This window comes from Crassostrea angulata, chromosome 5 (assembly GCF_025612915.1).
Source record: "Crassostrea angulata isolate pt1a10 chromosome 5, ASM2561291v2, whole genome shotgun sequence".
In the NCBI taxonomy this organism is placed as follows: domain Eukaryota; kingdom Metazoa; phylum Mollusca; class Bivalvia; order Ostreida; family Ostreidae; genus Magallana; species Magallana angulata.
In genome coordinates this window covers 43517758-43795795 of record NC_069115.1, presented here as the reverse complement: position 1 = coordinate 43795795, position 278038 = coordinate 43517758, and the positions used below count along the sequence as shown (strand labels likewise).

The following is a 278038-nucleotide window of genomic DNA, read 5'->3' as shown; positions in this document are numbered from 1 at the left end:
TTTTTTTCGCCAGCGGAAATGGTCGAGGCTGTGCCATTCAGTGAACTGGAAGGCGATAAAGGCAGAATTATGTCATTAAGCCTCCTTTCATGCAGACCTTAAGGTTAACATTCAGTTGACTGAACGACACAAGGTCATCCTTCCTGTGTTTGGTTTACAGTATTATATTTACATTCTACTGTGTTTTTCCATTAAATTCCGTGATGGTTAAATGCCTCTAAATGCAACACTTAAACACTGCGTATGAATTTACGAGTAATTTACATAAGTAGTTCTCAAACAGTGATTTCTATGTTATCGGTTAAAAAATATATTTCATGAATGTTGTCAAAACACCATGTTTTATAATTATTCGACAAGAAGGTTGACTTTATTGTAAAAAGCAACATTTCAAGAGTTATTTATCATGGATTATATTTTCATGCTCGTCGATCTCATCTCAACAGTCTATGTGAAAACCAGTTTAAACCGGTTTCACAAAACAGTTGTTCTTGCTGTTACTTATTCACTCCCTCCGTGATCTGCACTTAATATCGATTTATTTAAGTAAACAATTGATTTCTTTAGTAAGGGAATGTAAATATAAGCATTAAATGATTTATTTTTGACGTCGTCGTGTCAATAACTGCCGTCAGGTGAGCAGACAAATTATCATAACGCGCTAACGCGCGTTATTCAATTTGTCTGCTCACCTGACGGCAGTTATTGACACGACGACGTCAAAAATAAATCATTTAATGCTATAATATTGCAAATCACTTAAAATATCAATGTAAAATAGTAAATAATTTCGTAGTAAGAACAAGTCCTGTAACCGATTAGCCATAGGTTTGGAAAGTATCTAAAACATGGCTGAAATCCTAATAAGCATAAATTAAAGAAAACTTACATGACCGAAATTTATTAATATTTAACCCTGAAAAGCCTTGAATAAACATACATGCATAATCATATTTTCATAAATCGGGAAAATGTATGTATCTATCAAAATCTCTCATTTTTAGCTTATATACTTTTTTTCTAATACGAAATGAGGCTGAATATTTTTAAGAGTGTTTTTTTTCTATTTCTGGTCCCATAATTTTACAGTTACCATTAAAATCATTGCTTTCGTTCAAATTATCGCGTAACCATCTTCTTCGATTTTTGATGTTTACTTAGAAGAACCAAGACCCCATATATCTCGAGAGGCAAGCCAGAATTCTTTGATATTTATATTATCTCTTCCGAATTATTGTTTGAATTTATGAAGAATACTACACATCAAAAACTCATATTCAATAACGTTTCTGAAACACGCTTCTTTGAAACTACAAGCCTTTGCCTTTGAAAGTTCTGATGATGTCGTCTGAAGCACTCAAGCAAAGGAATAAATATACATGCTGCACGTGCAGACCAAACTCCGGGTCTTACGTTAAACGATGCGCGATAACGGCCTAACCTTATCGCAATGTCGATATACGCTTTCTTAATGATGTCATGCTGGGTTCTAAGTTCCCTTCTTTCTTGCAGATTTTACGATTGTTGAATTTTTTTTTATTTCCAGCAAATAAAATTTCCGTGTTTCTTTTTTACATTTTGTATATAATATGCACATGCTATCAACCAAGTGAATCTGAAATTGATGAAATGATAAAGCAGCATTCGAGAAGCTTTCGTTGACATGCGAACATCTATGATGAATGGATGTAGGCGATAACCTCGTGCTTGCGCGTGAGTAGTAGGACGTATCAAACAATGCACGCGCATCAAAGGACCAGGCATGCATAGATGAAATATATCACATTTGATAAGTCACATCGGCATGTTCCAATTATATCTTTAATGTTACAGATGCAGTTAGCTCTAAAAAGCTTGAAATCTGGAAGGAAAATTTGTCTCTTAAACTAAAATGCAATTTAAGACCACGCACGAATTTTGCGAAACAATGAAATATTTGATAAATCTTTTCATTCATCCTTTAAATCTTATGAACTTTTTTTGATTCAAAGAAGATTTGTATAACGAAAGAAAACAGCCACAAAACACAAATCTCGCATAAATTTTCCAACACTAAGTAATTGCAAGGGTAAATTTAACAGTTTTCCAGCAAATTACATCGAAAGGAATGTGTCAAATGCCTGTAAAAATCTTGATACTGTTATTTCTAGGTGAAAAAATAGCATTCGATAGCCCAGAATCATCTCATTTAGACGCCTGAATCCATTCAAATTATCCACTTTGCACCTCTGAAAACAAAAGACATACATTTATCTGTCACTCGGGATACTGAATTTCATTGAAGCCTACAATACATATAGCTTATCTTATCAGATTGAATCAATTCATTACTGTGTTGGGAAGCCTCAAAGATGGCTGTTATCATAGTGTTTACAACAGAACCAGAGATGGGCTCTTTTAGTAACAGGAATCTGCTTAATTGGCATATAATTCATTTCTTCACTTTTTCTGGGGCCAAGAATTTTCTTTTTCCTGAATTAATGTTACTTAAAACAAATCCCATGAGTTTTATCAAGTTTACTAAATTCAAGTGTTCGAGATAAATTAAACCTCATTTTTTTTCAAATTATCTATTCTAGACACTAATTAGCTATCCCCCCCCCCCCCCGTAAAAAAATGAAAAATAGAGGCAAATGATTGATGCATTAATAAAGGAATACTTAAAAAGCTAAATCAGTGGAACTCTTAGCTACCCCTTTGGCTCACACTTTATTGTTAATTTTGTTATATATTGACGTTCATTAATTTACGTATATTTTCTTTTTAAACATTTACTCCCTGGCCATTGATTTTGACGAGGCTTATAGTTTATAGTTTTTAACAAAAAAATCTATTTACTAATTTTCCTGATTTTTTTTTTTCTTAATATGTGAACAATAATAAGGAAAGGATACAAATAGCAGCAGAAAACACCCTTAATCATAATTCCACCTTCCTTTGTCTGACACGGAGCTTCCACTAATAGAGCTATTCTGGCCGTTTATCTATTTTATGAGGAACGGTTTCTAATTGCATTAACGCCCAAATGGCTACTCAAGAATTGATGTTCCTCTTGGTCAATCCACCTAGAGTATTTATCTTTTTCTTCTTTTCATCTTAAGCATCACCGGAAAATTTGTTGGGGGATAATAAAGGTAATGCACTCCAGAAACTGACGACTGTTTGTGAAAGTTGGTAATTCTATCAGAGATGACCAGCATTGCATCGATATAGTATGGCCAGCACTGTATACGAAATATAGTATACATAGTGTAGCGGGACCTTTCACCCCCACCACAACCCCCACCCTCTTTAGAAAAGTGCAAAAAATGTTGGTTGGCAGTTTGACAAGGAAGCATGTAATGTCCTTATGCCCGACCAATTATTAGTACATGTATCATGTAATTTTTTAGGGTGATGCTTTTTTTCTGAATACGGTGGAACCTCCTTTCTCTATAAAGGTAGGTGTGTCTGTCTCCCTCTTTGAACAATGGTAATGTGAGGCCAGGACATACATGTGGCTGTGAGACGAACCAATATCTTATCACAGTCATGTATTTTGCTGTTCAGTCCAAACCAAGGAATATCAATATTCTTGACCTTTCTTTATTCTTTTTAAACATATTAAAATACTAGTATACAATTACGTCTAATAGCAAAGCAAAATTTTGCATTAAAATGATATTTTTTTTATTAAGAAGAGTAAATGTTGATCAACTTGAATTTGATATATTTTTTTTCCAATCGATTGACGAAGAAAACGTTCACGATTTTTGCATGATTGTTCCTATGTACATAACAATGTAAGCATACGTTGCTTAATGGCTAAAGCTTACAGTGAACATAACATAAGAATTATCTCTGCTTGGATCTAAGTAGCAGTTCCGATCTTTTAATTATAATCAAGGGGCACCCGGTGATTTTAAAAGTATCTCTTCCGAAAGAAACATTGATTGAAAATTCATGGGAACAGTTTTGTTTTTTGCGTTATTTCTGCATCTAACATAAAATTAGATTTTAACGAAAATTCAAACTTTGTTTTCGTTCTGTATGATTAAAGATACACATGTACTTAAATCATCTATAAAAATTTAAGTCAACTACATAGAACTTGTAATCTTTATTAAAACTAAAATAAAACTATTATAATTGTGACTGGTACAAAAAGGTCATCAAAATGCTGAGAAAAGAAATACTTTGGAGAAAAAAAATCGATTGTAGATAAAGAATAATAAATATTTTTATTAATTAATAAAAAAGTGATTTTTGCAAAACAGTGACTGAAAATTTCATGTAATATCGATGGTTTCAAAACTGGTCTTAGAAATCAATCTGAATCAAATGACCAATCAAAACTCTTGATAACAGTAGGGGAATTTTTCTCGGCTCCCCTCGAATAGAAACCATTTCCAGGGACGAAACTGTGATTACGAAAAACACAGGAGAAGAAACAGTTTAAACACAATAGATAAAACAAACTAATTCTATAAAATGGGGAGGAAGAAATATGTTTTTAAGTGGATGAAAGCAGTTTGCTGTTTCCGGGTTGACGCAAGTTCTCACTGAATTATGGAGTCATATTGTCGAGGACCGCTTTCTCTGATTCCGACGTCCCATGTTTTAATAGAACGGAAGTGAGTTCTGGTTGAATTTGGTTTTTTGATTTGACACAGAAGTTTTTTTAATGTCAATTAATGCCGACAATCAGTCATCATATTTTAAATACAAATTTCAATGATAATGCAAACTCTTCTTATTTTTTTTTTTTGGGAACAATTTTTGATATTTAACTGACTAAATACAACACGTATTATAGCTTTATAATTACACAAATTTTGTATATATATATATATATATATATATATATATATATATATATATATATATATATATATATATATATATATATATATATATATATATATATATATATATATATATATATAAAATTTAGAATCTACAATAGCCAATGATGCTTGCAAAGTAATCTCACAAACTGTTACACTGTAGTTCTTGAGAAGAAGATTTGTAAACATGTTCCCTATATATTTCTATGTTAATTTTGAACCCCTTCTTGGGCCCCAATATTAGTCTGGGGGTCACGGCTTCCACAATTTAGAAACTTTACAATTTGAGAATGCTTGCATAGTAATCTCACAAATTGAAGCATTGTAGTTCTCCATCATAAGATTTTTAAACATGTTCCCTCCTATCTTTCTATGAAAAAACATTCAACCGCTTCTCCTGGGGCCCCAGTATTAAATGGCTTCTATAATTTAAAGTTTTCACTATTTAAGGATCCAAGTAAAGTCTCACAAAGTATGACATTGTAGTTCTCAAGAAGAATTTTTATAACATGTTTCCTATATATTTCTATGTTAAACTTTGAACCCCTCTTGATGCCCCAGTATTAGTCTGGGGGTCATGATTTTAACACTTTAGAATCTACAATTGCCAAGGATGTATGCATAGAAATATCCCAAACTGTTGAAAAGAAGATTTTTAAACATTTTTCTTATATATGTTAAACTTTGAACCCCGCCTGGGGGCCTAGTTTTATGCCCGAGGGTCACAATTTTAACAATTTAGAATCTTCACTATACATACAAGCTTATGTATAAATATTGGCATTTCTGGTGCAGTGGTTCTTGAGAAGAAGATTTTAAAACATTTATCCTATTTATTTCTATGTTAATCTTTGAACCCCGCCTGGAGCCCCAGATTTAATACGGGGGTCATGATTTTTATAATTTTGAATCTTCACTGTACATACAAGCTTTTGTATAAATATTGGCGTTTCTGGTGCAGTGGTTCTTGATATGAAGATTTTTAAACAATTTTCCTACATATTTCTATGTTTAAGTTGTAGCCCGGCCCGCCTGGGGCCCAAGTTTTGGTTCCGGGGGTCACGATTTTTACAATTTAGAATCTTTACTATATATTACAAGCTTTTGTGTAAATATTGGCATTTCTGGCAGTAGTTTTTGAGAAGGAGATTTTTAAACATTTATCCTATGGATTTTTATGTTAAACTTTGAACCCCGCCTGGGGCCCAAGTTTTGGTCAGGGGGTCACGATTTTTACAATTTAGAATCTTTACTATATATACAAGCTTTTGTGTAAATATTGGCATTTCTGGCAGTAGTTTTTGAGAAGGAGATTTTTAAACATTTATCCTATGGATTTTTATGTTAAACTTTGAACCCCGCCTGGGGCCCCAGTTTTGGACCGGTAGTCACGATTTTTACAATTTAGAATCTTCAATATATATACAAGCTTTTGTGTAAATATTGGCATTTCTGGTGCAGTGGTTCTTGAGAAGAAGAATTTTAAACATTTTTCCAATGTATTTCCATGTTAAAATTTGAACCCCGCCTGGGGCCCCAGTTTTGGTCCGGGGATCACGCTTTTTAAAATTTAGAATCTTCACTATATATACAAGCTTTTATGTAAATATTTGCATTTCTGGTGCAGTGGTTCTTGAGAAGAAGATTTTTAAAGACATGCACCCTATTTTCACTGTTTCGTAATTATCTCCCCTTTATTTTAACAATTTAGAATCCCCTTTTCATAAATATGCTTTGTACCAAGTTTGGTTTAATTTGGCAAAAATGTGAAAAGTTTACAGAAGGACGGACAGACGGACAGACGGACGGACGGACGACGGACAACGGGTGATCAGAAAAGCTCACTTGAACCTTCGGTTCAGGTGAGCTAAAAAACCCCACAAGGTATCGTTTTTCAAAGTAAACTGAGTACTGTGGTGATTTTCGCTCTCAGAGCGATGATCTAGCACAGCGTCAACTTTATTGTCCTTTCGAATTTTAGCATAAATTGCTCACCAACAAAAAAAAAAGTAGCAATGCTCGAGTCTTAAACATAGAAAAAAATCAAAAGCGACGGCTCACAAAATCCTCTTTTTTTGCTTAAGGAGGTTAGGTGGGGAACAAATTAGCATTGAGATCTTCTTTAATTTTGAAGCTTTCAAATTTGAATATTTCCCAATATCTTATTCTCAAGGGGATTACAAAATTAGTATAAAAAATGGCTATGACAATCAAGCCCTCTTAGTTTTTCTAGTTCCTCGACAAATTTTGCTTAATAAATGCATAAATTAAAAATATTATCCGACCTGATTTCCTATTTTTAGCGACCGTTCCAAAATAAAAAAAAAAACCACACACACATGCACAAAAGCGCAATAACGGTACTTGTACTAAAATGATTTTTTTTTTTGGGCGGTGAGCAACATTTTAAGACTGTTTAGGCTGCTAAGACACAGATATAGGCAGTCCTGGTGCATAAATAATATAATTACCGCAGAAAGAGGATGGCAGTACTAAACATTTTCACACTGACTTTTCACTGATACCAACTCAATTGGAAGCTACGGGAGTGTATTACTTCATTGTCCCTATAGTAAGAGACCTGTGAGATTAATCAGGCACTGATCCAGACCCACTCCAAAGGATACATTACTATGTAAAGAAAGTTGGAATTTAGGGGTGCTTTACCCACTAACTCAGCCCCTTTAATTATCTAGATGCTGACATTAGAACTTATTATGTGGTACACTTTTATTACAGAAGACTATGTCCGTGATCTTACTTTTCGAAAATTTTTTAGACTTACAAGCTGTCGATGTGGTGACCAATAACAATTAGCTTTTTAAAACAAAAAAAAAAATGTTATTTTCCATTACCTACAATTACTATTTGTTTCTAAATAGTATTTGGAACGAGACAAAATCAATATCCTTTCCAAATTACAAAGAAACCAATGGCTTTGTATCATGATGGATAAATAACTTATTTTTAATCCATAAAAGCTTTTCTTATCCTGGGGTTTTCTTCTCCTTAGGTTTTTAAAAGCTTGATCATTAAACTTGAAGCACTATTTTCCTATTGAAACAACAATACTTCCTTATAGAAAACAATAGCTTAATATCGTACGGTTTTGTAAAAGGTGCGGCAGCAGTTCTTTGTTTTAAATGAAATAAGATTAAAGGAGGATAGGGCCGGGATTTGAAATGTAACAAATATGGAGCGAGTGCAGAATTCTTGCAAAACATGGTAATCATGTCCAGTTATTTTTCCATTACTCATGTTTAGTGTTTTACGAATTTTGCTTTGGGGTGTATTTATCGTGAGTGGTCGCGCGTTTCCATTGGTCAGAGCATTGAAAAAATATCTACTCTAAGAATGCATCAAGAAAATGACAAAGACTGACAGCACTTATTATCTTAAAATGTCTAAAATAACAACGGAAAGGGGTTCTTTTAACTCTCAATGAATTGCAAGTACCTTAGTACTCCTCTTAACCCTAAGACATGGAAAACTAAACGCTCACATTTACGAAGTGTATATCAAAAACGAAAGCAACAACTCAATACAATTTAAAACGTTTAATGTGGTTAATTGAACTATGTATCATGTTGTCGTATTGAGAAATATATAATTATATGACATCATAATGGTTATGCAAAAGATGCCTCATTTCTCATCCGCTTTTTAAAACTGCCTTGTGTAGTTATTGCTGAAAAACATAACAAAATATGACAAGTATGAAAAAAAAATTCATTTCGACCAAAATTTGCTGATCGTTCAATTTTTATAAATCCTTAGGCTGGTAAAATCAATAATAACAAGATATGTTTGTGAAACAATATGTGCAATCTCTGCAAAGAAAATGAACGGATATTTTGTGGACCGATCGACAAACAGAGAGACAGACGCACAGCAGCAAAGCAATATGCCCTCCCTTTTTTGAAGAAAGACATAATAACTGTAACATAATTAAGAAAAAAAAACCACAACCTTAACACTAACCGAACCCCTGCCACATCCCACCGAAAAAAACCCACCCCCCTAAAAAAATGAAAATAAAACAACTAATAATACAAACCAAATATATATCTATAAATTAAAACAACCCGATAAAATATCAAGCAGAGGTCTGCATGCAAACAAACATTTAAAAATAAATTGGAAAAATTTGAGATTGGATTTTACACATGTATGTCTTCGAGTATAATGTCATTTCTTTATTAATATGGCAAATGAAGTTAAATCAAACAGAGAGATGGGTGCATGCGTTGGAAAACTACTTGTAGTATGTAACCACACGAGGTCTTTCACTTGTTGGGACAATGACATATATAGGGAAGACATTAAATCATTAACTTCCGAGACTCCTAAACTTATTGTTAATTCTAAAAGATAAAGTTGAACTCCAATAACCATGTGAAGAGATACTTGACATCTTTAATTAAAAAAACTATTTTTAATGGATCGTATAATAAATTCTTAAGCACACTCGATTTTTTATTTGTTTTCTCTTATCTGAATGTAGGCCTATATTTATACCCCTAAAATGGCATCAATTAACAATCTTTAAGTCTTTTTGCAAGTGATATGTTAATGCGTTAGGGGATAATGCATCGCTTAAAAAAGCAATTACTGTGGTACAATGGTACTGTACAAAAGTGACATCTATCCCATGAGTTGGGTGTCAAAGGTTCGATCTCTGACAAAGAGGAATCATACCGTTGAAGAAAAAAGAGGTACCAACTATTCTTTGTAAACGTGCTTAGAATTATAGCCAAAATCTACGGTTCTTTCGAAAAAGACCTTTAAACAAAGGTACCATGTTACGGTAGGCAGTGGCACTATAAAAAAAACCCCTGCAATAACCGTCAGTGACTGTAACACGGTTTGAATACTTCAAAAGTGTACCATTAGGAGCTATATAGTTCAAGTTAATTAGCTTAAACCAAATATATCAGTACTACCGAAGCAAATTCAAAGAATAAATATTTATATAGAACCAAATTGTCAGAGGTGCATATATATATATATACTACAAGAAAAAAGGGAAGAAAAAAACCCCGCAAAATAGAAACTATACAATATAAAAAGGACCAGATCAGGAAAAACAACTAAGGGAAACCGACCGCAATAATGATAAATAAATGACAGACAGTAGTGATGGTTTGAATTTAACCAGACTGAGGGTTCGATTTAATAAATCTCAAAAATGAAACTTTTTGTTTTATTAATGAAAAATGGTAGTTTAACCGACTTATATAAATGCGTACCAATGTTAAAATAATCATAAAGTCACTATTTAAAATCAAAGTACTGAAGTACTGACGGGAGTTGATTTTATCGATTATCATTTAATAAAAATCAACGATATGTGATTTTGCGTGGCAAGTATTATCAGTAATCGAAATATTTCTGAGATATTGTATGGATCCAGGCAAGATTGAACTCTTGTCTTGTTCAACCAAACGCTCGGCTGTCTCCGTTTATCTTCGACAAGCAAGAGAGACTCTGGTTGAACGAGACTACATTGAACTACATTGTAGGAATACATACGACATTAAAAAATATCTAAACTGTTTGTACAATTTAAAATATTATTATTTTCATGGTATTAATAAATAAGTTTTCTTGAAAAACAATGCTTCAGAATACATAGCATCGAATTTATCGGTTATTTTCAAGAACTAAGTGTTGTCAGCGGTATTGATTTGTGCTTAGGTCCAAACAATTTCGCTTTGCCCGAGTAAGTGCAAAGGAGAGTTGATTAAAATCAACTCCCCAAACCCCCCACAAAACGACTCCGTTGAAACGAATAAAAGAAAACAACCAACATATCTAAGAATCACACAAATAACGTAACACATTTGATTGGTGGCAAATTGTGAACTATAATTGAAATCATTTAAGTTTTAAAAAAAACAAAAAAAAAAAAACAACCCCCCCCCTCAAAAAACAAAACAAAAAACCCCCCAAAAACAAAAACACTAAAACTCTTAAAAGTCACTGTTGATTTTATGTTCATTCTGCATAGGAACAAAACAACTTCAGCAAAACATAGTTACTTCGACTCCTTGTTAGGCGTATTTTTGAAATAGAAAAAAGAAACGGACATAAAAAAATAAATATTTCTCAATCTGTCTCCAAAGATAAAGTATCAGACAGGTTTCTAGACGAACAGGATAAAGTTTCGTGGTGGAAAAAAAGACGAAGACGTCGCTAAGATGAGGATCTTAGCCATTATAACTGATGTTTAGAAGATACTAGTGAATTTGTTGGCTTATTACAGGTTTTCTGTAATAAAACCGTAAATTTACTGGCGATCTTTCTTTTGAACCTTGCACAAAGGAGGCCGTTCTGTCTACCGCTTAGAGGAGATAGTCTTGTTTATGAGTAACAAAATAAAAATAATTCAATCGTAATCATTGCAAAGAGATTTATTTCTGATTTTTTTTTCACTTCACGATATTTCATAATCTGATATCTACCAAAGGCGTTGTCAACTTGTTTTTTAATGGAGGTATAGAAAAGAAAGATAGGCAAAGCCAATGGTCAATTTAATTAACATCACGTCAAAGCGTCTGCATTACAAAACATTTCCAAGCAAGACCCACTTTACAAAAAAGAAAAAGAAAAAAAGGGAAAACCTTTGAATTTTATTGACCAACATCAAGAATTTAACCAATCGAATCGAATTTCATGTTTTATTTACTTGATGGTATTAATAGCTAACACAGTTTGACTATCACCATGCTGCTTAACTCTTTTGATATGTGTTCATACCCGCAGTACCATCAGGAGGTACTATCCAAGCATGACATCCAATGAAATCAAAAGGAGTAGATCCGTATGCGTCCAAGACCACATACTATTTAACCTCTGATATCAATAGAGAGCACAACTTTTGAGCAGCGAAGCACCTAATAGAATGCAAAGTGCCCTGGGAGATGGTCGATGTATATCTAGGAATAATATTTTTTGTGAGGGGAAATCTGGACAACAAAGAAGATAAAAGGGCAAATTAGCACTCTGCTTTTGAAGAAACTGGTCATCTTCGAGGGGGTAACACGCATCCAACCGAGCGCCAAGCACGATTCCTTGATTAAGATAATATTATGTTCTTCACTTTAATATTTTAGATTATGATATGGTGTCCAGGAAGAAATTAATGTAGTTTCTGCTTATTCATTGCTGTATTTTTAAGCACATTGAGTGACTGCATAAAATGATTGGCATAGAGTAAAATTTGACTTAATGTACATTTGCTTTTTGTACAAGTAATTGATATTTTGTCTTTAGGTCTAAAAAAAGTTGTGTGTTTTGGGTAACCCGACCTAACCTACAAACATGCCCCGATTCTACCATTTTTAGATGTCTGTTTTTATCCGATTGTGAATTTTATATTATTTCTATTACAAAATCCGTTTTGAAACATGACACAAACAAACATTCTTCGGATTCATGCAGAAAAAAATATGATAATATAAAAAAAGTCCCTACCTACCTAACCTGATTATTTCATCAGTGTTAGCTTAAACACACAAGCTTTTTAAAGGCATTAGTTTGTTTGATTTCGGAAGATATTAGAATTGCATAAAATAAACAGTTATGATGTATTGTATTATTGACTTTTATTGAAACAAAGTCAAATTTACAAATGTAAACATATGATGATAAGGATATCAGATTATTATCCAATTTTTATTAAGACATTAAGGCATTGGTGACATGGTAATAAACCAGTGTTCTTTACTTCTTTTCGTGATGTTCTCACTACAATTAATCTATAATGATGGGGTATTTGATAAAAAACCAACAACCGGATTAAAGTGTTTATAATGTTAAGTTTTTAAACATGTATTTAAATTTGATGTTAAACTGTCAAAAATATGAAAAATGTACAAATATTGTTAATGTTATTGGTTATTCTGAGAAATAAGGCACGTCCCCAAAATGACCGTTTCTCATTCTTTTACTATTTCAGGATTATACCTTAGTAATGATTAAATATTGAAATTGCAAATGAAACGCCAGATGAAATAAATAATTCGATTCAAGTAAGAGTTTTCAAGTATATCAAATGTCTCAAAAGATGACTAACGATCGAACAGAAAAGATTTTAATGATCAATATAGAGAGCAAATTCTGTATCTGTATGTTAATCGACCAGTAATAACGAAATTTAAATTTGATAAAATTTTAAAATGCTTATGTTCCAATTCTAAACATTTGAAATGAAAATATTTGTGTTTATAACTATTTTAGGGTCGTCAACAGCTTTTGAAAAAAGTGTTTCAATTAAGCACAAACTCGTTTCATTTTTAAGGATATGATGTTCTTGTACGTTTATGAATTATAGAAAAACAGAATAAAATGTATATAGGCCATTGTTTTCAAATAGTTTTACGAAAGTCCATTTTGTATTCTAATTTAGGATCTGTCAAACATGGTGCTTGTATTTTATCCCCCGAGTATCAAAACAATTATCAATTTATCAATAAATAGTTCACAAGACAATGTGAGAGGCATGCGTACTCTTCTAGCATATTGTATAGTATTTGCGTAATTGGACCTGTGTGTATAAGCATCATTAACGCCCGAATGGAAATTTCAAAAGATGTTGATGTACATATGGGACAATCACCTTTCAAGTTATTTGTTTTTAGTCGCATGATTTCGTATCACGGTCGAATCTTAATTTTTTTTTAATTTGTTGCATATATGTCTATAAATTACATATTTTTTCTTGTTTTTCCCTTTAAATAAAAGGCCAATGTATTTCATATGTCTCATTTTTTACGCTGTTAAGGATCGGGGTGATATCTAAATTCATTCCATTATATAAATCTGAAAAATGTATTCATGAGGAACATAAACCCAATTAAAGTTAATAGGATACTTCGAATTAGAAAGGAAATACATATTTTTAAAGCAATATGAGGTGCATCTTGGTACAAACAAAATAAATAATGATTTTCATTTGATGTCGCTCTTATCTGAACAGTTTTCTTGATTATACTCTTAAAACACTTTATTTCTCTTGAGATGGTTTATAATTTCTTAATTAAAAATAAATAAATAACACTTAGAAAAAGTACTTCGAAATAGATCAACGAATGATTTAATATTTTTTATACAATTGTCATATGGTAAATATGCTAATAAAAGGACAAACATTTTTTTTCAAACTTAGATACTTTTAGTGTCGTTTATAAGAAGCAATATAAACTACTATTCCAAGTCTTGTTTTATTGTGTGTATCATATACAATTGCCATCATATAGTATATCATAAATAGATCGACATTGACAAAGCAATTCATTATCTTTAACTAAAATACTTTCTTACCTCTTTTTACTTAGACTAATACTTTTTAAGACACTACGCCAGAAAATGGCTATTTAGATGTTTTGTTGAACTGTTTGTATCGATCATTGGTCAAAGTATTAGGCTTGTAAACTTCAGATCATAAGTTCTATTCCGCCTGTGTCTTTTGTTCATACTGACTGAACTAAGTATTTGAAAAATATGATTTTTTTAAATCCAAAATTGCAATTTTTCGCCTATTTGTCTTATATATATCTTAACCATCATGTTCAGCAACCTTAAACAGTTTTGATGGAAAACATATCCTTTTTGCAGCTGTAGCATTGGTAGAATTTACACACTTTTCTTGATGTGAACGTGACTAAAATATTTGTTACTGTAAAAAAATTATCAAATTTTTTTTTTCAGTTTGTATTTATTTTGATGTACAATTTTGCCATGGAAAAGATAAACTTTTCAAACTTTTAAGTCTGATTAACCTATATTTTTTAGTTGTTTGTATTTCTCGTTTTGAAAAAGCTTTTGTTGTTTGCTTTCAGAATAGTGTATTAAGAATTATCCAAAGAAGTGATATTCAATTTTTGTAGCAATTGCGTTTTCTTTATATTACACTGAATATCAGACAGAGGAAGTACTGATGTCTTTCAAGGTCAGACTACTGATGTCTTTCAAGGTCAGATTGTCTCTGGTAGATACACAACTTATTCGAATAAAAGACTAAAGAAGGAAATCTGCTGAATACAGCTCTGCATAAACTAAACAAATAGACAAGATTTTGGTCTATACAGGTTTCAAACTATTTGATTTTTTTTTCACACAAAACTATATTTGGCATAATTTTTTCCTATTTTATCAATATCCTGTCTTCTTCAGCTTCTTCAGGAAATTTGATTGATTAAACAAGAAGATTCACGTCGCGTATTTGTGTGAGTTAATCGATAAAACTAAAAATTTAATATATAACAGCTTAGAAAAAATGGAATTGTTGTATCTACTCACAGAAATACATCATACTCGTATATAGATACTCTATTACATAACAGTGGACATGATTGTCAAATAGAATAATACAGTTATCGGTCTTGACCACCGTTCATAAACTGTCTGATATCTGTTCACACAGAACTGTATTCAGCAGACATGTACATGAATACAATTTAGAGAAAACGACAATCAGGGATCGAACAGAACAATTCCCTACATGTTGGCATAGAAATAGACTGTTTTCCTTCCTGTTGATATACTTACAGTCAATGTATTTTTTTAAAAATACATTGCAAGAAAGATAACCCTTTAAATAACCGGGATATTTTATGTTGTCCCTGGTACAAAACGGCGTTATTTCAATAAATCCAGTTCCTCTATTATGGATCTGATATGTGTTGACCCTTTACAACAGAGTACAAATGGGTTATATATAAATCAGGTTTGTATTATTTTCATAAATTCTAATATACCGAATTAGATTACATCCAATGTTATCGATTCAAGATTTTTGTAACTCAAATGATTTTTTTCAGGACTTGCATACGGCTGTCTGCTATACAGTTGTTGTGTATTGAATGTGCTATTTTTTCACTGAAAATCAATTACATATTCTGCGATTCTATAATATATTTACATAATTCTAAGTATTATTGTTGACTTTCTACTCTGTTGTTTAAAGCACTATAACCTGCATTTTTTAGCATTTTTTTAGCATTTGTTTTGGCTGCAAAAACCTGTTGGTTTGAAAAGTTTACATGTAACTTAAATCATTAATTTTTGTCAAAATTAAGATATCTCTTAATATATCAAATCATTTTTTGTACAGGACGACAATTCAATTTTGCTTGAATTAAGGGTTCTTAGAGGCTTTTCCAACAAAAATATGCCTAACATAATTTAAAAAACTTTATTTTTTTTTAAATTTTAGTAGAAAATAACGTTTTCGCAACAGCAACAAAATTCAGCACGAAAATGCTATTAATATTGCTTTAACAGAAAAAAACAAGATATCCTTCTAGCTGCTTAAGTATTAAAAAGGCAGTTCTGTCACTTCTTTACATTTCCACATGAAATATATTATGATAGTGCCATCTGTATTGATCATATTTTGAACATTTTAGTACAAATTGAGTATCATATTCAATAAACAATTTACATAATTAGTATACAGTACTTGTTTTCTTCTCCGAATTGAGGGTTAGTTTAACTGTCAGTTTCAATTTACAATTGATTGGTACTGATCATACACTTTGTTAAATCTTTATAAGACAGTACAAATTTATTTTACATTGAAAATTTTGTATCAATGAAGAAGGGGTTATTTGCCAAGATCTATAGATACAAGCTCATTATCTTCTTTGATAGTGAGCTAAGCTTAAATTTATAATAATACAAGCAATATCACACTGTTACAGTACTGTTCTCATCTGATGTCCCCCATAAACCAAGAACTAGATTTATTTATTAATTTTTATATTTCAATTCATTTTTGAGATGGTTGACGATTTGTTATTGTCATTTTTTCATTAATGACATGTAGAGTCTTAAAAGGAGGATATATTCCTAATAGAATTATGAATGGCAAAGGAGAAAGAAGACAGTTTTTTGTCATTACGGGTCTCCAACTATCCATCATTTGTTTTCATACTGAACTGTATTCTGGATAACAGCCAAATTTTGTAAAATTCAAGAAGAGTAACAGACTAAAGAAAGTACCGGAATAGTCTTTGTACATTTTGCATAGAAATCGACATTTTTTCTGCCCTTTTCCTTCTCGTTGGATATATTATTGTAACCGTTATGTTGATGTACAATAATACACCGCAAGAAAATTAACATAATTACCGAGGTAGTTGGATGGTGTCCATGGGGCAAAACGGTTTTTATTTGTTGAAAATCCTAAGCGATTATAATGTGAAGAGTTTTGAAGCGGCATGACCACGATTTTGGTCTAAAATTATTTTTCCGATTTTACGTTTTAAATGTTTACAATGCTTCAGTAACGCATTTCCAATAGTCAACCAAAATTTGAGTGTCAGTCGTCGAGTTATAAGCGTCGAGTTACAGAGCTCAAAGTTTTTTGATTTGTTATGTTTACAAAGCTCAGGAAAAGATTTTGCTTCAATTTTGAATGTTGAAAAGAAAATTCCAAGTTTAGACATAAAATGAATGTGACACACGCTAGGAACTGTATAATTCATGTTCAAAACAAATGAGCAAATATAACAAAATTTGCCTAAAAAAGAACTTTCACAGGTATATTGAACCAATTGATACAAAAACAAGGTACGAGCCTTGTTTTTTATATCAAAGAATTCTAAGCTCTGTTTCTTGCTTAATATAACGAATGATGTTTAAATTTTGGTTGTTCATTAAAAGTGCATTGCTAAAGCATTGAAATCAATAAGAATAGAAAATATTTTATTTGACCAAATTCGTGATAATGCCTTTCACGTAAATTCACGTAAAACAGATGAGCCGTGATTTACTGATAAATGAATTTATCAAGCTGAAATTTTAATACAATTTATAACTTTATTTTATTATTCATTCAAAATCAATAAAGTAAACACCAAACCTAACCTAGATATTTGAATTCAAAAGAATACAAAATTTTAAAGTACACATATGTAATGGCAAGTGACCTAAGGTGTAGTTATTTTTGTAAATACTTGACAAAGTATTATTTACATAAGCTGTAAAATGCTTTAAACTGCAACAAATTGTCAACGGTTTGAAACATCTTTAACTCATAAGATACTAATAGGTGTTTAAAAAACTCTAATACGATTGTCTGCTTCAGAGCTATTGTCAATTAAATGCGGTGTTTAACTCACGATGTTTTCTCCGGCAAAGCAATTTCATAAAGTGTTCTGAAAAGATTACAATATAACAGAGTGTAGATATAGACAACCAAATCAAAAAATATTGCTTGCAGAGTGTTACATGTATCTCATAATCTCTGAGAATAATTTCAAAATAAATAAATAACATCCTTAGACTTTATTTGGCGATCAAACATCGGAAAAAGATAAACAGAACTATATTACCCTATGCATTTTTCTTTTTCAACTAAAATGTTGCAAGAATTAGATTTTTTTGGTATTTACTATTCACTACAGAATTTTTCACTTATTTTAATGATTGTTTGATTGCCCGATGAAAAAAAAATGTTTTAAAAATTATGTACCTCGTGATTTAAACAAACATGCATAATCTTTCTTTTCTACGCCTCCCATTCCCCAAAAATAGCCATACTTACGCATACACAAAGCAAACACCACCCCCCCCCCCTCAAAAAAAAAACACACACACACACACACATATACACAAAAAAAAGAAAAAGAAAACAAAAACAAAACAAAAAAAAAAAAAAACAAAAAAACAAAAAAAACAAAAAAAAAAAAAAAAAACAAAAAAAAAAAAAAAAAAAACAAAAAAAAAAAATAAAAAACCAAACCCAAAACAGAATTTTTAAAACTTTCATAAGATTTGTTTTAATTACATTTCGAACAGGATTATTACATAAATATTTAACAAATTTTTGTATGCAAAATTAAGTTAGCACGAAAAGAGGAAACAAAATACAAATAAAGATTTAGAAAAGATTTGATCAACGTCTTTATGGATATGAAAGATTATGTCCCTTTACGATGAATATATAAGAATTATATTTGAAACATATACATTAATACGTTTCTAATTAATAAAAACATATTGCAAGTATTTTAATTTATGATTTTTATTATCTACAAAGTAAGTGAATTGCATTTTTTCTTCATTCATTGTAAATTATTTACATAATCTTTACTTTTTACCCTTGAAAACCACTCTAAGACGTATTTCAGAAATGTATAACTTATATAAGTATACATGTGTACTTACCAGTATAGGTCCGAAGTGTCTAGGTTATCTATCGATCTATTGTACAACCCTAGCTCAATATTAGACCTCCCCAAATTCTTTTCTAGGTAACACAACTTGTTACTTATTTACAACTGTGTTTTCTACTTTCGTTTTCGTCACTCTAAAGATTGGAAGTTAAAATGTAAACATAATTTACACTGTATCAATGTTCTTAATGCTGGAGGAATAAAATGAAGGATTTTTTTTTCTATATAACAACATTTTCTCTGAATATCTTAATTTAGCTGATAGATACTCTAAACTGATATTTAAACATAATTTTTTTGTCATAAAAAAGATATATTATAACCTACGCCGTTTCTTAACGATCATACATGTATCGTAAACCATATGAATATATATATTTTAACCTATAACGGCTTGATTACCTCTAGTTTAAATGAGTTCAGAGATAGAGGTTTCTACGTTCTTTTCTTTACGTAATTCATAATAAGGTTACCAGTTTTTAAATCAAAATATTTATGGTCTGTACTTTCGTTTTCGTATCAGATATAAGAAATGATATACAAAACATCTTAACAAGATAATATTTTTGTTTAAATCTTCTCACTTCTTGCAAAAGAAAAATCTAGAATTTTTTGAGGTTTTGTAACTTTAATGAGAATAAACAAATTGATTAATTTTTTTTTTTTCATTTTGCACAAACAAAAGAAACCGAGAATCTGAACATTGTAGTATATTATATCCTATAAAAAATCGCCTGCATAATCTTATGTTTATCAGTGAGCCCCTTTGTAACACTTACAAGATGATTTTACAGTCATATCACATATTTATCATTTTAGTTCTCCATTACATCTAAATAAAAGGCTACTTATTTATGGATTATAAACCTACATCAAACTTTAAACCCTTGTGAGATCAAAGAAATGTCCAACGGCCAGAGTCAAAACAATTTAAAAGAATCAACAATATGTCATATGCTTGCTTATAAGTAAAATCTTATGTAATAACATTTGAGGTTTTGTGAGTATTTTAAAGTTTTTTCATTTTTAATCATAAAATTGGACACCCCCCCCCCCCCCCCCATGTTGCCCAACCCTACTCCTGAAGATAATGACTGACCATTTTTAATCTACACTTTCTAAATTGACTAAAACTTTTCTAGGTTTTGCGTCTTTAAAAATAATTTATAATGAAAATTCGACTTCTTTTCCTTTGGTCCCACCCTACCTCTGGGGATCATGATTTAGTTAAACTTGAATCTATCATAACTGTACATGGCTACATGCTTTCAAACAGCTTTTAAAACCAATCAGTTTTCTGAGAAGACGATTCTTAAATACTGTTTTCTATATATTCATCTGTAAAAATTCGGCACCCCCTTCCCAATTTTGGCCCAATTATATAATTGGGGATCATGATTTGAACAAACCCAAGGCTACCCTACCTGATGATGCTTTCACACACGTTTCAATTTTTCTGACCGATAGGTTTCTGAGTAGAGGATTTTTTATTATATATTCCTATGTCAAAATTTGACCCCCTGTTGCAGCCCCAACCTCACCCGGGGATCATGATTTGAACAAACTTGAATCTACCTTACATGAGGATGCTTCTGCCTAAGTAACAGCTTTTCTGGTTTATCGGTTTCAAAGAAAAGGATTGACAAAAATTTACTCTATGTATTCCTATGTCAAAATTCGATCCCCATTGTGGCCGCACCCTGCCCCCCGAAGATCATGTTTTTTACAACTTTGACATAAGTTTCAGCTTTTTTGACCGAATAGTTCTTGAGAAAATAATTTTTTTAAAATTCTCAAAAATTTCGAAAATTTCTAATCATCTGCCCTTGAAACAGAGCGCGGTCCTTAATTTTCACAACTTTGAATATCCTTTATTTAATAGTGCTTTGTGCCAAATGCTTGAAATTGGCCCAGTGGTTCTAGAAAAGATGTTGAAAATATGAAAAGTTTACGGACAGACTGACAGACAGACGGACGACAGAAAAAATATCAGAAAATCGCATGTAGAAGATGTGTTTTTAATTAAAAAGTAATAATTAAAAATAAAATATAAATGTAAATAAATAAAAGTTTATCAAATTAAAATAAAATAAATTCTAATTCTTTCTTCTACTAACAAGGTATTTAGTTAGAGCTTTCCACCCCTTTAGACCCCCCCCCCCCCCCACCCCCACACACACACACTTAAACATTTTACATTGGTTGATACTGAAAATTCTCGGGTTTTATTGGTCAAGAGTTTTCATTGTCTTGTGAACAGTATTCAGATAAACCACTCTCAGAATTAGAATTTACTTTATTTTCATTTGATAAACTTTTAATTATTTACATTAATATCTTATTTTTATTTAATACTTTTTAATTAAAAACACATCTACTACACTCACTATACTTTTCAGCTCAGATCACTAAAAAGCAACGAATAACAATAAAAACAGTTTACCAGGGTTTTAGGTATATTTGTTTGTAACCTTTGGAATGCTTATAACGATATTAAATTTGTATTAATTACTATAGGTTAAAGTTTGTTGAACAAACGTCAAGTTGTACTTGAATCTTACTTTTCTTTTGTAATATTTTAGATGAACACGGTATTGTACCTTTGATCTAAATATACTTTAATTATATTTCTGATATTGGATTTGTTAGAATATAAATCAAGCTAAATCTGTTACAAGTATCTTCATTCATCGTTTTAATCCTCTACATATCAAAATGATTACAAATATGGGTGATAATTAATGATTTATTAGGTAGACATTCTAAAAAAGAAAGTCTTTCTAATAGGTCATAAAATTAGAATGTAATAAGGTTTGCATTCTACGTTGTTCTTGGGGTCAGTTGTGTCTAGGCGGTCGATTTTTGGCGGTAGTAATTTGTCATGTAGATCCTAACATAACCACGGACCCCTTTATATTAAAATTTTTGAAATTAGATTAAATTAGATTAGATTCTCTATAAATAAAAAAAAGATATGTTGCTTTTTTATTATTTTCGGTTTAATAAACTGAGCAACTGTTGTTGTTCATTATATATGCATACAAGTGTAGACTTTTAAAAATGCTTAAAGCAAACTCCAAACAGCAATAAGTTATCAAATTCTGTTTTATATACTAGTAAATATTGTCTTCCTAATATCCTATGTTGTGTGGACTGAAAGCGAGAGCTAACTACTTCCTTGTAGATGTTCTTCATCAAAAAATAGTTTTTTATAACATAAATTCCAATTGATAAGAAAGTCAGGATTTCTACAAAAGTCAAATTTTTATTCTTTTTAAAAACGTTTTTACAGTCATATAGTATCAAGACTGATAAAGTCGTCTCGTTAACATTAAGTCTTAATGAGGACTACTCTGAGATGTATCAAATTGAGTTGACCGAAACAAAAAAAAATCTAAAATTAAAAACATAACAACTATAATTACTTTAAAGAAAAATCTGAGCAGCTAAAACGGTTCACTTTAGTTTTGTTATAAAATTCAGTATATACAAACTGATAATGATAGTTTATGATCCTGCCATTTCGTAATATCGAACTAAAATAAAATGAAATAAATTAAGTGAGTCTTTAAAACATCGAGCTTCCCTCTGTTATGATTAGAGTGGAATAACACGGACCACCAGTTACATGATAATGTTTGATCAACTGGTGATTGTATAACTCCCAGTTTATGATAATATATATATATATATATATATATATATATATATATATATATATATATATATATATATATATATATATATACGACGATTAATAAAAAATCATTTGAGGCAGCTCTTTTCAATACGAAGGATATTTACTCCGTCATCTTCGCTAGCCAAGGGTTTTCGGTCCACTCTGCTCCCCATAAACCCTTGGCGGATTTCATTACGAAAACTCGGTGACAAGCTCCGTTTTATGATTGGCTGCAGCTGCGAGTAGCTGATCCAATCGCAGTGCTGGTATATAAAGACTTTAAAAAGAATACACAAGTGTGATCTTTGGTGAAACATTCGGTGCTTTCAACAAGTTGAGACACAAGTTCTCCAGTACAGTGCCTCCCCAACGATGGTCTAACCAGATCGCTTTAAAAACCTATATATTTTACTGGGATTGAACATAGTTCTACAGACTTGTCAAGGCTCGCGTGATAGCATGGGAAGTAAACATGGCCTGGCGAATGTAGAAGTTGCCTATCCCGTTAGTACATGTATATACGTTAATTCCTGCTAATGATTATTACTTTTAAGGGTTCGATAAGCTGTGTTTTATTTAATTTCTTTGGTCCGCAATATTCACGACAACGATACCTGGTTTTATGACATAAAAGTTTTCACATAAATCGGCGACTTTTTCACTCCTGGTACAGGTCCTTACAAAACTCATGAATAAACATCCCGTGCCTTCCCTAGGTTATAACTTAATTTGTGTTCAATAACATCGTTAATTACATGTATGTTCCGATATTCGGTAGTCAACATGTTTTCAAGTTGTATTAATGCCGCAGTGTGTATATAACCCGTTGTTTAATTCGATTAAAATGTAAACATGCAAGGGGCGCAACTCAAGTTGCTCGCTAGATAGCGCCACCACATCACCGAGTTTTCGTAATGAAATCCGCCAAGGGTTTATGGGGAGCAGAGTGGACCGAAAACCCTTGGCTAGCGAAGATGTTACTCCGTTAGATAGCTTTCAGTTTAGAAATCTAGAATTAAATGCGTAGGCTAATATATTTTAGGAAAATTAGATGATCGGGCCCTGAAAAATCATTGCACGATATCCCATATCCTAAAACATATAAGTTCACCAAACATTTTAAAACTTTCTATGATATATGAAATATACTTCAATTAAATAAGAAGCAAAATTAAAAACGTTGTCATGTGTGCTTCTTTGTGTCAATAAAATAAAATTCAATTTGATTACAGTTCTAGATAACAATACATACCATAATAAATACCGACAATCATGATAGTTACAATATGCATATTTCTTTTATCTTTATAAAAATGATTGAATATTAATCCCTCTGATCTTTGGACAAAGTTTTCAGAAAATATACTTCAGGGAAGATAACTCTTTCTGCGGGTGATTGTTGATTATTACACTCAGACCATTACTAGAATTGATTTTATTCAAGTTTTTTTTTTTTTTTTTTAATCTATGAACACTTTGGTATTTCACACGGAATTCAACGGAACACAATCATATTTACAAGAGACAGCAGAAAATGGTCTGTTGATTTTTTGTCTGAATTAATTTATTAACTCAAAAATTAGATTAGAATACTAGAATAAAATAATTGTTGGGAGTTTTTGATTAAGTATTTAATTGCATAAATGCATCCTATTTACTTATATCGATATTTCTAAACAAAAAAAATCACTAAGAACATGTTGATATAAACTATTCCTGAACTTAAAAATAAGATATTACCACTTTAATGGCACTGATTATAGATATATAAGTATCTCAGATGACTACTTCAAGAACGTGATTATGACTTGTGCAATATCATTATTCGATAGGTTTAGTTTATTACAGGTGTTAATGTACTTATGATATCAAATATTCCCCAGCAACGCGAGCTAATTTATCAGATGTTATCACATTGCAGTATATGAAATTGTAGATAGAGACAACTCAGAAGAATATTAGGTACGCTTAAATATAAGATATTCTACAAACAGTTCTGGATATTTATCACGATCAAATTCCCGCCGACTAAAAAAATACAAAGCATCGCTTTTCAGGGCCATTGTATTGATAATTTTCACATGCATGTACTTTCAATATTCTGTTTTTTAAGCCACCTTACCTACTATTAACTACGAAAGCCGAGAAGGATCATTCGAGATTCGATATTCGAAATACGATATTCGAAATACGAGATTCGAAATTCGAGATTCAATATCTAAATTAACCAATCAAATCAAGGATCTGAAAATATGTATCCTAGCGACATCAAACTGTTCTAAATAAAAATCATACGTACATGCTCTTATATACAAATAAATGCTATGTTCACTTCTCCCTACCTAAATAAATAATTATTTGTATTTACTTTTACACAGATTATCTAAGTATTAATGCAGTGTGCTTCGCGGATCTAAGTGATTTTGTTTGCCCTGGTGCATTTCCACCTGATGCGTTTGAACCCTAAGGTATTTCACCACCAGTAATAGTTTAAAACCCGGGTTTATTCACCCCTTTTGTGTAAAAATGCGGTTATGGTAGAGAACTTCATAAGCGTAGCTAATTTTTTCTGTAGGGGATCCTAGGCCAATTTAAAAAAATTTTACTATGTAAATTTAATAAGCTCCAATTTTCCCGAGGAGGGGGTCCAGATCCGGAATTATTAATAAATACAATTTTTTTTCCTTTTCCTCAGTAAACAACTTATTATGAGTCTTACTTTTGGAATTGTTTTCAATATAGAAGGATACCTACTCTCTACAATAAAAGGTAGGGATGATAGGGTGCCAATTTGTTCACATTGCCGATTTCTTGTGCAGAGAACAGTAAAACCCTTTATTTGATTGTGCATGAATATTTCAAAATTAATTGTTGTACATATATATTGTTATAATTCATTCATTGATATATCAACAAGAAAGAATAAAAGCATATGTTTCACAGCCAAGTTAAGTTTCTCTGTAGTTTCCTACTCCCCACCCCCCTACCCCCCCCCCCCCCCCGCACCAAAATTGACAATAATTACATATAAGTCATACAAATGTTTACTTTTTTGTAAGTAAATCTCTAAAGATGTAAATAAGCACTGCAAACAAAGATGTGTGTATTTAATATACTACTACATTACACTTAGCCAGATAAAATGTAATTAGGATGAAGCTACAAGAGGTGAGTGGTGCAAATTTACCAATATGTCGCCATACACACAGAACACCAAATAAAGAAACTGTGAGTGGTGTGTGGAATGCATAAAAGATGGCGGCAAATTATCTCAAATAATCAGTGCAAAAACCCACAAATAGGCTGTTATTTGTTACATATCCTGCAAAAACATTGATGAAAAATGTTATCGTCCCATAACATAGCCGATTAAGTTAATGTGTACATATGGTCAACGTACATGTAATTCTAATATACAAGAAGGCGGACGTATCAGGCGGGGATCCAGAAAATTAAATTTCAAAAATGATCGGTTGAATTACATTAAATGCTTTGAAAAATTGTTTTAAACTATCGCACGGGTCAAAATGCGTGATAGAAGCTATGTACAGTGTAATTGGAAACTTTCATTTTATATCAATATGTAGTATTACCTATTATAACAAATGAGAGTATAGCACAACTGCCACAGGCAATACATATACTTTACCGGCACCACCTCCCTCCCCATAAAAAAATGAAACAATTGTCGTTTTATTTGCTAAAATGTGTGTGGTTCAAGATTTTTTTAAAGGACATACCCGATTAGAATTGAAAAAAAGAGTCGTACGTTTAAAACTTATTTTGTCAAAACGTTTAGATTCATTTGGTTATATTTTGGTCAATTTGGGTAAATATATGCACCAGCGCAGCTCTAATTTATATATAATCAGGCCATAAATTCAAAATATTTTCAAAAATAAATAGATCTAGTGGATGAAAGAAAAGGAAAGCAAGTCGAACTCGATGAGTGCTAATACCTGTGTTGAATGAATGGTACAGTAGAATATGCGCAAAAAAGTCCCGTCTACTCTTTCCTACCCTATAATTATTGGAATATTAAATCCGATTATAAGGGTCAAATTAAAAATCAAGTACGGATATGTACCTGTTTATCAAAAGTAAAACTACTCATAATTTATCTACAGTGCATCGTTATGGAGCTACACAGAAAGTTTTATATTAATTTGCCGAGCCAAATAAAAAAAAACTGGAAAACGAAGAGAAAACAAAGTGGGGACAGAATAACTGACAAATTAATTAGGACTATATAGCCGCCCCCCCCCCCCTTCTTGAAATGTATATACTGAAAACAGATTATTGGCGTACAACATCCGCACACAATGTAAAGAAAATTTCATGTTTTTTTATCATTTTTGCTAGCTAATGTAAAGACATCACAAATACCCCAAGCCCCCTCACGGAAAAGGAAATGCTAGGTGATGAGAGAGAGAGAGAGAGAGAGAGAGAGAGAGAGAGAGTCGATGTAAATCACAGGTGCGCTAACACCGTTAAAATTAAAGCTTGCTAGTTGGTCTGCCCGTACCCTAGCTACCTCTTCTCTTTTCTCGTTTTAGAGGCTTAATTATTGTCCATATATGCTTGTAACAAATCAAATCAATTTCAAATTCTAAATCAAACTGAATTTGACACTACAAAACTCTCTCTGTGTCTGTCTGTCTGTCTGTCTCTCTCTCTCTCTCTCTCTCTCTCTCTCTCTCTCTCTCATCGACAATGGCATTGCCATACCCTACAATACACTATTCTTATCTGGATTTTTGTCTTTGAGGTTGTAAATCATTATATCTTCTATGGTTTAAAACTTTATCATAACCTATATTTTGACATGTCGATTATTTTTTTGAATTTCGTTTCATAGCTAAAACATTTAGATTAAACAGATCTTTCTTCGCGAGCCGATTTTTACACAGTTGGGGCGAATACACTTGGGGTTAAAATTGTTCGGGGGGAAATACATACAGGGCAAACAAAACCACTTAGATTCGCAAAGCCAACAGTGTTATTTCTAATTTAATTGTTTATACTGTGTGGGGTTAATTCATCAATGTTAATTTAACCTTTTTATAACCACTATATAAGAGCTATTAAGACATTTATTTGTAGGAAAGAGCATGTACGAATGATCTTTATTTAGAACAGTTTGATGTTGCTAGGATACAGGTTTCAGATCCATGATTTGATTGGTTAATTTAGATATTGAATCTCGAATTTCGAATCTCGAATCTCGTATTTCGAATCTCGTATTTCGAATCTCGAATCTCGAATGATCCTTCTCGGCTTTCGTAATTAACAGCTGACTGACGTTCAATCATAAACAATGGTCAAGATCAAAAGTTAATTATAATTGTGCATACCAGTAATTTGATATTTCTTTTAAGATTAATATATTATTAATAATAATGAGTTATAACGAAATGAGAATTAGCCATAATGTTCTGTTATAGATCTAATAGTGCAGTTCATTACAAATTTTGCTAATACATGTTATTACGCATTTTGTTTAAGAAATGTATGTGTAAATTTAAAAATTGCATTGTTTACGACTCGCTTATTATTTCTGACCTGCTTTCTTTCGTTTGCAAATCAACATACGGCTTTAATTACTTGAAGGTCAATTTCTAACTGTTGTGCATGAATAAACTGACAAAAAAGCGTTTTAAGTTACACAGAAGAAAAACATTTAAGGAACATAACGTATGTTCGTACATTTTATCAGAATAGTCGCTTTACGTAACATTTGGCTCTCCATTTAGTTTATCATAATAAATTGTAACCTAAAAAAATGTAAAAGAGTAAATTTTAAAAGATCATAAAAATTTGAAATTGTCTTGCGTTGTGCTTGCTTTCATGCAACCATTCAATTCAAATCATGACATTATTGTTATTTATTTTACCACTTCAGTATGATAATGTTGCAATTTCTTACTCTTGAATGATATTTATTTTGTATCTATTAAAGCATTGTAAAAGATATTAAACCTAATATTGTGTATTTTGCTTGTCATTATAAAACTAAGTTAAATATTACAATTACATTTCACATGTAGGCAAGAGGGCAATTATATAATGTAAACATATGAGAATAATGCCTCGTTTACATTTTAGATTCTATTAATTACCCCGTTTTAATAATGGTGACTAGCTTTGTCTTACATTCTTGTCACACATCAATAATGTCTGGGAGTTTTTTTTCTCATTTTAAGCAAGCTAATTTTAATTGTAGAAAGATAATCGTCCAAACAGTCAAACAGTTCTCCGATATTTAGAGTAGACTACTAGGCTCCTGGTGCCATTTCAGTGCCATTATGATGACTCTACAATTGTCTGTGTTACAGTTGCATTTAGATGATAAGAGATCATTAATTATTCTAGGATTGTCCCATTTAGGTTTACACATGATCAGGAAACAGAGATCTTTTCGAAATGACAGTTGAAGTGTTTCACCGATAAGCATAATTCAAGGCTATACAATATCTTGATGGCCGTATTTTAAAAATTTTAATTCTAATTATTTTCTCTTTTTGTTAATTGTTTTGTTTGTGTCTGTTATTGTTGATGTTGGTTTTATGGCTTGATGAAGTTTTATTTTATGTTGAAAGACTTAAAAAAATATTGTGTCATTTGTTTTGTTTTATTATATCAAAAGACTTTAAAAGATATTGTGTCCGTCCATTTCACAAAACAAGACAGCTTTATTTTTTTGTTGTTTTTCATATATTTAAAAGTTTTCATTTTTAAAGTGTACTTCTATAATAACATAATTGATTTTTTCAATGATTAAAAAAAATTAAAATAGCCAATTTTCAAAGACCTGAATAATTCGTCCTTCAAAACCCTTGACCGATATTGTACTAGTATAAATTTATTCCCAAGACTGGGTCTTGCATTCATTGTAAATTAAGGCACGATATGACAAGTTTACTTTTGCTTCAAGCATTAGTACGAGGCTATTAAAATACATCCTATCTGGACTTTGATTAAATGGTTATTCTCGGCGGCAAAATATGATATGCACTGACTCTGTCAGACACTAATGTACACATATATAGTAAAGTATAAAGAAAATGACTGAATTCGGATCGTTGTCAAAGTCTAATTTCAATTGTATTCATTGTATATTTACCTTTACTCATTATTAAGTTATTATTTACTTTGTGCAATAGACATTATTCAAATATTAAGATAAAAAAGTACCGTTAACACTGTAATAGAAGATATAAAGAGAAAAACCAGTCTCTTTAGTCTTTTGTTTTCAGAAATACTATTGTTACATATTCTTATCATGACCTACTCTTTAAAATTGATTGATTCACATTCCAGACATTTACAATTTTCATTCATTTTGAGATACAACCCTTGGAAATGATCAATACTTAAAGTTTTTATACATTCGAGTAGCCTTAAGCTGAAAACTGTGAGGAATATTATTAACTTGTGAGAAATGTCATAGGTCGAATAACATCCTTTGTTAGAGTAATTAACAATAGATTAAAACTAAGCTGCTTTATAGTAACTCTTAATAAAATGTTTAGCATTGTCAACTGACTCTTTTACTAAAAAACAAAAAAAAAATAACTTATTGCAGGCGCCCGATGGCTAGAACTTATGACGGGTTTTACAACTTGAGCTATAAAATTATTGCTGAAAGGAATTAAGAAAAATAGTGCTCGTGCCCTTAACAATTCATTTGTGGATTAATATCAGTGTTTAATCATATTTTTGTTGATAATGTCATTATACTAAAAACAACTTTCTTTTGCACCGGTGGCTAAATGAAATATTTTTCGAAGTATTTAAAAAGTGTGCTTGTATGAATGATGAATGAAAGATAGATAAAGCGAGAGAGATGAGATGTGGATTATAGATACCCTACAATGAAGCTGTCCCAGCAGACATATTATACTTTGAATTCAGCCGCACGGCCATGTGTGTTTCAGTTACAAAATGTATATGAAAATGAAATTATGAAGTTGTGTGAAATGTATTTTTTGGAAAAAATCATTTCTTGAAAATAAAACTTTTGAATCTTTATAAATTAAACATAATAATATTAAATTACAACGCATATATTGTTTTGTTTAATTTGTTAATTTAAAATGTTTATCGAATCTCAAATTTTCAATATCGCTAAAATATTGACTTTTTTCTATCAGTCGCAATTTTAAAAAAAGTTTTACGTTTTAGTGAACACATTTCCTAAGTAAAATAGAAGCAAATATGAGTTGTCACTTGAGTTGTCACCTAATGTTACTTTTTTAAAAAACCTACCGAGTATTTTTATACATATATAGTATACATATGGGTGGTAATTACTTGCCAACAAAATAATTAAAAGAAACACCGAGAAATTGTTGCAAAAGTTACGACGTATAAGATCAAAAGAAGGACATTCTATTAAAATGGAATTCTGCTCTTAATGTAAAGCTTTTCGTCAGAGATAGACGCGTGTCAATGGTTTTCTCAAAACCAAAATAAAACAAAAGAATTAAAAAAAGAATTAGCCGGAATTTCTGAATCATCAGTTGCCAAATAATTCTGCAAAAGTTTATAATTTCCTAAATTTAGGAATTTCTTTTTTTGTTCTACTTTTTCGTGACTACAGTATCCGGTAAACTCAAACCTTGATAGTCTTTCAGTCTAGTTTTCTACTAAGCAAATCAATACCAAATTTTCTAAAGAAAAATCTGTCTAACACCGGTTAATTATTTCTCCAACACACATAATTGGTATATTATTGATACCTTTATCGGAGTATGAAAAAAACCCGACATCAACGGTGTTCAATCACTCAAGGTCATTGGCGACTTATTAAACTGGTCATCCACTGAGGCATAGAGTAGAGAGTCACGGCACAACGTGTCCAAGCAATTTATGCCTACTGAGGAGCATTAAGGACAAAGGCCACGGAATTAACTGCCCGCTTTATAGCCATTTTATGATTACTTCCGACATTCAACCATTTGTTGGTATTGATTTGTTTTCTGTCCCATAATACACGTCGGAATTTTCACCGTGACAAAGCCAGACGGATAAACAAGAGAAGAACTCAGGTGAAGGTTTTCTAGCTGCAATAAATTCGATTTGTGATTGTTTTGCTAACTCTGGGATATTCACGTGTTCGATTAATTTCCCTGATTCGACAGTTTTATGCTGACAAAGGTTTTATCATATTTACATGGTTGAAAAATGACTACATCTTTAATTGCTGTCGGTTACAATAAGAAATTTATCACCGTCCGTGATGTTTGGTGCATTTTTAGTCGGTCAGATAGATAGCTTATAATAAACAAGTTCATTTAGGTGAAATTTGGAGAATACTTTAAAAAATAAAAGAAAATACGCAATCGTGAAACACGTTTCAGGCTAATTGCTGTTAAATCGATTTTTAGATGGTTTTATCAGGAATATTTAATTGCAATTGAATGAGGAAAGATACTATCCCTCTGTATTCGATTACTGTTATGATGAATGTCAAGAATGCGGTAATTGTAACACAGTTTTGTTTGTAATTGATTCGCGGAATAAGTATGTCTCTGCTAATGAAAAGTACAAATAACTTCCAAAAAATTCAATGCAGATGATTTATAAAAACACGTATAATTATTATGATGCAATTAAATTTTTAATTTCAAGATAAACCATCGCTGTTAAGAACTAGCATTTTTGTTTTCTAAAATCTCGTTTGTAGTTCTTATGATAATTAAAGTACAGTGGTTGCCAACAAGTAATTAGGTCATTTCTACAATACGATCTATATTTCCTTCTTTAATTACCGGTAACAACATATAAAGCAAGTATATTTGACCACACGATTGGTCATAATTCTATAAATAGTGTTCCAAAAGATATTCTTTTGAAAACAAGCAAATATATCAACTTACAAGCAAAAAGGCTTCGTTATGTTTGAAATAAAAAACTCTTCATGTGGAATGCAACTCCATATGACCTACATGTATCTGAATATTTATTCACCTAGCATGAAATGTAAAATAGAAATGACTCAGCACTTTGTATTTGCATAAGTTAACTGCAAAGGCATATAATTATGTGTGAGTACAGGTATTTGCACCTATTAACATTTATTGCAAATATTGAGTTCCAATCGCAATAATCTGTGGTTTATATGTAATAAAATATTCCCAAAACTACATGTACTGATTATTATTTTATTAGATTTGTGATAGAAATAAACACCCAGGATTTTTCGTGGCTGTAGAACTAGACCTCTACGAAACACTTTGGGTTCACAGTCAGTAGAAGCTTTAGTCAGTTCATGCAAATTACCTGCATTTCTCTGAACAAAATTTCATGCCCTAGTTTGGACTTAGTTTCTTGTGTTTGTTACTCAGGATTACTTAACATTAAGAAATTTTTTATATGATCTCACCATTCTTGAAAAATAAAACACCCTGATCATAAGATATAATTTCACCCGAAAACAAAAATATGGAGTATCCTACTTTACCTAACGGACACGGTATTTGTAAAATAGGTACCTATCTTTAGGCATCACCTACTTCAATAATTGCCGTTGAATTCACACAATAAATTCGCTATTAGTACTAGGACATTTGTATTGCCTGCAATAATTTCATTTAACATGATATTCATACTTTGCACAGTAAAAAAAAATAGTACATACTGTTAAATCATTGATATATTTTACACACCTTACATGAATAAAATTCTATTGTCTCCTTTTCCAGAGATAGAGAAATAATGTACTTTGAACAAAAAAATCTCGTGACTTTACCATAAACGCTCGCAACTGTGTGTTTATCTCTAGAGATTTTTTGCCCGTTCTTCGAGAGAATGTTTCCTTAAAAAAAAAACGAAACAGCAAAACAAATGGAAGTATTTCTTATCAGCCACAACGGTGCAATTTTTTTTTTACCATACACAGAACAGTTAATAGAAATAACTGTAATAAAACGTTTATTCGGAAATATTAACATAATTATCTAAGCGCCATTTCTTCGTTTTTTGTAATCTCATGATATGTTAATTAGAAGTTCAATTTAACATTAATTTGAATCAAATAGTAATTAAACATTTGCAACTGTTATGTCAAGGTCTTCTAAGCATTCATAACATTGTCTTAATTCATTTGCACCGAGTGGTCGAATATCTGCTGCATATAAATTAGGCATTCATTATCAATGATGAAGATCTCTTTGGAACATTAAAACAGAAAGCATATTTGTAATCATCTGGTCATTTAGCACCTGCACCATCGAATCATAAGTCACATTTAAAAAAGCTTTAAAAAATATGTAAAATATTATGATTTAAACCAGGAATATACATCTTCTATATACATAATAATCTAAATGCAAACAAATCTAGAATTTTATTTTTAGATCACATTTGCATGATAAAATAAATAGTAAAATGATTAAATACTGTATAAATGATACTATGTTAATTGTAAACAGATATATTATATAAATAGTGCCTGTTTGGGAGGGTAACAGTTGAAATTGAAACCCCGAGAAAACCATTCTCAACCGACGCGAAGCGGAGGTTGACAATGATTTTCTAGGGGTGTCAATTTCAACTGTTATCCTCCCAAACAGGCACTATTTCTTTTGTTATACTGAATGTCTTAATTTTAAAGAAAACTCTGCTTTTAGATAGGAATAACGTGAATTCTAAGGCGAACCGTACGCGCATGATTCTCGCGCATGTAACAATTCGTAATGTTACCTGTTGCTTAGTGTGTCGCTAACGCTGATAACGGTAATAGAACAGATTATGAACTGCGTCTAAACCAATCAGATTTCAGTATCTAACATGAAATTATAAAAAAAACCAATTATACATGAAGTTGATTGAATAAACCAATGTAGTATAGTTTAAAATGTACGTTTTGAAAGTCATTTTGTAAACCAATGAAAAAACCCCAAAGCTACTGAAAAGTTTACAATACTCATTTTCTGATTATTAGCTTAAATTAATGAATTTATGGACTAAAATCACAAATATGGCAAAATTTTAAGATATTGCAGGTTACATTGAAATAAGAAAGGTTATTGAAGGGCTAAGATAGTGAGGTCGACGGCCTGTTAAATATACGACACGTGCAATAGGACACGGAAGGTAAATCTCCATTTAGATAAAACGTGATCGTTTTTTCCACCTGGCCCTTTTTCTGTTTCTATATGTTCTTTTTTAATGTGCTGATCAATTGATATATTGTCGGAAATCTGATCTGCATAAATCAAACAGTTTTGGGTCATTTTTACATGACAAATCAATTAAGGCTCGGAGTTTTCTAAAGGTATAACAACTGAAAGTGTGAACGTTCGTATTTTAACGCCAATTTTAAAGGTTTACAAACCGGATATGACTCATCTTTAGATTTGTTTTAATGTTTGTATTATTCTTAGTGTATTGCACAATTAAGTTCATATTAAGGAATACTTCTACAAAAACGTTCTAATTTTATGAAAAATAAGTATAAAAAAATACTCAAAGTAAATTTGAATTAAATATTGATAAATGAGTAAGATTCTTTCTCGTTTTTACAAAGGACAAACGTTAATTTCACGTTTTAACGGAGATAAACTTGTTCGTGGCAACCAATTTTCGTGATCGTGCCTGATCTACATTTGGGTTTTTATTAAGCACATACCACACGAAATTATTTGCGGCAAAAATATTCGCGAAGACGAGGCTCTCGCAAATATTTCTTGCATGCGAATACGAGTTAGATACAATAACCCAAGTGTAAAAGGTTCAGTACTCTGACATCCATAAGCCTTGTAAATTTGGTTTTAATCACTAATGAAAATTTTACAAGTCATAAATAACATGTTAAACATGCCAGTCAAAAATGTGTTTTTAATTATCCTTCACTGATAATTGAATACCTTTAAAAAGTTAACAGTTTTTCTAGGAATTTTGCTATCGTGACAATGTGGCTAGAGATAAAGGTCTGTTTCACTAATTAGGTCTCCTGTGGCTCATGTAAATGTCTGAAGAAGGAACACAGAAATGACATTCATTTATTTCTCCGTAATCTTACAATTCATGCCTCTTGTTCTAAACAAGTATTTTCGTCTTGTCAATGTAAATAACCATCAAAATTTTCGAAATCGTTGGACCCGATCTGGTTCCTTTATTAATTTTTCCAAAGATCCTCACAAAATGAGCCTGTGCCATTAAGTATACAGAATGTCAACTGAATGGTCTGGAAAGGTGACTGAATGATAGGGCTATGCCCTTCAGTTACCTTACAGTATCCGAACAGGCAATTTTCAGTTGACTGAATGACATACATTCATTTCGTGTATTTCTCTCATAAAATAATGTGATGTGTAAAACAACGTTCTTTTCAGGTTATATACAACACAAAAACAAAAATTAACTAGTAATAAGAAATTGAATAATGGTGTTTGAAATACTCTATATCAGCTCTAATCAAGACGTTAATGCTCCTGTCAAAGGCACATCAACACATGGCAACATAAGGTTATTTGGATATGACTGTTATTTTGATGATTTTTTTGGTATTGATGAAAATCATATTAAAAGTTGTTCATGCTATACACATAGATTTATCTAAACATTTATCAAACAAATTTATGGCAGCAAATTTTTCATTCAACTCAAACAGGTCAAATTTTATAAAGCGTCTTCGGTCTCTTGTCATGTCCCGACATGATAACATGTAAATATTTTTGTTTCAGCGGGCAAAGAACATGTTTCATTGCAGAACAATGTTTTCAAACTTCAACTGCTTTGTGTATAGTTTCAGCCTGATGCTCACTTAGGTAGCAGAAACGATGATTTAGCGTTGTCTATCATGTTCGTCATTTAAAACTTGATGTTGTATCATAATAGTTGGACTATCTCCTAACTTTGCAACTTCTTTTGGAGTGTATATGGCATGATTTTAAGTGTACAGGTGTTGCACGTAGAGTACTAAAGCTTATTAGCAAGATAGAGAGAAAACCATATAAGATATAAACAACTGTCAACCATGTAATTAAAACAATTAATAAAGCTTTGTTAGTTTAAGTAAGATAATGAATACAGCTCTATTTTTTCTTTCTTTTCTGTCAATTATCGAGATATTATCGATCATTTTTATCTCATCACATATATCACATTTTATATTCAGGTTATATACAACACAATAAATATGTGGACAAGATTAATTCCATAGCTTTATAAACGATGTGTAAAGAGAAAAAGAAAACCCTAATTGTATAGACAATTCGCGTATTTTGATACAGTTTGCGTTATATAAGGAGAATTTATAAATATTTTTATCTACAATATGGAAAAGGTACAATTTATTCCTTTTGACATGTCTAAATTTGTTTGTATACGTTGCCAATCAGCAAAATGTATTTTGGTCCTTTCATTTGACCCTTTAAACGGCCTTGTCAACAGACGGTGATACATGTACGACTAACTGTTGTTTTTACATGTATCATGTTGTGACAATGTCAATGCGGACTGTTTACATATAAGGCATCTTTTGGTTTGCTTCGCTGACATATATATCCTCTCAATAACAAAGCATCCAAGTGTCCTTGACATTGCTTGGTGTATCAACTCTCATGTTGTCTTCAAAACAAATTGCGCTTATCGCTCTACTCTTCCTTGATTCTTTCAGGAATTATCGACGCAAATAAAAGATAATGGGGAAATCGGCACATCAATTAGATTGTAAAGAATTTAAAAGACCGCAGTATCGTTTGATACAAAAATGTAATAAACCTGTGTACTTGCAAGGTTTTTTCCGTGCAGAATGCTTTATTGACAGCGTTTTAATGTCAAGATAACCAGGTTATGGCTCTGATTCCTTCCGAATTCCAGGCCTTGTCTGACACACTTAAGTGAGTGTTTAGATACCATCTTTATGATTAAACAAATAGCTGCTTGCCTGAGTATGTTACGTTACCTGGGAAAATAGGTGACCTTATTGAACCTTGGTTGCACTTTGATGTGTTTTTTTTTTCGCGACAGACAAGAAACCGTGAATAAAATCACTGGTGCTTTTGTATTTCATTTTGCAACAATCTGAACCCTTTTAAGGTCCGAAATTTGTGACAGAGAATCATATTACTAAAACCAGAACATCATTTAATACTTACCTTTAGGCTTTGTCTGCTGAACTGATGTATCGTCTATCACTTCCACAAACTAAAACACAGAAGGAATCAAATAAAGTCTGAAATCGTCTAGACGGTTAGCTTTGGAGTTGTTGGTGTATGTATGATTGGTAAATTTTCACCGCTACTGTCAAAGTTGTCTTATCAAATATTTTTACTTTAAAAATATACATGCACAACAGTTTTATTTGTTTTATTTTTTTTTTAAATTTGCAGCTGAAGGTACTGTGATGTATACATGTATATCCCTTAATAACGCTAAGTATTGTATAAATTTAGCTCCTCTTGGTGTAAAACTTGTATTTTCGAATTTCAAACTACATTAATGTTAAATTTTAATTTCAACTCCTAAATAAAACAGATTTACAAAACTATTATTACAAAGCGTTTTCAGTTTTAAGCTAATTCAAATGATTCAATATATGACTTAGTGTCGTATTTTTAAGAAATCAAATTTCATAAAATTGCAGAAACCAAACACTGGTATAAGAGTTTTCCTCAACATTCATAATTTAAAGATGTTTTCAGGTATATTAATTCGTTTTCCTTCTTCGTACAAGAGTTGGTATAAAATATATTTCATCTATTTTTCTCATCAAATTGAACTCGGTAGCAGTATACGATGCAAGAAGTGACGCTATATACAGAATTTAACACCAAAAAAAATCCCCGTCAAATAAGTGCATTTTTCTTTTTTTTTTCAAATGGGAAATACAGACCGCCGCTTTGAACACGCAAATTCTATCACTTACAATACTTTTTTTCCCAAGTATGTGCTTTATGCCTCTTTCCTTAAAGCAATATGAGCTGTATTTTCTAGAATTTTATTTTGCTTAAACTTTTATGATAAATAAGATTTGAAAAATTCATTAATTTTGATTTATCCTCTAAGGACTATATACATGTAGCAGTTCAAAGTTGTACAGGAAGACAATTATTCAATTTTGCTTCAACTAAGGCTTCTTAACGACTTTTCCCACCAAAGCAAGGCTAACAGAAATTAAAAAAAACTTTTTATGTCATTTTAGTAGAAAATAACATTTCCGTAAAAAAAAATTTCAGCATGAAAATTGCAGCTCATATTACTTTCAAATGCCGTTTTATGCAACAAATGGAGAGCAAAGGCAGATGATGTCATGATTTGGAATTGGGGGCTAATAAAAAAAATATGAAAACAATTCTCATGAACGTATGTAAAAAGAAAACATCAGTACAGAAAAAATATTATGTTCATTTTAGGGTGTCATAATAGACCCGAATCATATATAGTGGGGTGAATATATCCAGTTTTATTTCTCAGGACATAAGTTTACAGTTCTACGAGTATCTCGAAAATTCACATACAGAATCTAAACTGTTTATAAAAAAAACAATTAACAAGATGTAGTTTGATGTTAGAGAAAAATTCGTTGACATTTTTTGAAAGAGCTTTTAAAGAAAAAAATTGAAAAATATAATCCATTTGGAACTGGTCGGAATTTTAGAGATCAAATCCAAGTACAATTACATTAACGTTTTTGCTATGTAATTTTCCCGTTGACATTTTGTTGTTATTTGTACAAGAGACAAATTGGAGTAGCATTCAAATACAACATTTAAGCCGCTTTTTCTTCACTCATAAATTGTTTAACACACTCTTTTCTATTATTGAATATATCAATATATATTCGAAGTCTTGGAGCTCTGAAGCAGGTGGAAAAACAGGCTAGTAATCATTAGTACATGTGGTGGAATTTTATTCTTACCCACGCTTTACATCAACGAATATTCAAGAGAAAATGGCAACGGTTTTAACAGAAAGTCGAGAAAAAAAATCATACGATGTATAGGTTTTTACTTTACTTACATGTAGTATACTTTACTTTACTTACTTTACCAGATTAAAAATATGACATTTTCAAAATGTGCTCAATTTACTTACTTACATTATTCAAACGTACATGCATATTGTTCTTCTTTCAACAAATTCGATTAAAAAATGAAAAAAAAAAAAGAAAAAAAAAAAGAAGAAAGATATGATTTATTGTAGCAGGGATAAAATTCCTTTTCAATATCAAATGTAATTGTACTTTTTTCGTATGCATGTGATGTTTAATTTTACCAAGGTTCTAAATAACGAAGTAGATATTTTCTCACAAACTAGATTGGAAAATGCCAAATTGAAAGTATGACATTTTCAAAATTGAATGTGCACGGAAAAGAAATCAATTTGATTAGTCTGTCGCAAGCTTTTAATAATCTTATTACATGTAACATGATACTTTGGTTATCATCTTACATAATATTTTCACAATCTTCAGTTTGTAAAAAGATTAACATTAGAATAAAAAAAACACCCGTTGCTATTTTAGTGCTTTAAGGCTGTTGTTAATGTTAGAGAAAAGTGATTTGTTTGGTCAGTCATTGCAGGGGACTACAATAATCTTTACGATCAAATTAAGTAAGTATTACTCCGTTTATTTAGAACTCGTCAAAAACTAACAATACCTTTTTAATTTTATAATAGATTTATTTGGGTTGTTCTGTTGATCTATCATTTTATTATAATGATCCAAATTATAATTATACGGGTTTTTTGTTCAAAGTGTTAAATCAAGATTACATGTACCAGATAAACCTAGTCAAATTTGTACACACAGCCTTTAACCGTGGAGAAAATATTCAGAATTCATTTATTTATATAATATAATGAACAAAAATGACTAATAGGTCCAATGGGCCGAGTGCTCTTTAGTTCTATGTTCATTTTGTGTACAGTATTAGTTTCAATGCTTATAATGCACAATGGCAATAAATAAACGATAACTTACTTTAGTTACTTGATAAAGTGTTAGGTTTTTTTCATAAATGGTTGAAAATATGGATTTTTTATCTGATCATTTAATGGATGTTTTTAACACTTTGCCTTAAATCTCTACAGAAATTTTAAGTTGATTTTATTTGCTCTAGGCAATGTACACATGTAATAAGAATCTTCAAACCTAAAAGATTCTGTGTATATAACATACATGTATGTTCTGTACATTGAACCTTTCACGTGTAATTGAATGAAATTGAATGAATGTGTTCTTGAGACACCCCCGTCATAATTACATTAAAAAAGTGATCAAGGCTGTTACCATGACCTTACACCCAACAACGAATTTGAATTGATGCTATATGTGTAGGTTTTCTCCGGTTCGCTTTTTTTTAACGCTCACAATTAGTTTAACGCTGTGTAGGTTTTAATTGACATCGTATTAATTGACTCGGTGACTCTTGTGGGCATTCTAAAATTAAAGTGGGATGGTGATGAATACGTTATACACAATAATGCTGAGAATAAAACCAGCTAGCTCGCTTGAGTTAATTGGCGATATATAACAAGAACAATAATCTCAGTCTTTTCCTTTGATGAAATACCGCCCAATGTTTGAAAGTAATCATTAGATAGCGATGGAGTCATTATCCCCCTTGGCTTCTAATACATGAATAATATCATTAGAGTGCTTTATAGAAGAACAACACTGACACGTTGTAGTTTTACATAATAAATAAATTATTTTATTATCATTTATAAAATCACAAAATATAGTGGATGGCTTCTCAAATAAATTAACAAATACTTACAAATAACAAGTGACAATCACAAACTAGTAAAACGGCATGGTCCCACATGTAAAGAGACTAGCAGCTAACTATTTTAGCACCTCGTTTACATAAAAAGCCTTTGTAAGTCTCTTAGTATTTCAATAATTGTAGCACTTGGATGAACAAAGGCGATTTGAACAAAACAAATAAAACCTCAATTCTCATAGATACATTAAGGCACGTTTCTTGAGATTTGTTGAAAAAAAGGCTAGGGTTCTGAGAAGAGTTAATGCTCGTTTTACAATCTTCCAAAACTTATAAATCGTACTGACAATTGCTTAAAAAGTAGTTGAAAAAGGTCATTCCACGTTCTGGACTAATGAATATTTGCCATATAATATATATGTGCCACAAAGACACCTTTATTACTATAATCTATTTTCGCCTCGTAGAAATTTTTTTTTTTAATTCAGATCATCAGAATGACAAAGTTGTCAAGAAGCTTTGGTTAACATACTGAAATTATTGTAAGAAAAATTTCTTGAAAATGTCACCTGATGCAGATTTTGATAATAAAAAGTTGTATTTAAGAATTAATACAATTTGCTCGTGGTAAATCTGAACAATAATTCTTTTTGTGTTGTTATTATCATAATATACCATTTGAATTTATGAATTTTAATTGTATTTCCAAGTGAAGGATAAAAACTTTTTAACCACTTGGTTATTTTAAACGAAAAATTGAGCTCCAAACTCCATACATTAATGTTCCAATCAGTTTTCTTTACAATATAATGCAATCGGTCAATAAAAATCGTTTTGAAAAAAAATATGAACATGGATGCTACAAATAAAAAAAAACGGCATAATGATGGGTTGTTTGTAGATTCAAACATGATAAAAACCTATATGAGATCACGTAGTTACGTTTTGTGTCCAAATCTACGTCACACAAAACATCCAAAGCTAAATCATTTCAAGTTATTACTTGCACAAAATACAGTCTTTCAAAAAAAAAAAGCCAATGTATCATAAAAATATCTTTGGTAAAAGCATGTATTCTTTACACTATTGGTTAAGTCAACGAAAATTAAATCGAAATGAAATTAAGATACAATCAATTACTGCTAACTAGTTTGCAGTAGTGGTTCTCTTAATTCGGCAAACAATACCAATAGAGCAACAACATACAAATTCAAAGAGGCTACAAAACATTCCATCAAAAAGTGGAACATATATACACAATGTACAAGTATCACAATAAGTCATCTTTGGTGACAAAAAAGGAAGCAAAAGACTTCAAAACAAAACGATACAAAACCTACAAGACCTATAGCCGTTCTTCACAATAGCAAAATAAACCAAACAAATTAAAAAGGAAAAAGCACAGGCAGACAAACATCCTGTTTTGGCAAATAATTTTCAAATACGTAAAATACATGTATTTTCTCACAGAAAATTAAAACAAAAATATTGATAACAACTATACAAAATACACTATCTAATTACAACAATCAAATAAAACCAAAAAAAAAAAAAACAACAGCAAAACTTCTGGATGCATATTAATGATATGGGTGACTTTATATGAGAAACAAACTATGATTTTACTTTCAGGTTACGGGACAAAAAAGCAGCTGATGTTAAGTTAAACAACAAAGTGTCAACAATAAATATTTTGGCAAGGAAATGGATTGTCCGGGGTTAACATGTTAGTTTCTCCTTTGTTCCAAAAAACTTTACCAATCAAAGGATAAAAAGTGGAAACTAACATCACCCGCAAATACAACAAATTGTTGAACACGTTCATAAAATTTCAACTGGAATAGTGCACGTGATAATCATAAAGAAAAAAAATTGACACCAAAAAAACCCCGAAATGACAAATACTAGTATTGTCAATTCCAATCATTGTGAATTATATAAAATATAGACTAGACAATCACTTCAATTTCCTCTCAGAATATCGAAAATCGACGTTCGTCCACCAACTTGTTGTTTTCTATACAGTTTACAATTGCATGACCCATTCACTTCAATTTTGGTCCACATTTCTTCGCCATGTTCATCGCGTACAAAAGCGTCAATATAGATTTTTTTGGTCACACATTCAGACCTGTAGTTGTCCGTGTCAATCCCACGACAAGCCTCACCTTCATTCGCACACTTGGTTTCATATATGAATTGTTTTAATCTTTGGCGATTAGACCATCGATGAGACAGAACTTGGACCTGGAGCCCGAATTGAGTTGTGGATTCATTAAGTTGGACCCAGTCACTAACACTATCACAAACACTCAACGGGTGTGGATCATAGTTATCACTTGATCCCAATGACCCCATTCTATTAGAACGTCTTCTCCTGCTTTTACTAATCCCATGGTTATGCCGATGTTTCTTGTTTTGCTTCCTGTTTTTCCTCTTGTTTTTCTTTCCTTTGTTTTTCTTTCCTTTGTTCTTTCTAGATTTTTTAAATTTTTTCGTTCTTCGAATCTTTTTTTCAGCCGAAGAATCCCTCTTTGACCTCGTTTTCGATCCCTCGGAAGGCGGTAAAACTGGTGCTTCCGTAGAGAATGCAACACGGGACTGTATTTCAAAAAGTCCGTTATCTACAACAGGAAAATAGGCATCGTCCTCTTCTCGATGTTCCCAGTCTAAAGGTTCATTTATCTTTTTCAAAACTATAGTGTTCGTTTCAATTCCAGCATCTTTCACTGACAAAGATTCGACGGAATCGAGGAACAGCAATACCAAAAATACCACCATGGTCGTAAACCATGTCTAAAAATATCAAAGGAATTTTTCATAAAAAATATTTTCAAATTAAAAAATTAATATTCCATTCAAAATAAATGAAATTAATAAGATAATGTCAAGTAAATCATTAATGTTAGAAATCTTAATAATAAATTCAATTATTTTACATAAGAAAAATTACACTTACCATTAAATAATAGGAAGAGTTTGAATGAAGCATTCTGTTAAATCCATGTACAAAATACACAAAAAAGTACGCAATCCAACATTTTAGAGTTCTAATGAAAAAAACTCAAAAACAACAATTTTAAATAGGAATTAAAATATTCCTAAATCACATTTAAAATCAGTTCAAATGAAAAGTCACGTCAACTGGAAATAAAATCACTATCATATATTTCACACTATGAAAGAAAATAGTACGCAAATATGAGAGACAATTTTACTGTATAAGCCTAAGCACTATGCAGCGCTCGCACTGCATCTACTTATAAGCCACGAGTTCTCACTGAGCGCTTGTCAAGAGTAAGAAATATATATACCGCTTCCCGCGTTCCCAACTGACAGTGTCGCATAAGTCGTAACATCTTCCACGCTAGTATATATAACTATATATACATAGGCATTTACTGGGGTCTCATGTTAATGAATATGTGGGTCATTTTGTGTGAACTAGAGGGCACGAAATGTTCCTAACATGATAAGCGATTAATTGTAAGGAATTTGTTTGATAATTATGATGAGAGACGGGTAATTGATTTTTTTCTGAGTAGTTAAGGGCTGGACTCTTCCAGTTATCTTCGCATTCACACCTGTCTGCCGCGCCGTTACGGATGTGTAAAACACTGGCTTATCTTTGTACTTTCCAAGATAATGGCGCTGTTAACATACCCGGGTCATGTTCAGATGTCCTCATTATTACCCGTGAACGTTAAACGTGTTTAATGTGTTTTACGAACTGAGAACGCAAAATTAAAGTTGTTCAATTAATACACTGTACTTCATGCGACGAGAGAGAGAGAGAGAGAGAGAGAGAGAGAGAGAGAGAGAGAGAGAGAGAGAGAGAGAGCTTACAATATGTTTCTTTTATAATAAATGTATGTATAAATCAGTTTCATCGGTAACTTTCAATCTAAGGATATTGAGATATCAGAGAAAAATAGAGAAGAACAGAATACTTCATTTGTCAAATGGTAATTTCTTATTTCTTCATCTCCTTAATTTAATAGCCCCCCCCCCCAAAAAAAAAGAAATAAATAAAAAATGACCGTTTTAAGAAAAGAAGGAGAACAGGTTTGAGAATATAATCACTACGGCTCCTTAGTTTCAATCACCTGTCTCTATACATGTACACGAATATCAAACATGTTTCTGATCACGCGTAAGATTTCAATTCCGAAAGTGCTATTACATGTAGATACTCCGTAGAATCGATAATTATGAAGTGCATTTTCTTTTCTATTTTGCATTTTGACTTATACCATCGATGATTACTGTTTTCATATATTAAAATATCTCTCTCTCTCTCTCTCTCTCTCTCTCTCTCTCTGTATTTTGGAGGATAATAAGTCCGTATATTGTCGATAGATTGTTTCCCAAGGCGGAGAAATATAATTTGTTTATGTAGCTAAAGATTTAATGGAAATATTCCTATTATTACAGATTATGACAATTTTCAGCAACCAAAAAATACTATATCAAATTACTAAAAAAAAAAGCTGCTTATATATTCAGTTTATTGTATATCGCACGCCTTTTGAATCAAAGTACAGGAAAATATTGCACATTATTTTTCAATATTCATGCTTATTCTTTTAAGACGGAAAAACGGAAAAATACGATTTGATTTAGAATAGTATGCCGACATTCCGCATTCTTATCATTAGGATTAACATGCCCACACGTATGACTCTCTATTCGTAATAGTCGCATTCAATATTTACACCGGCTTGTAGTTCGCTGGGCGATGGAATACGAGATTATACGTACAGGCGTACAGCATGCAAGGAACATTGACAGGCACTATATATTGACTCATGATGACAAAATGTATGACTCCGATATGATCTCAAGGGAAATTTGTAATTTCTGGACGCAGACAATCTTTCGGTTAATCCCGCATCCCCGCCTTCCGTTCTTAAAGGGTCTTGTTTTTCTTCATTGCATAAATCATTGACAACAAACAGTTTAATGCTTTCTGATTAAACTATCAGCTAATCCTATTAACATTTTTTGAAATATTCACAACATCCGTTGGAAATGAACAAAATGTCCCCCAAGACATGTATTTTCAATCAGCACAAACAATATACTACTAAGGCAACGCTAAGAAAAAGCAAAGACTGTACATTCATATAATTTCTAAAGATATTCTCCATGAATAGTGTTCAAAGATTGTGTAATAATAAAAGGTTAGTGATCTATTATACATTGCTCTTGGAGGGTATTGGCTTTTACTTGACATTAAAGCATATGTAGGTACATGTACATGCGTTTTATCGATTCGTTAATGTCATTATAAAGGAAATAGCCCTTAATTAATTTCGTTACGGGGGGTCTATTTTTTTGTTTACTCAAACGTTCAATCTATTCTCATCATAAGTATCATATATCACACAAACGATAGATAATATATAATGTTATAATATAATAAATAGATAATATATGAGATTTACTAACAGTATTCGTGGATTTATACGACAATTGGTGTACATGTATGACACCCCCCCCCCCCATCCCTTCGGAATAATAGAGATTATATTTAATTATTAATAAAATATAAGTCAGAGTTAGATACCACTTGGAAATAAAGACACTTGTCGTAAGTTGGTGAGAAAGAAATAATATGCATGTATACCTACAGTGTATTTGTATGTGATAGCACTATGAATCAAACATATAACATATAGTCCTAATAATTATAATTAATTCATTAACGACGCCTGTGACGTATTGTGGGAGGCAAAAAGTGTTTGAATAATCATAGAAAATAGAAACGAGGAAAAAATATCAATGATTTATTATTTAATAAAAAAAAATTAAAATGTTTCTAAAAAATTTTAATAAACATTTCTTCTGAAATTTGTAAAAAATGCATATACATGTACATTACGAGTGATCAGGACATGCAATCTAAAATTCAAAACTAAAATTATCCTTTTTCTTTACATTTTCCTGGCGATTGTGCTTTATGAATTAAATACAGCGCAATAAAAATTACTTTGTGTTTGATATTAGAGCATCTATTAGGATAATTTGGTAAAAGCTTATGATTTTCTTTCAGCATTGGTTTGTACAAAAACGTTTGAATAGGAAAAAAGTTGAATCTACAAAAGTTCAAAAAAACGTTTGTAGCAATGTGCACAAGTCAATCATTATCTAGCGCTTAAATAATTCTTTTTTTTTTTTACTTCGATAAATTTACAACGAGCTCGTCTTTCGACAATGAAACAATATTTTTTTAACCTTGCTCAAGTCCTTATATTAGAAAAATTGCTGACCATTCAAATGCAATTTTGAAAAACCTCCAAGATTCCGTGTCTCTTTATGTGCTAGCACGATAAAAAGTCGATATATTATTTACCGATCTTAAATCATTAAAGGACATTGCCTCCATACGAGTGGTGTCATTTTCATTTAGTGCAAGTGCACAGACCAATGATGATACCATCTAAAATATATTTTGGACAAAAAAGTAGCGTATGAATATTTATTCTTTTGAACTCTGTTTTCAGATTTATTTAAATATCAACAAGGTTCATAAAAATCGGCTAGCAGGGTACTTTAAATGTGCTAAATATGTTCACGATATCATCACATGGTCTGGATGGATAAAATAATGCTATAACTCATTAAGTAAAAATGGAAGAAACAAAATGATCCCTATTTAAGGATCGGTCTTCTGAAATAGCGACAATTGCAATTTGAAGCATTTTTTTTCGAGCACGAGGAAAACAACGTGGTTTTCTCTTTATTTATTGTTTTCCAAGGTCTAAAAATAGAAACAATTATTACTTGATATTTAAATTACATTCAAAGAGATCGTTATGCGGTGAAATGTATCATGTTAGACCCAACGTGCTGGGGGTAATTTGAAATATTTTATTATAAATTACATTGTTCAAGTTTTACGTAACCGACATTAAAGACAGAGGGATTAACTTGATTTACTGACAAGCTATCCATTGTTAAAATAATCTTTTTGATCTCTGAATCAAACCCATTAACAAGTAGTGGTGAAAACGGACATCCTTTTTTAAATAAACAATAAATTTTCTTATTAAATGCGGTTATTGTAAATAAAATTAATTTCAAATTGCTGGTGGTGTTTATTAATTAGGCATTATAGATTAGATATAAGATGATAAGAAAGATATTTCAGAGAAATATAAATTGTTTTGTAGTAATTATAAAAGATATTATATTCTAAGTAAGTATTTACATTATTGAACAGTTTTAGATCACGAAGTCTTCATAAACGCAGTTCAACATCGACGGAGAAAGGCATATCACACATGTACAATGTAGCAAATACAAAGCATGCAATAATGTAGGAATTGGAAAACAATTGTGCACTTACCCAATTCTCTTAAAATACATTCTTATAATAGTTTTAGACAAGTTACATGTATGCATTTCTCTGAAAAGGACAATTTATTAGTATTTTATACATTACATTGAATCGTATCAAACTATGATTCCACCATTTCTCAAATAAGTACACTGCACATGGATAGTCTAAAACGAAGTTATTTTTACATATAAATTATTTTACATTATAAATGCACGAGTCTTGTACATCTATTTAATAAATCCACGATCCTTCCAATACTGACAGTTTAAATATTGTAACGTTCAATTGTGTATGCATAAATTGATAAAATATGTTCTAGTTCTAGCATATTTTGTGGGCGAGTGACCCCTCTGTATATTAATACGTGTGTATCTTGTTTTTCTTGTTTATGTCTGTGGGTCATTCAGCCACTTTTAATGTAGTTGATAATGTTTTCAATATTTTGAGTCAATTTCAATAAATGACCATGCCTGTTTTTTACCTAACTTGTTTCACTGTTTTTTTTTGCATTATTGAAACAAACAAGCTTATACGTTGCCTTGGGCAACTCAACAGATTTTACATGCAACATGAAACCTTGTATTGTGTTCAATAGATAGTATCTGCCGATCAACGGATAAATATAGACACTTAATGCTTTTAGTGTGCATGTAAATGGTGTCAAAACCATAGGAATAGTAAAAAGTAAACTGACATATTAGTTTTCCTTGCCAAGTTGTAAAGGTTTTGCATATACACATGTTAAAGCTTTAATGGATAAAGAATCAAAATGATTTATTCCAAAAAAAATTTAAAGACTGTACTAATATATATGTATATAATAAAACAAAGCAGATTGCAATGGTGAGCGCTAGCTCTATCCCCTCCAATGCAGTGTCTTAAGACATTCTTTTATAATCAAAAATCACGGCAGCCGAGTTTAATATTCATGGATGAGACACTGTTAGCCCTGCAGTGAAATGGCAGCGAAGTGTCTTTATACGGGAGGCGGTATGTATGCACATTTGTATATTTCATCGTAGGTATATATTATACTGTGTATACAGCCGAGCATTAAAGACAGATGTTTATGTCCCAAAACATGCAGGTAAGCTGACTTGATTACGAGTACACTAACACATTCGCTGCCGACAACTGTTTATTTTGCACTCAGGAGATCATAACCCGTCACTCACCGAACAAGTAAAAAGAAGATAGGTTTCTTCAATGAAAATACAACCGCTAAGTTATAAATATTCATTATTTTTATTTTCTGAAGTTATTTTTAGACCCTCAGGCTGACAGGTAACGTAGCGTTAATCAATTAGCATTCATTAAGGTTGAGTTTGTATTTCCTGGTTCCAAATTTGTACCATGCAGTTACTACAAATATGACATGCATTTTAAATTTTCCGGATAATGTCATAATATTCAAATTCAAGGTTGAGTTCTTTTATAAATAAAATATAAAAGAAGTCATTCATCTCAATGCTGTGAATTTGATCAAGAATTTAAAAGAAAAGTTCTTTGATCGGGAACAAACTAAGACGCTAAGTGCTTGGTATTTATATTTTGGCTCTTTGTTTTCGTATAATTATTTGTTAATGGCATCTGATCCAATCCTCCATTTCGTCTCCTTATTCAGTATGCTACATACTTTTTTTTTTATTTCAAACCCTTCATCGTTCATTTAAATACATATTTAATTTAGTTTTGTATATAAATGTTAATGAAGAAATCACATTCTTTTAAAACATTACTACGAGAAAACTTCCTTCTCAGTAGAACTTCATAATTCTAACTATGACTTGATTTAAAGTTATTGGTGAAGGTTAACATTTACCATATTGACGATTACATTATTTGTATTATGTTTTTAAATAAATGCTTTTTAGTTTTATTCGTTAGATTAGTTTTGATCTAAATATACTAATTATTATAATGACGTAGCAAATCTGCGCAAACAACATTTTATTTTTATTGTGTTTGGGAAAGCATTATGACGTAAGTTAATATTATCATTCGATGCTTAAATAAAACAGCTAGCTGAAACACTGGGATTTCCATCATTTAAAATTTTACTTTGACGTAAACCTGTGATTCCCTGAAGAGACACAAACATTTTTTCGTCATGACATAAAAACAACAAATATTGGTGTAAACATATCCAAAAATTTGATTTACATCAATTTTAATTCATGTTTGTTTCATGAATAATAATTTGTTTTGTATATAGTCCGTTTACATTGTACTATCGGTGGGTTTTTTTAATCGAGGTTCGGTTTAATTTCCGGTGGTACAGATAAACATTCCTTTGGTGAAGCTTATGTTACTATTGACAATCATTGTGTGAATGTATTTAAATTTAAATGAATCCTACAAATATATGAATTTTATTCTGAATAATTGTAATCTGATAGATAGAGTTACTTCATTTTCTCTCTGGCAAAAATTAATGGGTTTTTTTCTGCCACTATGAGACCCGATTGATAACCCCATTAATTCGCTTTTAAAAAATAGATATTGTCCGTGTTATTTAAAGAAGAAGCTGGCACTCTATGGTAGTTCAAAAATACTTAATAAACCAAATGCATGAAATATTTATGAATAATAATAAGCTGTATTATTATTTTGTAAAGATCAAACCCATATGTTCCACTGAGTTAAATGATATTATTTTTGACATAGAGGAACTATTCTTATATAAAACAACATGGATACAGACAGAAATCATCATTACTGCAAAAATGCATGTTGTTATCTTTAGTATTATTTATGACCATGCAAATTAATATTCCACTGAAAAAGTTCATACAAATTGAACGTTTTCGCTATTCTATGGGTCCATACAAAGAAACGTATTTGCAAATGTAAATACTTTGCTTTAAACATAATAATAATTATCACAACTTCAATAATAACATTTTATTTCAAGAAGTCAATATATTCAAGTTTAATTATAATAAAAAGAATATTGTTTCTGAACAATTTTTAACTCAGGATTTATCTTAGTTTCAAAAAGATAAAAATATTAAATGATTATCAAAGGTAGATAACTTATCTTACATGTATTAGTTTATTATTTGTTTTTAATACGAGCTCTCCATATTCATACGATGAACCTTCTGGGCCGAAAAGATTTATACCTTGGGGTAAAACGTCCTGGTGCTGTTACGTCAGCCATTCAAAAACACTGAACCTTTTAAAAATTCCATACATTAAATTGTTTTTATAGGTGCACTCGTATGTCTGTATATATATGTAAGACCCCAAAGCCCGATGGTCAGTGCCAAAGCCCGATAGTCAGCTCTAAAGTCCGATTGCCTGCCACGCCAAAGTCCGATGCTGTCTGAATATGTATGTTACGCCACGTCAAGGCGACGTCATTGGTGACATCGCTGCTACATATTCAGAATCAACACGATGGGGAAAAGAGACGAGTTGTAAAAATCAACAATGATAGGAGGGGAAGGTCTTTACACCGGGGAATTGCGAGAACAAAGATGTATACATGTGTTGAGCAAAAAATATGCGAATGCACGCGGACCATCGGCCTTTGGCAAGTCAAAACAGCGGGGTTTTGGGCAGACTGTCAGATGTTGTGGTACCATTGCACTTTAGAGTCCCATCGCACTTTGGAGTCCTCCATACATAAATTTTTTGTGTCCACATGTTAGGAATTAAATGACAGGGAATGGAGTTAATTGCTTCAAATTTTTGGAACTTCAACTGGTAAAGGGCGGCTTACGTTTGTCATCTACTTCGCATTCGATTAAAAAAAATATCCAAAAAAAAAAACCAGCCTATAAATGTTATTTTTAAAAATGAAATAACGATTAATATTTTTAATCGATCATAATTTATCTAAACAATACATCTGAATGTAAATTTTGGCGTATATACATACAAAATTATGCAATGAAAAGTTGCAAAGACAGACAGGTGCATTGTCCAAATGTAAATTAAGTATTAATATAGAAATAGTATAAATTAACAGCCCAAAATGCCATATGCCACATAATGTTGCGTTGAACATTTTTCTTACTATTTCATTGAAAAATATATATACACCTGATAAAAAAAAACTATTTCTGACATATATTACATTTAATTAAGTGCCTTATTATTTTGGCGCATAAAATTTAAATTAAAAACTGGGCTGATGAAGAGGTTGTGTATCGGTATGTTTCCCTCTAAAATTAGCAGTAAAATATTTTTAACATTGTATTGTATGTTTGGTTAATCTTAACTAATGTTTAAATTATTTGAATGAAGAATCTCAAATTTACTATGATTGAATGGATGATTAAATACATTGATATTCGTAATATTACGATATGTTGATTTTAAAGTTAAACATGTTTACATTAAAAATCAATAAAGTGAAATTAAATGAATGTATTTCAAAATAATATGAAAATATATTTTACAGAATATTATTTTCAAGAAATAACTAATATACATTTTATTGTTTTTATAATAATAATAATAATAGTAATATTAATAATAAAAAATCGATAACTATTTCTTTATTTAAAAATGTATTTAACTGATAACTGGTCATGTGTCATGTGCTTAAAAACGTAGGACTAAAATTTGATCATCCTTTGATTAAAAAAAAATATTAGTAGAGTATTATTCTAATGCGTCATATTTCAAAATTTCAAAACAAGCTAATAAATTAACCCCATTGATGATTCTTTGAATTAGAAAGTAATGCGTCAGTTTTTCGTACTTAATACACTAAGTTTATTTGTACGCAATGTATCGAACCTTTTGCATTTGAAACAAGTAACAAGGGAGTTCCAGACATGTGGATTCAAACGCGACAGACCGCTTTAAACCTCATTTTACTAATGAAACGAGGCATTGTCTTAAGTCTGATCACCACATTAAGACGTATTTGTTTTCACACTTTTATGTTTAATTGTCTCAAGATGTTTTTTGCCCCCACTCATACACTTAACCCGACAAAAAGTTCACTTATTCCGTAAAATAATTATTAATGTATTCTTAAACAACTCTAATTTAAATATTTCAAATCCCACGGACAATCTCATGATAAATCGGTACCAGCATGTTCTGTGACAAAAATAAACATTATTTGTCAACATCGCCGGCAATTTGACTGATATGTGTTTTACACATTGATTTATTACTTTAATAATATATAAACAAGTAAATAATAATTGCACGAAAATACCTTTCAAGGCTAATTAGATATTTCATGCGTTTCTTATTCTTTTCAGGAACATCGTTCAGTATAAAAGTTGCACGCATGTAGCAGTTTTTTGGGTAGTTGTTTCATATAACACTGACTCTTTTTGGATAACGTTATGAGCAGATCTGAGAAAAAGGCAAGACATGTGGAAATCTCACGCTCAAAATACACTCCGTCTATAGTTATTCTTAATCATCATCTATTAATTACTCCTAATTATTATAGTGTTTACTACTTCTGATTCCATCTATTTTAAAAATACACTGAAGTCACTGCGAAGAAAAATTAATGGAACAAGGAGATTTAAGAATTCCAATGTCAAGCCACATACGCTTTGTCCACGAGACAAGGAGCATGTGCGTTTTGCTGGTGCCTTATTGTTTAAATAATATGATTTTACGCATTGATGTTGAAATCGACGTGAAAAAGGTCATAGAGGTCTATGTACGCAGGGCACAATATAAATTAGTTGTCTAGTCGCTCATAGGCAATTTTTCAGCCCTTGTATGTAATTTACGAGCAAACCTTTTCTTGTCCAAAAAGTTTAAACTTTTACCTTTGACCATGAGAATAACGTTAAGGTCAATGCACAAAAAGTGTTGCTGTTGGTTTCTTGTTATCAAAATTGCTGAAAGCTTCTATGCATATATAAATAAATGGATCTTTTAAAAGTATTAACTACAGTAAAAATTCGTTTCAGTCTTGAGTGACTGAAACTCTAGAGATTTTTAGGACAAAGCCAACTATAATGGGTCGTCAGATATGCTTTAAAACATCTTGAAAGTGGATTGGAGAGAAAAGTGCAACGATGTAGACCTATATACATTGAATTATGTGACTGGACTTCCATGATCACCTAATTATTGCTTTTATTATGTTTAGTTAACGAACAAATCTTCATGTAAATAATCTATTTTTAAGGGGCAAATTCTAGATGTCATTGCACATACTTTTGCACATTCTAGTAAATACAATGTCTATAAACCTTTTTATGAAATGTTTCGATATCCTTTATCAAATTGAACACAATTTATAAAATACAGATAAAAATATTTTGATTTTTTAAAGGAAAGGTATATTTTCTAAACGATTTTCTAAACGATTTTCCGTTGTCGACGGTATGTAAGCGTTGCCATTCTGCTTTTCTGACGTTATGATGAAATAAAGCTTAGTAGGATAAAAGATGAAAGAAAAATTAAAAAGCATACGTTTTTGAAATTTTACACACAGAGTAAAACTATTCTAAAATTTCTTAATTTTTGAACGAATCCATTTTGCCAATCTACGTTGAATCATATTAAAATATGGGGAAAATTGCTGCTGTAGTATCTGCTTCGGAGTGCAGAAAATAACAAAATCCAAATGAATGTATTCCTATTATAATAGTAAATGTACCTGTATTTTGAGATGACCCTAAAAAGAACCAGGTAGTAGATTTTCCTGAAACATCTCCGATAATCTAGAGTCCATATTACATATGGTTAAAAATTACTTGTATATTGTTTTGCAATTGTTGTTTTTACGCAAGAAGACCCCAAAGCAGCCCCCTTAAATAATAGCCATTTGCTTGAGAAGAATTTAAGAGGATATGCATTTGCAAGTATGTATCGTAATAGACTAAAAACACAATGCTTAATGCTAGTATTGGTCAAGTCGAAACAATGGAAATTGTTAAAGTACTGTGCAAGGACACATTAGTCACAGTGCGGAAAACTTATGATAGATTTGCGATGGCTAACGTTTTTTATGACTTTCCAATCTCCATTATTTTACAAAAATGTTTTGAAAATATCGATCATTTACGATCCTATCAGCGCAATTCTTGTAGAAAATGACCGTGCGGAGTAGCTTCGAATAAAATGTTTTAAGATAATCAGTGAGTTTTGCTGACCTTAATCACGTTAAAACTGAGATGTTTAAAACCCAATTTGACGTTTTATATATATATATATATATATATATATATATCCGGCATCTTGAACAATTTACAGTAAAAAATAAGACATTTTTTCAATTCACGTGAATTTATGCAGATATTTCTATAAATAATTTAACGGTCGTTCGTTGGAGACAATTAATTTATCAGTTTGTCTAGATCACTGATGTTGCGATGTTATAATTTAAGCTTCAAAGAGACAAACATGTTTTTCAGGTTATTCATATTGTCTGTAAACGTTCGTGAAATGAAATGTTACCATAATTTGTTAAAGTTCTTGGTTTACAGTCCTCGAGCAATGTCATATACAATTTCCTCATGGGAGATGCTGAGGACATTGCTTGAACTGTCTTGGAACACTCACCTTACAAGTGATACTTACCATTTTATGTCTATTAGCCGGAGTTCCGTGTCGACACATGACAAGGTCTCTGATGTTGGGTGACTGTTGAGAGACGGTGGTCTACCACAAAGAAGAAAATCAATCTCGGAATGGTGCGAAGATGTCAGGTTGTGGTCATCATTGAAGATGGCAGTAACATTCTTTACATTAATGTATTGTTACATCTTTTTGATGTAGTTTTCACGCATTAGTGATAAATATTAAGTCTCAAAATTAACAATAAAATAATTATTTAAGTTAATAACAACGCATCAGTTTAGACCTTTATGAATCACCACGAGGTACAACTAGTTATACGTTTTTTTAGAGTCGGGGATTGAGCTTATAAATAAGTGCTGATGAATTATCAACATAATTTTAGTCTTTAGCACACCTTGAATTCATTAGCGAATTCTAATGTACGAATTTTATGTAATTATATATCTAGCTTTTGTCACATGAAAATCTTTTTTCTTTATTTTATTTGTATTGCTACAAAATTTTATTTTTTGTTACTATATGGTCATTTTTGTGTTTGAAACTTACTATTAGAGAGATTTATGTTTTCTAAATGTAGCTTTCTTTGACATTTTTATCTGGATCTCTCATGGTTAAAACCAAGGTTAGTTGACATTAATTATTCTTAGACTAATTTGCAGCTATATTAACGTCCACAAATAAATGAATTAAAGACTTTCAGGTGTGTTGATAGATGGTTGTAATCTGGTCGTAAATTGCAATGCATTTTACAATTTTGTTAAAAGAAAGACAGTAAATTAGTTTTTAAAGCTTTAGCGCCAAGGATTTAATTTGACAGAGTGCCTGGCCTTCGTCACTTTTCCCATAAATAAAAGTTTCTTATAATGTTATTGTTTTTCACAAAATGATTGTAAACATCAAAGTTGTCTAAGTATACAAGTACCAGGAACCAACAATGAGTCATGTGCTGGTTTAAAAATTTATTCATCAATATGTAATTGTAAGTTTTTCTTATGGAATATAGAACTCAATGGCCGTAGCGTTTTTTTTTAATTAAACATCATACAAATTAAAGAATAAACCGTCGACTATTTAATAAACTTACTCAAATTCAATTTCGTACTGTGTTTAAATGGATGGCAATGCGATCCTGTATGGAATTTACTACGTTTAGAAATGCCCTGAAAGGAAAACATCTATCGTCCCCAAACGTGGAAATCCATGTGTTTCGATTATCCGTAGTAAGCGTGAATTATGATGTCGATTTCATCTCCTCGTTTTCGTCTTGTTCTTTAAATCTTGTTGACAAAGTATCTATTTCTATCATCAAAAGCTTATATTTGAGTTTTTATGTGCTTATTGTCTTCAGTATATGTTCACATTTGTTAAGGTAATAACATCATTCATAAACATAGACAAGCTTAGACAAATCATTCGACTGAAAGAAAAGTACATATTACTTTATTTAAGATAAGTACTTAGACTTGGCACTGATTATTAGCTAAGGAAAGTTTATGCAGCCTGACCTTTCGCGAAGGCTTTTAACAATTTTGAGAAGCTTAACTCATCATCTTGAAGCGTATTACTAAAGATAAAGGCAACTTCGATGACATCAATGTACTGTGGAATCATTTTTATTCGTTGGGGTTAATGTTCGTGGGTAGCCAAAATTTTTCTAATTTCGTTGGTAGTAAGTTCTGTTTCGTAAATAAATATTAAACATATGCTTGCAAATACGTTCGTGGTGATGCAGATTCGTGGACAAGGGTTACCCTCGAAAGCCACGAGCATTGGTCCCCCACGAACAATGATGATTCCACAGTATCCTACATGTTCTGACTCCTTAGCATTTAAATGTATGAAGAGCTATCTAGACAGGATGGTAAATAACCAAGACTATTCGAAAACTGCTTTTAATTGCCAATAAATGCAATGCTTGCAATGTTTTACTTGTTTTTAATTTTGTGTGTGTGGAAGGGGGGGGGGGGAGATCATGACATACTTGACATGGATCATTAAAAATGTTTAGGTTCCTTTGCTTGTTAAACTCACAATCTCCTGTTTAAATATGGCATATTTTACAGACACTGAAACAAGCGACATGGTTTTAATGGGTATGACTATAATGGTGATTGATGACCAAAATTCTAAAATTTATGGACCAATGATAACATATTGAAGTCCCTAGGTTTGTGCCAAAATACCATATGGTGAAGAAATGATAGATCTTGAACAATCGCCTTCTCAGCTTTCAGCCATATTTGAGAAAAACAAAATATGTGTTTATACAATCCATGGAAGTCTCTAAATTATGATTATTATTACCCCTATAATAAAGATTTGGGCATTTAGATTGGCCAGTATGACCGTTTAAAAAAAATTCCATCAGATCTGTTTATCTGATCTGTTTATGAATCGTGGTACTCAGACAATCGGCTAGGCCTGTTGGTATCTTGTTTCCTATTCTCAACCTCTTCAAAAGGGGAAATTCTTCAAAACTTAAGGTTTGCAAAGGACTATTGAATGATGATGTTAACTAAAATCGTTATGTACAACAAATACAATTAACTTTGTTGTTGAAAGTAAAATGTCGTGCTATGCTGTATATATTAATAAAAACGACTTCTTTTGTTTCTGTGATTGCATACAATGGAAAGCTTAAATAAGATGAGGCCCAGGACGAAAAACCACCTTTAAGCAAGTCCTTAAAGGTGGCTTAAAGGTGACTTAAAGGAGCTTAAAGGCTATACGACCTTTAAGCCGCCTTTAAGTCACCTTTAAGCAAGTGCTTATAGGTCCTTAATGTCCAAACTTCTTTAAGCCACCTTTAAGCCACCTTTAAGCATCTTTAAGTGGCATTTACGCTCTCTTTACACTGCCTTTACACTGTCTTTAAGTGGCCTTTAAGTCAATATTGATCAAGCTGAACAATAAACACATATATTAAATGCAAAAGCTCTTTTATAGAGATGGAAGGGGGTCATCCGAGTGATAATATAATTTCCAAGGGGGGGGGGGTGTTCCAGGCGGTTTTAATCGTCGCTCCATTAAACACAGATCGCTATCATCAGCACCGCTCCGATGGACACAGATCGCCGCTATAAAATTCTTTATAATTTTTTGGGGGTTTCAAAATTATTGTAGGGATGAGCGCAGTCTCTGTATCTTAATATGTGCATAAAACTAATTAAAATATGTTTGTTTCCTATTATAAATTAATCGGTGAAAAAATCTCTCTCTCTCTCTCTCTCTCTCTCTCTCTTTCTCTCTCTCTCTCTCTCTCTCTCAGTTCATCCGGTTATTAAACAAAATAAAGATAATGAACCAAAAATGCATGATTTAATTTGTTAATCGGTTTAAGGTTTGTATTTTTTTTTTCAATTTTCATTATTTCTAACTCGAGATCTGCTAGATACATGTTAAAGATGAAAAGACTCTCAACTGCCTTTGTTATATCGGGCAGGATATTACTGCTTTGTTTGTCTAGACATAGTTTTTTTCGTTTGTGTATATCTAATTAGAGTCTATTGTTTGTACAACTTAAAAAAAAACCCTGGAACTAACACAGAATATACAAGATATACACAACAGTTGTGTCGTGTGCCCAGGTGCATGTTTGTGTATATCTAATTAAAGTCTATTGTTTGTCCAACTTAAGAAAACCCCTGGAACTAACACAGAATATACAAGATATACACAACAGGTGTGTCGTGTACCCAGGTGCACGTCAGGGTTTCTAAAGGCGTTGAATTTTAGTATGTACGAGTATACGATAAGTCTAGTGAATAAAAGTTAATTTACATTTGTAATTCATTTTCAAAGTATTATTTCCTAGGTCTGGGTTTCAAAGATGTTACGTCTACAAATTAACGATACATGTATGTAAGAGTAAAATCTTGAGGCTAATTAATTAATGTACCGGTGATCATAAATAGGGGTTGATTATTTAAATATATGTATAAGGGTAAATATGTCAAATATACCCGGCCTGGCACATCATACAATTGTATGTACAAGTCATTTGCAATTGGCACATGCAGTAAATACGTCACCGGTAATTGGTAATTTTGTTTGTTATAGAATTGATAGTTTATAAATCATGTACATAACAATTACATGTAAATATTTAAACATATTGGAACGGCACCGCGATCATGAAAACCTGGAAATTGCGGGAAATTGAACAAATACCCTAATAGTATCAATGCATTTAATAAAAGAAATGATTTCATTTTCTTTCTTACATTTTTATAGTTATAAATAAGATGAACGTATATCTACTCAGTTTAAATTTATTAACTACATGTCAGAAAGCCTACTATAGTGAACCTAACGGTTTCCATTTAGGTATAATATATTTTTGTTCACTGAAGACCAAGTTCCGTATTTCATTCTAAATACATGCATGCATGTAATTTATAAATTAGATATAATTGATTGTTACAAACTGAATGGTTTGTCAAAATCTTTTCAAGTAAACACATTCAATACAGTGATTCAATATCCACTGATATATAGGATATAAAAACGCTTACAAATATGTAAGTTGCCGTGGCGCAGAGGATGTGTGGTGATGCTAGCAAACTAAAGGTCGCGGGTTCAATTCTCGCCGTAGACTGTTTTTTTTTTGTGTTTTTTTTTTTCATTTTTCTTTCTAGAACAAAAACCGTTTTAATACCTTTTCTTTCATAAAGTTAATACATTTTGTTGGAAATTAAGCACAACATTGAATTAATTTTTTTTAAATGGTTTAAAGGTGACTTAAAGGTAGCTTAAAGGTGGCTTAAAGGTGGCTTAAAGAAGTTTGGACATTAAGGACCTATAAGTTGTCCTTAAAGGTGGCTCAAAGGTGACTTAAAGATAGTCTTTAAGCTGCCTTTAAGCCATCTTTACGCTTTCTTTAAGCCACCTTTAAGCAATACATATAGCTTAAAGGTAGCTTAAAGGTGGCTTAAAGATCGTCTTTAAGCTACCTTTAAACACCTTTAAGCTATCTTTAAGGAGGACTTAAAGATGGTCATTCATCCTGTGAGGATGGGACTGATTTTTAAAAAAATATTCTTTACTTTTTTATTTACTTTTTACAGCCCAAAAGATGAAAGACAGGACAAGTATGGAACATTTTCAGGAGAGGGTTGCGTATGTTATAATCAAATTTAAATATTGAATTGGAATTCTTAAACACAATATGTTAAAGCTACCTCGGGTAACGTGTATTTATCAGCTACAAAGTTATCATTAAGCGTTTTGTTACAGATAAAACTCAACCAGTAGTGTGTGAATTTATGGCATATCAAGGTTGTTTTGCGTATATATACATGTATCTTTTTATGTTATTAATGTAATAAGATATATCCATCTTTATTTGACTATTAAATGTAGGTGTTGATAATATTCAGCCGAGGAGGTCAACAGTCTTTGCAACTAAATTGTGTTAAAAAACACGTTGTGGTTTGTGAAAAGTCAAATTAAATCCATAATTAAAATAAACGCCGTTTCATATACTGGGATAGTTTCGGAAAATCGAACATATCTTTTTTGAAGATAGCTAAACAAAAACATGCAGACAATTGATTCACTATAAGAGAGGTATTTTTTGTCTTAAAACTAAATAAGAAACTGCTCGAATTCTTTTTATCTAACAATATGACATGCACATGAAGATAGTTGATGAAGAGAAATTAAAATTTATAACGGTAAATTCACTACTGATAATTTAGATGTGGTCATGATATATATATATATATATATATATATATATATATATATATATATATATATATATATATATATATATATATATATATATATATATATCCTAGCAGTGAGCAGCCACCGCGCTACCCACTCGGCCATCTAGGCAAGACAAAAATCTTGCTTTCGATGACGAACGGAACCTAGCGCGCTGGCCGCGCACTACACATAGTCACTTGAGATACAGGTGGAATACAGTTTAACGACAATTTGAGAGGATCGGAACAATACACATTGCATAGATGCACACATATATAATAAGCACAAACAATGCAATAACTCTCCAATTGACATATACCTGCCCATAGTGAATGATGTAGATATATATAAAGCACAGGGAAATTCACTTTTGCTGGAGTTCCACCTCCGCCCCGACCGAGGCTTGAACTCACGACCTCTGGAACCCATTTTCCTAGCAGTGAGCGGCCACCGTGCTACCCACTCGGCCATCTAGGCAAGACAGAAATCTTGCTTTCGATGACGAACGGAACCTAGCGCGCTAGCCGCGCACTACACAGTCGCTTGAGATACAGGTGGAATACAATTTTTTGTCATGTAAACAAAACAAAAATGTTGAAGTGAAAATTCCAGTTTTAGACCCAAAATGGATGTGATTAAGACTAGGAAATATTTATTTATTCGAATTAGAACAGAAGAAATCAGCTTGAAAAAGAATTTTTACCGGTACATGTGTATTGAACCAATGTAAATAGAAATAGGGCACGGGCCTTGTTTACATAACAAAAAAATGTGAGCTCTGTATCTTGTTTATAACACTACTACTGACACTCAAATTTTGATTGATCCTTAGAAACCTTAGAAATGCATTTCTAAAGCATCATAAGCCCTAAAAATATTAAAATGAAATCTGTCAAAAATTGTGACTATGCCCCTTTAATTATAAAGAATAACAAGGTATTTTCAAAATCAAACTCCATCAAACTTTATTTATTTAAGAGCTTCAGAAAAACATTTTGAAAAAAATAAAGGTACCCTACAATAACAGCCCCTCATAGAAATTCCATAATTGAATAAAAACCTTATTCCATTAATGTGTTACAAAAAGTTGTTCGGTGTCCATGAGAGAGGTGAGTTACCCTTATGAAGCGGTCATGTTGACGTGTCGTTACAAGACCTTTTGGCCTTCGTGGTAGGTCTTTAGTGGTATGATTTTGTGGTTCTGTAAAAAAAAAAAAACCCTCTCGCAAACTGTGATGAATATTATGAAAGTAGGTGAGTTACCCGAATGTAGCGGTAATGTTGACATGTCATTACATTACTTTGTGGCTTTCATCTCCCATTGAAGGTCTGTAACTCTTCCGGGTGCAGTGAATTTCTAGACAAGCTATAGAAAGATTGTGTTGTGTCTGTAAAACATCTAGCGATCTGTGATGAGTATTATGAGTTTATAATAGCTGTTCTATTGTTTAGGACATCACTTTTGTTGGTTATAAGTAAATAAAGCAAATATTGTGAAAGGAAACAAAACTATCGTGAAGAGCAATCTGGTTGGACGACGCCAACTGATCTTGTAGGTTCTTAGACCGCATTTTACTTCATCGGTAATATTTTTTAAAAGCAGCTTATTAAAGCAAGGAATCGATCAAATCGAATTGTTATTAAAAAAAATAAACACATCCAAAATTCATTTGAACACGCGTTTTATGCTTTTCAACACGCACGGTCATGCTCCAGTAATTACTTAATTGATTTTTATTTTTTGACATAAACAGTTGAGGATTTTTAACAGAAGACAATGATGACAGCGACTTAAAAAACGAAACAGATGTAAAAAAAAAAATTAAATCATAGAATATTAAAAGTAGGGCGTTTTAGACATTTTGACCAACATATATATCAAAGAATATATGGAAATTTATGCTCAATCTGTATTCTAACATTCTAGTATTTAACTTCATTTGAGGTCACTGCACACCGAATGAACAACAACACTGTGGATGATGAATGACCAAGATTAGACCAGGTACACCCCTACTAATGTTATTATCATTTAAATTTTAGACCACATGTTTTTGTTTGACCCTTTCAGTTTCGCAGAAAAAATCGTACCTCGTGTTTATAGTCTATTTCATAGAATCTAGGAACTTGTAGTCAAATATAAAATCTAGAGGTTTAGTGATTTTAAACTTTATCTTCATTAATTGATGGAAAAAAATGTGTTATAGAAATAAATATAACAATACAAAAAAATATTTTTTGTCTGCTGTTGCAACAATTTACATGCTAAGTAGAGACCCCCCACCCCCCAGTAATAACGTCAATAGTGAAAAAGACTATAATAGTTTATGCAGAATGTTCCTTGAAAATGACTCGATATTTACAAAGTTTTTATGCAAAACAGACACCCATTTTTATTTTAAAACATGGTATTGCTGATTCTATTAAGCAACCCAATGTTTATATTTTCAACCACTTTACACGTAGCTGAATACGAACGATAACTCTGTTCTGAGTATTATCGTTTAGTATAAATAACCACTAGATGGTGAAATAAGACATACTTAAAAGATGTTCATGTTTTAACAAAAGTCAAAGTAGGATATGATATGAAAAACGACCAGTACTTACGTATTTTGAGGATATTATTCGAGCACTTATACTTCCGCTCGAAATTTCACAGGAACTAAACAAATCTCGGTGAAGTCTCGTGAACTTTTATTCGAGCACCTCTGGATTTATTACATACTTAGCAACGAGAAAGAAAACATTCCGAGCACATTCGCAGGGGTGAGGTAGAGAGACCATATGATGCGGACAGTGATATTTTTCATAATTCTGCTACAAATTTAGGCTTTGTGGTAGAAACTTAGTTCTAGATCACTGCAAACCCTTTTCCCAAAGATACTCTGTGTGTGAAGTTTGAGCCGGATTGGACACAAGGGATAGAAGATTCGCTCCGTCATATTACTTTGGATGGACAAATTGACGGACGCACAGACTGATCACTATAGCTTGCCCGCAGAGCAGGGCCTTAATTAACAAAAACATAAACTCGTACATAATACTTAAGTAGTATGTACTCTGCAAGATCGGAACATCTATGTATATAAAAATAAGGATCAAGAAACTATGTCAAATAAGTTTAATACTCCTGATTTTAATTACAGTTAATAACTTACCTCACGTTTCAAACGTAAACTCTCTGAATACATTTATGTCATTTGATGATGTATGCTTAAAAGCAAATGCTTTTTAAACAAATTTTGACTAGAATAATGATTTTAATGTTTAACATTTGTTGGCAGAATTTGGAAACTAATTAAAAACATACAAGAATTTTCCAGTTTAAACAGATTTAAGACCACTGACACTATAAACATCTGATTATGAATAATCTATAAAAAAGCTAAAGTCTGTTCGCAATTCAAAAGAAATATACTGATAGGAATATAATAGTATCTATAATAGATAATTGATTTTAGTGCATTTTTGCCATTCCAATAAATAAAAGGTTTATAACTTAAAATTTTATAATGAGACCTTTAAATATATTTACAACTATTAAGAAAAACCTTTAAATTTAACAGTATAATGAACATTTTTCAAATTGTGAAAATATAACAAATAAAAAGAAACTGTTTTAAAAAGGAATTATGTAGAGTATGAGCAACAATACCAAAACAATTCTGACCTTCTATTTTTGATTCAATATTTAATAAAACAAAATAATGACACAATCGTTTATAGTTTATATTCATGTTGACCGTATTCTGCTTGCAGGGAAATAATATTTGTTTTGCTGACTATAAACGATATACAATCTGAATTTTTTTTTCAATTTATTCGAATTACAGATCATACAATCATTTGAAAGACTCAGTAAGGAAAAACAAGGAGGAAATCTGAAGAATTTGATAGACAAACAGACCAAAACATAACTTTTTTAGCGCTGGAAAAAAATGTACAAAAATATGAAGAAGAAAAAAGGAATTTCCTCTTCTCCGCCACTATTTGTTTTTCTTTGAGTTTATCTTTCTTACAGTATGAAAAAAAATATTGATATTTATTTCTGTATCATTCAAACTAATAGATAACCACTTTGTTCATAACACTAAATACTCTAACTTGTTATTGAACTTTAAAAGATTCAGATGCTGATGTATCAAACCCTGGGTAAATATCATTCATAATCTAGTCATTTCTGACACATTACTTACTGGTGATGATATCATCATCAATACCAGTTGAAAATATATAAGAAAGCATAACCAATATCATTCTTTGGCAAAAATTGTTTCTTTTTGTTAATATTTAGGTTCGTCATGCATGTTATAGACCTAATTAACCATTATTTTGCATGTATTGAAACCATTTACTGTCTTAAAGTTAATTTAATGGCTAGTCAAGTCAAATATTTTCCAAGGGCAAATAAAAACTAGACGAAATGTTAAAATTTAAATAATAAAGATAAGATACAATTCATGCACCTGTAAATGTTTCTATGAAGATGTAAATTAATATTTGAGTACTAAGAACTCATTGATATTCCCAATGCCTACAAAGTTAATATCTGTCTGCAACGAAAAATTGATTAACGGTTTGAAAGCGTTACAAAAAACAAAATAATATTTAAAGTGGGCTCGATTAAGTCTCTTTAAAACGGATCATGGATTGAATTTAAATTTTAAAGTATACCAATATAATTATTATATACATGTAAAACTTTTAAGGATAAAATGTCCAACCGATGCAATATTCCACAATGTAATCTCGATTCACAATTTACACTCGCAGTTCAAAGATATCTTAGACATTGTTTAAGATTAGACATTAAAACTGCTATTAAAGCTATTAAAACTGACGTTTTGGATTATTGTATTTGATTTGAGGCTTCTCTTCCACAAATACTCCACAATACATTTATTCGAACCATAGTTGAAGCTAATTCAGTCCAAAGGCACACGATTCTTATATAAAGAAGTCTCGATATAAAAACTTTTAAGGAATAAATTCCTTGTCGTATTCTTGAGCTCGCAATCAGCAGGGCCATGGCAAAATGATATATTCCAACGCTACATATGTCAATGTCAAAAATTAAATCTTCAGTTTGTGGCTAATTGCTATAAAAAGTATATACCTCGAACTTTAGAGGACCCCTAATAGTGGTCTTTGATCTAACATTGCGATATCGATATCCATAAAGTGCAGTAACATAGTAAAGAAATACTAGCAAATATACACTCAGTACTAATCAATTTAAACATTTACTTGCTTGGTTTTTAAAATGATGTAATTTTCTCTCACAAGAATACTGACCGCTGTTGCTGTACTGATGTTAACTTATGCAAGAAATAAAAAAATCCATTGGAATTGCTATATCAGCATTGCACTGTCGTCAAGCCGCAAGGCTTATTGTATATTGAACCAGGAAATTAATAAAGTACTAGTAACAACTTTGGAGCCATAAACAAGAAGTCAGTCTATTATCTGAACTTATTTTTCAGACTGTTTTCGTTACAGTATTACTTTAAGAGTTTAATTCAAAACATGATTATATCTACATATTTCATAATTTAAACATTTCATTTCAAATAATATTATGTCTAGAAAATGAGTCTCAATTAATATCTCGTTTAAAGTTAATATCCATTTTTCAAATACATTAAGTTTTAGTTAAATTACGCTTCAATCTTTTCCATAAAGATATATTAAATCCGTGTCATATTTCATGACAAATTTTATGTCAAGGTCGCCAATTACTGTGCATTACTCATTCTTTCGGAATAGAATGCGAGAAATTTGATATGTGTATGTATATCTGTTACCACCAAAAAAAACAGTAACTATCAAAGGTTAATTGAAAATTACTGGCTTGACATTTTGTTTAATTACAGAATAAAGCATTAATGGCCAAAGGTCTATAGTCATTAGGCATAGATCTTGCAGCGTGGTATATTTGAAGTATTTAAAACGGTATTCCAAGACCTTAATTAACTTTACATAGTTTGAACAACTCGTGACAAGTTTCTATCTGACTTTATGTATTGAATCTCAAACGGATAACTCAAAAGGTTGTCAGTTTTATTTGAAAACCTCATTTTTTAGTATCAAAACGTTTAAATGGGTGGTATGGTCTATTAATTTTTTACCTTCTGTAAAAATGAGTTCAGAAGTAAATGTTAGAAAATGTTATAATCATGATGAATTATAAAGCTAGAAACTTTGGGAGGTGTTCATACTGAGCAATACTTTCATTATTGCCTTCCCAGGTTTTGAATAATTATCAAAACGCAACTCTTTAATTTTATTTTATAAAGAATAAAACTTGGCCTTTATTGAAGACCCCAATTCATAAAGCCTCAATCGAAGTGTCAAGAGCATATCACATCAATACTTTAAAATTAGAATGTAATATTAAATATATGTGTGCGATGCTGATGGGAATTTAACTTTGTTTTAAGTATGGTGTTAATATTCGTTTCCTCTCATGTAGAAGAGAAGACGTTTTGTCCTCTCGCGCTAGCTCGGCCTTGTAAATGACGGTCGCGTTCGGTCAATTGTCAATCGGGCTAGTTCTGGCTAAAAGCTAAGTCGATTTACAATTACTCTCTGGTCAGCCTTGTTATAATCAAAATTTGGTGGTCTAGCATAGTCAAATATTTTCTCCACGCTCTACTCTTTAATGGCTTTAAATAGTTAAGATGCAAGACGACCTTTAGTTGTTGTCATGTAGTCCCGTTACTATAGTAAGAACAATTGAAATCAATTTGAAGCATATGCGATCTATGTGAGTGGTGTCAAACATTATTTAATGGTAAAATTTAAAATATCCTAACGTTTCTCACTTTTGTTTACTTTACAGGAAACATATTGCATTTATATTAGTTTGGGGAAAAAATATGCGTACTTTCGTACTGATAATGCAAATAAAACTTATGCAAAAAACTTATTATATTTTCTTTAAAACTTCATCTACAGCATTTCACCTACATATACTACTAATCTAGATATATAACAAACATATTAAGATTCTTAGGCTACTCTCAATGACTGTTATTAATCAAAAAAGTAGTAGATGGGTTTGTATTTTTTTTTAGTTACAATAATCATTTTAAAAAAGTGTAATTATAAATCTTGTGAATTAAAAAAGTTTTCAAACTTCCATTTTAAGTCTGTTTTTTGGTTTTTGGTGGTTCTAAAGAATCCTCCGACCTGCAATGGTAAAAAGAAAGGATCATGGCTGAAGTTTTTCAGAAAGGTTGATCTGGTAGTGATTGAACGTACATGTAAATGGCTTGAGTAGCTATCACGCTTTCAGTTTGGCTTTATACTAGGTTGACAAATCGATGCTATTTTTTAATTTCTGTATTACTGTTGAATATCTTATTGCTTTTTAAAACATCGATCAACATAACTTGAAGAAAAATTGTTTCAATTATAAAACCCGGTTTTATTTTTCTTCTTCTTCATGTATCATATCTATTTTTTTCATATTTTTCAGCATTTAGAATCCACCAAATTAAATATTTACCTATTGGATGTCTTCTTTTTCGAAGTAAACAACCGAAGGGCAGTTACATTCATTTATCATTGTCTGACTATATTTATCAAGATGCAACACGTTGCAGGTGCATATTACTTTGCATCAGATAATAAATATAGGTGCAGAATTCCTTTAAACACGTATGAAAAACAAATGGACCACACAAAATGTCGTTTTGGGTAATGATGTTGTAACTCGGGGTAATGCATATTCAACTTGTGACTTTATGAAAATAGGAAACAAAAATGGTTTATGTTGCTAAAATGATAATTTAGCAGGCTTTTTGAAAATTACTTTATGTGTTAATTCTTAAAAATAAAAGGCGTCAAACTTGCACATTTGTAATCACAACCTAAAACATTCATTTATAGCTGTCGAAAAAAAAATGCAGGCTTTTAAGAGACTCGTGTGAAGATTATTTTTTAAATAGGCTTATCAAAAAAACCATAAACTATTACGAAATTTTATTTTATAAAATTATACATGTATACAGATAATCAGTTTTTACTGTCAATCACGCCTTGACTGTGAAGAAATCTATTGATGTATTTCAGCAATGTGTTTGAAACCTGTCTTATGAAGGATATGTAAAAAGCAGAATAATCACCATGTCACGTGTTTGAGGCGAAGTGAATAAAAAAGGAAATAAAGTGAAAATGTTTAGGTAAAATGACAATTAATGAAACATATGTTTATTTTTGTAATCTTTTTACAAATTTGTGATCATATCAAATCAAACTTATTACATGTAAGATAATGATAATGTTTCTTAAAAACATTACGAGACGTGCAAAATAATCAACATTGTATTCAAATCTTCGGATTAATAAAGTATATATAGTCATAAATACACACATTGAAAACTCATTACGACTGTTAACGCATATATGGACCTTTTTGCTTATAACTCACTGACAGGTATAACACTTATTTTTTTTTTTCATTTTTTTTGTTTGCATGTGTTTTTGTTTTTTTTGTTTTTGCTTATAATGCTCGTATTGCTACAACACAACAACGTTTTCTATGCAAATACAACACAAAAGGACAACAACAACAGCAAAAACTAAATATAACATAATTTACATAATATAAAGTTGGAAAACGAATTGATTAAGTACGATTTGTGACATTCTCATCTTCTTTGTGTATTTCAAGCTTACTAAAATTAAACAGCAACAAAAGATACAGTTAACACAAGGTTGGAGGACGATTTGATTAAGGACAAATTGCCGCATTTAGATCCTTCTTGCTTATGTCAAGCATGGTAAAACAGAAGGGATTGTGCACTCAGGAATGAATCTTTGATTGTAATGAGACGATGCCAATTTCCGCACCACTTTATAGTATAATGCACTGGTATACTTGCAAGAAAAGAGGTGCTTTATACTGCATTGTTGACGCATGTTCTGAAGAAAAATCTGGTCACAGGTCTCACGTTTAATTCCGAAAGTGAAGCCCTGAAAAATGACATACATTTACCTAGAGTTTTCACACCATAGCACACACCATACATGTACACACACACACACAAAATAAATAAAACACAGTTTATTTTTTTAAGAAATTCAGTTTTAACTTCAGATATTGTTAATTTTTTTGGTTACTAAGGGTATTTGTCTACAGTTTTAAAATTTTCAACATTTATTAAAATTGGTATTATACACAGAACACTTATTTGACATTTATTACATGCACATCGAGTACGGTTGTAAATTGATAATGCATCAGTTTTGACTGACCAGTGTATTACGGATTTTCCCAAAAGAAAAGAGAAAAATTGTTTAAGAATTCGCTATATACAAGTAATATGTAAGTAATATTTGAAGCTTAATTATTCAAATGCTCGCAAACTGTCGTAAATGATAACTGATTGATTAAAGTTATTTTTTTTTTAAATTAAAATATAGTTAATTATATTTTAGTGTATTTTCCCAACCATTTATATCAAATACTGACAGGGACTTAAAAAAAATAAATGAAGTGAATTTCATTTTTTAAATGCATGTACAAGATATTGAAACTGCCAAATGCATCAGAATACTAAACCATTTTAAAAAGGATTTCTATCTCAATTTTTAATATATTACTGCAATGGATAGAATCAATGTTTCAATTATAACATTTCCATTTATTTCTGAATAGAATTCGGTATGTTAAGCATTAAATAATCCTCAGTAATTTTTTGTTCTTTAATGACATTCTTTAAACTTCATAATTATCATTTTTAGAAGTCAATTTGTAGGCTTGAAAGAGTGTGGAGCTTTGTAGTTTTCATTTATCTAGTTTGAAACAATTCTTTTCAAATACTATATACTAAAAGAAATATGTGAAACGAATGGGGCTTTGGTTTTATATATTCCGTAATGTTACCGTTGATGGCCACGTTTACTTCGTAAAACAAGAACATTTAGTATGATAGGAGTAAAGAGGAACAACTTAATAACGTACAAATACATCACGCGAAGGCCAGGGTCGCTTCCAACTAAGCATGTTCAGAAATACAAAGTTTGAAGTTGAACGTTTGCTCTATTTTCATTTTCTTTTTACACTTCATTGAAATTTTTTTTAATTTCACTAGGTTTTATAAGTATTCGAATATAAAATAAACATAAAACTGTTTACAGCATGTTTTTTTTTATTTTTTTGCTTCGGTCTATTAAATGTTTCAGGAATAAGGAAAACTGTATACTTTTGGAAAAATGCATGTGTAACTACGAGAAATGTTTAATGCAGGTTTGTTCATGTATGACAATAAAATATCTTTAAATCAACAAAATGTTATTGTGTGATGACATCAATCTTTGATAGAAATGCTTTTAGAGGACTTGATGATCATGACCATTTTTAGACTGTATTGATCTCCTTTAAAAGAAGAGCGGCTCTATATAAGAATATAGGTAAATGCCCAAATTTAAAATGTAAAATAGATGGACTTTTCTTTACTAAATAACAGTTTATATATAATTATAGTCAAAGACATCATATCTAAAAATTTAAGGAAGATTTGATGGCCAGTTTGTTCACCACCCAGCCTCCTTAACGACCCGTATGATATATGTTTTTAACTTAATAAGAAATAGTGTATATTTTTTTTCTACCTAGTACCAGTTTGTGGTTGTCCATTGCCTTTCTCAACTAGTTTGACAATTGTTTCAACACCAGGTGTGTTGAATAATTATCATCATTAAATATGCAAACAAAATGCCCGGTTGAAATATTAAAATAAGGACGATAGTTTTGATACTAACAGAAATTAACAAATGAAGTTTCAGTGGTTTTATTATATTTTGATTTAATTTAATTAATATTTTTGTTTAATATATTCTTTAATAAATTTTAACCTTAATTCACTATAATGAAGATTACTTTGTTGTCACCTACCAATAATTTTTTAATCGTTCGAAAAAAAGACAATCATTAACTGTTTAACAGATGCTGCTAGAAAAAATGAGTCTGCATGTAATGAATGAATAAATATGATCATTATTTTTTTAATATGAATATTTGCTGTCTGTGGTGTTTTTATTTGTCAATAAAAAGTAGTTCCAGTAAATTTGATATACATACGCAGTGATAGCACATATCGTGGTGGTTACACGCCGTGGTAAACTTGTCTTTGTAGAAAAACGGGAGATTCAGGGGAACACTACATCCGTTTGTCCACACAGGAAAGTCGCAGGTCTGTGCAAAGACCAAACCACTCACTAAACTCAAAATCAAAGCGTGGATGAAGAAGCGGCTTCCACGTGATCGCTCTGAAATGAAATTTTCTTGGGTTTAAAAGTGAAAGAAAGCTTATTAAACACGTCGCATTTAATGACATTTTAGTAATTCACAAGGTACTATCAGGACCTACGTTGCATTTTACGGTCAGTCGTTTGTTTGGGGTTTTCTGCTTGCGAGACCACAAGTGTATATACTGTACTGATATATCCCACTGTATTTACGAGGTTTGTTACCAGAGTATATGTAAAGAATTACTGGACTTACATCAAACATGAAGGTCACTTACAGTACATGTTCCGTGTGGTTTATCGGTCAGTTGTAGATATATCCCCGGGGGTAGGTCTTGGGTAACATGAAATTATCTTATCCAATGTTGATTCTTTGCAAATAAGAGCATATTGCTTTATATGTCTGGAAGCATATAAGTTAATCTATATTGATGAGAACCTCCGAGGTAGTTGACACATATATTATTTAAAATAAAATGTGATAAAGTCTTATATATAACTGTATATGTAATTAAAACTTGCCGTTATTATAAGAGCTTGTAAGCATGTTGCAAACACGATTTCATATTCTATTAAATATGTTTCATTTTTTTATGAAATTGCAATAAATGCCAGCTCTATTTAAAGATATAAATAATGCGTTTTTAATAAAATTGACTTTTTTATCTATCAAATTCAGTTTCACCAATATTGTTTGAAATCTCACGCGCTATCATGCACAGAAAGCAATATTTCTACTAAGGAAAGCAAGGCTATTCTTAGTAATATTTGTTAAAGAGGTATCACATAATTTATAATTGAGTATAAAGCATGCATATTGTACCTGCATTGCGATTTGCCTCAAATTTCTCATTAAAAGTTAAGAATTCTTTTTGATTTGAACATATTTTATTGCATTTTATATTACGATGGGATTGGGCACAAGTTATAAAAACTTAATTCTTTCTGTTTCTGTTCCAAATACAAGTAAAACATAAAGGAACTTCAACTTGACCAATTCAACCTGATGATTATCAGGTTATGAATGATTAATGGATTATCAGTAGATAAGTTACACCCTCAAGATAAATACGGACAACAGAAAAATGAACGTCTTTTTAAGTTCCTTATTTAATGTTACATGTATCTCTATCGAAATAACTATTTACTTCTCTCTTTTTTTTTGGGGGGGGGGGGTCAATTTTTATTATTCTTAAAAACCTTTTTGTACAAATTAGAATGTCAATTTACCAATTTTCACGTTTACACTGTAAATAACTATCTAAACTGTCTACTTTCTTGTTCGTCAAACTTTCTGTTTTTCTCTCTACGTAACAATTTAGTTCTTCTGTAAATCATCTCTAAATGTAAAATTAGTTTAATTTAGTAGCATGTTAATGTTACATGTAAAGCTAAAGAAAACAAGTTTGTCAGGTGAAAACTAAAAATATTGCAGAGTTGAAGGAAGGTTGGTTCGATGAAAAAAGGACAAGTTATGTCAATCAAAGGACATCTCAAACTGGCTTGTATTTTTAAGTTGACAAATTTAGTATAATATATGATTCATTTTCTTTTTTATAAAAGAAAATGTTCATCTAAAATTGTTTATAAAACTATATAGGAAATAACTTATTGACTATCAATACAAGCATTATTAATTCAGTTCATTTATTGACAATTACCATGTCGGCATACAGTCATGAATATGAGTTACAATTTTATGACAGATATTCAAAGAATTAATATTTAAATTTTGTAGCAATGAAGACAGTTTTCTTTGCCAAGATACTCTAGAAGACAATTTTTTGTCTTCTTTGAATGCAGATGTTACTAAGTAATTATTATAGTCATTTTTGTATTCCATATCTTCCAGTCTCCTATAAAATTTGAACATATTCTCAATACATAGATAATACAGAGGCACATACAACATCAAGATTTGATGCCTTTCTGTATTATCAATGATCAAAGGGAGGTAATCCAATTGTTGCTCACCCCCCCCCCCCCCCCCCCCCCCCCCAGATACATGTAAATCAAGGCATCCAAGTTTGTTATATAGTTTATGGTAAACAAAGTGTACCATACTGTCAATAGCTGAGGATTGTGGGTACAAAAATTCATTTCCACGATGTGAAATCCGGAATTTTTATGTCCAGTCCATCGGTTCATGGACGATTTTAGCCTTTATCCTGACAAGATGGACGACGATTTAAAGAATTTCGTGGGATCTCATGAAGAAAGACTTCTACAAGCTGCGTTGAGCTCAAGTCGTCTCAGAACAGACCTTATAAACATTGTTATCAAATCATGCAACGTTTTGAAACCTGTTTTATTTACGCATGCAGACGTCGTGCTCGAACTGATGAATCAATGTGATAAAGAGTTCGATAAAGACCAAGAAGGGTCGGAACTTACCGCTCTTAATATCAGTTTTGAGAAGGTTTTCAGTATGGACATCTTAAAAATGTTGTCTGCCAGCGGAGTAGGTGATGTTGATGATGAAGTGAAACCAGCGGTGTTGGCTATCATGAATTACTTGCACAGTAAGTGTATAGAATAGTAAACATACACATGATACATGTATGTAATGTATTTAGTATTACATGTACTATAAGCCCCAGTTTTTAAGAAGACAGACAAGTTCTGTTTAAATGATTAGTGTAACAGAGACACTTATTGCCTCTGCTGGGGTTTGATCCCGGCTCCTCTGGCACGCCAGTCCAGTACTCTACCGAGCCACTATCCAGAGCTAGTAGGAATGCCATATACCTCACTTTACTACATTGTCCCCCTCTATGGAAAGAGGCGTCCTCGACTCTTCCGGAATGCCAAAACCTATGGGGCGAAGTACTAGAGACAATCACTCTCAACCACCAGAGAATACCTAGATAGAATGTTCTATCATTAAAATGACAGATGTCCTGTGGACCCGGTTTAACAATAGAATTCGTCCCATATACTCGCTTCGTAGCAAAATAAAAAAATTGTATCGCACTGTATCTGGCCTAAATCTTCATATGATTGGTCTCAAATACCTACAATGTTGCTCTTTTATAATCCCATATTACCACATTAACTGTTTTTGCAACGAAATCACTGCTTCAACTTTCAACATCACATTTGAAAATTCGCTGTTTATGGTCGCAATGTTAATGATAATATTCGAGACATTCCGAGTGCGATTTCCGAAATTCAAACATGTATTTTAACAAAATGCCTCGGTATGACTCATTAAATGGATATTTTGTGGATTGAACTACATATGCATGTTCATAAAGGTTTGTAATGTATAGAAATGTGTTTTTCCCATGCAGATTATTTTTACCAGACTTGAAATCGACGCGAAGCTGATCCACTTCACGGCTGCTACATTGCAAGTTTATCATGTTTATGGGACAAATTCTTACTGTGACCTGAGTGTAGCCTGGTCATGGTAAGATTATTCTCTCTCTGATACATTTGGTGCCCAGGTCCCAACGTGGGCACCAAATGTAACAGAGACACTTATTGCCACTGCTGGGGTTTGAACCCGGGTCCTCTGGTAAGCCAGTCCAGCACTCTTTTTTTTTTTTTCTTTATCTTTTATTGATATTCAACATAATACACACTGTACATATCAATTTTTAAAAACAGCAATGTCTTACAAACAAGTGAATTTCTACAAAAGGACAAGTATTAAAAAATGAATATCAAAACACCCTCTGTTTCTTTAACTATATAGAGGATTTCTGTATAAAAATAAATAGGAGAAAATATTGCCCTCTAACGATCGAGCTAAAGGCTTAACCCACTAGCCAGAGCTAGTAGCAAATGCCATATACCTCACTGGACTACATTAGTACCATTGCATTCTTCAGACATTAAACTATTGATGTGTAGAGATGATATCTATAGTAAAATGTCCAAGGAGTTTTTGGATTGAAATATTTGTATTGATTATGTTTGGAAATAAGATTCATCAGTCCAAAAAAAGTGCAAGTTTTTTGTGTGTCATAAATTGCAACTGTTTAACACATATGGAACTGTAGCTCTCAGGTTGTCCATTAGAATTTTTTTCAGACTGAGAGCTACAGACCTGCAGCTATGGTATATGCACAACAGTCATGCTTGTTACAGAAATAAATGGCATATTAAACTGTTGTGGGACTTAAAAAGTAATTTGCGCTTAAGTCTTAATATATCTTGATTTATGTTTGACCCAACTGACCATTTTCCCAAGGACACATGTTTTGTCATCTGATGACTGTTCCGAATAGAATACAAATTCAGCGGTGCTGTTAATTTTTAATATAGATATACCCAAGATTTAACTGAGAGTGAAGAAATTGTCACACCAAGTCGTGTTGCCACCGAGTTATCATGGCATTATTAATATTCTTGAATTGCTGAGAAATCAATTTTTTCATAGAATTTTTACAAGAAAAAGATGTCATAGAAGCCCTATGGCGACAGGAGCATTATCTAAGTAGCTTCCATGGCATGTAACTGCATTCCCAGTTAGTTTTAGTTAGTGAAGTTTTACTAAGCGATGGACTGCACTCTTGTGAAGTGCCCATGGCATGCTAATAAGTTTCACCACGTTTACTGCGTCACTTTTTTAAAATTGTCAAGCATATCCAAAAATGCTTAGATTCCTATCCCTGTATCTTAATATTTTCTTATATCTTCTTCTGAGACAAATCTATTAAAACTTTTGTACATGTATCATCCTGTTGCTTGTTCCATGATAAAAATATTAAGTTATCAAAAGATGTATCATGTGTATGTCGTCAAAGATTCATCTGAATTATTGCCGTTAGTTACAGATCTATAGCTATATGAAAAATTTGTATCTATCAATATTATATCTCACTGAATTTTTTTTCATATACACCTTAGTAGAATATTTGCACCATGTACATGTGTGTTTGTAAGTAGGGTTAATCAGTTCAAAACTAGTGCAAGTTTTTGAGCTCAGTAAATTGCATTGTAGGTGAGGAACTGTAGCTCACAGCATAATGATCATGTCAACCAAATTTAGATCTACAGATTTGCAGCTGTGCTATTAACAGTTTAGAACAGCAGTAGTGTACCGACGGTGTACAGAATAATTGAAAAATGAGTTAATCTGACTGAAAATGGCAACATATATCCTAATGGCAAAACTTATGCAAACCAGTTATAAAAGGTCTCCAGAAAAACAGAACACCTGATACCTACCCACGTTTACCTCAATTTTTGTTATTTCATTTTTTAGCTCACCGAGACAAAGTCAGGGGGAGCTTATGCTATACCCCGGCGTTGGCGTCCGGACCTGGTTAAAGTTTTTGTTGCTGGTCCTGTATCTAAGTTATTACTTGTCCTATCTTCACCAAACTTGCATGGATGATGCATCTGGACTAACTTATGGACTTGGAAGACTTGGATGCTGAATCTGGGCCATAGGTTTCAGATGCTGGAGGAGGTTTTGGTGCAGGTGCCCTCTGATAGCAATATCTAAGTTACGACTGCTCCTAACTTCACCAAACTTGCATGGATGGTGGGTCTTATGCACCTGACAGACTTGAGTGCTGAATCTTGGCCATAGGTTTCAGATGCGGGAGGAGGTTAAGGTTATAAGAGCTAGTTAAAGTTTTTGGAGCTGGTGTATATCTTAGTTATTACTGGTCCTAACTTCACCAAACTTGCATGATGGTGTGTCTTATGACACTGATGCACCAGACAGGCATGGATGCTGAATCTAAGCCATAGGTTTTGGATGCTGGATGAGGTTTAGTTTTTTGGAACAGGTCACATGTTTTATAGATAATAGCTTGCATAGTTGATTTAACTATAATATAAATGATTCATAGGGGTAGCTTCAGATGCAGGGCCTGATCCCCATTATCAAGAATGCCAAAAAAATCTACCTCACTCAAACCTGCTTGATAGATGTGTTTGTTGTTTAATGATATAACATGATTCATATAATATAGTACTGTGTGATATGATACACTATTGTTTAATATGATACAATATTATATCATATGTAATATTGTAAAAAGATATATGATACGATATGATATTGTATAATTTTTTTTATATTTTATGATATGATATTGTTTTATGTTATTGTTATCTATAGTATTGTATTTTATGATATAATGTTGTATAATATGATACTGTTACATTTATATATTATTTTATCACATGAAACTGTTACATATGATATTGCAATATAAAATATTGTTTCATATGATACAATATTGTATATTATATAATTTCATTTGGTATTGTTTAATATCAGATATTGGTTTATATAATATTATTACTTATTAGGTTAGTTACTGACTCACTACGGAAATATATTGGGTTGATCAATCTCATAGATGGCGAGGCGAAGCCGAGTCTTCTATGAGATTGATCAACCCAATATATTTCCGTAGTGAGTCAGTAACTAACCTAATAAGTGTTTTGTTTTCTCGAGGACTATCAAGCGACATATCTATTCACAAATAGTGATGATCAACGCAAAGCCATGTACAAGATGCCAAACATCTCATCCAATTTAACTCATTTAAACTCTTCAAAATTTTCAATCTCACCTTTGAAATACTCTTTCAAAGTCTTGGCTTCACCCATGTTTACTTACAATGTTTTGTTGCTATTCAATTTTAAATGTTTTCTACCTTTCCTCTGCAGAGATTTGAGCAAATTTGGACGCTGCCATTTTGTTCTGCTCCAGACAAAATAATGTGACGTCAATATCCTAAGGGCAACTACTCTAATTTTAAAGAATTACAAAGGGCAACTACTCCAAATACTTTAAGAACTTACGGCATGCAGTTTATGTATAAAATACTATGAAATGTATAATGAGTAAAAATGAGTAAGCGAAGCGTCGACCAATGACGGCCATATTGCCTAATATTATTTCTCACAGAACAAATATAGAGATATATGAGGCAATCACGTGCTTTGGTTAAACCAATGAAAATGTGACATTTCAGTCCAAGGGAAAACAAATCATTATATCACATGAAATTGTATTATATGAAATTGTAATATTTAATATTGTATCATATGATATTGTATTATATAATATTTATCATTATGATATTGTTTCATTTGATATGATACAATGTTGTATCAAATTTTATTGTATCATATGATACAATAATCTAATATTATACAGTATCATACAATTCAATATCATACTTTATTTTACAATACGATATCATGATGTACAATATTTTGATGTTTAATGTGATATGATATTGCATCATATAATACTATATTATATCATATATTATGTATTATGATATTGTATTATGTGATCAAATACAATGTTATGTCATAGATATAATGTGTTACAATATCATATCTCATCATTATTTACTACGTTATTTTATGTATTATATGATATATATTTTAAGTATGATAGGTTGAAATATTGTATATTATATTATTGTATTGATAAACATTGTATCTTATAAAACTGTATGAAATGAACATATGTTTATCATACAATTTTTCTAACAGATGATATACGATATTGTGTCAAAATAGTTTCCATGAATATCCAAGGTCATAAAGTATGATTTTCATATAATATGATAAAAGTGGTCTCATAAAGGTGATGCCTCATACAGGTGATGCCTCGTCTCGGTGAGCTTTGTAATCTGTGATTACCTATGTTTTTTAATCCCTTCAATGCAATGTCTTCCTGAATTAAGAAATGGTCACTTTTGGGGGCATTTGTGTTTAATATCAAACACAATCATGACAATTTGTTGGAAATATCTGGCCAATTCAAAACCATATAAAACTGCATACAGTAAGTGCCATTCCTCATAAAAACTTTTTTTTGTCATTTATTCAACAGACATAGAGTACCACCAGAATGCCATATACAGTGTGAAACGAAAAGGAGGAGATACAGCCAGTGTAACAGCCGTTATGGCACACCATCTGTTTTCCCAGCTTATTCCAGGCAATAAATACTGTATCAACAACAGATCTAGAAATCTACCAAATGTCTGTCCATGTCAACAGCCAAACTGTGGAAAGGAAATCAAGGCGGGATGTACAGCATTAGGTACTTATATGTACAGTAAACTGCACTTTAGTAGGGCAGAAATCATGCTATAAAAATTTTGAGATTTTGAATAAAAGAAAATAGATTTTGGAAATAAAATATGAGGTTATTAAGCTATTTACATATGATTTATGAGTGGTAGTAACAATAAAAAAAATTCATTTTATAAGGAAGCAAAACAGACACATCTGGTCTATTTATGAGCATGATTAGTTAAACAGGATTTTGCTATGATAGTTTAATTGTAAATGACTGATGCATGAATTTCTGATAAATTAATGAAATAAATTTGGAATACAGATATACATTATAATTAAACTTAATTCTCAAATAGAAACAATGCAAGAAAAATGTTTGCATTTTGTTTATGGTCTCCGATAAAAAAAAGTCCTCTTAAAATTATTTCTACTTAATTAATTCTACTTAATAATTTATTCTTTCAAAGTGATTATATCTTAATGAATTTTTACAGGTTCTGGTGAAACTTGGCATGGCTATGTAGACATTCTAATAAATGATACTATTGCTGTGTCTGTGATGAAAGATAGTGAAGGGACTTCTGATGATGAGAACCCAGGACCATCGGCTCAAAAAAAATTACGTAGAAGAAGCAGCTGTGTTAGTCAGTACAAAGAAGATCCACATGAAAGACACAGTAGAGACTGCTTGTTGAAAATGAATGTTATAGATCAACTTATCGCAGAAACTATCACCAATGCTTTTTCACAAATGAATTTGACCAAGTCTTTGACTGGCTGGCCAATTCCTACCATTGGTTGCACAGTTGATCAAGTTGTTGTGTTTATGTACGATCCAAACAATGATGTGCTTTTACAGTCTATGGAACCAATTTCATGCTGGCAAACTGAAAAGATCCTAGATTTAACGACAATTATTTTCATTTGGATGATATTAAATTTTCCAATCTTTATGTGCAAAAATCTAGCAGATGATTATGAATTTGATGTCTCTAATTTTCATAAACTTGCAGAGACTAAACTGAAAAAATATCAGAAAATAGTAAGTGGAGGAAATAAGAATTTGGATTTTGAAAATGATACATATGCTGATGTTCTCATGCCCAAAATACATTACATTGCAAAACATGTTCAAAAGAGAGAGAAAAATTGATTGAAAGCTGTTGAGCAATGCAAATCACCTTTGATAGATTATTTTATAATGTTTGTACATTGTAACATTGATGACTCTAGGTAGATGTACATGTAAATTTTCTAAACTTTTATTTTTTGGCTGTGTGTATTCGCAATCATTTTTTAATTATAATCTCCCCATGCCCTTTTCTTTGCCGAGTCGAAATAACCAGAGGGAGCACCTACTATTTTGAAACTTTCTTTGCCTGTATCCTATAATATTTTAAAATGTTCCTCTATGACATAGAACTGATTTGTTAAAATTACTTTTGCGAACATGTCGGATACACTCTCTAAATTAGATTTACATAGTTTCTTTTCAAAGAAATCTTCAATAAGTTTATGGACCCAAATTCGACAATTTAAAACCAGTTTTGTTAAATATTTACAATATGTTTATTGGTTTCAGAAAAGTTATTATTAAAGAGTAACATCACAAACTTATGTGGTAATTAACAAGATAGCCATAATAATTGCTCTTTGTTTTAATAAATGTCTGATATTACTATCTTATCCTCAGGGTCAGACACAGAGTATTTTGGACATTTTGACTACCTGTACTTGTATAAAGAGTTCTTTCTTTTACAACATTTGAATTGAAATTTTTATTGAAAAGAATAAAACTGAATTTCTGTTTGACTAAATTTTTTTTCCTTCCTTTATTGTTATTAATTTGTGTATGGTCAATGTTAAGACTACATGTATAATTTAATTTGTACATCTACTGTAATTGGAATGGTCTTGAAAAGTCATGTTTGTAACAATCCTTTGCATGGCCTATGTACATTTAATGCTTCTTTAATCATTTTGTATTAATTGCATTTCATATTTTTGATGAAAAAAACGACAATTTTTTTACCTTTTTCATAGCAATGTCACATTTTTGTTACATGCTTTACTTAATACATGTAAGGTAATTTAATTTATCGATATACCACATGTATTTCTTAAACACATCTGTTTGGTACAATTTTGGAGTATTCTTGACAGAATTTATGTCAACTAATACCGGTGTTAAAATTCTTGTTATTTGTTAAAGGGTATTTGTGGTTTCTAAAGCATTATAAAGCATTAACAACATCGGCATTCAAGGTTGATGGCTTTGTTTAAACTGTTTAGTTTGCTGGTATTGCAAGATGCCAGTTAAGATCAGGATGCTATTTGTAAACTTTATTTTTTTGTGCGAGTAACCATTTTTTTTGGCACATATACTCAGAAAATACTTTTATCAAAATATCTAAATCAAATACATGTATGCAATGATGATGTTTCAGGGAACTCGGATGACCAGTAATGCTTCTTTTGCTTTAACTCCTTAGAAAACCCTAACTTGATTATCAGAATAATTATTTAATAATCTATAGATATATAGTAGATATCATGCTCCAAATTATGTAAATCAACTACATTAATAAATAAAAAAGTTTAAATTTTGTGAGTAGGTTAACTTCTAAGAAACTACTACTTTCAGTCCAACTTGACTCATTTACGCACAGGTCATTCATTGAGGTGCATAAAACCAGGTATGCTCAAATTCCGGTTGAAAAAATAAGTTTTTTAGTAGGTGTCATTATTATGCAACGACAGAATAATAATTTTATACATCTCTATTTGCCGAAAGAGCAGAGAGGGACTGAAGGGTGGCAAACATGTATTTAATCTAACTATAATTCATCTTTAAATATATTGTTTAGAACTATTCCTATCCGTAGAAGGCCAGGGTTGGAATTTTCATTCATCCAGTCATGCTTTTTTGCTTTTTTCGCGGCTTTGCCATACATTTCTACGGCCTCTGAATAATTCCCAAAATGCTCGTGACAAATACCAATGATGTTGTACGTAAGGAACGATTTGTCATTGTGTTCGTCATCATACGATATTGCAGACAAGTTTGACAGAGCCTCCGTTTGTTGGGTTTCATTACCACACACCTCAAAGCACAGAAATCTTAAGAAGTACAAATAAACCAAAGCTGGTGCATGTATTGGGCTCCATTCAGGAGGAATTATCTCCATCTCTAAGTTAATGGCCGCAGGCCACAAGAAGGATGATCGGATAATTTCAATGTCGGCCACGCAGCTCCGTTTCATTTTAGAGGACAGTGGGGAAAGCTCTGGGGAAATCACTTTTTGATAAAGCATGCGCCGATTTAAGTTGTTAGATAATCTGGACAAATTTCGTAAATACACAGTAAAAGGCTTTATTCCACGCAATATGATATCGGTCATATTGATGCATTTCTTTAATTTCTTCAGGCAGAAATATAGGGTAGCTAAAGACAGTGTTCCACTGGTCATATCGGCTGAGCACCCAATTTTGAGAAATGCCTCGGAGAGACGCAGCGTGTCATATCGTTGTTTGTTAAAACGTACTTTTTGCAGGATTCGAAAAACAATTTTCCCAGCAGTGTTTGATACCCTATGATAAATTTGTTTAACGGCATTGCTTTGAAGATTACTCAAAGTATCAAATGTATATGCGTTTTCAAAGTTTCGAAGATATCTTTGGGCTCGAGAGAAACTCATGTTACTAAAATATCCACTGCCCACATTTTCAAAGAAAGCAAATTCGCTCATTGTCTTAAGATCATCTGATGTGAAATCAAGGGTATCGACAGATGCTGGCAATTCAGTAGTAACAATTATCTTCGCTGGTTTAAAAGATCGACAACTTAATAACTCGTCCAGTACGCCAATTTTAAGGTTGTGGAGTCGTTTAAGAATTCGTGCTCTATGTAATGGATTGACATTTCCTTGAAGTAGATTTCTCTCGGGAATGAAATAGTGAGGAATAAAATTCTTTCCGATCCACTCCTCAAGTTGTGTCAAACATTCCCGAATGCTCTCTTTCAAATTTCCCGCGCAAATGAAGTTCGGTAGTTTGTCCTCGCACATCCAAAACATCAATGTTTTTATCATGTATGAGGACACAATCCCCTTGCATTCAACCCAGTTGTTCAGTCCTTCGTGAATAAGTATTCGTAAAATCTGATAGAGCTTAAAAAGACTATGATCCATAGAATGCACTAAGGTGCATTCAGCAACTGAAAAACACAACTGCCATTCCAGATGTTTTGTGGCAGATTCTGATATGCCAACCGGTACACAGTGACATCCATCATGTAGAACTTTATCCAGCGTTTCTGGTCTTGGCCAGCATCTTGTTCGATCTCTTTGGAACCATTTCATGGCAACTGGTGGCCAGCCAAGGACAGGAAGAGCGCACGTACTGTTGTGTCCATCGTTTACAACGACCGGTCCCCGTGATCGGGCATTTCTTGATGTTGAAGACAAGCATTTGTCCAAAAATTTGGAGCTAGAAAAATACACCTGAAAGTCTTTGTTTGAGTCATATAGATCCTCTGAGAAAACTGGGCCTGTTATATATCTAAGGATACAGTAACCTGAATCGACGTATTCTGCCAATAGAATTGATATGTTCCTACTAAATAGGTTTATTAAGATTTCTTCTGATAAAACACATATGTTTCTAAACACGAAAAAATCGTCATTGCCCCTCCTTTGAAATTCGATTCCATCTCCAAGGCTACCTATCTTTCTTCGTTCAAATACATCACCTCGATTTGGTATTTCTAGCCAAGTGTGTTCGATGATTCGACCTACTTCTACACATTCCTTAAACCCCATCCAATGATCACAAATTCTCCAAAAATACGACAACTTGTAGAACTCGGAATGGTCAACCATTTTAGAAGTTTTCTGCACAGAAAATAGTAAATTATGCAAATAGATAGCAAATAGATTTGTGTATGTTTAAAAAATATCAGCGGGTCACTCACCGGTGCGAGTTTGAATTTATAGTCCTCCTTTACTAAGTTACAAGTTACAAGACAACTGTACTGATTGAATGTCAACAAGTTACCTACATTTAACACGTTTTATTTCTCAAAGAGAGAGTATTTTAAAACTAATGAGAGAGAGAGAGAGAAAGAAAAAGAGTTTTCAGTGATATAGAAAAAGATTAATTGACATACCGTATTACTCTATCAGAAGCAATATTACTCTCAATTTTTTTCGAATATGTACACCCTTGATGTTATTTTGCCGCTTTGATCACAAAGCATATAAGCCCTCAGGATTTAAGGAAATGTTCAGTCTAAACATATTGAATAACCGGTATACAAAACATAGTTTAAATCCGATTGGTTTGTTTCCTTTACGTTATTAGCCTAATCTATAATCTATCACAGCGCTAGCTGAAACGTAGAGTTTCGTAATAAAATATTGACTCAAATATTTATTCTGTGATTTTGCCGATTTCTTGTGAAATTTTGACTTAATTCTCAGTTTTAACAATTCAGTTTGCGAGATTTGATTATTGTTTTGCAGTTGTATTGTATGTATCTGTATTTTTCGTTTGTTTGTTTTGTATAACGTCTTAGTATATTTTAAGTATAGCTGTCTTTGTTGACCCTGCATCTGTATCACCCCTAAAGTGTATGATCAAATTGCTTTTACTTGTTACTCCTCTGAAACTGCAAAATGGAAACTTGCAATTTTCACCAGTCTATTTGTCTTATATTTTTGTTGCTGATTTAGAGATGCACTTTTTAAAATAGATATTATCATTATTGATCTTCTCACACTCCGTATTTCCAGTCCCTATTAATTGGATCATCGGTAACTCGATGAACGATTTGTAATTACCGGTATACTGTTAAGACCTGATTTCAAAGGTTTAAGAAATAAATGTTCATTGGATGATTAGAAATAAAAAAGATTTATTATTTGCAACTAGAATATATATACACCGGGATATAGGGAAGAATTTCGATTCAAATTAGAATATTTTAAATACAATGAAAATCGAATTTAAAAAGATTAAGTAGAAATTAGATAGCCTGATATTGGCTATTCGCATTAAAGTAAAAACAAGAATTTCTAATTTTTTTTAATAAAGTTTACAAAAAATAATAATAATAATGAATAATGTACCAATTATTTAGACTATGCATTCTTAACGATAAAGTTGTAACAATGTTCTTTATTATAATTTCTTAAACTCTTTTCAGATCATTATCTAGAGCGTCTATAACAAAGATGCCAGATTTGCTTTGCTTTCTATGACTGCATGTTAAAAATAAGATTTTGACCTTATATCAATCAATATTTTAAATGTTAATGATTTGTAAAACATTTTCCATTACCTTTTTTTTTTTTAAAAAAAAAAAAAAAAAACCCAACTGGCGACGCTCTCATTTTCAACTACTGTGACGTACTGTGGGTCAGGTCTGCTGTTTGTGATTTTCTAGCTCAATCCTCTGTTTCAATTGTTTATATACAAGGATCAGCAAAATACCGAACAACACTAACAAATTTAATAGATAAGGCTCTTCCTGATGTTCATATTAACACTGCACATTCACATTTGTAGATGGTATGAAGAGCCACTCTATGATTGAAAATGGGGGTTTTTTTCTAAAAATTTTAAGGTGATCTTATAAATATGAGTAAAAACTGAATGGCATTTTTGTCAAGGACTTATCCTTTTTTCTGATAGCAATAGCAATATTTAAATAATTCAATTTGAAACAAGCGTTCGATTAATTATACAATACAATATATCATAACAATTTGCTTGATTATATAGAAATATCTTTATTCTGTGTATGCATTTAGGTGAAAGGAAGTCGCATAGCTGTAAAATGGTCTCCCAATTATAAGTGACCTGTTATCGCAGATAAAAAAGATAAGGAATTGCGTATATGTCGGAACCGTTATAGGACATACAATGGCTTTTGCAATTTGTTTCCTCTTGCTTGTTTTGATTCATACAAATCAAGTTTTAGGATACGAAAATTCAAATTCTGCCCGGGATAATGATGGTTCTATGGAAGACATACTTACGTCACAACAAAAGCAGATTAATTTTCTTGTTCAGCAGGTTTCCGAATTGTCTAAAGTGAGTAAAAATCAGAGGATCGAAATTGATGAACTGAAAAACGTGAATAGAAATCTGTTGCTTACAATCTCTGATTTAAAAAGATCGCATGTATCCATACAACATCAATGGTCTGTACGACTTGATGAAGAGACTATCGACAACATGGCTGAAAGAGACGATCAAAGCGTTATCAGAAAAGGTTTGTTCATATAAAAGTAAAACAATATCATTTACTTAAACTTATTAATTATTAATGAAACACGAGTCATTTATTTAAGAAGGTAGCCTGGCATGTTTAGCAATCAAGTTCAATTGCTTTTATAGAAAGACTACTGCTTCCCAATCCGCAAACAACACACGTACCAAAAACTAATGTGGTTGCCTTCTATGCGTACATGTCGCAAGATTTTCCCAACCCGGGAGCCTCCCACACTTTGGTCTTCGACACTGTTGTAACTAACGTTGGCAATGGTTACCACGGCACCACGGGAATTTTTCTGGCACCCGAAACAGGTGTTTATGTTTTCAGTTGGTCCATGCGGTTGTTTAATGGAGAGTATCACAGAGCAGAGCTAGTTCATAACTATCAGGTGATGGGTGTGGCCTATCTGTATGCCCCTACTGGAGATCACACGGTCAGTGAAACAATTGTCATCCAGGTAAACCAAGGTGATGATGTATACCTCAGAACACAAGTCGGTGACAATAATGGAGATATTGAGAGTGGGAGTGGAGGACGTTCCATTTTCTCTGGCTGGAAACTGAACTGATTCAACATGGTTCACCAAACGGTTCCTTGCAAATTGATAAACTTTGAAATGGACATGGATGTGTCTTTTTATCTTTTATATAATTATTGGTCATTTGTAATAATAATTTTTGATTGTGATTGTAATTTGATAAATAAAAAGTATACATTTTGGTGTTGAAGTTTATAACGGGATGTTTAAAAAGATTATATGAATATTTTTTACTGGTTTCCTTATAATGTTGTAAAAAAGCAGTATACGAACATATATATTGATCGTACGACGCAATTTTCAGTTACCTTCATAACATTACACTAAGGTCAACGAGATTATTGCAATCTATATAGTTTGTTTGTATTCCTGTGCATGAAATTTAAATGATTAATTTTTTTTATCATTACAGATGTTTAAATCCAATTTTCTTAAATCAAGATCTTGTGGTGACTTAATTGGAAGGATCTCTTTAGTACTTGATCCATCCTGATGCATTCTTTTTTTATCTTTACCTTAGTAGAGGGCTTTTGGAGGTCCAATTGATGTTTAAAAAAATGATCTTAACATTTAATTCAGAATCACCAAAAACCATTCCCAAATCGATATTCAGTCCAAGAGGTTATTATATACATGTACTGTGTTTAAAGAGATTGTAGGTTCTGGATTTATTTATATTTTGATATACAGAAAATGGCCTACAATATTCCTACAATATTTTTGGGGTGTTTAGTATAAAATGATTAAAACAAAATATTTTTGCTACCCTAAGAGTTAAGCTTGTATGCATTTTACTTAAAACATCTTTTTTATCTAGCATTATTAAAACAAAAATCTGTAAGCGTTTTTATAATTAGATTCTAGATCTTGACCTAATAATATCGTCCAGTGGTAAAGGTAAAAGAATATCTCTTAATAAAGCTTTTTGCTATAATCGCTGTTATTACTATTGAAAAAAATACTATTTGCATTATTTGGAAGATTTTGATGCTATCATTATCAAATTTCAATATAAATTATCAAAATTCTGTTTGGAATTATTGAGGTGAAATGTGTTGTTATCTAATATTGCAGCCGACAGCTGTAAACTGTAGTAGGTGGCAATCACCAAGGTCGATTTGAAGTGTATATATATTCACAAGCAGTGTCCAAGAATGATCTTATTTACGCATATATGTTTCTTTACTATAGTCTGTCCCAAGATATCTTGGATTCACATTTTGCTTAATTGCTTGATATTTATAAATACCTCAGGGTTCAAACGATGTTCATTCAAAAGTATAAAAAAAATTCCAAGATTTCTCAGTCGAAACGCCCCTGTAAGCTTATCAGGTTTTAATACAATGCTAAAAATGTGATGTCTACGGAGGTTATGTATTGCTGCAAGCCCTGATGATAACGTTGAAAAATTGCGCGATGTATTCCGAGTGTATTCCGAATGGAGTAAAGATGTAAACATTCCCAATTATAAATCTCCGTAAGGAATCTGTTTTCGTTCCTGTGAATTTTTCTGAGTGACAGTTGATAATGTGTCAATGAAGTTATCTTGGAGATTATCCCTTTCAACTATTACAATTGCACTTCTTTCCCAGGTATGTGTATTTTTCTAAAAATCGTCCAAATGTGCTGCATAAATATCTTGGGACAGACTATAATCCTTTTTATTGTCATTGTATATGTTAAATGAGACATTATTATTTATCAATTAACCTCACTCGATGCGTTAAAAATGTGTATTTTACATACTTGTTCGATTGTATTCTGTGCCTAAAAGGTGACACATTTTTATTTACTTTGACTTCTTTGCATATATTCACAATTGATCCGGTATATACCTAGTAAAACAATATTATGGTAATATAGAATTTTTCTTTTAACACGAAAGTTGCATTACTGTGGAATCACAAAAATTCGTGGGGGCCAATTTTTGTGGATTACGGAAATTTCACAGGTTCGTGGGAACGTAATTTTGTTTTTCTTATGTCTACAAAAGAAGATATGACTTTATATATTGTATTTATAACCCAAAATAGATAATTCGTGGAGGATTTTAATTCATGGTTGAGAGGTACCCACAAATTCCACGAAAATTGGACCACAACGAAATCTAATGATTCCACAGATTACAACCCATGTTACTGAAAAACCACAATTGTTAATTTAACAGAAAGTAGTTCATAGACAATATTTTGTTTAAATAAAGAGCTTACAAGTAGATCTTAAGATAAAGCTGTAGTACTGTTTAAAAATAAGAATACTTGGACAGATAATAAAATCTGTTCTGAACATCGAAGCAACGTTTTCAAGCCTTAATTCTTTTTATTGTAATACATTAAATACAATGCAAAATAACTATTTAATCAAACTCTTTAAGACGCACTTGTATCACCACACTTAATGATCACACTGATAATTTCTTTCTCATCTCTCTAAAAGTTATTTTCAGAACTAAGCCTATTTGTAGAAGGCCAGGATTTGTTGTGTACATCCAGTGATATTTCTTAGCGTGTTTGGCACCATAGGCAAACATTTCAACAGCCTTTGCAAAATTCTTAACTTTTTTATGACAAATACCGATGATGTTATAAGTCAGAAACGATTTGTCATTGTGTTCGTCATCGTAAGAGATGACAGACAAGTTTGACAGAGCCTCCATTGTTAGAATATTATCACAACACCTTTCAAAACACAAAAACCTTAAGAAATACAAGTAAACCAAAGCTGGTACCGATATCAATTTTATTTCAGGGTGGTATGTCTCCATCTCTAGGTCAATGGCAGCTGGCCACAAGGATGTGGATCTGATAATTTCAATGTCGGTCATACATCCCTTCCTCATTTTTAAGCACAATGGGATAGAATCTTTGAAAATAGCATCTTGGTAAAGCCTAAAACGACTTGAATTGTTTAAAAGGTATGGCAAAGTTCGTAAATAAACAACGAAAGGCTGAATTTCACGAAGAATTGCATCAGTAACAATTATGCACTTCCTATCTCTATTCAAGCAAAAATACAGAGTAGCAAGGGACAGTTTTCCACTAGTTACATCTATTGAGCACCCAATTTTGAGAAATGCCTCTGAAAGACAGATCACGCGATACCTTTCTTTATTTGAGTCTAAGTGTTGGCCTATTCGGAATGCTATTTTGCCAGCAGCATTAGCTACCCCATAATACATTTGTTTTAAGAAACTGCTTTGAAGATCACTCAAACTCTCAAAAGTATATGTATTTTCAAAGATTCCTAAAACTCGAAGAGCTCGAGGAAAAAGTATACTACTAAATTCCCCTATGCTTTTAAAAAACACAAACTCGCACCTTGTCTTTAAATCATTTGAACTAATATCTAGAGAATCGATTGGTGGAAGTTGTACCACAGATGTAACTTTGTCAATTTTCATGAAAGATAGACATCCTAATAACACTCGTTAAACTTCGCCTTTTATAATTAAAAGTCTTTCTAGTATTCTTGATTTCTGTAACGGTCTTAAATTTCGTGCAATGTTTCTCTCTGGAATGAAATAATGAGGAACACAGTCCTTTCTGATCCAATCCTCTAGTTGTGTCAAACATTCTTGAATGCTCTCTCTCAAATTTCCCGCACAAATTAAGTTTGGTAATTTGTCCTCACACATCCAAAACATCAGTGTTTTGATCATGTATGAGGAGACACCCCCTCTGCATCCATCATAATTGTCCACTCGTTCATGAATAAGGATTCTTAAGATCTGATAGAATTTAAAAAGACTGTGATTCATAGAATGTACTAAAGTACATTCGGCAACGGAAAAAGAGAGTTGCCATTCGAGATGTCTTGATGGAGATTGTGATTGGCCAACTGGGACACAATGGATCCGTCACGTATAACTTTATCCAACGTTTCCTGTGTTGGCCAACATTGTTTTCTGTTCCTTGTGATCCATTCCTTGGCAACTTGTGGCCAGCCAAGGACAGGAAGTGCGCACGTGGTTCTCTCTTCAACGTTTACAACGACTGGTCCCTCCGAAAAAACGTTTTCTGATATTACCTTTAAGCAATGATTTATAAATTTGAAGCTTGAAAAACATATTTGAGAGTCACTGTTAGAAGCATATAAATCTTCCGAGAATACAGGGCCAGTGATATATTTTAGGAAACAATAGCCTGGGTTAGAGTACTCAGCTAATAACACTGATTTGCTTTCGAGTGATGGGTTCCAAAGAGACTCTTCTGATAAAACACAAGTGTTCCTAAATATCATGAATTGGTCACGCATACCTCTCTTATAATAAATGCCATCTCCATGAGCACCAATCTCTTTTCTATCAAATACATCCCCTCTGCTTGAAATTTCTAACCAAGTTTGATCAGCGGTTCGACGTTTGTCGACAAATTCCTTAAAACCCATCAAATAATCACATCTTCTCCACAAATACAAACATTTGTAGAATTCAAGCTGTTCATCCATTTTATGACTAAGTGGGTAGCCTAAAAAAATAATGAAAATTATGATTATTTGTTCATACTTACTTTCAACCAGTTTAAGGAAACATTCGATGTTTTATTAGATGTTAATGTTTTATCAGACTTTTTTTGTAAGATGTACATGTCGCCAAAAAAGTTATGGTCGGTGGAAGTGACCATTTTAAAAAAGAACTATTTTGATCTTCTTTCAAAGAAGAATTCTATATAAAAATATAGGTAGATACTAAAATTTACGACTCAAGTTTATGGATTTCTTCTTTACTAAAGTATACTTTATTGGAAAATAAATCAGATCTCAAAATGTTAAGTAATCTAGTGGTTAATGTATTGACCAGCCAGGTTCATTAAAGATTAAAGTAATGAACGTCAAGCTGAAATCACCGATAAAATAAATATACCACAAGGTAAGAATGTAAGTACGATAAGATCGAATATAGACGCCAGTCAAATTTGTACCCATACTGCGCAATGATAAAAATGTGTATACGTAAGATGGGCGAACATTATCATGAAATAAGCATAAGGCCTGGGCACTACTTTAGGATAAAACGATAAGAAAATACCTTTAAGATATATTGATTGTAAGTATATGGATGTTTAATCAATACTAGTGTGTTCCAAAAATATCTACGCAATATGTATGAATTAATAAACAATTTAACAGTTTTCAAAATGCAGAAGACTATAAATTTCCGTGTCACATTGATAGAATGGCTTACCTTAATTGAAAAAAGGACCTCACCTTGACATAATATTTGGATAATTTTCAGCGTTTATAGTGTACAACACGTTTCAGCTGTGTCAATTATTTGTGTTGCAAATCAACTAACTTGAGAATTGTCAGAGATCGAGTTAAAGGTTGTACAAAAAATGACAAAATAGTTCGTCACAGATTAATATAAACTATATATAGTTGTGTAAGTGCATCCTTCCTCCTTCTTGCGTCAAATTATATCAGAATCCTTACATAAGTTTAAACTAGTTCAAGACGGCTAGTGAAATTTGTTCATTTATTATTTGTATTAAATAATTTTATTACCATAAACAAATTGACACTACATAATTTCAATATATTTTATAGGTATTTTTTAGCTCACAGAGACGAAGTGGGGGGAGGGGAGCTTTTGCCATACCCTCGGCATCGGCGTCCGGACCTGGTTTAAGTTTTTGTTGCAGGTCCTGTATCTAACTTATTACTTGTCCTGTCTTTACCAAACTTGCATGGATGATGCATCTGGATCGACCTTCGATCTACTTTTGGACTTGAGTGACTTTGATGCTGAATCTGGGCCATGAATTTCAGATGTTGGAGGAGGTTAAGGTTTTTGAAGCAGGTTAAAGTTTTTGTTGCAGGTGCCCTTTGATAGCAATTTCTAAGTTACTACAGGTCCACACTTCACCAAACATGCACGGATGGTGCGTCTTCTGATACTGATGCACCTGACAGGCTTGAATGCTAATTCTGAGCCAAAGGTTTCAAATGCTCGATGAGGTTAAAAAATTTAGATCTACTTTTGGACTTGAGAGACTTTGATGCTGAATCTGGGCCATGAATTTCAGATGTTGGAGGAGGTTAAGGTTTTTGAAGCAGGTAAAAGTTTTTGGAGCAGGTGACCTCTGTTGATTATATCTAAGTTATTACTGGTCCTAATTTCACGAAACGTGCATGGATGGTGCGTCTTATAATACTGATGCACCTGACAGGCTTGAATGTCGAATCTGAGATAATATTACTATTTCAAACCTGTATAGTTTTATAAATTTATGTAATGATATGATATTGTATTTATTTTTTTGTACATTATGACATGATATAGTTTTACGATATTGTTATGCAAAGTATTGTGTATTATGATACAATATTCTATAATCTGATATTGTATTAAATATGATTTAACACATGACATTGTTTCATATTATATTGCAAAATATAATATTGTATTATATTATACTATATTGTATAATATAATAATATCGAATCATATGATAGTGTTTTATATGATATTGGTTTATGTAATATATTATCATATCACATTAAGATGCATTATGATATTTTAATATATAAAATTGTGTTATATGATATACTTATATGGTACGATATTGTAAAGATAAGATATTGTGTTGTATGACAAAATACAATGTTGTATCAAATTATATTGTATAATGTGATACAATATTATATGTACATCAAATATGATACATTATCATACAATACAATATCATACTATATCATACAATATAGTATCATATGTTACAATATTGTGATGTATTATGTGATATGATATTCTATTTGTATTTGTATTTTATATCTGTATTGATAAACATTGTATCTTTTAATGCCGTATGAAATAAACATGTGATTATAATACAAATTTTATATATGACATACTATATTGAGTCAAAACAATATCCATAAATAACCAAGATAATAAAGTATAATTTTAATATAATATGATAAAAGTGGTTTCATAAAGGTGATGCCTCATAAAGATGATGCATCGTGTCGGCGAGCTTTGTAATCTGTGATTACCTATGTTTTTATTTCGACTGCAAACTTTTTTTTCCATTTTGGTTGTTTGATTACTAGCTTTAAGTGACATTAATTTTAATTTCCTTTATAGTTAGGTTTTTTTTTTTATTTTTACATATTATGTAATTTTAATATTTCAGACAAAAGTCTTTCGACTTTGCCATAATAAACTTTTTAAGGACTATATACTGTTTGATCCTTAAAATGGCCCCTTAAATGAACATCGTCATTTCACTGTAATTCTTTGTTTTATTTGTAAGACTATACATTTGAAGTGTTTTCATACTTTTATACTTTTAATTTTGATTTTAGAGCCCCCAATTTAAAATATGAAATCATAAAGTTGACCTTTTCCCACCATATTCGCATTTTTAGCATAAAACGGCTTGTTTTGAAGCAGTTTTTCTTTAAGGAAACATTGAGCGACAAAATATTTTCAACAAAGATGTATCTCCCCAGTACTTATAAGTGACTAACAGTTTGTTCTTGTTCGCTCTATATTTCCCATTTAAAAAAGTAGAGAAAAAAATGTCAATTTTTTTACTGATTTTGATTTAATTATAAAAATAGCGTCACTTCTGACGTCATATACTGCCAGTGAGTGCATATAAATCAAATAAATAGGTGAAAAACGTATTTTATGTCAACTCTTTTATAAAACTACACAACAAATTAATGTATCCGAATCACTTTAAAACTGGCGAATTATGGGGGCCAAATTTGACTAACATCATATATAGTTTTTCATTGAATAATCATCATGTAATACAGTATCCATCCTTGTTTATTAAGTACTCTTTAAACTCTTTTGATATGTTGCAGTGCAACAGACTTGTGAGATTTAGTTTATGATAAAGAATAATCTAATTACAAAAATACAGCATGCTTGGGTTCTCATTTCTATTCTCAATGAAATTCAATCGATATTTCCTGAAAAAGAAAAATATCTTTTACCTCTTTTACTTCAACATTGCGCGTTTTGGTTAACAGTAATAAAGGTATATAGAGACAATTCCACAAAACAGAAACTGAAAAAGAGATCATCTAAAATCTAAAGATCAAAACTATGTTTTCTCAACATTCACAGGAACTGTCAAGTTTTCACGTACGAATGTTTTAGAAAGCACAAATGCTTATTGATTTTGGCAAGCACCGGGTAAGCTGCTTAATCTATTTTTATTAATTTTTATGTGGTGTGTGCGTTGTTGTTAATCTTTTTTAATCAATTCTTTTGCAAAGCATTGTATTAATCTACTAAAAACAGCTTAAGTGCTAAAATAACGGACACGCCTAATTCCGGAAATATTTTGATTTGAACAAAAACAATCCGAATAAAAGATTTTCTATAAAACTTAACAGTATATTGCATTAGTGACGGAAATGTCGAAACTAGGCTATTCATTTTTCCTGGTTTTGTAATTTTAATGCCATATTCTCCGCAGAAGGGAAGAACATCTCAATAAATTGGCATACAGAGGTGTTGGGGAAATTATATTAGAATCTCTTGATACACCACTGATGTTGAAATACTGAATGAGTTGGCCTGCAGTGATTGTCTAGAGAATATATCACAATAGCTATCAACATCTTAAAAAGCCGACTCTCTTGCAACATTAGCTTAGCTGATTTAATCCATCTCCCGATGAAGCAAAATACAAGTTCATTGATGCTCTCCAAACCCCAAAAAGAAACACGCTTATTGGAAAACTAAAATGATTTAAATGAAAATATTCTAATAAGCAGGTTCAACTTTAATTTAGCATTAAATATTGCTTAGTACATAATATACAGGGGAAAACAGGTTATAAATGTTCATTTGAATTTCCAAAATTCCATTGAAACTACTGGACCGAGAGCCTGTTTTTATTTCTCAATAACTTTTAAAATGGAATTAAAACGAAAATCAAGTCTTATGGGCTATAATCGGGTAACATTAATGCCAAAGGACCCAGGTTTGCTAATGCAATCTCATTTGTGATTTGACCCATTTATCACGTTTGGAAAACGACCTTGATTTATCAGAAAGATGAGTAACTCCATGTAGTTTTGTCATATTTTGTTTGAATTCGGTATTTCTTGACTTTAATCACGGACCGCTGTTCCCGATTGGGATCTTTGTGCATGTTAGTGTCTTGTTTTTGAATACAAAACTCAAAATTTTCAATGATTGAGTTACGGGCATCTTTGTTTATCCGAAAAGAATGATAACAGAACAAAATCTTTATTAAAAATTCAAAAATGGTGTATTTATAATTTTTTAATTTGATATATATCTTTTCTTATAAACAGTGTTGTTTGCAGGAATAATTTATGTTAAAAATAAAAACATGATCTTGACATTCAATCTAAAGTCACGAACAAGTATTCCAAGATCAATATTCAGTTTAACATTATTCATAAAAATAATGTATTATATACTTTATTAAAAGAGATTATAGGCATTCTGAATACGAGGGTCAATCAAAAAATACGAAGACAATGTGGCTGTCTATCATATATTTTTAAAGAGAGTCATACTTAAAAGATTAATCTGTGCACCAACACTAATGTTATTGATATGCGAAGTTTTAGTCCATTTGATGAAACGGTATTTTTGTTACCCCTTTTTAAAAACAACATGTTTTGTCACCACGGCGCACGGTAACGTTCAAAACACGACGTCAAAATTAAACACGCACAGGTTATAGATATACCCCATCTTCATATCACGCTTAGTCTCTTGTGCCTTTCTCCTTACAATTTAAAATGGCACTTAACCACTTAACATCTTACTTGCACACATCTGTTCGAGAATCATAAGTTAGTTATTCAAAGTTTTCATTTTCTAACCGTTTATCTCTTAGTTTACAGCAAGGATAACCCTAGAAGTCGGTTGACGTTACTTATTTTTTTTTACCAAATATTTACAGATATTCTACTCTCTTTCGGACTGTTTTATATTCAAAATACAATTATCACCACCCCCACAAAATTTATTACAGTTAAACACAAACTTGCAAATAATTGTTGACTTATTTTTTGCACCATTTAGCATTTTCACAGCTTGCGTCGGCTTTTTCCTGGGTTAAATCCATTTTGTTTGTACCTCTCGTTGCGCCGTGACGTCCGGCGACGTCGATGATTTTAGTCAATTTTAAAGAGGACTATCTGTCTTTAGTTACTAATATCTGTTCGACAAAACAATATATCCTGTCATTGTTTGGAACTTTGAATACCAAGACAAAACTTAATTTGAGGTTTCAATATCATTTGTTTTTAAGCCCAATTTTAGAGATATTACTTTCAACATTATATGGATTATTGTTGACATTACACAAATTTTGACCGTGCGCCGTGACCTCATTTTTGCAGGATTAAATTCTAAATAATTCTTAGAAATAAAGGAATTTATTAACTTTTTTTCTTGGAAACTGTTTGAAATTGTTGCTAAATTATGTCTACCAAATTTAGTAATGATATGACGTTAAGTAACATAGCTATGACAAAAGTCTTCGTATTTTTTTATTGACCCTCGTATATTTGTTTAGTTAAAAATGACAGTTTAAGGTGAGGGTTACGGTTCCAGGGAGACCAGTCACAGATTATTATAATTGTGAAGTAACACTAACTACCCTTTAATTCAGATATAACGACAAGATTTTTATAACATAATAACTGATTTCAGTTTATTGCTTATTTCGCCGGGTTTTTCTTTTACAGTGAAAAAATAAGAGGACACAATCAATCTCCAAAAAGAACGATGTCCGCAACATATGGTTTTAAATACCATTTCGGAAACCCCAAATTACACATATATAAAGATAAGTTTTTCGTAAAATCAGTGAAAACGTTTCGAATAAAATGTTTTCGTTTACATTATAATAATCAAATTATTAAATTATTGCATTAAATTTTATATTAAAATAGTTCGTTAGAAATTAATTGAAACGAATTATGACATAAAAAGTGACATTATTTCCTATCATTTTAAGCATATATAATCACTATAATAGTCATATAAAAATGTACATATTTTAACAAAATTATTTACGTTTCATTAAAATATATCCCACGATAAGTCATGCCTAAACAAACATTGTGTTAAAATTTCAAGCATCTGCGACAAATGGTTGCTAAGAAATCTTTGACGACAATTTGTTTGAATATTGTGGATAAAAATAAACAAAGTCCTGTTTAACAGGAAGTTGACTTCCAATTGGTACAAAAATATACCCCATGATATGGCATGCCTAGACAAATAATGTGTTAAAATTTCAAGCATCTGCAATAAATAGTTGCTGAGAAAAATGCAACAAAATTTTTGTCATGCATGGACAGACAGACAGACAGACAGACAAGGGTGAAACGGTAAACCCCCTTCTCCTTCGGCGCAGGGTAATAAATAAGCGCAAACATCAAAGAGAGAACTGCTTGATCCAAACCTCACTGCTTCTGACTGTCATTTATAAACCTGCGATCGTATGGGTAGGACGAACACAGTGCGTGAAGTATCTGCAATGCAAAAGTGTCCACGATGTATGGACATTTTCCAAACACCAGAGGAAGTGCTCGATCATGTTGGGCGTAAACACGACAAAAGGATGAGGTGCGAGTACTGTCACTACACAACTGAGAGATCAGCAGACATTAAGAGGCATTGTGAGCACCGCCATTTTGCACACACTCCTTTAGAGAGACTTAAACAACAGATAGATGAAGACTCTACTACCCGGCGCCACACTCAGCCTACGCCTGTATTTAATCCCAAGATGGACAAGCCGGCCGCAGATCATCACACAACAAGAACAACAACACTGACAGTTTGTACCTGTAATGCCTACAGATGATGCTCCCTCAATGAACCAAAAACTCAAGTTTGTAATACCTTTAACAACTTTCTTGTCAATGTAACAAACAATATTGGAAAAGATTGTGTTGATGTAAATAGCAAACATCCTAGTATTGTTAAAATCTGTGAGAACAACAAAGACAAGAGTAGTGGTGAATCGTTCTCTTTCCATCCCGTGGACAATAAATTTATAAGCAAATGTATTAACAAATTGGAAATGAAGACAGCTACTGGTATTGATGGTATTTCGGATAAAATTGTCAAACTTAGACATGAACAGATTTTGAACCCAGTGACTAACATAGTAAATTTTTGTTCATTACGAAATGTTTTCCCAGACCGTATGGAAATAGCACAAGTGGTTCCTCTTCACAAAAAGAAAACAAATCATGAACTTTCAATTAACCTTTTGTGGTTATAAAACGGGCCCGGCAAAATCATTTAAATTTTATAAGAAAAAAAGTATAGTGAAGCCGCAAACCTTACCTTTTAAAAACAAAGTATCTTTTGTTACCGTAAGAGTTAAGCTTAGATGCATTTTACGTAGCACATCTTTTTATCAAGCGTCATTAAAAGAGTTTGAAGCCAAAAATGTGGACATTTTTATATTTTAGATCTTGATCTCATGATATCGTCCAGTGATAAAGGTGGTGGAAAAAAGTATTTCTTGATAAAACTTATTGCGTCATATTGTTAATAAAAGAACCTGAGGAAAATGCACAACTATACATTAAGGGTTTTATCTACAGTGACATTCTCTACAGGCTTCATTCTCAAAAGATGAACGCAAGAAAAAATATGGACAAGTTTTCGTTTTATTTATGTTTAACAATGGTGTTTATAACAGGTTAAAATGACATTTGAAAACAACTAGAATATGGCATCTCTCTCTCTCTCTCTCTCTCTCTCTCTCTCTCTCCAAATAATTTCCATTTGCATAAGATACAATGCCTCTACGTTATAATTGGCATAATAAAGTTTACAGATATCAAAATCCGGTTTCATTTGGATTGAGTGTGATGTTACCTGATAATGCGGCTACATATATTTTAGTCTGTCCCAAGATTTTGCCGCACATTTGGATGATTTTAATAAAAATACACATACATGTGAATGAAATGATGTTCAAATAGATGAAAGAAAAAGTAACACATATTTACACATAAACATGTTTCCCACGTAAAAATTAGCAGGAACGAAAGAAGATTTCTTACGGAAATTTATAATGGGATATGTTGACAGCTTTCCTCCATTGGAAGTATTAACTAGGAATACCTCGCAAAAATTTTCAACGTTATCATCATTTGTTGCAATACAAAGTCCCCGAGGACATCACCGTTTTAAGCCGTTTGTTGAAAACTGATAAGCTAGAGGTGGCGTTTTAAATAAGAAGTCTTGAGAAGTGTTCATACTTTTGAATGAGCATCGTTTGAACCCTGAAGTATTAATAAATATTGCATAATTAAACAAAATATGAATCGAGGATATCTTGGGACATAGTATTGGTGTAAATTGTATTTGGTGGCAAGTTACCAAGGTCGATGCAACGTGAAAATATTCATTAAACAATGCACATATAATTACTCTTAAATTGACAAATTTCTTGCTGAGTTTCTCTTATCTTATCAAATCTTGTGTAATAGGAAAGCAGGAATATTGAAAACATATGGCTGGACCGGAAATCGAACCCGGGACCCCTGTAACTCTAGCAGGAGCTCTACCACTGAGCTATCCAGGCTGATATACACAGACCATATAGCCCCAACTACTACACTTCATTAAAGTAGCAACATCACTCGACACCTTAAAAAACAATGCAATGTTTAATCGTTGGTGACCGTTCGATTGTATTATGCGCCTGTAAGGTGGCACATTTTATCTTGGGCTATAATGGTATCTTAAATTTCAAACAATTGTTCAAGCATTTGATCCTTTATATAACTAAGTAAACAAAAATATGCTAATATAGAATTACTTGAATTCTTATTTCCATTCAATGTACATTGTTACAAAAACCACAATAATTTATTTTATTGAACTTGTCCATTGACAATTTTTCATTTTATTTAAGAACCTAAAAGCAGGTCTTCAAAATGAGATGCAGAATTGTTTAAAAAGAAACAAATTTGAATACTTTGGCAGATAATACATTTTTTTCTGTAACCGAAAAGTTGACTGTCTTTGTAATACATTTCAGAACAACCAGAATATAAACTATCGTATCAATCTTTTATGACTTGTGCATTTCACGTGTACGGGTCTGATACTTTCTGATTTCTCTAAAAGTTATATTTAAAACTATACTTATTCGCAAAAGGCCAGGGTTCATATTTTCATTCATCCAGACCAATGTCTTTGCATGTTTGGCGGCTCTAGCAAACATTTCAACGGCCTTTGAAAAATTCTTAACTTTTGTATGACAAATACCGATCATGTTATAAGTCAGAAACGACTTGTCATTGTGTTCGTCATCGTGCGATATGACAGACAAGTTTGACAGAGCCTCCACTTTTAGGTTATTGTCACATCGCATTTCAAAACATAAAAACCGTAAAAAGTACAAATAAACCAAAGCTGGCACCCATATCACTCTATGTTCAGTGAAATAGATCTCCATCTCTAAGTTGATGGCCGCCGGCCATAGGAAGGTGGATCGGATAATTTCAATGTCGGTCATACATCCCTTCCTCATTTTCAAGAATAATGGGATAGACTCTTTCAAGATAGCATCTTGATAAAGCTTAAGACGACTCATATTGTTTGCAAGGTTTCCATGATTTCGACAATAAACAACGAAAGGCCTTATTTTAAGAAGTATTGCATCTGTAATTAAAATGCATTTCTTTGCGTTTCCATGGCAGAAATACAGAGTAGCATAGGCGAGTTTTCCACTGGTTACATCTTTTGAGCATCCAATTTTAAGAAAGGCCTCTGATAGACGGAGAAAACGGTATTTTTCTATATTTGAATCTAAATTTCGAACAATTCGATGAAATATCTTCCCAGCAGCATTAGCTACCCCATAATAAATTTGATTTAAGAAACTGCTTTGAAGATCGCTTACATTCTCGAATAAATATGAAGTTTCAAAGATCCTTAGAACTCGAAGGGCTTGAGAAAGAAGTATTCTGCTAAAGTCTCTAATGTTTGAGAAGAAGACACATTCACAAGCGCTCTTGAAATAATCTGAACCTACGTCAACATCAATATCAAAAGGTTGAGGATGATCCCCCGATATCTCTTTTTTAACAGTTTTAAAAGATGAACATCTTAATAACTCTCTTAAAACTTTGCCTTTGATGATCAAAAGTCTTTCAAGAATTCTAGATTTCTGTAACGGTCTTAAATTTTGATCAATGAGGTTTCGCTCTGGGATGAAATAGTTAGGAACACAGTCCTTTCTGATCCAATCCTCTAGTTGTGTTAAACATTCGTGAATGCTCTCTCTCAAATTTCCCGCGCAAATGAAGTTTGGTAATTTGTCCTCACACATCCAAAACATCAGTGTTTTGATCATGTATGAGGACACAACCCCTCTGCATCCATCATAATTGTTCAGTCGTTCATGAATAAGAATTCTTAAGATCTGATAGAATTTAAAAAGACAGTGATTCATAGAATGTACTCAAGTACATTCAGCAACGGAAAAACAGAGTTGCCATTCTAGATGTCTTGATGGAGATTGTGATTGGCCAACTGGGACACAATGGCAGCCATCACGTATAATTTTATCCAACGTTTCCTGTGTTGGCCAACATCGTTTTCTGTTCCTTGTGATCCATTTCTTGGCAACTTGTGGCCAGTCAAGGACAGGAAGCGCGCACGTGGTTCTCTCTCTATCGTTTACAACAACTGGTCCGCCTGATTGAGCATTTGTGGACGTTAAAGACAAACACCTATACATAAACTTGAGACTTGAAAAACATATTTGAGAGTCACTGTTAGGATCATATAAATCATCTAAAAACACTGGGCCACTGCTATATCTTAAGAGGCAATACTCTGGATTGACAAACTCAGCTAAAAACACTGATTTGCTTCCGAGTGATGGATTCCATTGGGATTCTTCAGATAAAACGCACGTGTTTTTGAATATCACAAATTGGTCAGATGCACCTGTCCGATAGCATATGCCATCTCCATGAGAACCGACAAGTTTCATTTCAAATACATCCCCTCTGCTTGAAATTTCTAACCACGTTTGATGAGCGGTTCGACGTATGTCGACAAATTCCTTAAAACCCATCAAATAATCACACCTTTTCAACAAATACAAACAACCGTCGAATTCAAGTTGCTCATCCATTTTGGCATTAACTGCACCTTAAATGTGTAAAAATATATTTATTTGTCAGTATATAAATTCAGTTTCATATTTTGTTTATATGTAGTTATATAATTTTTGAAAGAATAATTCAATAAGTGGTTATAAAAGTTTTTGATATAAAATATTGTTTGTTATATTCGTCTCAAATATAATATGTTTTATATTTGTACATTCATTATACCTGGGTAAGAGTATGAAATAATGATAAAGGGTGCCCATAAACATTAAGAAAACAAAAAATGTACGCTACAGATGTCTTTTGTGATTTTGTCTATGTGTGAGATCCTAGACACTTATTTCTAATGTGATTAAAGAGGCTGTTATTTGCCACAATATGCTATTTCTTACTTTTTTTAAAAATACTTTTATATAAGTTAGAGCGTGTTAGAGTTATTGCCGTGACGTTGAATCATACCGATGTATATAATCGATATGATGTAATATACGTATTATATTATATTTAATGTTCGCTACTTGATTGATATAAAGCTTTGTCATAGAAGACGTTATTGAGCGGTGTGTGTAATAATAAACGCATGGTACAGGGATAGTTTCTAAAATATAGAAATGTACGATGAAAGATTGTAAGAAAGAATATAATTGCTAGCTTCCAATATAGTTTTCATACCACATGACATACATGTACTTGTATATATAACATTGGCGAACACGGTCACGGAATAATGATAAATAGGGATACATATTGGAAGCTGCTCAGTTGAAACAGTAGGGAAATCACCTTTATAAATATGAATATATTATTGATAATAAGTAATTTGATGTTTCATTCATGTGAACAAAACCAAAATGTATACGCGACCAGTAGACAATCGAACAAAAACATAAAAAATGTGAGACAAAAGTTCGTTTATAAATTGTTTAATAATAGAAAAATGCTTACCTTCATAAAAAGGGGCTTTATTTATACAATCAATATTTGTAAAATTTTACAGCAACTATAGTTTGCCAAACTTTGCAACTGTTTCAAACACTAATCTCAGGCACTGTTCAAAGTCGGCCATATTTTCGTTTCAATAGTGACACTTTTTCTGTAAGCTCTTTATACAGAACATCGGAAGGAAAAGACGCAATAGCTTGTCACAGATTAACATAAAATAGATTTGGGTGTGTAAGTGCAGCCTCCCTGTTTCAATTTGATTCAGAATTTTAAAAAAAAAATTGTGTAATTTTGACTACTTTAAATCTTTTTCAATTGTTGTTACATTCCTATATTTTTTTTACTTTTGGATTATCTAATCTGTACATCAAATGTAACAAAACTTGTTCATTATAAGTTTGTTTATCATTCATTTTAACTTATTTATAGGACAATAAACACACTTTGCAAACTTAAAAAATTACCATCAATGATATTCTTTTTTCATTATATCCTGTACATTTGTGTGTAAAAACATAAATATCACGTCAATATCAATCAAATATTTTTTAGTTTGTTGTTTGACTGCTTGTTTGCAATGCAACAATCATATGCATTTTGGTATTTCTCTACAAAATGAGTTACAGTCTTGAAAGGCGACATATGCTTTATATATGGGTAGTTCCTTTTTATTCACGGTTTTGTTATATATAATAGTGTTTAAAATAACGGCCTATATACTTTTGTATGGCGAACTTTAAAAAATTATATTTGTGGTAAACATGTTTTGTGAAAAAAAATTCATATCATATTTACTGTTGTTAATTATGTTCTTGTGTGAGTTTGACATGGACAAATATCTACAGAAATTGTTATAATGTCAATATGTAACTAGCTAATCAGATTCACTTTACAGATAAGAACAATATAATCACAAAATATTATGATCTTTAAATACATGTATTTCAATTTCAATGATTCATTATTCTATGAAACTATCAAGTAAAAAAAATATTTTTACAAACTCAGTTTGAAAGTACAAAATATACTCAGTATTATTTAGAATTCTTAATTTAAAAAAACTGCATAGAAATTACCTATGATTTAACGCTGATTACAGTATAGGCGTTGCCTGAAAATCTGCTTGAACAGCTTCTTTCAGCATATATTCTAGCAAACAACTCCACAAAAGTAGATAATTTTAAAATGAACTGTCTATTTATTCAACTTGTTTGGGTCATACTTCCAGAATACGGTTCTAATGGAAGATATCTGAAGTTAACCAGTTAAAAATAATTTATCAAGATTTATCGGTAAGAATTTTGTTTGATTATTTCACTCACAAAATTTCAAGACAGATCAAATGCCCATTGATCTTTGACAATGATTTCTATCGTATAACCTTTATAGATTGATTTAGCATCGGATAAATCTATACTAAAACGAACAAAGAATTAAAACCCGGAGCACATCTAATTCGGGAAGTATTTGATTTCAACCAAAAAAAAAAAAATTATGAGATCGTATGACCCGTTATTTGCAGTTATATGTTCGACTTATACCAATATCGGACTGTATTCCTATGACAAAAACTTTTGATATGTTTTAACTACAATTCCCTACTAAATAAGTATATATGGCCAGTAAGGAAAAGAACGACGTGTCTGTTTGAGTAATAATTAATTACGTATTCATCATTTGGTGACATTCAGATTTTGCAGATTATATCTAGTTAAAATTGGAACAATATATATTTGTTTACTTTTTTAATCTATTTTGTTTTGTAAACCATTATCACAATAAGGATCGGACGCCACCCATCCTATATAATTATTTCGAAAATTCTTGGAAATGTGAAGATTTCCACTACGTAATTTTATGATCATGTACAACGTCATAAGATATTTTTCTGTGTGGATATATAGCTCAATGGAATAAATACATACTATGACTTTATTAATATGCAATCAATAGTATTTTGCAATCTATTATAAGGACAATCCAAAACATTTTATTTTCAAAAATTGCCTGGTAATGTACCCTGAATTTCAAACCATAAACAGTTATAAACAGATGTGAATAAGGACTTATATTTCAGGGAAAATTATCTAATAGTGAGGAACGTCTCTTGTATTCTTAAGTGTAAGATTGTTTTTCAAATCCACAAAGTTAAACTCGAAATTCTTATTTCAACCCCGATGACATCGATTTGCACATTTTGATGAATTGTGTTTATGAGTATATATAAAGTATATGTTTATTAAGAAGCATGCAGTGTAAGCAGAAACAATGACGAAGAGAAATAACTTTTGTTTTTGGTTTTTTTTTTTCGTTTTAAAAATGTGCAAACAAAACATCTTCTAAGTAACCATATAATTTGCTCTTGATACACATAATTCACGACAAGATTTGACACCATCGTAGAAGAAATACTGGACCATCTCACATGCAGTAAATTAAATTGGCAAAGGATATTTCAGAAAAGCTATCTCTCTCTTTTCTCCTAAGAAACAGTTTTGATAGATAAAATCCATCTACAGATGGATCGTCGGGTTCTTACAATAGATGCTCACTAAACCTACAATTTTGAAGTAGGGCACTATTTTGACACAAACCATTATTTATTTAATATATGAGAAAACAAGTTGTAAATATTTCTTCGGAATGATCCAAAAAGCTATTGCTAACAACAGGACATAGAAGAAGCCCATGTTTTTTATTTAAGAAAGGACGTGTACGTGTACACCTCGTGCAGAATTTTAAAGATAGAATATTTTTGTGGAATGAAAATACTTGCTAAGATAATGCCTTGAATAAAATAAAAATATGGGTATACATTGTATCTTAAAACATTTTTTACTACTAAATAAGATAGAAATAAGGAAAAAATAGAGTAGGTTGTTTTTCTTGGGTGCCATTTAGATCAACTTTTTGGAAGATAAGTAACAAAAGTTATCATTATTAACATAAGTTATTTTGAAGATAAGTAACAAAAGTAGATCAACCTTGACCAAAATAAATTAACACATTGATATCATTATAAAGTTAATGTTCTTCATGGTAATTTCTTCAATTTTAGTTTTTTTCTCTGCAAAAACACGTTTCTTCTTCGGAATACCACAATCAGTGTACGTTTCTGAGATCTAAAGCCTTAATTTTTATACAGTGTTGAAGTAATATGTAGAGATAGATAGAATGATACATAGAAAGTGATAAAACTTTTACAACAATTATACGATTTAAGGTATATTCACAAAGGACGATATACAAGGCATATCAAACCAACCAGTCTAAACAGTTACTATCGTTTTGTAAAAAAATAATATTCATCAAAACACTTTAAATACGAAATAATGTCATTGTCTTTTATATGACTGTGGAATGAATCCCCAATGATCCAGCAATAGAAAGAATTATGTTATCGCATATACAATACAAGGAGATAAGAATCCCAGCTTGTCAAAACGTCATAACACCAAAGTTATAGGTGACAAAATGGCGTTTGCTTTTTTTTGCCTTTTGTTTGTCTTAGTTGCTACAAATCTATTAGTTTCAGGAAATGATAGTCCCAATTATAACAGGATTTATCCTCAGGAATATGTTGATTCTTTGGAGGATAAACTAACTTTACAACAAAAACAGATTGATTTCCTTGTTCAACAGGTGTCTGAACTGTCTAAAGTGAGTAAAATTCAGAGATCTGAAATTGATGAACTGAAAAATGAGAAAAGGAATCGGTTACTTGCAGTGTCTGAAAGAAAAAGGTCCCATGTTTCTGTACAAAATCAATGGTCTGTGCAAATTGATGAAGAGACAATTGACAACACGGCTAACAACGAAGATCAAAGCGTTATCAGAAACGGTTTGTAATGTATAAGTAATGACTAAAAATTGTGTAAAGACTTGTCAGACTTGTCATTTCTTTAAAATTACTTGACATGAGATGCAATAACAACAATTGTTATTTTCAGAGCGGTTGTTGATACCCAATCCGCAAACAACACATCTACCAAAAACTAATCTGGTTGCCTTCTATGCGTACATGTCGCAAGATTTCCCCAACCCGGGGGCCTCCCACACACTGGTCTTCGATACTGTCGTAACTAATGTTGGTAGTGGTTACCATAGCACCACGGGAGTTTTCCTGGCACCCGAAACAGGTGTATATGTCTTTAGTTGGTCCATGCGCTTAGCCAATGGAGAATACCATCAAGCAGAACTAGTTCATAACTATCAGGTGATGGGTGTGGCCTATCTGTATGCCCCTACCGGGGATCATACGGTCAGTGAAACAATTGTTATTCATGTAAACCAAGGTGATGATGTATACCTCAGAACCCAAGGTGGACCAAATAATGGAGATATTGAAAGTGGGACTGGTGGTCGTTCCATTTTCTCTGGATGGAAACTGAATTAGTTCTATTTATTCCAAATTTTCATTATTTGCGATTTAAATAATTTTGAAATTATAAGCACAGGGCGCATCTGTTTTGAATAAATGAGCTTGCATATCGTTGATACTGGACATTTTTAAATAAATGAAAAAAGTACCTATAATTTAAACTGATTATGTAAATACTAGTAACAAGGACCGCCATATTGCAGATAGACATTAAGCAAATCTTATCTTTCTGTAACGCACAGTGACTTCTATCAGCTTTTAACGTCATATAAATTATTTTCAATCTTCTGTTCTTATTGATTGTAATGGCGATTGATAAATACTTAATTACTTGGTGTTGATATTTATAAGCAGTTGTTGAAAATAAATTTTAATTAATTATACCTTTTACTTTCTATGAATATATAATTCTTATTATATGATTAAATAATTCCTAGCTTTCTGTATGGCTGATATCCAACAATCTAGAAAATACAGAACGTTATATTCACCTGCAAGTGACCTTGGGAATTAATATAACATATGGTTTGTTTTCACCTTGGACTATATATAGATCGGGAATTTCAAAAATGCTAAAACTGGTTTTCATAATTCCTGGCGTCCGATAAAATATCGCTTTTCCTAATGTGTTTGGTTATGACTTTATTGAGGTTTTCTCCGATTGCATTGACAACAGTCATTGTCAGTCATTTTTTATGTTTGCATCTATGCATCGCTGAATTATACAATAGAACAATTATTGTTGTTTTTAAGTTAATCCGATGATCAAACTACCTCCCTTCTTCGGCTCGATGAATATTGTACTTCTCATGTAGCTTTATCATTGTATTGACCTAAAAAAAACCGCAATAATTGTATCATAAACTGATATCTATATTTAAGGTCAGTACTATATGATTTCAGTTTGTTTTGAACCTAAACATTGTTATTGAAGATCAAACGTAATAGTTTTCATTTTCGCATCAATCCAGTAAGACGAAACACCTCATTTAAGGTGGAATAACACATCATCACAAGATGACAGACTACTGATCGAAACGACTTTTCGTTTTATTAAAGGGATTTTATCGACGGTAATATGCAACTTTCAGACTAGCAGAGTGGATAAAATGTCGGGCTTCTGATCCGTACATCCCGAGTTCGAATCCTGCAGGGGCTTTTGTTGCTACTTGCTTAATTGAATTTTATAGATATTAATTTGTTATCCCCTAACTGCTAATTTTATTTGACATATTTACAGATTATTTATCATTATATCTTTCATAATCAAATAATCCACTGTTAATTTGAGTGACTTTTTCCAGGTGTGTTATTCCACCTGAACTTGTTTTGCTGCCAGGAATGTTTAACAATTTCTTTTTTCATATCATTAAAAACATCAATTTCTTTAGAATATTGTTCAACAAAAACAGGAGAAAATCATTCTTAATAAAGTAAAAACGACAAATTGACTGATGATTTGGGCGACTTGCACAAGTATACATTCAACTTTCCGTCAGGTTTTTAATATAATTTATGAAATAAGTTTACGATAAATGTCTTTAAGCAGAACTGTTTCAAAGTCATCGCGTGATTGATATTGTCTATTTGGAGATCAATGCACATTCTAAATATGGACGTAGTCCTTATCGGTCTTGCCTTATCATTGGCCTGGTTTCACCTTTTTGTCCCAAATTTATAATTTGTCCTGGCACAAAAATTTGACTTCAATTTTTTAGATTGCTTTCTTCAAACATATTTAATGGGTAATTTCCCTTTAGTCTTGATTTTTGTCTATCAAACATGAAACATCCCACAAATTGTCTCTTAGTGTCTAAAAGTGTTGATTCTACTCTTCTGATGATTAATAAAAACTGCTGAGTCGAGTTACCAGGGGATGCAATGTTAAAACAGTGTATTTATGCATTTGTATTACATAAGATATGAATTTATTAAAATATCTGTGCTATATTACTTGTGTTTTAGTATCCCTCAGACAGGAAAAAAAAGTTAGATTCTTTAAAAAACCAGTAAAAAGATCAATCAGATAAAATATGAAGAAAACAATTTGTGCAGGCAAAATTTGAGGCTAAGCAAATTCTAGGTCCAAAAAGTAAGGAAAGGCAAATTTTGAGTCGAAGACATTCTAAAAGGCCAGTGCATGTTTTAAGATACGCCCGAAAATCACAGGATCAGTCAAATAAAATAACGACAAATTGATTTCATAATTTTTCAGCGTAAAACTGAGTTTTAACAATGCTCAAATTATGCCTTTAAAAAAGTGTAAATCTTTAATATGATTACCTTTTTTCAAATTTAATTTTTAAAGATAACTAAGTGCACAAAAGTACGCGTTAAATACGTAAAACAACAATATTATTATCTAAATTCGAGCAAATTATAAATATTCCGATAAATCGACACATTGGGTCTCTTACGCATTCTAACACTTATAAAAATGGAAGACATTTCAAGAACTTAATATTCTCCAACTTGAAACAGCGTTCTTTTTAATTCACTTAAAACTTTAGAGTAAAAAGCTTAATGTACGGATGAAACTTCTTATGAATTTCATGAAATATGTCAGATATTCTGAAGATTATGCGTTGTTTTGTGGGGTTGAATATATTATTTTTTTTTTAAATGGAGTCAGTAACTAAAATACTTTATTACAGGATAAAAATTGTCACGGACTAATTATAACATGCATGCATAATTGAATACTTATCTATTTAATTATACAAAAACATTATAAAATACAATTGTAATTATACGGCGTGAGTAACAAAAACCACCCATTCATATTCTTTGTAAAAATAAACAAAATTTTGAATACTGTTTTTCCAATTACAGAAAGGAGACATTGATAGTCAATTTTGATATTATCTCTCCTCTCTAAATTTCTTGTTCAGAACTATACCGATCCGGAGTAGACATGGGTTCATATTTTCGTTCATCCACTCATATGTTTTAGCATCTTTGGCGGCCTGGACAAACATTTCAACAGCCTCTAGATAATTACCAGTTCTCTCATGACAAATACCTATGATGTCGTAGGCCAGAAATGATCCGTCATTATGTTCGTCATCAAACGATAAGGCAGACAAGTTTGACAATGCCTCCATTTTGAGAATACTATCTCCACGCATCTCAAAACATAAAAACCTCAGGAAATACAAATAAACCAATGCTGGCACATTTATCAGTTTCGTTTTATAAGGGAATGATTCGATCTCTAAGCTAATGGCTGCAGGCCACAAAAACGTTGATCGGATAATTTCAATATCAGCCACACAGCCCCGCTTCATTTTCAGGGATAAAGGAATGGGTTGTGGGTGAATGACTTCTTGGTAAAGCTTGCAACGAGCAGAATTGTTTGACACGGTTGTCAAATTTCGTAAGTACACCGTATAGGGCACGATTCCACGCAATAATGCATCAGTAACAATGATGCATTTTCGAGTCTTCCCCAGGCAGAAATACAAGGTAGCTAAGGAAAGTTTTCCGCTAGTCACATCTGTTGAGCATCCGATTTTTAGAAATGCTTCCGAAAGGCGTAGGACATGATACTTTCTTTTATCATTATTTGAATTTCTTACTACTCGAAAGGCATTTTTTCCAGCGGTATTTGCAATCGTATAATACATTTGCTTAGCAACACTGACTTGTAAGTCACTTAAATTATCAAATGAATACGCATTTTCAATGTTTTGAAGATATTTTAAGGCTCGAGGAAGTAGCATGCCACTAAAATACCAATTCCCAACGTTTTCGAAGAAAACAAATTCGCTCCTTGTTTTTAAATCCTCTGACGTAATATCGAGATCATGTAAAGGAATAGGAGGTTCGGCTGTAACATCTAATTTAACTTGTTTGAAAGATGAACAATTTAATAATTCACATAAAACATTGCTTCTCATGATTAAAATTCTTTCCAGAATTGTAGCTTTCTGAAATGGCCTTAACTTTTTTTCAATGAGGTTTCGCTTTGGGATAAAGTAGTGAGGAATGGAATCCTTCCTGATCCATTCCTCTAATTGCGTCAAACATTCGTCAATACTCTCTCTCAAATTTTGTGCACAGATGAAGTTTGGTAATTTGTCCTCGCACATCCAAAACATCAACGTTTTTATCATGTATGACGACACACATTCCCCGCATTCGTCCATATTGTTCAGTCGTTCGTGGATAAGAATTTTCAAGATCTGGTAGAGCTTAAAAAGACCATGATCCATGGAGTGTACTAAGGTGCATTCTGCAACTGAAAAATTAAGTTGCCATTCCAGATGTTTTGTAGTAGATGCTGGGTTACCAACTGGGACGCAATGGCAACCATCAAATATAACTCGATTTATCGTTTCTATTGTTGGCCAACATCTGTTCCGATTTCTCGTGATCCATTCCTTGGCGACGGGGGGCCAACTGAAGAAAGGAAGTGCGCATACGGTAGTTTCCCCATCATCTAAAATGACCGGTCCCTTTGATCTCGCAATTCCTGATCTTAAATTCAAGCATTTGTCCATAAATTTGGCGCTTGAGAAACATATCGAAGAGTTACTGTCAGAGTCATATAGATCATCTGAGAACACTTTACCAGATATATATCTTAATATGCAATATCCAGGATCAGCAAAATCTGCTATTAATGTTATTTTCGTATCGATTGACGCAAACGAATTCTTTATATCTTCTTCAGATAAAACAAGAATGTTTCTAAATATGTAAAGATCGTCGAAGGTATTACTTTGAAACCTTATTCCATCTCCAAAACTTCCTATCGACTTTCTTTGAAAGACGCTTTCTCGATTTGAAAGGTCTATCCATGTTGGTTTGACGATTCGACGTATGTCTACAAATTCTTTAAATCCCATTAGATGATCACACCCTCTCCAAAGATAGGAAACTTTGTAGCATTCAGGTTGGTTACCCATATAGGACTAGCTGCACAAATAAATGAATTTTATGGTAAGTTTATGTAAAATCAAATTTTACAAATATACATACAATTTAAGTTGGTGGTTTCGTAAACATTGGAAATTTTCGTATAAAGATATACCGTATTCATTCTCATCGATTACCTTCAGAGTGTCTTGTGTTTACATCTTTTTACGTTTTGTCAATTTCCCCTAAAATTTATTTTTGAAGAAATTTCTAGTATCATGACACAAGCTCTGGTGATAGGCCGACCTTCTCTTAAATCCAAATGTTGAAAACAAAAGATAAAAGATTTAGAAGGAACAAGGAAGCCGGCTCCCATGGATTAGGAGAGAGAGAGAGAGAGAGAGAGAGAGAGAGGCAATGATAAAGAAGAAAGTTTTAACATACCGTAGTAATGAATCTAATATCACAAGTACGAAAGTACACCAACTTTATGACTGGGAGAATCTTAAAAATTGCCTTTAAAAATTAGTAGACAGCTGATCCAAACATACAAAATCCCATTGAATGAAAATTTTCAGATCAAATACATGGAATAGTGGGGTTACTTGCGTATGTTTAATTGTCCATACCACCTGATACAAGCTGTTTACACTATTTATCTGGCAAATAGCCAATGCAGTGTTAAGATACTAGTAAGTCAATATGCATCAATTGAACTTCTTTTGTTTGTTTTTAAACTGAACTTCATAAGATTACTTTCATCAAGAGTAGACACAGCACGAGGTTGAATGAACATTAGACTAGCTAATTTCAAATACAGGGGCATAGTCTTTATTAATATATCAAAACACTTTGTGTCTCAAGTATTAAACTAAGTAAAATATTGTTATTATAAAGAATTACATGTAACTTCCTCATCACTGTAAGGAAAGTGCTTGATTTGGATAGCATATGCCATATTAAGCAACTTCAACTTCAATTTTTAAAACTAAATTAATTTCAGTTCTATTGTTTATTTGAAGTTTTTTTTCTTCTTCTTTCGTTTTCATTTTCAAACACATGACAGGCATTTATCGTATGTCTGACTGTTAATGTTTGTTTATTTTTCTATTAAGGTGGAATAACACACCTGGAAAAAGTCACTCAAATTAACAGGATTTTTTTTTATAATGAAAGATATAATGATAAATAAAGGGTACAAATGTCAAATAAGCGAACATTTGCAGTTTGGGGATAAAAAATAAATATCTAAAATAATTATTCCAGTAACAACAAAAGCTCCTGCGGAATTCGAACTCAGGATATACGGATCACAAGTCCGACACTTTATCCACTCGGCTATGGAAAAAGTTGTATGCTTCCGTCCATAAAATTTCGTTTCGATCAGCGGTTAGCAATTTTGTTATGATGGGTGATTCCATTTTAAAGTGAACTTCGAACGGTGCCAGGAAAATCTGTTTATTGTTATATTATCAAAGAATATTACATTGTAAAGTTAGCTACTAGTAACTGGCTACTTGTAACAGGCTACGAGAAGAAAGAAAAGCTAGCTACTAGTAACTGGCAACGAGATGAAAAAAACTTGGCTTCTAGATACTAGTTACTTTCCAAGTAAGAAAACATACCTAGGATTTCTATTTGTGTTCTTAATATGTACATTGCACTATCTCATTATTTACTCATATTCCTCTAAAATATCTCTATTTTAGACAATAGTTGTCCAGTTGACTCAAATAGCTGTACTTACAGATTGAAAAAAAATCAACAAGTGTTATTAATTATAACAATCTATCATGCCATCCGCTTAAAATTATAACAAAATTACTCAGATATCTCTCTTAATCTTGTCAGCTGCCAGTGCATTTCGTTTCAATTATCTCTTTTCTTCAAGGGTTGTTAATATCAACATTCCTTCAAGTCATCCACATAATATTACGACACAATTACTCAGATATCTCTCTTTATGTCGTCAGCTACTAGTGCATTTTGTTACAAATATCTTTATTTCTGGCGGTTATGTCAATATATCTCAAGTAGCTGTATATATAAATTGAAGATATATGCCAGTCATGCTAATATCAACATTCCTTCAAGTCATCCACATAATATTACGACACAATTACTCAGATATCTCTCTTTATGTCGTCAGCTACTAGTGCATTTTGTTACAAATATCTTTATTTCTGGCGGTCATGTCAATATATCTCAAGTAGCTGTATATATAAATTGAAGATATATGCCAGTCATGCTAATATCAACATTCTGTCAAGTCATCCACATAATATTACGACACAATTACTCAGATATCTCTCTTTATGTCGTCAGCTACTAGTGCATTTTGTTACAAATATCTTTATTTCTGGCGGTTTTGTCAATATATCTCAAGTAGCTGTATATAAATTGAAGATATATGCCAGTCTTGCTAATATCAACATTCCTTCAAGTCATCCACATAATATTACGACACAATTACTCAGATATCTCCCTTTATGTCGTCAGCTATTACATGTAGTGCATTTTATTACAAATATCTTTATTCTTGACAGTTTTGTCAATATATCTCGAGTAGCTGTATATATGAATTAAAGATATCTACAAATGTGGTCAATTTGAACATTTTATAAGGTCACCTACATGATATTATGACACAATTACTCAGATATCTCTTTAAATCTCGTCAGCCACTAGTACATTTTGTTACAAATATCTTTATTTTTTTAGGGTTTTGTCAACATATCTCAAGTAACTGTATATATAGATTGATGAAATGTACCAGTCTTGCTTATTTGAACTTTTGATGAGATGATAGTACGGCACAACTAATTAGATATCTCTCTTAATCTCGTCAGCTACTTGTGCATAACTCCATTTTTAACAATATAGTTCATATACCTCAAGTAGCTGTATTCAAAGATTGAAGATATCTACAAGTGTTGTTAATTACAACTTTTTTTTAGGTTTTGGTAATCCACATGATATTACGATACAATTTCTCAGATATATCTCTTACGAGGAGTAAGAAAAGCCAGCTCCTAGTAACTGGCTACAAGATGAAATAAGAATTTGCAACTAGTAACTGGCTAATAGTAACTGGCTTGAAATTAGATTTAAAGAGATATCTGAGCAACTTTGTCGTAATATGTATCATGTAGATGACCTGATAGAATTTTGAAATTGACAACGCTTGTAGCAATTTCAATTTATATGTACAACTACTTGAGGTATATGGAAATTGTTTTAAACAATGCAGGGCTCACACTGGCTCAAAATTTTTTTTGTCGCAACCTTTCGCGTAATAAATCATTTTTTCTATCATAGTGTTTATCACCATACTAGAATACTAGTTTTAGATCTTACATGTACATGTATATTATAGCATACCACAAACTACCATTTTATTATTAAATTATTATAAATATTTATAGAATTATGTAATTAATTATGGATCTATATGGTTGTGAATACTGACATCTTGTGACAATGAAGTATAACGCTTATTTAGATATTTTTAAAAAATTAGTATTATACAGATTTTATCTTTTAATTTATTATTTAAAAAAAAGAGCAAGAGAAGAGGTCAAATTTGCTGTATTATAGTATTATTCAATCCAAAAACATGATTGTTATTGTATCTACTTGGCTTGTTGATTGGCCTATGAACATCATATCTAAGTAGATACATGTAGTTTGTGTTAATTTCGGGAACAGAGGAAATTCTGGCTGAAGGTATTAAATGTAATGAATGTATTGAATGAAGGTATTTGTAACGAACTGCACAAGTAGCTGAAGAGATTTAAAGGGATATCTGAGTAATTGTGTCATAATATCATGTAGGTGACCTTTTAGAATGTTCAAATTAACCACACCTGTAGATATCTTCAACCGTTATATACAGCTACAGTACCAATCAGACACAACCTAATACCAGAGAAAACCCCGACTAAGCCCCGGGTTGACTTTTAGGGTTTACTCGGGGTTTACTCTGGGTTTACTTTTTGAAAATTTTGGTCCACTCGGGGTTTACTTTGGGTTTACTCGGGGTTTACTTTGGGTTTACTTGGAAATTGCTTTTAAAGTCAACTGTACGCACTGAAGTGTAAAGCAGAACCATCTATAATCGTATTATCCTACTGCCTATAATTCCTGCCCCTTGTGTATTCCGAATACAGAGTTAGCTTCTGCTTTCAGGGGTATACTTCTGACCGGGTTTACTCTCTGTGTCCACTCTGGAATAACTTTGGGTTTACTCTGGGTCCACTCTAGTAAACCCGGAGTAAACCCAGAGTTGACCAGAAAGTAAACCCTGGGTTTAGTTGGTGCTTACTTTCTGTTAGGTTGGGTCTGATCGGTGCTGTACTTGAAATATGTTGAAAAAAAACTAAAAAATAAAGATATTTGTAACAAAATGCACTAGCAGCTGACGACAAAAAGAAATATATCTGAGTAATCAATTGTATCATAATATCATGTGTGTGACCAGACAGAATGTTATAAAAAGCAAGACTAGTACATATTATGAATTAATATTTACAGCTACTTGAGATTTGTTAACAAACCCTAAAAAAATTAAGATATTTGTAACATTTTTTACTAGTAGCTGACGAGATTTAAAGAGATATCTCAGTAATTGTGTCATAATATCATGTAAGTGACCTTAAAGAATGTTCAAATTAACCACACCTGAAAATATCTTCAATCTATATATACAGCTATTTAGATATATTGACAAAACCGCCAAAAATTAAGATATTTTTAGGAAAATGCACTAGTAGCTGACGACATAAAGAGAGATATCTGAGTAATTGTGTCATAATGTCATGTATATGACCTATCAGAATGTTGAAATAAGCAAGATTTGTACATATCGTCAATTTATACATACAGCTTCTTGAGATATGTTGACAAATGCTAAAAAAATTCAAGATATTTGTAAAAAAAAAAATAAACTTCGGTATCTCGAACTTGGCGGGACTGAGTAAAAAGTTCGAGATATCCGAGGGTTCGAGATATCGAAGTTAATGAAAGTTAGTCTATAAATGTACTTTCTAGACACGTGTATATATATTTTGTTTTCATACATGCGTATACCTGTATACATACATGTATATAGCCATTTCTATTATCGTTATTCATTGTGTAAAATAAAACACAGAAAGAATTAATGTTTTTAAATTTGTATCTCAAATAAAAATATAAGACATCAAATGTTCTTGAATTATCTTGTAAAACAATACTTTTTAAAAGAAAACTTGCGTTCGTCTTTGTTTTTCAGCAATTCTGATAACCGGATATACAATACACCACATAAATTGATAAACTGATAACGGTAAAAGGAACAAAGACGGAAAACGAATCTTATTTATTTAAATACAACACCATCTTACATTGGCATAAGTCATAAATACATTAATAAACAAAAATAAAACATGCATAAAATAACATATTAAACCAGTGGAAGGCAACAAAAGCGTTTTATGTAAGACGTAAATAAACAGGATAGTCACTATGAAAAGCACTACGTTGTTGACACAGTTCATAAACACATTTCGCACTTCATTTTCACTGTCACTAGATTCCAGGTCTAAAGTACAGTCATCAGATTTATATACCCCAAAAAGTATTTAATTAAATAATTTCTTGATTTCTTTTTCACTTTGATGTGTTTAATGTGTTGTGTGTTTACTTTGATTCGTAGTAAAGGGCCTACCAGCGTTTATCATTTTGATAACTTTTTTACTACGTAATAATCATCCCAAGCTTTGTTTAATTATCGTGTCATCCGATATCACAATATGGGCATATCGACGATAACCTGGCTTGTGTAATTACAGAAAGGGTTTCAACAGCTTGGGGCTATTAAGGTGTGAAAATCACAGGTGACCTCAGTAATAGCACGTGCTGTACTAACGGGTCTGTTCAATAGACCGGAAAATCGACATAACAGATCGTCTGTGTCCTGAAGGTGTGAAATTATTGAGGGGGGGGGGGGGGGGTAATTGACCTGTCTTCGAGATAACGCATGTTTTTGACTGACTGGGGCCGTGAATTTACTTGGAGATAAGCGGGGTATTCGAGATTTCCGTGTTCGACATACCCTTTTTTTATAATCATTTATATAGTAAAACTGGCCGGGACCACAGACATACCTTGAGATATCCGTGGTATTCGAGATATCGGTGTTCGAGATACCAAACTTTAACTGTATTTGTAAAACTATAGCACAAGTACCTGACCACATTTAAAAATATATCTGAATAATTGTGTTATAATATCATGTCGGTGACCCTAAAGAATGTTAAAATTACCCACACCTGTATGTATCTTCAATCTATACATACAGCTACTTGAGGTATATGAACTAAACTGTTAAAAATTGAGATATTTGTAACGAAATGCACAAGTAGCTGACAAGATTAATAGAGATATCTGAGTAGTTTTGTCGTTATATCATATGGGTGAACTCACAGAGTGGTGAAATAAGCAAGATTTGTTCATATCATTAATTTTATATACAGCTACTCCAAATTTGTTGAAAAAATCATAGAAAAATACAGATATTTGTAACAAAATGCACTAGTAGCTGACGAAATAAAGAAAGGTATTTGAGTAATTGTGTCGTAATATCATGTGGATGATCTAATTGAATGTTAGAGTTAGCAACACATGTACATATATTTACTCTATATACATAGTTACTTGAGATATATTGATAAAACAATGAAGGTATTTGTAACAAAATGCACTAGTAGCTGACGACATAAAGAGAGATATCTGAGTAATTGTGTCGTAATTTTATGTGGATGACTTGAAGGAATGTTGATATTAGCATGTCTGGCATATATCTTCAATTTATATATACAGCTATTAAAGATATATTGACAAAACCGCCAAAAAATAAAGATATTTGAAACAAAATTCACTAGTAGTTGACTACATAATGAGATATATCTGCGTAATTGTGTCGTAATATAATGTGTGCTATCTTTTTATTTATATATACAGCTATCTGAGATATCTTGACGAAACTGCCAAACAATTAAAAAATTTGTAACAAAATGCACTAGTAGCTGACGACATTAAGAGAGATATCTGCGTAATTGTGTTGTAATATTATGTGGATGACTTGACAGAATGTTGATATTACAAAGACTGGCATATATCTTCAATTTATATATCAGCTACTTGTGATATATTGACAAAACCGCCAAAAAATAAAGATATTTGTAAAAAAATAATACACGAGAAGCTGACTACCTAAAGAGAGATATCTGAGTGATTGTGTTGTAATATTATGTGGATGACTTCACAGAATGTTGATATTCGCATTTCCGGCATATATCTTCAATCTATATATACAGCAATTTGAGATATATTGACAAAGCTGCCAAAATATAAAGAAATTTGTAAAAAATACACTAGTAGCTGACGACATAAAGAGAGATATCTGAGTAACTTTGTCGTAATATTCTGTGGATGACTTGAAGAAATGTTGATATTAGCAAAACTGGCATATATCCTCATTCTATATATACAGCTGTTTGAGATATATTGACAAAACTGCCAAAAAATAAAGATATTTGTAACAAAGTGCACTTGTAGCTGACTACATAAAGAGATATATCTGAGTAATTGTGTCGTAATATTATGTGGATGACATGAAGGAATGTTGATATTATAAAGACTGGAATATATCTTTTTATTTATATATACAGTTACTTGAGATATATTGACAAAACCGCCAAAAAATAAAGATATTTGTAAAAAAAAAAATGCGCGAGAAGCTGACTACATAAAGAGAGATATCTACGTGATTGTGTTGTAATATTATGTGGATGACTTGACCGAATGTTGATAATAGCATGTTTGGCATATATCTTCAATCTATATATACAGCTATTTGAGATATATTGACAAAACCGCCAAAATATAAAGATATTTGTAACAAAATGCACTTGTAGCTGACGACATAAAGAGAGATATCTGAGTAATTGTGTCGTAATATTATGTGGAAGACTTGAAGGAATGTTTATATTAGCAAGACTGGCATATATCCTTAATTTATATATACAGTTACTTAAGATATATTGACAAAACCGCCAAAAAAATAAAGATATTTGTAACAAAATCAACTTGTAGCTAACTACATAAAGAGATATATCTGAGTAATTGTGTCGTAATATTATGTACTAGATGACCTGAAACAATGTTGATATTAGCAACCCTTGAAGATGTCTTCAATCTTTATGTACCGCTACTTGAGTTGCATAAAAAAATTGTCTTTAAAATAGAGATAGTTGAAACGAAATGCACTGGTAGCTGACGAGATTAAGAGAGATATCTGAGTAATTTTGTTGTTATATCATGCGGATAACCTGATAGATTGTTTTGAATATTAAAACTTGTTGATATTTTCAATCTTTAAGTACAGCTACTTGAATCAACTGGACACCATTGTCTAAAATAGAGATATTTTAAACGAAATGCACAAATTACCGATGACAGTATGAGAGGAATATGAGTAAATAATGATATAGTGCAATGTACATATTAAGAATACAAATATAAATCCTAGGTATGTTTTCTCACTTGGACAGTAACTGGTAACTAGTAGCCAAATTTCTTTCATCTCGTAGCCAGTCACTAGTAGCTAGCTTTTCTTACTTCCCGCAGCCAGTTACTAGTTGCCAGTTACTAGTAGCCAACTTTCATTTCATCTCGCAGCCAGTAACTAGTAACTAGCTTTTCTTACTTCTCGTAGCCAGTTACTAGTAGCTAACTTTACCTATCTCATTGTATTTGCGAATTATTGAGTACGATTTTTGATTCATTTGATACTCGGCACTACAAAATATGTAAGAGTATTAACATTCCAAACTATCTACTTTATTCAAATAAAGAAGTCACCAGACATCTGTCAGTTTCACCATGACCATGTCAGTACACGATGAATGGTAAAATATTGCACAAAACCGCATTAGACATTTAAAATCTATCTACAGCCAGAACTATGAACATGCTAGTCAAAGTTTCCCACTGGTCACATCTGCTGAACACTTGATTTTTAGAAATGCCTCGGAAAGATAAAGCAAGTGATAAATTCGTTTATATGTATTTGAAGTCTTGTCTTCTGTGTTTTATTTCAAAATACCTGACTTCTAATAGTGGCCAAATATTTTGCCACTTCAAAAATTCTGTAGTCAATTTTGATGTTTCTTTTACATAATTGATGATCGATCAAATTAGGTGCCGATAAATTGATTCAATTGTTTACGGGGAAAAGCTGAGTTTATGTAATCCTAGCCTCAAAATTTGCCTTTGTAATTAAAAAAATAGGTGTAAAACTATTGTGAAATTTTAACCATTATTTTCAAACATGTTCTATAAAGACAAGTGCGTTAAACCATGCATTATATACGTCAGAAAATACATCAGTATCATTTTCAAAATTCGAACAAAATCAATTGGCAGATGAATCGACGCATCATATATATCTTACATTCAGACACACAACCTCCAGCCCCCCCCCCCCCAAAAAAAATGGAAGTACTTTCATGAATTAAAAATTCTAAATACCGAAATTTCTTCTTTTTCACTTTTAGAAATAAGAGCAAAAAGCTTAAAAGCTAAATGCACTAATGAGAACTGCTTTTGACTTTTTAAAAATATTTATAAAAGATAATGTTAACATAACGCATTATTTTAGGAGGGTTGGGTCTGGAGTAACAATTGTTCGGTGTTTTTAAAATTTAAGACAATAGGTATAATATTTTAACAATGATTAAGGATTACGTTTACTTAGGGTTTCAGATTTCTAAAAAATATTTTTACAAAGTTCAAAGCCTAAAGTCAAACACTGTTTTTAAAATACAAAATAACAATGTTATAAATAAATATCAATATTGATAGCCATATTTTCTTCATTTGAGGACGATATGCTACCTCAAAGGTAGATTTGTATTGAAACGGAAAATTTGACTAATTTTTTCATTTTCTTTTTTTCTCAGAAATGTTTTTGTAACAACAAAATTGCAAAAGTTAAGTTTTATTTCGAATATTTTACTTATTTAATGGTTGTATTATCTCCTGCAAAATTTTATATCACTGGGTCATATAAGTGGAATTTTTTCGCCCCTGAATAAATGTGATCCTTTACTTTTTTCACGGCCGAATATAAAATACATGCATTATTGACAACACATCTACCCAATTATTCAAAAACATACAAATACGTAAAATTAGTTATTCGGAGTAATTATTTTAAAAAACATACGTTTTTTTTTTCATTCTTAGAAGAAACATCATTTTTAAAGTTGGTTTCCCATAAAAGAAAGGAGACAATTAAAGTTTCTTTTTTTTTTTTATCTTTCCTCACTAAATTTCTTATTCAGGACTATTCCTATACGCAGAAGGCATGGGTTCATATTTTCGTTCATCCACTCATATGTTTTAGCATCTTTGGCGGCATGAACAAACATTTCAACAGCCTCAAGATAATTACGAACTCTCTCGTGACAAATACCAATGATGTTGTACGACAAAAATGATCCGTCATTGTGTTCGTCATCATATGATATTACAGACAAGTTTGACAATGCCTCCATTTTGAGGATACCATCTCCACGCATTTCAAAACATAAAAACCTCAGGAAGTACAAATAAACCAATGCTGGCACATTTATCAGTTTCGTTTTATAAGGGAATGATTCAATTTCTAAGCTAATGGCTGCAGGCCACAAAAACGTTGATCGGATAATTTCAATATCAGCCACACAGCCCCGCTTCATTTTCAGGGATAAAGGAATGGGTTGTGGGTGAATGACTTCTTGATAAAGCTTGCAACGAGCAGAATTGTTTGACACGGTTGTCAAATTTCGTAAGTACACAGTATAGGGCATGATTCCACGCAATAATGCATCAATAACACTGATGCATTTTCGAGTCTTCCCCAGGCAGGAATATAAGGTAGCTAGTGAAAGTTTTCCGCTAGTCACATCTGTTGAGCATCCGATTTTTAGAAATGACTCGGAAAGGCGTAGGAAATGATATTTTCTTTTATTAGTGTGTGAATCTTTGACGATTCGATAAGCAATTTTTCCAGCAGCATTTGCTGTCCTATAATACATTTGCTTAACGACACTACCTTGTAAATCACTAAGCGTATCAAATGAATATGCATTTTCAAAGTTTCGAAGAACTTGCTTGGCTCGAGAAAAAAACATGGCACTAAAATGGCCACTTCCAACATTTTCGAAGAAAACAAATTCGCACTTTGTTTTTAGATCATCAGATGCCACATCAAGACCATGAACAGGAAGGGGAGGTTCGGCAGTGACTTCTTCTTTTACTATTTTGAAAGATGAACAATTTAATAATTCACTTAAAACTCCACTTTTCATGATTAAAATTCTTTCCAGAATTGTGGCTTTCTGCAATGGCCTTAACTTTTGTTCAATGAGGTTTCGCTCTGGAATGAAATAGTGAGGAAAAAAGTCCTTCCTGATCCATTCCTCTAATTGCGTCAAACATTCTTCAATACTCTCTCTCAAATTCTGAGCGCAAATGAAGTTTGGTAATTTGTCTTCGCACATCCAAAACATCAACGTTTTTATCATGTATGAGGATATACATTCCCCGCATCCGTCCATATTGTTCAATCGTTCGTGGATAAGAATTTTCAAGATCTGGTAGAGTTTGAAAAGACGATGATCCATGGAATGTACTAAGGTGCATTCAGCAACTGAAAAACTAAGTTGCCATTCCAGATGTTTTGTTGTTGATACTGAGTGACCAACTGGGACGCAATGGCAACCATCAAATATAACTTTATTCATCGTTTCTTTTTCTGGCCAACATCTGTTCCGATCTCTTGTGATCCATTCCTTGGCGACGGGTGGCCAACCAATGACAGGAAGTGCGCATATAGTTCTCTGTGAATCATCTACAATTACTGGTCCCTCTGCTCTCGCATTTCCTGATGTTAAATTCAAGCATCTGTGTATAAATTTGGAGCTTGAAAAACATATCCGAGAGTTACCATCGTTGTCATATAGATCATCTGAGAACACAGGACCAGTATTGTATCCAAGGATACAATACCCTGGATTAACGTAATTTGCTAACAATGTCATTCCCATATTCACAGGCAGACTCTTCATATTGCCCTGAGATAGAACACTAATTCTTTTAAATATGAAAAGATCGTCAATACCATTCCTTTTAAACTCAATTCCATCGCCCATACTGCCTACCAACTTTCTTTCAAAGACACTCCCCCGACTTGAAATTTCTAGCCATGTTTGTTCAGCGATTCGACGTATGTCTACAAATTCTTTAAATCCCATTAGGTGATCACATCCTTTCCAAAGATAAGAAAACTTGTAAAATTCAGTTTGTTCATCCATGTTGGGCTAGCTGCACAAATTAATAGATATGGCAATAAATTTTTTTTTTAAATTACAAACGCACGAGGTATTTTTGATTTGGTGGTCTCATAAACACAAACGATGGAAGTTTTGACATAGGATATTAGTATATGTGTCGTAATCATGTTCATTGTTTAAACAATATGCACGTGTATTTATGAGTGACGTTTCGTGAAAAAACAAAAGATATAGAAGAAAAAAACCAATCAGGCCCTTGGGCTCTTGACTTGTACATGCTCACTCTAACCGATCATAGAATATATGTACATGATTACACTTGTAAGAAGAGAGAGAGAGAGAGAGAGAGAGAGAGAGAGAGAGAGAGAGAGAGAGAGAGAGAGAGAGAGAGAGAGAGAGAGAGAGAGAGAGAGAGAGCGAGAGAGAGAGAGACAGAGAGAGAGATAGAGCGAGAGAGAGACAGAGAGAGACAGACAGAAAGACAGACAGACAGACAATTACAACAAGAGGCAGACAGTCAGAAAGTGACAAAACAGAAAAATAGGAAGTGTAACATACCGTATTGATAAGTTTAATATTACAAACCGAAAGTAGGCCAGCTTTATGACGTACTTGGGAATTCATACAATTTTAATATACTTTAAGTTTATATATTCTGTAGACAGATGATCTGTGAATACAAAACCCCTTTGAAAATTGTTAAACCATTTATACAGAATAGCGGGGTTTAAATGTGTTGGCCTTAATTCCAGTTCCGAATTTGAGCTGTATACACCTATTATCTGGCAAATACCCAATGTACGAAGTGTTAAGATAAATTACATTTATATGTTTTTTTTTAAAGCTGAACTTCACATGATTCATCTCATCGAACGTTGAAATGGCATGGGGTTAATAACATGTATATATTTAAAGGACATTTTGGAAAGAAATTATAAAATTAATAAATTACGTGGTTTGTATTAATACACCAGCATTGTATATTTCAAATACAGATGCATGATGTTAATGAATACATTAAAACAATATATGTCTGGGATATTTAACCAAGTAAAATGACTGAAAGGGTTCTCTTCTTTATGTTGTGTTTAAAATTTCACGCAAAAGCAACCAAATACTGCCAAAGCTAATAGTTTATTTTTTTTTTTTTATGAAACATTGTATATTACTTTTTTAATTCTTTTTTTGTACCTGGCTTCGTGGATAGTTAGTAGGTGTATGCATACAATTACTCCGTTATCATTATTATGCATATGGTTTATAGGAAATCCCAATTGTTTGAAACTTTTTAAAATTCAAAATTTTGAAAAAATAAAACGGGAAAGGAACAAACAATGAAAAAACCAAAAGTATCAATCCATTCTGTTAGAAAATCCACTCAACAACATGATACTATTTTGTACAACGGTGTAGCTGTTTCAATTTTCAACAGTGATAAATGTATATAATAAGTTTACAGGTCTATCTGCAGTGTACATAATATTTGACATTATAACAACTTTTTAATTTAAAAAATGAATCAAAATAATAGAGGTACAAGTTCTTTAAAAATATGTTATAAATACTGCATATGTAGGAATGTTAATTTTATAATATGAATTGATTTATTATATAATAATGTTATTTGATGAAAAGATTTAAACTTTAAAGGTAATTTCTTTGTCTCATTTCTCTAAATCTTTTATTAAGAACAATTCCTATACGTAACAGTCCAGGATTCATATTTTCGTTTATCCAGTCAAGCATTTTGGCTTCCTTAGAGGCTTTGCCGAACATTTCTACAGCCTGTGAATAATTGCCAACCCTTTCGTGACAAATACCAATGACATCATAGGCCAGAAACGATCCGTCATTGTGTTCGTCATCATACGCTATTGCAGACAATTCAGACAACGCTTCCATTTTGAGGATTTCATCTCCCTGGATTTCAAAGCATAAAAACCTCAGGAGGTACAAATAAACCAAAGCTGGCATCTTGATCAGTCTTGTTTCACGAGGGAATGTTTCAATCTCTAAGTCAATGACAGCCGGCCACAGAGAGGTTGATTGGATAATTTCAATGTCGGTCAGGCAATAGCGCTTCATTTTCTGAGACAACGAGTTATGCTCTGAAGAAGCCAATTCTTGATAATGGTTACGGCGACTAGAATTGTATGACACATTTGCGAACCCTCGTACGTACACGGTGGAAGGCAAAATATCACGCAAAACCGCGTTTGTAACATTGAGGCATTTTTCACTTTTCTCAAGACAAAAATATAAAGAAGCCAGTGAAATTTTTCCGCTGGTTACATCTGCTGAACATCCGATTTTGAGAAATGTCTCGGAGAGATGAAGCAATTCGTATTTCCGTTTATTTGAGAATGAATTTTTCATGACTCGATAAGCAATTTTACCAGCCGCATTTGCTACCTTAAAGTACATTTGCTTCGACGTACTGAGTTGAAGATCACTTTGAGAATCATAAGCAAATGCATTTTCAAAGTTTTGAAGAATACGTATTGCTTCAGTCCAACGTATTCCATTGCAATATGTATCTCCTATACATTCAAAGAAAAAAAAATCGCATCGTGTCTTCATATCATCTGATGTAACATTAAGAGAATCAACAGATTTGGGCGGTTCGGCACTGACCCCTGTCTCCACTGCTTTAAAAAATGGACACCTTAATAACTCCTTTAAAACGTCGCTTTTCAGGATTGATAATCTTTCAAGAACTTTTGCTCTCTCTAATGGTCTGAAATTTCTTTCAAAGAGGTTACGTTCTGGGATGAAATAGTGAGGAATAAAATTTTCCCTAATCCACTCTTCAAGCTGTGTTAAACATTCCCCAATGATTCCTTTTAAATTCCCAGCGCAAATGAAGTTTGGTAATTTGTTCTCGCACATCCAAAACATTAAAGTTTTAATCATGTACGAAGACACAATCTTTCCGCAATCTTCCATGTTGTTGATTCGTTCGTGGATAAGAATTTTCAAGACCTGGTAGAGCTTAAAAAAACTATGATCCATGGAGTGTACTAAGGTGCATTCAGCAACGGAAAAACACAACTGCCATTCGAGGTGTTTTGTGGCAGATTCTGGTGCACCAACAGGGACACAATGGCATCCATCACGTATAACTTTATCCAGCGTTTCCGGTCCTGGCCAGCATCGTTTCTTGTGTCTTTTGATCCATTCCTTGGCAACTCGAGGCCAGCCATGGACAGGGAGAGCACCAGTGATTCTTTGGCCATTGACTACGATAAAGGGTCCCTCTGATCTGGCATTTGTTGGTGTTAAATCTAAAAATTTTCTAATAACTTTGTAGCTTGAGAAATACACCCCAGAGTCGCTGATGGCGTCGTATAGATCCTCTGAAAACACAGGACCAGATATATATTTTAGCAAACAATAGCCTGGTTCGACGTACTCTGCTAGTAGCAATGATATGCTTGAGAGTGATGGGTTCCATAGAGATTCTTCTGACAAAACACAGGTCTTCCTCAATATCGCAAGTTCATCATTTGTCCCGCTGCTATATCCAACGTTCTCTCCTAAACTGCCAATGGCTTTTCTATCTAATACATAGTCTCTGCTTTCTATCTCCATCCACGTTAGTAAGACGGTTCGTCGTATGTCTACAAACTCTTTGAACCCCATCAGATGATCACATCCTTTCCACAAATACGACAACTTGTAGAAGTCAAGTTGCTCACCCATATTAAGACTAACTGCACAAATAAATAAAAACGAAAGTAATAATATGTAAAGTTAGTTACTTTATTATTTCATAACTCTTAAGAGGGTCCGATGGTCATGGCCAATTTTAGACTGTATCTCCTCTTCCTTAGAAGTTTGCTACATAAAAATATAGGAAAACACCCAAATTTAAAATGTAAAATTTATGATTTTTTTCTTTACTAAATTTTACTTTAGTTAAACAAACAATATCTTAAAATTCTACGTAGATCTAACGGTTAGTTTATTGACCATCGAGCCTCCTTGATGGGCAAATTACTAGCAACGAAATATCTTGATGTTGACGATTTTTTCTACTAGAGTTCTGCACAGTGCACAATGTGTTTTGATTGCGCGTTTATCTACGATTACAATACTTTTTGTTATATTTGTAACTCTAGATCATGTTAATTTATGAAGACACCAGCTCAAAGATGAAACACTCTGCCTGTATATAAACAAGTATAAGTGACAACCAGTTGTGTACAAGGAAAGGGTTTCATTGTAACGACATATTTGAAATATGCACATATACAGAGGAAATAGTTTCATTTTTATAATTATCACAAATCTTCCGGCAATTAGAGCAGAAAAAACGAGTAACATATTACATTTGTCGGGGGAGAGTAGTCCGCCGGAGGGCTTTATTTAGCTACTTATTGATAAAGTTAAGCACGAGTACAAATGTACAACGATTGCGAAGAGGTAGTTACCATAATCCATCTATGTGTGAATGGAGAGAGAGAGAGAGAGAGAGAGAGAGAGAGAGAGAGAGAGAGAGAGAGAGAGAGAGAGAGAGAGAGAGAGAGAGTCATACCTTATTTAATCGGGTATAGCAAACCAAAAATGAAGTCGATATGAGGCATTCCTTTTAAATTACCGTAGGTTGACAACATAGAAATCCCCACATGCAGAAAATTTTCAGTATGTATATATTCAAACTTCGTATATAAAGTTTAAATCCATATTCTTCCGGTAGTAGCTACCCGTTTGACGTCGAGCAGCCGATAAAATCAAGGGGGAATAGTGCATTTCAGACTGACAAAAGTTTTGTGGGACAAATAAAAAATATGAAGAATACATGTCGCCATATCTATTAAAGCTATAGCTATAAATATACGCCCCAATTCAATCAACTTATGTTAATTAATTATGAATGGCGGCGAAACAGGATGTTTTTATTTACTTAAAATAGTTCCTGTCTAGCACATTTCCTGTAAATTACAATGCTGAATTCGATCGCGTTAAAAAGATTTAAAAAATTACAACTATTTATTTTCCTGCCAATAAAGAAATAAATATTACTGATCTCTTTTCTGATATTAACATCTTATTCGTTTTGCATTTATGTTATAAACGAAACTAAGCGAGTGGTCAGTACCTTCATAAGTGTTACATGGTTTCAAGACTGAAACCTTGTTCGAGCGACAGCGGCAGCATACTTCCGATCCATGACAATTACCACCTCCCCTACTACCTGATCCACTTCAAGGCTATTACCCTTTATGGACACTGTATATAACTTTTGCTCTTGTCTTCATTTTCCTGTATGTGCACATGTAACTTTTGTGTGCCTGGGTGTGTGCGTGCGTATATAAGTTGTATATAATCATTTGATAGTTGTATGTTGTCATATCTCTTAACAGAGGAAATAAAATATGATTGATTGAAGCGTGTCATTAAGCAATCAGGGACGTATGCATGGTACAGTACTGTATACATTTCTCTAGAACAACGATGTATGTTTTTTTTTCCTTTAGGGCTATTTACAGTTCATGTGAGAATCAGTGTCGACCTGGCTTTTTAGAACAGTCAAGAGTAACGATATCGTTAATGACAAATGAATTACACATACAATTCATTATCATATTTCATATCAACAATATGCAACATCATGAGGGATTCTTAATCAATAACAACCACCTGACTTGCACATGGACATGAAGTTAGTTTCGCACTTCCTTCATCAATAATTCACGAAGAGGCATCGAATTCCTGATATGCAATTAACTCTTCTAATTTCTATATAATTACAATGCATGAGTAATTTTGCAAAAGATTGTGGATCGTATTTTTTCATACATCTGGACATTTTTCTAAATCTTATTTTACAGCAAAACAACCCGTGTTTTTTCACGTGTATCGCTTTAATAAAACATTAACGACCACTTTGTTTTTTGTCTGAATGGCAAATGTTGTCCATTAACTTGTATAAATCATGTAAATGGTACTTTAGTAATCGGGTACAAAGTCTATGACTTTGAGGTTTTATTTCAAACTTTATACAGGTATTGATCGCTTTAAACATATTTTTTTAATACTAGAAAAACTTCAGAAAAATAAATTTCTCAACAAATTTTTCAAACCATTCCTCTCTTTCTGTACTTAGTTGATCTAAGTACCAAATGTGAAAACTTGTTCATAAAAAAACTACTGACCTGGTTCTAAATTGTCATTAAAATCAAATTTTAAAAATCTAATTTGTTATTACCAATAAAAAATTAATTTCCTTACAACGAATTCACTAAATTTGTGGTTTAACCCATTCAATCCGTTTAAAATATTTTATGATAAAATCACAATCAAATGATAAAGGGCCAGTGTCAAGACAGACCTGCAGATTTGGGCAACTTTTATGAAAGGGGCAAAACCAGAATATATGGGTGTAACCTGACATTATCTCCTTATAGCTGCATTCTTTAAACCCAAATGACATAAGAAATCCCAATGTGCATGTAAAATTGTATATAACATAAACATATTAAATTCATTTACAACTTACAAAGAAGATAAAATAAATAATAATTCACCTGAAATGTAAAAAAGATGTCAAAATCCTCAGGTGAATTGGAAATTCATTCAGGATGTGTGATTTTTTTCTAAGCTCAGACTCTTGAAGAGGTCTTTAGATTGAAGTAAAATCAAATATCACATTGACATAAATATAGTTAACAGTCAGTTTCTACACTAAAATGTGGGTCTTTTGGTCACAGCTGATCACTTATTATACACCAATTCGCACTTTATCACATCCACTGGCCCACGCGGTATGATGTCATTTTGTCTGTTTTTCTTTTTTATCTTGATGATCACTTGGCGACACTGGCACCTGATTCGGATTTTCCACTACTGAGGCTGTGGATCAGGGCTGCTATCTGAGTGTGTTTTTCCAGCTGAGTGCTCAGTTCTTTGATCTGTTCATCCTTAGACAACAAGTCCGCTTCATGCTGTTTACATACCAGCTCCAGTGAGGATACCTAAACGAGGGGAAATTAGGTTTAGGATTTATCCTATAAACTCTAATATACAAAAATCTATACAAATTCTTAAATACCTGATACTAGTACCTGGTATATTTTCATAAGATGTACATATCCATGAATATTTCTTTTGAGTTTACCCATTTGAAAGAAAGACTTTCCACATTTCTTGGATACTTAATCATCCTCAAGATTCATGTGTAAAAAGCACCATGCCCAGACACCATCCCCCTGTTACCTGCTGTTTTTTGTTCTGCCCCTCACCCCACCCCTCCTACTCCCTTCCCCTCAGTTACATGTTAAAACTGCTTCTTGGTCTATAAACCTTTCCCCATCAATTATGGATTACTGGAACTTCCCCCACCCCCAATAACCTACATTTGGAACTGTTTCTTGCTCTGGTTCCCCCTCTCCCCAAGCTACCTGTTGTTGACACTGTTTTTTGTGGCCCCCTTTCCTTATTTACTCACTGTTAAATCTTTCTTGATCATCTTCTCTCAGCTTAGTTACCAGTGTTTCTTGGCTTCCTCCCCCTGTAATTTGCTGATGGAACTGTTTCTTATTTTATTACCCCTCCCCATTAGTTACCTGCTGTTGGAACTATTTCTTGGTCCCCCACCCTCCACAGTTACCAGTCACCTGCTGTTGGAACTATTTCTTGGCTACCTCCCCATGCTGTTGAAACTGTTTCTTATTTTATCACCCCTCCCCATTAGTTACCTGCTGTTGAAACTATTTCTTGCCTCCCTCCCCCATCCCCAGTAAACAGTTACCTGCTGTTGGAACTGTTTCCTTGTCTGCTCTGTCTTGTTGAGGGTGTCCCTCATCTTGTCCAACCCTGTCTCTAGCTCTGCCCTCTCTTTCTCCGCCTTCTCATACTTAGACTCCAACTTGGAGTGAGTCTTTGTCAACTCTGTAAAGTATTAGGAAACTTTTCTCATTATTTTTCTGACATGACATATATCACTGATTCAGATTTGTTGCATGTTGGTATTTTATCACTGTGACAGGTTTCAGCCAATCATACAATTGTAATTTTCCATCATATTCTTACATTTTTTCCACTTTTTGACTAACATGTACATTTTAATTGCATTGCAAAAATAAACATATATCTGGTATTCCCTGAAAATTTAAATCCCTTAGATTTATATGCAAAATTGGTAAATGACTTTAAAATTATACTGTGGAATCATATGATTTCGTGGTGGCTCATTTTTTGTGGAATTTGTGGGTACCTCTCGACCACAAATTAACATCCTCCACAAATTAATAAATTAGGGTTATGAAGTCATATTTCCTTTTGTAGGTATAAGAAAACACAGTTACATCCCCATGAACCTATACAATTCCAGCAAACCACGAAAATTGGCCTCTGCGAATTCCGATGATTCCACAGTACCTATGAACTGCAAGTTTGGACTTTGGAATGTTGATAACATAAGACTCATTTATGTACATATGTATATTTGTGCTGTCATTTACCGTGAAGTTTGGTCTCCTTCTCTTTCAATTGTTTAGACAGTTGTTTCCTTTCTTCTTGAAGTTTGGATAACTGTTCAGATGCACTATAAAATAAAAAAAATATAAACTTCAATAAAAGCAATCTGAGATTTTTTTAAATAATTAGCACAGATTTTTTATAAGTAACAGGCCACAATAAAAAAAAAAGTTTATTTAGACAGTGATTTTCATGTACTAGAACCTATTAATCAAAGAATAGAAATAGCAGACTTGACCCCTACAGATAGTCAAAATGATAAATGAGACAGATAGACACCGTCCAGTTTCAAAAATTAGGACAAGAACAGTATGAACATAATAATATCTATCTCTGTAATTGTTGCTATTCAGAATAAATTACGAAAGGAGTTTATTTGTCTAAACTTATTTGTAAGACAATTTTATACTCAGTTTATTCTTCTTTGTCAATAGACCAACTCTTACTTTGAACACTGACTTGTTTTTCAGTATATCTGTCATTCATTTGTAGACCCTGGTCTGGTGACTTTACACACTTACAGATCATGTTGCTGCTTCAGAGATTCATTGTGTTTCTGCAGAATCTCATGCATTTCCGTCAAGGTCTTCAGTTCTTGTTTCAGAGACAGCAAGGTTTTCTGGGACGATTCATATCTATTGAACAAAAAAATTATCAAAAAAATTGCATATACTGGTCTTCCATGAAAAAATGATATAAATATTTAACATTCATTTCAATCTTCAGTGTCTTTATATCTTCATAGTTAAATTCTTCATGTTAATAAAGAACATAATAATGAATAGGTACACAGTACCGATCAGTGATATCGGAGTAGGCAGCAGACAGATGCTGGTGCTCTTCAGAGATGTGCTCCAACCTGTGAAAAAAAAAAGGATAAAAAAATATTCAGTGTCATATTTCACTATGTTCATCGCTTTTAGAACTAAAGGATGCAAAGTTTTTTCAAAATCTCTCTTATTTTATAATAAAATTCAATCGTCCTTTCAAGTGATGTTTATAAGTCAGAACTGATCTACTCTTCAGCATTTTCATCAGTTTCAAGCTTCCACCTGACCCAATTTTCCCTTATAAACGACCGAGTCGGTTTTCTTACTATTGTTGCACCTGAATGAGTTCTTTATTTCAGTATATCTGACCTAATTCTATATCTGATACAAATAGATTGGTACTCACTTTTGACTCCTGACCTCATTCTTACTTTTAGTACTCCTTACTTTTTTTATATATAAATCTGACAAAGTTCTTACTTTTTTGTACCCCTGACATACCTTTGGTACTCCTGACATAGTTCATATGACCCAGTTTTTACTTTTGATACCCCTGACATAGTTCATATGACCCAGTTCTTACTTTTGATACCCCCGACATAGTTCATTTGACCCAGTTCTTACTTTTGGTACTCCTGACATAGTTCATGTGACCCAGTTCTTACTTCTGATATCCCCGTCATAGTTCATTTGACCCAGTTCTTACTTTTGGTACTCCTGAGAGAGCTGCTCCAACTCCACACTCAGTTTCTCCTTCTGCAGCATGATGTCATTCAGTCTCTCCCTGTGTTCCTCAGACTGCAGCTCCGAGTCCTTCAGAAGCTTACGCATTTTGTGTGCCTTATAAATAAAATTTACAACTTTTCATACTGTTCTGTAATGAGTACCAATTAATTAATAATATAATTATTGAAGCTGTGTAAACTACATCAGAGAAATCAAACTATTCAAGGCACTGTATTGATGAGAGTTACTATATACATACACATACTGGTTACAATTAAATCTGGAGAGTTAGAAGAAAAAAAAAATACATTCCATTGAAATATCAAGAGGAAGAAGTTATCTTTCTTTCCTTTATATTTTAGAGTAGAATACAGATAAAGACACGTACCTCTGCTTCATATTGAGCCCTGCGGGACCTGTACTGGGCGATTAGTCTGTCTGCCTGGGACAGCGCCAACGTCTTAGCATCCAGAAGATCCTGCAGGTGGTTCTCCTTAGTCTATAACACAGCAGTCATTTAATCTTTATAGAGAGGAATACTATGTAAATTTCATAGAAAGGGATACAAAGAACACTAGAAGAGAACTGTAACCATTTTAGAATAATTATTTACAGACTGATTTCAACTCATTACAAACCTGGAAAGCTTGAATTTTGTGTTCGTAGATATCTATTATTTCAGATCTATTGATATCTTTCACCTACAAATAAAAACTAAATTCATTTTAGGCTGAACTATTATATACTTTTTCTTCACATATTTTACAATCTTGAACATGTATTTTATGCTTGCATATCTACTTCTTTTAACAATTTTAAGACACTACTGAGTAATTAGGAAAAATATTAATATCTACGAAATTGAAAACAAAAAGTATGGGGGAAAATTTACTCCAAATTTGAATAATAAATGGCAAATCTTAAAATCAACAAAACAATTTTTGTTTAAAACATAACCACTATTAAAATTATAAATATATTTTTGAAATGATTATCAGGATTGTGTGAAGGGTTAAACCATCTATGAGATGTAATTGTATATGATATTAAGACAGAATATATACAAAATGTAAATACATGAGTACTGTACCAGAAATAACAAGGGTGTCTAGTGTGCATCTAAATTAACCATAATTATGGATATATGTTTATGTTAATTGTATATGGAGAGTATAGATGTATACCATGTAAATGTTAATCATATATTCATAATCATGTACTAGTTATAGTTCAATAAATGATATAATATATACGGAAAATGGTAATTACTGAGGGACATATGATATAGGAGAATGTCGCCATACAGGGAAATATACATGTGTACACATGTAAATCATCTTGATAAAACAAACTGCTAAGTCTATCATATCACCATACGATAACCAGGTCACCATCATGCTTAGAAATGAAAATTATTTCTCACTACATAGAAAGCTTAGGGCAATAATTCAAATAATCATGGCAAAGTTTCTGGTCTCATAGAATTAATTTAATAAAGTGTTAAACATGGTTACGTAAAAATTTTGTAAGACTGTAAATCAAGTAAAAAATTTTAAATAATGACTAAAAGCTTAATCAATCTTTGAATACAGAAACACTGTTATCATGATTATCCGATTCTGTACTTTGTATAATAATAACATAAATGATCAAAGAAAACAAGTTATTACTGCTTTGGCAAAATCTTCCCATCCATTCTACAAAGGAAAGTCATGATTCTATAGCTAACTAGGGCTAATCACATGAATTACTTAATACATGAACTCAGATAGGTTAAATTCAAATTCACACTCATGGTTGTTTTAAGAAATCATGAAGTGTTCTTCAAGCTTTATTGCTCTGCAAATTTGCTTATCACATTAAATAACATGAAATGTATGTAATGTTAAATTCCCTTTATGATATTTTTGCCCAAATACTTCTTTCAAATTCACTTACAGTACAAAACATTATCAACTATTTTGCATTCATCTAACTTCAATTTTCTTTATTGGATAAAGGCAAATGGTTTTTTTTGATGAGTTGCAAATTACCTCTAGACCTGTCTGCATTTTTTCGATGATGGACTGCACAGAGGCATCTTGATCACTGCTGGATGACCTGGAGAAGTCACCATTATGGTTATGTGACAAGGACACTGGAGGTTGCATGCTCTTGAAGGTGGATCCAAGTGTTAGAGGAGTGGAACCAGCATTTTCTGTCATTTCCCTTTTTCTAGCATTGCAACTGGCCATAGAATCTCCAATTCTTGAAAATGAAAACATGTACATGCATGTACTTCTCAATCATCCAAATAAAATTACATATACATGTATACTACAAATAAAATTAGATTAAATTCACAAAGTTTTGATGGTCTATTTTTGAAAAGAGTGATAACTCTCAGTGACAAAGCACTAATCTGGTAGTACAGAGTGATTTTTGCCTAAATTGGGCCAGCAATGTAAACAAATTTTATTGAAATTCATGCAACTTTGCATTTCAATTACAATGATCTAAAAAAAGTTTTTTTAAAATGAAAATTGTTCTTGAGTCAACAGATAGATAAAGTTGTTAAGCTTTATTTTCTTTACATGGCAGGCTTAATCATCTGATTTCCACTTAATACAAGTGTTCGCGGCCAGCATTGTCTACACTTCTAAACAACAATAACAAATAATTAATACATGTACAATTCATTAAACTACAAAATATCACTTGATCCTACATTTTTTGTGATCAGATGGAGGTTGCTATCTACAACAAACACATTTCATGTTTTTATATATGTTGAAGGACTTGGAATTCTTTACTTACAACACAGTGGGGAAAGCATCCAGAGAGGTGCCGAAGGTAAAGAGCTGCAGGGCCGTCTGTACTACTGTCCGATCCGCACTAGTTAGTCCAGCTGACAGGAAGGGAACCAGTTTATTGTCCTGTAAAATCCATATTACACTTTTTATTCAAAGAATTTTATTTCTCTTCTTGGTATTAAATCATAACAATAGATAATAAAATTTGTGATTACTCAGTATATCTTTCATCTCTGGTTAGGGTGTGTTTTGTTCTTGTTTTCCCAAAAAATGTTTTATTGATTGTAATAAACTTACATTATAAGTACAAGCAAATAATATGTAATTTTGATCAATAAAAGTTTGCTCACATTTTTTTGGTTTTTTCCCCCCTCCTCCTACCCAATTTTTTTTTACAAAAAAATCCGTAAAACTAAAAATTAAATTTCTCTTGCCTAACAGATTTTATTTATATTAAGTTTTATGAGAGAGACGGAGGCATCATAACAAATATTAAATATAATACTGCATATAAAAGATAATAATTACCTGCAGTAAGGAACAGAACAACCCATCCAAATTAGGCATGTATTTCCTGAGTTTTGACATAAGTTCCATGCAAAATATCACTATATGCACTCCCTCTTCACTGAAAAATAGTAAGCATGTAATTAATTTAATACATGTATTATGAAACTTTCAAATTTTCACGTCACAACACAGAAACACCATGTAAATATACATAAATGCTGGTAGGTACATTTGGTATGTTAACCATCACTTCTAATACTGTATAGATTATGAATTGTGCACTAAATACAAATCTATGAATTCATTGTTGACGAGTAAGAAAACCATTTTAGAACATGTGTACAATCTGTGTAATCAACAGTTCAAATATTCACTGGGAATTAAATCCCATGAAATAATTCAATCTCTTATACTATCATCATAATCAAACTCAAATACCCTGGTAAATGGCAATCTGACCAATCTCCTTGAGAATTTTGTCTATACATGTAATTTAGTTAAAATATTAGATTGTACATCCTTTGATGTAGTATTGACTTAAATCACCCATTAGCACCCACCTCCAGTCCTCACCCCCCAGGGACACCTTGCTGACGTGCAAGGTGACACGATTGTTGATCAACTGGAAGTCCAGCAGCTGGGTGTACACCGAGGGGCTCAACATGGCCACCATCTTCTTTCTGATGTCATCCTCCCCTGATAACACTATAACGAAATCTTTACAGATGAACTAGCAGTCTTGTAGATGTTTATACATGTAGACAAAAATCAAAGATTATATCATTCCTTCATCAAAATTTGCTAATACATGTATTTGTATACCCGGTATATTAGTAATTAAATTTTTGAAGAATACATCAAATTGTTTTCTCTTCCACACACCTGAGAGCAGCTGTAGAGACTTGACTTTCTTCTTGCAGTGTTTCCGAGGCACACACAGGTCTGTGTCTATGTCTATCTCTGAGCTCAGCGAAGAAAGAAGAACAGGGAGAATGAGGTCTGCATGAGCCGAGTACTTCACTCTGGTGTTGGAGTATATCAGCTCCTGCAAACAAGGAAGTTGTCACTGCATATATGTATGATACAGGAATAATGTACCAATAGTCTGGATATCATACAGAAAATAGATATTACACAAACAGTCATTAACAGCACAAAAGATTTTGGATTAAATTTTGGAAGGAGACTTGATAGACATTTTCTTAACATTGGATGTCACTCATATTTAACCAATTGCAGGCTATGGTTTAAAAAAATTATCAAAACAATAGAGATTTGAATTAATTGAGGTACCCGGTATGTAATGGGGCAAAAGTTTGAACCAGAGTATCGTCTAAGAAGCCGATCAGATTCCTTACCATAAACATAAATTACACACAGCAAACATCTAACAATGCTAAAATCATAAACATAACATTAAAAACCTACTCACAGAACTTTCACTACTTACTTCATAAATTTCTGTCAAGAAGTCCAGTGCATACAGTGGAGCCTCATCGTGGGTGTCGGGCGACTGTTGAGCCCAGTGAACTGTGGCCAGGAGCGGCTCTTTGACCTGATTAACTGGACCAATCAGCATGTCCGAAAACTGTTGGCGGCTATTGAAATCCAGGGTCGACAAGACACTTCTAGAAATCCGACTCCGAACACCCTCTATTGAACAGAAACACAGCAGCAACTCAAATATCTGAAAGTAAGAAACATCAGTGTCAAATCTCAAATCACTGTTAAATAATGTGGCTACAACAATAGGAGGAAGTAGTGCCTGTCTTTGTTCTAATTTTTCAAACTTACGAGGAAAATTCTTACCATCACTACTGTTTCAGTTGAGCTTGCTGGGATCAATTTCAAAATAGCGTCTATATATGCAGAAAGATGACTGAATCTGTAAACAGATAATATACAACTACCGGTAAATGTAAAACTATCTTTTATAGAAAGAAAATTTATTACAATTCTAACACTTTTTCATGTCCTCATTTTCATGTAAGTAGTACATGTACTATAATTGTAACACAATTAAAGATTAATAGCAATAGAAAGAAAATATCCAAATTTGAGTAAATGTATACATCAAACTGAGGTTAAAAAAATACCTATACATGTACTGAATCACAGTAAATAGTAAAATTCTTTTTAAAAACTTTATTACCCATAAGATTTTAAAAGAAAGTTCTAGACATCATTTAAAACTTGTTGAGTCTTACTTTGATAAGGTGCTCTGAATCTGTCCGTCCTTGAGGATTTCTTTAAACAGATCCACCCCGTATCTCCGAGACATCCCGGTCTCACCCTTTAATATGATGTTAAAGATAGACTGGAACATTGGATTCAGGTTGGACGGCTTAAAAACCTGTGGATTGTCAAATTATATTGTAAGTACATGACTACAGGTACATTCATACATGCATAGATTTAAAAAATCAACATGATCAATTTAAAATTACAAACATGACACAATTAAGATGTTTCTAAGATGACAGAGGAAAAAAATAAATGGTTCAATTCCATAACATCTCTCTCTCTCTCTCTCTCTCTCTCTCTCCACTCACCATGTCATATTCCTGGTCATGAAGCCACACACTGGTGACCACAGAAATAGAGTATATGATAAAATCTAGGTTACTCTCTGACCCGGATATATGCTTCAGTAGAGTCCTTTTCAGTCGTTTGGAATTCTCCTGTAAAACATACACTTTCTTATCTTAGACTGGTTAATTTTTCATTGCATCTAATTCATGAAAACAAATTACTATTATATTATATAAAATGGCATGTACTTTATTTTGATTAAAGTGCATGTTTTGTATATCAATTCAAATAATACGTATGAATACCATTAAAATTGGTTACATAAAATGTGTGAGTATTCAATAAAATGAAAATTACTTTTTGAGATCAAACTGCCAAAAGTAAGAGAGATAAATGCGCACTCAGTCTCTGGAGGCAGGACAGTGGCTTCAGTCAATAAAGAGTTACTGGTACATGCAGTAGAGCAATCCTGGCTTATTGAAATAAAGATTCTTTGATCAGCCTTCAAGTATGTTTGTGTATTGACATCATACTTGTATGATTTTGCATTTGGAACCTCTGAACACTTTGTCTACTTACCAGGTTTTTGAGGTGGGTCTGTACAGCAAAGTTGTCTTTACAGAGATTGACCAGCAGGCCCAGACAGACCTGTGTACAGTCTTCTGCTGGATCAGTTCTGTAAACCGAAACATGTATAGTATACAGCTTATAAAGAAGTGCCAAGGATGGACCATTCAAGAGTAAATATAAACAATTTTCAGTGTCTTTGCTTGTGATAACACTACGTATTGATTTACACTATACAGTCCGATAAATTCAGATGAAGTATAATTGGGATGCAAGTGGGGTATGCTTATTTATATTCAAATATTTTATCGTACAATTGCTGAAAATTACATAAAATATAAGTACCGGAAATAAGGAATCATGGTAATACACATACATAAATCAACATTTGTTTAAGATTCTCTCTCTCTCTCTCTCTCTCTCTCTCTCTCACACACACACAAAACAAACATGGACTGTTTTTTAACACTTTATAAAAAGGTATTTTTGTAGGGGTCAGCCAACTTTCAACTTACATATGTTGAATGATAAAATCAAGCAGTTCTTGTACATATGATTCTTGTAGAACCATTTTGTGTCCATACGTAATTCTTTGTAACAAATGGAGAGACTACAACAGAAAATATTTCTATCAAGCAAAGTTACACACTATATCCGACATGAAAGAGAAATGAAATTTCTTTTTTAAAGAATTTTAAAATCTCAGAATATTTTGCAAGACACACTTTAAAATGACATTTTAATGTTTAAAAAAAAATAAGGGCATGAATTTATAAACACATTCATTGTATCAGGCTCATATAAATTTTAAAATATACACCAGTTCATACAATGTACACATACATGCATTTACTGACAGGTGAGCTAAACATACACCTGTGCATACTGACCTCCATACACAAGGAGTTGACTGCTGAGCTACAGGTGTGTTTTATAATGTCCACCAAGACTGGCGTAAGATTAAAAGACTCGTGTAAAGATTCTCTGATATCCTTGTCTGCCGCTGAAAAATATATTACATGTTGCATAAATGTTTCAATCATTTCATTTGGAAGCAAAGAAAAAATATAAAAATTACTAAAATTCCTATTAAAACAGAATAAACTACATATGTATTTCAAATGATCAAAGAGAAATTGATGTTTATTTAAATGAATGCATTAATAATTTATATGAATAATCTGTTTTGCTATTCTTCAAGATCTCTTTTTATTTTGTTCAAGTGTCACTTTTATAACTTAACACAAATATTTGTTTCCTTTTTTGCGACCAGTTATGTTTGAAACAGAATTGAATCAAATTATGAGTCCTTTTTTTGTAGACCAGTAGCTGCTGATCTGTAGCTCCTGGTCTGAAAAAATTTGGATGGATGACCAGGTGATAAAACATACCAAACTTCTTAACTACCGTATGTTTTAATTACATTAAAATTGTTAATTCATATATTACTAAATTGTACATGGATTAATTCTTCAATTGCTATTTGATTTCATTAGCAATTTCAAATTTTCTTTCGCTGAAAGGTGATTTTTGTTCTTTAGTATTAAAAAATATTATTAACTAAAGTAAGCTTGTACAGTAGGTTGAATAACCTTAGATAGAAAGACTTATTTAAAGCTGAACACCGCTCGTAAATAGGCACCGTCACACAGATACCTGGTATATAAACCCTTCGATTTCGTTACACCCGATTGCACACCTGAACCTCGTGGCTGACATGTAGTATTCCTTTCGTGGTCTTTAGATTTTATGCATTTTTTTCTTATCTTATGTTCATTTTCTGTTCGTAAATAATGCATTGACCAATTTATTTGATGTTAGTATTCTCCTGGCTTCAAAAAGGTGCGTAAAATTTGATAATTTCATCGTGACCGAGTAACACGGCCAGACAAGATGTGTGTCCACAGACCTCTACAGCGAAGTACTTTGAACTGTTTAGAGGTCTGTCCCTTATATAAGGGTTGTAGGGACAGCAGTGATTAAAGAGAAATATGGCGGACAGTGCCTATTTACGAGCGGTGTTCAGCTTTAAGCTTATGTCATTTTTGTTTGATTTACTGGAAATCAATATATTATCTACAAACATTTACACAGTTTTATTTATCAATGCTTCTGCATACTGTACATTCTAAAAACAAGGACAAACATAAGTCTAGATTTTTTTTTAATCTATTACATTAATCTTAATATACATGTATATAACACTGCCTGATAATCAAATGTAAATCTCTTTTAAGAAGCATTCTGTTCTGTCTTAAATCAGGACCTTTTACAATTAAAGAAACATTTCCAAAATCTGTGTGATCATAAAACTGGGTGTCTACCAAAAAATATAAAACAGATCTAGAAACATTAATATTGCAGCTGTTTACATGTTAATGATGTAGGTATAGAAATAATAATTAAATATGTAATAATCGTTTGCCTCAACATAAAAAGTACTTGATAAAAACTTATTGTCTAACTGAGGACTTAGTTGAGCAAAGACAACTTGCAAAATTAATGCAGTATACTTTGACTCAACAGAACAAGTACTTGGTAAAAAAAAATTTGCAGCATACATGATTGTTGTAACTTTCACATCAGATTTTTTTTTGGCTGAAGTATGGTCTACCATCTACACATGTTTATACGCGTTCGTGGTACCCTATCTTACCCAGATTTCGTAGAAGCTGAAGGCACTTGATGATAAGTGACGGTTTGATTTCACCAGTTTCTCTCATGATGTCAATGATGACAGTCAGACATTCTGTGGGGAGAAGGTTCCGTGGATGGAAGAATTTCAGGTCTGAGCCACGAGAAGTTATGCCTAAGAGAACCTATACAAGACAGAAGCATACTCTGTTTCATTCAATGCTGCTTTCATTTTTTAAGTATAAATGGAAACAAAATTATAGAATACCAGTAAATGTATTTGTTGACAGACATGACAGTAATATTTTATATATTCTTTATGGCTTGCATTTCATTATCTTTGTCAATGACCATATTTGAATGCAAATCAAACTAATCATAAACTTCTGTCAATAGGTCAATTAACTTACGTCCAATTGGTGTTGGAATAAAATCATATTGGAGTTATTTTTGCTGTAAATGTACTGGTTAGCTGCCATAATTGCAGTCTTGATTATCGAAGCTTTCTCCATATTCTCCATTTTGAATAGTTTAATGTGAAAGTTCTAAAGCTGTCTAAACTAGAAAAAAAAGGAAGACGTGTAAATTAAACAAAACTTGTCACTTATATTACATCAGCACAGCAAACAGTAAAACTCTTCTCCATCATTTCAATTTTTTTAACAATTTTTTTTGTGATCAAACCATAAAATTAACTTTATTGGAACTATTTTAATATGAACTTGGACTTTGGGTAGTTGTGTCAAACAGCAATGTGACTTAATCCTGTCTATTACATTGCTGGCCACTCAGCCATGCATGGCTCTTTGAAATCAACAAGATTTGTCTGGTTTTTGTATATTTCACTTGAAACCAGTGTAAATTTTAATGCAATTTTGATGCTAGAAAAAGATCTATAGTTACTGTTCAACCTACCGAAAGTCCAAGATCTTGTTAAAATGGTTCTATAATTGTTAACAATCAAAGATGAGACATTGTGTCTATATATTGTTTTGTTGTAATAAATATACATGGTATGCATCTAAATTGTTCTGCAAAATGAAATTACATCTCAAATAAGCTTTGTGTTGTAACTGACAAACAACTTTTATACATAAAAACCCACTTGAACTTGTGTCTTCATATTCTCATACCAATATGTTATACCCCCCCCCCCCCTTTCCCATACAAACATTAGTCGACAGCTGGCATGGTAAAACTTGAATAGAAAGGTTTTGTAACCATTACTCGGTAAATATTCGCAAATCATCATATTTCATTGTTTATTCAAATTGATCAAACAGCAGAGATTTTTTTATCGTGTTTATGACGTTAGGAATTTCTATTGCTTGTTTTCATTTGCACAGACTTGTCTCGCTACTTACATTCGTAGGAATACGGTCCTGTCAGATTTCAAATTTGGTAAAAGTTAACACGCACAATAAATATTCTGAAAGTTCTGTTAAAATCTTATCAAAAATCATGTCAAAGCTACAATAAAACGTATGCACTGGTCGAATTCATGTTTTGTTATGGTTCTATTCCAGCCGCCATATTGAAATTTCAAACTTCGCGCTAAATCACAAAGGGGATAAAAATTGCATTGGTATCGACAGTACAGTCATGACTTACGTTTATGGATATAACTACATGAATAAGAATAAATCTTTGAAAATATATCGTTTTTTAAATAGGCCTATAATTTTTAGAATAGTTGGGGACACGATCAGGGATGTGTAAATTATCTAAATCGGATCCGTTTCAGCAGTTCAGTAGTCAAACAACAGCCCCGTTGGCGGATCCAGAGGGGGGGGGGGTCCGGGGGTCGGACCCCCCCCCCCCCTTTCTCTGGGACATATGATTTTTTTTTAAAACATTCAATGCCTATTTGTTTTGTTTTGAACATATTTTATTGAATAAACAAAAGGATCAGAAACAAGTTCTAACAACTTACAAGTTCCTCTCCTTAAATATAACAATAGTTGTCATGCATATGAGTATAGAACAAAAGAATATAATATTGATATACACAAAGAAATATTATTTAAATCTCAAGGATTCGTCTATAAACTTTTGTACAGAAGCAAAAATGCTTTTGTTGATATGTAAAGGAAGGTTATTGTTGCCATATAAAAGTAAATCAGTATCAATATTTACTAAATCTAACATAAACAATTGATCAAACATGTTGTTTCTATTTAAAGAGGCATTTTTTCCCATTTATAATAGAAATACTGTAATTATTTCAAATAAATGCTTTTAAAATTGCTTATTTAAAGAATTTCGTACTGCGTCCCATAATCTTGTTCTTATATAAAGAAAACATATCGAAATAGATAGTGATGAGATAAATGTTTATTAAATACAGTTGTATACGCACGGAAAACGTTCAAAAAGTCCTTGTTTATTGACAAATGATGAATTTTGCACATATTGGTTTTCATCAAATGGAATTAACCCCCCCCCCCCCTTTACCAAATTGCTGGATCCGCCTCTGAGCCCCTCCCCACCTTTTGGGGAAATAGATAAATATCTTTTAAATATTACATATAAGAATTTGCATATGAAATTTAAACGGATAGATTCCCCCTGCTTCCCCCAGGGTCAGTAAGGTTCCAACGACTTTCGTTCCAGTATGCTGTGTATTACACCCCCCCCCCCAAAAAAAAAAGAAAGGAAACAAGGCTCTTTTTTAAACACAAACGCCCTAGGGATGATTTTGTCAGGGGTAAATATTTTAGGACAAAATATTGCTATTTCTATCACATACATGTTCATGTACATATATTGTATAGTACTAAATTAATGTATTTGATCTCATTCTATGAATTATTTATGTTAATATACATGTAAATATCCAAAGTCATACATGCTTTGGGTTATTATTTTTATTCGATTTTCACGCTAACATGTACATGCCGGATATACTATTCAAGCCACTAAAACGTGGTTTGTTCCTAGCAAAAACTCGTTGTTTTATTTACGATCGATATAAAAAAAAAAGGTTTACTTTTATTAAAGATCACCATGAGATAATTTTAAGTAACTGTTTTATGAAAATTTGCAAAAATAACGTTATCCAATTAATTACTTGTAAATATATACATTGTGTATACAAGTATATAAAATTATCTCTAGAATTTATTAAAACAGTAATCAAATCTTCAAATCCAGAAGACACATCAATAGAGTTGCCGATAAAAAAAATTAAACATACCTAAGGCGTTAGTTTATGGAACAGATACAAAGTTATGGACCCGGGGTTATTGTGAGGAAAAGCTGAAAACATAATTTAAGAATTTTCGGTTTATTATTGAGATTTTGCTACAATCAAGTTTAGAAATTTAATGCAGCCTTCCTCTATTTTTTGACACGTACAAGTATATATTCATGTTTTTAAAAAGATCTGTTTGACAAACCTTACAATAAACCGCTTCAGCCGTATAACTTTATAGATGACTTCTACACAAATGTATGAAGAAAAAAACCACTGATGGCTTTAAAATAATTGAGATACAAATGTATACCTGCTTTTATAAACTCTAGACAACGAGTAAAAATTTAAAGTTTGATTTTTTTGGTCGATGATCATTTTAACTGATCGATATTTGAACAGTATTTTGTAATTTTTAAAGCATTGAAGCTAAAGATTTAAATGACATTCAGGTAAATGAATGGTAGGCCTAAAGTTACATTTCACTGTAAAACATATTTGTGTCACCTAATACATGTACATTGAATTTTCAACAGAGCCAAGTAATCATACAGATAATGAAATGTGCATTGCTTACAGAAGGGTAAATTTGAAAAAAGAAAAAGGGGGTTAAAAACCTATAATCCTGTTTTAGAAATACAGAAGGCATCCTCAATAGACATACATCTAGATATGAAACTGAGGCATGTTCTCCTAACCAATAGATGATCGAATGAAGAAATTTCAACAGAAGTTGGAAGAAAGTGTCCGACTACGGATGTTTTTGAAATATGTTTTAGTTTGTGACCATATATCTGACTAAAGCACAGACCTCTTAATAGAGGTCCTGTGCTTTAGTCAGATTGGTTAGTGATCGACTTCACGTTGCTCTTTTTTTTTTAATGTTTCTCAGAGAAGATTGTATACAAACAACCAAACTTAAACTTTATCTTCTTTATACGGTGCGTTGTTGGACTTTTGTTTGATGCGATAGCGTTTGGAATTCTAACGGCTACAGCGGAAAACATAGACTATGATCGCTTCAAAGATATTTTAATCACGTATATATATAGTTTTCATTGTACTGTTAGTAATCATTTATTGTGTAAAAAGGATGTGTATATTTTTATTTTTGCACAAATTGTCAAGTGCATATCGCCATCTGTAGCCACCTCTATCATTCTTCACAACCCCTTCCAAATTCGAATGGGAGACATTTGAAACTAGTATCAAAACCATAGATTCTTTTACAACCATATTTTCTGCCGATGAATTTTTTTTACGGCCTTGCTCATATTTGTTTCAGATTTCAGTCCTGTCAGTTTCTATAGAGCTATGAATTAACATAAGTTTCCGTAAGAAATAGAAGGATTCATATTCGGTCGGTATACATACATATATATAATTTTTATTGACAACTCGGACTCCTATCATTTAGATATATAAGATCTGCTTCTAATAATTGTGCAACGAACAAAAACCAAGTTAGATTTTTTTTGTGCGTCGATAAGCGCTACAACCGAGCGATAGTTGAGCAGCTTTTGCAACTGAATTTTTTTTAAAATTCTTTTTTAAGCAGTAAAGCCAAAATTAAATGACATTCAGTCAAATGAATGATAAAGTGACATTCCACTGTAAAACATAATTGTGTGACATGATTATGTATTGAATTTTCAGCGAGTGATCATGCAGAGAGTGAGACATATATTGTTTACAAAAGAGTAAATTTAAAAAAAGAAAACGGGGTATAGAAGTTCAGAACTTAAACCTGTTCTAGCATTACAATAAGCCTTCTCAATAGACATATATCAAGATATGAAACCGAAACAAGTTCTAGGTCCCAGCTAATGTGTGTTTTAATGAAGACAGGATTTGTTAATCAGAATTTGGAAAATGTGCGATTGTGAATGTGATTGCGATTTCCTAATCTGTGACTTCACACTTCTTTTTATTAGATGCTTTTCAGAAAAAGTTTTAGATAAGCAACTAAGCACAAATCTAATCTTCGTAATTCGATGCTTTCTTGGACTCGTGTTTGATGCTATAGAGTTTGGGATTTTAACTGCTACAGCGGATAACATAGACTATGATCGCTTCAAAGATATTTTCATTGTGTTTTCACTTTTTAATATTGTGATCTTAATACTTTTCCTGTTAAAAAAGAAAGTGTATATTTTTATTTTTGCGCTATTTTTCAAGTGTATATCGCTATCAGTAGCCATCTCTATCTTCACAACATCATCACAGTTCGAATGGGAGACCATCGAAGCTAGTTTTACAACCATCGATTCTGCTGAAGACTTCTTTACGGCCATGCTCATATTTGTTTCATTTTCGGATATTTGTTTGAACATCGCTGCCCTGATTTTTAAATTTTTGTGTTTTTGTGTGAAGATGGATAAAGGCAAAGAGCAATGTTGTAAGACATTTCGTGAACTCATGTGTAAACCTGGAGGACAAGTCGGAGTAAACGATTAGACGTTTTTTTTTATTTTAAATTCCTTCCCTGGTTAATTTTTTCAAACATTTTATGTTACATATATGTGCTTTTAATACTTGGTATAAAAATGACTCGAAGAAATTATAAATTTATGAAATTATCTTTATTGCAATTAGATGCGTTTGAGTAAAACAGCTTTTAGAAAGTTTATACTTTTTATAGCTTGATGAATGAATTCCGACAATATACATTTTTATATATTTTAGTACGGTAAATATACCGTAAATGCACGTATTGAACGACTTATTAAACGTAAACTGTATTTCCCAATTACAACGTTGAATGCAAGAGTGCTTCGAAAAATTCGATTATCACTGATAGTAAAATTATAACATATTAAATGCATCAAATTACAGAGTCCTTTAATTCAAAGGTAGTTAGAAGACCCTGCAGTTCACATTGAATGCACACTAGTATACAATTCAATACTCAGAACACTCTTTTATAAAAATATTAATGGAACCCCGGTAAGGATACAAATCAGTGTTTAACACCCACAGGTTGCATTTACATGTATTCATCTGTACAGGTTAATATTCGTTTAGCTGACCTATTATTTTATATATTTTATAGACTATGCTGAATTGAACTTACGTATCATGGAATCCATAGAACTTAACTTAAGTAATTATTTGATAAATTACCTGGTTCGACAAGATATTTACCTATATGCATAACCCTGTGTTCTAAAAATGAAAAATGTTTTGCGAATTTTTGTATAAATCTCTGAGTCCGTCTAGAGCTGTCTGTTTGCGCAATTTTGTCCTGGCTAAACGTCTGTTTTAGAGAATCTTTGAAAGAACTGAAGGATCGCTCATGCCGTAATAGTGTGTTAAGACTTTAAACCATTTTCATCGAAGCAAGATTATTGATATCATTCAAAAGTCTATATCACTTCTAATCTGTAGATAAAAAAATGACATTTATAAAATGGTTTAATCAGAGTGGGCAAGAAATATTCTTCTTTTTTTTTTATCTAAGTTTTGATAAGAATTATTAATTTGATATTTTGGACTTACAAATGTAATTATGCGCGTAAGTGCGAATTTCGCAATCAAATGAATAATCATTTTTGTTAATTCTTGTTTGTATGAATTTACATTTGATTGAACCAAGTTGTAAAGACTCGAGAACAATAATCAAAATATCTTTGGTTTATCTTCAATGCTTCAGGGTTTATTATTTTTTTAGGAGTTGTATAATGTTACTGTTATATTTACGGATTAGATACATCGTAGCGTTCGTCGTTAAAAATGATGGCACGTGCCTTTAATTGTTCATATCAGGGGTGAAAAAACATGTACATTTGTATTTTATACAATTGATTAATGAATGCATTTATAACCCTTTCTTATGAGCAATCAATATCATCTCAGATATCGCAAAATTATTCCCACGAATGGTCTGCCATAAATATGACCGGAATGTAAAACAGCTGTAAAATCTGCTATATAGTAGGTTTACCGAGGGGTAATCTGGCTGTAAAAGAGGGGGAAATCCACTATATAGTCAGCTTTCCGTGGGGGGAAACAGCTAAATAGCCATTTTTCGGGGGGGGGGGGGGCTGCTATATAGCCAATTTTTTTCGGGGGAAAATGGCTAAGGGAAAAGGGCACGATATAACACTGGAATCAGGTAAAATATTGACAAAAACGAGTAAAAATATTAATCAACGGATTGGCCGACTGTCAGTAAGCGTACTGAATATTGATTGTGTGTTTACGATGATGAAACAACAAATGTTTTGATAAAAAAGAACATTTATAGCATAGACACCAGAAGATTAAAAATAAAAATTTGACATAATTATGCTTTAGACAACGCATTTATACTTTGGAAATCTCCGACAGACAGCAATCATTCAAATGAGTTAAAAACTATTGTTACATTGTTACTTGGGGGAAATGAGGGCTACCAGGAAGGAAAGAAGTTGATAATTTCATTTATCAGCATGAATTAAAGCATGCCGATCCTGATCATAATGTGGATGTTGCTAATTCATGGCGGGGCAATGGCGTTGAAAGAGAGCTTGGAGAAAGTACAATGTAACACGTAACAACAGTTACGTATTAAGGAGTTTCACCAATCGTAACTTCAATTATATTATATACAGCTATATACCAATACTTCTACTCAACAAAACTATTTCTCACATTTTTTTTACAACCAACTTCCATAGGCGATTAAAGATATAGAGGTGACCAAACTTGGGTAATATTACCGTAATAACATAATTATGATGACTTAGATGGAACGATCACCGAGCCGGGGTGAAACCACAGCGCCTTTGTGTTTCGCTTTGGCAGCAGTAAACCAAGCAGAGAACATACTTAAATATAGAGAAATACTCGGCAACACTTGTAAAGACAGAGAAAGATTTATATAATCACCCGAAGTACCCCAAACTAATCAGTTATAATCAAGGCATATTGCAGAGAGGAGGAATATACGTAGTAGTATGGTTCAATGGTAAAAGGACTGAAAAATTGCCAGAAGTTCATGCATGGGTTCCATATTTTGGTTAACAGGAAGCAAGGATGAAATGAGAACCTCCACAAAGCATTGCATGCATGTCTTTGTCATATATAAGGTCAGTGAACAGAATAAGAAATTATCAGCAACAGTAAGGATTTGTTGAAAAAAAAACCTGTATGTAAGCTAAAACGGGGCACTGTGATGTTCACTTTATTTGAGTGTTCGGTTATAAACATCAATTGACGCAAGGTCGAAGCAGTCGGAAAGGACATGACAAAGACGCAAGGGAGCTCGCTAACGTAATGAAGGAAAGAACAAGAAAGAGAGGAAAAGCAGCAAGAAAAGGATGCTCGTCAGTCCAGACAAAGAAGTGACATCATTGCGATCTGACTTGGTGCTTATTGAACCAAATCACACAGAAGCGTATCTTTAGAACTGGCAGTAGTACAGAGCCAATAAGTATGTGGACGTCTGATTGCAGACTGTTGGAAATCATTACTGTCATTTGTGTACATTTATGCCTGTTGGTTTTACTTTTTGTGTTTGATTTGTATTTAAATATCTTTGGTTGATTTTATATACATTTATTTTGCAAAGAAGACTGTTGGTTTTGCACTTATGGTCATTGATAATATTATTTTAGATTGCTGAATTTAGTTTATCGTTGATTTTGTAAAAATTTATTTTTTGCCCTTTCCGCTGCCCATATTTTACATCCTGTTTTCATAAAACATGTTTTTTTATTAAACATAAAACTTTCTGTTATGGCTAATCAATAGACCTGTTTGAAGACAATCCCTTTTCTTATAACAACCCTCCCAAAACGATTCATTACTAATTCCTATTAATATAAACTAAAGTGATATCTGGTAACAAAACAGAGAAATACATTTACTTCCTATTCAGATTGATAAATCTCACGTTTTAGGGAGAGCTCTTTTATTAAGCCCTTAAAATGAACTATTTCCTTAGGGCAAGAACAAGGGGATATATATATATATATATATATATATATATATATATATATATATATATATATATATATATATATATATATATATATATATATATATATATATATATATATATATATATATTCCTGTCGCTGAATCGGCGAAATAGCTATGCCACTCAGAGCCATTAGATAAATGTGTGCAATAAAATTTATTCTTTATCATATGTGTTCAACGAAAATGGCCATGTTTAAAGAGACGTTCAGTTTAATACCAGTTGTCGAGTTTTGTGTAGGAGTAAAGACTACAATCAAAGGTGAGTGTAACGAAATGAATAGTCGATGTATAGCCTACTACTAGTTGAATACTTTTAATAAATGTCTTTTTCGACAAAATTTTTACAATATGACAGACAAAAACCTATAAAACTTTTAAAAACATATTTTAAATTTTAATGATAATAAAGATATTTTTATTTGAATTAATGTATGTACTTAATGTTTTCGAGTTCAATTTTAAGTTTGCTTTAGAAATCCCTTTTTTTATACTTATGCTGATGTACGTAATTAAACTACATGTACCATCTATAAAAACTTGGTTTACTCTAACTTGGAGCAGGCTTGGGGTAATGCTAAATGTAATGATTAAGCTCTGCAACTCATTAGATATTTTCAAAGTAATGATAAGATCTGTAATTCTACAAAATTAGCATTACAAGTGATGGTAATGTATTGCATTTCTTTCATATATCTAGTGTAATACTGGCATTACTTTGCATTACTATGCTTACTTATGCATATTCGTTTGCATGATGCAGTTAAAAGATGAAACATATGGCACTTTGATGATCATAAAACGCAACTGTAATTTTGTATAAATCTATAAATTTGAACCTGATAGTGAACATGAACCTGTAGATATGTTTATAATAACTTTTGAAAAAAAACCTCTTTATTTAGCTTTATATTTTTAAAACTTATTATTGACTTTTACAAAGTAATGACAATGGCACTGAATTACTTTACTCATGAAATGGTAATGTAATGCATTACTTCAAGAAAATTAAGTAATGGTAATGGTAATCTAATACCCAAATTCATGAAGTGAGAGTAATGTAATGCATTATTTAAGGATGTACTTTGCCTCAAGCCTGACTCCAAGATATGTTATTGAATCGTGATGGATTAAAAGTAAAAGTGTATCAAACGTCTTGTGTTAAATATAATCACTATCTATCTATTCATAAAAAATATTTATATTTAAGCACTATAGGAATTATCCTATAACAGGTTGTCTTCTGTTGCGTGCACAAGCACTAAATATGAATTTTGTTTTAAATTGATCACCAAATCTGAAGAAATTTTTTAACACGTACACATGTGTACACTAAAAGAAAAACAAATCATTTGAGCTTACTGCTGGAACAGAAAGTAACTTCACGATACAGATTACCGGTAAAAATACAAGGAAGAAATACCATTTTATCTAAGACCGTTAAACACAGGAATCCATTCTAACCATGCAAGCGGTTTCAATTGACATAATTCTATAGCATTTTCTTTCCATTAGTATTGAATAATCATTCAATTCGATTCTTAATTGTTTTAGGAATTTAATTTATCAATTTATTTTTTAAAAAAAATTGTATTAAAGACAACTGTAGATTTAAAAGAATTCAAACAGTATCTTCTCAGAAAACCTAAAATTCCTATACCTTATTTTTGAGAATATGGATAACTCTGATTTAATGTGTATTTCAAGATAAGAATTTGTGTTGACTGATGTCATCTTAACATTCACGGGCAACAAAAAATCCAGGTAAACCGATCAATACCTTTGAGACGCGGTAATCTCAAAACATTTAATGAAGATCAATTACCAGTCTGCGGATATTCAAAACAAAAATTCAAAAATTCAAAATTGACTAAAATAATACAAACATTCAAATTAATTTCTCAACATTTTTTTTAAGGAAAAAAGATACTATTTCTTTATCTACATATCTAATCTACTGGTATGCTGCTTTCTGAAAACAAAATCTGCAAACTGCACATAACTTTTAAAAAGAAGTAAGGAAATAAAACTTCTTGTACACAAGCCTAATCAGCTTTTTTAACATTGATGGATCATTATCAAATATGTTTAGCTGCTAAATTGATAAATCTGTTCACAATGGGCGTACGAGTCAAAATAATGACCACGTTTTTGTTATCAAGACCAGCTGATTTCTTATCATAGGATTCCATAGTGTCACGCCACGCACGGCCTTCGATTCCTTACCTACAAACGACCACCGGACATCTTTTTCAATCTCACACGAAACAAGATGATCTCTCTCGTCGTCCTGCTCGTAGCTCTCTTCTCTGTGGAGGCTAAACACTTGGTTTACAGAGACTGCAGTAAGTACAAACCAGGATAGGTGGTCATAGGGAAAAATATATTCTTTTAATACATATGCATATCATTGAAAAGAAAACATATTTATTTGATTTTTTCAGCATGGGATTGCAAAAATGGATTTCTCTTCAATTTTAGATATATGTTCATGCAATAAACATAACAGGCTACAACTATTTTTTATCGGAAAATATCTTTATCTTTAATATCAAGGAAATTACAAGGGAATTTCAATACGTATGAGGATTTTAAATCAATACATGTATAATTATATGTTAAGTAGCTCTTTGAACTGATTTAAGTACAAACTTAAATATGACTATATTTGACATTCGCTTTTTATGTTTTAAATTTTTAAAAGAAAAGATACAGAGAAAGGCAAGGATTATATAGTGTCATAGGAACATATATTATATCTTATCTAAATTCCAAATCAAAGATGTAAAGAGATACCTTTGTTTCAATATATAAAAAGATTTTTATTCATTAAATGAACAGAACAGAATATTACTCATACATAAACTGATTGTTTTCAGACAGTAGTCCCAACAAAATTGCCCATGTCACCTCAGCTCACTTGAACCCTTTCCCCGTGGTTGTACCCGGAGATTTGACAGGAGATATTGTTGTCCAAGCCCCTAGGTTGGTGGAGGGGAACCACTACAAGCTAGATGTCCACATCCAGAAGCACGCTTTATTCTGGATCACTGTTCCATGCATCTCAAACGTTGGAAGCTGGTACAAAAAAACTTCTGTTTTTTAAAACATATTTAGTTTTTTTTTGTTTTTTTTGGAACGTTTTGCGAAGAACATATTAGCCATGTTAAGTGGTAAGACAGCTTGCAATGATTCATCGATAATAAACTGTAATAAACGATTGTTTACGTACAATGCACGTAAGCAACTATAAACAACAATCACAACACATAAAATACTGCTTGTTTATAGCCACAATTATAAGCGCGATTTATCATTATCAATTGAAAGAATTGAAAGAATATGATTATGGTGTCAGTCATCTTCACCATAAGTGTTTAGAAAGAAAACGTTAATGATACATGTTTATTTTTTACACAATTCAATAAAACTCAATTAATTTATCTTTTTATTTTAACCCAATTAACCTTATCATTATTTTGATAAAAAAAAACACCTAATATTAAAGTTTTCAAAAACATTACATATATTCTTTGTAGTTCCTATAACTTATGCGATCTCCTCGGACCTAACACCACAGAATGTGCCCCTCAACTGAAATCTCAGAACCTGCCATGCCATTGCCCCTTCCAACCCGGAACCTACACCTTACAACCAGCTACCTTCAAAGTCCCCGAAATGAGCGGCATATGGTCTTGGTTGGCCTCTGTGAGTATTCACAAAAACGCCAATTAGAACTTAGTATAGTCTGTCCAAATACTTTATGTCGATTTTAAACAAAAATGCAAACATCTTTCTAGAAAGTACAGTTGAAACCAGTTGAATCCAATGTAAGAAAAACCCCAAGATTTTCTCATTTAATGTTATCTTTTTTACCCGGAGAAATTAACAAGAACGAAAACATTTATAATGAACATTATAATTGGAAAAGCTTACATCTTTTCTCCACTCAGAGTAACTCTTAACTCTTTTCATGAAAGAAGTGATCGTTCAGAAAAAAGTTTAACCCCCGATGAGGGAAAAACGTATTTTTTCTGCAACATTAGCTGACTTTATACCCGCATTAATCAAATTGTAATCTGTGATTATAGATAATACCAATGTTTTGCTCTCTTCCCTTTATACACTGATAGATACACAATTTAATGTCTTGAACCGAAAGAAAATAAGAAAAATTTATCATAATGTCAATAATTCCGAAAATTCAACAACCAACCTATTGTGTGACCAGGTGACACAGTTTCATGTAAATCATAAAATGTACATTTTTTCATTGTATGTTTGCTAACGCTTCGAATCAATTTTATAATGTACAGACCAATACAGTCCAAAGACGTATTGTTGTTGGGTCACGAGCGGGGTTTGCATAGGCAAAAAGAAATAAAAATCACAAAAATATGTCAACAATCTTACAATATATTTTTAAATTATTCAATCACTGAAAATTATATATAGATAAGTTATTAGAAATCATTCTTTGATTGTTTTGAGGTGACAAACTTCTTCCTTCAGGCTTTATTGGATTTGACCAAATGCGACCAAATTGATTATCTCATGATACTCTAAGGATAATAAGATTCCTTATTCCTTAAACTAATTATTATACCTAAATATGATTATTTTATATTATAATAATAATATTTAGGTATCTAAGATTCCAATTTATGAAGAAAAAGAGAGACAATAACTTATAGATATCGACATATTTTGAATAATCATATGTTGTTCCGTATAATAAAAATTTATCAAGATACATGTTATAAAAGTATGAAGATTTATTACCCTTAGAGAAATCAATAACTGTAATAGTAAGAAAAAAATGGCATTTTACATTTAAAAAATTAGGAGATTAGCGGTAGTGTCTACAACCTGGGGCCACATACTAGTAACTGTTTATAACAAACGTTAAAATTACGTTAAAATTATAAAATAAAATATGTACGTAAAATCGGGTATGCATATTATCATTTTAAAATCACCGATATTTTCACTAGGAATATAATCCTAAATTCTACTGCAGAAAACAACGCAATGCACTACAATATTACTTTTATGAAACTGCTGATCCAGTTCGTTGTTTTCATTAGGAATGTTAGTTCGGTGCCAGAATTATATACACTTCGGAGATTACATAAAGAACGATTTTTTGTTTGTTTGCAGGGTGACTATCGCGTGGACGCTAAAATCACTGATACAAATACCGGAGAAGAGGTTGCTTGTTATCACGTGGAGGTTTCCGCCACCCAGCCCCCATGTAGCGGCTTCCTCTGTAACATTTTTGGTTAAAATGGTTAACAAAAAATAAATTTTTCAAGTTGAAGGTAACACAGAAACAATGTTATTTTCATAGAACTAAAAACAGCTTGTAATTTTACATGTACTGGTATTTTTATATATAAAAAATGTATGTAGTAATGTATTCTGTTCATTCTGTAAACTGTAGCCCTGTTTATAATGAGAGCTAGGAATGGTGCCATTCAATCGAAGTAGAAGTTTTGATGATAAGATTTACAAAAAACCAAAATTTGCAGTCAAATATGATTTTCTGCTAAAAAAAACTACATGTCTAAGTTTATCTTCAGTTAAAAAAAATAATTTTTTTTTTAAATGTTCAGGATTTTTAAACTCATTTTTGTATGATTCAAAAGAACGTAATTCACTTTTGAAACTTGAAATCAATATACGTGTAGACCTATCAGTTGAGACAGTTCAGTTCAGTTCATTTATTTGCTCAAAACCATTTCAGACATATGGTACATGAGAACAAAAATAACATTGAAATATACATATAAATTGGTCAGAGGTAAACATATATAAATATACAGGTAATAGAGTTAGGAAAAGTTATACAAAATGAATCTCATGGAGGACGGACTACCTCGTATATCTTTGTTATAAATATACACAATTTTCTCAACAATTTCATGTTACATGTTGTAAGATACGAAAATTTTAGCACACTTGGTCTAGCCGAAAAAGTTTTGTTTATAAACTTGTTCCGGACTTGTGATATTGCATCACATTCTAAAATATAATGAAATTCATCGGCTATACGTTTTGTGTTACAGAGAGGAAAAAATCTTTCATTTAATGGGATACCCTCCCATCTTCCCAGTTCAACTGGTAGATGGTGATTTGAAGTACAAAATTTGTCAAGAATTTTTCTGAATTTCAGGGGTAAAATATCTAATTATTAAAATATTTTTCATATCCAAAATTTGTTCTAAAAGTTTTATATATAACTCCTTTTGATGAATTATTTATATCAGCATGCCACTTTTGAATAAATTGATATTGTAATCTCTGTTTAACTGCGGTTGAAACCCATTTTTTGGTTAACAATATAATTTAAAAACTGACTATGCCAAACATTTGATAAACCACATGAGTTAAAAACATGACGAATACAATCAATCCAAGGGTTAGTACTGGTTGTATTTTCAGCCTGATTTAACAAGTACCGGTATAATATATTTGTAATGCTAGTATTAGTACTAGAAATTAATTTAAACCAGTATGATACCAATTTACCATTCTAGTTAATACAATTACAGATAAAGGAAAACGACCTGTTTCTCCGTAAACCATATAGTTTGGAGTACTACTTTTTAAGCATAAAATGTGCTTTTAAAACTTTAAGTGATCACGTTCAATACTATCAAGTTTTTCAAAACCCCATACTTCGCAACCATATAGCAATACAGCACAACCATTTTATCAAAGAGTTCTAACTGACATGTAACTGGTAGATTAAATTGTCTAATTTTTCTAATGACACCATACATTGCCATTTTGGGCTTGTCAAATGAATGTTTTTTGGCTTTTAAAAAAGAGACGAATCATAAGAAGCACTATTAGACGTTTTATAAGCTTTTAAAAGCTACATAATTATACTCTTTAGGCATTAAACTTTAAAATTACAGTCAATTTATCGGCACTATAATTGGAATCCGTTTTAGTTGTGAAAAGAAAAAACAAAACGAAGATAATGAAGTAAATCGTAATTGTAATGTGTACTGATTTAACACACTGTATATATTATTTTTTGTTTTCGTAGATTAACTAATTACGAGTTATATCACAAATGTTTAGTGCTAATAAAGTAAGGTTAATTTTCAAACCAACAATATCAAGAGTACCTTGGTCAAATATTTATCAAGCCCTGCCGTCACAAACTTTCTTCATTTAGTCAATACTCTCGCTGAAAGAACTTCGAATTCATACATTTTTCTTTCGAGTATTTGAATAAACAACTAAGTGCACTTTTCCCAAGAGCATATGTAGGACTACCTTGAGTGATTTGAAAATCTTGGTGACGGCTGAGCCAGAAATTAAATGTCAATTACTTCAGTAATCGAGAATAGCATATCGCTGGTTTCTTTTAATAATAGTTGTAATCTAATTAGTAAACCTATCCAGTCATTTATTTTAATGAACAAAAAGTGTTAACATATAATTACAACTGGAAGAACGATTTGCAGTTCAAGTTTCCATCCAGGATGAATATGAAAGAAACTCATGTCTCAACTTTAGCTTTATGTTTCACGCAGTATAAAAACAAATTAAGAGTTGACACTGGTATGTATATAAAAATAATTTCACAAAGACAGAATCCCTTTGTTATTCCCGTTACTATAGGAATCACGGGAACATTCGTTAAAATTATCATCAATATAATTTTATTAACTATCAATTCTTTACAATAAGTCCATATATACGCAAATCAAATGACTGATATGAAAAACCATTGTAGTTATATGATAAAAATCAAAATCAATAAAGAATAAACCACGATGAAAATGAATAATCATCATTATGAGTTCAACCGAGGACATATGTATGTATACTCGAATTTGCAGTTAATGAGTAACCTTTTGGCACAATTTTTAGCATTTTAGGTGCTAAATATGTCCAAAAGGCTGTGCGGGTTGATTCCATTTTGTTTCCTATGGATAACCTTGAATTGAGATTCAAGTAGTGTTCCGAGCGATTGTCAAATGTAGGCCAAACTAATGAAACGGCGGAAGACTTGTTCGGGTCCCTACAAAATACAAATATATATCAAAACATGAAACGGTGATTTACGTCTAGATTTTTTTAAATTAAAAAAAGTTACCCACCCCGTCTTTGCAAAATTAGTCCAATACGTCATAACTCTCTCCGAAAGGGCAAGTTCCTCCGGTGGAACTGTGTCTGGAAACCGAAGACCTGTTTGCATGCTTGAGGGAAAACCAAAAACGTAAGGTATCTCATCTCCATGACCAGCCCCAGGAACCCACGGAATGAATTTACCAAATGAAGAACGGTGGGTAAAAAGATATTTGTATGTATGCCGTTCCGGTGCCTGCAACTGAAACAGAGCTCGTGCCGAGACATAGGCTGGAATGAAGAACTGGTAGTCAGTAGCCATGTCTAGTACTTTCTGCAGATACGTGTTATTTGTCTCACTTGCTGACCAGTTCGTGTAAACAAATGACATGACATCAACAACAGATTCAAGAGTATGACCGAACCGATCGGTGAGCATGGAGTTGGTGACGTAATTGTTGACAACGTTAATAGCAGGGTACGAGGGTGTAACTTTACTTTGCACAAACGGAAAAAGAGAAACCATAGTTATGAATCCACCATCGCCATCATTCACGCCGATCAATAGGTCGAGGTCGGCGAGAGCATCTCTCACATCAGCATACATAGTTTCAGGGTACAAATAATTGTCCGGGGGTAGCATTTTGATGAATTCGTTGTCTACAACGGGAGTCCATTCTGGGCGGTATATTTCATCTTCTTGTGTACCAACTTGAGCGTTGGAAATCAGGTCTTCATAAGGTTTTGTTCTCAGGCATGACAGGAGCTCCGAGTTGGTCGCTATGGAACAGTTTAGTTTTAATCCGAGTAATTTGGCAAATCTACCAACAGTAGATTTATCACCATAAGCCCAGGGACATATAGCTGTGCCACTTTCAGAGATAATTCTGTGTATTAATCCTTTATTCGGCGGATACATGGCTTGATAAAAAGAGCTTGCACCACCTGCAGATTCTCCAAATAATGTGACTCGATGTGGATCTCCTCCAAAGGAAGCAATGTTATCATGAACCCACTGGATCACCATATGTTGATCCCAAAGTCCGTAGTTTCCTTTGGATGTGTCATCATCGGTCGCTAAAAATCCGATCGGACCCAGTCTGTAGTTAGCGGTTACTACAACTACATTTCCAAAGCCAGAAAGGTTGCTAGCGTCATATATACTGGATTGTCCGATCACAAATGCACCACCGTGAAACCACACCATAACGGGTAGATTGCTAGTGTTTGCATTTGCAGGAACAAACACGTTAAGTGATAAACAGTCCTCCGATATATAAGGCTTTCCAGGTATCCACTGCTTGGCAAGTTCCGGTTTTTGTGGACACGCAGGTCCATATTGGTTTGCTGAAAATGGCACTGAAAAACGAGCTTTTTTAACTGGTTTCGAAAATCGAAGGTTTCCTAAAGGTGGTTCAGCATACGGAATTCCAAGAAATGTATTAATACGGTACACCGTAGACTTAAACGTGGAAGTTTTTAGAAGTCCAATAATATTTCCAGCAGATGAATGCACATAAACATGATCATTTTGACACAAAACACTGTGAAAAAAGTAATATAATATGGAAATAAAGAATGAATGAAACATGATTCGAGAACTATCCTACTGACCTGTTCCGTCGTAACTGATCACGTCGGGCATTTTATCTTCAATACTGGCTAACTTGTTTGAAAGATAAGATTTTATCTAGAACGTTACAGATAATTTATTTATTATGTAATTTCAAACATGTCTTTCATTTTTAAATGCCTTGTGTTGATTTCTAAAAATTTATATCATACATGTACAAATATTCATCCAAACAATTCAAAAGTTTACGACATCAATATATATATGTTTTTGTTTAATTTGAGTAGTATGTGGTTTTTTATGTAAGCATTGTAATTATAAAGATAGTTTTGATGAAAGCAAATGAATCATAAAGTTCAGGTTTTACAAACAAAGCTAATCTGAAATCAAAGTATTAGGAAAGATTGATGGTCGTCGTCAATTTTAGACTGTATTGATCTCCTCTACAAGAAGAGCTCTATATAAATTTGTTAGTAAAATACCCAAATTAAAAAAATTATGGACCTTTTCCTTTACAACATGATAGTTTTTAGCTGTACAAACCATATGGGGTGTTTTCGTTTGGTCGATTGTAGAACTGCAAGAGTAATCCTAATTTGCTTGTTTGCAGTGTGGAGAACTCCTGTAGATCTACATTGTCTACTTACCAAAGAGCAGGTAGAGAATGGAGATCTGCTGAATATTCGGGACCAGTTCTGGAGGTAGCAAACGAATACACCCCAGGTGATCTTAAATTCTTAGGTAGATCTGATGGTTAATTTGTTGTCAACCCACCCTCCTTAATGGACAAACTATAAGAATCATTTATACTTAGCTAACGAACCTACATATTCATGTAAAAGATCTCTATTCAATTTTTGAAGCAAATGATACATGTAGCAAGAAGACTAATGAGATCACATTTGCATACATATCTATTTTGAAAAGTACAATACAGGACTCTACCATCTTTCATAAATGTTTAAAAGTCCTTATATGATATATACAGGAAGTATAAGTTATATCAATTCTTTTTTTTTTAAATAATCGCGACTTCGCCAAGAGTTCCCATACAGAAAGGTGACTATAATTTTCAACAGTTTGAATACTGCCTCCAACATGTCTGCAACATGTTAAACACTAAGATCAGCAGATGATAGCATATTAGAATTTACATGTACCTCCTGACAACACTATCTAATTCGCTGTTGAAATGCATTTGACACATCCCGTTCTTACCAATATCTGTGTTTCCTTTACCTTAATGTTTGGTATCATGAACCATTCCCAATACCTACTCCCACAGGATTGTCTATGTATAATTAGTCGCCTTAATTACAATAAGAACACAATTTAATGAAGATTGATATGCTAAAGAACATGTATAAACATAAGAAGTAAAATACTGTACACGTATACAATTGTACATGTATTCTATTTAATATAGTTTCCATATAGTGGAAAATAGATTCCGCTAAATTGCGTATATCGCCAAGTGTTAAATATGCACTTGTATGAAAGTAAATGGTTACGTTTAGAACTGTGCGAAATCAAATCCAACTTAACTACTGAAAAGCCCCTCCCCCCCCCAAAAAAAAATATATATATATATTACACATCACTTCAAATATATGATGAAGTCATTCGGTGTTAAATAAATGCAAGAACTCTGATATTTACCTCTACTTGCCCTTACGCATAGTGATGAAAGATGATTTGTTGTTCCTTTGCAACCGCGCCGACCAAAGGTTATTTTAGCAAAAAATTGAAGCTGTGATTTAAACGGAAATAAGTTTCCTAACCTCTCGATCATCGAAACAGGTGAAATCAAAGTACTGAAAGTGCTGTTAGACGTTGGCGTCGTTTGAAAGTGGCATATTACACGTAACAATGAGTGATGTATGATAATTATTTTTGTCGAAAACCGCGGCCAGTATCGCATACATGCACTAATACTTAACGCTTACTCGCACAACTGGTCGTGAGTTTCCTACATGGATAATTCTGTGGAAATCGTAGCTGTGATCTCGATCTACACTTTACAAATGCTGTGCCTCTTGGTCGTCATCTTTGTGGGAAAACCCAAAGATATATCACAGTATTCTTTGTTTTATAGAAGTTTGTATATATATTTTGTATCAATATGTTTGTATCTATATCAGTTGACATTAAAACCCCGTTTTAATGACTCATTAAATATGTGGGTTGCCACCACATATTGAATGAATATTAAATGAAATCCAAAGAGATTTCATCACAGTTCGCCCAAATATTTGATTGTTTGAAGAAGGTGAATTTTGGGGTTTTCCCTTTTGACCTTTGGGTTGACCCCGCAAAGGGGAACAACTTTTGAAAAGTGTGGATTGGACGGACTATTGTGCTTTAAATATATTGTAGATTTCTCAAGTAACGAGAACAAATAAAGCTTTGGCATGATAAAATACTTATTTTTACTAACTATTTGGGCATACATATAGTATGTTAATTGTCCCTCTCGACAGCATTTTCCCTCAATTTCTTCACGGGGAAAAAGTTGCAGTCTTGTGGACCATCACATCTGATTTTTTCCTCATAGTCAGTTAATACATTTAGGTGTAAAGAAAACATAATGGGTTTACAAGAACCTGTTTGATAAAATTGGTATTGCTTTTGGATTGCACGTCATCATAAAACAGAGGAGTAAATCAATATGTTATCTTCGACTTTAGTGGATTATTTCCATTTGCTCACAGCGAAAGTGAATGAAAATTAAAAAAAAAAATACAACATTCAGTCGCGGCAGTTTCATTAATCAACGTTTTAGACATTCGTTCTATTGTATTTAGCAATAGATTTATTCAAATCATTTAAATGAATTCGGGAAAGTCACATGCTTTATTTTATCGCTTCTTAGTACACTTTAACACGCATAAATTACTTGCTACATTAAACTTTTCTAGTAAACTTACAACAAATATTGATTAACTATACAAAATAAGTTTTTAAAAGCACCAAACAAACAAAATTCAAGTTGAACGCACGTTTTTCTGACCGTACAGCTGTGTATATAAAGAAGATGGGGGAATAAGATGGTGCAACTGCCCATTTGGTTTAGTCGTAAAATACAATTTCAAATTTAGCATTTTTTCAATTAAATATATTTGATATGTTATTATACAAGTTTACAAAATGGTAATTTCTAACTATATTCAGTTTGAAACATTTCAAAAAGATAAGAAAAAAATAATAAATCTTTAAGTTTTGGTGGTAACGAACGCACAACCTAAAAACCCAGGTTCTATAAAGTTTCCTTATGGCTGGTGCTCTAACCACTGAGCCATTTCATTCACAACAAATTGTGTTGTTTAAATGCTATATGAGGCTATGACCACGAATTTACGGACTTGTATCATATTTCTAAAACGTTCAATTGTTGAGCTACAAAATGACATTTTTGAACTGTAGTGGGTCATCTCTCCAAATTTTTGTTGAGTAAAATCGGTTTAAAATCCATTAAACCACATTTAGACTGAAAAAAAAAATATTGAGCTCAGACCCACTCTATGAAAGAAAATGCATTGAAGTTATAAAAATTACACTATTAGGAGGTTTTGACACTCATACGCCAGTTTAAAGCAATATATTGCAAGTATTTAAAATATTTAAAGATTACAACCCGATGTTACGTAAAATTACATTGTTTTTAATTAATTTTTTTAAAAAGTATCAAATTTAATGATATTTTAATTTTGCCGTATCTAATCATTCCTCATATGGGCATTTGACACGCCTTATTCACCCATCCTCTTTAATTTTATTCTTTACATGTACTAGACAATAGATCTAGGGTTCGCAAATCCCGCCAATATTTTCGGGAAGCTATAGTTCTGTAGCTCAGCAGAATTCTACAGTCATCTATGAAGTACATTTTTTTGCCTTCATGTTTCATTATTTATCGCAAATATAGCATGGATGTATACGCTACGGCTGATGTAGCATTGCGTTAAGTGATGACACTTTCTAACCGGTGTGTATTTCAATTGCGAGTCGCAACAAACTGGCGCATTTATATAGGCCCGCCTATTTGTAAATGCATGTTGACAAAATGATGCTAACACTTGGAAACAAATGTCGAAGAAAGTTCATAATAGACTTGTACTCGCGAGTAAAAAATTATTTGAGAACAAACGGGGCGATGTTTACGTACAAATGTAAATAATGTTATCTGTTAGTGAAAAAATGCCCCCAAAGAAAAGATTCTTAAATACATTTAGCAGGAACGGGCGCAAATGAATTAAAGTCACTATTTGTACTTCGCTCATCGAATTGCGTTATTCATTTCATTGTAAAAAAAATTCGACAGAAACTGTTTAGTTAGCTGCAGAACTGTAGCTCTCCGGGAAAAAATATTGACAGACCGGAGAGCTACAGTTCTGCAGCTACTGTTTAGTTAACAAAATTATTATATCTTACATTACCGTTCACAATGTACCTTAATTAAATGCATATGGAATATCGCATGTTTTTTCTCACAAAAAAGCTAGCGTTTGCTGCAAATTAGAGATACACGAGCTGACACGCCGTGATATCCATAAGACGCATATGTAAAAAAAAATCTGAACTAAAAATCTTTAAAACATCGTAAAATGTAGTTTATATACATTTAAAATGGCGACTCGATTTGCACGTGAATTTTACAATCCGACGTCGATTAGCGTGTTTGAAAGAAAGTCAGCAGCAAGTAAAGCGTCAACATCTGCAGTAGATATTGTCTGATGAATATCGAGGTGCCTGTAATAAAATTATGTTTCTACAGACTGAGTGAGGTACAAAATAAGGTACATTGTAAATCACAGGTCAGTCGAAAATTAAACACATTTATGTGTCGTAAATTTAATTTCTTTGTGTGTTTGAAAACACATGCACACTTGTAGAAGAAACTGTGCCATTGATCGGTTGAAGTTCAATAAAATGTAATTTATGTAATATTCATTGTCAGTATCTGTTGTGAATTCTTTGGAATAAGCTACAACAACAAAAATATACTGCACAACTAAAACTAATGCGTTGAATATGGCTGAATTTATCGATGAAGCATAATTGCTGAAATATGAAATGGCAAACCAGTTTAAATAGTGTGTTTCTGACAATTATTTATATCATAAAAAACAAGAAGCAATTATTGTGACCAATTATTGCAGTGATATAGTTTATGCAGTCCTGATACAGAGTTTAACGTCAAAACTGGCAGTTGGTGCTTATATTATTAATGCCGCGTAAACAGACAGGGTAACGAAAAACACAATTTCATACATTATTTAAATGTATGTACAAAATAATTAGCAGCTATATGCTTAAAATATCTGATAAGATTAAAATTAGTTCTCATACTGAAATCGACACGTAGACAAAACATTGTCTGTATAACACTGCATACATGTACCTAACAGAGTTATCGTTCGTTATCCGCTAGAGTCCCCGTGAGAATTACTCTTCCGGTCAGCACCGAAGCAAAAGACCGTGGCTATTTATAGCCACCGTCTAAAAAATGATCTTGGCGGATTCCAAAAAACACTGTAATACTCGATGTAGAATTTATACTGACTATTAATGCATCTAGAAATACGTCACTATGTGAAAATAAACAGGTCTTTTCAGATAAAGTTATATGGTTTCATTTCATTAAACATGTGTTGGAAAGCAGTAGTTCTTATACCAAATATTTCTTTCCAAATCAAATGATAAATTATAAATTTTAAAACCTTATAGTATATGATTTCGATTCAAGCTTTTGCATAGGTAAGAAATTTTTGATATTAACATTATTTAATCAAAATATTTTAACAAACCACAAACAGCACAATAATCTGACATGACATTAATAAAATCTTCAGGTTATGTAGGTGATATATCGGGAAAAATTTAATTATGCAATGAAAAGTTAGATATTTGAGCTTTTCAACTGTTGAGATAGAGTTAAAATCATGTTATACAGGTGATATTTGAGCTTTTCACCATCATTTTAACAGGCATTGTAGAATAAGTTTAAATTAGATTAAAGGGGTCATCCACACTTTTGAGAAAAATAATCAAAGTTGAGCATGCCAGCCCACTTCTGTATTCCATTGAGATACGGAATTCTAGCGTGCGTTCGACTTGCAAATGACAGAAATAAAAATCAATTTTTGGGAATAAGTGCAACTTTATCAAATGTATCACCATTAATGAAAACAAAATTAAGCCCCTATTGATATTTTGAATTTGCAGTAGCTGAATTAATTTTCGGGTAGTAATTATAATTTTTTTCTTTTCAATCAAAGCATGACAAACATAGAAAGTTTAAATTATATGTATTTTGTCTACTGTTCTTTTTGTAAATTCTCTTATAATTATAAAGCTGAGTCTAAATAAATCCACTATATATTCATTAATAACAATGCACTCTTTTTACTCTTACTAGATACATTTCATTTTGCTGGAAGTAATTATGATTTAAATATCAACTGACTAGACACAGAGATATTTATATTCATTCATCGATGGAGGATTCCTGGATGACGTATCAGAGGTTATTATCCAGGTTTCGAAAATAATATTGCTACATGTACATCTATCTATATTTAGTAAAAGGTACAGTCCCTTCATATTAAAACATGTCTAGACAAAAATGATAGGAAAGGCGCTATACCTCTTTGCTCTTTGCCATTTTTTATGAAATGACGTGTATGCTCCGGAGGTTGTCAGACCTCAAAGGTTATCTAGGACCAATGCACTGGAAACCATAGGAAACCCTGCGTCAAAGAACAGTTCCTACATTTATTAACACTCCCTCCCCCTCCTCCTCCAAGAAATTAAACATGTTTTCAAATTTGTCAGTGTATTAAGCAGACGCAAGGACAAATATCAAATTTTCATGTCAGAGCGATAAATTTATAAAAGATCTAACAGATTTAATAAAATACATTCATTGATTGTCCAAAGCTGAAAAAAAATTATCAATGCCCTCTTTTGAAGGTAATATTGCAACGGTAGTGTAAGATTTTGTTTTAAGTCTTAAACATTCAGCGAGTGTAAATCATCATTGTAAAAATAGAGTGCAATGTAAAATATGAAAATCCAGCACTAAAGGATCTTAAAAACACATGATAACCATGTATTAATGCAATTATAATACTGGTATACATCTTTTAGTTGTGTCTTTCTGTTGCAAAAGCACTTAATTGGAAAGGCTGTGGATACATGCACATATGAAGTAATTAAAAATAAACAACATCAGTAAAAGTGTGCCAAGATGCAAAATTGTCAACTCATTTGATTAACTCCTTGCATTTTTAGGTGTTATTGAGTTTATAGCCTGTGTGTAAATATTATGCACATCTTTAAGCTCTTTGAGTGCTAGCTCTGTCCAAAATGCTGTGCGAGTCGCTAACATTTTGCTTTGTATTGATAGTTTTGTGTTGAGAGTCAAGTGATATTCCGCAAAAGAAATGCATTAACATCACTTCATATTTAAAGAAAAAATAAATGTTCTGTGACAAAAGACATGTGATATACATTTCTCGCATTATCACCAGTGTGAGATCGGTTTGTCCAGTGTGAGACAGTAGTGTGAGATTTTTCTGTCTTACACTGTGTATTACTACGCCGCTTTAAAACGTAAACAAACGTTTTCTGCTGTATGGAAATCCAAATGATTGATTGAGATTATTCATTAAGTAATTGTTTTGCTTAGTTAATTACAATTTATCATATTTTTATTAATAAAACTGTCGTGTGCTCTCACTTGCACTGTTTGAAGCACGCGGAGGAATAAACCGAAAGTAATCTTCTAAATGCCATAAAAGAAAGTTGTCAGACATGGTTTTTTAATGCAAAATAATGCGAGAAAAATAATCATGCAATATATACTCGTGTGGGATAGTGAAATTCCACCTCGGGGCCAAGATTCACGGTCTAGGAAGAGGCAATCTTGGCCCCGAGGTGGAGTTTCACTATCCTACACGAGTATATATTGAATGATTCTATTAGTAGCACCTACCCCGTCTTTGCAAAATTAGTCCAGTACGTCATGATTGTCTCTGCAAGGAAGACTTCCTCCGATGGAAGTGTATTCTGGAAACTAGGTCCTGTTTGCATGCTGGAAGGAAACCCAAATACGTAAGCTAATTCATCACCATGAGCAGCCCCGGGAACCCATGGAATGGGTCGCCCAAAGGGAGATCGATGTGTGAAAAGATAGTTGTATGTATGTCGCTCCGGTGCCTGCAATTTAACTAGAGCCTGTGCAGAAACGTAGGCCGGAATGAAAAACTGGTAATCTGTGGTCATGTCTAGAAGTTTTTGACGATATGTGTCATTTGTCTCACTTGCTGACCAGTTTGTGTAAACAAATGACATGATATCAGCAAGAGAATCGAGAGTTATACCAAACCTATCCGTAAGCATTGAGTTAGTGACGTAATTGTTGACAACATCAATAGCAGGATACGAGGGTGTAACTTTACTTTGCACAAATGGAAGAAGGGAAACCATAGTTATGAATCCACCATCGCCATCATTCACGCCGATAAATATGTCGAGGTCGGCGAGAGCATCTCTCACATCAGCATACATAGTTTCAGGGTACAAATAATTGTCCGGGGGAAGCATCTTGATGAATTCTTTGTCTACGACGGGAGTCCATTCTGGGCGGTATATTTCATCTTCTTGTGTACCAACTTGAGCGTTGGAAATCAGGTCTTCATAAGGTTTTGTTCTCAGGCAATACAGGAGCTCCGAGTTGGTTGCTATGGAACAGTTTAGTTCTAATCCGAGTAATTTTGCAAATCTTCCGACAGTAGCTTTTTCTCCGTAGGCCAAGGACATATAGCTGTGCCACTTTCAGAGATAATTCTGTGGAATAATCCTTTATTCGGCGGATACATGGCTTGATAAAAAGAGCTTGCACCACCTGCAGATTCTCCAAATAATGTAACTCGATGTGGATCTCCTCCAAAGAAAGCAATGTTATCATGGACCCACTGGATCACCATATGTGGTCCCACAGTCCGTAGTTTCCTTTCGATGTGTCATCATCGGTCGCAAAAAATCCAATTGGACCCAGTCTGTAGTTGGCGGTCACTACCAGAACGTTTCCTTATCCGGAAAGATTGCTAGCATCGAAAGAACTGGACGATCCCATGACAAACGCCCCTCCGTGGAACCACACCATGACTGGTAGATTACCGGTAGTGTGTGCTATTGCAGGTGCGTATACGTTCAGGGATAAGCAGTCCTCCGAAATGAACGGTGTTCCCGGGAAAAACTGTGTGTTTTGTGGACATGACGGTTAATATTGGTCAGCAGAAAACGGAGATGTAAATCGAGCTTGTTTGACTGGTTTTTGAAAAGCGAAGGCTTAATTCCCACGGGTGATTCCGCGTACGGAACCCCAAGAAATGTATTTAGGCGGTATGTTGTTGAATTAAACGTGGAAGTTTTTACTAATCCAATGATAGTTCCAGCAGCTGAATGCACAGACATATACTGACTTTGGCACGAAACACAATGGAATAACTGGGTTATTATAGCAGTTACTGTGAAGTAAAACATCATTGAAGGACAGTCTACTGACCAGTACTGTCGCTAATGACCACATTCGGCTGTAGTGGACACGTTATCTTAGATACTTAAGATAAGATTAAATCCCAGCTCTCTGCTGATAGCTTATCTATATCTCTTTAAAATAGGAATTTTTTTGGTTATCAAATGATGTTAACCAGTAAAGTAATTTTTGTAAAACATAAAGCACGCAAATCAATCTTATTAACTATTGTGTTTTTATTCCATGTAAATATTTTTAGAAAGAGATTGCATATGAACATGTTCTTAATTTGAATTTCATAGCAGCTATACTTCTGTCACTTATGGTATTCATATCTTCATGGATGTATATCATTGTAAAAGAAGTAATGCTTGATATCATATAAAAATCATATAAGGGGCATCGAACAGCAGATAGTAATTCCAATTTGAATGAATCTGAATAGTTGTGAAAATACATGTAGCTTTATATGCATTGCGTTTGAGAAAATATGTTATTGTAAGTTGTTGCAACTATACGATTTTAATTCATCTTAGTCTAATATTTAACCATTTAACTTATTTTTTGACATATCTTTTCTTGATAAATTGACTATTGCGTAGTTCAACTAAAATTCATTTCATCCATAACGATACATATTAATGTTACATGAAGAAAAACACGTTCGTGAAAAGGGGTGGTCCTCAAACAATGAACATTTAACAGTGGTGTTAACCCTGAAATCTATTTAGTTTTAGTTTATTCAAATACTACTTTTGTCGATGATATACATGTAGATTATATATTTACAGTGCTGTCAATATTTTACAGTCCTGTATTTGAATAAATAACGAAAGCTATCTTTTCAATTAAATCAGTTCAAAACATTCAATATATTGAACGCTTAAACATACTGCTTATCCTTTCGAAATAGTTATCATACACTAGTCTACGTGGCTGAGATACCTTGTTTAATTATCCTAGCTAGATAGTACATCATCCTTCTGTAATAAGAAGTGCAATGCATAGTGGTTTTGAACAAATGCACTAGCTAAAAATACAACAACAAACAATTTGTGAAATGAAAAGCTAAAAAAAAAATAACCACATTTTAAGGCAATTACACTCCATCAGCTGGGAAGTATGTAAACATGGAAAACTTCAAGTCCAGGTATTGATTGAATAACATCAACATCACACCAGTTGTATGTATACACCGTCAATAGTGTCAATTGATTCTAAATTATAGTGCATAAACAGCACATGCATATTCGTGTGAACCTGACTAAGTATAATAGAGTATGTATTATATAATAATGGGTTGCGTATACATAGGTGATAGCCATAGAGATTTAATTCATGAGTCTATACGGGCAGTTCAGCTGTAGGTGTGCCGCACGAGAGATTCAGTAAACATTCGGGGTCCATGTTTGTAACCTATAATCTGGACTGTTACCTTCACGGCATCAATACAATAAGTGCCATAGCCTCCCCTTTATGATCTGTTGAATACTGCTGATCCAGATCCTGTTATGGAGGAAGAGGTGGGTTTCTTCAGTTGATTAGTTCGGTAATCAAACTCTCTCTCTCTCTCTCTCTCTCTCTCTCTCTCTCTCTCTCTCTCTCTCTCTCTCTCTCTCTCTGTCTCTCTCTCTCTCTCCATACCCATTTGGTCCAAAATGAGTGATTTTCTTCAATGTTACAATAAAAAAATCATTTATCAATTAATACTATGGAAAACGTCATGGCTGTGTTTATCAGAGTACTATAACTAACGCGGGATAACTTTTGCCTTGTCAGGATAAACTTACACTCTTACCCCAAAATAGTCAAAAGATATAAATATGATAATTGCTCCACTTCCATTGCTGATATTCCTTTACAAAATTATTATTCATAAAAATATAAAACATTTCATGTAAGTTGTTCACCAATTAAGCATATTTGGGGTATTTTAAGAGAAAGCACTTGTATTCATTGAAACTTGAAACAATTCTCTATTTGTAGCACCATTGTGTCCTTGATAGGTCAGAAATTTATTTTGTAGATAATATTATTTTTCTTATTGGTATGTCAGATTGACTATAAAACTTTGTAAACTGAGACTATTGTATTCAATAAATTAACCACAAAAAAATAAATAAAAAAAATACAGACCCGGGCGTGAAAAAAGAATTGAAAACCCTGGTTGTATTTCAGAAAACGTTACTGGACTCTCAAATATTTAGACTGAATTTTTTTGTAACTTGAAAAATGACACCCTTATATAGGAGTCCCCTATATAAACAGCGTAATTCAAATTACTTTCATGCTCGTTTGCTTCCAGGGTCATGGATATTGATATAAGTCCAACGCACCCAGAAATATTTACGGTATTGTTTTTGAAGAAACGTCCGGTATACATTGTACATGATATAGATTCTAAATTGTTGTCATACATCTTCCTTTTAATCACATATGTAATTAACTGATTAATAAGTCGGTTTAGACTACATGTATTTTGTTTTGTTTATTGTTAGAAAGATAGCCCAAAATTACTCTCTCTCTCTCTCTTCTCTCTCTCTCTCTCTCTCTCTCTCTCTCTCTCTCTCTCTCTCTCTCTCTATTGTATTGTGTATACTTATGATGTGTTACATCGATAAGGACCAGTGTCAAATGTTGGCGTACAATTCAAAAGTCCCATAGATAGAATCTATCACGGTAGTTACTGGTATGTAGAGCTGTGGGCGTTCTTGATCATTTTTCAATTATTGTTATCGATTACACTTAACAAAAAGAAAAAAAAATTGTTCAATCATTCACAAAATCTACTATGACTAACAATACATAGTAAATGCATTAGTGCATCACATTAAAAACAAACAACGTGATTTTTTATTACAGTGGCTTAATCAGATTTTCGGAAAAACCAAGTTTCAAGGATCGTACTAGAAAGAAACCACATAATATTTAATCGGTCAATAGGATTTGGAAACTTGTGACGTAGAACATAAGGTCGTTAAAAATTCTTGTTGTTTGGAGAACATGGAAACATGGACATTGATTGGTGCACATTTGTGCGTTCGAGAATGTTTTCTTTTATATAGGGATGCGTACTTATGTAGTGCAATATACCGAGAGGCCGCTAATCACAAATGATTATTTTTCTCAACAAACTTTCGATTTCATTTAGTGTTTGATCTATAATAGGTTGTGAACGTCTACAATTAATGTTTTTCGTAAGAAACCAATTTTTGAGGTTTTTTGTTGTTGTTGTCACGATGAATAATTATTCTTTTTACATTAAAAATGGCATGTTACAATATGCCCCAGTTGAAGTGTACGTAATAATTGCTTTAAGAGTTATCATATATGTACCGTGTACTTGCAATTTTGCACTTGATAGGGCATAGTGAAAAATTAAAATTAATTGAGAGTAAATGTGGAATGTGGGATAGACGTTGTGAATAATTGATGCAAAGTAATACTATAACTATGAAAATCGACGCATAGAGAAGTAATGTTTTTTTAATGTGAAGTACAATGCAGTTAATGTCTTATTTTTCAAAATCTTATATTCTATAATATTGAATGTCATTAAATTTAAACCCCAAAGTATGCATGAATTCATTTCATCATGAAGAAACTATTAGTTTTCTTCGCTTACGTTTTTAAACAAGGATAAAAAAAAACAACCAATGTGAGCGCTTGTTCAAAACAAATGTACCAAAACCAATGTAAATCAAAGTACTGAAGTACTGAAAGGCGGGCTCTTTTGGCGTGTCTTTAATTATGCATATTGTGTAGTAAAGACTGAAAAAATCTCTCTCTCTCTCTCTCTCTCTCTCTCTCTCTCTCTCTCATGCTTTTAATGTCGGCAAAGCGTCAGAGAGCGACCAAATTTTGTAAGCGGCTATAAACAAAAATATTTCTGTCTAGTAGAAAAAAGTTCAACAGTTGCTGCCTTGAATTTTGCAACAAGCATTATTTATTCAATCCCCATTTCTTCAACGCGCGGCAAAGTAGTTCATGGAAATTCATGCGCATTGTATGTGTCCAAAATGCATAGTCTTGTTTTCAAAACACGTTACGAATAGGAAAACTAAAAAAGATAGACAATTCTCTCGAAATAAAAAAAAGAAACAAAATGCCAACACTTTTGACAAAACGTGGCTCTTTGTGTAACTATTTGGCATAGCGGAAGCTTTTACTTTGACGCTGTTTGGTTTTTTGTTTACTTTTGAAGTTGTGCTATTAATAGTAAACATTGGCGATTTGCCCGCCTATAGCCAGAACTCTGCTTTCAGCAGAGCCCGGCTAAAAAATGAGGTGGATATACAGATTTACTGTTATGGGAAGAAAAAAATGAATATTGTCCGAATAGAATAGCTGAATTATTCGAAAAGTGGCATCGAAAGAGCCAGTGAGGTTACAAAAATTTTGACCGATTTGTTGAATTGGTGACACCTTATTTACCTTTAAAAATGTCATTGAAACAGGATCCGGGATTATTACAATACTCTTGAATGCATCATGTGACAATTAATTCATTGTTCATGTTCTTAACAGTCATAATATTTAACCATGAATCGAAGGTTTCTAAGTTTCATAGAGTTTTCAAAATGATTAATTAATTTATTTAAAATATGGTGACGCACAATTACCTGGTATTAAAAAAATCCTAAATTAGGTGAGAGGAAATTCGATAATATTGAATTTTTGACAGAACAAAAGGAAAAGGCTGATTTTTCCTGCAGTTTCAGCATCACGATTTCGCAAAGGTACTGTGAACTGGTTAACAAAGCATGTTACCGTATCTGCTGTACTTTCCAATTTTTTTCCAGTCAGATCAGAAATACACTGATATTCATTCAAGTTCAATTAATTCGCTTAAACAACTTTTGAAATGGTTCATTCACTTCTATAATTATAGAACTTTTCCATGGCGTCAAAATGATCATAGCACGCGCTTATCGCTTGTCGCTTGGATTATTGTAAACATCAAATCTAGTTATTTATCTAAACAAATCTGAAAAATTGTCTTTTCCAAACGTAAATTTAAGTGATAAATAGCAATGTTAAAAAGTTCACCGGGATATGAACCTGGTGTGATCAAATCTCGGCATTTAAGAAGCCCTTCAGGCTTCACGGGATTTTATCACGTGACCAACCAATTTCATATCCCGGTGAGCATTTTTAATTGCTGTTTATTTCTTAGATACCACACATCAAATTTAAATAAAACGCTCAATGTTAACGTGGAAACCAAGGATAGAAAAAGAAAAACAGTATTATAACTAAAGAGGTCAGACTTGCTTAATAGAATACAACAATGTCATGTAACTATAAACTCAAAATCATATTGGGTATCATAGCTATCAATTCCCTTTTGCCATTATTTAAAAAAAACCCTCAATTTTCGACTAGGGTACCATTCGGATCTAAAAATTTCAAAAAGCATCAGGGATCTTACTGTAAGACATTTTACTGGCCTATTGATTGGAAACCTTATAATAGTTGGTTTATGAATAATTGGAATTTCTTCATTCGGTCTTAAAGGCGTAGGCTCTTATCAGGTCCCAGTAATGCAGTCATTATGAACGGTCTACAATGCATTCCCATATGAGATCCAGACTATTTGAACCACTTTATTAATACTAGTATTTTTTTTTCAAAATCGCTTAATTCCTCGAAAATTATACGTGGCCATGGATGACGTTAAGCATGAAAATAATTTCGGACAGACCAACAATAAACCAGAAGTATTAGAACCATTTTAACAAGAGCTTGGACTTTGGGTAGTTGTGTCAAACAACAATGTGACGTAGGCCTGTCTATTTCTTTGCTGGCCACTCAGCCATGGCTCTGTGAAATCAGCAAGATTTGCCTTGCTTTTGAGCTAAGACTACGCAATCGGTGTATATTGCGCTTGAAACGCGTCATTTTTAACTTGTTTTGACGCATGAAATAGATAGCTACGTCCTACTGAAAGTCCAATGTCTTGTTAAAATGGTTCTATCTTCACGATATCTCGATCTGAAAGCTTAGGATACACTCGATCAATATGTAAGTTAACAACTATACAAACTATGAAAGGGGAAATGAAGATATAAGATATCGCTATAACATGCGAGGATAACTAACTGTAGAGTTTTCTATGACAAATATCCGTAAAAAATAATTCAGTCATCAGAAATAAGAGAGTTGTGTGTCTTTTTGTTTAGTTGTCAAGCAATAAAGGGTCTTTTTTAATGTCAACATTGCACGGGACATGTCATTGCTGAAAATAACGTTGCACGATCATTAAATAAAGGTGTCTGTTTTCACTAATCTCTGTCTGCACTTCAACTTGATTAACAGTGAGTAAACACACAAAGGGTCTCCTGTATGATGACATAACTCTTCGGTACGGATGTAAGAAAAAAACTTCGCCATATAAAAAAAATTCAGCAAAATTCCACAGGGCACTGGATGATAGTTATAAATGCCCAAATTGAATAAAATCAACTCGATATGTCCTTTGTGGGTGCTACGGGTTTATTATCTGGGATGATAACAAAAATGCTGTTAAAATTTAGTTACCTGAGACGATTTGATTGTGTACACGAAGCCTTGTATCCAGGTGTGATTTATGAATGAAATACGTGGGAGTGTTTGCCATGTGACGACACAAAGCGGAACTGAAATTGACAGCCCGTAAATTCCCGTCCTGGAGACTCGTTGCGTAATTTTGTCAACAGTGCTGGTTTACTTTACCGGAAGTCTTCGGGAGGAAAACTTGGTAAGACGAGATATATTTAATTTACTTTTTTCTTCTCTTTTTATAGTTTATCTAACTTGTATTGATTTGATATTACTGGCCTGTGTAATATAATTGTGCGTGTTGATGTGGAAATGGGATGGGGTTACAAAAATAGAGGTCTGTGTACATGTGTGTAAGGGGGGGGGGGGGGGGGTCTTCGCTGCAATAATGAATAAAGTCGTGTTTTGCGATGCAACATATGATGTAGGTGTAATCAAACCAATGTCGACTCGATGAACTAGAGAATCGTGAAGTACTATAAATAAATGGCATGACAAGTTTTGGTAGAAAACATGAACGTGTGGAATTCTGTAGAATTTCCCCCACACTCTTGTTGATAATATGATTCGCCAATAGTGCCATGTTCGTGATGAGGAAAAATACGTAAACTAGTTTTAAGTTATTTCCTTTTTATTTCAGCTTCTGCATTATAATATATAGGATAATTAGTCTTAATTTTGATACTTGGAAAATGTTTTACTTGTAATTCAGTCTTAACTCAATTACATGTTACACTTTCCACACTGACCTTGATTTGATTCAGTGACTGTGAGTAGACACGCAATGTGTTTCGGGGCCGATAAAGGCCTTACTATTTAGTTACACTGTAACAGCTTATACAATTACAAACCCACGGTAAGCTTTAGTTACCTATTAGCCCTGTACCGGAAAACCGGAGGGGCTTTATCAATATCACTGTATGTCAGTCATTCTGCCCGAACTTCGTTTTCCAGATTTCTTCTCTTTCTGTAACAGTTATGGTTTGTTGGATTCATTTAAAACTTGCTGTGTAACCTTAGGTTGAGAAACTACAGATCAAGCAAGTTAAAATATTTTTTTTTAAATTGAATAACCGGTGATAAAAAAATTAATTTTACACGATTCATTTTTGTTTAGTTTTAACTAACTGCATGTAACTAACGAATTTGTTCTTGAAAAAAAAAGATTCATTGAATTGTTTTTACCTAAGACCTATTCAGCACTTTCAGGGACGTAAATTACTTATATTCTGATATTTACTCATTTGCCTCTGAATACTTGTTTCATATGAATTGAATCATGTGAATGTGTCCCGAGATTGAATTTAATGTTCATGTCTGTACACTCTACGGTATAAAAAAAACCCACTCAGTGCAATCTATAGACGCTGAATCCCATTAACATTTTAACGGAGTAGCATATCTTAAACATGTTTAAATCCATGCCATTAATCTAGGTCTGTTAAACGCGATGGACACCCCTTACAGAAAACTAATGAAAGATAATTATTCTTTTTAATTTATTCTTTAAAATCCGAACCGGTGATTTAGACCATTTATTTTTGAATGCATAATAATATAGGTATATAGTAATCATTCATACATTTATTCGATATCTTAGAAACACCACCCCTTTTCTGCTTATGGTGAATGCCTTTCTTCTAGACTTGAACGGCGAATATGAAATTTCGCCCACAGCTCTTTAACATCTGCAAGAAAAATGTACAATCAAAATATTTGCGTATGAGAAGGTTATGATCTCTCGAATAAATTGAATTTTACTCGGGAAGCTATTTGATATCTTGAAATAGATGCTTTGAAACCCAAATCATTGTTACTCAATTACAGGCGATAAATAAATGAAGTGTCATAACATCGACCCAAAATTATTGTATTAGAGCGAATTAAGTGAAGTTGGTATCGATTCAGTGCCTTAAGCTAAATAAAGAAAAAGTTAAAAGTTTACGGCAACTTATGTTATCGCCAATGCGACTGGGAAATGGCTAGTTATGGATCGGAAGTCATTGAAGGAATGACGTTCTATATATTCGCAACAGGTTTGTCTTTTTAATAGAACCACTTTAACAAGAGCTTGGACTTGGGGTAGTTGTGTCAAACAGCGATGTGACGTAAGCCTGTCTATTTCATTGTTGGCCACTCAGCCATGGCTCTTTGAAATCAACAAGATTTGTCTGGCTTTTGAGCTAAGACTACACAATCGGTGCATATTTCGTTTGAAACCGCGTCATTTTTAACATGTTTTGACGCAGGAAATAGATAGCGAGGTCCTACTAAAAGTCCAAGGTCTTGTTAAAATGGCTTTATCTGCTTTGCAAATGAAAACATGTAAATCTACATGATGTTATGATATTACATGTAGTAATAGTAACTCACGTCTACGACAGCATTGGAATTGAATATTTATGGATATGAGAAATGCGTTATGATTCATGAAAATTACTAAGGATATTTTTATGAGTTGTTATAATTAGACATTGCATCATTTCAGATTTGCTAATCAATATTAAGACTAATACAGGCTGAGCATGTCCTTAAAATGTCAAGCAGTGAGTCATAACAGTGTAAAAATAAATTGATTGGTATGTAACTGAAACATGACCATTATTGTTGTTGCGATTTTTAAACAAACAATGTTGATCAATGGGTGAGGACTGGAGAGTGGGGGGGGGGGGGGGAGATGACGTGCAATTAATATTAGTGTGAAGTTAAATGGTGTGGGCGGGGGGGGGGGTGGGGCTTAAATATAACTGATAATGATAGCACTGCTACATGTAGATCAATTATTATGTGGAATTTGGGATTGTATTATCTTCATTTGAGTGAAATATTAGTTTATAAAAGTCCACTTTGCTAATAAAGCGATGGAATTAGATTATTTGTGTCATAATTAATTCTGTCTCCGTTTATGATATGCTTTTTGGGAGGTGATTCCAATCAACTTTCCTATTCAGTTACTCTGGCAAACCGAAAGTGAAACAGTGTTTTGACCTAAGCACAAATCATCACCGCTGACAAGACTAAGTTCTTGAAAGTAATAGAAAAAAATTCGATGTAATGTATGCTGAAGCATTGTTTTTCAAGGAAACGTATCTATAAACACATTGAAAATAGTCAAATTTTATATACTGCGAACAATTTAAATATTTTTGTAGTCTCATGTATTCCTATGCCAGAGTTAATATAGTCTCGTTCACCAGACGCTCGGCTGTCTCCGTAAATCTGCGACAAGTAGAGAGGGGGCTCTCTTGCTTGTCGGATATTAACGGAGACAGCCGAGCGTCTAGTTAAACGAGACTAGAGTTCGATATCAATAGTGCTTGGATCCATACAATTTTTAGAATCGTTTTGATAACTAATACATACTAGTAGTTGAAATCTATCTTTAAATATTACACAACATGATTCATATGGGATTTCTTGAAATTCTTGTCGGAAAAGTCTAAAAATTCATATTATAAAAAAGTGCGTAATTCAAATACAAACTAGAAACTAATTGCCATGCAAGATAAACTGATTTTAATATAAAATATTATCGATAAAATCAACTCCCGTCAGTACTTCAGTACTTTGATTTATTATTACAACCACCCAAGACTTAAATTTCAACAAAATATCGGAAAACGTTCCTTTTGTGTATTTGCTTAAACCGCGATAAATAAATGTTAGGTTACACAAAACGGTGGAGAAACATAAATTGATAACATACTGCTATAATTGTAGAGAATTAGTACACAATTGATGATGTAATATTTATCTAGTAGGGACAATGCAAATGCGAAATGGGCATTTAATACTCAGCATTCCTACAGCAGCTAGCCCCAAAATAACACCTTCATTTATAAGAGTTGATCATCCCAGTATTTGCTCTGTAATCAGCGTTGTTCAAACACGTCTTCCCCATATATCGTAAGAACATGTCATTTACTGAAAGGGGATATGTATTGATGAGTCAAAACGCCGTCACGAATTTGCGCGCATCTTCGCATGACTAAACACATTTGTGAAACTATCGAGACGAATTTCACAGAAAGAATCGCCACCTTTTCGTATTATTTGGACAGCTCCTGGAAGAATTAGGGGAAATTGTCAGATTATTTTTATCCATCCCCCCTTTCTCCAGGGAGGAAAAAAAATGAATGTCTCTGCGTCACCATACATCTCGGAGGACTTTTCTACTTTATTGTAGCCAGAAATCTGTGACGAAATTCAGGCCTACACTAAATTTACTAAAAATTATATGTATTAGATACTAGTATACCGTTTTTATCAATTTATCTTCTTTTAGGGGAGAGATGGGTTGTTGGGGAATGAGGAGGGGGGGGGGGGGGGGTAGTTACAGGAAGTGTATAGTTGCATTATATATTGTACATGTATTTCTCATTGAAACTTGTAACACAAAATGTAAATGTGTCCAATAATAATGCATTACTTAGTATTCAATGATTTAAACAACTGTGTCTACACGTGTATTTTTTTTTATATTGTCTGCTGTATCATCCCTCAAGGATCAATATATAGCTGTCAGGATTGTGTTAATATATATCTTGACGATTGAGAGAGAGAGAGAGAGAGAGAGAGAGAGAGAGAGAGAGAGAGAGAGAGAGAGAGCAAAATCGACCGTTGATATCGCAGCTTATCAATGCATTACTATTAACATTGAAATAGAACACCGCTTTAATACCTATCTATCTTTATATTTCCATATATTTACATTTTCCAGTGTCTAACACTACGTATCGATTTTGTACTATATAACCCATAAAACAAATGACGCCAAATTGAGGCCCCAGCGGGGTATGCTTATTTATATTTAAATATTTAATCGCACGATGGCTAAAAATTATATAAATATAAGTAATAAGGAATCACTCTTTGAATATTATGAGATGATAATTTCGGTCGGGGCGTGATCAAATCTATCATAAAGCCCTTCAGGCTTTATTGGATTTGATCACGCTCCGACCAAAATTATCACTTCATAATACTCAAAGAATGATTCCTTATTCCTTATATAATTCAATCTTTCACAATAGATATACAAGCTGATCAGGACAATTTACTCTGGCTTATCGTGTTAATGGTCCCTGGTTAGTTAATAACTATTGCATCTAATCTAACGTAGTCCAACGGAATTCTGTCTATCTGAGTTAACGGAGGAATAGAAATTGATGGACACTAATAACAATCTATTTACGACATTACGTATCCCTAGAACTAAATATCCATTAGGATAAGATCTGCCGATATGTATAGCTATGACAGCTACAATATCAAAGTATTCATATATGTATAGAACCAACGACATATCGTCTGCAATACGAAACGGTTCAATGTGCATTCACATGTAAATGTAGGGATATTGATTGGTCGAAAAAGAATACTTACTAAAACTCATTTCAATATTTCTAGATTTATTTATTAGATTAAATAGAACATAGATCCCAGTTTCTCTTTTTTTAAATACACAAGAACAAGGTACACTGTAAGAATTCTCTGAAAATTATTTTTGTCTGGAGCGAAAACAAATTTCCCAATTTTTCCAAGAAGCCACACCCCCGAAAAGCAACGCCCAGAGTTATTTTACAGTAATCTATTTGATTGGGTTTTTTTTAAACACAAAAAGCCATTCTTATATTTGTGTTATATTTTGTATTCAGTGATTTGTTCCTATTTAATAGCAAAATGTGATATAATTTCGATCATTGTGGCTAGACAATCAATTGCAACATATCGAAGATGCAAGTTCGGAGAGGGGTGGGGGTGGGGGGGGGGGGGTAGGGTGACGAGTACGAGTGGGTGTAACTGATAGAACATTCAATTATTTTACTTCTTTTCGAAATCACGATCCACAGAGACATGCTCAAACTGTTGCTATTTTAATTCATTTTTATCGAAATGTTTGTGCGTTAGTGGGTGTTTAAACATGGGCATTGTGCTTTTAGAATAACTAAACTAAGCTGACCAAATATTTTGAAAGGAAGATAAAATCTGTTGAACTAATATTATCACATTCATCAGATTTTCTTGCAGAAATGTCTTTTTAGTCTAAATATGTCAAATGCTGTAAAATAAAGGTGTGAGAGAGAGAGAGAGAGAGAGAGAGAGAGAGAGAGAGAGAGAGAGAGAGAGAGAGAGAGAGAGTGTTAAAAAGGATTTTGACTTTTTTTCAATGAACATACTCGATTTAAAGTACAAAATAATGACAATATCTACTGGTTGGCTACATGTTTGAGGACAATAGCACGTGAATTGTCCCAAGATATATAGCAGCCCATTTCCGAGTCGAAGCCGGGGGAAATAATTGTTTGCTGTCAAGGGGGACAATAAATATGCTTTGTCCTCTTAGCCAGTAGATCACTGTTAATTATGTATACTATCAAGCTACCGGATGTTGAAATACTTAAAAAATAGAGAGAGAGAGAGAGAGAGAGAGAGAGAGAGAGAGAGAGAGAGAGAGAGAGAGAGAGAGGTTAACTTTAAAAGGAAAGAAAAAATCGTTCTTGCATAATTTTCTATATGCTTCTATTGTTTGCCATATTTGTAGTTTACATGTACCTGTACTTGATCTCAAAGAGTACTCATAATTTCGTTTATTATGCATGAAGTCTCTTGTCGGGCTGAGGAGGGTGCGTTCGGATCGTGACGGCGTTTCGCTACTTCACAAAAGGATTCCATTGTTTAATATTTGAAAAGCACTAAATCAAATCGATTTTTTAACGATTGGATCCGAAAAGAAATAACAAACAGGTTCTCTTTTTTACTCGTTCTTTGGAAGGTGATACAGTTCTCTTGAAGTTTGGCGGAGAATGTTAATGGTGTATAAAGTAAGTTGTTTCCTCTTGCACGATAATTCTAGTGCTTCAGTATTGTGTATATACATCTCCTCAATGTGAATTCAACGTGATGATGTTAAAACGAAGATGCATTTGCTGCAAAGTCTTAGTAAGTTCCTTTTTTAAAAAAAACATATTTCTTGTGTTTTCATTCCCCTAAAATTTTTGAATTTTAGCTTTTTTAAACAGTAAAGGATTTCAGACGATAATTTTGACGGTGAAATTTTACAGTAAAACAAACTGTTTTGGTGGGGTTTTTTTCATTTTAAAAAGCAGATATATTGAATCTGTAAAATAGAATAACAAGAGTTCCTATGGCTCTATCATATAAACACACTTTTGATGTACTATATTTTTTAGTTTGTGAAAATTTAACTATTTAAGATGACCAGACTGATGGTTTAATGCGGAAATGGGTTATTTAATTACGTGAACCGTGTACATGTATATGCGATAATTCTTAAACTACTTCAAGTTCTAAAGAATGAATTGAATTTTTCCGATTTCCTCATTTAAGAATATTGGGTTTTGTTGACGTAGAGGAGAAGGATGGTTTGGTGTTTTAAGGACAGTGGTTTAAAATGAACGACGTTTGCAGCTTAAGAAACGGCCATTTGTCTGCATTACGACGATTGACGAAGAATAAGACGAGTGCAAAAGAAGAGGAAAAAAGCCAATATGAATGGCTACACTTTCACAAATGGCTTTCATGGTTTTTTAGCCTCTTTAATTAACTTTGTGCACAATTTTGTTCTTCATGATGCCTAGGTTCTTTAAGCGTGCCTATGCATGAATGCAAGCAGTCAAATAGCAAAGACCGTAAAACCAATTAGTGATCATTCTAAAACTATGAAGCAGATCCAAAAGAAAGTAAAAGCGATCAATAAAGCCGTTAATTAGAGTTCCTTATCAATAGTACAGGCCTTTGACTTTTGTACCCGTGCATAGTGTGATGGAGTGTTTGGAGTGAAAAAAAAATCATTTGTTCAGAATATCAGAGTATCAAAGTCACTATTCCGACTGCTTTTCTTTCATATTTATTCAGTATATATGGTTATTTGTTCTTATTCATTTATTGATTTAAAAAGAATTATGACTTCATATCTCTTAATTATTACTTATCCGTGTAACTATTTTCTCAGGCATAATCTCTCTTTCTCCCTCCATTCTTCTCTAATTATCTCTTGCGTGCATTGTACATAAAGGTTGTGCATCTCACCCCACCCCCCTCTCTCTCTCTCTCTCTCTCTCTCTCTCTCTCTCTCTCTCTCTCTCTCTCTCTCTCTCTCTCTCTCAATAACCTTGATATTCTAGATATTCATGAAGTTCAAGAACGATGTCCTAAATCGACAACTCATTTGCACGTCAACATCGTAGTTGTCAGAGTTTAAGTACAACACAAAAGGAGTTTTCGGCAGTAGAAGCTCAATGTTTTACAGATAAACTGAATTGATTCATTCGACTAATCAATTAAAAGCGTCGAAGTTTTTCGCATATGTTACAAATATCAACTACGTATATTTGTAATAAGAGCTTTTCTGGGCTGGGAAGATTTGTTATACAGATAACTTTGCAACCTTTTCTATTTATATTCTTAAATGGCGTTGCACTAATCAAATTATTGCAATCAGAAATCTGTACAAGACGATATTCGTTAAATACAATATAAACCCAGTTATAGCTAATGCCTGCATCTCTATGAATTCACTTTGCAAGCTACGTAAGTAATTCGTTACATTCGTATAACAAATGTGTAAAAAAAAAAGGGAAATGCAAAATATACGGTACATGTACATAGTACATGTTTCCAAATTAAAAACTATTGAAAATCCTCAGAAAATATTTAAGTGATTAAAAATTCGAATTCGATACGTTATACACCGTATGTAATATTTCGATAAGGAGTACATACCATATACCAAAAAAACAGCTTCTAATGAAAAGTATAAACTTTTATGGAAATTTGTAATGTCTCAACTTCTGCTGTTTAATTTATGTTCACTTAATATATATTTGAATAAAATATTTCTTAAACTAACTTTGCGGGACACAGAATCAATTCGTTATATCAGCTTCGTTTGTTAAAATTGACGTATTACGAATGATTTTAGGAGATTTCCCAGGGCCTTCCGCAAAAACCCCGCCATCGTGGTGAAATTGTTTTATCCGTGCTCATACCTTAGTTAAGTCGTGAAAAATTGTCTGAGTATTATAATTGAGCACAACGATTCTTTAACAATTTTTTATTCCAGTACAATTCATTTGAGTGAATAAGTTAATATTTTAGAAACAAGTGCTAATTGGTAGAAAGTACGATTTCAGATTTGTTTAACCGCACTGTTTTTATGCCGCCAATATTTCGATGTAATTATTTTTTCAAATAATACATGTACAAAGATGTGCACTATATTTTCTTTTAATTTTCAAATTTCCTATTCAGTACCAGCAATTGATCATTTCTGGCATTCTAAGTATCCCTTACGCCCCTGTGTTTATGCTTTTTATTCGGATTAATCCATGTGGTTGACATTTTTGTTGGCGGGGATTATCATACTCACGGGAATATGTATTCATTTTGTATACTGTCCACAACCCACAGTCCAATCTATGTAAGTTCGGTCAAAGTGTCTAACAACCCAACAATTCATGGGGGCCGTATCAACATTACCACACGGACGATTATTCTAATTAAAAATTGTCATCCATTCCTGGATTTTCGATAGAGTTGTCTCGGTAGATGCATAGTGGGTTCGCCCGTTTTTGACAACCTTTTCGTTATGATGGCGTCCTTCTCATTCAGCCAACACTGCTAATATTGATTGCGTTCGTCCTGTTAATGTGAAGGGGGGACTTAACATCTGAGTAAATCCCAGGCTCATTTAAGGCAATGGAAGCATACGTTAAATATAGACTGGCAGGACAGATAGTGTTACGAATATAATTCTCTTTAGGAAGAATAATGTTTTCGTCCATTCTTGATAGATATCCAAATGACGAACTTCAGTCCGTTGACACCATTTTAGAGGAATAATATTCAAGAAAAAATAGTTTAGGGATTAAAACCCGGTTCGGTAAGCAATATGTCTCTGTTTTCCTTTCATTTTATCTGTCTTTATTTTTTGGGTACAATTTGCTCGTGTAATTTCTTTGTACAAGCCCTCTGGTCTCTATCTTGTAGTAAATTAAAGTAGTTAAACCGGACAGAAAGGGTAATGCATCTTCTGAGGGTACAAACGGGTTTTTAAAAAAATGATATTTCAATTAAAGCAACCATTGTCAAGATTTCATCCGTTGACTCCGTTTTTCAAAGAAAAATTAAAGGAGGGGAATTACACATTGTTCGAGATTAAAACAAGATTCTCTCTCTCTCTCTCTCTCTCTCTCTCTCTCTCTCTCTCTCTCTCTCTTTCTCTCTCTCTAAATCACTGCAATTAATTCACATTGGACCCCGGGTCTTTATTCATCCCAGTAAACCAATTTAATTGAAGCTGTGGACAATGAGGACAAACTTTAAATCTTGTCAAGCCAGTTAGATGTAGGACTTTTTTTTTAAAAGTCTCTACAACTCCGAACTTTGTAGCTCTCTCTCTCTCTCTCTCTCTCTCTCTCTCTCTCTCTCTCTCTCTCTCTCTCTCTCTCTCTCTGTGCGCTTATCATTGTTGCAATTCATTTTTACTACAAACGAGACAAAACAACTTGAGCCTGATACTCAGGACATGTCTGTGCGTAGGTGCTATAGAATAACGCATCCGTACTTACTCTATCTCCCGTTTCTTTAAAGAACGTGCATCTGGATTTATTTATTCATAATTGTTTATCATTACAATTTTAAGTGTCTGTAATATACCTTACTATTTTAAACCTTAAAGACTTAATGGTATTCTCTCTCTCTCTCTCTCTCTCTCTCTCTCTCTCTCTCTCTCTCTCTCTCTCTCTCTCTTTCTCTCTCTCTAATTTTAAGAACATCCTCTTAAATGATTAAGAAAAATGATAGGTCAAGAAATTACAAACCGGTGAACAAGAAAATTGCATCATCTGTTGCACATCTTTTGATTAAAACTGACACCCTTCGAACACGTTTTTCGTTGGCAAATGATTACCCTAAACTTATATAACCGGTTGACGTGCTAATATCTCATTCATTCCTCTCATTTCATACCAATACGCAGTTCAACGATCGTAGGCCGTGAGTGGTCGTTCGTGCCGCCGTGTCCACAATGTCATTTCCTCTCCCTGATTATCACGTCTATCACCAAGGTATCCTATCCCCCCACTATTAATTTTTTTCCCTCGTCGTTAGAATAGGTGTCGTTTTCATAAACTTACTGAAAGGCATTTACCCGTGCACGCACGGATTCAGAAGATACGTACATGATTAAAAATAAGTCTAGAGATACTGACTTAAGAATCGTTGCATGGTGAATTCTTGCTATTTTGAATTCTTAAAAGATCAATGATACAATAGTTATAGTCAAAAGATAAAACCTTATCTGAAAAAAAGAGCCATTTTAACAAGTGCTTGGACTTTCAGTAGGACGTAGCTTTCTATTTCTTGCGTCAAAACAAGTTAAAAATTACGCTGTTTCAAACGAAATGTGCACCGATTGCGTAGACTTAACTCAAAAGCCAAACAAATCTAGTTGATTTCAAAGAGTCATTGCAGAGTGGCTAGCAATGAAATAGACATGCTAACGTCACATTGCTGTTTGACATAACTCCCCATAGTCCAAGCTCTTAGTAAAATGGTTCTATATAGCTCTATTTTGTAACATTAAAGTTTGAAATATTTTCTGCAAATATTTTCGTGGGAGAAAATTTCGCTGCGGCACTCGCGAGATATACTCTTCGCAAATAAAAAGTGATTAACTATTAATATATTCCTTTGAAGGGTTATTGTAAAGAATCTTTAAGCTGAATCATCTCAACCGAATGTGCTAGCATATTGTCTTGTTTTTAGTCGATTTAATGAAAGTCATTTCCGACCACACGGTAGATTGTTTTAATTTTTAACACCTATTCACATAAAATTACGTATCCAGTAACTGTATTATTTTATAAGAGTTCATTAGTATGATAATGATGAAATGTAGTACATGTTCCTGGATTCGTACGTTTCTAAATTTTGTAGAAAACGTGGATACGGGTGTTTTATGGAAGCATATGAGTGTTTGTGTCTCCGCTAGTTGGAAAAGCTAATGTTCTAAGTTTGTACACATATGATCATACTTGTCGTGAAGGCCCAAGGAGGTGCGATTGTGTGCATTTGCCTTAATTCCAAAGCGCCGTCTTCATCACACCTCGTTTCTAATAATCTAATTAATTGATTTGTACTGCAGATGTCAGTCAATTTAATGACTTTACATTCAATTTCCTTGGAAAAAGAAATCAATCATCCATTTTTCGCCGTCGTCCAGTATGCTTCATTCATTAATTAACCAATTAAGAGAAGTAGGCATGACATTTGATTCCTAGCAACGGAAATAAAAAAAATCTGCGGCGTTTGCAAAATCAATCGGTGGGTAATATACGAGCATTGAGGACCTCAGTCTTTACAAAGGGTCATTTTGTCGTGAAGAACTCGACCCAAGCAATATGTCACGATCAAACTTGATTATGATCTAGGTGATCACTGGACGTCTAGCTGATTATCTAGTTCACTAATTACTTTATTGAATAAATGATCTTTGCCTTACTGTAAGAAGGTACTTTTGGTTATCCAGACCAGAAACATGTATCTGGAATTTGAGACTAAAATATGTTAATGATTGCTTTCTTTTCTAACTTCAAAAGTTTGGCAACTGCCGATGTTTGAGAACATTTTCAATGTGTTTTATCTAGAACAAACGAAAATATAAAATACGTAAATACGTCATGAATTTCTTTAATGTTGTGAACTGCAAGTAAATATACTGCATTAACTTTGGTTCTGTAGCATTTACAAGAGCACAGAAACGTACGTGCAATCCTGATTGTCTGTTTTACATGTACTAATTCAAAGAGGTCGAATATTCAATTATACCCATTTGTTAACAAACCGGAAATCGTTCAGCTTTTGCTGAATGTAGTGATTAAATTATTCCAATGTGATGACCTTGGTCTGGGTTTTTTCTTTGCTTTACCAAACCTTGTGAGAGTCGAGAACCTAAGTGCTTCGGATTAAATATTAATGTTCATTGGCTGTTGATTTTACGATTTAACGTCTGTACACTATTGAAAAAGCTTCGATTTGAACTGCGCTAATCCGATTATTAGCTTGATCTATCCAGGTCAAACTTTAAAGCTTTCAAATGGACTATCTGAGGGGAGCACCTGCTTTGTACAATAGTGGATCAATGTCCTTGGACGTTATTCTTATGACTACAGTTTGGTTTCTCTGCGTTGTGTGATATTTGTGTCTCCCGGGGAATTATATTTCAATTATTTGGTCGACGGTATGATTATTATGATTTTTTTTTTTCATCATTTGTAATATTATTAGCCAAATTGCTTTCAAACCCACGGATAAACTCATGGGCATCAACTCGATGTCTTCCTACACAGGATATTATACTTCGGTGGCATTGTCATACATGTATGTCTGACGATGACGTCGAAACAGTAGGTCACATAATGATAATGTCATTGCAGTTATGGGGGAGTAAAGAATATGACAATCCGCGAATGAAATTGAAGCTCGATGAAAGTATTTGTAGGTAGTAGCATTTACAGTAATAGATTGGAAGTCTATCCTCACAATTAAAGGATTGTTTGTATATACGTGTATGATAGGCCAGATACTAATCAGTTGTAATAAATAAATATTGCAGTCATTGTGTTTGAAAACATATGGTTGTTTGTCTTTCAGATATGATGACAGTCTGTGGTGGAGCTTTAGACCTTTGACAATAGAAGCAACACACGCATCATGAACACCTCTACAACGGATGGGACGCAGTTCTTGGCAGAAGAATCAAGACAAAGAATTTCGGCCGATCTGTTCAGCCGCCATCTTATTCCGTCCTTAGTTTACGTCGTAGTCCTAATTCTTATTGGAGTCCCCGGTAATTGTCTTGTGTGTCACGTGTACACCAAAAAATGGCGGCGGAGACGGAAACCGTCGACGCTGTTTGTGCTTGCTCTCTCGTGGTTCGACTTATTAAATAACGTTGTCTCTCTTCCCACCGAGCTTTTTCTGTTGACAAACTATATGTCTTTTGATTACCCCGCCTTGTGCAAAAGTTCCAGGTTTGTGACGTTCTTCATGAATGCTGCCTCTTCCATTGTTCTCATAGGAATAGCCATTGACAGATTCATTGGAATTTGGTGTACGTTCAAAACGAAGCCTTTCAGCGTTTCGCGAGCCAAATTTGTGGTTGTGTTGTCCATAATCTTGGCTGCATTGACATGCTGGCCAAGTGTTCTGTTATACGGAACTCAGACAATTCAAAATGGCCAGTTTTCCTTAAAGACCTGTCTCATCGATGATGATTTCCGCGAGGGCGAGAATGCCATCTATCCGTTTTTATACGGCATGTATCTCTTATGTTCGAATGTGATAATCGACATAATGTTTATCGTGCTGTATGCCATGATTGGTATGAGGATATACCGCAGACGACAGTTCGGCAGTCTGAGTCCAAAACGTAGTTGGAGCACTGTGATAACCTTCAAACGGAGGCCAAGTCTCTGTTCATACTCTAGTACAACTAATATGGAGGAGGACAGCATCCCGTTAAATGCGGGGAAAGGCAGCAAATTCTGTGCTAGGTTGGTGAGGCAGGAGAGTTTCTCGAGTGAAAAGTCGTACAATACTCTGAAGAATAACAAATACAGTATGAACAGATCCGTGGACTCCTTGCCTGCTAAAGTCAATGGAATGAGACACGAAAATTCTTGCCGAACATTATCCAAAATTAACGAAGTACAGAACAGCTTGATAAACTCCGAACACCGTAAGCGGTCTGCCAGCTTGCCAGAGTGTAACGTTCTTCACGTTGGGTTAGCCGACGCTAAAAAATCCCCCAGAAACACGTTGTTGAAACCGAGGAGCGTTTCGCGCCAAGCGTCATTCATATCCTCCCAGACCCTTCCGAGTGAGGTTTGTCGGTACGGACGTACGTATCATACCGGAAGAACAACATTCATGCTTTTCACTGTGACGTTGGCGTACGTGTTAACTTTTGTACCGTACTGTGTTATTGTCATAATACGGTACACAGACAAGGATTTTTACGACAAGCAGAGCGACTTGCAGAAAAATTTATACCAACTTTTTCTCCGGTCTTATCTCTTATCCAGTGCAATTAATCCGTTGATATACAGTTTTACTAGCCAAGCTTTCCGTAAAGAGTGTGCAGCTATTTCGAAAAAGTTGTTTTGCAAGTTGAAAGCTATGAATGTATGAGAATTCTTTTTCAATGCTATGAAAGTCAAATGTTTCAATTTTGAAATGCCATTTCATCCATTCCTCCTATTTATGAAATTATATGTTTATTGTTTATTTATATATGTAGCTTGTTGCTTTTTATAAATGTCTATGAAAGATGTTAATATTGACCTGCGTTCGTATGATTTGTAATAAAGTTTGTTGAGTTTCAATAATGTTGCTTCTGAAGACATATTATCCATTACACGAAATTGACAGTTTGATGGCCACACTTCTTAACAACATTATTCCTAACAAGAAATATCACATTCCCCACTTAGTTCACCATTGGCAAACACAGTTTCTACAGGGCTTTTCAGCCTTTTTCCGAGGGCTCTAAGGGATAAAACATATTACATTCCCGAAAGCATGTCGCTAAATGAAAATCAATGTCCTTCTATGAATGATAATCAATACATGAGGCGATTTATAGTAGCTATTTGAGGGAATAAAAATAAAATGCAACGAGACAATGTGATAGTGATATCATTTCTGAACGATGAATCACGTTTGGAACCTTGGTAATATTGGACAGTACTTTCCTCACAATTGGCTTACAACACATTAAATATTTATCTCGATTCCAAAGAGGGAAGATTTCTGTGAAAAATTGAATGAGATATACATGTAATATGAAAATAAACAATTTTATTTTGAATTTCAATTGATACCAATTAGTTAACTATTTGAATATAAGTTTAAAAATGACTTTATAAACTAATTGTTTAGAACCATCAATTTTCAGAGGGGTCCGATTAATCATATTTTTTTCCGTAAGAATTGGGGACCCGAGGCCTTTCATTTGTATGGGAATTTAATCAGAATTTTTCCGTAGGGGGTGGACCCCCCGTTACAACTTCTAGATCCGCCCACAAAAACACAGTCTCAATTATTTAGGTTGGTTTTAAAAAATATAGATTTCATTTATATCGTATGTATAGGCAAGCTTTAAAAATCAATATAAGTGCTTGTTTATTATGTTCGAGCCACTGACATCTTATACAGCTTTGGGTACATGTAGTTTGCGGTTACCGTAGTACATCCGCATGTATTAGCCAAATCATGTCCTGTAATGAACAAACATTAGCAGTTGGCAAAATTGTTTACAATTTTAATCATACTATCCATTATTCGATAAGATGAAGATTGTTTGTGAAACAAATAACAATGGTAGAAAATTAGTCATACATAAATCTTTTCATAAATATCCGGCTTAAACCAAATGGGTATTGCCGAATGATTGTTTCTCCAGTGCCTACGATTCGCTGGTTAACTTTTCCTATACAGGGACAAACATGATATATACTAGGTTAATGTAAACAATCTTTAAACGTACAAAAAAATACTGCACATTATTAAAGGTAGTTGCAGGTTGGAAAAAATATTAATCACCCGAAGTAATGATTAAAAGCTTAAAGACCATGGGAACTTAGTCTGAAAAAAATGTCATTTTACCCATTTTAATTACATAACGGAAAAGGATATGTATGGATTAAAATGCATTGGTAAAGCTTCTCTAATCCCCCTATGCATGTGTAAAACTGTTCAAATTTGTAGACAGCGCATCCATTTTCTAATTAAGAAACGGATATTGAACGTTAGGCAATGCAGCATAAAGATTTCTTTCTAGACCGGATAATAAAAGGTTTAGTAGTGTGATAAAAGAATCCATAACTCAAGTCTATTTTTTTTATTTTAATGAAAATGAGAATAGAAACATTATAAAAGCTTGCTTTGCAATTATATAAAGTCATATAAAAATAAAATGAGATTATGCATCATACAAAACGCATTCACACTGTGAAACACACATACACAGGGGGACGAGCTGTCCCCTATTTATTATCTTCTAGATTCAAACATAAATGACTAGAAAAACACAATTAAGTTTTTGATGCATGGCTCAAAATTATTTACTGCTTTACTATGATAATCCATAGGCTTATTTTCACTCAAATAAATATATTACATCAGGTAAAGAACAGTTCAAGTATCAAATACCGAATTTCAAAGTGCAATGGGTTTGAAAAGTATTTAAACAGCACCCCATCATTTTATAATTTAAATCTTTGGGCCTAACGACCATTCATTTTGTCGTAATCTAAATGATATCAAAAGCAACGTTTCAATTAAAAAATGAAAAAAGAAAAAAAAATGTCGACAAACTATACGTAAACCACCAAGCACACATGAAATTATATCAGTTACATACTGTTAAAAAAAATAAAATTGAAAAATTCGTTACTTTTTCTATAACTTTATGAACGCTTAGCAGTCAATTAAAAAAGCGTTCATCATTAAATGCAATATTCATTTCCCCACAAAAGGAAGACATTGGACTGTATATGAGTCAGTATGGGGTGACATGGATTGGTTGATGCTTTTTTGATCAACGGCTGCTGAAAATTCCCGTCACGTGATGTTTTGACTAAACAGTAGTTCTTGGTCACGTGACGGCTTCAGAATGATCACGTGCTAGCCATGTGGCAACTACAGCTCTGTTGTATGTTCATCCGGGACTTTCTTCATGGAATTTTCGTACATTGCATCCGCCTCTTCATCTTCGTCTTCTTCTTCCTCTTCTTCTTCATCATCATCGCTCTCTGGTGAAATAAAATATCTGAATTTATTCATTTGAGTAGTAGGTATATGTTATAATTGTTATTGTTGCAATCTACTCAGTACCGCTCATTCCTGCTCCATTGGTTATTTGAAGTTTACATTTCATTTTCTTGCTTAGAACCATTTTAACAGGAGCTTGGACTTTGGGTAGTTGTGTCAAACAGCATTGTGATGTAGGCCTGTCTATTTCATTGTAGGCCACTCAGTCATTGCTGTTTGAAATCAACAAGAATTGTCAGGCTTTTGAGGGAAGGCTACGCAATCGGTGTATATTTCGCTTGAAACCAGCGTCATTTTAACTTGGTTTGACGCAAGAAATAGATAGTTACATCATACTGAAAGTCCAAGGACTTGTTAAAATGGTTCTATATACAGATTTAATCGCAGCTATGCAATTAAAAGTAAAAAAAAAACTCGATTAAACAGTGATATAAAGTTTAATTGTGGTTATTTACATTCGGGGGTTGAAAAAAGCAGGCTAGGTGAAAACAATTGGTTGTTGCTTGTATACTTACGGAATGCAGTATTTTCATACACTATTTCATTTAAAATAGTTGTGTCATCTTGACTCTGAAGAAGACCGTTCCGTTTCCTATCTATCAGTTCCGTTAAGGCTCGATGTATGAATATATATTGTTTCTGAAAGACACCACAGAATGAAAAATAGTAAAGACTATGAGGGCATAAATTTGAGAAGGCAATCGTAACGACCATACAGATATTCATATTTAAAGATTATATATGGATTTAGTTTAGTATCGGTTTAGTGATTTGATATTATTATTTTAAGTCTAATATGGTTAAGGTACACATACTTTAATTAACCGAAAAATTATCGATACAGTTAGTATTTCAATTTGTTGAAAAATGCAAAAAATTGATACTCATGTCGATGAAAATCATGGAGCAATTGTTTTTAATTTTATGTACTGTGGAATCACTAGATTTCGTGGTGGCTCAATTTTCGTGGATTTCGTGGGTACCTCTTATCCACGAAATAACATCCTCCACTAATTGATAAATTAGGGTAATACAGTCATATTTCCTTTTGTAGATATAAAAGAATACACGAAATTACGTCCCCACGAACCTGTAAAATTTAAGCCTCCCACGAAAATTGGCTGCCACGAAATTTAATGATTCCACAGTATTTTAAATTTTTTTCAAACAATTATGCTTATAAAACTTACATCTACTTGCACCATGGAAACTCTATTTTTGCGCATCTGTACAACCCAGGCAAAGATATCTACAGACTGACCAAGGTCGTGGTCCCGAACGAATTGTAGTAAGTAGTCTATAGTGATATATGTGCCAGTTCGTCCCACCCCAGCACTGGATTCAGTAGAAAAAATACATGTAAGTAAAATGCATAAACTCTAGCTTATATTTACATATTTACTTTATGAAGCATACACCTATTTAACATAGATCACATTAAAACAATTGTTTAATTGTTGGCCTTCCCTCACAAAAATGCACCCGATATAAAATATTTCGTTTCACATTCACAAAAATATTATGGTGACATCTATTTGTATGTAAATCGATTTTTCTCTATTTGATTTTTGCGCGATTTTTTTGCGCAAAAAATCTCTACATACCATTCAAAAACTTAAAGCTAAATAGGAGGAAAAACCAATCAAACACATCTTTTTAAAGGTGACATCATCGTTAAAAAAGTGAAATTCAATAAGTAAACTTAGTAACTTTACAAATTACAATGATACATTTCTAACTTTCTTAAACTGCTTTCAATAAATTAAGTATTGCAATCAAGTTCAGAGGATCTGCCATTTAGTCAACAGAATATTACAATATGTAACTGAGAAGCCTAGAAAGATTGACAGAAAAATGCCATTCAGCCACCTTCAAGCTACAAATAAGTCACCTCTTAGTTACATTTTAGTCACATTTCAGTTGACTGAATGGCACTGCAGCTTTTCATCCTGTGATTCCTGTTAATTTTTTAAAGGATATTTAGGACAAAAAGCCGAAGCATTGCACAATTAGCCTTACCTGCAGTGAATTAGAAGTGGACCTTTGACTTCCGGTGTGATGTGAGTTCTAACTGTCTGAATGAAATCAATCACCACTGTAGAATCCACGGCGGCCGAGAAATCGGGCCACTCAAGGAAGTGGAAGTGTTTAATGGTTCGAGTGTAATCTCCCTGTAATTATAACATGACATGTATTGCCATTGCTCGTCAAAAAGGTAAACATCGTTAATTTTAATTATAATTTACAACTTTGTAAATATGATAAAATACAATTCAATGAGTTGTGATCAGTATTTAACATATCAATCTTGCATCAAAAGGACAATGCAGTGGTTTACAGATATTGATCTTAATATACTTTTTATTGTAAATTTATCTACAATTATAATACTTATGCTAGTATATGGACTTTAAAACATATTAATGCACACATTAATTCTTTGGAAAAGCTGCATAAAGTAAGTTTTACCACATTTAATTCTATTTTTTAAAATGAGAGTAAGATAAATTTTAATTTAAGGTCAGACGACACATTTTTTACTGATTTACATCTACTTTGACAAGCTTTCTTGCAAACAATTAGGGTACCTTACCAGGTATTTGTGCACGATACAAGACTATGCAATTTCCTATTTAATCATATTGAAAATACATTTGAATTGCTGATATATAAGAAATTGGCATATACATTTTTTTGAATTCAATAATTTCTAAAATGATAATATATAATAATAAATTTATTTAGCATATCTCCAGACCGTTAAAAATTTGAAACACAATCATTATTTTCGAGGAACGCGTCGTCTGACATTAAAGTTAAATATTGGAACAAGAAAGGTTTTGAGTTACTTCGCTTTATTAGAAATTTGATGACGATTTAAAAGTTAGATAACTCTTGAAATAAAAATCATATTACAAGAGATTTAACTTTTTTTTTCTAAACTTCTTCTAATCCCCCCCCCCCCCCCTCATATATATCCACATTTATTTACACAAAAAAAAAAACAATACCTGAGAAACCTGGAAGATATTTATGTCAAATTTGTCCATATTTGACACAGATATTAGATTAACCACGATGTCGCCATATTGTTTGGGTTCATTAACTGTATCAGGCCAGTAATGTTCACATTTATCCTGCAATAAAAAGTACAATAAAGTAAGTTATATATCATAAGTCTTGATAGGATGTGTAATCGTTTATTCTACAATCAAATGTATGATGCAATTAGCTAGAGATCTTGATAAAGAATGCTCACATTAATCGTGCAACCAAATGCACAGTTTAATGAGTGGTGATCAGAATTATACACGTTAATCTTGCATCAAAAGGACGATGTATTTGTCTACAGATATTTATCCAATACTTCCTATTGTATATTTAATTACTCTCTGTATTTAAAACAAAAGCCAATTACATTTTGCAATTAAAGCAAAGCGAAAAAAATGAACCAACTATAGAAATTTAACGTTTTTGCAAGTGCTAAAGCAATAACAAAAAGCAATTCAATTTTTTGTGTTTATGGTAGGAGAACAGAACCATTTCAAAGCTCTAAAGAATCAACACACATCTACGTATAACTAATGTATTCTTAATATTGGGCTGCATTACTAATAATTAATATTCGTCAATTTGAATGATTTAAATATCTGAACAAATTGATACTGGTGATTGCATGTATTCATCTTTTTGATACATTTTTTCAATTCATTCTCTTGTTTATTGTTTTTTTAATATTCACCAGAAAAATGATGGTATACTAAAATTTTCATTTGATATTTTGATGTCACCACTAAGACTTAGCATGGTATACGATCATGTTATTGTCAATCTGTGATTTACCGGTTTTAAGAATTTATGCTAAAACAATTTGAAAATAACAAACTGCCGTGTATACTTATCTTTAGACAAGTTCACACTTAAACCAAACCCATCCCATAGGCGTCGGAACCGGTTGAGGGGGGAGGGGGGCTAGGGGGGCTTAGCAAAGTTAGACCTAACCATTAGACACATAGCATCATAGAGGGTTCAGCCCCCCCCCCCCCCCCCCCCCCCACACACACACTTTTTCTCGCAGCAAAGATAATTTTCCTAAATCTACCTTGAAAAGATGGTAGTATTGAGAAGTTGGAGGCATAGGTATACTTGCCAACCCCCCCCCCCCCCCCCCCCCGGATTAGGATCCTTTTTTGGAACTATAGGTTTTCTCCCTCTACCCCCACCACGAATTAGGATTTTCATGATTTATGATTTTGGGAATTATGTTTTTTATTTTGTTTGCTTGTCAAGATTTCTGAGGATTAGTCTAGCCCCCCCCTTTCAATTTGCTTCCGACGCCACTGCATCCACCTCATAAAGACGAAAACGTACAAATTATTCTAGCAACTCTGGTAAAGAACTAGCCAAAATGTGATAAATCTTACAAATTTTAACTCATCGCCAGTGTCTAACTAAAAACAAAGACATATGAACTCAACATATCAACTAAACGTAAAAAAACGAATTTTGCATTAAGCTGCCTAACGTTAGTTGGAGGCATTTAGTTAGCGTTACGGTTACTAACCTCTAGACCAAAGAATTCATTCTACAATAGAGATATGCAGTCTTATTTTCAGAATGCATTCAGAATGCATTTCATTCAAGTATTGTTAGATATACGCTTTGAACATTGATCTGACTTCCTTTAATTTAGACGAGCTTACTTTTGATTTCAGTCTCATCTTCCAAAAGAAATAACTGAATCAAATTGAAATTGGTATAATGAGATAAAAATGAGCTGTCATGATAAGATGCCTGAAACAAGAGGCCCATGGGCCACATCGCTCACCTGAGCAAAAATAGGTATAATGAAATAAGCTTAACGGAGTCATATGGAAACTATCTGGACAAAGTAGTTAACATGTAGACCCTGTATACATTAAAATCCATTTTAGTTTACCCTAGATATTCTTATGTTTATAATCAAGGCCCTTTTCTAATAGGATGATTTTATATCTATATCACCTGTTGGGCATTGCAGTTCTCAAAAAGATTCTAAACAATTGTTTATATATGGGATATAAAGCTACATCAAATATCAAACAATTGTAAAATTGGAATCCCAGTGTGGCCCCACCCTACTCAAGATTTTGTTTTTGAGAGGATGGTTTTAAAAGATTTACACTTTATATTCCTATGAAAAATTTAAATCCCCCATTTTGGCCCCACCTTACCCCCCGGGGTTCATGATCTTCACAAATTTGTATCTGTACTTTATAAGAATGCTTCCAAACAAGTTTCAGCTTTCCTACCTGATAGGTTTCTGAGGAGAAGTTTTTAAAGACTAACTCTATGTAAAACTTCGACCCCCCATTGTGACCCCACCCTACCCCCTGGGGGCCATGCTTTGTACAAACTTGAATCTAAGGATGCTTCCATACAAGTTTCAGTTTTTCTGGCCAAATGGTTTTTGAGAAAAAGATTTTAAAAGATGAACACTTTATATATTCTATGTAAAAGGTCAACCCGCCATTTTGCCCCCACCCTACCCCTGGGTGTCATGGTTTTCACAATTCAAAATTTACATTACATGAGGATGCCTCCACACAAATTTCAGCTTTCCTATCTGGTTGGTTTCTGAGAAGAAGATTTTTTAAGATCTACTCTATATATTTTATGTAAAACTTTGACCCCCCCCATAGTGGCCCCACCTTACCCCTAGGGACCATGATTTGAACAAATTTGAATTTACACTTTCTGAGGATGCTTCCACACAAGTTTCTATAGTTTTGGAGAAGACTTTTGAAAAATATTAGCAAATTTTCAATAAATCCTAATTATCTCCCCTTTAAAAAAGAGTGTGACCCTTTGTTTTCGCAAACTTGAATCCCCTTTACCCAATAATGCTTTGTGCCAAGGTTGGTTAAAATTGGTCCAGTGGTTCTAGAGAAGAAGCCGAAAATGTAAAACAATAATAGACAGACGGACGTCGGACAAAAAGTGATCAAAAAAGCTTACTTGAGCTTTCAGCTCCGGAGAGCTAAAAATGAATTTGAGATCGGAAGTGGGACTGAAATATCAATGTTGCAATCAGAAGTGAGACTGATATGTAATATGAATTCTATGCTAAGATAATGAAGTAGGGTTGAGATGAAGAAAAACATTAAGCTGAGATAATGAAATCAAAAATGGGGTCGGGATGTAATAAGTCAAATGTAAGGATAAAATGGCGAAAACAAAATCCAGGATGAAATGAGATCAAAAGTGAAACTGGGATAATGAAATCAAAAGTGAACTTTTTAACGTTTTACGGCAACGGATCATCAAATATTTTTTTTAATTACAATGTTACAACGCTAAACCTTTATATTTTGTTATCGTGTTATAGAGCGAGTTATTCACAACAAGATCCTTAGAGGGATCTAATACTCACCGTGTTCCCCTCTTTGCACTTAGTTAGCATCACAATGATAGTGACGCTCTGCTCCCACGTCATCCGCCAAAAGTCGTTCACCGTCCCAGGAAGCGGGCCCTGACTGGCGATGTATTCCCGCTCATACGTGTACCCCTACACAGAGGAAATGCATTTCAGTACAAGCAGAATTTTTAATGATATTGAGAACTAATGAAAACAAGTGTTTATTCACAGTGTTACTAAGTTTGTCATATCCCCCGAGCAAAATGTGTCTATTAAGGTCAAGATCTAGTAAATAAAAGGTGCCTTCAGGTTTATGAAATTCAAAATATAAACTCTTTTCATGACGCTTCATAATAATATCTTTGTTTCATAGGGTGTACCGGAACTTGATTTTTTTGGTAAAGACAATGTTGTTTTAAACAATTATTTTCTATGAAATATGAAGGATAAAAGTAACAAATATCAGAGTTGTGTCCATTTTTGATGAATGAGATATATCTAGATTGCCTACAGTCTCTCCAAAAACGGCATTATACAAGCTCTTGACCTCCTCTTTAAAATGATGTCAAATAGAATATAAGTACCGGGATTACTTTTCCCGTGATTGATTTATTTTGTACATAATTCCTTTAAAGCCGTAAAATACGGGAAAAAATTCATCAAATCAATTATGACGTCATACTGGTTCTAGCACCATAAAAGACAGTCTGGAATCATATACTATAGATCTTGACATTAACAGACTGAGTATTTAAATCGCCAATGCTCATATACTTGAGAAAATTCTCTTTTTTTTAGGATTTAATGTATCGCATTCAACTGATTGTATATAATAAATTCGAATAAGTTATACGAAAAATATAATTATGAAGTATATGTAATTATAATTTTTTAAGCCTTTGAAAAACAAATTTTGTCTTGAATAGAACTATTTAGATAAACAATAGAATTCAACAATTTCTCGTTTAGAGAGCATTTGTTTTGCTACCTGGTTGAAAATCTAAATTTTGATAAGATTGTTACGGCTCTGTGTAAACAAAAGAACCATTTTGCATTCTATTGTCACTTAAAAGAACCCCCTTTTAACAGTCTTTATTTTAATTCTAGAACAACTGTATATTGTATATTGAATAATTTTTTTTTCACTCTTTAGTCATGTTTACTTTGCAAACCTTCATTTTCCTAACGTTTAATGTTTAAATGGGTTATTAAAGAATCTTTAAAACGTTAAAATATTGTCAAATTAGCAAATTAAAAGATAAACTATAGAGAATAAATCGTACTATGATATAATTAGCATTGACGTAATCACTGCAAGGATCGTCGTCAATCATCCGAAGTTTGACTCGACTGTGGTCATCTGTAATAATAGAATCAAAACGATACACGAATTTGTAGTAATCAAATGAAAAAAAATATTTTTTTTAAAAACCGTATTACAATTTTGTCTGAAACATATTTTAAGTATGTAGCATATTTAGAACGAATAAATATTTTTTTTAATGAAAATTGTCAAAAATAGATTTTGTAAACAAAAAGGAAGGCAGTTTACTAAATTAGTCATATGGTGGAGGCTTACAGGATAAAATGTTAACATATCGGTTCTTGGCTTTATTGGCGTCAATATTTGCTGCATTTGTTGTCCGCTTCCGTCCCTCAATTTGACTCAGTTTCTTTATATCCTAGAAACATATATAGTACGTGGTATTTTTCTCATTTATCATCGGACAAAAAAATTGTATTTATGTTCATATATATGAATACTTTTTATGACAGGTCAGAAAGTGTATCGTAGTTTTAATTTCTCTTACGCGAATTCAAAGATAACCTTTCATATAAATTTTAATTTTTTTTTTAATCATTTTGTTTTGACACTTAAATATATCTTACTTTACATAAAAATTGACACTTAGAAAATTTTATATATGTATATATATATATATATATATATATATATATATATATATATATATATATATATATATATATATATAGGTGGGCTCTTGTAAATTCAGTTTTATGTTGCTAATAATAGATTCATGGTAAATGAAACTATTTGATAAAACTTTTTATGACAAGGTTAATATATACATGCATATTCAACTTTACATACATCATATTCCATAAGGAAAAGCCTGTTAGAGTCTGCAGATTTTTCTTCGAAGGCTTTCTGGGCATCGGACAGAATGAAAGGTCTGTAAATTTGAAACAACAACATATCAGCTGCTGAAAATATCATTTACATTTTCAGAATGCATTAATGCATTTCAGCTGCACAAATTGGGGCTTAATTCTTGGTTATGCACGACATTCTTTAATATTCATTTGAGAGCAATTAAATTTGGATTATTTTGTTTCAATTTTTATTCATAATGATGTATATCGTGACATTTGTCTTAATTTTTTTTTCGATTTATACCATGTTCAATAATTCAAGAATAACACACTTTCTACAAAAAATTCAATTCACAACAAAACAAGTTGGCTTACTAAGTTTATAAGTTGGGTAATTATTATCATGAATTATGTTTGTAAGTGTAGATAACATTCTATCATTATTGACTGACTTAAACGGAAACATTTAAGGACAAAATAATTCATAATCAATCTTTTTCACTTTAATCAGTTTCAATTGAATTTTACATTTAATCTTTGTAGGCATTATACAACATTATTTCCTCTTGGGGTGATATGTTTACCACTTAACATTCCCTGGATTTCAATACGTCGTAACATTTCCTTTTTATTTTTTGTATGTATCAACTTCAACCAATGACAGCTCGGACTTATTTATAGAATATTTAAAACTCCCATGTTTCTCTCTTTTTTATTCCAATATGTACTCGTTTTTACCTGTTCAATTCGATTTCTTCGTCGGGAATTGGGGTTATACCACCATCACCTTGAACTGGCCGAACATTTGGGCCATTAGTATACGTTTCCTCTCTGAAATTTGATATTGTCATTTAGTGGATGTGCATGGTATAGCTTTATTATAATGACTTCCCTTATAACCACTTCCCTGCTTAAAGTATATGTAATGCTCACACATGATCACGAGTAAATATGCTATAGTTATCCTCTACCCATATAATCTGGGTGTGAAATTATTCAAGCAAATAAAACCAGGAACCCAATTTTCCAAACATTACTTATAGTGTTATTAAACATAGTATATATGCTGCAAAAATTAATCTCAATAAATTTTTTCACTAACTTTGAAAGTAAAAACGATAAAAAATTTAATGACATGAAACCTTTAAACAAAGACATACCTAAAACACACATACCACGTAGTCGTGGAAACCATATTCAATCCAAATATTACACATTTCTATATAAAATAGTCTGACTTGTTATCAAATGGATGTAGGAAAAGGGAAACGAACTGAAATCTGCATGTAAATCCAAAACGAGGCTCTTGAAACGCATTTACGGAAATAAGTTCGGAAATGTATCATTAAAGAACAAATGGATATCAACGAATGATGGTGTTTCATACTGTTCTATGTGTATTATACTTTCATATATTACCAGTGCATCATTAGAGCCATCCACTTGATCATAGTGTGGATACTATAGGACACCAAAGTATTTATATCGTCAATAAGTCTCTTTTAGAGGAAGTTTGAAACTGATATTTATTTCATTTATGTGAATAGCCATACTAAGAAGTACATAGCCGTTAAAGCTGACCTATAATTACGTTCTAAGCGTTATTGCAAAATACAAAGGAGTTGAATAAGGATACAGCTATGTTGCTTTCATTATGTGAAGCCGTGGAAGCTATTTGTAAGTCTGTAGCATGTCAGATTGTCATTTATGGTTGAATAAGTCAAACTTGTAAAAGGCAAACCATAGTTGATACAAATACGGTATAAAACTCATCTTCCTTCGTCTATCTGGTGCATTGCATTACATTTTCTATTTCATTTTTGTATGAATGTATATATAAAAGAGTAGCAAAATGCTAATGCTAGTTCTCCGTTTAATTTGATACCTGTCATCAATTTATTGCCTAAAAACCCTTCATACTCAAATGAATCATCAAAGACATTTATATGTGTATCATTTGAGTTTAAAAAAGTAAATCATAAATGATTGAAATTCTGACCATTTTGATTTACCATAATAAGAACAAGTTAATGACCTATCCCTATAAATATGACACACTTTTTAAATATTTTTGCTCAGTAGGAGTTATTTCCCCTATTAAAGAATCGACCAACCTTAATAAAGGAACACAGAACATCTGCGCTCCATGCTTGGCTTTGATAGAAAAAATCCCTGGTTTTTAACGTTAAGTGTAATATCTCTATACTAGCATGTGAAACTAATTTTTTAAGTGGAAATTAATTTTTAAAAAGTAATTTTGGGAAGTTTTTGTGTTGGTAATGCACTTATCTTTAATAACAAACTAAATTTAAGCTTTAAATATCTGCTTGCTAAATCTATACACGTTAATTTTGGTTTTTTTTTTAATGAAAATGGTTTATCATGAACAAATTAAGATGCTACGCAATATTTCTGTTAATATATAAAAATAAACTTGGTCTTATATTGATCTTGTCTACATTATGTCATTTGCCATGTCCGTGTCTTCAAGGAACTAAATGTTCTAAATCTACTAAGTGATTAATGTTTCTGACCGTTGAGTTTTGTCTCCTAAAATCGCCGATTTAACACAATAAAGCACATGCACATATTAAATAGAACATAACCGTTATCTATATATCAATAGTCATACTTATTCAATCTTTGATACCTGAAATTTCAGAATCCGGGATGTGTCATTGATATGGACAAAACTGACAAAACAGGCAATTTCAGAACTTATGTCACAATGAATACTATCTGAAATATACTTATTTCAAAATTAAGTTGATTATTCCCTCTGAGCGAAAGTGGAACTATTATTACTCTTTTTTTGCAATATTAACACATTACATGTCTGTGCGATATATAATTTATTGAAGACCTTTAAAGAGACTTGGACACGATTTGAGATCAAAAATTTTATTTTTATTTTTTATGTATAAAATAGTTTACTGTTGCATTTTAAATGATTGACCAAAATATTGAATGTTAAAGTCAAGTTACGAGCAAAACACAGAGGTAAGAATTGGTTGTTATGTAAACAAAGCTTATAGTTGTTTACAAAATATGTAATGTAGAGATTAACTATTTCTTAGACAAAATGACATGTAAAAAACAATTTAAACTAACTCAATATCTTCATAAATACCAGTATCAACAAAAGAAAGATACATTTGATTGAAACTTACACCAATACAACACATATGTAAAAAAAAAATGACAAAATTCGAGCTTTGTTTACAAAACAGAGAATAAGGAACTCTGTATCTTGCTTATAACTTGATATTTGACTTTCAAAATTTTGACATAGCATTAAAATCTTCTTTATTTATCAGTATAAACATTGAAAATGGAAAAAAAAATTGAAATATTTTGAGTCAAATCGTGTCCAAGTCCCTCTAATAATGAAGAAAAAGCAAAAGGCACCAATGACAAGTAAAGGTATGCCTTCCAAATCCTTTTGAATACAAAATGTGAGGTGTTTGTTAATATACCAGTATAAATCATGACAAAAAACTCAAAGATTACAATTGAATTTAACTTGATACTAATTTAGTTTTGGGTTTTTTTTTTTTTGGGGGGGGGGGGGTGTCTTTTTTTTCGGGGGGGGGGGGTAGTCTTTTTTTGTTTTTTTTGATTTGGGTTTTTTTTTTTTTTTACAATTTTGATTACGAAATCGTAGAAAGTTTGAAATAAAAATGCCTCGGATATTAAGACTGCGGCAAATTTCATTGACAGAAAGTCCACAGTGAAAAAATAGTACTTTGAAGATCATACAGAAACGTCTGAGCAAAAGCTCGATTTCACGATACGAGAAAATAACCATTTTAAGACAAGTTCTTTAAGATATTTAGCAACTGCTTTCTTTACAGTGACGATAACAAATATATATACTCACATTTCCCGGACTTTCTTTCTGTAGACGAATATGATAACAGCTAAGCAGATACCCAGGAGAATCAAGAACGCAAAGACGATCCCCACGATTTCCGGAGTATTGTCTTTTGCTGTTGAAAAGGTTAACATTTCATTATTGAATACCATTTGACGAACTTTATCTTAATTAATACACCAATCTTTTTCGAAAATTTCTGGCAAAGCTTGAAAAACACCTCAATTGTATTAAAACCACTGGTTGTTATATTTTGATATGAAATAAATCAATCTAATGGCAGAACAATCTTTACCAATGGGTGACTGTTTCTTCTCTTTCATGTTAAAAGGTAACTTAATAAAGCTGACCTTATATTTCAACATCTGATATATTGTCCAGCATTATATAAATAAATATCAAATGTTATAACAATTGTGCTTTATAGACACCTGTGAAATACATTCTTAGTTATTATTTGTCGGAAAGGCCAAAAATGTTGCGATTGTCAAAAGACATGTCAAGACGTAACACTTTGCAAGACATCACATTTTCAAAGAAACGGATAAATTTGTGCATTTGTCAAAAGTTGTGTAATGATACTTACGACATTCAGTGGATTGGAACTTTCTAATTGTGAAAATGTTGCCCTCTTGGTTTGATATGGAACTGAAAGCGTACATCTAAAATACAAAATAATCATTTAAATAAAAATAATCTTAATATGTAAAATCACCACTGCTTCCGGAATCACTACTGTTTCCGTAGATTTACGTATATTCATCAAACAATGTCTTATGGAATTAAATTTTTTCAGAATATGACTCAATTCTGGTTGTAATGCGCTTTCTGTTTTGATAAAAAGATACTTAATGTCGTATATAGAATTTTGCCTACGTCATAATACGACTAAAGTAAAAACGTACATGCATCAATCCGTCTGACCTTACGATTGAAATTTGACGAATTTGAAGTAAATCTAAAGGTAAAAAGTTTTATCAATAAATAAATTAAAAAATTAACTTAAAAGCGATATATTTGTTTTATACGATATAAAATGGTTCGAAACAGTTTATGCTTTTTATAAGCTGCATTGCAGTTTAAAAAGCGTAAATTGCATCAAACCATTTTATATCGCATAAAACAACATAAACTGAATTCATTATTTCTTAAATAAAGTAATAAATTGGATTTACAAACCTCAATAAAATACGAAGTTAACTGTTTAATATTCAAGTCATGTGTAAATTGTTTGCTTTGTGTTGCCCAGTACTCTGGTCTACTTATTGTATAAGTCCAAACTTCATTCTAAAAAGATACATTCACTGGTATCAAGAGTAATTCGGTTAGCATTCTTCACACGAAAAATCTCTGTAGAACTTAAGTAATTGGCATTTGTACATACAAACATTATTATTATCCCTACTATCACGCAATATTTTATAAAACAGTATTCATAATCAAAGAATTATGATCTATTACGAGTTATTGTATGTATACATGTGTTAATAAACAGAAAGATATTTTGAAATATGTTGCATTCTTATCAATAACTTAATATTTTTTCTTTTTAAATTATAAAGCTTATGAGTAGAACTTACGCCATCTTTATTTTTGAATTTGTATCCTGTTATAGGTCCATTCCGTGTCCTGACATCCGGCTCAAACCAAGTAATTTTAATTCTCTCACACGTATATTCTATAATCTTTGGTCCTTGCGGAGCTCCTAGTTCTGATAAAAGAAATTATTTTGATTGGCATCATAATGATCGCAAGCGTCTAGTATACAGTATATTATTTTCTTTATAATTACGTGAAAGGAACATGCATTCATACGAGGGCCAATAAAAACACGTAAACAATACTGCTGTCTACCGAAAAGTTTCATGTAAGTCATAACTAACACATCTATTTACGCAAATTATTTTTTAATAACCTATGTCATATTTGTATTATCGTGTGCTTTTTTACAGCTTTTTTCTATGTTTTCCTGATTCAAATCTATACAGCTTTCACTTCTCGTTGCTCTGTGACGTTCGGCGACGTCATACCGGTATGTTCTAGTCAATTAAATGAGGTCCATCTAATTTTAGTAAATGATTACTTTTCAACTAAACAATATATCCTGTTATAATTTGGTACACAGAATATCAATAAAAATAAAATTGATATTTCAATATTGATTCATTTGTTTAGGCTTAATTGATAGAATGTTATTTTTTTCGATATCACATGGTTTAATATAACATGGCCTTGACTTCAGTTTTGCAGTTTTTAATGATTCATAGATATACAAAAATATATTTATGTTTTATGCCAAAGTAATTAATATTATTGCTAAATTATGTCTACCTGTTTTTTTAAATGAATTTTCATACGCTGTTAAATATTGTTTATATATGTACTGTATTTTGCGCATGCACTGTGTTAAAATTTATGTTAAGTAGTATGAGATGAACTTAGTTTATTGCTAAAATAAAATTAGCCCTCTTGTGCCATTGAGAACCGCGACATACATATGAGCTGTCACCTAGCTATTATAAAGAATGCGATTGTTTCTTCGAACACACATTATCTTTAGATAACTTCATTATCTATCATTTTAAAGCGGAGTTTAAATTTTAACATGGCATTAAATTCCCTAATCTAAACATTAAATTATGTTCAATTCTTTAATTTCCGCAGAAATTCTTTTTTTCCAGAAAATCAAAGTATTCAGCCAATATCATCAGTTTAATGCAAAAAAATAATATAACTTATCCCCTATATCATGGCAAGTTTTTTTTTTTTAATTATGAAAATATTTCTTACTTCCTGCAGACGATGTGGTAAAAGGATACCGGCTAGGAGTCGCTGATCCAGCAGACGTGTGCGCTACAACAACTACAGTGTAGTTGTAATAGTTGTAAAGTCTGTTTTGGATGTTAAAAGAGGAAGCTAAAAAAGAAGCAGTGTGTATTTTGTAAATTTTCATTGATAGAAATTGAGCAATAACGACAAAAGAATTTAAACTTTAAAAATATACCAGATGTGGTTGAACGGCTCAGAACGCCTCCTTTGAGAGCGTCTTCTAGAGACACACTGTATTTTAAGTCATCTCCGGGGAAAGGTGGAGATGTCCACGTCACAACACGGCTTGATGTATCAATGTTAAAAGTTTCAAGTTTTACCGGATCTGGCTCTAAAATATTTCTTCAATTCGTTACATTATACCATTTTGTTTTCAATAAGCCTTATTTACATAACAATGGATAGGTTTGAAAACTACAAAAGAGTCTTCTTTTACAGCTGTCTCAAAACAAATTTAAATGGTAAGGGTTAAACCTTTACGCAATTTGACGTCATTCACTTTTGACATAATTCCGTATGAGTGAAATTGCTCTTTAGATAGTAAAAAAATATACATAGCCAATTCTTCTGGTCAAAACTGAAAAATCACTTTAAATGCAATTGACGTATGTCTGCTTTGATTGAAACAATCTTTACGTTCATTTCTTATCATATTAAGAAAAATAAAACACATCATCTTAGGATCCCATTATGACATTTAAGCTTACTTATGCTCTTTGTTGTTAGGGAGATAAGCCGCGGGATCTTTCCTTCTCCTGCTTCGTTGTATCCCACTACACTCAATCTATAGGTAGTGCCTAGTCTAAGGTTATCCACGAGTAGAGATATCCTCTTTTGGTGTTCCATAACAGTGGTGTCATTGCTTATCGTGCAAGTGTCATTTGGAGGACCCAAAAGTGTCTGCAACCATACAATTTAAGATTTATAGTGCAATGCTTTATTATTTAATTATATTCATCAGACATAAAGATAAACTAATTCTTCATATAGTCATTAGAATTTTATTTGTAATCAAGGCTCGGGAACAGCTTCAGGTTAAAGTTTCATTCAAATCTTATCATTGCTTGTTTGCTATTGATCCAAATGATGGTCATATAAACGTAATTGTTTATACATCAGAAGGGAAGGGCTATTTTTAAACGGTATTATTATTACGTTTACTTACATTATTGCAGACATCAAAACACAAATAGTAAATTCGACAGTTCGTAATATTTGGACCACTCTCTAGCACAGCTCTGTAGGCTTTCATGTTTCCATTTGGATGTGAAGGTCGGTCCCATAAAATGACAGCACTTTTAATTGTTTGGTTATTGTATGATGGCGTATGTACGTCCACTTGACCTGGTGCTGTTCGAATAACAAAAATTATTGACGATTGTCAGAACTTTATGAAAGAAAATATAAACTGCGTAGTAATTTTCTAATGATTCATTTTGCTTTGTTTTGCCTATTATGTGGGGATGTGTCGATAATATGTGTATATATCTAATTTACATATAAACACGCAATATTAAAGGTTTTATGCTACAAACAAAATATTGATGTATAACTTGTACCAATACGGTAAAAACGAATTTTGCATTTGAATGATTATTTGAAAAATGTGTTTTTATTACTGTCAGGCAATGTTGTTATATCTTGTAGAGTTACATTCAACGAGCTGTTGAAAGCGTCATTGACAGTGAATACAGCTATCTTGTATTGGGCCCCTACAAAAAATAAACAATACATATACAAAAGAAAAAAAATATGTTAATTTTCAATTGCCTCTTCCATCAGATCGAACCTACTAAAATACTAAAAAAAATTGCACATTTCTTCTTAGTAACTCACTTACTAACTTACTAAACATGTACACAAAGTTTGACTGAATTCTGATTATTAAATGGTTATATATCAACCAAAAAGCAACATTTTACAAACCTTGTGAATAATAATATTATTTCACTTAAATTTGCTCTATAATATTTTTAGTAAATAATAAGATCTATTTTTCTTCGAAGGGCTACATAATAAACCAATTCACTACAAAAATGTCCCTTGGCCGCCATCTTTGGGGGAAACCCATATATTTCTCACAGTAGCCTTTGTACTTTAGAGTACTTTAGTACGTTTCCGCTGTGAATTTTGATTGCCCCAAATATGGCAAACACACATCGAAGGAATAAATTAAATTACAAGAGATTTTTTTCACAGGACGCCCAAATATTTGGTTGAATAAAAAAGGGAAAAGTTGTTTTTTCCCTTTTGACCTTTGGGTTGACCCCACAAAGGGGAACAACTTTTTTGCAAAGTGTGGATTGGACTATTTACACGACAAAAATTTGGTTGCTTTCCTCACGTAAATCACAGGAACAAAGAGATGAGTCAAAATGTATATGTAATGCCTTTTCGTAAAAAGACGATTCTGATCATGCAGGAGAGTTGTTTGGTCACTAAACAGGACTGGGAATCAATGCGTAAAATATACACATTAAAAATATATCAATATAGTATACATGTTACCCTTTATAAAGTGTTCCTTTCATTATAACTTACAAGTTGTAACAACTTTGTTTCAAAATTTTGGAATTTCCCAAATGGAAAGAATCATACGCAATCATACTTAAACAAAATCATTTTCATTAGGTTTTTTTTTTTAATACATGCAACTCTTTTCCTACAAATATTGTCTTAAAAAAATATCGCACTTAATCGATGGATGCGTATTTCCAGTCCAAACTAGACTGTAGAAGATAAAAGAAGAATATTAAAGTAAGTACCTGGATAAATATGTCTCTCAAGGACATAGATGTTGGAATTCATATTCTTTAAGAGTTTTACTTTCACAATGTACCCCTTTTCGTCTGGATACAACTTGTACATGATGTGAAAGAGGTAACCTATGATGTCACCATTAGGCATGTCCGTGTCTGTCACATTTATTGAGATGTTTCTCTGTCCAACGTCAACTACCTCAACAGCCACTGGCGGACCTGGTACTGTAATATGCAAATTTGATTTTTCTTACTTAAATGCTTAATCAATTATTTCTTCAATTTGCAAATACCGTTGCATTTTAAAAAGAGTTTTAATGAAGACATTTATCTTCAGTGCCATAAAGTTTAGACAAGCTCATTTTTTATATCATTCTAAATATTCCAACCGAGGCAAGCTTTTATTGTTCTCAGTATCACTTTCATAGGAATAGCAAACAATAGTTTATGATCTAAAAAAAAACAGTAGTAAATAACTTAAAGTGAAAAAAACAGTAGTAAATAACTTAAAGTGAATTTAATGTTTAAACTTGACTTTATAAACATTTTTAATATATATCATATGATGAATCGTATTATTAAAGTAGAATAGTCAAACACATACCCGTCGATTCTGTTCGAATATTTAGGGTTGCCTCTGAACTGTTACTTGCATATGGTCCGTTTGTTTGTTGAATCACGGTAAACATGTAACTTCTACCTGGTTTTAGATCAGTTAATGAAAGAGATGTTTCGTTTGTTGAATTTGGTATGGACATATTATCGTGACCCTTTAGATATATGTAATATAAATCAACGTCCGGATTTCTAGGCGTCCAAATAATCGTGACGTTTGGTGCTTCATAAGGTGTAATGTTGAATTCAGGCGTCAGTGGAGCTGAAATAAACAACAAATAGCGCAAAATAAGTTGGGGTTAAGACCCTTACTAAGTCAAATATACATCATCATGAAATTGGTAGCACCAACTTATGCTCAGACTTAGGTGTTAATTAAGTATGTGGGATATCTCTTAAAGGGATGGAGATAAAATACTTAACTAAATGTTTTCATATATTTTCCTTATCGTTTATGCTTATAATGATTAAAAGAAAAACTTGAATAAGCCGAGTAATCTCCTGTTTACGTTATTACTTCCATTATTTTGTGTGAAATTGGCATTTTTCTCAATATTTCTTGTATAAACACAAAATTTTCCTGTCAGAATTTAGCTGACACTACTTTTCTGAATGGCCAAATAAATTGAACTGGCCAAGTTAATTGAATTGCAGGTTTTAAAAAAGTCTTTGATAAAACAATTGCGTTTACATATATTATATTTCATTATGTCCGTTTACAAAGCAAAGAGCAGCATCGTAATTTCCGTGAAAGCTTAAGAATAATTTCTACTACTTACCTGTTCTTATGAAAGATACATCAGACATTACTATCTCTATCCTGTCGTCTCGTCCCTTGACGATCGATGTAACCTGTATAGACTGGACCTCTCCGTTCGACAAGTTTGTGATGAGTTGGGGTGGGGAAGTAATATTTGGTAACGTCGTAATGTTGAATATGACCTCATAATAAACGTCAACACCGCTGATGTCTACCGTCGTCCAATCCACCAAGATTGAATTATCAGTGACGTTTTTTAACGTGACCATAGCTTTGAATTCATTAACTGAAAGTGAAGAAAAGGCGTTCTGTTTATACATGTAAATTTTGTTTGTATTCAAGAGAATCAGTTTCCCCTCATCTTCTCCTACGAATAGTGCAATAAAAAACGTAAAAAAATTTCATTTTTGATGTCCAAATGAATTAAAAGCATTCATGATCAGATACTGACAAGAAAATATGATTAGAATACTGTGGAATCATCATTGTTCATGGGGTGCCAATGTTCGTGGCTTTCATGGGTAATCCTTGACCACAATTTTACATCTTCAAAAACGTATCTAAAAATATCTGTTTAATATTTATAAAAAAAAAAAACTATCTCAAACTTGCTACCAACGAAATAACATCCCAACGATCCAGGAACAGTTTGGCAACAACGAATATTGACCCCAACAAATGAAAATTATTCCACAGTACTAGATAGTGAATTATATACGCATCACAGGCAAATGCAATTAAAGTTCTAAAAAGGGGGCTTTCTTTCTATTCATTTATTTTATTTTAGTGAATACGTAAATATGCTTCATGTAATCTATCATTCCATTAGAGAATGGATGATTTGCAATACCCTAGATGCACAGAGAAAGATTGGATAGATGATAGTTAGTTATTCCTAATACATGTATTTTTAGCAGAACGTACTGGAAAGCTGAGTAAAACTAAATGTCTATAAATGTTAAAACATCAAGAAGATTGGTGCATCGCATATAGTTTCAATTTGTTCACTGCGGTTATTAATTTTAAGTTGTATCACTGATGTACACTTAAAAACAATGCGAGTGATGATCATATTGCTAAAAGAGGCATGGTCATAATTTAAGATGAAACTTTTCTTTTGTTTACTTTTTTTTTTTAGAGTTTACACATATCCACTTGGGTATTTCTAACGATCTTTCAAAGTTTGAATGTCTGCTCATCAGTTCTATGCGAGATACATGTAGCTCACATAATGATATCATAGTAAAGTTCTATCATTCTCTCTGTTATTTAATATATATTCAAATATGCAAACAAAATCACGTCCCGAGCGTTGTTTACTTATCAAGTAATAGTAGCCTCTGAGTTTTGTTGACGACTGACACTAACATTTCGGATTGACTGTTAGAAATACTGTATACTCGGAAATATTCGCCCTCGTTGTCAGTGGGTAAATTTAAGACTGGGCGAATTTTAGTGTTCCAAGTTATTTCTTTAGTACACAAGCGAATTAAAGATGGGGGAAAGTGTTTGCAAGTGTAGAAGGGCGAAAATAACATGGGGCAAAAATAACCCTGTATACAGTACCTACAATGTGTTTAAGCATAACTTAAAAAGGGGGAATCGAACATCTTTTTTTTATTTTTTTTTTGTTTGTTTCAAATTCTGTCGTACACAATGCTGAAAACTATGTTTCTGATAGCACACCAAAATTTAAATGTTAGAAGGTATCCTATCAGTGAACTACACATCTCACAATGCTGAATGAAAGAGGTCATTTTTATAATATATAAGTGTAACAATCTCTATAGAATTGTATTGTTCGAAATATTCACGTACTTTTATACAATGAAAAATTCAATTCAAACTATTATTTGCCAGAATAAAAAAAACCAAATCATGACAATATGGACCTTCGTTTACACAAGTACCATGTAACTTGACAACGTGCAATTAGATTTTGGCTACACTTTGGAAATAACTCAGTAATTAAGGCATTCGAACAACAAGAATAAGAAACTAAAATCTGAACATTTAAACTCATATCAAGGCCATGTTCGATTATTGTTTCCCTTAGAAATACTGTCTCCTTACCACCAATACCAACGTCAAGGACAGTAATATAAAGTTATCGCAGTATAAACTGCGCTGACCAGTCTAGTAAATAAATGTGAATTACCTGATCGACAAATAGTATCGTTGACCAGCACAAATGTATCCTTACACTGACAAACTTCTAAAGTTGTGTTACACACTGAATTGGAAGCGGTGCAGTTATCGTTATGCGTACAGTTGGTTAAAATGATTGGTGCGAGCGTCGTCATTGGAATATACATCGTTGTGGTTTCCATGGTAGTCTGTTCTGTTTCCATTTCCGCTGTTGTCGTCATCATTACCGTGGTTGTTGCATTGGTAACCATGGCAACTGTTACATTTGTGGATGACTCTGTGGTGTCGGCTTCCATTGCGGTGCTGGTTTCTGTGGTTACGCTTGTGACAGCTTCTGTTGTGGTGTCTTCAGCCACCGTGGTTTCTGTAACATGCATACAGGTGGTATATAAAGAGTTACCAAGGATACGTGTGAAATATATGTTTAAAGTTAATCATTTTACAGTAACATCATTTTGAGTAAGCTGTTAGAATTTTGATTTTAATCACCATTAGCAATACTTAAAATTATATTGCATATTATAGCTGCAAGATCAACATTTGACAAAAATAATTTCAATTAAAACATTAAATCTAACTGTAAATGAATTTATATTTTGAAAAGTTATAACGTAATCAGTACTAGTCATTCTTCCATACAACACAAGCTTCAGGCAACATTATGTAAACGAATGTGAACGATTCGAGTAATATTGCAAGTTTTTGATTCATTCTATAGAAGTAGTTTAAGATGTTGGGTACGACTAGTATAGCTAAGTGCTGGATAAAGATGTTTTATGACAACGTAAATTCTTTTTATGACAATGTAATATATATCATATAATGGAATAGTTATCTTACCATCTGTGACGTTTTGGGTGTTACCGCTGGGAATACTCTGAAATTGAAAAAAGGGAGTATAATGCATAATATACTAAAAACAGTTCAAATGATGAAACTTAATGATTCGTGACTTTTTCAATGCAAGCTAAGTTGCGTGCTGGTCAGCTTTTAAATTTCTGTATTGGAATTTACTATGAGTATATATCTATAATGTCAAATCAGTTTTGAAACAAATACAGTGTTGTATTTTCTTCTTAAATAATTACGGTAAGGATGTCCTTCTTTATAATCAAATATCAGCATTTCAGCTTTATCTCAAATAGAAACCATGTTCAATCATCAGAATGCTATCTCTTCCGATAAGCAGATAAATTAAATCAATTTAATACTTGAATTTTTATAAAAAGTCGACCTTTTATTATTCACATATGCGGATGACCTAATATATTGGACATATTTTGGGGAATGCTAGGTCATGGGTAAACTATGTTCAACTGAATCTTTTCTGAATGGGACAATACCACATCAGATGACACGTCATCAATGGAAATATATATCTCCAATAATATTCATTTTTTCAAGTAAAGAGTTACCCCCCACCCCCTCCCCCCAAAATACCTTAGTTTCTATGTAATCAAATAAACTTGATCTACATCAATATAGAGGAGAAATTATCTAAAAGCAGGAAGCTTTTTTCTGTTTCCCTGCATTTTCAATAAGGAAGAGTTCGTCCAATCTAATACAACCATACAATAACTTTTTTCATGTCAACATGTTAGAGTGATGAATTGCATACACTGTTTCTTTTGTATCCTTTTTAAACCCAACAAATAGCTGAGCTTTTCTGTTCTGAAATTCAATTTTGATATCATTTACATTGTTTCTTTGATGATCATAAAAATTTCTAATGCATATATCAGAAAACAACATATGCGTTTTCAGTAAATGATCTTACATGTACATATAACGAGGAAATCATACATATATTGAGGTTGATATTTATAATAAACTTCAGTAGAGATGCTTAATTGGCCTGCGCTTGAGTAGGTGTATTCTGGTACTTGATTTGTTCCGTACAGAAATAAACATTTTCATAGAATTCATTATATTATAGAGTATTGCCGTTTATAAGAATTGCTTAAGGGGGATGAGCGGCCATCTTGTACATTTGAGGATACGAATGTATTCATTTTTTGGACTGGCTTGTTTCTGCCCAAAACTGGCCAAAAATGTTTCCACACGATATAAAAGCAATAAATACGAGGCCCTACATGTCCTTTTGTTTGAAAAGTATGCATACAAGAACAGGAAAATGCCTTTTTAATCACTTAGAGCAGTTGAACTGCGCTACATACTTATTTTGAAGATTAAAAAATCTGAAAAAATATGAAGAGGGTTCATTGGTGTCCTCTCTACAATCATTTCTTGAGAAAAATGTCTAAGCTTGCTTACTTAAGTTGTAATTTTGTCTCAAAGTAAGGTACCCTATTCTTAAAATGGGCCTCAAAAACCACAAGCTATATTTGTCTGTGTCTATGGAGGTACATTGCAGATGCATTTGCATTGGAATATGATGTATTCTAATTTTAATTTAAGACAATCTCTTTTTTGGACCCCTATTCCACCTCTAAAAAGAATTTACTTTAATTTCAGTTATAGAACTAAAATATCCCCATTAAAAAAACATTGGACAGATATAGAGATGTATATCAAATACAAAACAGATTGTTTTTAATTGACATTTGTTTTTTTTTTTTCTTTGAAAATATAACGTCAATGTGTCTCCATAGACACAGGAGTTATTGAAGTATTGACTGGATTTTTCTTGTTCTAAAAATAGATTCCATGCCGACTGATAAAAATAGGGTATCCTATTTGGAGGCAAAGTTACAACTTAAAGGAGCAAAATTCCAAGTTTTTCTCAACAAATGGTTGTAAAGAGGACACCAATGAACCCCCTTCATTTTGTTTTCAGATTTTCAAATCTCCAAAATAAATCTGTAGCTGAGCAGTTCAACAGCTGTTATGAGTGATTAAAAAGACATTGTCCTGTTCTTGTATGCATACTATTCAAACAAAATGTCATGTATCTAGATGCGATAAAAAATAGCAAAAGAGAAAACATTTGACATACACATATTATGATATTAACATTTTCAAATAAAATCCCCTTAAAACTACATGTAACATCATTACTCGTTAAGATCCTTATTATGAATTTGGTGCATTTTACACAGGCACATGATTTTGAAAGAAAAAGATCTTATCAAATTTATAAACGCACAATTCATTTAAAAGACAATCTTAAATGTTTTATCACAAAGAATTTATTTTGAAAACAAGTAGAGCTATACATCATAAGCATTCTCGAATTTTTTCGTTTTAATTCTTATTATAAGCATGCATAACACACAGATGGGTACCCCCCAAAACAATGCATTGTAAACGATATTCAATATAACTTCTCGAGTCTTTTAATTTCGATTGCAATCATGTTTACCAATTACATGGGGATTTACTTTTAATATATATTGTAAGCAATATTTCTCGAGAATTTCTTTTGATTTTTTTACTCTATTGTGTTTGCGTTTCAAATGCATGGAATCCACCACCACCCCCACCACCCCTTTACCAATTCGAACCTCGTCCCTGTTGCATATTTATTTGTGCTCTGATAACAAACCTGTAGAATATATGCATATCAATAAAACGTTCTAACAGGTAAATGAGTAATTTTCAACCAAAAAAGCACTCAAATAATCATATACGTCAAGCCATCGAACTTACAACTGGCCTGCGATATTTTGTTAAACAAAGTATATCCACGGATATACTAGCATTGTGTCATCGTCTAGTTTTTGAAGACATAGTATATCCGCGTCTATAAACCATTGTTGTATTCACCGGATACAATGTATGTACAAGACCGAGAAGTCCCGGTATCTCATTTTCTCACAGTACGATATGCATGTACTGGCATAACGGGGGTTGTAGAGAGATAGAGTTAAGTGTTATGAATCATTGTTGTTGAACTAAGCCTCTATACATTGAAGAACCATTTAACATTGTAAAGCTCTGTCTACATAGTCAGTAAATTGCTTCCTTGTTGATGTGGGCTTTTTCCTGTGAAAAAATCACATTTAGTCATTTACATTCATCATTCATGTATTGTATACAGGGTTATTTTAGCTACATCGTGTATTTTTCGCCCTTCTGTTTTTGCAAACGAATTCGGTTTGTCTTGAATTCTGAGAAAGGAAACTCTTTTTGATTAAGATTTTTTTTTTGAAATTGTTTATAAATAGCCCAGACTCGGTAGTAACAGCGAGAGCAAAAGAAGCGAAAATAATCGGGAGCGAATATTTACCTGTTTACAGTAGATTGTAGATCAAACTTAGTTGAACCATGGTTTTAAGAAAATGAGGTTATGCATTAAACTTTATTTTAAATATTATTGTATGAGAGTACACTCAAAACCATTATAGACCCTGCCTTTGGAAATATTTGGCTATGGGTGTGTTTTTACCAAGACTTCAGTGTGTTCTCTTTTTTTTTTTTTTAAAAAATCAGATTAATATTCTTAAATGCATACGGCTACATACTGACAAAATTGAATCATGATATATCATATTTAATAGCGTTCATATAATATATGCATTCCTTTGACTTTTATAAATAGCTTTAAGACGCTTTACTAATCAATGTTGAAATAATTGATTGACAAACAAATAATGTTGAGATTGTTGAAAGGTGTCTCATTTACACATATAAGGCTAAGTGAGCATGGATTGTACTTAACATATTCGAAACATTAGCTGCTTGAGGGGCACAGACGTGGCTGACTGATGCCAGCCTTCTATATATAGTGAAGTGTGAACTTCTATACAAGGAAGAATTTGCTGTTTCTTCTGCGAACTGATCGAATAAAGCTATAAACTACGTATTTTTTTAAAGGGATATGGTCGCGATTTTGGTCAAAATCCATTTTTCTGTTATTATTATTTACAATGCTTTGGGAATGCATTTCTAATGATCAAATGAAATTTGAGAGAGTCAGTCATTAAGTTATAAGCAAGATACAGAGCTATCGATTCTTTGTTATGTAAACAAGGCTCGTGTCCTGTTTTTGTTTAGATAGGTTAAATATACCAGTAAAAATTCTCTTTCAAGCTGATTGTCTATCTTGTTATTCATTTTAGGCATAAATAAACAGATTTAACACATTTGTTACGGTCTAAAATTGGGTTTTTTCACTTCAACATCCAAACTGTAAACAAAAGCTTTGTTTACATATTAAAGAATTGTAAACTATGTAACTGGCTTATAACTCTACGAATGACACTCATATTTTAGTTTCATAATAAAAATGCCTTACTTAAGCATTGTAAACATTAAAATAATTTTTGATAAAAAATCGTGACAATGCCCCTTTAAATCATATGGATAATTGTAGAAGGATTCAGAGAGATTTATAAATGTTTCCTTTGGTTGTTCATTTAAACAATAGAGTGTTGTTTCATCAAGCTTTTCATGAGACTATGAAGGGAGCAATCACAAAATGAATCTTTTTTTGCAATGCTTGCTACCTTCATGTCCGCAAGAACCACCTAAGAAAGAATTTTATTGTTTAAGTGCATGTACGTATTTGTAATTTAAGTTGTTGACTTGTAAACGAAACAGTAGATAATTCTTATGCCTATGGACAAAAATACACTTCAGTGAAAACACCCCTGCTAACTACTTTAAGACATTTGATGTTTCAAATGCTTACCTGTGAATATATCAAGTTAAATATTTAGTTTTTAAACAATCCTATGGCCATAATGGAATATCATTGCATTTTCCAAAAGGATTAAACTAGCAAAATATACTTTTATCAATAATGTGTTTAAATTTGATATTTGAAAACTCAACAATAACTTTTAGTTAACTCGAAATATGTACACTAATGTTTGTTGTTTTAAACGAATTAACAGTGAACTAATGATTTTAAAACATTTTGATTTTTTTACATATTTCAATAAAAAAGCAGTAAAAGGGTTTTTCCCCATAAAGTACAAATAGATAGTAACTCTGTTCTATTTATATTCAGGTGTCTGGCTATTCGAAGACATTGTAAACATTGCTGTGTATCTTTGTAGCTTTGATAGAGTGGGTGGGTTAACATTTACGTCACTCAATCGCATGACAAAATTGTAATTATTTTTTATCCCACTTAGGTTATCAGTTAGTCATATCACCTTTCCTTACAAGAAATATGACATATACAAAGCTGAATTGTCACTCTTACTCTAATTGCTTACTTCCCAATTTGGACATTATCAAAGTACTATGTATCATTGCTATGAACAATCTGACGGTAGATTAGGGCGTATTATATATTGAAGTGTCAACGTAGCTTAAATTTGTCATTATTCAGTACTTTTAAACATATTACATTAATGCCATTTTTCCCATAAGGCACTGACGGTGTATGGAATATACACGGTCTCCACGTGACTGTTTGTTAACCAATGATTTCCTTACAATCTAGCAGGGGGTAAAATGTTTTAGAATACGAAGCATTGGTGTACTAAAATTATACTATATCTCATTGGCATAGCTCAGATGTTCATCACCAGAATCTACTCCGGATACTTATATAATGTTTGCGGTGCAAGGCAACACCTATAAATCACCATTGTTTTTTTTTTAAATATAGGCATACACATATATATATATAAAAGACACGACATTTATAAATTTTCAGCTTTTTCTTCTTTATGTCCGCGTCTTTTCATGTGATAACTTTTTTTTTATCAAGACCCGGCTGTACATCCGCTGATTTTATTTGATAAAAATGAATCACTTCAAGGATAAAAAACAATTGTATTATTGCCTGCGTTAAATTTTTTGTTCTATTATATAATTTCATACCGGAATACGAGTTTAAGAATTATGTAAGGTTAGTATCCAGTTTCCTGGTTATTAGTTTGATCAGCAGTGACCGGAAGTTGGATGTGTCAAAGTGTATTTTGAGTACTGCGCAATCATGTCAAATAATTCATAACATACAAAGGGTATCAAATGTTACTATGTAAAATTAGAGATCTGGCTCTGACTATCAAAACGTTTAGAGGTATACTCTGTAGAACAATTTATTACTATAATACATGTAAGTATTGTGGTTTCCAAAAAAAGATTAATTCACGGACAATTAAGTTTCTTCCAGTACGATTTTAGCCTGTTTTTTATTTTATTTCTTAGATCACTCAAACAACGCAACGCGTAAAAAATAATGATAAAATCACAGTCATCTAGCAACACTTAACATTATAATGTATATGCTGTTCATATGGTATGGAATACAGCGAGACAAATGCCCCAAAAAAATCGTGTTTTTTAATGATAAAATATAACATACACTGTATATAATTGTATATTGATTTAGTATGCATATCCTGAGAAGGACAACGAATGCCCAGTGACGACAAAAACGTGTACATAACCAGAGATCACAGAAGCAAAAATAGTCCAGAAAAACCAAACCCTTCAAAATTTGTAATATATACAGTTTATTTTAAGAACAGAACAGAAAATCTTTATATCACGATTCTCTAGTCGTGAAATTGTTTGCATGTAAAGCGCATCAGAACTAGTTATGTTTTAACTTTAATTGGGATATACATGTAAAATCACTGTTTGTTAATTCAAGTGATGCTGAAAAAAAATCATAATCGAATAATCAAATGATTATGAAGAGGAACAACTGTTCAATTGTATTGTTTCCGTGTTTTAAACTCCACGAAATTTTCAAAAATCATGAATGCGATACCTCTATAATTCGCATCGCATCATGTTTTGAGTTCAGCCTTTTCAAAATATAAATTCTACTAGCACGGTCCCTAACTAATACCGTTAGATACGATTTAACTTTAAATAATTCATCTTGAATCCTAAGTACATATCATTTCCCATTGTTTTAACTTTCTGTGTTATTTACATGTAATACTACGAATCGATTTTGTTATGTATACTCCGATACATTTCACCAATGACTATTCTAATATTTAATCGTACAATTGATAATAATTACATAAACATAAGGAATCAATTTTTGAGAATTATGAGGTGATCAAATACGTTTGGGATTGGTCCAATCAAATAGAGTCCGAAGTGCTTTATGATAGATTTGAAGACTACAATGTTGTTGTGTACATATGCATGTATGTATGGCTTTTCTTGAGTGAAAGTACCCGCCCCATTTCTGATTTCGATTATTATAATTTCCAAGATTTAAAAGTCTTCAATTTTGAACCATCAGTATTAGAGATGCACACGTACATGACTTAAGATAGTGTTTGTAATTTATCTGTTTTTGTAAATAATCTGTTTAGTTATCTCTCTCTCTCTCTCTCTCTCTCTCTCTCTCTCTCTCTCTCTCTCTCTCTCTTTCTCTCCATAGATAAACATATGTCGAAAAAAAAACCAGTTTGAATCAATAAAAAAACACAATGTAGGGCTTTGGGGAAACACAAAAGAAATTGTGACACCACAGTCAATTGTGGGCGGTTTTTAAAAACCAACCTTGAAAATATATATCATTTGAATTTTATGCAAAAGACATGCCAACCAATGCATACATTATCTTCAATTTACTTCCTCTTAAAGCTGTACATAGCTTTTAAACCTTTGTTTAATTGTTTGTATTGCCAGGTGCACGTTTACATTTGAAATTCGTCTGCATATACTCGATAAGAGATGTTTATTTGTAATTCATTGAAAATGTCCTTAATTTCGTCCAAACAATTGAAAAGGAAGATTAGTTAATGTCGTGTATGTAGCTTCAAAACCCACAGTTTAAAAAAAATCAACATTATGATGATGCAAGCTATATATGTGTGTATGTATATAACTGAACATTTCCTGATGACTCAAATGTGTTGGATATGGCTGTAATAGAAAATTTTCCCCCCACTTAACAGAAAATGAAGCGCCCAGTGTTTAAGGCAGCAAATAAACGACTGAAAATTGTTTCGGTGTAAATTATCGTAAAGTTTCGAATTTGCATGTTTTGTTCCGGTGACATTTCGTAAACAAACTATAAAGATTACGGGTCTGATTGAAACAGGAAGCAATTGGGCGCGACGTGTAAAAATATTCTACTGGACAAGGAAATCAAAGAAATATAAAACCCAAATTCAAGACCGACACTAGAACAGAATCCAAGACTTACCCCGAACAACACAAATAAGACGAGTAGTCCTCGTAAAATCGCCATTATAGATGTAGTTCATGCCATGTTAAAACAAGCTTATCGACCAAGTAATCCCCTCTTCTTCATTTTCCTGTTATCCCGGGACTAAACTTCCGTCTCGTTGTTCACGTGGTTTTAGGGGAACTTGTTCATTTTCAATTTATCATACATACTTCTTAAAATATGGTCAGGGTGTTTGCATTATGAGATTGGGGTACACGTTTTTCGGACTTTTATGACTGGTGTGTATGTAGGGGGGAAGTCAGTTTTATATCATCTTCTATCTACTTGGCTGACCATAAAACTTTCACTCGAATTTACCGATAGGAGGAACTCTCGTTATTGTTAGCTTGTACTTTGAAGTAGGTCTGGATTAGTTTTGTACATACATGGCCGAGGAGTTATAACTGACATGCCAACTACATAAACATGTGTGTTGTACTGTACAGTGAGCAACATGTCAAATCGAAACTTGTGCTTGTTATAAAGGATCACGGAATAAACCGGCTGTTTTTGATACTGATAAAACACAATCAAATACAAAGGAAATTATAGTATAAAATTGTATATTGAATTTGTGGACAGTAGCGCCTGGTCATCATTGGCAGTTTCACCCAACCTCACCCCCCACCCGGGGTTAAAATCGGTTGCTTTATGATTCCACATCTTCGCTAGCCAAGGGTTTTCGGTCCACTTTGCTCCCCATAAACCCTTGGCGGATTTCATTGCGAAAACTCGGTGACGAGCTCCGTTTTATGATTGGCTGCAGCTGCGAGTAGCTGATCCAATCGCAGTGCTTGTAAATATAAACTTTAAAAGAAAACACGTGTGTGATCTTTGGTAAATCATTCGGTGCTTTTAACAAATTGAGACACAAGTTCTCGAGTACAGTGCCTCGCCAACGATGGTCTAACCAGATCGCTTAAAAAACCTATATATTTTACTGGGATTGAACATAGTTCTACAAACTTGTCAAGGCTCGCGTGATAGCATGGGAAGTAAACATGGCGAATGTAGAAGCTGCCCATCCCGTTAGTATATACGTTCCTGCTTATGGATATTGCTTTTAAAGGTTCAATGAGATTTATTTTATTCAATATCTTTGGTTCACAATATTTACGACAACGATACCTGGTTTTATGACATGAAAGCTTTGATATAAATCGCGACTTTTTCACTCCTGGTACAGGTCCTTACAAAACACTATGAATAAAACATTCCATGCTTTCCCTAGTTTATAACTTAATTCGTATTTAATAGCATCGTTAATTATGTTCCGATATTCGATAGTCAACATGTTTTCAAGTTGTATTAATGCCGTAGTGTGTATACAACCCGTTGTTTAATTCGATTAAAATGTAAATATGCAAGGGGCGCAACTCAAGTTGCTCGCTAGATAGCGCCACCACATCACCGAGTTTTCGCAATGAAATCCGCCAAGGGTTTATGGGGAGCAAAGTGGACCGAAAACCCTTGGCTAGCGAAGATGTGATTCCACGAATATATGAATTACAGCTTAATCATGGTGAATTTCTAAGATCAACCTTGCTTCCTTTGTTTGAACAATATCCCACACATAAAAAGATCGCTGTTTTAACATTTTGTCTCCTTGCTTCTTAACCCCCCCCCCTTGCAGAATTCAAATTTCTTTAAATTTAATTACATTGTACAATTGGACCCCTGCATACTCGAATAACCGTCGGGACCCCCCCCCCCCCCGGAAAAAATTTCTGGATCCGCGCATTTGCATATAAAAAGCATGTGAAGACTTCCAAACCAATTAGGTTCATTAACATGTAAGGTAGGTGTATCAGTAGTCTTCATTATGTACTCTAACTTGTTAAAATCTCGTGAATTATATTGCTTGTAAACAAACACATTATTAGATGAAAGAAGAGCAGCTTAAATGATTTAAAAGCCGGTCGTGAATTCGTTTTACTCTAGTTTATGCACATGTATTTTTTTTAATTTCTCTCTCAATTGATAATTCTGGAAATGTTTCCCTTTTTCTTAACCCATATATATATGTAGTTAATGTCTCATGAATAAGTAAATTTTACATCGTTATCTTCCCCATCAAATTGTACCCCCTGTATGGCTAATAGCGCGTTATACAGGCTTTGAGTACCATCGTCATTTGAAAGAAAACAATCAAGTCGAGAACCAGAAATCATTCCATTGGAGGTTCTTGATATTGCAGACGGTCTCATCCTTAAAGGAAGGCAAATCCGTAGCTTTAATTTTTAATCCTTTTACTTTGATTTGATATTTCCAAGATTGCACATATAAGAATGTACCCAGTAATATAGCGTTTGTCACTTAAACAATATTTATATTTACATTAAGAGAGTATTCTTTCCTCTATTTCTTAAGAAAATTCATTGTACTTCACAGCTGTATAGATACCTACATGGCTGAAATTTGCATAATGATGTCACAATCTAGTTCTAAACAGTTTGAAACGATCACATCCGCGTATGAATATACACATCCTAGGACTACTTTTTAAAACCCATCAAAAATATATTTAGCAATGTGCAAAGTATTTAGAGACACGGAAAACATCTTTTTAATAAAATTTGAGAAATAACTTCATTTTTGTTTTGTTTTCTCATTTATATCTAATATACACACACATCGTCTGCATAAAGGTTGTATATTTCACTAAAATGGCAGATGAGACTGAGTTGGGAAATTTTAAGTTAGAAACAGATTTTCTCTTAATTCCAATAATGGACAACGATGCAATTGATGATGAGTTTTGGGGGCAACTTGTATGCAGTGAAATTACAGAGGATATTTCACAAAACCTATCGAAGCCTTCAATAACTGATCACCCCCCCCCCCCCCCCCCCCACCTGAAACAACATCAGCTCCTAGCAGATTCAAACAAAGTACAGAAGAAGAGATCAACAAGTACTTTGGTGCTCGCCAAACAGAGTCAACAAAGAAAAACACTAAATAAGGAATAAGGAATCGTTCTTTGAGTATTATGAGGTGATAATTTTGGTCGGGGCGTGATCAAATCCAATAAAGCCCGAAGGGCTTTATGATAGATTTGATCCCGCCCCGACCGAAATTATCACCTCATAATATTCAAAGAATGATTCCTTATTACTTATATTCATATAATTTTAGAACACCGTACGATTAAATCTTTAAATATGAATAAGCAAACCCCGCCGGCGCTTCAATTTGGCGTCATTAGTATATACGTCCCTGGTTATATAGTACAAAATCGATACGTAGTGTTATCACAGACAAAGACACTGGATAATGTAAATATTTGGGGATGCAAAATATTTCAAGGTAAAACTCTATAATTTTTTTGGTGTAATTCCATAGGTAAATAATACGGAATTTTGGACAAACAATGTAGATAATTCATTACATTCAATTATTTTATTGGCAACATCTTTTGTCAACAACAGGAATTGAACCTGTTCCTCTCTCCTATTTTAAAAGGAAAGTGTGCACCAATACACCATGCAGACTTTTAAGATGGAATAATGTTGTGTAATGAATATTTAGTCTGTATGCATGCGTACAGAAAAAAAATTAAATGGAAAGTTTAAAATCATTTGATAATAATCCAAAACAAGATTACATAATGTATAGGGGCATAAATACAAACTATGATTCTATTTAAACTATATATTTGAAAACAGATAATATCATTGTATTTCATTAACTAAGTATTTAAAATAAATAATGAAAAATTAAAATACACATTTCTTTTCAATACAGATTTGAGCCTAGAAAGGAGAGACAAAGTTATTGATTTTGAGACGATATCACCCAATGAATTAAATAAACTTTTGGAGCAATTCTACTGTGAGGCTAGATCTGCGAAATCTGGTTAACTCTACCATAGAAATACCCTGATAAATTTGAGAGGAGCAATCAACCGAAAACTTGCAGACCTGATGAGAAATATTGATGTTGTCAAAGATAAGGAATTTAAGTCATCCAATGGAAATTTAAATGGCATGTTAAAAGAACGTGTCAAGGAAGGCACATCAAAACCAAATCATCACAAATATCTCATTGACAAAAGTGACCTAGAAAAATTATAAACTTACTTCAAAGATGCACTTAGTAACCCAATCATATTGCGTTGGAGTGTATATTACTATCTGGCGATCCATTTCCTTTCTCGGGGCCAAGAATTTCACCACCGGCTGAAGTTGAATTCTTTTACATTTCATACGGATCAAAATGGTGAATATGCAATGATCAGTCACGAAAGTCAACAGAAAAACCACCAGGGCGGTCTTTAAAATGTAGAAATGAACGTTGATAAACGCATGTACGCAACAGGTACCGATACATGTTAAAGTTACTATAATTGAGAAAACTGATGAATCCGCCACCTACCTCTTCAACAAATACTCAAATGATGCAGTGCCGCTTCCAGACAGTACATCAAAACGGTTCGTAAATGCCCCTCTACAAAAGAGAACCTTTTCAAATTTCATGAAAGACATCAGCAAGGCAGCTGGGCTATCACAGATGGGAAAATCTATAAGCCCGTGATCTGAAACAACCGGAAGCCCGTGAAGTCAAGTACAAACAAATCGCATACGTCATTCAATGTACTTTCTCTTTTAAAATAGCAGCCGCGTTCTCGATATAAACATCGTATCTGTAAGCTTATTATAATAAGCGAGACGGTATTGCGATGACATTATATAAATAGTGCCCGTTTAGGAGGGTAAGAGTTGAAATTTACACCCGAGAAAACTATTGTCAACCAACGCGAAGCGGAGTTTTAAAGAAAACTTTACTACTTTTATATATGAGAATGACGTGAATTTTTTTTTTTGGCGAACCGTACGCGCATAGTTTACGCGCATATAACAATTCGTTGTGTTACCCGTTGCTAAGTGTTTTGCTAACGCTGAGGGTAATAGAACGGATTATCAACTGCGTCTAAACCAATCAGATTTCAGTATTTAACATGAAAGTATAATAAAACTTATTGGCAGATACAGTTGCAGTGTTTGTAGTAAGAGAAGACGAATAGTTTATTCGAGGTTGGGTTTCGTCAGAAGAAATTCTTCAGCAAGTCATCGAAGCGCATTCAATATGTAAACACAGAATGACAACGTGAGTCAGGGTATGTATTAATTAAGATTTTCAAAATCCGAGATGTTGACAATGATAATTATATTTGCTTAATTTTATTGTGTATTTTTTATCACTACTTCAAAGAACTTAAACAATGTACGGTAACCAAATTACATAACCAGATAACGGCCGGTGTACTTACATTATTTAAAATGTGTTGTTTCTAAACCAACCAGTTATCATGGTTATTAGAACTTATTTCTTACGTTAATGTTATTCGAATGAACAAATCATTCCATAATATTTTAAGTAGTTGGAGAAAAAACTTCATATGTAGTGTACCGTAGAATGTATAAAAAAAATGTATGAAATTTTATATTTTGCAGATGTAATATGTAATGAGTACACACACATACACAAACACACGTATATATTGACTTCATCGACACTCTAATCTAGATATAAGGCCGTTGACTTCATCGTCACTCTGAACAGTACTTAAGATATGAAGCCCGTGAACTCATTGACACTCAATATAGTACAAGAAACAGATATATATATACAGGGCCTTGTCTAAGGACGACTGCTATACAACATTTAAATGACGAAGGATACGAGGCCAGACACATAATGTACATGTCTGATCACAAAAACGAGGGGTCTCTGCGATCTTACAACCGAAAAGTGTCATCAACACAGAAGTTATGTCTCAGTAGTTCATTATCGAAAATATTAAATCCATCCACTACCAGTTCATGCAGCACTGCAACAACAGACAGAGATAAACACCTGACGATTTCCGAATTTCATCCATCTACCGGTAGGCCTATTACTCCAGCCGATGATGTCTTACAACTCTTACCTGTTACATGTAATCAAGGACAGTCCTCTGTCAGCAATTTGGAAATGATCGATAATTCGAACCAAAGATCGTCCGTTTTCCAAAATTCTTCGTTCTCAAACTGCCACACTCACTTTCACAAGTAGACTGCAGGTAGGTTCACAAAAGTTTCCTAAGATATGACCTAAGTGTGTTCCTAAGATATTACTTAGGAAAAAAATTCGGAACATCCTAAGATCAACTTAAGACACGTCTTAAGATGTAGCTCGACGGTAACTTAGGAACGTTTTAAGTTAGGATATCCTAACCTTCTGCAACATTCTTATTTTTCACATTTATTCATACAAATCGAATTTGAGAGACTTGCAGGGATAAATCATCAAAAATATTGCTAGAGAACATTGTACGTGTCAGTAGTTAACACAATAGGCCTAAAACTAGTAATTTTAACGTATACATTTTCAAAAATTTACATCATCATAGTGAACAATAACAACTTTGTTAAAAATACCCCCCCCCCCAAAAAAAAAAAAAAAAAAAAACAACTAAAAAACTAAACAAACAAGATAAAAAAAAAATTAAACAGCATCCCCAGAAATCCAAATTACTCCTTTTTTCGATGAAAATATTACCAGGACAGAGTTAGCTTACAAGCAAGTAATTATTTAAACGGCACGTGTCCATTCTATGAGTGAAAATTAACATTTGATAATCTTGTCCTTCATTGTGTTAAACATAAAGATGAGCTTTTCATAGAATTTAACGTTACATGTAGAAACACAACCAATTTCCCTTTAATCTGTTATATATAGAATACACGATAGTAAATAAGAAATAAGTTGTAATATATCTAGAAAATTCATAAATACAGTTTATTTAACGTTACGATTTTTTTAAAGATTATTTTCAGAATGAAGTGAGAAAAATTCGAATGATCACGCATGGCTTATATAAACCGATGTTTTTCTTTTTAGCCAAAGAAATTTGAATAATCTTATCCAAAATCAAAACAATGAATGTAACTTACTTAGTGTACATTGTAGATAATAAAAATAAGCCAATAATTTTCATTTGTCAAACAGAGACAGTATTTGCAAAAAAAAAATTGTTTAATTTGTTATCCACTAAGCAAGCATGTAGCGACCGGGACACGGGGGGGGGGGTGTTCAAGGTCCCTCTCCAATTTATATTGATAAAATGAACGTACATAATAGAATAAATGACTATCCCCCCCCCCCCCCCCCTCCAGGATTAGGAATTAGATGTTTGTTGGAAATGCTGGAACTGTAGAAAATATTGCTTTATTGTACCAGTCTTAAGAAAAAGCTCCACAACAGCCCCAATATCCCCCAAAACCTTATTTTATAGCCTTAGGATGGACTTTGGACAAGGTAAGCGATGTCCTAAAGTTAGGACAAAGTTATGGTTTTTCCTAAATTTAGGAGAGCTTCGAGAAACAGAATTAAGACTAAGACGTATCCTAAGATGTACTTAGAACCAACCATAGTCCTAAGATACCTTCGGGAACATGCCTGCTGGTCCATTGAGCCTGATCACTTCCATTGAAAAAGTGACAACTCCGCCGCGGACAAACTGTTAAAAATGTTGTATTAAAAGTTTATATTCATTTGTTGCTTATTGTTCAACTTTAATTCATATTCACTGATTAAAAAGTTTAAATTGAGAAGTAGCTTGTGATTTTGTACTTTTCAGATTAAGTATATGGGGATTACTATTTTATCGATCGAAATATCAGCAACATAAAAAAGAACCACGGACTGCGCAAAGTTTACACCCGCTACCGCGGGTTGTGTATTTTTTCTGCAATGTCGCTACCTTCATATCCCGAATGAATCCCCAAAGAAAGCATAATATATAATATTATTGTTTAAATCAATACACTAAAAGTTGTGTTTACACGCTGTAAACAACATGTTCATTCACGACATACATTACTTTTGTTAGAACCATTTTAACGAGACCTTGGACTTCCGGTTGGACGTAGCTATCTATTTCTTGCGTCCAAACAAGTTAAAAATGATGCGGTTTCAAGCGAAATATGCACCAATTGCGTAGTCAGCTCAAAAGCCAGACACATCTTGTTGATTTCAAAGAGCCATGGATGAGTGGCCGGCAGTGAAATAGACACTCAGGCCTACGTCACATTGCTGTTTGACACAACTACCCAAAGTCCAAGCTCTTGTTAAAATGGTTCTATTTATTTAAATCATTTTGAAACAGTATCATCACGTTGGAAAAAACTCATACTAATTGTGATTAAGCTATCGCATTACGCTGTCAATGATAAATATAAATGATAATATTTTTCACATCCCACACCAGCCCCACCCTCACATACCCTAGCAAGAGCATGGACATAACGGTGAGTATCCCTAATATAATTTTCTGTTCGGTGCAGTACAGCTCAACTAGTAGCGATCGTCTCTTTTCATACCAAAACACTAAATAACTAACTATTTTTTACGAAAAAAAAACCCATTTTTTAATTATAGGTTTGCATCATCATTTACCAGGAGAGAGAGAGAGAGAGAGAGAGAGAGAGAGAGAGAGAGAGAGAGAGAGAGAGAGAGAGAGAGAGAGAGAGATTATACCACCTATGGGCTACATGTATTTGCAGTATAGTCAGTTCTTAAATTTTTTTTACAGTGTAACAGTGTTTTACAACATCTTTATTTATCAACCAATGATCATCAGAAACATTTTTTTATCTTTAAAGTTTTTCGATCGAGATACAGCATGTCAACGACAAGGAAGAAAATGTTTAGGTCTTCAATGAAAGATGACATAGATTTTTTGGATAAGTATAAATCTATTAACCCCTTTTCCGGTGAAAGGTCCAATAAATGGGCTGAAATTGCAGAAAATTTTATGATACATGTATGTCACGACATGTGACGGAAGACGATGCAGGGCGAGGACCATTTTATGCATTTCTTATTTATAGGCAGATGACAGGGGGCAGCTGTACTGGTGTACATGTATAAATAAAACAATTTATTTCTGACCAGTTACATGTGTACTACATGTAGTATAACAAGTAAACCTTAAACTAGCAATTCATTATTGGGCATCTTATGATTTTTTTAAGATCTGGAACTGAAAAGGAATTCTAAGTATGGAGAGAAGGGACAGTTTTTACAGGAAGTTCTGAATCTGTCTGAACAAGTTAAGGAAGGAGTCTTTTCATTATCAAACATACTTCTTATAATAAGAAATGCATGAAATTTTGACACAGTCAAACGGATCATATTACTTAATGATTCTATCAGTTTAATTAAATTTGACCTTTTTGTTTTCGGATAAAGGTCAGGTCAAGGTCACTACCTTTTTCCTCAACGTAAAGAGTGATAAAAATAAGTGTAGCTCTTTATAGTTCTGTAGACATTGGTTTAAGATTTAAAGATTCAAATCTTCAATGAAATCATAGACCATGAAAGTGTCTATCAGCTTATACTACTAAATTGGAATAAATATTTATACTAAAATTGATATTGCTTAGCCCGCATTTCCTCTAATTTTCTTAAATTTTGAAGAAATTTTGATTATTTTTTTTATGCTTCCAATAATAAAATATTTCTAATTTTTATGTATTATGAAGACTTTATATAAAGATATAAATTGACAGAAAAGCTAATATATTGACCGTTTCATAAGAGAGAAAAACTGATTTTAATGCTTTTTTCACAAAAATCAATGTATAGAATGGGCGCTTTAAAAAGCTTATAAAAATGTTATTTGATAGGCAAATCATATTTTAAAAACATATTCTGAAACCCAAGTATCATATTATTAGTTCACATTAGTAAAAAAAAATCCAACATTATTGTTATTGTTTTTAAAATGCTAAAACAGACTCATTATATATATATAATCTGCAGCAATTCTGAATTGCGCAACATGTGATATTTTCCTACGCCAATATTACGCCAAAAATAAAGTCCTTGTTCCATTCTAAACATTGATTACATTTTTCTATGCCAAGTTGTATGATAGTAAAAAAGAAAGAAAAATATACTATTTTAATTTCCTTTCATCTTGATTTAATGAACAATTAATCAAATTTACATTTGACAAGTCGAAAACCAGAAAAGACTCCTTCCTTAAGTCAACAAAAAAGATCAAGGAAAGGAAAAGAGTAAAAAAAGAAAATTTTTACGGAAAAGGGTAATTGAAAATTTAAAAACATGTACTTGCTCAGTAGGGGGTTGGTGTTGGTAAGAATTATACAGTAACTACTTTTTTCTTTATCTAGTTATTAATATTTATCATTGTTATCAATTATTTTGGCAATCTCTGACGAAAATGACGCAAACTTGATTCAAATGACGACCTCTGCGGATCCCAGGGTGTGAAGAGAAGACAAGTTTTCCTTTCAAAGGAATGATAGGCAGTTAATATTATTGGCCAGCTCTGTTAATGAAAAATGAAAGCATTATGCTACTTGCAATAAACATCATACATGTAAATAAGATATGCAGCATTGTTGATTTCCGAATAGAAAGGCATGGATATGCTTTACTTTAAGTAGGCGAATTATACTCCCAATTATATTCTTACGCATACGTGAAGAAAACGTGATTTAAATTAAAGATTTAAAGAGGTTGTTATTGCATAGTAAATAAAATAGTGCAAGGCGCAGTCCGTGCGCATATAGTAAAATTTACCGGATACCTCATATGGACACAACTGTGATCGGCTGAAGCCGATCACAAAAATCCAGCGTAATGATCAACTTCCTGCATCAATAGGCTGAGAGCGAGAACAGCTTATCTAAACAAAGAAAAGATGCAGTTGAAAAAAGAAAAGAAACTGGAGCTGGGGGAGAGGCGACAGCAGCTTGACCAAGAGAAGGTTTCGCTATTTGTCAGCACAAGTTTAACAAGGTTACCTCTAAGCATCCCCTGGCGACATAAATTAATGTGTGGGGGAATGCATCATTTAGGAATATAAGGTTACATGTATGTAAATGTAATTGAGGAGACCAAATATTGTACTAACCCTCCATTACTTCCAAATGTTTTTTAACCGTACTAGATCTAAATTCAAAACATACATAAGTCAATTTGTTGATTTGAACTGCTTCCTTTCGCTTTAGTTTCACAATAGCGAAGCGGAAGTAGTTATTGTCAAGTCGTACATATGATTTCTGTCTAATATTGTGTTATTTTAACGATATATTAAAAAGTCTTCAATTAATTGACTTGACAATTTACCGGGTCTGTCCTTTTACCATGCCAAATAAGTGTACGAAGATTGATATATATCAGTGCAAGTGGTTTTCTTTAAATCTTGCTTCCAAGCTCAGTGAAGAAGACACACGTACATACAATGTATCCCGAAGTACTGTGTCGTTTGACTGCCATACAAACAAGTGTGACAATTGGCCAGGAAAGCTCCCACAGCGTAGTACATCCCGACAGGCAAGAGATAGTTTTTCATTTTTAGCTCACCTGAGCTGAAAAATATTGCTGCAAAATAATGCGTATTTGGAATTGACGATTGCCGATCTGCCCCGGCTTTTATTTTGCCACGGCCCGGGTTTGCGTACCCATTTTACCAAGACTCGTATTCCATACATCTAAAACGAGGTTCTTTGTTTAAAGCAGCCATGACATACGAAAAATGGTCGATCTGACTATGATGAATTTGCTTGTTGTGCAACAGTCCGCGAATGAAGGGAAATTTTTGAAACATGCCAAATATATTGGTGCCGATTTTGTGAAGTAAATTGAGGCTAAATATTTCAATGCGTTGACAGTTTTCACACATGACGTTGGTGTTAGCTTGTTCTGATTTTCGTTTCGTTTTCATTATTTATGCTTTGTAACCTGGGAACTATCGTCTGTATTTCGTGATTTTTACGTATCAAATCAAACAGAGACTTCGGTAAATCAAACAGTTAACTGTTTACCTGCGCAAATTAAGCAAAATCTGATGTATCAAAAAAGTACTGAAATACAATTCATTCTATCGGTAATTCGGCATTATATTTTGCGTAATGGTATATTAATGCAATAGGTTTTGTTGAGATGCTCGGCATTTTCTCGAGTTTATTCAGTTTAAATAGAGTTTGATATCGCTGTCGGAAATATGTAGGTATATACATGTACATGTATATATATGATTCATTTCGAAAAAATAAATTGTGTTCTTTATTTGTTATAGTGCATGTTTCTTGTGTTTTAATTGTTTACAATTTCTATTTACTAACCATATTTGAGTGTTAAGCTTCGAATTATAAGCAAGATACAGAGATTTGCTCACAATTCTATGTTTGTACACAGATCTTAAAAACTAAAGATTAAAAAACTAAAAAAAATTTCAATATTTATTAAGAAAATTTTCAAAGTCTCTTCTTCCAGAAACCAACTTTAACAACTTATTGTATTGTAAACTTAACCTTTTTTAGCTCACCTGAGCCAAAGTCTTCTCAAAAACTATTAGGCCAGGAAAGCTCAAATTTGAGTGGAAGCATCCTCAGATAGTGTAGATTCAAGTTTCTTCAAATCATGGTCCCCGGGGGTAGGGTGGGGCCACAATAGGGGGATCATGTTTTACATAAGAATATATAGAGAAAATCTTTAAAAATCTTCTCAAAAACTATTAGGCCAGAAAAGCTCAAATGGAAATGGAAGCATCCTCAGGTAGTGTAGATTCAAGTTTGTTCAAATCATGATCCCCGGGGGTAGGGTGGGGCCACAATTGGGAGATCAAGTTTTACATAGGAATATATTGAGAAAATCTTTTAAAAATCTTCTTCTCAAAAATATTTGGCCAAGAAATCTCAAATTGGCAAGTAACCATCCTTAGGAAGTGTAGATTCAAGTTTGTTCAAATCATGGTCCCTGGGGGTAGGGCGGGGTCTCAATGGGGGATGAATTTTTATAGATAGAGAAAATCTTTAAAAGTCTTCTTCTCAAAATTATTAGGCCAGGAAAGCCCAAATTTGAGTGGAAGCATCCCCAGATCATATAGATTCAAGTTTGTTTAAATAATAGTCCAGGGGTAGGGTGAGGCCACAATGGGGGATGAATTTTTACTTAGGAATATATAGAGAAAATCTTTACAAATCTTTTTAAAGAATTTTTGGCCAGAAAGGGTTTAAACTTGTGTAGAGGCATCCTCGGGTAGTGTAAATTCAAGTTTGCAAAATCACAGTCCCTAGTGGTAGGGCGGGACCGTGATGGCGGTTTGAATTTTTACATAGGAATATAAAGAGAACTAGAGCAAAGCTCGTTGCAAAGCAACGAGTGGGTTTTCCGTTAATGTCGAAAGCAACGCTAGAAGTACGTCTAAGAAGCAGAGTTCTTAATCTAGTAACAAAGAAACGTAAGTACAAAAAGATAAAAAAAAATCGAATGATTCTTGGTACAACTTAACATGATCCGAATGTTTTTAAGTACGACTTAACCAAAAACCCTTAACCATTTCAAGAACGACTTAACAAAAAAAAATGTGTTTAAGTACGACAAATTTGATTCATTTCAGGTACAAGTTTACTTTACCTTGAACTAACATCTTTTTTCTTAACCCAGAATGCAAAATTAAAATTTGTGTAAAAAATCAATTTTGTTTAAAACATAATTCTGAGCAATTTTTCCTCTTCACTGCTTTTCAAAAGGTTGACCTTTCGTACTGTGTGCTCGTTGCGTCATTAATTGTCAGAAACTTATCGATGTAAAGTTTACTTTACTGTACTTCTGTGAATATTTTCTATGTAAAATTACTATGAACCAGACAACATTGAAATGGTGAACATTTCAAAGGGCCCCACTTATGTTATTTCAGAGAATTCTGCTTTGACCTTGACCTATAACTTGAAATTTTTCCAGCTGGCATAGAACTTTTAATTCAATTTCATTCCCCCTAACATACATGCATTTTTGTTCAATCTGACCAAGATTAAGAATATTTGAAAAATAATCTACTATCTAAAACTAATTTTAAAAAGATCTGCTATGACCTTCACATTGACAGACTTGGTTCAAGGTCACTGCACGCCATTAACCAATAAACTCTGTAAAGGTAAAATATTAGCCAAATAGGGGCTAAAAGGAGAGTATATCTATGCTCTTAAAATATGGATTTTTGTGTGATCTGATATGACCTTGACTCTCCATCTACAAATATCATTCGAGGTCATTGCATATATTTTGAACAAAGGCATCATGTGGGTGAAGTATGAGGCTGAATGGAGCAAAGGGAGAAAAGATATACTCCGGACAAGGATTTTTAAAAATATAATTCTGGTATGACCTTCAGTTTCTTTTCACTGAAAATAGGTTCAAGGTCACTACACACCCTTTCACCCTTTACTCAAAAGCTCTGCTTATGTGAAGTCTGAGCCAAATAGGGGTTAGCAGAAATTATATATGCTCTCAAAAAAGGATTTTTGCACGATCCGATATGATCTTCACCCGTTACCTAGAAATTTCATGCAAGGTCACTGCACATCGTTTAACCATAGAGACACTCTGCGAGTATTAGCCAGATTGGACCAAAGGGAAAAAAGATATGCCCCAGACAAGGATTTTATATATATAATTCTGCTATGACCTTAACCTTATACCTAAAAACATGGTTCAAGGTCACTGCACATCCTTCAACCAAAGCAACCCTGTGGATGAGGTATGAGCCAGATTGGGCCAAGGGGAGAGAAGCTATGATCCTGTCAAGCCATCTCGGATGGACAGACGGACAAATTGATCATTAGAAGGCGCCCGCATAAACATGCCCTTTTATCTAATTCAAAATAGTATCTATGCTATCTGCCCATGGTGAATAGTCATCAAAACCATTCATCAGCAGAATTTGATTTCCCTCCTTTTTAAGGTGGTATGGGACATCTGTCGATATTAATGTGGATTAAAGTACTATATAATTGAAAACTTTTCACCGGTTTAGAATTTTCAAATTTTACAATATTTAACCAAAAAATAGCTTTTAAAAATATTTGAAAAGGTAAAAATTGTAAAAACCCCAGCGGGATTCGAACTCATGACTTACAGGTTCCTAGTAAACCCTCTAACCCACTGTGCTAAGGAGTTAGGTGACCATTTTTGAAAAGAAACTACATGTACTTATATAATTACACTTTATTTTATTGTTTATTTCGATAAACAATACGTCACAACATGGAAGTGTCCCATATCACCTTAAACTCGGAACACCTCTGACCTAATAAGATCGCCGCATTAAATACAAAGTTTGATTTAACTCTAATTTGTTTATCATCAAGAAATTCTGCATCGCTGACAAATAAAGTTTTCTTCTGTATAATGAAATACCAATTAACTGACTATTCGGACAATAGCAAGTTTATTGTCCCATTCCACAGCAACTATTTCCCTTGGCTTTGCCTCATTAAATATTTGCTGTCTTGGGGGACAATAAACTTGCTATTGTCCTCATACCCAGTAAATACTAAATAGGCATATAATATCCCATCCACCTACATTTCATGTTATATAACCTCCCGTTTGTAACCTTCAATTTCACTGTAAAGTCAACATATCTGTCATAGCCGCAAGTTTCACAATTTATTTCTGCTTCTCATGTACTTAAAATTAGGGGCCTTAATATTGCTTACCAATTCCAACAAGAGACATCCCTCTAACTATTGATAATCATTAAAATTCATTTCATGAATCTACGCAACAATGATAAACCTTCAAGTACAGTCACTCTCAATTTTACAAAAATTTTGACGGTACTTTATCCGAAACTGTTCCTTGTACCTTTAACTTAGTACACAACATTTTTATGAAAAGACGGTTTGTCTTAGAATAAGAAAGCTAATGCAATTCTGAGAAAAAGAATACCACATATTGCCAATTCCATTGAGGTTTAATGAAAATATGGCCATTTAAGTGAACCCACCATTTCCAATTTCCTTTAGTAAACACAGATTTACAGGGTTCTCCATAGTAAAACATCTTTACCTGACCTTTTAGAGGTCAACTTTTGTTAACCCACCTTTAAAAAGAAACCTTAATCAATACAACATATGCCTACATGATATAATCATGATAAAAGCTTCACATCACTTAGAAATACCCTTACATGTATACCCCCCACCCCCCAATCTTTTGATTTTCATAAAAAGTCATGGTTTGAAATGTTTTACCTAATTTTATGAAACGTGTGGCAATTTCCTTGAGTAATTTCTCACACATATTTGAAAACAATCATCAATGATTCTAAAATTTGATCTTTATTTGTTTATTGTATGATTTGTACCATTTTAATTAACAAATAGACAGCTGTCCTGCTTGTGATTTCTTGTTTTCATGAAAAAAGTAAGCTAACAATCATATTTAGTGAATATCTAATCTATTCTGATTTCTAGTCTCCTTCTAACCATGCTAAAACAGTAAGTTACAACCTACAAGTTAGACATCTGCCTTAAATTAGAATTAAATTCAAACACACCCAGGTAGCTGGAGACAGAGTTGATTTCAATGAAAAATGTTCAAATTTGACATGTTTTTCTACTTTTTTATGCATATATACCTTACAAAGGTAGAAATAGGTTGTTTCTTGTTCATTTCAAAAGTAATTATCATAGCAGATGTTATTTCAAAGTCAAATGTACATTTACATATCCTACATGTAATCTTAATGCAGACAATTAAATAGAGGGGGGGGGGGTTTCAATTATGTAAACACATCTAAATATCTTTATGAAATAAAAAATAAAGGAAACATAATTGTATACTTTTATTGAAAAACAAATTTTCACAGCAATTATGAATTTCTTTAAACAGCCTTAATTTTGTTTTCATAATTTCTTATCAAACACAAACCACAACATGGCATGATGCTTTCTTCAAGTTCCATTATTGTTCATGCATTATCGGATTTAATTTGAATTACCGGTAAATAGTCTGTAGAACACAAGGAATATGCATGTGGATAGAGGTGACAGGTTAATCTCAGGAGCTGACCCACAAGAATCAACAGGTAACGGTAAAAGCCATGTGGTAACAAGAGTCCGTTTTGAGCTGAAATAAATAAAAAAAATAATTAGCTGTGTTTACATACATGTACTAGTAATAGCTGTGTTTACATTAACATATGCATAGTATTTCTGGAAAAAAAACACTGACCATGCAGTGTAATAAGTATGACATATCCCAATACATGACATAACATTTAGGCAGTACAAGATCAAAAATTTGCATATCAAGTCATAATATAATATTAAAAAATTTTCATAGGTGTAAACACTTATCAAATTGAGAAAGAGAGAGAGTTTGAGAGAGAGAGAGAGTTAATTACCGTACTTGTAGTGCAACAGTCAATATTTCAATTCGTAAATTACAAACGAATACATGTATTACCCACCGAACAGCGTCAAAGTACATGTACTGGTATTAGCTTCTGGTATACCATTTTTTATCAATTCTACTGTGTTTTTTTTTTTTTGCAAATAAATTTAGCGAGGGTTTTTGTTTATTTTCTTATAAATTACATGTTTTAAAAACAATACTACGTGTAATAAGCATAAAACATGTATGAGTAAACTTAATGAAGAATTTTTAATAGATTATTTTTCAAAGAATGTGGTACATTACAATCTTTATAAAACTAGCGTATATTTCGTGCGCCATAAATTGCAAGTTTTTTGTAAATATCATTTACTTGCATGATAGGTATATATGGTCTAACCAAAATTTTCTTCATAAAGCTACAGCTGTATGTACCACATATATGTTTTGTCACAAGTATACATTTAAAAAAAAATACCCAAATTCCAACAGTTTAAATAAACTCAACTCATTCTCTGATAAGTTCATTGTGTTTTGTGCGTGCATATCTTATTTGTCTGCTGCAACAGCAGCCAATCAGCGGTAAGCTGAATCCACAAAAAGAAAGTTTGTGTTTTAGGAGCGGGTAAATTGTTTATGCGACACTGTCAAGAAAACCAAACCAAATAATAACAAGGAGCATAAATATTCACTTAAATGTATTCTGTTGTAAAGTAAAGGTTTTTAACACTTATTGCATCTTGCAAAACATGTGATGACTCTTAATCATCTGTCATATATCTGATATACATGTATATGTAAAAGATGGGAGAAATAACGACGGAACAAAGTGGGATTCGAACCTGGCCCTCTGAATCTCTAGTCAAGTGCTCTACCAACTGAGCTACATGTATCTGGCACCGGTATTCAAACCAGTCTGACCGTCACATTCCTCCCCCCTTAAATGATCTTCACCCTCGAAGATCATCCCTGGCAGGATCGAGTTAACCTGTTAGTTCCAGGGGTTGGTCACAACACCAATATTGTAACAGGATGGGAGAAATAATGAAGGACCAAACCGGGATTTGAACCTGGGCCCCCTGAATCTCTAGTCAGGTGCTCTACCAACTGAGCTATCTGGCACTGGTATTCAAACCGGTCTGATCGTCACATATAAAGAATTATTTTAAACAATGTTGTTCAATAAAAAATAACACTTGCAACCTTCAGTTTTTGTCTGTAATTAATCAATATTGGCGTGCAATCAGTTCTCGCCGAGTACCATTTCTCACCAGTGCATTGTTACGTCATTTTATCAACACATAAAATTATATACAAAAATATGATGTAACAGGGCACCAGTGAGAAATGGTCCTCGGCGAGAACTGCTCGCACGCCAGTACTACCAGTAGTCAGATTAAAAAAAGAGAATAAAAAATTACATTTAAAACATTAACAAGGACAATTTAAGTACACATCATAACTGCTAAACAAGAAAAATTATGTGAACTGGTAGAATGGAAGGCATAGTTCTAACTTGTAACCTACATGTACAAGTACATGTACCGGGTACCCGTTGGTCTGCTAAACCTCTTTAATGATACAATGATCGGCATCATAAAGATATTAAAGTCATGTTTTAACTCTGAAGTCTGAAGTATACAATTTTATTTACTTGAAGTTATGTCTACAGGGTATTCATGACTACATTTGGAGTCTTCTGCACAAGAATATATGATATGTTTCTAATTAGACCCTGCTTTGAATTTTGAGTTGAAAATTCACAATCTGTTATTTTTTTTAATAGATAAATTCAGTTACCCTTTCCAGTCCCCCATGAACCTCGAGCGAGTCTAAACATCCATGAAACATGTAAAAATTACACGTTAGTAAACAAACACCCACACCATAACAAAAACATCTAACAGCTAGTGTGCACCACAGGGGCTCGTCACGAAGTTTTTTCAATCTTTCAATCTTTTATATATACCACCTATATACTGTAAAATACACGTGTATTTTATAGTATAGAGGTGGTATATATAAAAGATTGAAAAAACTTCGTGACGAGCCCCTGTGGTGTGCACGTACTTACATGTACATCTATACGGGTAACTAGATTTACCGAAATACCCGTGATTTACCGAAATGCCCAGTGAAAACACCGAAATACCCTTCATACTATATACTAAATTTTAACCAGTTAACAAGAAACTTTAAAAGGAGAAAAAGCCTCACCTTCTTCAGTAACATCCACATAAATCACACACTTTAATGTCCATCTTTTCTCCTTTATTACTCGTAGCTTATCAACGGCTGATCATCGACAGAAGTGTGGCTGTCAGAATTTCCTCGTAAACGATTCACACGAGAAAAATATCCTCCTTAAACAAATATGTAGTATTGTTCCCTGTGCACGTTCATATGTTTCACAGTAAATTGAAAATGCGTGTGTACACCGAAAGAATACACAACTTCTCTCCTGCATTACCGATTACGGCTCTCTTTTCTACAATGCCGTTCGTTACTGTTATCATTCGGCGCGCGCGCGGGGGTTACAAACAGGGGCGCCCCGACAAATAGTTGCACATAGAACGTTTAAATAATGTGTGTTCATTGAATTCATAAATGATATAGATGAAAAAAAATGAAATTGAATCACAACAATTTATCTAAGACGCAACACAACGTAATGCAGTAAATGTCTGGGCCTTAATGTGGCATTTGTTCGCTTGTGTGTTTATGTAGACATATTAACTCGTTCATGTACGATTCTCACATATTTGTTTTATGAAATTTGAAAAAAAATATAGCACAGAACTTGTTTAATTTGATACCAAATGACATTATTTAATATATTTACAATAACTGAATTAATTTTTTTTCATAAAATGATAACGATTTTTGCTATCAGAAAAATACGTGTATGAGCTGCTGACCCCTAATTATAGGGGTCAGCCCTTTTTTCTTAATTTTAAATGAAAGCTCTCGTTATTCTAAACAACTTTTGTTCTATATGTATAAACAAAATATTTTTAGTTTAAAGGTTATAATACAAAAAGCATCAAAATTTCAGCCCCGAGAAAATCTTAAACTTTGGCGAGAAATAGCTCAAAAACTAACAAAGAAATTACCAAAATTTTCATGCCAGCAAAACTATAAAATGTTACTGACAATTTCGCCAAATTTCATGAATCTATCATCTGTAGTTCCCGAGATCAACTCTGGACAAAAGACCCCCCAATTTTCAATTAAAGGGCAATAACTCATAACCGGAAGTGAATTTTAAAAATTTGAAAAAAATGTCTAGAGATATTAATATCATCTACATACCCTAAAAGTTTCATAGCAATCAGACAAAAAATGTTCGAGAAATCTCGTGCACAAAATTTGCGGGAAAAAAAAAAAATAACTAGAGCAAAGCTCGTTGCAAAGCAACGAGTGGGTTTTCCGCTAATGTCGAAAGCAACGCTAGAAGTACGTCTAAGAAGCAGAGTTCTTAATCTAGAAACAAAGAAACCTAAGTACAAAATGATAAAAAAAAAATCGAATGATTCTTGGTACAACTTAACATGATCCGAATGTTTTTAAGTACGACTTAACCAAAAACCCTTAACCATTTCAAGAACGACTTCACAAAAAAAAAACAATGTGTTTAATTAAACAATGTGTTTAAGTACGACTTCAGATTTGACTTCATTTTAGGTACAAGTTTACTTTACCTTGAACTAACATCTTTTTTCTTAACCCAGAATGCAAAATTAAAATTTATGTAAAAAATCAATTTTGTTTAAAACATAATTCTGAGCAACTTTTCCTCTTCACTGCTTTTCAAAAGGTTGACCTTTCGTACTGTGTGCTCGTTGCGTCATTAATTGTCAGAAACTTATCGATGTAAAGTTTACTTTACTGTACTTCTGTGAATATTTTCTATGTAAAATTACTATGAACCAGACAACATTGAAATAGTGAACATTTCAAAGGGCCCCGCTTATGTTATTTCAGAGAATTCTGCTTTGACCTTGACCTATAACTTGAAATTTTTCCAGCTGGCATAGAACTTTTAATTCAATTTCATTCCCCCTAACATACATGCATTTTTGTTCAATCTGACCAAGATTAAGCATATTTGGAAAATAATCTACTATTTAAAACTAATTTTAAAAAGATCTGCTATGACCTTCACATTGACAGACTTGGTTCAGGGTCACTGCACGCCAATTTACCAATAAACTCTGTAAAGGTAAAATATTAGCCGAATAGGGGCTAAACGGAGAGTATATCTATGCTCTTAAAATATGGATTTTTGTGTGATCACTAGAAGGAGCCCGCATAAACATCCCTTTTTATCTAATTTAAAATAGTATCCATGCTATCTGCCCATGAAGAATAGTCATCAAAACCATTCATCAGCAGAATTTGATTTCCTTCCTGTTTAAGGTGGTATGGGACATCTGTCGATATTAATGTGGATTAAAGTACTATATAATTGAAAAATTTTCACCGGTTTAGAATTTTCAAATTTTACAATATTTAACCAAAAAATAGCTTTAAAAAATATTTGAAAAGGTAAAAATTGTAAAAACCCCAGCGGGATTCGAACTCATGACTTACAGGTTCCTAGTAAACCCTCTAACCCACTGTGCTAAGGAGTTAGGTGACCATTTTTGAAAAGAAACTACATGTACTTATATAATTACACTTTATTTTATCGTTTATTTCGATAAACAATACGTCACAATAAACTTGCTATTGTCCTCATACCCAGTAAATACTAAATACGCATATAATATCCCATCCACCTACATTTCATGTTATATAACCTCCCGTTTGTAACCTTCAATTTCACTGTAAAGTCAACATATCTGTCATAGCCGCAAGTTTCACAATTTATTTCTGCTTCTCATGTACTTAAAATTAGGGGCCTTAATATTGCTTACCAATTCCAACAAGAGACATCCCTCTAACTATTGATAATCATTAAAATTCATTTCATGAATCTACGCAACAATGATAAACCTTCAAGTACAGTCACTCTCAATTTTACAAAAACATTGATGGTACTTTATCCGAAACTGTTCCTTGTACCTTTAACTTTGTACACTAACATTTTTATGAAAAGAAGGTTTGTCTTAGAATAAGAAAGCTAATGCAATTCTGAGAAAAAGAATACCACATATTGCCAATTCCATTGAGGTTTAATAAAAATATGGCCATTTAAGTGAACCCACCATTTCCAATTTCCTTTAGTAAACACAGATTTACAGGGTTCTCCATAGTAAAACATCTTTGCCCGACCTTTTAGAGGTCAACTTTTGTTCAACCACCTTGAAAAAGAAACCTTATTCAATACAACATACGCCCACATGATATAATCATGATAAAAGCTTCACATCACTTAGAAATACCCTTACATGTATACCCCCCCCCCCCCCAATCTTTTGATTTTCATAAAAAGTAATGGTTTGAAATGTTTTACCTAATTTTATGAAACGTGTGGCAATTTCCCTAAGTAATTTCTCACACATATTTGAAAACAATCATCAATGATTCTAAAATTTGATCTTTATTTGTTTATTGTATGATTTGTACCATTTTAATTAACAAATAGACAGCTGTCCTGCTTGTGATTTCTTGTTTTCATGAAAAAAGTAAGCTAATTAACAATCATATTTAGTGAATATCTAATCTATTCTGATTTCTAGTCTCCTTCTAACCATGCTAAAACAGTAAGTTACAACCTACAAGTTAGACATCTGCCTTAACTTAGAATTAAATTCAAACACACCCAGGTAGCTGGAGACAGAGTTGATTTCAATGAAAAATGTTCAAATTTGACATGTTTTTCTACTTTTTTATGCATATATACCTTAGAAAGGTAGAAATAGGTTGTTTCTTGTTCATTTCAAAAGTAATTATCATAGCAGATGTTATTTCAAAGTCAAATGTACATTTACATATCCTACATGTAATCTTAATGCAGACAATTAAATAGAGGGGGGGGGGGTTTCAATTATGTAAACACATCTAAATATCTTTATGAAATAAAAAATAAAGGAATCATAATTGTATACTTTTATTGAAAAACAAATTTTCACAGCAATTATGAATTTCTTTAAACAGCCTTAATTTTGTTTTCATAATTTCTTATCAAACACAAACCACAACATGGCATGATGCTTTCTTCAAGTTCCATTATTGTTCATGCATTATCGGATTTAATTTGAATTACCGGTAAATAGTCTGTAGAACACAAGGAATATGCATGTGGATAGAGGTGTCAGGTTAATCTCAGGAGCTGACTCACAAGAATCAACAGGTACCGGTAAAAGCCATGTGGTAACAAGAGTCTGTTTTGAGCTGAAATAAATAAAAAAAATAATTAGCTGTGTTTACATACATGTACTAGTAATAGCTGTGTTTACATTAACATATGCATAGTATTTCTGTAAAAAATACACTGACCATGCAGTGTAATAAGTATGACATATCCCAATACATGACATAACATTTAGGCAGTACAAGATCAAAAATTTGCATATCAAGTCATAATATAATACATGTATTAAAAATTTTCATAGGTATAAACACTTATCGAATTGAGAAAGAGAGAGAGTTTGAGAGAGAGAGAGAGAGTTTATTACCGTACTTGTAGTGCAACAGTCAATATTTCAATTCGTAAATTACAAACGAATATTACCCACCGAACAGCGTCAAAGTGCATGTACTGGTATTAGCTTCTGGTATACCATTTTTTATCAATTCTACTGTGTTTTTTTTTTTGGGCAAATAAATTTAGCGAGGGTTTTTGTTTATTTTCTTATAAATTACATGTTTTAAAAACAATACTACGTGTAATAACTAGCGTATATTTCGTGCGCCATAAATTGCAAGTTTTTTGTAAATATCATTTACTTGCATGATAGGTATATATGGTCTAACCAAAATTTTCTTCATAAAGCTACATCTGTATGTACCACATATATGTTTTGTCACAAGTATACATTTAAAAAAAAAAATACCCAAATTCCAACAGTTTAAATAAACTCAACTCATTCTCTGATAAGTTCATTGTGTTTTGTGCGTGCATATCTTATTTGTCTGCTGCAACAGCAGCCAATCAGCGGTAAGCTGAATCCACAAAAAGAAAGTTTGTGTTTTAGGAGCGGGTAAATTGTTTATGCGACACTGTCAAGAAAACCACACCAAATAATAACAAAAAACATAAATATTCACTTAAATGTATTCTGTTGTAAAGTAAAGGTTTTTAACACTTATTGCATCTTGCAAAACATGTGATGACCCTTAATCATCTGTCATATATCTGATATACATGTATATGTAAAAGATGGGAGAAATAACGACGGAACAAAGTGGGATTCGAACCTGGCCCTCTGAATCTCTAGTCAAGTGCTCTACCAACTGAGCTACATGTATCTGGCACCGGTATTCAAACCAGTCTGACCGTCACATTCCTCCCCCTTAAATGATCTTCACCCTCGAAGATCATCCCTGGCAGGATCGAGTTAACCTGTTAGTTCCAGGGGTTGGTCACAACACCAATATTGTAACAGGATGGGAGAAATAATGAAGGACCAAACCGGGATTTCAACCTGGGCCCCCTGAATCTCTAGTCAGGTGCTCTACCAACTGAGCTATCTGGCACTGGTATTGAAAACGGTCTGATCGTCACATATATAAAGAATTATTTTAAACAATGTTGTTCAATAAAAAATAACACTCGCAACCTTCAGTTTTTGTCTGTAATTATATAATCAATATTGGCGTGCGATCAGTTCTCGCCGAGTACCATTTCTCACCAGTGCATTGTTACGTCATTTTATCAACACATAAAATTAGATAAGAAAATATGATGTAACAGTGCACCAGCGAGAAATGGTCCTCGGCGAGAACTGCTCGCACGCCAGTACTGCCAGTAGTCAGATTAAAAAAAGAGAATAAAAAATTACATTTAAAACATTAACAAGGACAATTTAAGTACACATCATAACTGCTAAACTAGAAAAATTATGTGAACTGGTAGAATGGTAGGCATAGTTCTAACTTGTAACCTACATGTACAAGTACATGTACCGGGTACCCGTTGGTCTGCTAAACCTCTTTAATGATACAATGATCGGCATCATAAAGATATTAAAGTCATGTTTTAACTCTGAAGTCTGAAGTATACAATTTTATTTACTTGAAGTTATGTCTACAGGGTATTCATGACTACATTTGGAGTCTTCTGCACAAGAATATATGATATGTTTCTAATTAGACCCTGCTTTGAATTTTGAGTTGAAAATTCACAATATGTTATTTTTTTAAATATTACTAAAACCGATTTGGTTTGACTTTTCCGATCGCGTCGCGTTCAACTTTTTCAGCTACGTCATACATAAACAATACCCGCACCTTAACCACAGTTTTTTTATTGGTGGATTCAGCTTACCGCTGATTGGCTGCTGGTTAACTAAGACTAAATTATGCACGGACAGAACAACAACATATCAGAGAAAGAAAAATTCACATGGGTACTCGTGACTGTCGAAATTGGGCTATTTTTCGAAAGTGTACACTTGTGATAAAACAATACATACGGTACATAACATATATATAGCTGTAGCTCTGTGTATAAATTTTGGGTTAGAAAATATAAAGCTACAGTGCATACAATACTTACATGTACAAAAAAACTTTACAGCAATTTGCCGCGTATAAAAATAACACTATTTTTTAAAAATATTTACATCATACCATACCACATTTTGTGCAAATAATCCATTTAAATAATTCTTCATTTAGTTTACTACTGTTAATAATTGTAGCTTTACCCGCCCCAAACTTTCTCCTATTAAACAACCTTTAACCGTACTCGGAAAGCGGATCAAGAACTGTATTTTTTATGTATGTAAACAAACCAGTGTTCATGTATGGAGCGGGGGTTCAGAGACAGGTAAAATAAAGAAATCTGCAGTAAATGGATTGTGGCTATTTTAGTATATATATTTACACCGAAAGTGATAGGGCAACAGAAGAGAAACGAATCGGACACTTGCCTAATGAAGACGCACTTGCACTCTCCACTTCCGTCTCGTTCTTTCACACCATCGTTCAATACTTTTATTGACTGTCGATTGCCGATCGAAAGGTGTAGAAATCGAGGAATTCATACCTATCACTTTGACTGGCAAGTTAGTAGGTAATACATGTGCATTATACATTTACGGTATTTACATGAAATGAACGCTTAGCACATGCAACTTTTAAATATTATATTTTTTATAACGCCGTACTCTGGACCGTAGCTTGAGGCTATGGTTTAACGCCCGTTTACACAGAGAGAGAGAGAGAGAGAGAGAGAGAGAGAGAGAGAGAGAGAGAGAGTTTGAGTTTAGCACAGAATTTAAACATACGGGATAGTCGATTTTGAATGAATAATATTGGGGGGAAATAAACTGTTCTGAGAAATCCTTCAGCTCTGGCATTGCATAAGCGTATACTGATAACTCGGCCTAAAAATAGGAGTTAACCAATCATATAGTTTTCACACCGGCGGCGTGTATAATTTATGCATGACGTAGCTGACAGAAATGATCGTGACGCTATAGGAAAAGTCAAACCAAATCGGTTTTGATAATAGATAAATTCAGTTACCCTTTCCAGTCCCCCATGAACCTCGAGCGAGTCTAAACATCCATGAAACATGTAAAAATTACACGTTAGTAAACAAACACCCACACCATAACAAAAACATCTAAATTTTAACCAGTTAACAAGAAACTTTAAAAGGAGTAAAAGCCTCACCTTCTTCAGTAACATCCATATAAATCACACACTTTAATGTCCATCTTTTCTCCTTTATTACTCGTAGCTTATCAACGGCTGATCGTCGACAGAAGTGTGGCTGTCCTAATTTCCTCGTAAACGATTCACACGAGAAAAATATCCTCCTTAAACAATTATGTAGTATTGTTCCCTGTGCATGTTCATATGTTTCACAGCAAATTGAAAATGCATGTGTACACCGAAAGAATGCACAACTTCTCTTCTGCATTACGGCTCTCTCTTTTCTACAATGCCGTTCGTTAATGTTTACATTCGGCGCGCGCGCGGGGGTTACAAACAGGGGCGCCCCGACAAATAGGCTAGTTGCACATAGAACGTTTAAATAATGTGTGTTCATTAAATTCATAAATGATATAGATGAAAAAATGAAATTGAATCACATCAATTTATCTAAGACGCAACACAACGTAATGCAGTAAATGCCTGGGCCTTAATGTGGCATTTGTTCGCTTGTGTGTCTATGTAGACATATTAACTCGTTCATGTACGATTCTCACATATTTGTTTTATGAAATTTGAAAAGAAATATAGCACAGAACTTGTTTAATTTGATACCAAATGACATTATTTAATATATTAACAATAACTGAATTAATTTTTTTTCATAAAATGATAACGATTTTTGCTATCAGAAAAATACGTGTATGAGCTGCTGACCCCTATTTATAGGGGCCAGCCCTTTTTTCTTAATTTTAAATGAAAGCTCTCGTTATTCTAAACAACTTTTGTTCTATATGTATTAACAAAATATTTTTAGTTTAAAGGTTATAATACAAAAAGCAACAAAATTTCAGCCCCGAAAAAATCTTAAACTTTGGCGACAAATAGCTCAAAAACTAACAAAGAAATTACCAAAATTTTCATGCCAGCAAAACTATAAAATGTTACCGACAATTTCGCCAAATTTCATGCATCTATCATCTGTAGTTCCCGAGATCAACTCTGGACAAAAGACCCCCCAATTTTCAATTAAAGGGCAATAACTCATAACCGGAAGTGAATTTTAAAAATTTGAAAAAAACGTCCCTAGACCTTAACATTGTCTACATACCCTGAAAGTTTCATAACAATCAGACAACAAATGTACGAGAAATGGCCTACACAAAATTTGCGGATAAAAAAAAAAATAATAATAAGAAACAGTAGAATAACAGAAGGGTTTTCCGTTGAAAAACGGAAAACCCTAATAATAAGAAACAGTAGAATAACAGAAGGGTTTTCCGTTGAAAAACGGAAAACCCTAAAAACTTTAAAACTATTCTGGGAAAGTGTTCGGTTCAAAACTCAGTACTTATTGTGAAAGCAAAGGTTATGCAGATTTAAGTCTGATGAAACCATGATTCCCTAGAGAAAAATGGGGCCATGAAATGGGGGGGGGGGGGGGTATATAGGAATAGAGACAAATCTTTTTACAGGTACAACAACAAAAGGGGCTTGGTATTTACCAAAAAATAAGAGGTTGATAAAAATTGGCAGATTTTCAATTTTTTTAGCAAGATCTACTGTACTCAGTTGTCAAGATATTTTGATACTGTAATGCTAATTTGATCAGAATTAAGGCAATTGTTGCTCAGGTGAGCGATGTGGCCCCTGGGCCTCTTGTTCTTGTGATCGAGGATCGAATGCAAATATTTGTATAACTCTGTTAAGGTGGTATAGGACACTTCCATGTTGTGAAGTATTGTTGATCGAAATAAACAATAAAATAAAGTGTAATTATATAAGTAGTTTCTTTCCAAAAATGGTCACCTAACTCCGTAGCGCAGTGGTTTATAGGGTTTACTACGAACCTGTAAGTCATTAGTTCGAATCCCGCTGGGGGTCTTTTCAAATATTTTTAAAAGCTATTTTTTGGTTAAATATTGTAAAATTTGAAAATTCTAAACCGGGGAAAGTTTTTCAATTATATAGTACTCTAATCCACATTAATATCGACAGATGTCCCATACCACCTTAAAACCCAATTCCACACATTGTCTTACTGCTGACATTTGCTAGTTAAATTCCACTTCTTCTGGGTTTATTCAAATACCTTTGACGGGCTCAGTTGCAAACTGATTTACGGTGTATGCATTATCTCCATACAAACAGTACGGTTTTCCGTTTGGAGAATTCATATAACGTGCAACCTCGTCTCAAAGACCGCTTTCTCTAAACAGCGTTGCATCATGCCGTTTACGCAACAAAGGCCCAGATAAATTTGCAATCAAGCCATTGGGAGAGACAACTGATTGAAATTTGATACCATGTATCTGTTTATGCCCTTAAATAGCCAACACTGATTATATAATGATATCTCAAACATGAGAATTTTATGAAATATACAATTATGTTATTCTGGATCTCTCTCTCTCTCTCTCTCTCTCTCTCTCTCTCTCTCTCTTTCTCTCTCTCTCTCAATATCTTCTTGAATGTTACATGTATTAAGCGAAGAGTGTCATCTAATAATTCACAACAATTGGGCAGGGGACAGAAATTTATTGAAGTTGTCGTAAAATCGGGTACTCCGCGTTAAATCTTTGATTTATAGATGTTACCGGTTTACTTTAGGAATGCATTTCAAATAATTAAATAAGATTTGAGAGTCAGTCGTAGAGTTATAAGCAAGATACAGGGCTCACAATTCTTTGTCATGTAAGCAAGGCTCGCGCCCTGTTTTTGTTTACCCAGTTTCAATTTACCAGTAAAATTAATTTGATTTGATTCTTCTATCTTCTTATTTATTTTCAGCATAAATAAACAGTTCTTAGCGTTTAACACATTTATTTCAAATCTAAAACTGGAATTTTCACTTTAACATCCAAAATATAAACAAAAGCGTTGTTTACATAGAAAATAATAATCAGCTCTGTAACTCGCTTATATAACTCAGCAAATGACACTCAAATTTTGGTTGCCTATTAAAAATGACTTACTAATGCATTGTAAACATTAAATTCGGACAAATAATTTTTGACCAAGATTGTGCCCATGCCTCTTTAAATAAAGAACATCGATATTTTATACTTTAAAAGTAAGAAAACTGGACAAGAACAAAACTTATAGTATGCATTTTTTTTTTACCGAATTAAAGATTAGACTGAGTTCAGATTCACTCCTGCCAAATACAGAAACTTAATCTGCCATTCTATTTGTGTAAGCAAATCTCAAAGTGATACAAAGAGCCTCTTGTCCATGCAGTGGTGATGTTGTTATTCTGGCACATACGTTTGCTTGGAATCTTAAGAGCATAAAGCATACGTCGAATGTCACTTTTGGTGAACAGAATTTTTTTTTTTAAATCAAGAGTTATTTATTGTCCGGTACTGCTAGTTTGAAAAATGCTCTTTATGTTACACAAATATTGATATAGTTCTAACTGAAAAATAAAACTGGCTGTCGCTCTGTGCAGAAAACTTCAATTCCGTCTAGCACTTTCAGAGGAAAGTTTAATTCAGTGTGTTTTGTAGATTCTAAGATGACAAATTCCTCAAAATTGAATTGCCCTTCAGACAGTAAATAAAACAGATTTTCAGTGCTGAAATGGTAAATAGATTTTTAAAATATGAAGAAAAGTTCAAATAATTTGTTATTTATATATATGGTAAAGAAAAAATCAAAATATTTTAAATTAAAATTTTAATATTTTCCCATATCTTCTTGTCTAAACCTGGCCACAACCATCTACCCTTCAGGCTTGTAAGACCCACAACCTGGACAAACAGAATTTGTAAACTAAAACCAACTAGCATCATGTAGAGGGTACTAGTACTTAACATTCATAGCTATAAAGTTTTGTTTTTCCTTTGAATGAATTATTATCACTACCTGCATGTTTGTTTCTATAACTTTTGTCAAATTAAAATGCGTAAAATTCCGTTGACGTCTGCTGTCACTTGAAACCATGTGATGTCAATATAACTTAAAATTTGGAGTCGGCATGATATAAAATTATTAAATACAATGTTCAATTCCGAAAAATAATTAAAACGCAATTACGAATTTATCATTGCTCTTAAAGGTTACATTTTCAGAACATATATAAGTTCTTTTTTTTTAATGTGTTAAAAATAAGGAAAAAAGCTGTAATGCGATTCAATTAGTTTAGCTTTTTCTGTTAGAAAGATTGTACTTAATAAAGAGCGTCCGTATATGCTCTTACCTTCAAACAAGTAATTATCGAAAGCTGCTTTCGATGATGACTGCCGAACATATTATACAATGTGTGAAGTCGGACAACTCGGTCTCACCTGACTTGTCTGATGTCATAGTGATAGGTTGGTTTAAATTGTTTCCTGTAGTATTTTGCTCGAATCATTGAGGATTTATGATTTTTTTCATAATTCTAATATTCGATACCGATTTATTACATTGCCTTTGTCTCTGATATGTAATGATTCAACTATTAACACGGTGCCAGATGATTATGCCAGTGCCAAGGTGGCATTTTTGCACCCGCTTAAGGCGCATTCCTCTAAAATTCCATTTGTGTCAAATCATTGGCCATAGTTTAGAGAGTATATAAGCACTTTTGACTTGACACCTGACATGTGATATATTTATCTTTAACCACAAATATCCCATTGGAAAAAAAATCCTCCTAATATGCAAATTTCCATCATCAGTTGACGATAATGAACGTTTGTAAAGTCATGCAATTACATGTACCATATTCTTGAATATTATATATATATTATTTAATATCAATTATACACTGAACCAACGTTTTAAGTGTTCACCCAAATAATGTATTTACTACAATATATGAATTAAGCACATTTATTAATTTTTTTTTGCCATTAGGATGACTGGTCATGCTGAATTCCACTTAACTTTCAAATAGTTAAGGGGATGTGCAGCCATATTGTACATTTGAGGGTAAAAATGTAAAATTTTCTTGAACTTGCTTGTTTATGCCCGAAATTGGCCAAAAATGTTGCCAAAAGATAAAAAAGGCAATAAATATGAAATCCTACTTGTCCGTTTGTTTGAAAAGTATGTATACACGGACAGGACAATTCGTTTTATTATTTTTTTATGTGCGCTTTTGAATTAATTGAAGACATGTCATTTTCGAAATGTTAAAAATTTCACCTTATTTCATATCCTATTTTCAAATTATTCTATTAAGAGCGAGCGAAGCGAGCTCTAAGAACCAGTGTGCGCGGAAAAAAGAACGAGCTAAACATACAGTTCATCACACAAATTTGTTTGTCTACGTCCCATAATGCTCTCTAATGTTTTAACCCGTGGTGCTATGCCAAAAATGGCCGACTTTTAACTTGTAATTTACGGTGTCTTAAGGTTTGAAGACACGTTCTGAGTACCGCATATGCTTTGGCGAGACTCAAGAGATTTGTTACATGCTTCCATACCTTCATATATTGAGTCGAGATAGGTTAACAAAGACGAACAAATCATGGATGACGTCACAGTGCTCTCGCGCTATATTTCCCGCGATAAATTTAGAGGCGGATCAAACATCTGTAATGCGTGTACTAGCCATTTCAGTATAGACTGCGATACCTGCCTCATTGACATAAGATTTGCTTTTAATTTTTTTTTATATAGAGGTTATATAAATAAATACTAGCAAGAGCCATACTTCACTCCATTTAAAAGCTAATTGTGCATGCATGAACAGTAGGGAGGTAAGTATATGAGTAGGGAGGAAATAAACAATAGGACATTTTGAACTAAATAAAAAGGAATAAAGAGAAAAAAATAAACAGTTAAAACATTTATGTAGATACTGCATATAGTCAAACCATTAAATTTAAAGGTGGGAAATGATACACCTACAAACAGGGACCGGGCACTCTCTCTCTCTCTCTCTCTCTCTCTCTCTCTCTCTCTCTCTCTCTCTCTGGAGAGGGGTAGGGGGTTGCGCTGTATGTATCATAACCATTAAAATTAGTACCTTTGGCATACTTATTGTAGAGCAATACTCTCTCAAAAATTCTTTGACGTTCGTTGATACTTAAATAACACTAGGTTGACAATGATGCATACCGTGTAATTCTTGCTGCGCTCGCCAGAACGGTAGCACCGTAAAACATATTAAGGGCAAATACATGTAGTTAAAAGTTTTGTTGAGTGCGCGTGTCTATTATAGTATTAAGTAATATTTTGGTATAGCATTGATAACTCCAAGTACTCACATGGTTTGTTACAAAAACCTTTGTTGCACGATGGACTAGTTCAGTAATTAAAAATCATCTCTTGTTTCTCAAATATTCAACAGAGGGATGACTCATGAACAAGTCCTTAATCTTATCTGTTCTACTGAACTATTTAAGTATCTTGCATCATGTATGCCAGCATGGTCTACGTTTTAAATCCAAACGTCTGAATGATAGCGAGCAAAAACACTCTTAAATTCAAACAGGATAAGAATATCAGTTATCCGATTTTTAATTGTGAACCAAGAACCTAGCAATATGGATATTCATGATACATAACCATGTACAATATCATATGCATGGTACTTGACTTATCGAACAAATTTTAATACGAGCCTGCTTATATTACAGGTACAGGCACAGTGTTCTATACCTCTCCCCCTTCCTTTTTTCTTGTGAGAAGACTTCAAAAGTACTTTTAAAGGAAAAGTATATGATGAAATATTTAAAGAATTTATATCCTAAAATAAAACTTTAATAACCTTTATAAGCTATCTTGATCATTGTCAATTGTTTGACGGTTGAAATTGTCCTCAAAAATATTGTACTCAAAAGGCCTTGCCTAAAGTTTATGTCTACTGCAAATGGATATCCATTCTCTTCTGAAAAGATCTCAAATAAAATACCTTGCCTGGCATTCCTTCAAATGTCAAAAATGTTAAGTCAAAATAAAAACAACAATATTTAAACAATTGATAACAAGTTTATAATTTAAGAAAATATTTTAAATAAACATATAATATCACAAACAATGCATTCATCGAGTAAGTTAACCTTAATAAGTCACTTGGATGGGTTACATTACAAAAATCAATAAATATGAGCACCAAATTGAATACATGATATCTTTTTGTCTCTTTGTACAGTTAAGAATCAAATTTGTAACAAACAACCGTTTTAAAACATAGGCATGGTATTTATGATAGCAGATTTGTGCTCAAAAATAAACAGAGTAATTGTGTTAAGAAGAAAAAATGGGCAATACTAACACATGTATTTCAAAAAATTCTGATGTAAATTTTCATTCTCACACTATACTGCAACAAAGACAAATATATAGTTACACTGCAAAGACATTGAGGCATGCCTTAATCTTGGTACAATAAAAGCATAAAAAGACAACAACAAAAACATCACAGTATCTCACCCAAAAAAAATTGATTTACTAACTTATTGAAAATTTCTGATGCAATTTTTCACATGATATATTTCAAAAGAGAAAAGTTGTCTATAATAAATTTTAAATATCAAATTCATAAGTTCACATTTACACTGTGCAGACTCAACTGCCCCGTACTATGACATTAATTTAACTTGATACTGCTAAGACGCACAGGAAAAGAATTAATATAAATATAGGTAAAATATACATAAAAATAAACTCTGCAATATAAAGGCAACATAAAAATAAAATCTGTAATATAATGGCAACTTAAATCCTTCAACTAATTATGACGTTGGTTTCTCCTTCCAGTAATGTTTATAGAGCTTGTTTTCTGCAAACGCAGCATATGTCTCTCAATGGCGTTGGCAATGTTTCTGTCCAACTGGGGCTCCGTATTGGAGGACTTCTGTATTTTGGCAGTGCTAATGGTGCAAGGGGAACCGGACAGTCATCGTTTCCCCTCATCATGTTGGTTAGGTACATCTCCCACCACTGCGTTCCTGTTTTTAAATCGTCCACTTTCTTCCCCATCCTTCTTCATTTACTTTTTCTTCCCATCTTTGCAAGTCTTTCTTCATTTTTTCCACACTAGAGCGGACTTTTTCTAAATTCGGCTCGAGTGTGACAGGTTTTTAAAATATCTGGAACTAGACTGTTAAGTTAACTTCCCTATAATTTTCTCCAACGAGTGGCCAGTCATTGTATGAAAGGATCACTCTGCCGGACATTTTCGTAAGTTTAAACACATGAGGATCCTTTATGCCGCGTAGACATTCCCCTATGACACCATTTCCCCAAAAATCCCACAGACTTTCCATATGTCCTGCATCCGGCTTTGGTGTGAAGCTTGCCCGAATCATGTCATGAAGGTCTTGGACGTTATAAGCTTGCGCGTTTGGGCTTTCTTGCTGATGAGCTGAACATCGATATATGTCCTCATAAGCATGTCCAACCATCAGGAGTGAAAGCTTGATCTGTAATGAATTAAATGCAATGTTAATCTTTGTTTACACAAATTTCAACTTTAAATTAACATTGGTTACAAGTATCAATAATATGTTATCTAACAACATGCCATATGTGGTCATTTCAGAACGGCTTTATATAGTACGAATAGTAATAAATATGTTAGCAAATCAGATTTTAGCCGAAGAAAATAAAACTAAAATAGTTTGATAGCTCAATCTCTTACAACTCTAATGCTTAATAGTTAATTTTTATAGTAAGTTAAGACAATTGTTAATAATACTTGCCCAATCTGCTATACTTCCATGAATCAAGCAAACAGCAATATTAAAATACAAACATGTAGCACCTTGGGTATTAAGGTACATTAGTGATAACAAAAAACATATATGAACACCAACTAAGTTTTCAATAGAAGCAACTTCACTGGACATTTGAAAGGCAGCTCTCACATGACCGTGTACAGAAAGTGAATTGTTATATCTTGTGAAGCTTATTGTAGAAATAAGCCATTAAGGTTGAATATTTAAGATTAGAGATTACACAAAGCCAGCAGGGCAGGCCTTGACAGTCACCTGAGTACCATAGCCCTTAAATTGACATTTATTCATGAAAATGTGAAAGATGGGGGATGAACAGTCGGAGGAATCATGGATTATCTATCCCTAATAAGCTCAAGGGGACAAAACTTCCGGTAATAAAATCCCTGCAGGTCTTCAATAATAAATATTTTATAATATTACAATGTATTTACAGTTTTGTTTATAATGCACAAAAATGTATACAATGCACAGGATATTAGAGTAGATTTTCTATAATAGAATATAAATTTTCCTCAAGTAAAAATACATGTTCAATACATGGGCATATTATCGCACCACCCTCCCTCCCCAATATAAATATTCAACTTCTGTCCCATGAAATGGTCAGTGAATTTACAAACATCAGGACATTATGAACCTAATAACAAATTTTCAAAAAATATGACTTTACTGCCAACAACGTTGGTAGTAACAGAAGAAATATCATTAAATCACTACATTTCCACTATGTGGCCATATTGACCCTGCCAAGGAGCCTTATCCCCTACCCAGTGACCATGAATTTCACAATTTAAGTAGATGACTTCATGGACATCAAAACTATACAATTATATTTTCTCAAATACCGGTACAATCAGAGAGGAGAAGACAATTTTTTTTAAAGATTTAATATAATTTTGATTCACTTCATGGCCATATTAGCTACGCCATAGGGCCTGAACCCCTGTCAACAGGACCATGCATTTCAAATTTAAGTTAGGAATCTTGTGGACATCAGAATCATGTATTTAATATTTCTTACCTATGTATGGGAGAAAAAGGAAGATTTTTAAAGAATAAATTCATATCCACCATTAAGCTATATTTGCCCAACCCTAAGGCCTGAAACCCTGCCAAGGGGTAATTAATTTCACAGAGGCGTTCATGGACATCATAACCATGCATTTAGTGTTTTCCCCACGTGTGTTGAAGCAGAGAAAAATATTTTTAAAATTTGGCCCTTTTTGCAGATTTGGCCCAGCCTATTAAGTCTCGAGGATGGTAAAGCCGTGAATTTTACAAATCATATTTCCCTTATTAAAGAAATACTTAACACCAAAAATGGAAACAATTGGCTTTTTAGTTTACAAGAAGAAGTTAAAAATGCAATATTGTTAACAGACGACGGACGAAGACCAATGCCAATAAGTCACCTGAATAACTCAAGAGACCTTAAAAGTTTTACTTTACTTCAGTTTTAAGGTTTTCTGAGTTTTACAAGATAGGATGCATTAAACTTACCTTCTTCAGGATATTTGCCTTCACGACCATTGCCAAGAAGATGATGACAAACTTGTTCTTGTTATCTTTAGCTGAGTTGTCTGCTTGTAAATACATAACTGGAAGCATGGATCCATTGTTGGTCTGAAATATATTAAATCTTAAGGTGAGGAAAACTTCACTGTCAAAAACTAACTCTGCAGGTTCAGACGTGAACTATTTTCGATAATATACTATTTTTCTTCTATCTCCGCAATGTGAAGATTTCACTGTGTAATTACAAAATTATATTTTCATGTTATAAGATGTTTTTCTATTTCAATATAGTAGCTTAATTGAAAATATATACTATGGCATTCAATTACATTTTGTATGCAATTAAAAGAAACAGTCAAAATATTTAACACCTAAATTAGCCTAGTAATGCACCCTGAGTTTTGGGGTATTAACAGGTTTTAATGCAAATAAAGAGGAAATAGTCTAAAACTGAAGAATGTCGCATTTGTCCTTAAAGTTCTAAATGTGCAATCTGACCAAAATAGTATGAAAAGGTGATTAAAACTATGCTGGAAGAACATAATCATAGATAACGTTATTTATCTCTTCAAGAACACACTAAAATAATAAAATATGCATATTTCGAAGCAATGACACTGCAAAGGAAATAATTCCTTACTTTTTAATTAAATTTCTGTTATAAACATTGGGCATCTAATACAGCTGGACCTTTTCTGATTTTAAAGGTGGTAAAAATGAGATTTCCCAATGATTATATAAAATTGAATTACTTCAATCGACTGGGCATATATTTTTGAAGATTCAAGCACTCTACTGCATATTCATCATTTTTCAATTATCTTCATATTGAATGTATGTTACCGGTAAATTGTTTCGGCAACAGTCACAAAAGTAAAATATTTATAATAATATATGAATATTTGCATAAAATATTTCATTCACAATACTGTATCAAAATTAATATTTTTCAAGAATGTTGCAATATCCTTCAAGACTAACATCAAGCAGTTGAGTGTAACATTGCAGTCTGATGAGAAAAAATCAGAACATGTATAAACCTAAGACTTTTTTGTTCCGTTGCTAAGAACACTAGTCAGATAATGATGGATGTGGGGAAGTCCAGGTTCACTCTGTAACAAATATATGAAAATTGTCACTTGATGATCTAACTTAACTTTTATTTAAATATTGTACAAGTTATGAAATTTGCTTTTTTTAAATTTGGCCAGTTTAGAATTATGTAAAAGCATTTGGACTATGAACAATATGACTTAAATAGGATTTAAGTTAACCTTATGACTTGCAATGACAGAGGATGATGTGATTGTCTTACCTATAAGTTTTCAGTAAACCTGGACAAACTAGTTTATGATTTTGCTGTCCTTCACTGCATGTGGATTCATACAACGCTAATAATAAATCATAACATTTGCAAATCTATATGAATTAAGGACGATGGACCCTATTCACTTCAACAATAATGATTTTTTAAGAAAATTTTATTGAGTTAGAGTAACTTAAGATGTATAAAGAAAGAAAAAAAATATAGCATAAAAACCAAATTTCATTTTTAGTAGGCACCAAAAAAAATTGTATTTTCTGTTTCAATTGAACGTAAAGCAAAAAAGGGTTCTAATGAGAATAAAAATGACTTTTTTAAAAATTCTGCAATAGTTTTTTCTATCAAAATTGAAATTTGATACTTATATGGTAAATATGAATTAATATCATTTTAAAAAAGTCATTGTTATCGACTTCGTTTTTACGGGGGCACATGCCAAAGTGCGGGGTGCTGTTATTTTTCGTAAATGTTTCATGAAGAGTACTTCGCAAAATCCAAGAATAAGGTTATTTATATCATTTCGAGGTTGTTTTTTTAAACAAAACAATTATAAGACTGTGCTAACTATTTTCTTATGATTAAATACCAGTACTTAAAAACTTAACCGCAAATATGGTTTTACTTTCAATACGAATATTGGAACAGAGCGGGATGTAAAGGCTTAAACAAGTGTAGCTGAAATCAATACCAGGGACTCAGTGTCATTTATCTAAGACCCTGCAACACCTATTTATTTTGGACATAATATCTCGAGATTATACATAACATACTTATGATCTAAGATGTATCAACAGTCCAACCTAATTATAATTATAAGCCTCAATGTATTGAAGATATGAACTATAAACAATCTTTAGAATATAACCTACTTCATCCAATCACCAGTCACTAGATATTCTGTTAAGTGATGTTTTTATTTGTTAAGAATTTCTCCAAGTTCACAGGGACGTCAAATTACGATGACCAAAAGAGAGATAATGTCAGATTGGCGCAGAACTTTTAATCAGCCTTCTTAATCGCGTAGATTTTACTTAATGTGATATAACTTTTACATAGTGAGAGAAGACAGTGTGGCATTAATATGAAGAAATGACAATGCTTACCATAGTAAAATATATAACCATAGCAACATATTTAATCAACATATTTGTTGAGAAGATTTTTTAACCTTTTCTCTTTATAGCTATATATGATTTGCTCATTTATTCGAGTTGGAAATGAATATTTAGAACAAGAATTTGTTGAGAATTTAATACATCAAAAGAAACATATGATCATTGTCAAGGTATTACTTAGTCAAAAATAAATGTTTTCTCTGCCAATATATACGCATGCCAAATTATCAGGGAAAAAATCAACTTATAATATTTCAGATTTTTAAAATCTTCAAAATAAGTCTGTAGCTGTGCAGTTCGACAGCTGTTCTGAGTGATCAAAAAGGCATTTTCACGTTTTTGTATGCGTACTTTTCAAACAAAATGACATATAATAGTTCATATTTCTTGCTCTTATATCTTTTGGCAACAATTTTGGCCAGTTACGGAGAGAAACAAGCCAGTTCAAGAAATGTTTACATTCTTACCCTTAAATGTACAAGATGGTTGCACATCCGCCTTAATTTTCACCTTGTTTTTTTCTTATCTTGATTGATATTAAAATTGAGTTAGAAATAAAACTGCAAACAAACAGGAAAACTCTTTAAAAGTTAATGAGAGTCGCTAGGGTTTCACGTACATGTAATATTTATTTTCTTTATGATTAAATGCATTTTAAAACCTGCAGTTAGACAACAACACTGTAGAAGAACACAATATCTCTAATTCACAGATACTTTAAATGTTTGTTTTGAAAGCAAAAGCTGATATCTTTGTAAAGCTTTTTGGTCTTACATAGTTTACACCATCTGATCTTGTCACCATCAAAATCTATACATATTTATATCCCAGTGTACTTTTTTATATTGATCTTTTTGTCTTTTACGATGTTCCACATACATGCACCTCCTTCATTACAAAAGGTTTGCAATAAATTACTGAAGTTGTAGATTAATTGAACTGACCTTGTTACTTTTGATATGTAATATAGTAGACAGTCTCTTCGCCTGAGGAATAGATACATTTTTGTTTGCTGGGCCGTTCTGTATATATATATATATATATATATATATATATATATATATATATATATATATATATATATATATATATATATATATATATATATATACACTTTGTCAAAAAAGTGATCGATCATACCTCAAATCGAACCACCAACACCATTAAACAGTTACATGATTTATAAACAACAACTCAATACAAAGAAAGTGTACCAATTTTGATAATATATAAAAATTAAAAGTAATTTATTTCAATCATCATTCTAAATAAATATGTTATCAGTCATAGGAACCTCTTATTATTTAATATGAGAATGAAATTTGTGTAACATACCTTCATTTTCTTCCTCAGAGGAAACAAATCCTTCTTTATCAGATGAATACGCTATTGCATGCATTTACAATTTTTAAAAACTACAATAGCACAATAACAAAAAGGTCTATGGATGAATCTAAGCGCATCGTGAGCCTCGATAATGTACTTATCGGTACCGTAGTATATATTTAGTTCAATTAAACACATTCTATTCAATATGCACCAATGCGTCCAAGAGCAAGCATCACAGCTAGTGTTGCAAAAATAATCAAAAGTAAATAACAGAGATTCTGTGAAATGTTCTCTACTCATATATTATATGTCAGGTTTTTGTTGCGATTTGTTTCCGTTATTTCAAAGTCAAATATGGACCTGTAAATATTTGTTTCGACCAGTTTTATTACATGCATGAAGGCATTGGTCCTCTTAACCAGTGAACTGGTCACAAATTTTTTTGTAGGCCTATATTGATTAATTGATTAGATAATTATCCATAATGAAATAAATGAGGCAATTAAGACAGGGCTTAATTGATCCTTTTGGTACAGGGTTCTGTATCCTTTTAAATGAGAATTTTTCTTCGAAAAACTGCTCTTCTAAGAGAAAAAAAATTACGAAAAAATATGACTCAATGCAAGTTCAAAAAAATTCCTAGTTTTCTTGGTTACCATTTGCACATTAATCATTCAATGTTTACATCATAATTAACTTCATTTGAAAAAAAAACTAGATATTTTAATTGACATATATAAGGATGTATTACTCAGCTAGTTACAAATTCAGCATCCTATATTTTAAAACACAATACGACACAGTTATTTTTGGAGCTTTTCAATTCGATTTTGGAAAAGAAAACTCGCATGCAAGGGATACATGTATTATGCCCTGTAAGACCACCCTAATGTTTTGTTAACAGGTTGAAAGAATATACAAAACAAGAAATGTCTGTGAAACACTTATGCCCCTTCCCTTGGAAACATCCACGGAGAAAATAAACGGAAACTGCAAATAATTAGAATTTTTCTGAGTAAAAGGGACATATCTGTCGGAAATTGCTCGATTGTAACCAAAATCGGACTTCACTTAGACATTCTTCTGTTAAAACTGCATATCAAATTTCATTCCAATATGTGCAACCTCTGCAAAATAATGAATGAAAAGAAACTATTTGTGGAAAGAATGACCGACAGAGAGGGACAGACAGACGGACAGCAGCAAAGCAATCTGCCCTAAAAAAATATACATTGAAATCAAAGCAAGGGTTTCTATTTTTTCACACAAATGGTATATTTAATTCTATTACATTATGTTTTTAAAAAAGATTAAATAAATTTAAAGTTGCATACATTATACATGTTATATACCATAGTATTCCTAATTACCTCCCCGGCACTTAAAAAAAACTGAAAAGGGGCAGTTATTTGGTATTTGTATTTAATGTATTTTCCATGATTTGTTTTACTCAAGAATATTTGAGAAAAAAATATTTAAATCCATAAAACTATTTAATTATTGTTATAGTTTCTTCATTTACAAACCCACCACAGCACCATCTAATCCATACCCACAAACAAAAGAAAAGAGTTTTCAGGATCCAGCCCATTTGAAAAGAACAGTTAGTAAAATCATTAATAACTAAATATATTATAATAACTAAAAGTATCTTTAGAGAGTCAAAAACGCTGTAGAAGCTCCAATATAACTGTGAACATAATAATGGCGTGCGTGAAATCTGCAGTGTTCTGAGCCATATAACCTGACTGAGCTAAAGCGCATATATAATAACACAACATGATCAGCACGTGCAGATAACCACATACCGATCGAAATGATGAAATGATCACCTATTTCTTGACTGTTTTGCCCAGTGTAATGATGCTTAGAATTAAATAACCTTTATGAAGTTTATGCGGATCGCTGATGTTTGCTATTAGCATTTTTTTTTTGCATTTGATAAATCATGAGAGAGAGAGAGAGAGAGAGAGAGAGAGAGAGAGAGAAAGAGAAATGATTTTTTTTCGGAAGGGGGGATTAGACCGGTCCATTGACACTTTTTACTTCTATCAGTGTGCATTTTCCAGTTTAGTTATTCATGAATTATTGTATATAATTGTCCTCCTGCATATAGAGCAATGATACAGTTATTGAATTATTTAATGCATGTGTACAAATGCCGGTAACGGGGTAACATATATTCACACATGCATTTTATTAAATAATGCCCGGGGTTTTGGATTAGAAAAATATCATACATTTTTTTCAAATTTGATCATATTTGACATATGAAAAATATAAAAGAGCAATATACAGTTGTAAATTATATCACTGTTCCAAGTGTGTGTATGTATACATGTACCATAGGCGTCGGAACCGGGGGGGGGGGGGGGGGGGGGGGGGGGGGCTAGTGGGGGGGGCTTAGCCAGCCCCCCCCCCCCCACTTTTTTTGCAAAGTTAGACCAAACCATTAGACACATAGCACGATAGAGGGTTCAGCCCCCCCCCCCCCCCCCACTTTTAAGATAATTGTTCCTAAATTTACCTTGAAAGATTGAGAAGTTGGATTCAGAAGCATACTACTACTACCCCCCCCCCCCCCCCCCCCCCCCGGATTAGGAATTTCCATGATTTTGGGAATTGCTTTTTTCTCAATATTTCTGAGGATTAGTCTAGCCCCCCACTTTCAATTTGCTTCCGACGCGAGTGTGTACACGTGTGTCTGTCATCTGTTTTCCCTATCTCGCTACCGTGCACTGCAAATTGTCAAGAAGGGCTGTGTACAGTAGCTACATGTATTATATAATCACTGACCGAGTGAAAAAAAATGTCAACATCCTCCACTTTGAAAACCGAATCTTCAATCAGCTATTTGTTAATCATGTGTTGTCAAGTTTTTTGATCAATTGATCTGGTGTAGAATAAAACATTGATGAATTCAAAATCAAATTGACAGCTCTAAGTTAATCTAATTAACTATAGAGTATTGGTTATGAAAATTAATTAGGATTGCATGTTTACTTATTAGGAAATTAATTCCCGGGTAAAGTATTAAGAACTTTTAGTTAAAAATACCTCGAAAATTTTCAATAATTTCTAATTATCTCGCTTTGAAAAAGGGCGTGTTCCTAAACTTTCACAACTTTGAATTCTCTTAGCCTAGGAATGCTTTGTGCCAAGTTTGGTTGAAATTGGTCCAGTTTTTCTTGAGAAGGTGTTGAAAATGTGAAAAGTTTACAGACAGACAGACAGACAGACAGACAGACAGACAGACACACGGACAGACGGACAGACGGACGGACTGACAGACTGACGGACGACAAGCAAAATGTGATCATAATAGCTCACTTGACCTTTCAGTTCAGCTGAGCTAAAAACCATCCACGATCAGTCTGAGAATAATAATTTAATTGTCAGAAAATTTTGAAAAAATTTGGAACACAAAACAACCGTCATTATATACTTCAGCAGCTTCGGAAGGAAATTAAAAGGGGGCTCTTCACTTATCAGAAGTATATATTGACAAGCAAAATGAAAGGATAATGGTTATGTCTAATTTGACAATTTTCACTCATGGGTAACTGTTTCTTCTTTTTTATGTTAAAATGTATTTTACTGAAGATAACCTTAAAATTTTACATCTGCTATATTGTCCAGCATTAAAAAAAATAGACATCAAATTTTATAAAATTGTGTTTTTATAGACACCTGTGTAATACATTCTTAGTTATTACTTGTCGTAAAGACCAAAGAAGATGCAACTGTCAATAGACTTGTCAAGTCGTAACACTTTGTAAGCCACCACATTTTCAAAGAAACGGATAAATTTGTGCATTTGTCAAAAGTTGTGTAATGATACTTACGACATTCACTTGATTGAAACCTTTTAATTGTGAAAATGTTGCCCTCTTGGTTTGTTTCGGAACTGATAGTGTAGATCTTAAATACAAAAAAATCCTTTAAATGAAAATAATCTTAATATGTAAAATCACTACTGTTTCCGTAGAATCACGACTGTTTCCGTAGTTTTACGTATCCCCATCAAACAATGTCTTATTATGGAATTAAATTTTTTCTCAGAATATTATTCAATTCTGGTTGTAATGCGCTTTCTGTTTCGATAAAAAGATACTTAATGTCGTATATTGAATTTTGCCTACGTCATAATAAGACTAAAGTAAAAACGTACATGCATCAATCCGTATGATGTTACGATTGAATTTTGACGAATTTGAAGTCAATTTAAAGGTAAAAGTTTTATCAATAATTATATTAAAAAATTAACTTATAACCAATATATTTATTTTATACGATATAAAATGGTTCGAAACAATTTATGCATTTTCATAAGCTGCATTGCAGTTTAAAAAGCGTAAACTGCATCAAAGTATTATATTGAATTCATTATTTCTTAAATAAAGCAATAAATTGGATTTACAAACCTCAATAGAATACGTAGTTAACTGTTTAATATTCAAGTCATGTGTAAATTGTTTGCTTTGTGTTGTCCAATACTCTGGTCTACTTATTGTATAAGTCCAAACTTCATTCTAAAAAGATACATTCACTGGTATCAAGAGTAATTCGGTTAGCATTCTTAACACGAAACATCTCTGTAGAACTTAAGTAATTGGCATTTGCACATACAAACATTATTATAATCCCTACTATCAAGCAAAATTTTATACAACAGTATTCATAATCAAAGAACTATGGTCTATTACGAGTTATCGTATTTATACATGTGTTAATAAATAGAAAGATATTTTGAAATATGTTGCATTCTTATCAATTACTTAATATTTTTTCTATTAAAATTATAAAGCTTATGAGTAGAACTTACGCCATCTTTATTTTTGAATTTGTATCCTGTTATAGGTCCATTCCGTATCCTGACATCCGGCTCAGTCCAAGTAATCTTAATTCTCTCACACGTATATTCTATAATCTTTGGTCCTTGCGGAGCTCCTAGTTCTGATAAAAGAAATTATTTTGATTGGCATCATATGAACGGCAGCGTCTACTATTCAGTGTATTATTTTCTTAATAATTATGTGAAAGGAAAATGCATTCATACCTGGGCCATTAAAAAACACGTAAACAATATTGCTGGCTACCAAACATTTTCATGATAGTCATAACTAACACATCTATTTACGCAAATTATTTTTATTAACCTATGTCATATTATTTGTATCATGGTGCTTTTTTTGTATGTTTTCCTGAATCAAATCTATACAGCTATCACTTCTCGTTGTACGTAGGTAACGCTCGGTGACGTCATCTGTTTTATTAAATTAAATGAGGTCCATCTAATTTTAGTAAATGGTTATTTTTCAACTAAACAATATATCCTGTTATAATTTGGTACATAGATTATCATGACAATAATTGATTTGAGGTTTCAATATTGATCCTTATGTTTTAGGCCTAATTGATAGAATGTAATTTTTTTTTTCGATATTATATGGTTTATATTTGTATAACACAAAACATGGCCTTGACTTCAGTTTTGAAGTTTTTAATGATTCAAATATATTTATGTGTTATGCCAAAGTAATTTAAATTATTGCTTTATTATGTCTACCTGCTTTTTTAAATGAATTTTCATACGCTGTTAAATATTGTTTATATATGTACTGTAATTCGTGCATGCACTGTGTTAAAATTGATGTTAAGTAGTATGAGATGAACTTATTTTGTTGCTAAAATAAAATCAGCCTTATTGTGCCCATGAGAATAGCGGCATACATATGAGCTGTCACCTAGCTATTATAAAGAATGCAATTTTTTCTTCGAACACACATTATATTTAGATAACTTCATTACATATCATTTTAAAGCGGAGTTTAAATTTTAACATGGCATTAAATTCCATAATCTAAATCAATTCTTTAATTTCCGCAGAAATTCTTTTTCAGAAAATCAAAGTATTCAGCCAATATCATCATTTTAATGCAACAAAAAATAATTTAACTTATCCCCTATATCATGGCGCGGGGTTTTTTTAAATTATGAAAATATTTCTTACTTCCTGCATGCAGTGTGGTAAAAGGATACTGGATAGGAGTCGCTGTTCCAGCAGACGTGTGCGCTACAACAACTACAGTGTAGTTGTAATAGTTGTAGAGTCTGCTTGGGAGGTTAAAAGAGGAGACTAAAAGAAAAGCAGTGTGTATTTTGTAAATTTTCATGATAGAAATTGAGCAATAACGACAAAAGAATTTAAACTTTTAAAATATACCAGATGTGGTTGAACGGCTCACAACGCCTCCTTTGAGAGCGTCTTCTAGAGATACTCTGTATTCTAAGTCATCTCCGGGGAAAGGTGGAGAATTCCACGTCACAACACGGCGTGATGTATCAAAGTGAAACGTTTGAAGGTTTACCGGATCTGGCTCTAAAATATTTCTTCAATTCGTTACATTATACCATTTTATGGGGGATATTTTTTTTTTACAATTTTTTTCAAGAAGCCTTATTTACATAACAATGAATATGTTTGAAAACTACAAAAGAGTGTTCTTTTACAGCTGTCTCAAAACAAATTTAAATGATAAGGGTTAAACCTCTACGCAATTTGAAGTTATTCACTTCTGACATAATTCCGTATGAGTGAAATTGCTCTTTAGATAGTAAAAAAAATTATATAGCCAATTCGTCTTATCAAAACTGAAAAATCACTTTAAATGCAATTGATGTATGTCTGCTTTGATTGAAACAATCTTTACGTTCATTTCTTATCACATTGAAAAAAATAAAACATAGCGCACATCATCTTAGGATCCCAATATAATATTTAAGCTTACTTATGCTCATAGTTCTTAGGGAGATAGGCCGCGGTTTCTTTCCTTCTCCTGCTTCATTGTATCCCACTACACTCAATGTATAGGTGGTGCCTAGTCGAAGATTATCCACGAGTAGAGACATGATCTTTTGGTTTTCCATAAGAGTGGTGTCATTGCTTATCGTGCAAGTGTCCTTTGGAGGACCCAAAATTGTCTGCAAGCATGCAATTTAAATTAATAGTCTAATGCTTTTTTATTTCATTCTAATATCAGATATAAAGATCAACTAATTCTTCATATAGTTACCAGAATTTAT

The 278038-nt window shown here is 32.6% G+C and overlaps 15 protein-coding genes and 2 pseudogenes across 25 annotated transcripts; 4 read left to right on the top strand and 13 right to left on the bottom strand.

Moving 5' to 3' along the window:
• Window positions 1-41333: 41333 nt before the first annotated feature.
• LOC128184345 (venom nerve growth factor 4-like) lies at window positions 41334-44661 on the bottom strand. The gene is made up of 2 exons (XM_052853786.1): window positions 44328-44661; window positions 41334-44164 (listed from the first exon to the last, which is right to left on the bottom strand). Exons 1-2 carry the CDS (start codon window positions 44358-44360, stop codon window positions 43331-43333), a joined length of 867 nt encoding a protein of 288 aa, XP_052709746.1. The 5' UTR covers window positions 44361-44661; the 3' UTR covers window positions 41334-43330.
• A 25770-nt stretch (window positions 44662-70431) lies between these two features.
• On the bottom strand, window positions 70432-73464 carry LOC128185663 (uncharacterized). Its single transcript, XM_052855284.1, has 3 exons — window positions 73325-73464; window positions 73036-73223; window positions 70432-70925 (listed from the first exon to the last, which is right to left on the bottom strand). The coding sequence occupies exons 1-3, from the start codon at window positions 73329-73331 to the stop codon at window positions 70719-70721; spliced, it is 402 nt and encodes a 133-aa protein (XP_052711244.1). The 5' UTR covers window positions 73332-73464; the 3' UTR covers window positions 70432-70718.
• A 1884-nt stretch (window positions 73465-75348) lies between these two features.
• On the top strand, window positions 75349-89210 carry LOC128184951 (uncharacterized). Of its 2 annotated transcripts, XM_052854602.1 has the most exons (4): window positions 75379-75724; window positions 81025-81237; window positions 81710-81859; window positions 88617-89210. In XM_052854602.1, the coding sequence occupies exons 1-4, from the start codon at window positions 75379-75381 to the stop codon at window positions 89060-89062; spliced, it is 1155 nt and encodes a 384-aa protein (XP_052710562.1). In that variant the 3' UTR covers window positions 89063-89210. The 2 variants fall into 2 exon arrangements, with proteins under 2 accessions (XP_052710561.1, XP_052710562.1); XM_052854601.1 differs by lacking the exon at window positions 88617-89210 and having other exon boundaries at window positions 75349-75724; window positions 81710-83032.
• Window positions 82760-87103, bottom strand: LOC128184950 (uncharacterized). Its single transcript, XM_052854600.1, has one exon. It carries the CDS (start codon window positions 86093-86095, stop codon window positions 84053-84055), a length of 2043 nt encoding a protein of 680 aa, XP_052710560.1. The 5' UTR covers window positions 86096-87103; the 3' UTR covers window positions 82760-84052.
• Window positions 89211-91333: 2123 nt separating the features above from the next.
• LOC128185999 (uncharacterized) lies at window positions 91334-94332 on the bottom strand. The gene is made up of 2 exons (XM_052855730.1): window positions 94215-94332; window positions 91334-93498 (listed from the first exon to the last, which is right to left on the bottom strand). Exon 2 carries the CDS (start codon window positions 92430-92432, stop codon window positions 91434-91436), a length of 999 nt encoding a protein of 332 aa, XP_052711690.1. The 5' UTR covers window positions 92433-93498; window positions 94215-94332; the 3' UTR covers window positions 91334-91433.
• Window positions 94333-102253: 7921 nt separating this feature from the next.
• Window positions 102254-105170, bottom strand: LOC128184598 (uncharacterized; annotated as a pseudogene).
• Window positions 105171-109514: 4344 nt separating this feature from the next.
• Window positions 109515-110569, top strand: LOC128184599 (uncharacterized). The gene is made up of 2 exons (XM_052854147.1): window positions 109515-109919; window positions 110029-110569. The coding sequence occupies exons 1-2, from the start codon at window positions 109553-109555 to the stop codon at window positions 110472-110474; spliced, it is 813 nt and encodes a 270-aa protein (XP_052710107.1). The 5' UTR covers window positions 109515-109552; the 3' UTR covers window positions 110475-110569.
• A 2580-nt stretch (window positions 110570-113149) lies between these two features.
• On the bottom strand, window positions 113150-120599 carry LOC128182734 (uncharacterized). Of its 2 annotated transcripts, none has more exons than XM_052851469.1 (2): window positions 120554-120599; window positions 113150-115379 (listed from the first exon to the last, which is right to left on the bottom strand). In XM_052851469.1, exon 2 carries the CDS (start codon window positions 115367-115369, stop codon window positions 113321-113323), a length of 2049 nt encoding a protein of 682 aa, XP_052707429.1. In that variant the 5' UTR covers window positions 115370-115379; window positions 120554-120599; the 3' UTR covers window positions 113150-113320. The 2 variants fall into 2 exon arrangements, with proteins under 2 accessions (XP_052707429.1, XP_052707428.1); XM_052851468.1 differs by lacking the exon at window positions 120554-120599 and adding an exon at window positions 115764-116020.
• Window positions 120600-122293: 1694 nt separating this feature from the next.
• LOC128182657 (uncharacterized) lies at window positions 122294-128303 on the bottom strand. The gene is made up of 2 exons (XM_052851341.1): window positions 128258-128303; window positions 122294-127730 (listed from the first exon to the last, which is right to left on the bottom strand). Exon 2 carries the CDS (start codon window positions 127718-127720, stop codon window positions 125678-125680), a length of 2043 nt encoding a protein of 680 aa, XP_052707301.1. The 5' UTR covers window positions 127721-127730; window positions 128258-128303; the 3' UTR covers window positions 122294-125677.
• Window positions 128304-128857: 554 nt separating this feature from the next.
• On the bottom strand, window positions 128858-132984 carry LOC128182848 (uncharacterized). 2 transcript variants are annotated; one of them, XM_052851605.1, is made up of 2 exons: window positions 132801-132984; window positions 128858-131412 (listed from the first exon to the last, which is right to left on the bottom strand). In XM_052851605.1, exon 2 carries the CDS (start codon window positions 131399-131401, stop codon window positions 129344-129346), a length of 2058 nt encoding a protein of 685 aa, XP_052707565.1. In that variant the 5' UTR covers window positions 131402-131412; window positions 132801-132984; the 3' UTR covers window positions 128858-129343. The 2 variants fall into 2 exon arrangements, with proteins under 2 accessions (XP_052707565.1, XP_052707566.1); XM_052851606.1 differs by lacking the exon at window positions 132801-132984 and adding an exon at window positions 132237-132519.
• A 1165-nt stretch (window positions 132985-134149) lies between these two features.
• On the bottom strand, window positions 134150-148277 carry LOC128185590 (protein CIP2A homolog). Of its 2 annotated transcripts, XM_052855175.1 has the most exons (24): window positions 148076-148277; window positions 147122-147271; window positions 146734-146896; window positions 144968-145080; window positions 144593-144687; window positions 144090-144186; window positions 143531-143659; window positions 143186-143331; window positions 142788-142863; window positions 142429-142665; window positions 141861-142023; window positions 141539-141683; window positions 140997-141096; window positions 140473-140591; window positions 139710-139923; window positions 139347-139373; window positions 138315-138377; window positions 138065-138175; window positions 137657-137790; window positions 136977-137039; window positions 136702-136815; window positions 136165-136247; window positions 135453-135592; window positions 134150-134676 (listed from the first exon to the last, which is right to left on the bottom strand). In XM_052855175.1, exons 2-24 carry the CDS (start codon window positions 147230-147232, stop codon window positions 134509-134511), a joined length of 2811 nt encoding a protein of 936 aa, XP_052711135.1. In that variant the 5' UTR covers window positions 147233-147271; window positions 148076-148277; the 3' UTR covers window positions 134150-134508. The 2 variants fall into 2 exon arrangements, with proteins under 2 accessions (XP_052711135.1, XP_052711137.1); XM_052855177.1 differs by lacking the exon at window positions 139347-139373 and having other exon boundaries at window positions 148076-148276.
• A 9774-nt stretch (window positions 148278-158051) lies between these two features.
• On the top strand, window positions 158052-161201 carry LOC128186033 (ganglioside GM2 activator-like). Its single transcript, XM_052855758.1, has 4 exons — window positions 158052-158210; window positions 158745-158946; window positions 159405-159573; window positions 161026-161201. The coding sequence occupies exons 1-4, from the start codon at window positions 158138-158140 to the stop codon at window positions 161149-161151; spliced, it is 570 nt and encodes a 189-aa protein (XP_052711718.1). The 5' UTR covers window positions 158052-158137; the 3' UTR covers window positions 161152-161201.
• A 2187-nt stretch (window positions 161202-163388) lies between these two features.
• Window positions 163389-165601, bottom strand: LOC128186032 (neuroligin-4, Y-linked-like). The gene is made up of 2 exons (XM_052855756.1): window positions 163986-165601; window positions 163389-163906 (listed from the first exon to the last, which is right to left on the bottom strand). Exons 1-2 carry the CDS (start codon window positions 165542-165544, stop codon window positions 163687-163689), a joined length of 1779 nt encoding a protein of 592 aa, XP_052711716.1. The 5' UTR covers window positions 165545-165601; the 3' UTR covers window positions 163389-163686.
• Window positions 165602-171757: 6156 nt separating this feature from the next.
• LOC128184769 (bile salt-activated lipase-like) lies at window positions 171758-175458 on the bottom strand (annotated as a pseudogene).
• A 1112-nt stretch (window positions 175459-176570) lies between these two features.
• On the top strand, window positions 176571-197036 carry LOC128182869 (uncharacterized). Of its 5 annotated transcripts, none has more exons than XM_052851635.1 (2): window positions 176571-176590; window positions 195285-197036. In XM_052851635.1, exon 2 carries the CDS (start codon window positions 195345-195347, stop codon window positions 196821-196823), a length of 1479 nt encoding a protein of 492 aa, XP_052707595.1. In that variant the 5' UTR covers window positions 176571-176590; window positions 195285-195344; the 3' UTR covers window positions 196824-197036. The 5 variants fall into 5 exon arrangements, with proteins under 5 accessions (XP_052707595.1, XP_052707591.1, XP_052707593.1 ...); XM_052851631.1 differs by lacking the exon at window positions 176571-176590 and adding an exon at window positions 181479-181806; XM_052851633.1 differs by lacking the exon at window positions 176571-176590 and adding an exon at window positions 188254-188431.
• Window positions 197037-199007: 1971 nt separating this feature from the next.
• LOC128182868 (tyrosine-protein phosphatase 10D-like) lies at window positions 199008-230159 on the bottom strand. 3 transcript variants are annotated; one of them, XM_052851627.1, is made up of 27 exons: window positions 230001-230159; window positions 221804-221840; window positions 220974-221327; window positions 218835-219101; window positions 218045-218317; window positions 217447-217665; window positions 216301-216393; window positions 215847-216031; window positions 215389-215581; window positions 214857-215012; window positions 214643-214768; window positions 213433-213563; window positions 213032-213139; window positions 212439-212514; window positions 211859-211967; window positions 210611-210628; window positions 208717-208809; window positions 207977-208058; window positions 207443-207545; window positions 207147-207223; window positions 205879-206013; window positions 204031-204051; window positions 202478-202603; window positions 201486-201637; window positions 200657-200801; window positions 199982-200105; window positions 199008-199447 (listed from the first exon to the last, which is right to left on the bottom strand). In XM_052851627.1, the coding sequence occupies exons 1-27, from the start codon at window positions 230043-230045 to the stop codon at window positions 199335-199337; spliced, it is 3561 nt and encodes a 1186-aa protein (XP_052707587.1). In that variant the 5' UTR covers window positions 230046-230159; the 3' UTR covers window positions 199008-199334. The 3 variants fall into 3 exon arrangements, with proteins under 3 accessions (XP_052707587.1, XP_052707589.1, XP_052707588.1); XM_052851629.1 differs by lacking the exon at window positions 204031-204051; XM_052851628.1 differs by lacking the exon at window positions 210611-210628.
• Window positions 230160-264886: 34727 nt separating this feature from the next.
• Window positions 264887-270632, bottom strand: LOC128185444 (uncharacterized). Its single transcript, XM_052855035.1, is given in 3 exon segments — window positions 264887-265354; window positions 267170-267292; window positions 270568-270632. Coding segments are annotated over 2 exon segments (576 nt in total). The 5' UTR covers window positions 267278-267292; window positions 270568-270632.
• Window positions 270633-278038: the final 7406 nt, after the last annotated feature.

What these genes read in the sequence shown, in the direction of transcription:
- LOC128184345 (XM_052853786.1), bottom strand. Translation starts at nt 44,360, where the DNA reads ATGCTTCATTCAAACTCTTCCTATTATTTAATG. An exon ending in ACTCTTCCTATTATTTAATG is followed by an intron (nt 44,165 to 44,327) that starts GTAAGTGTAATT and finishes TGATATTTTTAG; the next exon opens with ACATGGTTTACGACCATGGT.
- LOC128185663 (XM_052855284.1), bottom strand. An exon ending in ACGATATGTGCTATCACTGC is followed by an intron (nt 70,926 to 73,035) that starts GTATGTATATCA and finishes GTCATTTTTCAG; the next exon opens with GGCTTCACTTTCGGAATTAA.
- LOC128184951 (XM_052854601.1), top strand. Translation starts at nt 75,349, where the DNA reads ATGGACGATTTTAGCCTTTATCCTGACAAGATGGACGACGATTTAAAG. An exon ending in TATCATGAATTACTTGCACA is followed by an intron (nt 75,725 to 81,024) that starts GTAAGTGTATAG and finishes TTTATTCAACAG; the next exon opens with ACATAGAGTACCACCAGAAT. An exon ending in GGCGGGATGTACAGCATTAG is followed by an intron (nt 81,238 to 81,709) that starts GTACTTATATGT and finishes GAATTTTTACAG; the next exon opens with GTTCTGGTGAAACTTGGCAT.
- LOC128184950 (XM_052854600.1), bottom strand. Translation starts at nt 86,095, where the DNA reads ATGGTTGACCATTCCGAGTTCTACAAGTTGTCGTATTTTTGGAGAATT.
- LOC128185999 (XM_052855730.1), bottom strand. Translation starts at nt 92,432, where the DNA reads ATGAAAATTGACAAAGTTACATCTGTGGTACAACTTCCACCAATCGAT.
- LOC128184599 (XM_052854147.1), top strand. Translation starts at nt 109,553, where the DNA reads ATGGCGTTTGCTTTTTTTTGCCTTTTGTTTGTCTTAGTTGCTACAAAT. An exon ending in TCAAAGCGTTATCAGAAACG is followed by an intron (nt 109,920 to 110,028) that starts GTTTGTAATGTA and finishes TGTTATTTTCAG; the next exon opens with AGCGGTTGTTGATACCCAAT.
- LOC128182734 (XM_052851469.1), bottom strand. Translation starts at nt 115,369, where the DNA reads ATGGGTAACCAACCTGAATGCTACAAAGTTTCCTATCTTTGGAGAGGG.
- LOC128182657 (XM_052851341.1), bottom strand. Translation starts at nt 127,720, where the DNA reads ATGGATGAACAAACTGAATTTTACAAGTTTTCTTATCTTTGGAAAGGA.
- LOC128182848 (XM_052851605.1), bottom strand. Translation starts at nt 131,401, where the DNA reads ATGGGTGAGCAACTTGACTTCTACAAGTTGTCGTATTTGTGGAAAGGA.
- LOC128185590 (XM_052855175.1), bottom strand. Translation starts at nt 147,232, where the DNA reads ATGGAGAATATGGAGAAAGCTTCGATAATCAAGACTGCAATTATGGCA. An exon ending in GGGAAGATTTTGCCAAAGCA is followed by an intron (nt 138,378 to 139,346) that starts GTAATAACTTGT and finishes TTTTATTTGTAG; the next exon opens with GTGAAAGATATCAATAGATC. An exon ending in GGAAACAGTTCCAACAGCAG is followed by an intron (nt 134,677 to 135,452) that starts GTAACTGTTTAC and finishes CCCCTCGTTTAG; the next exon opens with GTATCCTCACTGGAGCTGGT.
- LOC128186033 (XM_052855758.1), top strand. Translation starts at nt 158,138, where the DNA reads ATGATCTCTCTCGTCGTCCTGCTCGTAGCTCTCTTCTCTGTGGAGGCT. An exon ending in ATCTCAAACGTTGGAAGCTG is followed by an intron (nt 158,947 to 159,404) that starts GTACAAAAAAAC and finishes TATTCTTTGTAG; the next exon opens with TTCCTATAACTTATGCGATC. An exon ending in TATGGTCTTGGTTGGCCTCT is followed by an intron (nt 159,574 to 161,025) that starts GTGAGTATTCAC and finishes GTTTGTTTGCAG; the next exon opens with GGTGACTATCGCGTGGACGC.
- LOC128186032 (XM_052855756.1), bottom strand. Translation starts at nt 165,544, where the DNA reads ATGTTTCATTCATTCTTTATTTCCATATTATATTACTTTTTTCACAGT. An exon ending in ACTAATTTTGCAAAGACGGG is followed by an intron (nt 163,907 to 163,985) that starts GTGGGTAACTTT and finishes TGTATTTTGTAG; the next exon opens with GGACCCGAACAAGTCTTCCG.
- LOC128182869 (XM_052851635.1), top strand. Translation starts at nt 195,345, where the DNA reads ATGAACACCTCTACAACGGATGGGACGCAGTTCTTGGCAGAAGAATCA.
- LOC128182868 (XM_052851627.1), bottom strand. Translation starts at nt 230,045, where the DNA reads ATGGCGATTTTACGAGGACTACTCGTCTTATTTGTGTTGTTCGGG. An exon ending in TAACTTCGTATTTTATTGAG is followed by an intron (nt 212,515 to 213,031) that starts GTTTGTAAATCC and finishes TTTGTATTTTAG; the next exon opens with ATGTACGCTTTCAGTTCCAT. An exon ending in TCAATGCTAATTATATCATA is followed by an intron (nt 206,014 to 207,146) that starts GTACGATTTATT and finishes TCCTCTGTGTAG; the next exon opens with GGGTACACGTATGAGCGGGA.